This window comes from Centruroides vittatus, unplaced genomic scaffold, assembly GCF_030686945.1.
Source record: "Centruroides vittatus isolate TY-2023 unplaced genomic scaffold, ASM3068694v2 contig_519, whole genome shotgun sequence".
Classification (NCBI taxonomy): Eukaryota; Metazoa; Arthropoda; class Arachnida; order Scorpiones; family Buthidae; genus Centruroides; species Centruroides vittatus.
Window position 1 is genome coordinate 290,395 of NW_027122304.1, and position 265,055 is coordinate 555,449.

The 265,055-nt window shown below is 31.7% G+C and overlaps 8 protein-coding genes and 3 long non-coding RNA genes across 13 annotated transcripts; 4 read left to right on the forward strand and 7 right to left on the reverse strand.

Annotated features, from left to right (window-relative positions):
• Positions 1 to 18,123: 18,123 nt before the first annotated feature.
• On the reverse strand, positions 18,124 to 21,431 carry LOC136978377 (uncharacterized). The gene is made up of 4 exons (XR_010881214.1): positions 21,314 to 21,431; positions 18,465 to 18,533; positions 18,307 to 18,396; positions 18,124 to 18,239 (listed from the first exon to the last, which is right to left on the reverse strand). It is a non-coding gene; the product is annotated as an uncharacterized lncRNA (long non-coding RNA).
• Positions 21,432 to 30,446: 9,015 nt separating this feature from the next.
• Positions 30,447 to 31,203, reverse strand: LOC136978380 (uncharacterized). The gene is made up of 4 exons (XM_067274077.1): positions 30,943 to 31,203; positions 30,805 to 30,873; positions 30,628 to 30,717; positions 30,447 to 30,557 (listed from the first exon to the last, which is right to left on the reverse strand). Exons 1-4 carry the CDS (start codon positions 31,039 to 31,041, stop codon positions 30,447 to 30,449), a joined length of 369 nt encoding a protein of 122 aa, XP_067130178.1. The 5' UTR covers positions 31,042 to 31,203.
• Positions 31,204 to 75,861: 44,658 nt separating this feature from the next.
• On the forward strand, positions 75,862 to 76,955 carry LOC136978367 (uncharacterized). The gene is made up of 5 exons (XM_067274066.1): positions 75,862 to 76,045; positions 76,151 to 76,464; positions 76,539 to 76,607; positions 76,678 to 76,767; positions 76,839 to 76,955. The coding sequence occupies exons 1-5, from the start codon at positions 75,907 to 75,909 to the stop codon at positions 76,953 to 76,955; spliced, it is 729 nt and encodes a 242-aa protein (XP_067130167.1). The 5' UTR covers positions 75,862 to 75,906.
• A 4,175-nt stretch (positions 76,956 to 81,130) lies between these two features.
• On the forward strand, positions 81,131 to 82,392 carry LOC136978378 (thiol S-methyltransferase TMT1A-like). The gene is made up of 2 exons (XM_067274076.1): positions 81,131 to 81,668; positions 81,741 to 82,392. The coding sequence occupies exons 1-2, from the start codon at positions 81,177 to 81,179 to the stop codon at positions 81,972 to 81,974; spliced, it is 726 nt and encodes a 241-aa protein (XP_067130177.1). The 5' UTR covers positions 81,131 to 81,176; the 3' UTR covers positions 81,975 to 82,392.
• A 9,398-nt stretch (positions 82,393 to 91,790) lies between these two features.
• LOC136978379 (uncharacterized) lies at positions 91,791 to 92,178 on the forward strand. Its single transcript, XR_010881215.1, has 3 exons — positions 91,791 to 91,861; positions 91,926 to 92,015; positions 92,083 to 92,178. It is a non-coding gene; the product is annotated as an uncharacterized lncRNA (long non-coding RNA).
• Positions 92,179 to 98,875: 6,697 nt separating this feature from the next.
• On the reverse strand, positions 98,876 to 100,315 carry LOC136978368 (uncharacterized). The gene is made up of 3 exons (XM_067274067.1): positions 100,112 to 100,315; positions 99,699 to 99,882; positions 98,876 to 99,604 (listed from the first exon to the last, which is right to left on the reverse strand). Exons 1-3 carry the CDS (start codon positions 100,313 to 100,315, stop codon positions 98,919 to 98,921), a joined length of 1,074 nt encoding a protein of 357 aa, XP_067130168.1. The 3' UTR covers positions 98,876 to 98,918.
• Positions 100,316 to 101,816: 1,501 nt separating this feature from the next.
• LOC136978388 (uncharacterized) lies at positions 101,817 to 219,379 on the reverse strand. The gene is made up of 2 exons (XR_010881218.1): positions 219,292 to 219,379; positions 101,817 to 101,962 (listed from the first exon to the last, which is right to left on the reverse strand). It is a non-coding gene; the product is annotated as an uncharacterized lncRNA (long non-coding RNA).
• Positions 168,831 to 188,156, reverse strand: LOC136978383 (alkaline phosphatase-like). Of its 3 annotated transcripts, none has more exons than XR_010881216.1 (10): positions 188,007 to 188,156; positions 182,738 to 182,958; positions 180,578 to 180,752; positions 178,388 to 178,566; positions 175,779 to 175,986; positions 173,450 to 173,590; positions 170,286 to 170,477; positions 170,078 to 170,200; positions 169,045 to 169,571; positions 168,831 to 168,980 (listed from the first exon to the last, which is right to left on the reverse strand). XR_010881216.1 is itself a non-coding variant. In XM_067274085.1 (9 exons), exons 1-9 carry the CDS (start codon positions 188,065 to 188,067, stop codon positions 169,258 to 169,260), a joined length of 1,614 nt encoding a protein of 537 aa, XP_067130186.1. In that variant the 5' UTR covers positions 188,068 to 188,156; the 3' UTR covers positions 168,831 to 169,257. The 3 variants fall into 3 exon arrangements, 1 of the variants encoding a protein (XP_067130186.1); XR_010881217.1 differs by having other exon boundaries at positions 168,831 to 168,995; XM_067274085.1 differs by having other exon boundaries at positions 168,831 to 169,571.
• On the reverse strand, positions 196,943 to 210,106 carry LOC136978386 (peptidyl-prolyl cis-trans isomerase FKBP2-like). Its single transcript, XM_067274089.1, has 5 exons — positions 210,026 to 210,106; positions 206,451 to 206,669; positions 202,254 to 202,366; positions 202,095 to 202,177; positions 196,943 to 197,984 (listed from the first exon to the last, which is right to left on the reverse strand). The coding sequence occupies exons 2-5, from the start codon at positions 206,658 to 206,660 to the stop codon at positions 197,923 to 197,925; spliced, it is 468 nt and encodes a 155-aa protein (XP_067130190.1). The 5' UTR covers positions 206,661 to 206,669; positions 210,026 to 210,106; the 3' UTR covers positions 196,943 to 197,922.
• An 18,827-nt stretch (positions 219,380 to 238,206) lies between the features above and the next one.
• On the reverse strand, positions 238,207 to 242,846 carry LOC136978369 (patched domain-containing protein 3-like). The gene is made up of 3 exons (XM_067274068.1): positions 241,844 to 242,846; positions 241,458 to 241,772; positions 238,207 to 239,414 (listed from the first exon to the last, which is right to left on the reverse strand). Exons 1-3 carry the CDS (start codon positions 242,844 to 242,846, stop codon positions 238,207 to 238,209), a joined length of 2,526 nt encoding a protein of 841 aa, XP_067130169.1.
• Positions 242,847 to 255,447: 12,601 nt separating this feature from the next.
• On the forward strand, positions 255,448 to 260,087 carry LOC136978371 (patched domain-containing protein 3-like). The gene is made up of 3 exons (XM_067274070.1): positions 255,448 to 256,450; positions 256,522 to 256,836; positions 258,880 to 260,087. The coding sequence occupies exons 1-3, from the start codon at positions 255,448 to 255,450 to the stop codon at positions 260,085 to 260,087; spliced, it is 2,526 nt and encodes an 841-aa protein (XP_067130171.1).
• Positions 260,088 to 265,055: the final 4,968 nt, after the last annotated feature.

Sequence of the window (265,055 nt, forward strand, 5' to 3'; positions counted from 1 at the left end):
AAAATCAGTGAATCTATTCCAAGTCTCACCAAACTCATGGAGTTCATTTACACCAATTATAGTGCTTTTTGCTGCTTCAGTCGTCAGCCGATCACGTTCAATAGTCCAAAACATTCTATCGCAAGGCAAATACATGCGCCCACGAGCAAAAAGATAAAGCCAAATTTTACAGAAATTCCTGAATAAATTTTGACATAGGACCGCACGATATAGAGTTCTGCATGGAAAGATCAAGCAGAAGTTGTAATATCTGTAACTTCTGCTTGATCAACAGAAATATCCCAGAACATAGGCCGTATGTCAACCGTAAAACAGATGCAGCTTCAGCTCTGAGGAACCCAGAGTTCATCTCTAGCAGTCGAAACACGCTTGGCATTTTTTATTGGTTGTCTATCCGAATATTCGCACGTTTGTCATTATTTAGTTTACACCTTTTAGACTAGGTCAAATTCACGATAGGTGTGAAGACAATTTCTATTCGTTTTAAATCCAAAGCATAATTACAATTCAATTAGAGAGAAAAACACCACTCTGCCAATTTATAGTTATATCTTTACTACTATATTTATTTTAAACTGTTTCTATTGTATTGAAAGTTTACGTGCTAATTTACCAAATCTATTATGATAACGGCAATTATACACAATTCAAAAAATTAAATCGAAGAAAGGCGGGCTTCAGAAATCTTACAAAAATCTTTTATGCCGATAGAAACTTGAAATTATTTTTTTAATGAGCAGAAGTTTATAACAAATGATTTTATATAACTTGTACTTTTGTATGTTATTTAACGGCACATTAATAACAAAAAACACTAAACATGAGATTTGGAGAGCATAATTACTTTTTCTTTTAATGTAGAGTTTATATTCAGTAAAGTTTCTTAGACAGGAAATAAAATATATCGTTATACATAATGAAAAAATTCAATTTTCCCGTTGGTATGCGGTTACGAAGTTAAGCTTTTTCATTTGTGAGTGTTTTTCTTCATCCGTTTATTTTACAGCATCAAATAGAAAATAAATAGCATAATAATTATTAAATAATTAAGAGAAATTTTACACTTTCAGAAAACTTGTGCTCAATTCTCTCCAGGTATTGGCTGCTTCAAACAGGCACATCACTGTTTTTTGAATACCAAGTCATATCTAAATGAAACACCACTGCAGGAAATTTTTATAACATTTAAATGTGTTGAAATATTCTATATAACAAAATATTACTGCCATAGAAAATTATTTTATGATCTTGTTTGAGATAAATAATTCCATCTCAAGCTAAAAGATGTGTTTCAATTATTAAATATTAATATAATTTTTAATTGGCATTTCATTATATTGTTTTGAATGGTTGCGAAACACCCCTCAGCTTCAGCAATTCGCAGTTTACAGAATGTAGTGATTTCTCTATCTATAAATATATCAATATTATTTGTAAAACATTGCAGATTCTCATAAACTTTCTAAATAAAAAAATTTATAATACAAACACCATACTCTGAATGGAAACCTTTTATTAATGATAGAAAGATTCTCTACAGAAATTCTCAACACCAGTTTCCCAAATCGTTTCAAATTCAAGAGCTAAAAATAGAAATGTTAAAAATATCTGTTTAAAAATAGTATTTAACGAAAAGAATAATACAAAAGTATAAGAAGTAACAAAAGACTTACTTTCAGTTTCGACTGTAAAGGCAAAGTGCAAACCAAAGATTGCCTAATATCTTGAAAAGTGTTTTCCATCTGAAAAACATCAAATACAATAATAACAATAATAATTATGACTTTAAATTATGTTTATATTTCTACTTACCAATTCCAAACAGCTGAGAAGAAAACAGCAAAGAAGACAAACGGATGTTAACAAAAGAATTAATTCGAAAGCAATGTATTCGAATTCTTTAGTAATTCTTATAAACAAATACATGTAACAGTAGAAAATGGTTCCTGATACAAGACTGCCGTATATAATGACAAACACAAAATTCGTTTTATCGTTGAATTGTGAAATAAACTTTCACAATTCTTCGTGATTATTCGTGTAATCTTTTAGTTTCAATTCCAAATTCAATTATTTTCTTTTCAGTAACACCAATTTTTTGATTGGTGATAAAATTCTAATATCGACACGACTATAACTACGGTATATAATAAAAGAGCATACGCGATTTTGCCAATTGTATAATCGATCCTTATTGCAAACTTAATGCTCGTATGCAAAATGTTTTTCTTTGTGCCATCATGTATATGAAATGAATAAATTCATTAATGCCAAGCAGGTAATCACGTTAATAACAAAGAGAACAAACTTTGACTTCGTTATGAATTATTACTTTTTGGAAAATATATTAATATTAAAATCATTGTTAAATTAAGATAAGTTTAATTAAAATTCTCGTAACAATTTTAAAAATATATTTATTTTTATTAATTTTACATTAATTTTTCGACAAGATTATATTACATGACTGTATGACATTAAAATGCGTGGTGACATTCAGTAAAGAAAAAGCTTAAAACATTATTAAGGGATCATTCTATGCAAGTGTTTCAGATACAATAATTCTGTCAAGGTACAAAATTTCGATTATTAAATTTCAGTGTAATTTCCACTTGACATTGCATTACCTTGTTTCGAATGGTGTGAATTATCTCTTATCTACAGCAATCAAACGTGTTGTCTTATATCGGCTTGTTGCGTATGAACTACTCAAATATATTGCCCCGTAGTAAAGTGTGACGAAATTGTTATGTGATATAATAGTTGTATGCGTTTATGATACTTGTTTCGCGAGGAACAGTGCCTCCGGGAAGTGATTTAAAGGTAACTGGCCCCTATTCAGGCATCATCGACGTGGAGAAAACCCGGAAAACTCCACGTGGCCAGACCGTCCGTCCGGGTGAGGTGCGAATCCACGACCGAAATGCCAGTGTTCGGGGAAAGGAACCGTTGGCCACTGGTAGACCCAATCCAAGGTATACAGAATGCAATCACTTGGCCATCTGCAAAGATATTAACATTGTTTACTATATTATTGATTGGAAGACCTTTCTAAATCTACAAAACTGAAAATGATCACACACTGAACGAAAACCTCTTATTATCACAATATACAAAAGTCCACATATTAAAATTTTCAATGCTGCTTTCCCAAATCGTTTCATGAATTTGGACATCTGAAAAATAAAAATGTTAAACTGTTTTGTTTAAAATAACATTTCATTAATAGTATAACATATAATTAATTATATTAATTAGCAAAAAAAGTTACTTTAATTTTGGACTCTGCAGACAAATTGTAAGCCCAAAATTGCCGAATATTTTGAAAAATGTTTTCATATGAAAAACAGCAAATGCGATGTTAACAATCCAAATTTTGTAATAAATGAACACGACGCGTACGTAAACAATGTCAGTCCGAATGTGACTCACACACGTATTAAATATAATGAATTAGTTAGCATTCTAAAATGTTAGAATATACAACATAACAATCAACAAAGAGCGCTGATTTCGAAGTTCCATTAGCATTTCCCGTTCAGAGTCGAGAGACGGTTTAACGCCTAAGATCGGCCTTTCTCGTTACTCATTCGAAATTATTTTCACATAAAAACAAGAGATAAGTTCAATCGCGGTTCAAAACCAATCAAAGTAGGAAATTTGAGGATAAAATCCTATAAATATTCCAATTTTTATGGACAAAACGCGGATTTCTGCCATTTTTACGGTCAAAGTGACCCGTGCACTTTTATCTTGTTGTTTTCTGTGCCATCCTCCTCGCCGAAGTTCCTGATTTCGCTTTCCATGCATCGTTCCTGTGTTCGCTTCGCCATCGTCCTTCGTCCGCCAAACTTGTGCAAGACACAGCTCTGGAACCGTCGACTCCTACGACCCATCTCTCCGACACCAGCGAGATTCACCACGAACTTTGATAAAGTGATACCTAAATTGAGAAATTAAACGCCCACTGTATGTAAAATAAACGGGTTTAATTTATAATGGTGCTTGCGTTAATATCTCCAATGATACTACCCACTTACTGTACTAAACCACTCCTACATCCTGACGCGAGTTTAACTAATGCGCCGTTTCCAAGTCCACACATCTTACACAATTGTTCCAAAACACTCGTGTTCGTGTATCTAATTCATTTCTGTAAATAGATAAAGGCAATTACTAAACTAGTCCTTGGTACTAAATTTCCGTTCATACACTCATTAGCTGATTTTCGTATCGAATTATGAAATAAAATTCCACAAATCATTGATGATTCATTAAATTTTTCAATTTGTTTTCCACTTTTTTTAGTGATGATAATTCTTCTGATGAAAGATATTCTAACATATAATAACTGTAAATTCCACAGCAATAGGACAGAACCGATTTCTCCATTTACATAACCGATACACATTACACATTTGCTGCTGAAGAATAACGCTTCGTATTGAAAATGTCATGCCATCATCTGAACAATTTTGTTAACCACGTTCATCGGTCTATGCACTTTTTCTCCCGAGAACAAGAGTACTTTCAGTAGAGTAATGCAGTGTTTCTCAAACTTTTTGGTCCGCGACTCCCTTTTGCACTTAAAAATTTCAAATAACCCCCGAAGAATGAGTATGTGCAGAAAAGCATTTCGGAGGGAAGGGGTTAAATTCAGGATAAGTTAATTTCTTTTGTTTAATTAATCTATTCCATGTTGAAATTTCTCTCCGTTACGTGTCGCTTTGCGTTAAATTTTTGTCAACGTTAAGACTAACGAAATTTTTTTAGAAATTATTTCTTTATTTTTCACAAACAAAACAAATATATTGAAAAATATAAAAACAAAAAACATTATATTTCGGAAGTTAATCTAGCCTCAAAACATTACGATTCAGCACAACACAGTCCTGAGAAAAACAAGCAAAACTTACCACTCACGATGGGAAAAAAGACTCGTTCAAATACTGGCGCGTCCTTAAGTACCCTCTCATGGTCGCATCAGTGTTGCCAGCTAAAAACGCGCATTAACTAAAATAATATCGGAGTATCCCAAGATATAGCCAAATATTGCAGCGCCACAGCACTAGCGAAAATTCGAATTTGCTGACAGAAACGCTTTCGGTTGATCGGTTTTCAGATAAACGACGCTCTACTGTATTTCTAACTCGACTTGCTTACAAACGCAACGCTGCTAGCGAAAACCGTTTCCAAATGACAATGCTGTTCTATCATAGTTTACGCGGAGAGTGGAACTCGGCGGATTCCCCAATAGCGCACAAATTTATGAATATTATATTCAGGCTCGTATTTAAATATTTATATTGTTTTTATTATTTATATATGCAATTTATTTAAGTAAAAATTATTTTATATATTTTTTATTTCTATTATTTCTAAACATGAATCCATAGTAAATTTATAAAATATTTGAAAAAAATTGATCTGGCATCAATTTTTCAGCGACTCCCAAAAATTTTTAACGACCCCCACTTTGAGAATCACTGCCGTAATGAAGTTTGATTCCGAGATCGGCTGGTTTCACAAGCCGATCTCGGAATGCTTGAAGTTGAATGCTTTCACAAGCATGACGAGCAGTTTGACTTGCCGGAATAGTCAAATTTACTTCATTAAGTGTTTTTGGGATGTCCTTTAAAAAGCGGTTCACGCAACAGAATTGCAAACCAGAAGTATGCAACATTTTTATGTTCGTTTTAAAGAGCATTTTGTTGATATCAGTGGTCCTGAAATGTGAAAGCCAAACACTTACACTATGAGAGCCGCAACCTACCTGAACACCATTGCAACATTATATGATGACGAAACTGATTCGCGATATCTATGTCATATCCTGACTATTTCATCTAAAAAACGCAATAGATAGTGAGAGCTTTCTTCAGTTGTCAATTCTCCACAGTGAGTGATTACAACCCCAGAATATCTTGTTTTTCGCTTACATAAGTACAAATCGTACGAGTCATCAGCTGTTATACATCATAAATAACAATGTCCGAAATTATTTTGTTCAGAGATATTATTCTGCAACCCGATGATATAATATTCCATGATTTAATAGAAAACTATGCGTCAGATCTGGCTCGATTGAGTTTGTGTATGGTGTCACTCTCTGCATATTACACGCTGTCGTTCGTGTACAGTCCACAAGTTTGGCGATATGTGCGACTCACAAATTACCGTGACTGTAAACATTCACAAAGTTTAAAACTCAAATCTTTTCCTTTTCTATTTCGATTCTTAAATTCGTGCAAATTAAAGCAGTTACGTAATGATATAAATTCCAAACCTCAATATCTATAGTAACTTTCTTTCATTGTCTCATTTCTGTACAAGCTAATTTCTCAACATGTGGTCTGTGTAAAGTGACAAATCAGTCGAATCGTCACTTCATTAGTAAAACATTATCTAACGCATTTCAAGTACTATTTAAACTAGAAAGTGCAAGCTAGGAAATTATATTTCAGTGTAGTTTCCAATTGATACTTCATTACATTTTTCTGATTGATGCGAAACATCTCTCAGCTTCAGCAATCCGGAGTATACAGAGTGCAACGACTTCGCCATCTGCAAAGATATTAACGTTCTTCATGACATATTGTTTACTAGAAATGCATCCTAGATCTACATAATTATGTAAAACAAAAAGCATACTCTGAAGGGAAACCTCTTATTAACGAAGAAAAGACCACCTATTGAAAGTCTCAATGCCACTTTCCCAAATCGTTTCATGAAATTTAAGATCTAAAATATAAAAATATTAAACATTTCTTTTTTCAAATAGTAGATTTTCATTAATACAGAATTATATCAATTGTGAAAATTTCTTACTTTCAGTTTCGACTGTAGTGGCAAATTGCATGCCGAAAATTGCCGAATATCTTGAAAAGTGTTCTCCATCTGAAAAACAGCAAATACAATGCTTACAATTGAAATATATTTGTAAATTATGTTTTTATTTATACTCACCGAAAATGCCAAACAGCTGAAAAGTAAACAACAAACAAGACAAAGGAATGTTGACAGAATAATAAATCCAAAAATTATATTTTTTAGATTTATATTCATTTCTATAAACAGGTACATGTAATAGCAGAAACTGGTTGCTGATACAAGACTGCCATATATAATGACACTCATGAAACCGATTTTGTTGTTGAATTGTGAAATAAAATACCACAAATCTTCGTGATGATTCATGAAATTTTTCAGTTCTAATTCCATATTCAATCCTCTTCTTTTTAGTAACACTAACTCTTCTGACAGGTGTTGAAATTCTAATATCGACACGACTATGATTACAGCACATAATAGTAGAACATAAGCGATACCTCCAATTGTATAATTGATCCATAATGCAAACTTGATGCTGCAGAATAACGCTTCGTATTCAAAATGTCTAGCTTTCTGCCATAATGGATATATAACGACACTGCTATGCATTGTCTCGCAAGACATGACGATAATAGCGATGAATGATACTAGTAAACAAATGATGTTGACTGCCTTATGTGCCATTATATTTTGAAAGATCTCATTTCTCAGTGAAATCTGAAAAGAAATTTTGTTCCATTTGATAAATGTAATTGTTGAAGCAACAACAAATGTTAAAATTAATCTAACAAACTTAACCATCATCAGTGAGTTTTTCACTGCTGAATACATTCCAATGCAAAAAGCGGATTGCTTTAGAATCGGTATCATTTGCCACATTATCATGAAAAATTGAATCCATGCTACAAACTCGATAATACTAAAATACCAAGTTTTCAATAATTTTTTAATGCTGGAAAGTGGTTTTTTCCTTCTTCGACATTTGCATGGGATTTCGGGTTGCAAAGCGAAAATTAACAAAAAGTTTAGTATTGGTTTTATATAACAGTTTAAGCAAACTTCTCGAGAATTCGAGCTCATTTTCAAAATTAAATATAATATTATAATGCTAGTAACTACTGATGAAAAAAGCACAAAACTGGTTAATGTCTGTATGATATCTCTGTGTAGTCAGTCCATTTTATAGAATTCTTAGTGTCTTAGCAAAGTTCTGAGGCTAAATGAGCTTTGATATTGCATACGTAATAAATTTAAAATGCCAAATGAAAAATGTGATGTAAATAATTGTTATGTAATTAGTATTTGTTTACCGTTTGTTATTTGCAAATATTAATGTGATTTATGGTAATTGTTGTTTAGTGATCTTTATACGTTATATAATGTTAGTGACATAAGAAAGTTTATGAGATTTTAATAATTAAACTGCTATAGATAAAGTCAGCTTTAACGTAGAAATGAAAGTAAAATTACGCATTCTAATTAGCAATTTAATTTCATAACATCTAAAAAACCTCAAATCTAGGTTTTGATTATAATGACGCCATAATTTTTTACAGTATTGTGGGTGCCGGGAGGCGGCCGATTTCTCGTTCCTCCTTTTTGTCGGCTAACAGGTCCGTGAGACCTGCCCACGTCAAGATGGCGGTTCGGAGGAGTTACGCGTTACGCGAGTGGATGCGAGTGGAGGAAGTGAATGGGTTCGACGGTAGAGCGGCGGATGACGACATTCGAATAAAGGACATTACAACGGATAAAACAATAACAAAGATTTATTAAAGCTAACTTGACAATTACAGATACGGCGAGCGTCGGTCGCCTGAGTTCGTATTCGCGGAGGGAGAGTTTACAAAAATTCGGGTCATACCTCGTGATCCGGGTCGATCTTCCCAGTTGACACCCTTTTGTGGATTTCAGGCGGTTCCCCTCGTCTTTTTGGTCGCACGCGCACAGGCTAAGAGATAAACGTAACCGACCCCCCTTTCTCCGTCCGTCGCTCTTTTATTCTCTCGGTCACGAGTTCCAGGTTCGCCAACCCGCGGTTTTTCGACTCTTGTTCCTCCTGATTCATTTTTTCTTTCTTTTGACTCATATCCCTTTTCCTTCTACAGGCGCGGAAAAGGATGTATCATTACCGGCTTAATTCCGGTGGGTTCGAACTTTCACAGTATTATCCGAAAGAATTTACTTTACAAAATTTGAATGAATGAGTCTACTTTTATATTGTTCCTTGCTTTGGTACTATTAACTTTTACCCAATGAATAAATTGGATTGGATTCATGAAATAAGATGATGCAACACACGAGCGGTCTCAAAAGACGAACTTTCACCAGAAACTGCGATTCATTTCTGTTTTACATACAAAAATATCCGAAAAAATTTCTATGCCCTTTTCGTTGACTTAAACCTAGTACGTTTTTTGAATCGTTAATTCAAATTTGTCAACTGCTCCGTAACTACTCTGGGTTATCTGTTGCTCATTGCTATAAGCAATGCTCAACTTTAGTTGTCGGATTTCATGAAAAATTACATTATTTTATCGTACGTTTTGAATGACAAGCCGAATCTAAAATTTGAATATATTTTTCAATACATTATACGAAAACATTGCCAAAAATTGCTATCGGAAGCAGATTACTTCCAATCTTATTACCATTTATTTTGTAAATCAACTTATTAATATGACGTAACGCGGTAAGAAGCAAATGGTTAAAGGAAATTGCAGTTATTTGCTGAATCAATAATAATGCATTAATACATTACTTTATTGAGTAGCAATGAAAGATATGAATAAATTCTAATGGAACGGCTATTAAACATTAAAATATTTCAATTTCAAAGTAAGATTTATGGTAATATACGAGATAAATTATTAATAAACTCTCATACGACCAAGTTGGGTATATTGACTACCATTCTGGTAAATGCTCGTAAACAAAATTTGTCTATGTTTAAATTTATTGATGAATATTTCTGCATATTTAAAGAAAAGTAATTTTACATTTGCCTAATAATCTCGAGGAAAGTTGAAGGAAACACTTAAAAATAACTGAATTTTAATCAAAATTTTTTACAAAAAGTAGTAGACAATTCTGTATTATCCAGACTTATTGCAATACTAAACGTTTGTTTTACTCTTTCACTTCTATTGCATGGTTTGGTGTGGACAAGATAACGCAACACATCTGCGTAGAAGAACTTTCCATGGAAAACTCGCCTCTATTTATTTATTAGATACTGTATGAAATCCCAGAAAATTCCCGGACAGTGTTTAGTAGACATAGCCACTCAACCACTGATGGGCTCAAGATATCATACAATAGCTATTTTATAATTGTTTGTGGGGAGGATAATGATTTAGCCGTAATACTTCGCACTTTTGAGATAACTGCGCCTTTGGAAAACCTATTCCGTTGCTTTACAAAATTAGTAAAACCATTCTAAGTCATTCTAATATCAAATTTGTGGTGTTCCATTTTTATTAGAATTTCTCATTTTTCAGTCGTTTGCTTGTCCCGGAATTTCGAGAAAAAGTGCTTTATTTTCCAGGATTCCGGGAAATCCCAAGATATAATTAATGATTTTTAAGATATAAAATAAATTTCGAAATCAAATGATATAATTATTTTTAAGTTTTTAAGTAATTTAATAATAATAATAATAATAATGCTGTGTAAGATATACAGTAGAGCGTCGATAAGTGGAACCAATTGGGGACTGGGGTCCTTCCAGTTAATGATTTGTTCCAGTTTCCGACTTTGTACGAAAAAATACATTAACCTGTCCGATGTTCAAATTTTTCTCCGTTGCGTGTCGCTTCGTGTTGAATTTTCGTCGATTTTAAGCCTAACGAAAATTTTTATAATAATCATCGAGGCTATCGTATCGTTAAAAATTATTTCTGCATTTTGTACAAACAAAATAAATATATTAAAGAATATAAAAAAAAAACATAAAAATTATACTTTAGAAGTAAATTCAGTATCAAAAACATTCGATTCAGCACGGCACAGTCCGACTGAAAATCGTTCCACTTTCCGGCCATTCCACTTACCGACGTTCCACTTATCGACGCTCTACTGTATTATTAAAAATTACCTTTGAATTACGTAGAAATTTTCACAAATAGAAAAAAAAATTATTGAAGTTTGTTAAAAACTGTTTACAAAAAAAAATGCCTTTGAATCAAGTGAAAATTCAAAGAAAAAATTAACTTAGATCAAACTTTTAACTTAAAAGCTAATTTCTTTTTTTAAATAAAACATAATACAAAATATTATTGAATATTTTTAAATAAGATTTCAAAAAGCAAAGATGGTCAATACTAAGTGTACTCAATCCGATTCTTATTTTAGTAATAGAAAGTCATGCTACCGAAAATGCCCTTTCCGATTCAATTGACGTGGGTGATATCGTCTTTAATGCTTTTAAGAGAAGACGGATGACATGTGTTTTCTCACCTTAACCTGTTTAATACTGTTTAATAACTGCTGTTTTAATAGCGGCATCGAGCTTATAGTCCGATAATTCGGCAGTTCGTATAGCTTTAATAATCGGGTTTATGAAGAAAAACTTCATACTTGCAGACTTCGTACTCGTTTTTGTATCTTTGCACAATCCGGCATAATGCATTTATACAAGCTACTGCTGGGCATGGTTAAAATTTAAGACAGCATCTGCGTAATTATTCCAGATATTACAGGTTCTGACAAGTAACTAATTTTCAGTCCTGCCACAAATAGGCGACATATTGATTATTGACAATCTCTGACACGTCATAACAAGAAAAAATATAAAAAGCAATAAGCGGGCTTAAAATTAATAAATACAAATGTATTATGACAGTTTATGAGATAATTATACTTTCTATTTGGAAAATTTCTTCAATCTTAACACAAAATAAGAAAAAAATAACCTTTTAAGAAATTTGCGGGATTTCCCGAGTTAACAAGAATTTGTCTAATAAATTGTTTATTTAAATTGACTGATGCAAACGACATAAGTGCAGTTAATAAACACATGCCATTAATAAAATTTCTGCAATTTTCAAAGATTTTAGACCTATAAATTTGCACTAAAGTCTGTGTCATTTCTTAACCTCCAGAACGAAGTTATATAGATGTAAGTCGACACAAGATGTGGAAATTTTACGGGAATGAGACACCGAATAACTGTATGAAAACTTCTATTTCGGAACGGAAGTCACGTTATTTCAATTTAAAATTTTCTCCTGAATAAAGTTAGACAGATAACCGGCATTACTCCAATGTTAACAAGGAAAAATAAGTTGTACAGGGAAAATCAGTGCTAAAATTGAGCGCATTGTGACGAAAAATTTGTCCATCATTGTGACGATGTCACAAAAAATAATTCATCGTTTATTATAATATTAATTATATTTATTGTGTAATATATCTAATATTAATTCAGTAATACAAAGAGGTTGCGGTATAAGTTAGTATAATAATAATACTAATATACTTAACGCACTAGAAATAAAAACACAGTTTATAATATAAATAAAAAATAAAAACATTACACTAAATCGTTTCTTTAATTAATCTCAAATTTAAGTATTTAAATTATTTATGTTTGCAATTTTTACGTCCTAAGATTCATTTGTTAAATAGGAATAAAATTTAGTTGTTTTTTCAGTGAGTTTGTGAAGTTTTGATCACAGCTTCTACGAAAATCCGATGCATTCCTCAACTTCAATAAACCCAAAAACTCGGAATGAATAGTCGTCGCCATTTAAAAATAAGAAGAAAAAAAATGTTTTAGCGATTTTTGAAATTACACAGGTGTTCTGTCTAAAGTCACGAGCAAACGAATTTTGTGTAGTTTGAGAAAGAATGCTGCAATTTTAATTAACTACAAATGCTATTAATATCGTTTTCTGCAAATGAATTCTGCGTAACAGTACTAACACATAGAAGATATGAAAACAAATTTGCTAAATAAATAAATAGGTTCAATATACAACATTTAACAGATGAAAATAATCACATTATAAACAATATTTAACTGCCACACCCAGGAAGTAAAGAAAATAGTTTAAAAAGTTTACTATTTTTCACAACCTTTTCACAACAACAGTCTCCCGGAATGAAATATTGTATGCAAAAGACACTATTAACGGCCGAACAATATACGACCGCAACGTGAAAAATTTTTAGTGGTAAATATATTTTGTTTCAAAAACAGCCTCAGTATTGGTTTCATATAATATTGATAGAGTTCCTGCCTATTGTTCTATAATTAAAGGTTCTACTAATACTCCGTGGGCTGTGATTATTGCTCCACATAGTAATATTCCTATACTTCATCTGACATCTTTCTGCATTGAATATATGGTGTGCATCGAGATATTCATTGGTGATATTAGATACATTATAATTAATATTTATTGTCCCAAGCCTCAGAATATTAATATCATTCTTTAAGATCTCCAAAACATAGTGGAATCTTACCCATCTTGCAATTTTATTATTGCTGGAGACATTAATTCTCATTCACCATTTTGGGGTGGAGATATGCTTGACGATAGGGGCAAGGCTTTTGAGGAGTTCCTGGCTCTGAATAACATGCTTCTCATTAATGATCCAGGCTCTCCTCCGACTTTTAATAATGAACGGCATTTTTCTTGGGTCTATGTTACCACATGCTCCAGTTCTTGCTTTACATTTATTACCGATTGGCAAGTATTAGAAAAGCACAACTTTTCTGATCATGCATATATTGTTTTCAAGATCTGTAATAGAGCTTTTTGTCCACCCCTTGCTTGCAGGGCACGGTTTAGTCCCTCACGTGCAAAATGGTCTGAAATTTTTGATCATCTTTCATCTAAGATTATTTTTTCGGATTGTGATGTAAGAGAGGAGGCTAGACTTGCTATAAATCAAGTTATTGGGCATATCAACTTAGCATGTAACACTTTTATCCCCAAGACCATTCCTAAGCGTAGACTAGTTCCCTGGTGGAATGAAGAGTTATCTGCACTACGCAGAACTAATACTCATTTACGCCGTAAATACAAACGCTGTCGCAATCCTTCTCTCAGACAAAGGTGTCGTTCTGAATACTTGCAACATCAACGTATTTACAAAGATCGGATTATAAACATCAAATTGCAATCTTGGAAAGACTACTGCTCTCGTTCCTCAGAGAACCCTTGGGGCTATCTAACAAAAATGTGTACTGGTAAACTAAAAAAGAGTACTATTCTTACGACAATTTGCGCTGGAAATTATAACACTACAAACTTAGAAGATACCGTAGAGACCTTACTTGACAAGTTTTGTGTGGATGACACTGAAGATGAAGATTCTATATGGCATAAACGTTTGCGAGATGCTAGGTCACTTCCATTCTCTTCCTCTAAGATTGATCCCTTTTTTTACACATAATGAGATAGACTCAGCCTTCAGAGAGTTAAAAACAGGCAAAGCACCTGGTACTGATGGTTTGACTGTCGATATAGCAAAAATGTTATGGAAAATTATTCCGACACAGCTGTTTCAACTTTATAATTTTAAAGTTATTTAACCGTGATCATTAATTAAATTACCGTATTAAATTCTATTAAGTATATTTTACTGAATGATGTACAGTACTGTGAAGTCAATTGTCAGTCAATATCATTTATTATGTACAAAATCAGTACATGCCCCGATTCCGCATTGCACTGCTGGGTGAATGATGTACAGTGAAACAACGAGTTTCGAATGCCTCGCTTTTCGAACAAAATTTAGAACGCCATTATTTTTTTCGGTTTCCGTACGCAAAATCGGTTGTCGAACGAGCTACTCGGCGAGGACCGGTTACGGATTAAAGAGACAAAGACGATCAACTTCATATACTTCCTGTGTTAAAGAAAGTTCACGGCCCGACCAATCAACGATGGAACTACCGATTCAGAAGTTAGTGGCGCCCAGATCGCCTCGCGTCATTAGACGTCACGACAGGAATCATCGACGAAGTTGTTATTCAAATCAGATTTCAATTCGCATGCGGGTCTGATACTTATTCCGTTTTTCGGTACGCGCTAGAGTTAAATTTAAATCAAATTAATTAATGAAAATTGCGTTAATTGACATTTGCGTAACATAAATGGCAATCCAAGAATTCGTGATTAAAGTTACTTAAGTCAAATTGAACAACAGAAATTTATTATAGACTATAATACAGTACTATATTATATATAATATTACATTGCATTTGCAGCCATTTCGTGCATAAAATACATATATAAAATTAAGAAAGGAATTTATTTTGAGGTCAGGAACGAATTAATGAATCTTATATTCTTTTCTTAGTGAGAAGATTTGTTTCTGTTGTACAACAAGTTTTAGGAACAAATTATGTTCGAAAACCGAAAAAAAACCAGCAGGTAAGCCCGGCAAAAATAAGTACAAGCATTAAGATAATTAGATTATTTCGTATTTCTAACCCTTCCATTATATCACAGTATTTAATTTATAAAATTACAAACGTTATCTTACGTAAGGGTTTATCACACTAATTGACCAATCTACACATTTTAAAATTCATTAAATTGTATTCAATAAAAAAAGAAAATTTTAAAAATGTTTTAGGTTGGTCACTTGGTATGATAAACTCTTACATAAGATAACGTTTTTAGTTACATAAACCAAATACTGTGAAATAACTAATATTAAAATGAAAATTATATAAAAGGTTTGGTTATTTTCATAATATTTTCATGTTTATCGCCATACTCGGACAGTACGAAATGGCAGAGTTTCACTGGTCCCACCAGTAGATACCGTATCTTAAAAAAATTAAGGTATTGTATTTTTTCTAATGTTAACACTAATAAACTGTTTAATTCACAGCCGAATATCAAATCGTGATCTGCCTAAGACTCAGATTCCGCAAAATACAGACCAAATATTTACACTTGGGACCCTCGAAAACCACTTAAATTATATTTTCTGCAGGCGGGTAACTTTGTATTATGTAATTTTCTTATACGAATGCAAATATAAAGCTGGTAGGATAGAAAGAAGGGGCAGTTGCAGATGGATATTGAAGTTAATTCGATCAACAGAGGTAATTGTACTCCTCTTGGGAGAAAGAATGATCAACGACTACCCATTAATACTGGTATATTATTAATATTTGAAAAGTCATCCGCGTTGAATAGGTTGTGTTGGCCTTGCATGTGATCGAAGTTGCTAACCTTAACATCTCAAAGACTTGATATAAGACTTGTTTAAATAAAAATATCCTATAAAAATCCGAGAATGATTGCTATTATGTGGTCTCGTAAAAAGACTGGTGAAACCAGATTAAAAAATTAAAGGTCAGAAAAAACATCTAAGTAAAGGAAATTTTCGAAACTTGTGGCATAAATAGATTTGACATGAAGACTCAACATGTGATTAAAGTATACAGTACATAGACTACAAATACAGGAAATGTCGAATAAAGAAATGTTACCATGACAAAAAATAGGAAAAATGAACAATAGAACAGAAAATAACTTCTAGCTCTACTCTGTGCTTTAAAATCGTTGCACGTACTGTATATTTATTTGGCTAAATGTTAGAACATCTTAAGCAGTAGTAGTGAAAGAAGTTTGGAGCTTTGGGCTCATGAGTTACTAAGAAATGATGAAATCAGAGGACGAGTGGGGGTGAAAAATCTAGGTTTCCTGGTAGTTAAGCAAATCCTCGTAAATATCGCATTCATGGAAAAATTACTAAAACTGATTTGGTTTATTTGCTTATGGCAACGCGACACGTGAGCGATCTGGCAAGGATGATACATCGCGGAAAGACTTTATGTAAAGCTGTCCCAATTTAAATATACTAACGCTAAGAAAACCCAGAAAACTCCACGTTGGCCATCCGCGAACCCCACGACAGACTACCGGTTTTCGGCGGTTTCATCCACTCGGTATACTTATTAGGCTGCAATTTCAAACAATTGTAGATCAATAAATTTCCACTGTCGTCCATTCGTCTCTGTCCTTCCTTAATCTCGAAAGCGGAGTTTGATAGATGAAAGTCGAGAACAGACATGGAAATCGTAAAAGAAAGTGAACCAAATTAATTTAACTATATATGAACTTCGCGAGTCACGTTACTTCAATTCAAAAGTTTTCCTCTAAACGGTGTTAGATACATAACCGGCACGACTCTATAGCTAACGCGAAAAGTATGATGTACTGTACGTGAGTAAAATATGCTACATTCCAGGCAAGCAAGTGCTATGTGCTACCTTTCTAAGTAATGGGGAAATGGCGCATCTATTTAGCGCTATATTATTGTCGCAGTAATTCGGTAAATGTAATATACATTTTTTAATAATATATCTTTTTTGTAAAAATTATATTTAGTTAAATATTTTAAATGTTTTCTAATAGCTGGCGCTATATGTAAAGCTAGCGATCAAATGTAGACAGAAATTAATCGATATATAGAAATCCAATCGATAATTTGCAATGAGATGTACGGTATTATCTAAGTTAGAAGTATTAGTAAAATAAAAACAATAGAAATCAAATGATATAAAATATTTAAAATCAATTAATTTCTGCATATCGTAAAGTCATTTAATTTTAATTGTTACAGATTTTAAAAGAGTTGGTTGCATTTACGTCATTTAACTTTTACACGTGTCATTTAAAACCAATTGAAACAACTGAAATGAATTAAAATCACTTATCATTAAAGTAGTAAAATTAAATTGGTTCTAGCACAGTTTTATGCGAATGAAAAAATCCAAAAGCAGCAAAAATCAGTTTAAAAATGTAACAAAATTAGCATGTTTTTAAGGAAAATCGATCATTTTTAAGTAAAAAGTGCAATGTTAAAAAATTTCCTCATTCTCATAGTCTGAGTTAGGTTATTTATGTTACCGTTTAAAAAAAGTAGTTTGTAATTGAATCAAAAGATGTTTATTATGCCAAGAGACTCATTTTTAAAAAATCGGAAAATATTACAAAAATTATAACGAAATAAACAAAAATATAAATCAGAAACGATCAAATAATTATTGTGACAACGTCGCAGTGCCCGGCTGAAATTTTAATCGTATTTTTAATTTATTTCATTCAAAAAAATATGCTATCAATTTGAACGTAGTAGAGTCTTGTCCCTGTATATCATACTTTTCCTGATAGCAAATAAGTACGTACACGTATCTACCTCCTTTCGGGAGTGGGATACACGAACTTGTTAAAACATGATCATGCATAATTTGTGTACGTACCTGATATCAACGGAATTTATGCAATTAAATGGCGTGTTTAATATATTACTCTTAATGCTTGTTATGAAACTGTGCTATTTTCAGTTAACATATCGCTACACATTTTTCGTTTATATTTTACACTTCTCAATTTTAGGAGCCCTGAGAATACGGTGTGAAGGGTACTTGCCATCTGAAAGTAGATCTAGTTACTTTTCACTTTAAGAAACTATCAATATAAATTAGTTATGTGAAGTTACCCTAAGAGGAAATCTTTTTGTTACAAAGAAGAATCCTCCGACTGAAAGTCTTAACGAAACTTTACCAAATCGTTTCATGAAGTTCAGTATCTTGAAAAAAGAGAAAAATTATTATTCATATTTAACTCCACGAAATCGTACAAAATTTAGTTACTTACGTTTAACTTAAGTTTGAGATGTAAATTTTCAGTGGTGAATCTTCGAATGTCCTGAAAGGAATTCTGCATCTAGTCAATTAAAAATACGTTAGAATATAACAAATTTCCTACATCACTAAACTTACTGTTTAACTTTTGGAACTTAAATAACATTGTTTAGTTTTTAAGAAGAATATTTCATGCCCCATAATCCACTCTTTCAACGTATGGATTTTTGGCCTTGGCATTAATTGGGCCTGGTTTCGTTTTATGGGATACGGCAACACCAAGTGGGTTATCAGCTATTGGAAAATGCCTCCCGGAAAAAACTTTTACCAGAAAACGTGTCTATTTAGGTATATGAAAGTAAAATCCAAAATATTTACGTGACCAATTCATCTATGAAAAGCAAATCTGCAAGCAACCACCAGCGTTCAGTAGTGCATTTATTCGGTTGATCAATAAGCGAGTCTTTTAAATCATATTGTTTGTGAATTGGGGCTAGGCACAAAATGGAATGGCAGGTGGTATTGGATCAGGCTTGACATATTCTGGATAGATTGCGCATTTAAAATTCCTGCAAAGTTGCTAGTCCTACATGAGATTTCTGGTCTATTAGAAAGTGTGTTAATTCATTACGTAATTTTAAAAGGACTTTTTAGGATAGATAAAAAATTGATACTTTTAATCATACCAAATACATTTAGTTTAAAGTCTGTATTAATTATACACGTATATATATGAGGGCTTATGACACCGGTGAACAGGTTAGATTACAAAATTTTTAACAATACGTTTTACAATCAGGTACGGCTCTCTATGACAATATATAACACAATGAACAGTTAAAATGCATTTCGGACGTCCCTCTTCAAGTTACTGTTCAACAAAATGTAAATTTACACAAAATATGAAAAAATAACAAATTGAAATTAAAAATATACATTAGTCGGCAGACGTAAAATTAACAACGATGTTCAATAATGAGAGTGATGTTTAACAAATGTAAAATTTTCCAAGAACATCACTTTTTATATTTTTTATATTTTGTATAAAGTTACATTTTGTTGCACACTTTAAAAGGGACGTATAGTCTTAAATGCATTTTAAGAGTTTATTGTGTTATATACAGTGATAGAGAGCCGTATCTTATTGTAAAAATTATTGTTAAACATTTTGTAATTTAATCTGTTCACCGGTGTCATAAGCTCTCGTGTATATGCGTGCATAATTAATACAGACTATAAATAAAACACTATCAAAGGCTAAAAGCAATATATTATTCAATTAAATACCAAACCTGACTTTTAAATGTTTTGGTAAATTTTGCATGCAAAATTTTTACTGAAAGCATCCTACTTCTTTATTAATGTAGTTCCATTTTGCTTTTCGTACATTAAGTAATATAAATAAAAATTGTTATGGCGCTGCGCAGCACTTAAATGTTATATCCTTACTATTCACGATTAAATGTGAGTAATAAGCATTTACTAAATCAGGATGACCTTCATGCATAATCCACATGCATATCAAACAAAAATGTTTACCGTAAAAATTTATCTTCTGAAAAACTTTATCCAACTTTATAAAATTATAAATATAAATTAAAATTGATAGACTTACGGCAAAAGTAAATGAACTCAGCAACAAACCATAATATATACATGCAACTGTAAGTAAAACAACAGCTCCTAATATCATATATCGTAATTCGTCATTCATATGTAAGAATAGAATCATGTAATAACAAAAACTTGTTCCTGATGTAAGAGTAAAGTAAAATGCTACAAATGGGTAATTCATTTTGCTGTTTAGCTGTTCAACAACTTCCCACAGAGCGGCATGTCTATTAATCAGGTATTTCAGTTTACGTTTTAAGTTATAATCATTCATCTTTGTCAAATACAATTCTTCTGATATATTCAAGAAGCCTCTTTTTGTAATCCACAGGAATATTCCTCCTAAACAAATTACAGACATAAGAATTCCACAAGAAATAATTGTCAGCAATCCTGCTTCTATACTGCAATACAGAGCTTCGCCATCGTACAATTCTTGTGATCTCAAATTAGGAAACATGTAGAAGACGTTTAGTAACTGAAAGCAAACGATGAACAATGAAAAAGCACAGATTAATTTCGTATGAAAGCTATGAATGAATGAGTGAATTTCTTTAATTTCACTTTTCTGAAAACAGAGAACTTGTTCTGAGTGTATTACTGGATCCAGTTTGTTACTTCTAAAATATAAGACAAGAATATTGCAAGCAAGTATAAGAAGTGTGAGTACTAATTTAAACAGTGTGACACCAGTTTTAAGAAGTTTAAACCATCCTTTGCATATTGCGAAATCTTTCACGTATGGAATCAGCTGCATCCACAAAATTACAAAATGCTCCCATAGTACTATCTGAATAACCCATAAATAAGCAAGTTTTATGAAATTACGCCAAGAGTTTCTATTTTTGTGACTCTCGCATTGACAAGCAGAAAATGGGTCGATTCCAAAAATGAATGCTGTATCCAAGCAAGGCTTCAAGAAGAATTTTAAGCAGTTAATTGACACCGGTCTGTTATTCATAATTCTTCGCTAATAACTGTATAAATTGTTAATTAAACCGACGTTCAATGTAAGATCAAAATAGACGATGCTATAGAGCTATGAATACTGACGTAACAATGCTATCATACATGATACGCAGTACATTATATAACAACATGAATCAATACGGATCGAATTGCACGATGAATACGATATCTTTCGTTCTTTAATTCTAAATTTAGATTATACCTATTAGTGCATTTTAGTATTTACCATTTATTTTTCTCATATTTTGTACGTAAAGAAAGAAATTCATTGATTTTTATTACATTATAAGCAAAATTCTCCCAATTATTGCCACACTACATCTAAGATGGTAGAAAGTAATATAAAATGGCTTCGGTACGTAAGAGATATTAACGATAGCGGCTCTAACTTTCAATTTTTTAAAATTATATATATTTTTAGTTTCTTAATAAAAGTATATTAGCGTGTATTTATAATCTATATACGTAATTATACTGCACTTTCCTTGAAATTTATTTGAAATTTAATATTAATCAAATCATTTTATTAAATTCTATTAATTAAACATATGTTACGTTTTGAAGTGTGGTGAGGTTTTCTGCAGATTTCTTCATTCCTCAAATATGTTACAAGACAAAATTGTTCATGCTATTTCTTAAAAAATTATTTTGGGTTAATTTTTTTAATTCATTTTTTAAATGTAAATACAGTAATTTCTTATATTTTATATTTGTTATTCTTGTATATATTTTCCCTAATTTTGTAATATAAATACTCTTTTTCATACTTATCTAACATCATTACTTAAAGTTAATTGTAACGAGAAATTATTTATTGTTACATAGTCGTAATGGCAGGATGCAATTTTTTTTATATAATTTTTAATTGTTTACTTCAAAATTTATGCTCTCCACCTCAAATTAGTAGTGACTTGTGACTTATCTGTATAGACCGTAATTTTCTTTAAACAATAGAGTTGTGCCAGTGATCTATCTAATACGTTTCAGAGGAAAAATTTCAATTGAAATTTCGTGACTTTCGGTTTGTGTCGGTAGTTTCTATATAGTTAGCGGGGCTCCTTCCCCTGTGGTTTCCATATTTTGTTTCGCCTTTCATCTGCGTAACTCTGTTCGGAAGGTTAAGGAAGGACCGACAGACGTACTACAGTGGAATTTATAGGTCTACAATTTTTTTCAAATTGCAGCTCAATATCTACATTGCAAAATTGAATTATTCTAGATTATTATTAATGCTTATATGTGGTCAGTTTAATTTCCTATTACGGTTAATGTATTTTTATTATTTATTTTAAGGTTTTGTTTATTTTCTTACGGAAACGCGATACATGGGCCATCTGACTAGGGAATAGGTCTCCCTTGAGGAGTTTCTATGGGAAACTGGCGCCTGTTTAAGCGTTGTAAACTTGAGGAGAACCCGGAGAATTTCACTTGGCTAGGTGAAAATCTACTACCATCTATTATTGTTTAGTAGTTTTATCCACTCAGCCACTGGTTTGCCTTATTTTAAGGTTATTATATAGTACGAGAAGCTACCCTGCTCCTTATTGTGGTGTCACGCGTTGGAGTAGTGACAGAATTCACTCTCGCCCATACCATTCATTTACTGTTACGCGTATTTAACATCTCTTTTGTACAATGACGACTGTATGTATTTTCCCACGCACTTGTGCCAAGCGGTACTGGGTATGTACTGTACCTGATTAATAACCCAACGTAAACACGCCTTGATGATGAAATCATCATAAGCGTGTTTAATACGTAATTCAATTTTCTGTGTATTATTTAATAATTCATTACTATTTCTATTAATTTTGAAACCATTTTCGATCTCATAGTTTTTTCTATAATATTTGAATACTCTAATATATATTATTAGTGTATGCGAATTAAATTAATTCATTATACTATTCATTTCATTAAGATTTTTTCAAACTATTCCATTAGCTCTCAATTTATACTAGGATACTGTACATTCTCAACTGAGTATACTTTTTAAAATATAAACAAGTGGTCCATTTTAAAGCAAAGTGTGTCCTGCTTCAGTCAGTGAATAAAATAAGATTGAATTGGTGAAGTATACTAATGAAACATTCGGGCGATCTTCCTATGGTGAACTTTTATGGGAAACTGCAACATATCTCGGTGTTACATGTAAGGAGGACAAAGTAGAAAGTTTTACGTGGTAATGCGTAAACACATAACCAATGATCAGTTATTTTGTCCACTCTGCTTCAGCTGGCATTTAATATACTATATTAAAATTGTTAAATTTGATACTTCAAGTGAAGTTCTCCAGAAATTTTATTTGTGTCTATGAAAATTTACATACAAATATTTTATAATATCGCAGCGGCCGATTTACACAGCGAATGTAGTTATTTACTTAAATAATAGTAATGCATTAATAAATTACTTTCTTAATTAGGAATATAACTTATGAGAAATTGTTAATATGATAATTGAGAAATTTTTGTATATTCACACTAAATTTAACCATTCGTTTTGCAGGTGTATTGCTGATTTAGGATGCTTAATAAGAAAGCACTTGTAGAAAAACTGGAAACAAATATACTAATCACACTTCACCTTATACACTTTTTCAGCACTAGTTTAATCAAAAACAAACATTTTCGATCCCGTTCAGAGGTCTGCTTCCAGTTGAAAACGTATTAAAATACAAACTAAAGAATGATTTCTAATAGTAGAACTATAACCGCTATTTTTAAATAAAAAAATACATAAAGTCTTTATTTTTTATTTTAAAAGGTCTACAAACAAATAATTTACGTATTTTTTAAATGAAAGCATTAAAATAAATAAAATAAATTACAATGAAATAATTACACATATTATTAACAAAATTTTTTAAAGTTGATCCTACGTCGTTCTCTTGCGTTATTGAGCAAAGTTTCATCACTAAGAGATCCTATTATGCAATTGTTTAGAACAAAACAATGCTGTTTCAAGCTTCAAAACGTCTTTTCGAACATTAATTTTCAGTGTAATTTCCAATTGACGTTTCATTACATTGTTTTGAATGGTGCGAAACATCCCTCATCTTTAGCAGTCCGGAGTACACAGAGTGTAATGATTTTGCCATCTGCAAAAATATTAACATTGTTTATAACATATTGACAATTTCAAACTTTTTAAATTCACAAAATATATAGAATTAAAACAGACTCTAAACGGAAACTTCTTATTAATAAAGAAAAGACTCCCTATAGAAACTCTCAATGCCACTTTCCCAAATCTTTTCATGAAATTTAGAAGCTAAAATATAGAAATATTGAACATTTCAGTATAAAAATGGTATTTAATGAATAGTATAATAAACAATTCTATGAAGTTACAAAAGACATACTTTCAATTTCGACTCTAGAGGCATACTGCAAGCCGAAAATTGGCGAATCTCTTGAAAAGTGTTTTCCATCTGAAAAACATCAAATACAATGTTTACAATTAAAACTTTTGACTTTAAATTGTATTAATAATTGTACTCACTGAAAATGCCAAACAGCTGAGAAGAAAACAGCAAAAGAGGCAAACGAATGTTAACAAAACAATTAATCCGAAAATCATGTATTTCCATGTTTTATTCATATCTATAAACAGGTACGTGTAATAGCAGAAACTGGTTCCTGTATTCCATATATAATGACACTCATGAAACCAATTTTGTTGTTGAATTGTGAAATAAAATTCCATAATTCTTCGTGATGATTCATAAAATTTTCCAGTTCTAATTCCAGATTCAATCGTCTTCTTTTTAATGATGACAACTCTTTTGAAAGGTGTTGAAATTCTAATATCGACACGACTGTAAGTGCAGCATAGAATAGTAGAATAAAAGCGATTCCTCCAATTATATAATTCATCCATAATGCAAACTTGATGCTGCAGAATAACGCTTCATATTCAAAATGTCTTCCTTTGTACCATAACGGATATGAAATGAATGTATTCATTAATGTTATGAGGGAGATCACGATAATCACAACGAATGAAATTAGTAAGGAAATAATATTGACTACCTTGTTTACCCATACATTTTGAAAAATATCATTTCTTAATTGAATTTGTAAACGAATTTTGTTGCGTTTGACAAAACTAATTGTTAAAGCCGCAACAAATGCTATAATTAATGTTACAATTTTGACCATGTTCAACGAATTTTTGGCTGCTGAATAAGCACCAACGCAAGGAGCAATTTGCTTTAGAAACGGTACGTGTTGCCACGTTAACATCAGGAATTGAATCCAAGCTGCAATTTCGATGATACCAAAATACCATTTCTTCAATGCTATTAGAATACCGTGAATTGGTTTTCTGCAATGGCAACTGCAAGGAATTTCCAGTTCCAAACTAAACAGCAATGCAAAATTTAGTATGGGTTGAATAAAACAATTTAAGCAAACTTTTCGTGAATTCGATATCATTTTTAGTTTTGAATGTATATAACACTTGAATGTGTTTCTGAGAAAAGTTTGCTAATATTCTACATGTCTGTCTAATATCGGTGTGCAACTTATAGAATATGGCTGATTTATTATTAAGTTCTATTCAAAGACGTTGCATACACGATAATTCAAAATACCACTACTTTGGATTTTTGAAAGAATATATAAATTAAGTCTATTGCGTAAAATAAGTTAATTAAAATCCTCGTAACGTTCATTATTTGTAAACACAATTAAAGCAGATTTATGGTCGTTTCTTAGTTGTAGAGCTAATTATGTGGTATATAATTCAAATATGAGAAGAATTTATGAGATATTAATAATAGACGTGCTATAAGTATTGAATTTTCTGTACACATCAGCTGTTTTCAAAACGACGCATCACATTTTGCGTCATTGTTATTGTGGGGGCTCGGGGGCCGTGAAAAATAAGGTTTTGCAACATTACGGTAGGGCCCTGCAACCAGGTGTGTTTTGTCTGACACACCTCCGAAAAAAATACAAATGGTTAAGGCGCAAGGGCAAGAGTTACTGCGAAGTCCAGGAACGAGCCTCTCTGGCGGATGAATGAAGTACAAATAACAAAGAGAGTTTAGATCAGAAAACAAAATTTTAAACGAAAATTTTAAAATTCGATTTAGGGAGTTGGCCTACTTCTATCTATAAAACGGTGGGGTATCTAGACGGAAGTATCCGAACAGAGCGACTGACATCACATCACAAAAAGAGTTGTTTTCTCTTCTCTCTTCACTTTCTCTCCTTGTGCTCTTTTCCTCTTTGTCTTCTTTCTCCTTTACCCTCACTCAGTCTTACACTAGGCCCGTCTCTCACTGGGTTTCACAGACTCCCCGTTCTTTGCTAAGTCGGTCAGCTGTTGACTGTTAACAGCTGACTGACTGACCGTTTCTTGTCCGGTCAGTCAGTCACTGTTGGTCTAGTCTGCTAATTTCGCCACTTCTTTCCATTTTATTCTTGATTTTTGACCAATTATACTTTTGTTCCGGAGGTGAAGTGATTTGTAAAAAGCACGATTGGTCATCTAGTGGTCCTCCTTCTCTCTTGTCAATGAAGAATGATATGAACGTGGATTGAATATCATCGGTCACCAATTCGAAAAAGTGGGAAACGACGGTCATCTCCTTTGTCTTTTCCTTCGCATGTTTTGAGATTTATGACAATTACAGTATAACCTCGATTATCCGGACTAATTGGGGAAGAAGGTAGCCCGGATAAGGAAAAATCCGGATAATCGTAAAATAATAATACAGTATTGTATTTAAATCGTGATCAAATTTTCAAGAAACAAACGTTCGTTTTGAATTTGGAGTACTACTGACCAGCACTAACACTGCCTATTGTTTAAAGGCCCTCTGGTGGCGCAAGAAGACGGATTTTATAAAATAAAAAGCAATTGAAACTGTCAAATTTTTATTCATAAAAATGCAAACTATTTATCGTTTTATGACGAGTAACATTTTTTCGTCGCGTTCACGGCTTTTCAGTAATGCATAAACCTTCGAGGCGCGAGGCCATAGGCGGTGGCCAACGTCGCCCATGCCTTACACTGCTCTTGGCCATAGAAATAATGTAATTTGAATATAAATTATTTATAAATATGTATGTCAAGTTACATTTTTATTACGACGCAAAATGTATTAAAAAGTTTAGGACCAATGTGTCGGGTGAGACGTTGTTGGGATAAAAAAAAAGTTATGCATTCCATCACGTTTATAAACAGTGTCGCAATCGCCAAGTGCAAATCAGCAAATTTGTAAAATTTTTGTTTATTTTGAACAATCCGGATAATCGAGGTTATACTGTAATTGATATTTTTTTGTTTCAATTTGTTTCTTTAAATTATTTTAAGTCGATATTACTAAAAATTTCGAAAAGGGGATCCCTAAAATTGGAAAAGTAGGCGAAGTTCTTTTACAACGTTGGTTGATAGATATAAAAATCTCGATATCGTGTTTACATACATCTTCAATGTGGGTCCAAAGGGCGTCCTGTCTGGTAGTTAACAATTGCTTCAGACAGAACAAAAAAACAGGGATATAAAAGACATGTAGAGTTTAAAATACAATAAAATTTTTAACTAATTAATGAAAATACACTATTAGTTAAAGGATTAAAGTAAAGTGATTAAAATTAAAGTTTTACAGATATAGTAAATAATAACATGAATATATATATAGATACAATAACAATAAAATTTTTGGGGGAAAGAGAAATGGTGGGCCCCACATTATTTAGCTTTTTACCAAAATCTATAGTTATAATTACGACGGCCATACTTTTTGTAAAATAAAGGACAAATCAGAAATTGTTTCATAATAAAGTAGCAAGTTGCATTTATTTGTTTCAGTAAACTAAAAAGCTTTATAACATCTATTGTAAAATGTAAGCATTTACGTAACATACAATCATATTATTATTTTAATTTAAAAATTTTAAGTTTGATACTATTTACGAGAATGAACTTTTGTAATAAATTAGATTTATGTTTTTAAAATTGTTAAAAACTGTACACAATTTACGTTAAGGTTTTCTTTAGTATGATTACATTTTTAATTGGATTTTTACATTTTTCACTGGTTTACATATTGTACACTAATGAAAATAGCTCATACAGACAGACATAAGCAAAATTAAATCATTTTTAATTTTATTTTAAAATATACGTGAAATACTTAAAAATTCAACCCATCTACATTGACAGGACTTTGCGACATTTTTAGATCTGGTGACATAACTTTCAATTAATGCACGAAACTTCGTCAAATAGGTTGCCATCACTTATATGTAAGTTCATGTAACCAGAAATAAACAAAGCATTTCCTCGATCTTTTCATCCACACAGGGTTTTCTCGTTGTAGGATCCATTCAAATAAGTTCATTTGAACGAAGAGATAATCCAGCTATTTAAACAGTAAATGCAAGTTTAGTACTACTTATAAATTGCGTAAAAGCAATTACCTAAATTAAATATTGGTTCCGTATTAAATTTACTGATGTGCTCGAAATTTATGTTCCTAACGATTATTGTATTCTTAAAGCTTACAACTTGATAATTTTAGGACTTATCATACCAGAAATGGTGCAGCAGAATTAATCACGTAGAATTGTCATTGCAGAATGAATTTCGGGCGGCTGCTGACAATCTTTTAGTTTAGTTTTATTCGATTAAGGCAACGCGACACATGGACGATATGTCAAAGGAGAATGCCTCCCGAGAGGTATTTTATGAATAACTGGCCCTATTTAGGTGTTACTGACGTGAAGAAAACCCGGAAAACTGCAAGTGGCCAGCCCGTTGCCGAGGAGCGAACTGGTAGTGTTCAGTGGTTTTATCCACTCAGTAACTGGTGAGCGACAATCTTTTAAAACACTGATCTTGTGTGAAGTTACAAAGCAACTAAACAATTTTAGTATAATATTAACACAAGAAAAATTAATATAGAATGTCATATGCAAAGTATTGTATGAAGGATTTCCAAAATAAAACCTAAACAAATTTGTATGGAGCTGTCACAAATATAGATTGTGTAATAAAATATAATGGAAAACCATTTAGAAAATACAAAATCAACTTTTTTTTTGTTTAAAACTATGATGATGAACATTTTACTATTTAAATTCGCAAAATAAACGAAAAATTGGCTATTTTAAAAAAATCTAAAGAACAGAGTAATGAAAAAAACTGTCCCCTTAAATGAAGGACGTATATCACTGTAGTGATACTCGTTCTTTGACCACTGTTTAATTTTTACACTGCATCGTACATAGTTTAAAAAGCAAGTCTGAAATATTTCGCATAAACAGTTCTTCCAAAAACATCTGAAAGATTCCAGGTGAGATTAAAAAGCTGAGAATTTTTACAACTCTTCTACAGTGCCAAACTGTCGATGCTGCTTGTGGAAGTATTCAGAAACCTGTCAACAGACATTTTCTTTCTGAAATATTCTTTGTCTCCTGGAGAAAGACCATGCATGAACTGGTGCTCGTGGTCAACAACAATGTCAAGATAAGCTGTACCGTTTTCGGTGAATTTTATTGAAACGAGGTCCTAGAGAGTAAAAGGAAAACATCCCTCACACCATAATGTTTTCTCCACACAAATGAAAAAGTATCTTCGCCTTATCCAGACTCGTTCGTCCACGCATTAGAATGTTCGATTTACCGAGTCATAAAACATTCTTCAAGATGTCAATGGTTCCATTGTGAGTAGTTATAAGCCCACCGAAACCGCAATGTCTTGTTTTCCGCTGTCATAAGTAAAACTCGTGAGGATCATTTTTATGATCATACATAAGAATGTGCAAGAAGAGTGTTTCAGAGGTCCTACTCTCCATACCGGTGATGAAATGCTCTGTGATTTAATGAGAAATTCAGATTCGGGTCAATTTAGAAATTGTTTCTGCATTGCAGATTTCTCCGTATACGCTAGAAACGATCGGTCAAGAATAGTCCAGATGCTTGTCGATATTCGTAACCCACAATTCGGATTCGGCGGTTATACCACATACACTATGTATAACACTCATTTCAATCGTTTTCTCTTTCTGTTCTGATAGTAAATCGGATTAAAGCAGTTAGCCAATGACATAAAACTGATCAGCAGTCACATAATTTCGTGTCAAGAGTGTCATGTCTACACAATTTTTAAGGAGTGGTTCGTTTACCGCTACCTAAGACAGTGGCCACTCACTGTGGATCGTAAATAAAATGTACTGGCAGAAAAGATTAGTAGATATGCCAATTTCTCAAATTGCTATTACATGAAAAATTTATTTAGAACGCTTTTTTAGAGGTATCGATAAAACTATAAAACTCACTTCTGATAATATTGTGTTTAAACCTATGGTAATATCTAGTAAGGAAAAATGTTTCACTAAAGGGAGATTTTAATACAGAATTGTAATGATATCTTTAGCTATAAAATCTCATTCGGATAATTATATTTCAGTATAATTTCTAATTGACATTTCATTGCATATTTTTGAATGGTGGGAAAAGTCCCTCAGCTTCAGCAATCCAGAGTAGACGGAAAGCAAAGACTTAGCCATCTGCAAAAACATTAATATTCTTCATAACATATTAATGATTGATAGAGTGATATGTAAAATGCGAACTTACTCTGATCGGAAATCTCTTATTAACATAAAAATAACCCATCATTGAAATTTTCAATGCCACTTTTCCAAATCGTTTCATAAAATTTAAGATCTGAAATAAACGTATGAGGGACATTAATTTCTTTAAAATCATATTTAATTAATATTATAGCATTTACATGAATGACCAAAAACATACTTTCAATTTCGACTCTACAGGCATACTGCAAGCCGAAAATTGGCGAATCTCTTGAAAAGTAATTTCCATCTGAAAAGTATAAAACGTAATGTTTACAATTTAAATTTTGTTTTACATTTTTCTAATATTTGTACTCACCGAAAATGCCAAACAGCTTACAAGAAAACAACAAACAAGACAGATGAATGTTAACAAAACAATTAATCCGAGAACAAGATATTCCAGTATTTCATTCATTTTAATAAACAGGTACTGTACATGTAAGAGCAGAAACTAGTACCTGATACTAGACTGCCGTATATAATGACAGTCATGAAGTTGACATTGTAGTTGAACTGTGAAATAAACTTCCACAATTCTTCGTGATGATCCATGAAATCTTTCAATTTCAATTCCATATTCAATTCTTTTCTTTTTACTGATGCAAATTCTTTTGATAGATGTTGAAATTCTAATATCGCCACGAGTATAACTGCAGCATAGAATAATACAGCATATGCAATACCTCCAATTGTATAATTTATCCATGATGCAAACTTGATGCTGCAAAACAACGCTTTGTATTCAAAATGTCTTGCTTTGTGCCATAATGGATATAAAACGACGCTGTTATGTATAGTTACGCAAGAGATTACGATAATAACGATGAATGATACAAGTAGAGAAGTAATGTTAACTGCCTTGTGTATCATTACATTTTGGAAAATATCATGCCTCAATAGAATCTGCAAAGAAATCTTGTTGCGTTTGATAAAACTGATTGTTGAAGTATCAACGAATATTATAATTAGTCTAACAAATTTGATCATCATTAATGAATTTTTCACTACTGAATAAGAACCAATGCAAAGGGCGGTTTGGTTTAGAAATGGTACAATTATCCACAGTATCGTAAGAAATTTAGTCCATGCCGAAAACTCTATAATATTAAAATACCATTTTTTCAATATATTTCCAATATTGTAAGTTGATTTTTTAACTTGGCAGTTGCAAGGAATTTCAGGTTCCAAACCGAAGATTAATGCATAATTTAGTATTGGTTTCAGAAAACAGTTCAGACAAACTTCTCGTGAATTCGAAGTCATTTTTCAACGTTAGATTTAATTATGTGGTACTAAATAATCTTGATCAACAGAGGAAAGAAATGAAATGCCTCTGTGCAATTCATCGAACAGTTTTCACAGTGCCTTAACGAAGATCTAATGCTGTGGTAAATTCTGATGTTTGAGTTCGTGATAATTGAACATGTTCAGAGATGGAAGAGAGATGAAAAATTATACTTCAATTTCAGAAATTCTTGTAATGAATTATTCCTCTTACTTAATAAAGTAATAATTCATGGAAGTAAACTATTCTAACATGATATTTGGCTTACTTAATAAAGTAATAATTCCTCGAAATGAATTATTTTAATATGATAATACATATACGAAAATTAAAATGACAAGAAATGGAAATTAAATGAAAATTTATATTTCATTTACATGATTGCTGAAATATAAATTATATGTGTTTATCGTTCCTTATTCTGAAGTAGACTTATCAATTATTCGAATGGTGGAGTATTGATTAAATAACATGCACAATATATTGTGACAGAAGAAATTTATGAGATAATAATAACGAAGCTTAATATAATAAAAAGAGCTTTAACATAAAAATTAAGTAAACTTCACTTTGAGATTTGCATTAACATTTAATGAAATTTCAACTCTGAGATCCAAAACTTAATTAGTAATTTCATAATAGTTTAAGTACATATTTTAATTTACCTACTTTATAAAATATAAACTGTATTTTAAAGAAACGTGTGGTGCTGTGTTTTGTTTTTTATTAACTTCTCTCCTGTGAATTGAATTGGATTGGATTGATGAAATAAAGCAAGGCCACATGTTGGCTATCTGCCAAAAGCGAACATGGTCTCATGGTCAATTGGTACTTATTAGCGAGTTACATATAAAGGAAAAATCCCGAAACCTCGTGGTTTGCCCGTTGGTGAGGCGAGAACCCCTGATTAATTTTCAGCGGCTTTATCCACTCGGTCTCAGTTGACAGTTTATGAAAAGTTCTTTTCCTTTCTCTCTCTTTCTCTTTTTGTTCTGACTTCGCCTCTTGCCTCCTCCGGAGTTGACATTCTTCTCTTGTATTGACTTTTTTTTTTCAGAGTTATCTCTCTTGATTTGATTTGGCTTTACTTTCGTCTCTTCTAGCCTCTTTTTGTCATTCTATTTTGGTTTTTTTTATAATGAATTTATTTCGGAGGAATTTCATATAATGAAAGATAAGCTTGATCGGTTATTTTTAGTCCTATTTTTGTATTGTCCAGTATAAATTATATGTATTCAGATGATGTAGATAAGGTAACAACTGTCACTTAACACTAATTGAAAAGGGGAAAACAGCTGTTATCCCATTCTTTTTTTCATAATGTTATAAGATTAATGACAATCAACTAATAATTTATTATTCTAATTTATTTTCTTTTTATTATTTCAATTTACATTGCAAAAGTTTAGAAAAGGTAATCCTTAAAATTGGAAAAATAAGCGAAAATAATTTTTAAAACAATAAAATAGTTATCATTCAAGAAATTAATTTAAAATGAATTCTTTAAGATAGAAGTTATACAAAATAATGCTAATAATAATTAAATAACAGTTTTCGTTTTTGAAAATTTTGATTTTAATGACGAATATTTCTGCATATATAAGAAGAGGTAATGTTTCATTAGCGCAAAACTCGCGCAGGAAGATAGCAAACCACTTCAAAAAGCCCAATGTTCAGAATGAATTTATATAAAAACTAGTGTACAATTCTGTATCGACTACAGTTGTCCAATGCAGTTTAGTACAACACAATTGAGTTCTGAATAAAAACAATCTTCAATATATGAATATTCACATTTCACAGGAGAAGATTTTTAAAAGTGTTTTCATTTACTGTATATCCACTTAATAACCATAATAATTTGTATTTCTACCTGTAATGAATTATTAAACAAACGTGCATCTTGTGTAGTCCCGTTAATAAAATATTCACGTGTTTTAAAAAATGTGTCTAATGATATCATTGTAATGAACGATTAAATAAGACATTCTGATTCAGAGGTGATATTTCCTTAATGCAAAATGTACGAAATCGCCTTTAAACTAGCCAAATTATTCATAAAAGTTGTTAATAAATGTTAATAATAGGACAGAGGTTTTCTGTACTTTTAGAAAATACTTTATTACAGTACAACTCTTTTTACACTTGGGTACTGCATTTACTTTGGAATGGGAAGATTGCTGACAACTGTAATGTTAAAGGATAGAAAAATTCACTATATTCTTTTAATAGTAAATAGACCGTTTTTCCATATTTAGAAATATATTCAATTTATTAATCACTAAGTGAAGTGAATATTGTAAGGCAACTGTTCGTCAAGCAGGATTTTACGGTGTTTTTTTTTATCAATATTCTTTTCTTTTTTGTGATCCTCATTGTTTGATTGATCATTTCAATATCAATAGAACACACATAAACTCTTTAATTCTTAGAATTTGAAATGTGAAAGACTTTTTTTCCGAAAGAAAATCCGAAATAGTTCGAATTTTCATTTTTAGTGAAGCAAAACTTCGACAAATATGGAATTTTACCAGACACGTGAAACTTTGAAGTTAGAGAATTTGGAAACCAAGTATAAACAAACCTCGTTTACTACAGGAAAACAACCAGCAACAAGTTGCCTAACTTTTCCGGCAACATTTGGTGACGACATCTGTTATCATATTTTATTAAAAAATCTTTTATATTTTTAACTATTATAAAATGGCAAAAAGCTCACTTCTTAGGATATGGATGGGTTTTATAAAAACGTCGTAAACTCTAATAACGAGTATAATCGTCATCAAATCTGACAATTACTCCAGATGTAACACACACCCCTTTATCTCCCCTCTCTCTCGATGTTTAATCATCAAAATTCATAGTATCAATTCCCCTAATAAACAGACCTCTCTGCGAAATTTCAGAAATTTTCGACAGAAAGAACAGGAATTATTAAGCTTCAAAGAGGATGAACAAAATCGTGGTACACATTAACCTAAAATTCATACAAACAGAAAAAACTCCGAATTTTTTTGTTTTTCTCGACGTTTCAAGGTGTCCTAAATCCAAAAGTGTAAATGCGCCATGCTTTCCCTCTGTTATATGTAACAGCGGAAGAATAACAGGAATTATTTAGTTCATTTTCAAATGTCAGAAACGATATAATTAGTTAACATCCGCTCGACACAAATTCAAACCGGAGCATCAAACGAGAGGTGGTAGACCTATATTGATTTCCCAGAACTATTCTTAGTGTTGATCAATATATAACCCTACAAATAAATAGGTATGCCAGCAAGGAACTGATTAATCGAAATTCTCTTGCAAACGATTAGGATGTACGTTTCTATTTTTCTTCTGTCATTAATATTATTAATTATTTCTCTGAAAACTTCGGAACGAGTCAGTAAATTGTGGTTTGTAATTATTTACGAATTTTTACTCAAATTTTTTGTAGAACTATCTTTCAGTAAGATCAGAAAATGTTGTTTACGAAATTTAAAATTAGAAGTATCTAATGACATTCAACGTTCGCGTGAAGGTCGACTGAGGATTTTGGAAATAGGACCGGGTGGTGGAAGAAACTTTGAATATTTTCCCGAGAAAACTTCATTAATTTGTGTGGAACCGAACGAATTTTACCGAACATTTCTTCAGAATAACATAACGAAATATCCGAATATCCATTTACAAGGTTTGTACTGTTCTGAAGTAGAAGACATGAAAGAAATAAAAGACCAAAGTATCGATGTAGTCGTAGGGTCGTATGTACTTTGCTCGGTGCAAGACGTAGAAAAGTCTTTGAGTGAGATCAAAAGGGTCCTAACTAACGTAAGTACTTGAGTTTATAATTTAAAATCTTGATAAATTAATCGAGTCGTGCGTTTATTTTTATTTTAGGGAGGGAAATATTATTATATGGAACACGTTTTAGATCCGAAGCCACGGGTTTACTTCATTCAAAAATTAGTCGAACCTTTCTGGAGTCTAATATTTCACAATTGTCAACTTACTCGACATACCGGAAGTTACGTCAGGAATGCTGGTTTTAGTCAAGTTATAGAAAACAGTATAAGAGTGCCCATCTTTACATACGTAGTTCAGTATAATATATACGGTATTGCTGTTAAATAACCATATTAATATATAATGTTTTCTTAAGTTGTTTTAGATGTATTTAATATATACTTGTATCTTACTTTGTCTGATATTTCATCAAACAAATTTAATAAGGCAATTTTACGAAATATTCTGTTTCCTCATATTAAGTAATAAAACTTACAAAATAAACGAAACGTTGGTTTCATAATTTTAACATCGTTTCTGTAAAAGGAAAATGTGTGTCCCATTTCTTTTTATATTAATTAATACTCGTATTTTAGTCATCTACTACGTTTTTCTTTAAGAAATTTATATATCTATATAGTTCATTCAATGTATAATTTAGAACAACTTCCAGTAATTAGGTGTTTAATACTATTTTAGTTTTCTATACGCTTTTTCGGAGTATTTCCCTCCGCTTCGTACCTATAAAACTCAAATTGACTGAAGAAGCTAAGTAGACCTTTGATAGATTCAAACGTTGTGCAAAACACATTCGTAACATATAACTCCCAAAAGTTCCTGATAATCGTGAAGGTCACCTGAGAACCAGATTGCACTTAACATAATTACTTGTTTTCTTAATTAATTGTGAACACAATACAGTTTTTAATTTTTAAATGATTTTCTTCTTTACTAATAGTTGAGGACTGCAGTTGTGTAGAAGAACCATGATAAAACAAGTAAATTAAATTTAATTACTGTATCTGTATCGATTATACTGATTTATAATTTGACACAACTTTTCGACTATTAAAATATATTGTATAATATAAATAAATGTCATAAATTACGGAAACAGCATTAATTATACTGTGAGGACCGGAAGTCCTCTCTTTTCTCTCCCCTTTTATTATAAGATTGATATAATTTTCTAATTGTGATTTATATTATTTTATAAAATATCATATAATTTTATCTATGTTAAAACATACATTTGGTGAAAGGACGATGTTTTCGTTTAGAACTTCCTTGCAGATGTTAACGGAACTTTCCCACACACCAGTTCATCCCCCTCACCATTGTTAAACTTAATTATTACCAAGTGGTTACCTTAAGAAAACTCCTTTGTTTATAACAGAACGTTAACAGATCAATTTCTAACCTAACTGTTATATTTATTTGGATGTAAGAAGACAACAGATATATTAAAATTGCAAAGATAGAAAGGAGAGGATTTCACCCTCTTTTCATAACAAAGGAAATAGAGTTCTGTTTTTAAGATCTTTATCGTTGACAAAAACGGGTTGACGTCAATTGTCTTACCCCTTGTTTTACCCCTATTATAATGTAATATTGAAAAATTTTGATTGGATAAGGCAATAGAATATTATCGAAATTTACGCCGAAATCGAGGAGTTCGCTGAAAACTTTCGTCGTAAGAGAAAGTCTTTTGGGTTCTCCAATAGATACGAGACCGCCTGAAGATTTCGATTGAGAAGACACAGCGAGAAGAGGTCTCCAATAAATAGTCTAGTCTGCCTAAAGCTTTCGAAGTAGAAGCAAGGGTTGGTCTTCCAATATAGATATAGGAGCTCATGCATAAAGTGGAAGAAAAAGGCTTAATATTATGTGCCGAATAGAAAATCATCTAGATTCATCTTTAATGAGGTATTATGATCCTAGAATATTGTTGTAAGCTCTCTCTCTCTCTCGGTGATAGGAAATAGATTAAGATAGATATAGATCCGATCGAATATATTACAAATGTCCTTTGTAATCATTTTATTTGTTTGATTAAATATATAATTTTGTTATTGTTATAAATTGATACATCTCTGACTCAAATTTTTAGTAGGTCCTTTCCAAACTTGCTCACGTCCCTCCCACTCGTTATTCCGCGAGATAGATTTAAATACGCGTGTTATTCCCAGTATATTAAGAATAAATAACTGGTGTCAGGAAAAGTCGTCATCCAGGGGTTTTTGCGAACACCGGATAAAAATATAATAACTCTAGGAAGCCATCCTGTACTTCCGAGTAACTGTTTTGCAACAGGGTCCGTAAGTGGTGAACAGGTTTTACTTAACGTGTCTATCACCCTGGAGAACCTCACAATACAGTTCTTTCATAACCGTTTTCGTTTTCTTCGTATATATATATTGTAGTGCACTTGTATAACCGTATCCACTTCAAACATAATATAGACAAAAAAAATTCGAAAAATCCATATTTCTGAATATTGCTAAATATTACAGTGTATAATTACAAAACATTTGAAAAATTTTAATTAATGATATTATTATTTTTTTTTTTTACATAAAATGCCTACCAGTAGCTTACTGGATAAAACCATTAAACATTCTAATGGAAGGAAGGGTCGAGCCTGACCAATAAGATGGCAATTGTAGTTTTTCAGGTTTTAATCACGTGTTCAATACGTAAATAGGAACCATCTTCTCATAAAATCCCCTCGAAAGATATTTCTTCTTTCATCAGTTTTAATTCTTTTGTTTGGAAATTCAAATAAACTGTAATTGTCAAAGAAAAAACGAATTTCAAGTATTCAAAACTAGAACAGAAATTATACTTTCAGTTACTTGTATAGTGTTCAACCCGAAAATTATTTCTAATGATTATGTGGAAAAATGTTTCGTTCTTCAAGCTAACTTCTCATTGCTTCGGTCTCCACATTCACTGAGTAGGAATTCTACTAAGTAGAACTACTAATTTCTACTAAGTCTACTCTAAGACTACTCTACTACTAACAAGTATAATTTTAGAATTTTTGCTGCTTCGTCATATCGTTTATCAAAAATCGCGAAATACAGCAAAACCTTGACTTAACGAACAAAAATTCCAGTTGGTATAAGTAAAACTTAATATCCGGTTAATTCTAAAATGCCTTTTATATGTAATTGAGTTGAATTGAATCTATAATCCATCCGCGGGATAAAAAGTGGAATAACCTTTCCGGGTCGATCAAAATAGCTGGTTTCTTGATGTTCGGTGATCGCGGCTGGCTTAGTCATCCTAGAGAGGAGAAGGAGAGTCTTTTACTTCTATCAAAGAGCCTTGGAAATAATCCGTAATATTAATGCTCACAACTGGTTAAAGACCATTGTCTTTTATTGCGGAGCGGCGGCTGGATTGGTTAAAACTGGGCATCCGAACTGGAGTGAAGTTGAAGAACTAACTGAACTGAACTGAGGGATAACTGCCAAATTGGACGACTTTTTCTGGTCATTTTATATGTTTTCGTTTCTTTCCGACTCATAATGTTACCAAAAAAAAAAAAAAAAAGACAATATCGGATGGATAGCTCTTTTGTCATCCAATTCTGTATTTTACTCTCTACTTTCCTGGGTGAATCATTGCTCCAAGAAGAGGGGTCGTTTAAAAAGGAAGTGTTATCATAAAAAGAATCTGGTCACTTCCTTGTTAATTTTTCCAAATTTTGTGCTTTTTATCTAACAAATTTATTGAATTAATATTTTAATTTAACAACCTGTAGCCTGGGATCTCACACAATAATACACATAGATAACATTTATGGAAAATTAAACTTATACATAATTTTAATTACACAAACGAATCTATTGGTACATAAGTAAAAACATATATACTAACACATTTTTCAATTTTTAATACACATATTCGGAAAACATACTTTATAATATAATGGTCTTTTGGCTTTAACGGACACCTCTCGCTTGAATTAGTCCGCTAAATTGAAATTTTATTGTACTTCTAAAAATTCCATTAAAACATGCCCTTTTCCAAAATGGCGCGAGTTCACAAGAAGCCGAATAGATGAAACCAATGGACACTCGCTCGTTGGTTTCATTTATTGAGAATGGATTCGTGTCTGACCAATGAAGTGGCCTCATAGAATGCTTTGGGCTCTCTTCACGCTCTAACACCTAAATGGAGATTAATTTTTCATATAATGCCCTCCAGGCAGACGTTTCCACTGTAGATCGCAGCCGTGTATTGTTTTTATATCTCATCAACCAAAAAGAAATGGTACAAAAAGCAATTATTCAGATATCTTTACTATCTATTGTTATCATTGTATATTATGAATCTCCGCTTATTACTATTCACTGTAGCATAAAGCAAGACACTGAATACGAAGTTTTATCTAGCGGCATAAAATTTTGAATATTTATTAATTACACAATTGGGAATGATACTGTCTGCTATACTATTAAATCGGTTGTTTATATTCGCAGAAGTGACACAATTTAGATATTTGGCAAGACTTTCTATGGAAAACTGGCCCTAGTTAGCTTTGTTTTACTATTTCTTTTCTTGTCAAGCCTATCGTGGGTTCGGCCACGCACCGAATTTGGTGGCGGGCTGATAAACGAAAAACTGACATATCGGAATTGCCAATCCCTTCAAACCTTTATGGGAATTTCTGACAGATGTGGATTCGTTCCGATTTCACGAGACAGGTAGGCTGAGATCAACCGCTAGGCCATTTGGCCGTCCCTATTTAGTGTTAGATAAATAAAGAAAACCGGAATATTCCACGTGTCTGTCCGATGTCCAGCGCGAATCTTTGGCCAATTAGGGTACCACGACACGACCAAATTCAATGGCAAGTGGGTAAAAGTAGTGTTTAGTGGTTTTATCCACTTTCATCTTTTGATTTACGAAACTTTCTTTCGTGCATTGCAGAAATAAATGCTCTAAATATATACGATTAGCAGTTTTTAATGCGACTAGTATATTATACAATTGACATTTATATAAAAATATATTAGTATTTTTCTGAATTCACAAAAAACTTTGAGCATAGCATTGCATAAGTTACGTTGTTACATCACCGGACATGCATTAACTTTCATAAACAAATAAATAAAAATTCCATCTTATAATATAATCGAGATGGATTGATAATAATAATAATAATAATAATAATAACTCTCCCGTGGTCACCACCTGGTCGTGGTGGGAGAGCCCAGTAATTTTACTGATCCATAGGGCAATGCAGGCTGCAGCATAAGCTCCTGGTAGGGACACCCATGCCAGTAAGGTCTATGGGGAGAAATGAAGCTAAGAGTGACCACGCCCACATTCTGTGGAGATATTCATCATGGTAATAACTAGATCAAAGTGTGATACCGGCTCGGACGTCGCCCGGGTTAACAAGGTCCGCGTTCGTGGGTTAGGCAGAGGCTCACGTTCGAAAAATAGGTCACAGTCTCCCTTGGTTACCGGTGGCGAAAGCAGCACCGGCCCAAGCATGGCTACTGCAACGCCCTCAACAGATGTGAGGAACCAACCCAGCCTTGGTGTTTCTGTGGCAATGCATCCACAGACCACAAAGGCTGGAAAACCACGCCAACGGATGAAATGAACAGTAGAAATGAACGAGTTTATCATCCGTACTTATTACACCATCACAAAACTCGAAACAAACATGACAGCATACAGACAACAACTACACCATAGATTCACACAACAGTATCCTCATCTCACTGTCACCGAACAAAGGGTTGTTGATCAAAAAAGAACAATTATACACAACAACCTTATTCCACAAACAACACTTGAACTTATCAAACAACAGGTTGCTGATCAAATACATCAACAGACAGAAACATCTAACATTAATGAAGATCATGTAACCTGTCAGGATAATCCAGCAACAAGCATTGATAATAACACACATACAACAATTACCACTAATGATACTACAGACACTTCCTCATCCATCACTGATAACATAGACTTGGATTTAGTTAATACGCTCTCACTTATATTTCAGGAAACACTCACTAAATATACAGGTACAGATCCCACACAACGACCACGAATACCAAAAATCAACACGTCAAAGAAAGTAGGAAAAACACTAAATTATGTAAACACTCACTTACTACCACACTACATTCATTCAATTTCTACACTCTCAGACATTCATACATTAGTTTATGCTGGGGCAGTCACAGTAGTGACACAACATGGACTGAAAGTACAATCACAGACAAATACACAGAAAACACAATTCTATCACAAACCTGCCTGGCAGAGAAGAATAGAAACACAAATAAATGACATTAGACAGCAATTAGGCAGGCTGACACAATACACTAAAAACAACATAACACCCAAATTAAGGAAACAGCTCAAAAACATTTTCAAGAAAATAAAAACACACACAAAACACGAACATCACAACACACGCATTACAGAATACATTGATACACTAAAACAAAAACTTGCTGCCAAAGCACGTAGACTCAAACGATACAAAACATGTACACTACGAAAACAACAAAATAAATTATTTACAAACAATGAAAAACTCTTTTACAGACAAATTAATAACAAAGCAAACACTGATACACAGCACAGTGGCACACCAACAGAAGAAGAACTCACAACATATTGGTCTTCTCTTTGGTCCAGTGCTGTCACGCACAATGCCGATGCAGGCTGGATCGAGGAGGAGAACAGAAACTTGCACAACATACCAACTATGCCCTGTGCTGAAATAAACATACATGATTTCCAATACACTGTTAACAGAACACACAACTGGAAGACACCTGGTGTAGACAACATTCACAATTTCTGGTACAAAAAGTTCACATCACTGCACCAGGAACTAGCTAAACACCTAACACACATCATCATCAATCCACAAGACATGCCAAATTTTCTTACTCAGGGCATCACCTACATGAAACCTAAAAACAACAATACCACAGACCCCACACAATACAGACCAATTACATGTCTTCCAACACTGTACAAATTATTGACATCCTGTATTGCAAACAAAATATACAAACATGTTGAAGAACACGACATTCTAACAGAACAACAAAAAGGTTGTCGTAGAAACCACAGGGGATGCAAAGAACAGTTACTCATAGATTCAGTCATTCTACGGCAAGCACACAGACAACACAGAAACATACACATGGCATATATAGACTACAGAAAAGCATTCGACAGTGTTCCACACAGTTGGCTGCTACATATCCTACACATGTACAAAATACATCCATCACTCATTGCATTCTTTCAAAACACTATGCAGCACTGGAGAACAACACTACATCTCAGGGCCCATAACACTTCCATACAAACAAACCAAATTTTTATTAGGCGAGGAATTTTTCAAGGAGATTCCTTGAGTCCTCTCTGGTTCTGCCTAGCCTTGAATCCATTATCCAACTTGTTAAACAACAGGCAATATGGTTACAATATCAGACACAAAAAAACAACACAGTTTACACTGTCACATCTCATGTACATGGATGACATAAAACTTTATGCATCCACACAAAAACAACTTCATCAACTCCTACAAATCACACATTCATACACCAAGGACATACAAATGAAATTTGGCCTAGATAAATGCAAAACACTTCACATAGAAAAAGGAATCCTGAAGAAAGAAGATTTTGCACTTGGAAATGGAGACATTATTGAATCCATGGAAGAGGGTGAGCTCTACAAGTATTTAGGATTCCAACAGGCCAAACTAACAGAACATGCACAAATAAAGCAAAGATTGATTAAAGAATACCAAAGTAGGTTAAATGCTATCCTCAGAACACAGTTAAATGCAAAACACACAGTTAAAGCAATAAACACATATGTCATCCCAGTACTCACATATTCTTTTGGAGTTATACATTGGACTCACACAGATCTCGAGCAACTCCAAAGGAAAACAAGAACTACACTTACTAAGCATAAACAACATCATCCTAAATCTGCCACAGAAAGATTAACCCTTCCACGTAAAGATGGCGGACGTGGCCTGATTGACATAGTTAACCTTCACTACAAACAAATACAGTCACTGCGAGAGTTTTTCTACAAAAAACAAGAAACATCACAATTACATAAAGCAGTAACTCTAGCAGACTCAAATAACACACCATTAAACTTACACTCACATCATATGGACACAACGCAACATATAAAAAGCATAGACACCATTAAGCAATCGTGGGCTCGAAAGGCACTCCATGGCAGGCATCCTTACGATCTGGCCCAGGATTTTGTTGACAAAACTGCGTCAAACAGCTGGTTAGCTCGGGGATGCCTCTTTGGGGAGACGGAAGGATTCATGATTGCCATACAGGATCAGGTCATACATACTAAAAACTACAGAAAACACATACTCAAAGATACAACACTCACAAATGACACATGCAGAAAATGTCACATCATGTCAGAAACTATACAACACATCACCTCTGGTTGCAAGCTCTTGGCACAGACAGATTATTTACACAGACATAACCAAGTAGCAAATATAATACACCAAGAGCTTGCAAAGAAACACAAATTAGTAGACATCCACGAACCATACTACAAATACATTCCACAGACAGTATTGGAAAACAACACGCACAAAATGTACTACGACAGAGCCATAATCACAGATAAAACAATTTACCACAACAGACCAGACATCACACTCATTGACAAACACAATAAAATCACATACATTATAGACATATCCATTCCAAACACTCACAATATACAAAACGCATGCACTGAAAAAATTAGCAAGTACACAGAACTCGCCCAGGAAATAAGGCATCTGTGGAGGATGGATAGGGTGCTTATTGTACCTGTTGTTCTCTCCTCTACAGGTGTCATACCACACACACTACACAAAAGCCTGGGCACATTAGAATTGAATAGAAACACATACATCACACTACAGAAGGCCACTATATTGAATACATGTCATATTGTGAGAAAATTCCTGAATACAGACACACACACTGATACACTTCTTTAATTTCTGTTTTGGTTACTATGCCTTGACTTTGGTCCGGCATAGTACACAACCACCGGTGTTAACCGAGTATCTCTCACTTAACCCAACATAATAATAATAATAATAAGCGCAGAGCCTAAACACTTAAGAGTTGACACTTAAAATTTGGTACACAGTTAGGGTACGTCATGAGAATACACATTAAAAGATTTTTTGAAATTCTTCCCCCGCGGGGGTGAAGGAGAGGATTAAAGATTATTCTAAAGTCGGATTTTACTGTTCTATTTTAAATGCGGTTTTTCGCGTTTTTGCGGGAAATCGAACATTTTTAGACCCATCCAAAAATTCTCTAATTCTCTAATAGGGTGAACCTAAATCTTTCACCCGGCGTAAACGGGTTAGCTCGGCTATAATCTAATAATCTTAATCTTCGCTCTCGTTACTTTTTGCCCGAGGCTCATCTGCTAGATTACTAATAACATTTTTAATGACGAATATCTTTAATGTGTTTACCTAGTTTACAAATTGAGTAGATTGAAGAAGCGATCAAATTTACCTGAAGTAAGTAATTGAATAACTTTTATATTGAAAGTAAGCTTGCAAAGTATGTAAATATCTTGTGTTTACTTTAGTAATGAGAAAAAAAAATTCACTGATATAAGTCTAAGAATATAAGAGATATGATAGTCTAAGAAACTTGAAAATAGAGATGGATCATACAAGCTGAAGCGCCTTTTTGGTTTTGAACTTTGTGAACCCATTTGTAAATTATGCAACGGTTAGTTTGCAAACGATCAGAAATTCGTTGATAATGGATGTCTAAAAAACTTTTGAAAGAATGTTGATATTGTTGTACAAAGATTAAAAAATTTACATTAACACATTAGACACAAAATTCATTTGCATAAAATCATACATGATTTTATGCAAATGAATTTTGTGAATACCCGAAACCATTACCAGAGGGCGAGAACCAGTTATATATTGAGCTAAAGAACATGGTAGTTATCGTGAGAAATTGTAACCATTGTTTTTAATGTTAAAAGACGCCGAATCCTCAAATAATAGGCCGGCGTTTTGTTCAGTTTTAACTTTGTGTGAAAAATTTTTCAATAATTTATCATTGTCTTTTTAATGAAGTTTTATTCAAGCCAATAGACTGTTAATTCTTTAATTCTGTGGTAGTGTGAAAGAAAAGACTCGAAAATGTATAATTTTTGTAAATTGTCTTAATTAAAACTCAATTGAACATATCCTGGGTTATCATCATGTATGATTTTATGCAAATAAAATATTTAATAACAGTAAAAATCAATGTGTATTCAATGTACAGTACATTATACACACATCGACTATTTTTACAAAGAAAGTGAAAACGAACAAATAAATAACATAAATAAGAGCTAGAGCAATTTTTGTAAGGGTTTTGTCATTCTTTGATACTTCGTACCACCCAAATCACAATGCATTGTCACCGAATTTGGAAATTGTTTACCATATCAAAAGAAAAAAAAAGGAAAATTACCATAAAATAATTTCTATAAGTCGAATAAATTTAGTTTTAAATGTGGGATTTTCAAATGTGTTTTGATGTTTTCTCCTCTTTGTCGTTTACAAATCAAAACTGGATTCAAACCATAAAAAAGTTCATTCAAGGAACAAAGTCATAAGTAACAATACGTACAAGACTCTTTTCTTGACATTTTTTTCTATAGTAATCGTCAAGAAAATAAACAAAACAAATTTTTAAAATTTTAATCGATCTGTACCACACTTCCTTTTTCAACGAATTTCTGTATTTTTAAACTAAAATTACGTAATTCTCATCCCCATTTTATATTATTCATGAGATAATGAGTTTATGAATTTGAAAAACTGAATAGAAGCTTCAACTTTTGCAATTCATTTTTATTTTCAAATGTCTTAAATATTCATATCTCTTTACTTTTACAGTTCCATTAAAGAATTTCTATTCATTTTCAAAGCACACACTAGGTAAGTACTTTAAAATATTAATATTCAGGTATTGTGTTTACGTATTTTACACAGTACAAATTGAATAGATTGTATAATTTACTGAATCTGTAAGGTAGGTAAACACATTAGGCACATTTTTCACTATAGTTGTTATTAGAAACTAGAAAGCACAATTTCGTCTTTATCAAATATGTTCGCAAAAGTTAATGCACAACCACTGATGTAGTTATGCAAGTGTGTTGCACTATGCCATTTGCATGTTCAGAAAACATTGCTCTATAAATATCAAATGAATGTTATATTTTAATAAATAAGAATGTCATAAAAATGCATAAATTAATGTTTAAAAAGCACTGCAAACATATATATTGTAAGCAGTTGTATTTATTTGTGAAAGCACGAAAGAAAAGTTTCATACACTGGTTTTATCTACCTGCCAATGAATTTGTCGCTTCTTGGTTCAAACATTGGTGGAAGGTTTGCACATGAACAAAGGGCATTCCATCAGATGTGTTCCAGGTATTTGTACATGTTTAACACCTAAACAGGTACGACCGAATGACTGAGCAGTGAAAGTGTCAACCGAACGGTTCCATGGAATTTTGAATTTATTTTGTATGCAATATCACAGTTCACTATAGCATTATATGTTAGTTGAATCACAAAGAGTTCTGATTAATAGATTGCATACTAATATTAGATAGAGATAACTAAATTCCTTCCTCAACATTAACTAACAGCGTGTGCTTATATACAAAATTGGAAATGACCTCCAATTCACAAGACGTTTGCTTTAATTGTTTTCTGAAGCCAATACTTAACTATTTATTAATCTTCGGTTTGGAACTGGAAATTCCTTGCAATTGCCAAAGTCGGAAATCAAGTTATATTCGAAACGTATTGAAAAAATGGTATTTTAATATTATCGAGTTTGTGGCATGGATTGAATTTCTTACGATAGTGTGGATAATTGTACCGTTTCTAAATCAAACGGCTCTTTGCATTAGTTCTTTTTCAGAAGTAAAAAATTCATTAATGACGGTGAAATCTGCTAAATTAATTTTAGTATTTGTTAGTGCTTTAACAATTGGATTGATCAAACGCAACAAAATTTCTTTCCAGATTCAATTGAGAAATGATATTTTTCAAAACTTAATTCTGCATAAGGCAATCAATGTCATTTGTCTATTAGTATCAGTCATTGTCACAATTTTCATCTCTTGCGAAATGGTACATAACATCGTCGTTTTATATCCATTATGGCACCGAACAAGACATTTTGAATACGAAGCGTTATTCTGTAGCATCAAGTTTGCATTATGGATCAATTATACAATTGGAAGTATCGCTTATGTTGTATTATTATTTTGGGTAGTAATATTCGTGGCAATATTAGAATTTCAACATTTGTCAAAAGAACTGGCATCAATAAAAAGAAAACAATTGAATCTGGAATTGGATCTAAAATATTTTATGAGTCATCACGAAAAATTGTGGCATTTTATTTCACAATTCAACAACAAAATTGGTTTCATGAGCGTCATTATATATGGCAGTCTTGTATCAGGAACCAGTTTCTGCTATTACATATACCTGTTTGTAGAAATGAATAAACTACTAAAATACATTATTTTCGGATTAATTGTCCTGTTAACACTCCTCTGTCTTACTTGTTGTTTCCTTTTCAGCTGTTTGGCATTTACGGTGAGTAAAAATACAGTCCCACTTAAAATGAATACAGTAGAGCGTCGTAAATCGGAATCAATTGGGGACTGGGGGTGTTCAGATTAGTCATTTGTTCCCATTACCGACTTTGTACGAAAAAATATATTAACCTGTCCGATGTTCAAATTTTTCTCCCTTGCGTGTCGCTTCGTGTTGAATTTTTCTCCGTTGCGTGTCGCTTCGTGTTGAATTTTCGTCAATTTTAAGCCTAACGAAAATTTTTATAATAATAATCGAGGCTATCGTATCGTTAAAAATTATTTCTGCATTTTGTACAAACAAAATAAATACATTGAAGAATATAAAAAAAAGGAAAATTATACTTTAGAAGTAAATCTAGTATCAAAAACGTTCGATTCAGCACGACACAGTCCGACTGATAATCGTTCCGATTACCGGCCATTCCGATTACCGACGTTCCGATTAACGACTCTCTACTGTATTAATTGTACAGTACATTATACTTGGTCTATATTTTAGATGGAAAACACTTTTCAAGATATTCGGCAGTTTTCGGCATGCAATTTGCCACTAGAGTCGAACTTAAAAGTAAGTGTTTCGCAATTGCGTGTTATATTATTAATATAAATACTATTTTAATAATGAGATGTTTAACATTTTTATATTTTAGATCTTAAATTTCATGAAACGATTTGGGAAAGTGGCATTGAGACTTTCAATAGATGGTCTTTTCTTCGTTAATAAGATGTTTCCGTTCAAAGTACGTTTTTCGTTTTACATATGTTTATAAATGTTTAAAGCTTGCAATATTTCATGAACAATATCATTATTTTTTCAGATGGCGAAGTCATTACACTCTGTTTACTCCGGATTGCTTAAGCTGAGGGATGTTTCGCACCATTCAAATCAATGTAATGCAACGTCAATTGGAAATTCACACTGAGATTTAAAAATCGAAAAGACTTTGTAGCATGAAATATCATTAGTGTATATGAAACAATTGCATAATATACGATACTTTCTAGGAAAACGAAACTGAGCTCCGCGACGTAGGTGTTTCTGTTTTGGTTTCACACATATTAACAAATAAGGTGATATATTTTTAACGTTTAAAACCCGAAACTGGGATTTTAAAGCCATTTAAAATCCCAGGTTCCGGTGTAAGGACAAGCATATGCAACGTCATAACAGACCAAAAAAAAAAAAAAAACACCAGGAAACGTTTAAAATGCCCACGGCTGAAACCAGTGGCCTACCAGCTGCATAAATTTAAATACGAAAATGTGCGACAGTAGGCCGTGCATGTTAAACGCACGTTGTAAAGTTCAATATAAAAATTTGTCGTAGATATCAATAAAAATTCTCAGAAATCGAAAACTCGATTGACATGTGGCACTCACCCGATAACAACTGGAAATTGGTCCATAGACTTTATATGATGGACTTTAGCTTAAATATGGAATTTCAAAATTTCGTCTTTGTCAAGACATCGACTTTACCTAGCTGCACATATACGCAAAAGTTCATGAATAATGAGTGATAATACGGTTGCTTTAATTGTAGAAATGTTCTTTACCACAATTTTTGTGTTTCTCACCAGGAATTCGTAACTAATATAATAAAACAATTTGATTTTTCGCCTAAACCTAGGCCTAATCGTTGTATTTACGTAGTAAAGTAGGCCTAGATCTAGGCTTACTTTTATAATTCAGTAACTGCAATAAGTTACTTACCTCGTACACTACCTTGTAGTTTTTTTTTCTGTTTCACTCTTTCCACCTATTGGGGACTAGATGACCTCTTTTAGCAAGCCTATTATGGGTTCAGCCAAGTCCACAATGGGGAGGCCGGGTGTGAGGGACGGGGCTCGACATATTCGGACGGACCATCCACCAAAAATTCCTGGGGATTTTTCGACCCTACATTGTAGTTACGATCTGTACTGTAGTAACTTATGGCCTAGATGTTCGTTATATTTTATAAATATTTCGTTTTGTTTTACTTAACAATTACAATGTACGCACATTTATATGACACATGTGGGCTCACCGGGAGGTGGACAGAGTCGTACCTCCTTTTTTCGGCTAACAGGTCGGTGAGACCTGCCGACGGTCAAGATGGCGGTTCGGGTTTGTTACGCGTTACGCGAGTGGAAAAAGAGGATAGGTCCGACGATAGAGCGACAGCGATATTCGAATAATTGACATCGATGGAATAAACAACAACAGTTTATTAATAACTAAAAATTTCATCTACAATAAGGAATGATATACGTCGCTTCGCCTAAGTTTAGGGTACCCGGAGAGAGAGTTCACAAGGATTGGGGGCTCATACCTCGACTTTCGAGTGGATGGGTCCTCGTACGAAATTCGGAAGAGTATTCTAGGCTCGGTCTTCGTCTCCGGCGTCGGCTTCCTTCGGGACAAACACTGCGTAACGGGACTCGATAAGATCGGACGGACACTGCGTAACCGGCCCCCTTTCCCTCTCTGTTCCCCCTTTTATCTCCTTGGTTACGTTACTCTTCTTCACCAACCAGCACAATTTGGATTTAGTTCCTCAGTTCTGCCTCCGTGGGAAACACAGAATAAAACATTTTTATTGTTATATTTTTGTTCCCGCGGGTTTGAATTTTCACACACATATTTTGGTCAGCACTGCGTACAGTTATTTTCGCGATAGTTCCTCTGAAAACCCATAGATGGCGCTAACAGAGTATACGTAAAAATTATGCATGCTACATCTTACAATTTAGTAACATTATCTGAATGTACGTCACTTGTTAATTAAAGTTGCTACATTTACTAAAAGATGGCAAATAACTTATGTACGAAGGCATTTTAATAATTTCACAAGAGTACATCGCAAATTTATAAGTAATAATCACATTTTTAAACTTAATATGTAAAATTGGAATAATTACAACCTTGTTTATGTAATTATATGTTACATTTCTATTCTTTCTTCTTTCTTCCTTTATTTGTTTTGTTTATCTGGAGATTCCAGCCACTTAGGCTATTTTCTCCGAAGTGCTGCCGCCTGGCGGTTAAAGAAAGCAGCCCGTTTGCCTTATGTACTGTACTGTACTGTACGCTTCCAAGGCTGCGATATGCTGTTTCGCCGGTATATCGGCCGTCGGCCAGTAGATCGATGTTAACGTCTGAGTGAGATCCGGATTAACGGATTTACATTTCTATTATGACCTGATAAATAGATAGAATATCGGATTTATATTGACTGTGAAGACCTCTGTTCATTGCATTGCACACAATCAAATGCTTATTTATTACATTATTAAAAATTATAAGAGATAACTTTAATTTATTAATAGTATTATGAAATTAATCTAAACTGTTTTAATGTAGCCTCTGCAAAATTTAATATTTATACCATTTATACAAATTTAAGACATTAATAATTGTAACATTTTTAATATGGAAGCGAGAAAAACTGTACCATAAAATACTTTCAGTCTAATAAATTTCTCACTAAAAAATTAAAATATCTCATATTAATCAGTTTGTAAACTGGCATGAAATTAGCACAGTTTAGCATAACTTTTCACTTTATAACTTATAATCTAGAGGATTAAATTTTAGGGAAATTTATATACTGGAAAATTTATAATTGATAACATTTATATAAATTTATATACTATCTCTCCACAATTAGACTGTTGATTACTTAACTTTCCAGATAACTTTCTGCATATGCCACATGGAAACAGTAGAAGCGTCCTACATGAAAATGCTGGACATTTATATGATAATTCTATTTCTTTCATTTTCGTAAAGTTTAGATAAGTTTCTGATATTTGTATACTAAATCGAATTAAAATGAACTCTTTCTCTCTTTTTTTTTAATGATTTATCACTTGGGAATGTGACGTCGTAGTTAAATGCAACCTACCAGGGGCACCCGTACGTTGGGGCACTTCGGACACTTGCTCATTTCTGTTGTTTTTCCTTAATTTTCAAATTGCCCGAGATTTTATTATCAAAAAACAATAGAAAATTCATCACTTCTAGTCTATTCTGCAAATATAAACAAAATAATGAACGATATTTGTCCATAATCCCATGCAATTTCATCGTATGTTAACCGAAACGTGGCCTTGATAACAAAGAATGTTCTTGGTTTTCAAGGTCAAGTTTACCCTAATTGCAAGGAGTGCCATCTTGTGGGTGTGCTGTCGACATTGAATCCTGGTTTGAACTTTTATGCGTAATGTATAATGCTTTTTTTTATATCTTGTGTCTCTCCATTTTTATAGGTTGAGGACGTCACTGATTGCTGATAGTTATATTCCCATAGTTTCTTCAGCTCCCATAGGTGCAGTTCCAGTTTTTGCAATTATTTGTGCTGTTTCATTACATTTAGTTAATCTACTTTAATTTGTTTCTGCACCTTTTAAAAAAGATGAGGTGGTATTTCATTTGTTAAATTTTTTCAAATTTTCAAATTTAAAAGTGTCAGTTAATGTAAAACCATTAAATTTTAGATTTTCAGCACTATCAATATATAACATTAATTAAATTAAGCACCAGCCGCATTGCACAACTACTGTTCAAATACTGCCAGTTTACCGAGGCATCAGTCAGTGAGTCTATCATATACAAAATCAAATGTGTATAATATGTTAAATATTTATACAAACTTTGATAAAGAAGCATTTGTGAGATCTGGAATTTTTCTCGATTTTTCCCTAATTATTTTCCTTTCTATTGCCTAGAGAAATCGAACAAAAAGGAAAACAACATCGCTGGGAAATTTTATGGGTTGTTTATTTGACGTCACTCATAGTCGAAAACGAAACATCTTACTATATCCTTATGGTAAAAACATTACCGATCAGAAGCTCGTAGCTTTAATTACACGCTAACATTTCATTAATTACGATTCGTACTTAATTAAATATAAATAAAACTTGATTATAAATAAGAAAAATTTGGAATATTGAGCAAATCTTCGTAATTTCTACGTGTAAAGTTGAAATTAAAATGCGCTTTTTTACTCTGTGAATGAAATCAATTTTATCTATTTCATGATATTATAACAACAATAGTTACTTAAAAAATTCATTTTCGTAAATTCTACGTACGTGATTTATAAATAAGTAAATTAATTTAATTTATATCGTCAAACGGACTTCTTTTTTAAAACCAAAAACTATATTTGTCTATTTTTTAATTTTTAATACCCATGTACCGAAAACGATATCACTTACTCGTATATATATAAAAATAATTTTGTCAAAAGAACAATTTTTTATGTTATAAACATATTTTTGATAACAATATATACAAATTAAGTGTTACGTACAAACAGAATTAAAAGAAATCAGGTACAAACTTTTTAAAATTTTCTATTGTTATTACAGTTTTTAAAATAGAATTTTCATTTTAATTTAAAATTAAGATCTAAAGTTTAGAATCATTACATTAAAGAGATTCTTCTGGTTTATCCTGTTTATTTACATTTAAAAGTTTTTCTGTTAGGTTTTTTCCTATTTCTTTTTAATAAACGATTCCTCCTTTGATCCGACTGATTAATATTTCTATTTTCTATATTTTTAAATTTACGGTCGGTAGTGAAGTTTTCTGTAGTTTAGGTTTTGCCAATAAATCTAATAATTCGGCTTTTAAATTTCTCTCAAAATCATTTTCTGTGAAATGATCAGAGCGAGCGTGACAAGAATCGATATTGAATTTGTCTTTTATTTTACAATTATGAATCCATTTTCTTCTTATTATTGTTGGATCTTTAGGAAATCTTTGTGTTATGATAGCTGTTACTACAAGTTGCAACAGCACATGTTGTTCCGGGCATCTAAAAATAATAATAATAAAATTTATATATTTTTTTATTTGCCCAAATATATCTAATCAAGATATAATATTTTGAAGTAGAAGAAAGTTGCATTACCGTTTCTTACATAAAAATTATTATACAAATAAATAACACTACAATAAATTTATCCTATGTATAAAACATTTTTATATTTCGCATTTCTATGCATTTTACGTAAATATGCATATTTTAAGTTATATTAATTAATAATAAACAATATTTTTTTTACATCTCAAGTTATTTTAAAAGTGTTATAGGCCAACTTATTATATGTAGTCGTCATTTCATCGTGCAGATACTATTTTTATACACGTAGAAAACTGTTCCTTGTATTTTAAAGTATTTTAATAATAAATATATTTAATCTGTAATCATATTCTGTAATTTCTACAGAAAGAAGTGTAAAGACTATAACAGAATATCAAACGGCTCTAGAAACAGTTTTGTTATTTCCGTACAAGTTTTATCGATATAATTATGATTATGTGTATTATGTTTATTAATAGTAATAACGATAGTGTTTATTAGTAGTAATAACATCGAAGATTAAGAGTCTAAAAGCTCTCAGCTACGTAACAAAAATTGTAAAATTCCTAAATTTTCTTCCGTTGGAAACTGTTGTGAAGCAGTCACTCGATGACGGCTCGACTACGAATGACGTATATCCGGAATCTGGAAGGAAGTGGCTAAACTGACTGTATGAGGTAACCTTATATTCTAGGACCTTGGGTTTCACCGACCTGCTGCCGACGTAAAGAAGTATGACCTTGTCCTACCCCCGGGCGGCTACCCACACATAAAGAAAAATACTGTTTTTACAAATCTGTACTTCATGTTTTTATCTTTATCAATAGAGTAAAGTTCGTTTATACAGTAGAGACTCGTAAATCGGAACCCCGGTAATCGGAATCGCCGGTAATCGGCACGATTTTCAGTCGGACTGTGTCGTGCTGAATCGAACGTTTTTGATACTAAATTTACTTCTAAAGTATAATTTTCATGTTTTTATATTCTTCAATACATTTATTTTGTTTGTACAAAATGCAGAAATAATTTTTAACGATACGATAGCCTCGATTATTATTATAAAAATTTTTGTTAGGCTTAAAATCGACGAAAATTCAACACGAAGCGACACGCAACGGAGAAAAATTCAACACGAACGACACGCAACGGAGAAAAATTCAACACGAAGCGACACGCAACAGAGAAAAATTTGAACATCGGACAGGTTAATATATTTTTTCGTACATAATCCGTAATCGGAACAAATCCCTAATCTGAACAACCCCAGTCCCCAATTGATTCCGATTTTCGGTTCACTACTGTATTTTCGATAATTGAAGTCTATATTGCGTAAATCACCACTGTACATTCTAGTATGTACTTGATAAGATTACCAGGTTATATCGATAGTAATGACCTTCCATATCCATTCTAGATACAAATAGGTTAAATTACATAATGTTTTACTATATCAAACAGATGTTTCAAAATATAAATTATTATTCTAAAATGTAACTAAACTACTGACTGTGTAAAATGCAAACATCATTTCTTGAATAGGAAACAATTAATATAGTTGTTAACAAGCGATTGCTTTCTATGTAGTAATATGTGCAAAGGAAACTGAGCATTAATTCTATGTTATATGATTACTGCTACCACACAGATGGGAGTTGACTAGTTTATTGTGTTATAGCCAATATAAAATTAAGAGAATGTATGATTAATTACAATTTTATAAACATTGAAAATACAGAAAAATATGTTGATGAAATAAAAATTATTTGGTAATTTATTGGTTTATTTGGTTACAGCAACGCGACATCCATAGGGATGCCTCCCGGAAGGTCTTTTCTGGGAATTGTTACAAAGTTCACTTGACAGTTGAATCGCAAGCCTACGACCAACTACCAGTGTTCAGTGGTATTATTCATTCAGCCATTAGTATATTATTTTTTAAATTTTATTCACGAATGACTATAATTAATTATCTAAATATGTAGCTTCGTCATGCCTTTGTTATAATTTTCCATTACGAAACCTAAAAATGCATATCGAAGAAAGAGAGGTTGCGGCCGACGTTTTCAACCCGAAAACGTGTACGCCAGACGACCTTGTCCTACTTCCGGGCAGCTACCCACACATTAAAAAAGAAATACTGGAAAAGAAATACTGGAAGACGTTCAGCACCGCCTTCCAGTAATCTTAGAAGTTTGACAATGGCATTTGGAAGGTCAGTGGAATCATGCTCAATGTTCCAAACGCCATTGTCAAACTCCTAGGCTTACAGGAAAGCGGTGCTGAACGTCTGACGTACACGTTTTCGGCCGCAACCTCTCTAACATGTATGAAACAAACAGAAATATGTAATAAAAAATTTAGAAATATATAAACATATGTAATATTACTACATATTTTAAATTATTTATACTTTATTTTCAATTCTATTTGCATACTTTTAAAAATAATAAATATAAATTACATTTAAAATAAATTCAATAATCGAATTCATAATATTTCAGGCGTAGAATAACATATATACGTTTTACTTATTAAATACATTAAACATTTGATTAATATTATAAAATACTTTGTACAGGCAACAAACCAGAACACCAACAAGAGAAAATGGCGTACTTGGAATTGCTTGTTTCATTTTTCTCCATTCAGCCTAAGCTGTCGAGCAGTTTTGCTGTGTAATTTTCTTATGCCGTTTGATGTTGAAAACCCAAAGTGCATTGGTGTTTTGTTGAAAAAGTCAAAACAAAATTAAATTTATGTTTATTATAAACTGCTGATAAGTAATTTACGATTTACGTAATACATTCTATTATATTAACTCCGGTTTTCTTGATAGGGTCGGTATTGACCCTTTAGAGGCCGATGAAAGCTTGCGGGGATAGCTAAGACTTTGCAAATATTTAAAATTTTACACATTTTTCTTGCTCTTAAATAAACGTCTTTTAATAATTATATAAGAGGTTATATTATATGTAATATAATATTGTATAATATATATAATACATAACATTGAATGAACCGACAGAAAAAATACTTTTTTAAAAGGGGACAATACACAAAAAAGATCAGGGACCCTTGTATTAATTAGTTTAACTTTTCATTTTTATTGGTTTGTAGGCAACTTGAACCAATGTTTCAACTTACTTTGTTGGCTTCTTGTGTTTATAACAAGGTAAAGTATTGGAATCGTATGAACTTTGACCTTCCGAGATTTTTGCCAATTTTTCGATGATTTCAATTCAGAAAAGCCGAAAGAAATTCCTACATTGAGTTGCGTAATTCTCCCGTGTGTTATGCAGTGTTATTTTTTAAAAATAGCATTCTTGTCTTATGCCATCTTTTATGAGATTTTGTTGTGAAAACAATGTTTTTATATTATTAATTTTAGTTTATATTTAAGATTTTGTTTCATTATGTTCATACGATTTTGAAATGGAGAGGAAAAGGTCAACGGAGAAACCCACACACATCCTATTTCTCCCGATTTCTTAACAGATAAAACCGAATAAATGTTTTTTCGATTTAAACAATTATTACTAAGGTCTCCATATAACCCCTGACCTTAGTCACTACCGACAATTAATTTAATATGTTTGATAGTTGTTATCTCGATTTTGAAGTAAGACGAGTAACTATGCCGGATAGAAAGTGTCAGTAATTCATCGACACGTCCGACTCTTGACAGTTCGTATGCACGACACCCGGACCTAAATCGATTTTAAAACACATTACATCGTGAGTTGCATCAGAATTCCCCCTGACAAAACGCGATAAAAAGGGGTGGTACTCGATCCTCCAAGCGATCGTCCAAAGGAAGCCACCAGACAAGAGACTCCATTTTGAAACTATGCATGAGTGTTAACTCATGCATAGTTTCAAAATTAAGGTTGTTGCAATTACAGAAGTATAAAACAAAATTTAAAAAGCTAGGAAAAAAGTGTTACTACATAGCAATGTTTTTCGACCTTTTTAGTCATGTAACACTTATAAAATATGGAAGCATTCAAAACACACTTCGTTGGAAAAACTAAAGGCTTACGTATATTACGAAATAATATACATTTGCTATAATACAATTTTATTGACTATGTGAACGTTTATTTGAAAACAATCTTCTATTTATACTTTTGCAATACTTATACTATTTATACAACACGATTTTAACATTTGTACGAAACTTCTTTAGGCGATACTGTGGTTGAAAATCATTGCTGTATTGTGTGGCTGTTGTTTGTGCAAGAATCTATAATTCTACAAATAAAATTTTATAACTATAATTCAATAAATAAAACTATAAATTGTAGTACAGTTGAACTTATTTTAATTACCTTCAAGATAAATATTTCGCATTTTTTTAAGGGTTTTTTTTTGTTTCTTTTTTAAGTGTTTCAATCTTATCTAACAGTTGAAACGGTTGTGGACTTTATTCTTATATAAACTATTACATTTTTTTATCTGATAAAAAGTTCAAATATTTGTGGTAATTCTCGATAAGGTTTTGCTTAAAATAATTTATTTCCCTTTGACGTAGTGAATAAAAGCTGGACACTTTAAACAAAAAATGCCGTTGGTGTTTGGTATAATTTTTACATTTATTCTGTTCTTGATTCTGTTGAAAACGTCAGAAAGATTCAGTAAAATATGGTTTGCAAATGTGTACGAAATCGTTTTGAAATGTATTGCGGAGTTTTTTCTCGGAAATGTAAGAAAGCAATGCTTACGAAATATAAAATTGGAAATTTCTAAAGATCCAACACGTTCTCGTGAAGGTCGACTGAGAATTTTAGAAATAGGACCGGCAGGTGGCAGAAACTTTGCGTTTTATCCTGAGAAGAGTTCGTTAATTTGTGTGGAACCAAACGAATTTTTTCGGTCGTTTTTTCAATCGACAGAAAAGTCAATTCAAAAGTATTCATTTGGAGAATTTCTACTGTACTGGAGCAGAAGACATGAATGAAATAAAAGACGAAAGTGTGGATATTGTAGTAGATACATTTGTACTTTGCTCAGTGCAAGACGTAGAAAAGTGCTTGAAAGAGATTAAAAGAGTTCTGGTGAAAGTAAGTTTATTCTTTCTTTATTTTATAAATTACAAGTAAAATTCTAAACTATAATTTATATTTATTATCATTTTAGGGAGGGAAATACTATTATTTAGAACACGTTAGGGACCCGAATCATTTGCTTCGCTTCTTTCAAAAATTGATCGAACCTTGCTGGAGTGTTGTATTTCACAAATGCCAACTTACTCGACCTATCGAAAATTTTATCAAGAATGCAGGTTTCAATCAAGTGGTACAAAACAGTACGAGACCGTATTTCTTTATATTTGTACCTCTGTATTTTATCTACGGTACTGCTGTCAAATAACACAACCGATGTATCACATTTTTAGATTATTCCTTACTAAAAAAATTGTCACGTATTACTATATGCTGATACAACAATTAAGATTTTAAAAAATGTTCCAATTTCTGTGGTTATACTTTCATTTTCCTTTGGTTTAACACACAATAGACTGAAACCCATTGCCGCGCAGTGAGTAATGTGAGAACCGCGGGGGTTGAGCTCCGAGCTTGACCCCGCTTACCGGCAACGGGATGGCGAGTTCCGTCACAGTGTCTTTTGGATGGCGATAAATCGAGTAGCGCGGTAACGATAAGGTGTCGGCCGTACTTAAGGATGACAACAGTAGATTATAAAAAGAAAATATTTAATAAACATCAAAACGATTATAGGGAAATACAGAAATAGTAAGATTATACAAAATCTAAATAATTCCTTATCAGTGCGACAGTTAATGGACCAGCTGTCACGAATCTGACCTTTTGTACGAGTCTAAGGAATTTAGTGGCTACCTTAGCATTAGTCTATCTTATAATCTATTCGGGCAAAGAGAGAGAATAATTTCTGTAAGTAAATACCTTGTAATCTGCGGCGATCAAGTACCGAACAGTCTTTCGGCAGGGTAGCTGAGTAAAGGTTCGAATGGAGTCTCTTGACTGGTGGCTTCCTTTGGACGATCGCTTGGAGGATCGGGTACGACCCCTTTTTATACGCGTTTTGTCAGGGGGAATTCTGATGCAACTCACGATGTAATGTGTTTTAAGGTCGATTTAGGTCCGGGTGTTGTGCATACGAACTGTCAAGAGTCGGACGTGTCGATGAATTATTGACACTTTCTATCCGGCATAGTTACTCGTCTTATTTCAAAATCGAGATAACAACTATCAAACATACTAAATTAATTGTCGGTAGTGACTAAGGTCAGGGGTTATATGGAGACCCTAGAATTAATTGTTTAAATCGAAGAAACATTTATTCGGTTTTATCTGTTAAGAAATCGGGAGAAATAGGATGTATGTGGATTTTTCCGTTGACCTTTTCCTCTCCATTTCAAAATCATATAAACATAATTCTTAATTATTTAATTTCTTTTATCCCCCTCTCTCAGAATGTCACAGTAACATCGGGCAAAATACGCATTGGGAAATTGAATTACAGTGTTATATAAAGTAAAAAAATAATAATAATAAATATTTTATAGTGTGTAATGGTAATTTGCTCCTTTCTACTCTTCGCCTTCCTCAGCATGCCAGTGACTTAGAGTCCGAAAGCACAGAACGTTTCTTCCCGCCTCATTAATTCATAAAGTGAAATTTTTCATGTCTTTCCACATATCTGATACCTAAATAACAGCCAATTTTTCGGAGAAAGTTTTGTCGTGTGAGTAGGAAGTTGGCCCATGTGTTTTTTCCCTTTATTTCTTCAATCCAATTTAACTCAAATAAAACACTGAAAGTTCAATTATGCTGTCGAGATATGCTTAATTTCAATAGTTATAAAGATACAACTTCATACTATATTTATCTCATTAATTTTATTTATAGCTTACACTTACAAGGGAACTGTCGAGTATCTTCTAATAAATTTTATGGGAGAATTAAATGTAAATATTCAAAACATTATAGCAGAATTTAAATGTTTATGTGATGATGTTTGGCCTACAGAAAAGATTTGTAGGCCTAATATTTCAGACATTGATACACAGGTAGCCATACTGCTTTTTAATGCGTATAGCGATATTTTAAGTAGTTATGTAAGTAGAGATGAAGAGTTTTGTCAGATGGAAAATAATAATTGGATTATAGATAGGCCTATTTCAGATGATAAAATAACACGTCTGCTTCAAGAGAAAGAAATTGATAACGCAGACACTGACTGCGAATCAGGATATTCAGATAATGAAAAATCCGATAAGAATATAATCTTAACAAACGAAAAGAAAAAATTCTTAACTTGCATAAGAAACACCCAAAATGGAAATTACACACATTACAGCAGAGAGGAGCTAAAGAAATAAAACGTTTTAGTGATTTATATAAATGGGAAAAACAATTTAAATCTCGAAAGCATATAATTGAAACGTTAAAAATCATTAAAGAACATACTAAACGAATGTTTGACGAAGCTCGAGGCAGCTATAAAATTGTTAAAGGAAATCAATTAAAAATATTAGCATTACAAAAATTTCTTCAACTGAATGGTTCAATTAAGTTTACAGCTAGTGATTCTTGGGTTGCAAAATTAAAAAAAAAATACAGACTGGTATCTCGAAAGATTACAAAACTTGTAAATAAAACAGAAATAGTGAACGAAAAGGATATTTTAGTAAAAGTTGCGCAATTTCAAACAACAGTAAAAAATTTATTGCCATCTTATTCACGTAACTTCATATTCAATACGGATCAGTATGGTTTTCCATACGAAATGATTTAACCGAGAACACTTTTATATAAAAGAAAAAAAAAATACTATTGGATTTACACATTCTCCAAGTAATAAAGCTACGCATTCCTACACTGTTCAATACATAATTAACCTTCGTACCCGCGCTCGAACTCAGTTCGAGCACGTTCCATAGCGTTACAAAGAAAACGGGTATTTGGGCCCTGGAAAAAATATAATTTTGTTTTGATTTTTCGGACGTTTCCTGTCTCCAAATTTTTTGAAAAATTTTTACCCGCGCGAAAAAATTTTATTGCGATTTTAATTAACCTTTAATGACGCGCGATTAACGCTTAATTCTTCTTTTATGGGATTTTTTTTATGGAATTTCATTCATTGTTCTAAAGTTCTAGTGCGCGAATTTTACTTTGGTAAAGTTATTTAAAGCTATTTTCTGATCTCAAAAACAACATCCAATAGTTTTTTAATTATTTTAATTAATAGATTTTATTATATATACGTTTAATTAAGTCGGGGGGTCGGGAAATTTTAATTAAAATCGTAATTTTAAAAAAATATTTAGAAATATACCGTCATCTAGTGTTCACCCTACTTTTTACCCTTCTCCTCTTGAGACTTTCATGAGAATGTCCCGCGAAAGACGATACCAGCTGTTCTCAAGGTCATCCAGCTGTAAACACAATGACTCATCGGTGTCAGATTTCGTGGAAAGGCAAGACAAAAGAAATTGTACTTTGAAGGTTTTTCTTCAAAATTTACACATTTCTTTCGTTTTTTTTCGGTTTTATGTTTAATTACATTAAAATTAATAATTAAAAACATAAAACAGGAAAAAAGGGGTTTTAATGCTAACGGACAAGTTGTAGGTAATGTATTTATCGATATTTGCTTACAAGAGGCTCATGGAACCTTTGGATCTATAGTTCAAACATTGCTGTTTAATGTCCCAAACGTAACAGTTGCGGAACAGCTCATCTCGCAAATTATCTACAGCAATTATTACAAACTATGTAAAACATGTATTATCTTCAAATATAACAGAAAACTCTTTATTAATAATTGACTCGTGGAGTGGACAAACAAATATTAATATTTATAATACAGTATTTCAAACATCTACAAATCAAAATTCATGCGAAATATTAATTATTCCACCAAAGTGTACATCTACATGCCAACCTTTAGATGTTGGATTTCATAAACAATTAAAACTTTTAGCTAAAGAAGTTTTAAATGCTATACAATTATTCTGTAATGATTCTTCGATGAAATTGTTTTGGACAACTAGAAATGGCATTATAAAATTACCTTCGATTCTTCATCATCAATTATCTGCGCCAATATGTAATACAGTAGAGCCTCGTTAATCGGAACGTCGGTAATAGGAATGGCCGGAAATCGGAACGATTTTCAGTCGGACTGTGTCGTGCTGAATCGAACATTTTTGATACTAGATTTACTTCTAAAGTATAATTTTCATGTTTTTTATATTCTTCAATATATTTATTTTGTTTGTACAAAATGAAGAAATAATTTTTAACGATACGATAGCCTCGATTATTATTATAAAAATTTTCGTTAGGCTTAAAATCGACGAAAATTCAACACGAAGCGACACGCAACGGAGAAAAGTTTGAACATCGGACAGGTTAATATATTTTTTCGTACATAATCGGTAATCGGAAAACAAATCACTAATCGGAACAACCCCAGTCCCCAATTGATTCCGATTTTCAACGCTCTACTGTAATTTGATTACACATGCATGGTTTGCTTCCGACTCATAAATGAAAAGTGTCAATTCTTAAATGTAAAGCAAGTTTGTTTTTCTTTTTTAAACACTGACAGTTTAAGTTGTGTTGAGAGTAATTGCCAAAATCTTCGATTTGTTAAATGTGCACGATGCCAACAGGTTCTTTGTGAATATAATAACTTTTAAATATATCTATTAAAATGTGTTTATTTATTACGTTTCGATTGTTTTCTTTATATTTATTCTATCAATACTTTTATATTGAATTTCATTGTTAAAGTAATATATTTATCTAATCTTTTATAACATGTATTTGAGTTTATTCCTGATTCTACTCTGTAAATGTAATACAGTGATACCTCGGTTATCGTAGTGTTTAATACTAAAAAAAATAAGAAATTAATATAAAATGAGTGTAAAAAACTAATACAATGGTCTCCGGAACAGAATCGCCATCTAACTGTTTTTGATTGTTCGGAATTAATAATATCTGTTCGCTTCTTCAATTGTTTGCGGTCTCTGTTTCGTTAGCACACTTACGCCTTTCGCTACATTAGCCTCCTTTTTGCTTCGTTTTTCGCCACAACGAAACTTATCGTGGATGGCGACTTTCCGTATAGTACCCGTACATGCGACTGACTTCAGCAATCTTAATGCCGCTCTAGTATTTTTTAATGATTTCCTTCAACTCGATCGTGTTCCTGGCCTTGTTCGAAGGGCTGCTGGCTCTAGAAACTTTCTTTGGTCTCACGATGGAACTAAAAGGAAGGGAAGCAATGAAATTTTTGGCTAGACGCGCAGAGTAATGCTCATACAGCAAGAAACAACGCCACGATGACTTGTGAGCAGAAAAACGCGTGGGTCGCTCTTTGTTTTCGCAAAATTACCAACGAGATCATGTGGCACGCCGACAAAATCCGAGGCAAATTTTTTGCAAAAAAATCGACGAAAACCAAAGTCAACGAAAATCGAGGTGTTACTGTATCTTCCTCCTCGACCCTTTCACTACTTAAAATTTTTATATTTGTGTTAAACTACTATAAAATAGTACGAAATTTGATTGCCATTAATCTTGATGAACACTTTTAGTAAACATTACAAATTTGTCATAGAGTTTGTATACTTTTAACGTAATTATTAACTAAATTTTATTAAAATCTATTAGAAGATACTCCGACAGTTCCCTTGTTAGTATTATATCCTATATCTCTTAAAGTGCAATCGCATTGTGAGGGATGTAGTATATATATCCCGTTCCAGTAATCGAGATACATTTAAGTCCTGTATCCAAAGTATAATCTTTATCAATGTATTTAACGATATTATTAGAGCATTAACTAACATTCAACATGTTAATGCTGTAGTAATATTTTTTATGCAGCTCTGTTCAATCTGCGCTCTGTACAGCGATGATTAGATGCTTGTTGTATTTCCAATTAATATATCATCACACTTTTGAGATCCGTGTGATACATTCCTCAATTTCAGTAATCCGGAGAATACAGAATGTAATGACTTCATCATCTAAAATAGACATTGATATTGTTATTAACTCATTTAAAAATACTTTTTCTGATTATAACAACATTGTAGGTAAGAATAAGAAAAAGAAGTACCTACTCTGATTGGAAATCTCTTATTAATGCAAAAGAATCCTCCAATAGAAAGTCTCAAACCCACTTTCCCGAATCGTTTCATGAAATCTACAATCTAAATTATGATATATTGAATATATTATTGTTTCTTAATACTTTAGTACAGGGTGATCATAACGAGTAGGTTTTTCAGAAAGCTCTATTGAAACAACTGTTGACAAAATTTTAGCCAAATTTGGACACATACCGTATTCGTTACGCTGTTTCGATTTTCGAAGCAAAATTTGGATTACATTTCTTCTACTGGAGAAAATTTCGCACTTGTCGTTGAGTTATGAAGTGAAATTTCACTGACAAAATTTAAAACTTTATACTCAAAGCAATAAAATTCCGAACTTCTTTGAGATTTGCCCAATAGTTTTTTCTATTGAGTGCTTTCCGAACACCTAATCTTTTATTATGATCATCCTGATCGGCTCTTAGTTATCAATGGACATACTTTTAACTTTGATTCCAGCGACGTATTACAAGCAGCAAATTGCCGAACATCTTGAAATGTGTTTTCCATCTGAAAACAGAAAAAAGAACAAACGTTGCAACGTTGAATATCAAAATTTTGAAAATTTTTTTAACAGTTTTCTTACCGTAAATGCAAAACAGCTTACAAGGAAGGCAGAAACGAAACATACGAATGTTAAAATAATAACTAATCCCAAAACAATGTATTCTACTGCTTTATTTAATTTTATAAACAGGTATAAGTAATAGCTGAAGCTAGTTCCCGATACTAGACCACCGTACATAATAACAATTAGGAAATCCATTTTACTGTTGAACTCTGAAACATATTTCCATAATTCTTCGTGATGATTCATGAATTCTTTCAGTTTCCATTCGTTTCTTCGTAATGACACCAATTCTTTCGACAGTTGTTGAAATTCGGCTACGAACACTAATAGAAGTATTCCAACTAATAATAGAACAGAAGCCATTCCTCCGATGGTATAACTTGTCCATAAAGTAAACTTTATGCAGCAGAATAATGCTTCGTATTCAAAGTGTCTTGTTTTATGCCATAGTTGATAGAAAACGAAGATATTTAGTAATGCCATGCAAAAGATTAACATTACGACAATGAATGACACAATTAGAGAAACGTATTTGATTGCTTTGTATGCTCTCTGACTTTGAAAGATATTATGCTTCAATGAAATTTGTAGAGAAATTTTGTTATTTTTGATAAAAGTAAATGTCGAAGCACTAACAAGTGATAAAATTATACCAGCAATGTTCATCACAGTGAATGAAGTTTCGGCCATTGAATAAGTACCAGCGCAAAGTCTGATTAAAATATTTTGGAACATAACAATAAAAAACTGTACCCAGGCAAAAAACTCAACTATACTAAAATACCATTTTTTCGCTAGCTTTTCAACAGTTGAAAGTGATCTTTTGACCTCACAATTACAAGGAATTTGAAGTTCCAATCCAAAGATCAACGCCAAATTCAGAATTGGTTTCAGGAAACAATTTAAACAAATCTCTCTTTTTAAATCTAAAGGCATTTTGTACATCTAGATAACTAACCCTTAATAATTATATCACAAATCCTTAATATATCTTTAATTAACTTAAGCTAATTAACTGATCGATTTTTAATGGAAAACTCAATTTTCACTCTTCCGGTGACCCATGACTCTTATTAATATATTCAACCATTTATAATTAATAATATAACCAAAGTCACTTAATATTTCTACTTTGATCACAAGGAAATAGGTCAGTCCTGTGTCTACCACTTCGATCTTCTGTACCACTTCTCGTATAGAATTCAAGAAATTCCATATTACTCCAATATTTTTATGACAGTGCAAACTTACATTAAAATTCCACAGATATTAATTTAGCTGCAAATTTCATCATATTTATTCGAAATTCTTAAAATAGCTTGTACTGAACATCATGTTTAATATCTCCCAGAAGATATCATCTTCATGTTTACGTAAGTTTCTTAAAACCGAAGTTAATGTTAATGGATTTCGTGTTGCATTTTACCTTCATACATTTAACATGTTTGTTGCCGTCATTTATGTAATGCATTAAATGCTAACGATTGCGTGTATGCTCATTTAATAATTATAGATATTATAATTATATATGGTTATAAATTTAAACTTTATTATAAAATAAAAGTAATAAAATTATAGTTACTAAAGAAGATATTACTGAAAGGTATTGTTCCGATATTCAGAAACTCACAATCGACTAGCTCTGAACACTGCTAGTAACACCTAAATAAGTGCAAGTTCTTGATAAAACACCTTCCTGGAGACATCTTCTAGTGGTCTTTTTCAATTTTAAGGAAAGTAATTTTTTAATATTTATACTTAAAATATGGCATTAATGTGATGGTGATATTCATAAAGCTGTATTTTCTGAATACGCAAAGGACTTTGAGCAATACCACAGTGTAACTTATGTTTCCAGATTAGTAGACATGTACTAAATTTTGTAAACAACTTTGAAGAATACATTATACATCCCATTTACTAATAATAACTTCTGTAGGGAAGAATGTCCCTAATGTGTTTACCTATCTAACAAATTGAGTAGATTGACGGATTTATCAAATTTGTAAGTTAGGTAAACACATTACTTGAAAATGGATAGTCTTAATATTTAAAGTATGCATACGAAATATGTAATTGCTTCGTGTTTACTTCAATAATGAAGAGAAACTAAGTCATGGAAGTATAAGAGTATAAGAGATATATGAAAATCTAAGAGACATTTAGAAAAGAAAATGAATTTCACAAATTGTTGAATCTATCCAGTTTCTAAAATTCATAAACCTATTGTTCCGTGAATTATATAAAGTGTGAATGTAAAACATGTAATTGTTAGTTTAATAAAGAACAGACATTTAAGTATAAGAAGCTTTTGAAAAAATTTTGATGTTCTTTTGGTGTAAAATTTTACAAAGTATTTTATTTATTGTACTTTTTAGTAATTATTACAGAATAACTATGTCAAGAAAACAGATTTGTATGTATTGTTACTTAAGACCTTGTTTCATAAATACGTTTCTCTATGATTTGAATCCGGTTACGATTCGTAAGCCCGATTAAGGTCTCAACACATTTGAAAATAACAAATTCATTCCTAAAAATATTCGATTTACAGAAATTATTTTTCATTGTTCCGATATGGCAAACGATACCGAAATTCATCAGTAACGCATTGCGCTGAGTGGTAAGCATCCATGGTTATTTCGAATCTCACCATTTTGATTGAGATCGTAAATGTGGATTGTTATCATCCATCAATATCAAGAAATGAACTATTTCCAGGCGTCCTTACTATGTATTAAGCACATCGCATTATGCAGGAGCAAGCTTATTTGTGCCGTATGACTTCCTTTTGAAATCTTTGGTATTCATTGTTACACAGAAAAAATTCGATTGTGGGTTCGTAGCTTGCCAACCGGATGACCATGTGAAGTCTTGTAAGATCTTTTATGTTTTTAACACCAAAATAGGGTCAGTTTTCCATAAAAATCCTGCCAGGAGGCATTCTCGGTAGATAGCCCAAGTGGCGTGTTGCTGTAACCAAATAAACCAAACCAAAAGGAATTCGAAAAATTCCATTGAAAACTCTCTGTAATTAACGGAAACGATAAAAATTTGGCATTTAAATTTAAAGAACTCATGAAATATTTGAAGAATTGTGGAGATTTGTTCTACAGTTCAACACCAAATTTAATTATGTGTTAACTTGCTTACTTCTGTAACCTTTGGACTGTGATTTTCATCTATTAGGCACTATTTTTCTAATCGTAAATTAAAAGACACGATTTCTTTTGTTGGCATTGATAATTAATTTTTATTCCGTTTGTATTTTTAGTGGATGCTTGTTGTGTTTATCTGCATTCTCGGTAAATATCAATTCATGCGCCAGTCTATCGATTGGAGCAATTGGAATCAAATCGAGTCGAGCAACATTCCAAGAATTTCAAATGGGAGATCTGTCTCTGATAAATTCACCAGTGGGCGAATATATAAAAGCAGTGAACACGCTCCTGAGAACGGTTAATCACGTGTAATTCTCCGGATTTATAGGTGTCTAACACTTAAACAAAGGTCAGTTTATACGGAGAGTCTTCTCGGGAGACATTTCTTTTTGGCAGATTGCCAAGAGGTTACGTTAATTTACTCCATCAATACAATTTCATCCAGCCTTATCCCAGATATCTCAAACTCTATGTCTTATCACTGTCTTTCCCTACTCTCAAGGTCTATAAACGCAAGGTCTGGACACGATATCGTGATGCATCCCGGCAGTCACCATATTACGTCCTTTGAGGTTTTGTGTACGGTGTTTCTAGAGCGAATTTGATTATTTGTTTTTTTCGATCTCAATTACTTGAATTTCTTGAAATCTATTTTTTTTTAATGATTTCGTATTCAGCACCGAATTGTAAAAATTTGTCACCCAAAAGTGTTCCGTTTGTCCCATTTTCTCGCTGACAGATCATTGAGAGTGATGAGTTAAGAGTTAATATAAGTAATGGTTTATTAATGGTTATATACTTTCTTATTCCACAATACTACAGTATATTAAATACAAAAAGAAACATGTTCTGCTTATATTTTAGAAGTTTATTTTAACAATGTTTTTAGAGCATTAAACATTACTTTTTCAAATTTAAAAAAAAAAAATATTTATCATAGGAACTACATAATATTATCATAAGAAATATTGACTAATCAATTACAGTCAAACCTGTTTTTATGCGGCGAATAGGGACCGCATAAAAAAAGTCTCACATAGAAAATAACTCGTTTTAAAATCGTAGTCTTAGTTTCTAAGGAAATTACCTTCCTCTTCGCTTTGTTTTTGCCCTTATTCATTTTCAGGGATTATGTGTAAACATAAAATAAAAATCCTAAAATTTTATATCTAAATAGAAAAAATAATACAGTACAGTACATTTACCTTCAATTTACGCTTTGAAATGAATCTTATCTTAATGGTCCAGGAATGTGAAAGCACTGAAGGTTTAATTAACGTAATTAAAACACACGTAGAATTTATTGACAACAGATGTCAGCACTTGACTGCATCGTCTTGTCTATCGTCTGTTTTACATATTTTTGTCCAGGTGGTGTTTTGTTGACTTAAAAAATAAATTATTTCATTCTTCGCATATTCTTGTAATAATATTACTATAATAAGTTCATTTATGCTATAATAAGTTTATTTAGCTATAATAAGTCAACGTGAAACATGACAAAGCGCATGAGACTAGTCGCCAACAGCACAAATAAAAAATCGCATAAAAAAAGACCGCATAAAAACAGGTTTGACTGTGCAAAAACATCTTATTTATATTAATTAAATTATTATTATTATTTACTAATTATTGTAAAGATTTCTGAAAGAATTTTAAGTGAGATTGAAAAATACAGTATCAGGTTACTAATAGAGATTTTTAAAAATATTTTATGTTGTTAGATTAAAACTAAAATCCAGTATATAAACTTATATAAACTGCTTTAATATGTAATACTTATTCTAAGATGTTTTTAGTATGAATCATTAAAGTGATTTTAATTAACCCTGTTTAAATTACAACATTCAAATATGATTCTCAGATTAGTACTAGTCTATAAACTGTTTGTAGTGAAGTTTTAGTTTCCTGACAGGTTGTATAACAACGTTATGTAACTTATTAAATAATTCGTACTTTGAGAGGTTAACAGAATAAATATTATAATATGAATGTTGTAATGTTTAAATGTTATAATGTTGGTGAATTGAAAACGCATTTTAAAATTTAAAATCAAATACAGTAATGGAAATTAAAAATTTGAATCATTTAAATTATATTTCATAATAATTGAAAGCAATGTAACATAGCGCAAATTGCACATTGCATTTGTAATTTCATGATCATTTCATTATAAAATAAGTTATAAATAAAGTTGAACTTGATATTAATTATTATGCCTTTGTATTCTCTATCGTAATTAAAATTTATCTTGTATACTAGTACTTTTTTTATCAATTAACAGGACTTATTATACTGGAATTATTATTAATGTATAAATATATAATAAATATTATTCCTGACCTGTAAGACTAAATATCTGCATCCACAATTCCAGTATAATGAGTCCTGTTAATATATAGAAAGTACTAGTATACAAAATAAATTTTAGATATCTCCAAAGTTCTCTAATTTTGTATTTCAAAACTAAATAAATTTATCCTCGAACTGTATTATACGAACCGTTGACGTATTTTTTTAATTGTGTCGCGAAAACTATTATTTACAGCCATTCGTGAAGTTTCGTGAGATTTTTTTAATGCGTTTTTTTATGCGGTCCCTATCCCTCGCATAAAAACAGGTTTGACTGTATAGTTAAAGCCTTTAATTAATTAAATTTCAGAGTGACCTCTAAGTGAAAATATATACTCTAAATTTATAAAAGGAATTTTGTGGCTCAAACTAGAAGGAACGTGCAGTTTCGTACATTAAATCTAGGTTTTTTACAGGTTTTTTCGTTTTTGCGGAAAATCGAAATATTTTTAGACCCACCTAAAATTCTCTAATTAGTCTTGAAACAGGCAAACCCAATTATTGCATTCTGTAAAAACGGGTAAGGTAAATGTGATCTATAACGTAAATTCAATGTGATCACATTGCAGACCAATGTGATCTATAACGTAATAATCTCAATCTTCGCTATCGTTACTTTTGCCCGAGCAATGCCGGGCTTATCTGCTAGTTTACAATATTTTTAATATGGAGCTGGATATATGTGATTTTATTACTATTGCAATTGGGATTTAATAGAGCTTTTAGGGCAGACTGAAAATCGCTATAAATGTTGATAAACAGAGTTTTGTTTGGTAGTGAAGTGGTCCACTGAACATCTTGGTAGACAGCATATTCAGCTTAATAGATGGAGGTGTGTGAGACGTATCTGTACCAGTTTGAAGAAAGATACAGATACTTGATTGGATATGAAGGAGGCTTTTGGACCCATCTGTGTAGATATTGTATGGTTATCTATAAAGGAAGCAGATGGCACCAAATGTACCCTGAGAATAACGTTGTTTACAGGGTGATGATCAGAGATAGTACGGTAATTGTAATGTGATAGCCTATAAACAGCCGTAGATAGGAATAGAGACCATTGTTTAGCCTTGATGTTTGTAGTTCTGATGTAGTAGTTTAGAACCTTTTCTACAATACATAGTGGCAAAGGAAGAAGCTATGCTAGAAGAGGCAGTCGGCCATCTTTATTCCACTGCGCGTTTAGCCTCTCTCGGTTACTGCCAACATCGTTAATGCACTATTTATAAAAATCCATTAATTAGTATACATGCACACATAAATTTTATTATAATTGCTTTATTATTACAAAAATTATGATGATTTCTTAATGAGTAGTTACTTTCCATCCTTCTTTGATATCTATATTTAATATCAACTTCATCTGTGATATTAACTTGAACAGCAATATAAGAAACTAGCAGGTAGGCCTGGCGTTGCTCGGGCAAAAGTAACAATAGCGAAGATTAAGATTATTATGTTATATTCAACCTTACCCGTTTTCACAGAATGCAAGAATTTGGCCCCCCTGTTTCCAGACTAATTAGAGAATTTTTAGATGGGTCTAAAAATATGTTCGATTTCCCGCAAAAACGAAAAAAACTGCATCTGCGTCTTGCACGTCGCTTTCTCTTAAAAATTTCATTGTTACGTAACGCTTCCGTCGTTGACACTTTATTCTTACTTAACACTTTTATTGTCACTTAACACTTCCATTGTTGATGGAAGTGTTAAGCCTTAATCCTGTCCCTCTCCCCCGTGGGGAGGAATTTCGAAAAATCTCTTCTTAGTGTGTATTCTCATGACGCACCCTAACTGTGTACCAAATTTCAACTTTCAACTCCTAACCGTTTGGGCTCTGCGTTGATTATTATTATTATTATTATTATTATCAACTCGTCTCGATTATATATATAGATAAGACTTATTTCCAAGAATTAATAATTTATTAAGCTTCTATATACATTATCGAGACGTGTTTGAACGGTTAGGAGTTGAAAGTTGTAATCTGGTACACAGTTAGGGGACGTCACGAGGACGCACACTAAGAAGGGATTTTTCGAAATTATTTCCCACGGGGGAGAGGGACAGGATTAAGTCTTAACACTTCCATCAACAATGTAAGTGTTAAGTAACAATGGAAGTGTTAAGTAAGAATAGAAGTGTCAACAATGGAAGCGTTAAGAAGGGAAGAGTCAACAAAGGAATTTACAATGGAATTTACTTAATACATGTTTATAATAAATATCAATGGAGAAAATAATTAATTTAAAAACGTAATTTAAAAAATCAATTCCGGTATTGATAATAAATCTATTACTCGACAAATTTTTATTTGTAATCTTAATTCAATTTATTTGGCAAATTTTTGATCTGAAAAATTAATTTTGTGATTTGAAATAATTTTATCCCACAAGTTTTCACTTGTAATCTTAATTTATTCGACAAATTTTTATTTTAAAAATTATCAGTTCAACTTTATAAAATATTATTTCATCAGATTTTAAAAATTGTTTGTAATCTTAGTTCACTCGACAAATTTTTATTATTTTAAACAATAATTTTTTTAATTAAATTAAATAATAATTTTTAATCTTACTCGAAAAATTAATTTTGTGATCAAAGCTTCCCAATATTGTTAAAATAAAATTAATTTAATTGAAATTTGTAATTATAAAATTAATTTTGTGATCAGTATGTGTCAAACCACTACTCCCCTTAATAGGTCCTGATATTGGCACTACCAACGAATGTTCAGTCTGTTCGCAGTCATTTCGATTGCAAGTATTTCGGCTTCAAGACCTATACATTTGAAGAGATAGTATTTAGCACCATTCTCTTCCCCGCACATCGCAAAGAGACCATAATGATCCAAAATAGAAAAAAACCCAGCACAGTTTGAAAATCATCCTCTGTCACAATTTTGAAAAAGTCATGCTATTCACCGACAAAGTTATGATTACATTTTCCAACATCTGGTATAGCATAGTACCACCGAACATTACTGATACCAGATAGTATTAAGTATCAGTTATTGACACTTTCCGGCAACATATCGCCAAGAAAAGTTTGAGCCTGCATCTGCAAGGATGGCCACTCCACCGCAATAAAATGGAGTTTCAAATGGCGAGTGTTTTGATGGAATATTTGGCCAAAAAGTATCTCTTGTGTTCCACATCTTAAAGCCCTGATCTCGCCCTCTGAGACTTTCATTGTTTCCTGCACTCAGAGTAGAGTCAGAGCCCATTATAGGTTTAGCCAAGGAAACCAGGGGTGAGAAACTGGGTTCGACATGTCCCCAAAATATTCCTAGAGATTCTCAACCACGTAGATTCAATCCAAGTCACAATAAGCGATAGATTGCCACCTAATCAGTATGTGAATTACTTTATTTCAAAATATTATTTTATGAAATATTGTATTAATAGAACGGATATGCTTTCCTTTATACATTAGTAAGATTTAAGTGAATACATTTAATTTAGAATAATTGCTTGATTGTCGTTTAATAGAATACGTTGTCATATTTTATCAAACAATAACTAAGCAATATTTGTATCAAGATTATAAATAATAGTAATAAACATTACGAAAATTACTTCTCAGAAAATATTTGTTTATTTTCTATATTTGTCATTTACTGTTTAGAAAGGAAGCAAAACTTTTCTAATTCAATGATCGGTTGCTAAGTAAAATCTATTTATTGATCCATCATATCCAATTCAAAGAGTATAAATGTAATCAATATCCAATTATATTCGAAAGATTAGCTAGCCTTAAGCCTTAAAAATACAAACAACTCGATGTTAAATCAAATTTTCCTACTAAATCAATCACTTCTGATCGAAAATATGATACAAATTTCGGTTTCATTATACAGATGTTCGAGCGAATTGTAATAAATGTCACTAAACGAAAGAATAAAATTAATTTATTTGTTGATTTTCATTTATTAAATTGTTCAAATTGATCGAAATCAGTTAAGTGAAACCAGTGTAATTGCTTATTGAAAATTCTCCATTTTAGTTATTCTACACCTTGTATCTAAAGAAGAAGCATGTATTCTGGTTTGGAAGAAACAATCTGTATGAGTTGCTTCCTGAAACCATGCTGGCTTTTAGCACTCATCTATGGTTTAGATCCTTGCGAAACTTGTAAGTGTGACGAGACAAATGCACCATTTATCAGCAAAATCAAAAAGAGATACATTCAATTTGTAGAAATTAATTTTTGGAGACATACCCTTCTGTTATTATGGCACACAATTCCTGGTTTGGATGAAACAGCTCCTTGCTCTGGAATTTTTAACACAGTGAAGAAAGAAAAAACCATTGTAAAAATTTTCTTTCTCTTAATGTATTTGTTTTCATCATTCAGCCTTTCTTTTGTTAATAGAAACAAAGTTAAACTGTTGTTCAAATTAAGAAACAAGTATTTTCGTGAAAAAATGGTAACGGAAAAGAATGCATTAATCAACAATGCAGCATTGTTTGTTTCATGTTTTGTAATTTTCTTCTTCGTCGCGTATCTGTACTTAACTCTCGTCATTTCTTATCCAGCTCTGGTAAGCAAACAGAAATTCGAAGGTGAAGCTCTATTATGTACCGTGGAAATTAATCTATCCTTGTGTTATCTTGCTGGTGGAATCTTTTATGGCTTATTTCTGGGTGCATTGTGTTTCTTCGTTGCAGTTAAAGAATACGAAGAACTTTTAAATGAAATGTACGCAATCAGAAAAGACGACATAAATTTAGAACTGAAACTGAAAAATTTCATGATGCATCACGAAGAACTTTGGATTTTCGTACAACAGTTTAACACGAAACTCAATTATTTATTTGCGATTATTTACTTTGGTATCCTTTGGTCAACGAGTTTTGTATATTATGCTTTTCTTTTTTTAGAAATATTCGAAACTATTAGGTACTTTTTATTCGTATTATTAATCATCTGCACATTGCTCTGTGTAATATCTGGTTGTCTCTTATGCTCTCTTGCATTTACAGTAAGAAACTTTTATTATTTAATATAATTTTTATATAATTTTGTCTCATTTGTATATACTTGTATAATTTGTAGATGCAAAATGCTTTCCAAGACATTCGGCAATTTGCAGATTGTAGTTTACAACTTGAAGAGAAGCTAAAAGTAGGATTGAAGAGTTGCTGATGATTATTAGTTTCTTAAAAGACTTTATCAAAAGATATTTATTTTACAGATAATTGACTTTATGAAGAGATTTGGAAAAGTTCCATTGAGACTATCCATGGCTGGTTTCTATCACATTGACAAGAAGATCATTCTGAAGGTTAGTTTTAGTTCTTAGTTTATTAAAATGTATTTTTTTGTCACGTATTTTAGTATTATTTTTTATTGCAGATGGCAAGTACACTGCATTCTGTTTTCTCAGGATTATTGAAGTTGAAACGTGTTACTAGAATTAAAACCAACTGTACTGAAGTATTAAAATCAAATTATACTGAAACTGGTCATTAAATTACACATGCACAGTACTTTCACAGAATTGTACATTAATTGCTAAAATCTATATTATATTTAAACAAATTTCTATTCATTTCTCATAGTGTACAAAATGTGATGCATTTGTACTTACAAGTAGAAAAATTAAATCACATTTATATATTATATTTTAATAAAAATCAAATTTGACTGTATTATAGTATTTAAATGTATCATTCTTTTGTTACTTACCGTGGCTGATTGGATATAATTACTAAACACGCGAAGTTTTCTGGGTTTACTTCACATATCAAATACCCTTGATATAGAAAATTTCTCATAAAATGTTCTGAAAGATCATCCATGTGATGATTTGTTGCCTTCTTCCTTCATTCCAATCTCATACAATTATCTTACTTTCCCGGCCGTTATGACACAAGCGTATCACTATTGTGTCAGATTTGATCCTCTGTGATTTTTACAAATCTCGATGTTATGAGACCCCAGAACTCAAAAAAGTGATAAAATCAGGGAAAAGTGCTTCAGATATGTATGTCTATGTTTGTCCGTGTGTGAATGTATGTATGTTCGCGTCTATTTCGTTTAATACAGGGTGTCTCAAAAATATCCATACAGTGACAGAAATCAAGCCCATCAGTGGCCGAATAAATGAAACTATTGAACATTTGTAGTTCTTCATTGGTTTGTGCCCGACCAATGGGCTGGCTACCATTCAGTGTTTTGGGTTTACTTAAACAGAATCCAGTTTCCACATAGGAAGTCCTGCTAGAAGTTACCCCATTGGCAGATCACCCACGTGTTCCGTCGCCTTACTCCGTCAATCCACTGACACAAATCTTAATGCTGACATTTTAATGTTTTGTAAATAAAGTTATATTTTACTTTTGTATGTATGGAAACAATCGGACACCCTGTATTTCAGGATGGGGTAAAGATTACAAAACGAAATTTGACATGATAACTTTTTACAAGGGCATTGGCACTTAAATTTTTCAATAGGGAATTCGAGGGATGGAGAGATCAAAGGGGGTCATTTGGAAGTCCGGTATAAGATTATCATCTGGGTGTTGGAGTCGAAACAAACTTAACTGTCACACTACTAGACATTATACTGATACTTAATTAAATATCGCTTACTGTACAATGAATTTGATTTGCCATGTAAAGAAGATTTAACTTAGGTATGAATAACTTAGCACGTTAGAAGGCCAGATGGGCGAGCACTGGTGGCAGAGGTACAGCTGTAGAGACGAATTAGAAATCATGCCCTGTAATACATCATTAGAATAAAATAGTGTTTTATAACAGCATCTATCAAGTAGAAATTTATCGGACAATGCCTTTATAACGTTGTTTTACTTTCCCTACTGTTATAAAACAGAGATAGTATCGCGATCGGCCAAAAACTGTCTCCAGAACATTTTTATAATTTTTACCTCATGACCTTGAAACATTGAGAAATTCAAAAACGTTAGAGGTTTTTCTGTATGGATGTTAGTATGTGTGGTGGCATGATTTTTCACCCGCTTTAAGGCTTAATAACTCCTGTGCATTTTGTCGAAAATGTCTGAAATGTTGCAGGGTGGTTTGCTTAGGTGTTTAAATGACGAAATTTTTTGGGAAAATCGGACGTTTGGTTCTGGAGATATAACCCCACCCCACCCCCACCCCGTTACCTTTATACTAAAGGTAACGGGGTGGGGGTGGGGTGTCTGCTTTGTCTGTTATCGAGTAGGTGTAATTTTTCGAACATTTTTCTTTTTTTTTTTCAATAAATAAAATTACATCTAAGTCCCACAAAGCTGTTTAAAATCGTAAATACCGGAATACCTAATATATACCTACACTGTGGCCGGCAAATCTTTTTCGTAACACGACCTTTGAACTTTCGCCACATAAGTACTGTTCTCGTTAAAGGATTTCTATACATCGATTAATTTCTGTGTACGTTTAATCGTAGCATTACATGTAGCGCCATCTACTGGGAAAAATTAAAATAATTAAGTAAATATAATTCTTACAAAAAAAGGATATAATTTAAAAATATATATATTATATTTCCCGAATTACGGCGACAATGATATAACGCGAAATATATGCGCCATTACGCCATTACTGCGACAGATAGCACATAGCACTTGACTGCGTGAGTGTAGTAGTGTTTTGCCCCTGTACAGTACATCATACTTTTCCTGTTAACAATAGAATCTTGTCAGACATATATCTAACTCTGTTAAAGAGAAAATTTTCAACTGATGTAACGTTACTTTCATTTTAAATCGGAAGTTCGTATATAGTTAATCTGGGTTTCGTATCTCCCTAAGCTTTTTTATCTGGTCTCGACTTTCCTCTATCTAACTTCGTTCTCGAGATTAAAGGACAGACAGTCAGACGGGAGGACATGGGTCTACAATTTTTTTAAATTGCAGCCCAATAATTTCTATATAAACGCAATATTTATGAGAACATACTTCCTACCTGTTTGTACAATCTGTTAACAAAATTTAAACACTTAATTATCGTATAAAAACAATTCTTTTAGCGTTTTTACAAGATTTCTTTTATTTAAACAAGTCATACGAAGTCTTTTGGACGTTAAGGTTAGCAACTTGTAATAATATTTGAAAAGTGAGTCGTGTTAGAGAGGTTGTGATGGTCCCCATCACAACTTCTCTAACACGGATCAGTTTTCAAATATTATTAGTAGACCAATATTAATTAGTTGACAATCCTTTCCTCCGAGAAGAGGTCAGCGACTACTTTTGGTCGAATTAACTCCGACCCCCTTCTGCACAGTCCCAAATTTCTGTTGGACTAGCGGTATTGTTGCATTCGAATAGGAAAATGACGTAATAAGAGGTTACTGGCCTGCACAAAATATGTTTCAAGCGGTTTTCGAGGGTGCCGAATTTAAATTTCTGGTCCGTTTTTCGCAAAATTTGATTGATTGACAGATTACCGTTTGATATTCGGCTGTGAATGGTGCAGTTTCTTAGAGTTAACAATAGAAAACGTTTTGATGCCTGAAAAATCCAAGATATATTTCCAATTCCTGTCTATCTGCCTATTAAACTTGTGTCATTTCATACCATCCGAGTATCGCAATAAACGTGACAATCGTTGGCTTAAATAACCAAAATCTATGTGTTGTTTTCGTTTTAATATTTGTTATATTACAGTATTGGTTTTATTTTAAAGGTTATCTTACGTAAAAAATTATTACACCCAGTGCTCAATCTAATGTGTTAGATTGGACGCTCGGTGTGATAAACTTACGTAAGATAACCTTTATAAATATAATTCAAATATAATACGAAATAATCTAATAATCTTAATTTTTGCTGTTGTTATTTTTAAATTTAAAATGTGATTAAAATTGGATCCCGGCATTCTGACGATGTCACAATAAATAATTGCTCGTAATCTTTTAGCATCATATTACATTAGGCTAAACTATCTAAACCTGTAATTAACACTTCAGTATTATGTTACCGACAGTTAAGATACTACAGCTGTTACAACTGTCAGTATTATGGCTAGATTGCGTAGGCTGTTAAGCCATTAGGCTACCACACTGGGATAAACAATTATCCACACAGTTCACACAGGAGTGGCTAAATGATGAAGGATGAGGCAATTCCTCATCACCCAGCTGTCTTCATTCTACATTTGGCCAAACCCATAATGGGTATGATTAATTAAAAAGCCCTCTTAGAGCACACGGGCAAAAATTAGAAAAAGAAAACATACCAAATAGGCGCATAAAAAGGTGAGAGATTTCTGAAGTTCCTAATTCAGACTCCAACCCGAGTACTCCAGAGCGGCAGGCTGAAGTTATTAATGAGGCAATAACATACAATAACTAATTCCCAAACGCCAAAGTGTTTAACAAAATCTTATATTTGCGATCAAATTGAAGCACTAATGCTTTCAAAATCAACAGTACTAATCACAGGAAAAATGAAAGTCGATACGCCTCGGCAAATTTGGTTTTTCTCAAGAAGGAGTCGCTTAATGCAATTAGTGCTTTAAATTGCAATTTATAATAAATTATTTTAATTTTTCTGTATAACTATAACGAAATATTTAATATTTAGGAAAAATAATATATTGATTACATTCTTTTTGTAATCAAATACTCGTCATTATCTACGTTCTGACCTAAACATTAAAAGTGACCTCGTCTTGTGTTTCCGTCTCTAAATTCCACTTTACGCCAATTATTAATAGATAAACATGCTATTGACATATAGTGTAGCGTGCTTGACATTATTTGTAAGTTTTATAATAATAATTGAACTCTCTAATAAAATATGGATACTTAGAAGTGCGTTTACGTTCGTAGTGGATCTTTTTCTAGATGATGTCAGAAGAAAAGCCCTTTGCGTATTAAAATTAGAGAAATCCATTTACTTTAATCGTTCGCGTAAAGAAAGACTCAGGATTTTGGAAATAAGACCATTGAATGGAAGTAACTTCGAATATTATCCCGAAGATGTTTCTTTAACTTGTGTGGATCCGTATGACTCATTTGGATCATTTTATGACAGACACAAAAATAAATTTGAAGAAATAGGCCTACTTTTGGAGAATTTTTGTTGCACTCAGGTAGAAGACATGAGCGAAATAAAAGACGAAAGTATTGACATAGTCGTGGCAACGTCAGTTCTTTGCTGGGTGAAAGACGTAGATAAGTCGTTGAGCGAGATCAAAAGGGTCCTAGTGAAAGTAAGTACATTCATTCTTAAATACTGTTAATATGAGATTTTGAATGAAAATTTGGATTTATTCTTGTTGTAGGGAGGAAAATACTATTTTCTAGAACACGTTAAGGATCCAAATGAATCAATTTACTTCTATCAAAAATTACTCAGGCCAATCTGGAGTCTTATGTTTCATAAATGCCAAATCACTCGAGATATCGGAACTTCCATTAAAAATGCTGGTTTTCATGAGGTTGAAGAAGACAGTTACAGATTGCCTGCTATTACATTTGTTCTTCAGTATCATATATACGGAACTGCTACCAAATAATTAATTAAACTTCTCATAATGTTAAATATATTCGAAAATTTCAACTGTTTAACAGATTAATTATTATATATTAAAGTTTATTAAAAATAAATACGGTAAAAACCTGTCTAAAACGGACCCTCACAAAGTTGTGTAAACAGAAGGTAGATGTCGGAACCGAACAATTCATTGTGTAAAATAATATTGAAAGCCGAAAACTTGTCTAATGCTTTGCATTATATAAACCAAGTAAAGTGGAGGTTTTCGACAAAGAATTGAACTCTTATTCATTTTTCCTTTGTTAACATTGCACATATATTGTCTAGAATGTACGTGTAGAAATACAACATCGCCGTTCCTCCCAAACTTTATAGAAGAATTAATCAATTAAAAGATAACCTTTATAAACAAAAACAATCAAAACCAAAAATTCTGGCTGGTGCCGTGTTAAATTGTTTTACCGTATTTTCATTAATTAAACAATACAGAACTATATTCATCTTAAGTATACATGTATATGAATATATGATTTATGACACTTATGTAAACTTGAATTATTTTTTATTCTTGTAAGCATAAATTAATTTTCTCATTTGTAATTTTACACTAAGTGCCAGAGATAAGAAAATTAGATACGTGGAATTTATATATGTTGCATGTTTCTTAATATTAAATCTTTATATCTTTTACTATAATTATGATAAACGTCTCATTTTCAATTAAAACTATGAAAAATATTCAAATTTCTGTGATGTTTTAAACCATAACTCAAACAGCATACTTAGGACAATATGTTTACCCAATAATGGGTATACAGATTGTTCTGAGTATGCCGTTTCAATTTTCCAACAAAAAATTTAACTTCGAATTTAGTAGCAAGAATGAAATTTGGCGCTGATATCCTCTTAAACTTATATTAAGTAACGAATTTCGGGCAAAGCAAAACTTACTTTACAATTTTCTGACAGTCGAACAATCATGATGTTAATTTTTCATGGGACAATACAATGAATCTTTGACGTAACCGTCAATTTCACATAAAGTTACTATTCTTTGTTTCTTAAAATCCAAAAGTTATTAGAAGAGGTTTGTAATATGCACATTAAAGAGACAGCAGCGCGAAATTTCCCCTAAAAAGTTAAATATTTGTAGTCGGGTGGGAACTACAGCCAATCAGTTTAGACTTATCAAATCCACGTTTCATCTACATAGTCAGAAAAAATGGCAAAAAGTAAATATTTTTTGAAAGAATTAATAACCGAAGTAAGAAAATATCCATGGTTGCATGACATACATCGAGCAGGTCACAAAGATTTCATTAATAAAGTAATTTATGGACGGCAATTGCAAGAAATTGAATGTTGATGGTACTTGATCAATTACTGCTAATAAGGGCTTATTGGTCAACATGTTTAACTTTTATATTTCAGAATCATTAGTAAAGCATCAAGGGCAAGTTTAGAAGAAGAAATAAAGAAAATAATCTTCTTAGAAGGTCTGGAGGTCGCAAAAGACAACCGTGCCTCAGTTATGATATGTTGTCGTTGATGATATAATATGACTCTTACCAAGCATTTTAAATGTATATTTTATATATATTTTTAAATTTTTATAGAAGACATGATTAAGGAACCGAAATTTCTAGACATTAACAGACAGTTTTCTGGTCAAGACAAGTTAAATAATTTAGACACTATACTATCAATTCAAATAGATGAAATTTATGAAGTACAAAATGATAGTACAAGCTTACAACCAAGTACAAGAAGCTTAAGTAAGTAAATATTCATTTATCACGTATTTACACTACAATTTATCTTTTTACTATAAAAGTTAATTTTGTAATTTCAGATGGAAATACAAAAAAGAGAACAAGATGTGACTGGAAAGAGGAACCCTAGGACATGTTAAAAGTGTGAGTTATTACTATTTTTTTATGTCATTTTTTTAGAATGTTTTCGTGATATAAAATGTGAAAATAAAGCGAAATATTATACGGTAAAAATAGAAGATACAGAGGCAGAGGACACATAATAATAAAATTTTATATTTTTCAGTTTTTACTTGAATCAATTTTTTTTATTTATGTAATTCTGGAGTAGCTCCTCTTGTCACAACTACAGTTTGCCAAGGGAGTTGATCTTGTTCACTCATAAAGTAGTCTTGCTATAGATCACAAGCTTTCTTTTCAATATTACTACTGATTTTAAGTTAGCGATAGTTTTTTTCTATCATTGATTCCTTTTTTTAATCTTATTGTCCCGTTGACTTGGATTTACTATTCCATCAAATCCTTCAGAATCAACATAACTACCTGTACAATAAGCTCCTTCCTCGGTTGGGCATCTTATATCACATGTCTGCAGATATTTACGTACATTACATATACTGTTGCCTATTCAAACTTTGTGAAATTTTCAAGATTTGCAATTATAGTGTTTTTAAACTCGACTACAAAACATGATTAATGTTACAAATTTTAATGTCAGTGCTAGTTGTTCAGCAGGTGGAATAGTTTTCCTAAAAGTTGTATTTTTGCGAATAATTACTGGGCCAATTTTGCTCAATAATTCATCAAATTTAAAAAAAAACAAATAAATGTTATTGAAGTCATTCGTGGGTACAATCGTTATCTGTTTCATCCGAAAGATAATATACTACAATTACTAGCTATAAAAATAGCTAAGAGTATTGTATTTTATTAGAGCAAACTTGTTAACACTTAAATTATATTTGGATATTAATGTAATATTTTATTTTTTACATCGAATTACATTACATTAACCTGAGAAATTAACTGTTGAATTGGTAAATTAAGTCAATAAATGTATGATTATAAAAGTATTTCCTTATAATAAATGCTATTAATATAGTATTGCCGTCTCTATTAGATGTTATATAATTAATTATATCTCTTTTATAAACATAATCTTCATAACAATACCGAGGATAAGGGAAATAGAATTACTGTATTCACAATCAATTCAGTCGTAAAGTGAGTCCAACTGTTTAAAGTTACTATACTAGTGTACAGAAGTTAAATTTTGTAAACTATATCATACAAAATATTTACTTTTGATAACAGTTTGTACAGAATGGCTTCATTCACAGAGGAAAAGGTGTATGAACTTGTAAACTGTGTATTAATATCGTGTAATAATATTCTGGCTAATAAATTTGAATGAAATAATGACTTAGAACATCTTGTAATTATTTAAAACTAGATGTGCTCGGTGTTGCTCGGGCAAAAAGTAGCGATAGCAAAGATTAAATTTATTAGATTATAGCCGATCTCATCAGTTTTTTCCGGGTGCAAGAATTCGGTTCACCCTCTTCCGAGATCGATTAGAAAATTTTTAGATGATCTAAAAATATGTTAAATTCCTCAAAAACGCAAAACACCGCATCAAAACTAGTACAGTAGAAGGAGCATAGTTCTTCAGGGTAATACTTAACCCTCTCCCTCTTCCCCGCAGGCGGAATTTCCAAAAATTTCTTCTTAGTACACATTCTAATGGCGTATTTTAACTGCATACCAAATTTCAACTTTTAACTCCTAACCGTTAGGGCTCTGCGCTTATTATTATCATCAATCCATCTTGATTATATTATAAAATTATTTTTCAATAAAAGATAATTTTTTGTAATCTTTATTATTATCACCAATAGATCAACATATACTCAAAACAAACGGAAATATTTGCAATTATTTCAAGTTTTTTAACTTACGAAAAATACAAATAGTAAAAAATGAAATAATTCTGTGACATCGTGATTAGTATTAGATGTCAAAAAATTATTTAACTGCCACTTGTTTTATATATATATTAAAAAGCAATACAACTTACAATTATACTTTCTGCAGTTTCATGTATTTACAATAGCATATATAAAAAACAATACAGCAAAGAGTCGCTTAACTTTCCCGGCAACATTTGGTGGCTCCATCTCTTATCATATTTTATTTTAAAAATTATTTATATTTTTAACTATTATAAAACGACAAAATGCTTAATCCTGAAGATAGGAATTGGTTTTATTAAAAAAAAAATTGTATATGTTACCGGCAAAACCCGATTTTACGCCAAACTAGTTTGGCATAAGCGTGTCAGGCCAAACTAGTTTAGAATTATTATTCAAGTATATGAATGGTTAAATATATTAATGGTTAATTTAAGTTCATCATAAAACACAAATAAGTTTATTTTTAATTTTAGTTTGATTTTAAAAAGTTATTTTTATTATTTTGTTTGAATTTTTGAAAATATTTTCGAAAGGTAATTACCTCTAAAAGTGCATGGCTTAACAAAAAAGAAAAAAAAAACTACAAACTGATAAGTACTGATTAGCTTATTTTTATTTTATAGTTTTGTACAAGTGTTGTGTCACTTCTAATCAATACCGTTTTTGGTTAATGTGACCCTAGGTATCGAAGATGGCGGCTCGTCTCCGATTCCAGCGATCAGAAGACAGGGAACAATGGGGACTCACGTTCTAACCTAAACTAACCTATTCTAATAATTTGGTTTCTGATAATTATGGTAATTTATTAGACTAGGTTAGGTTAGGTTAGAACGTGCGTCCCCACTGTTCCCTGTCTTTTGATTGCTGGAATCGAAGACGAGCAGCCACCTTCGATATCTAGGGTAACATTAACCCCGTTTTTTATAATTAAGTAGACTATGTTTGAATAGATATTGTTCATCTAATTGATTGCCTTTTAATTTTATTTTAGCCATTAATATATTTAACCATTAATATACTTGAATAATAATTTTAAACTAGTTTGGCCTGTCACGCTAGGCCTAGGCCCTAGGCAAAACTAGTTTGGCGTAAAATCGGGTTTTGCCAGTAACATATATTAGGAGTAAAATATTCATTAAGTCTGACCCTACTAGAGATACACACGAACCCCTCGACCTTTAATCACCAAAATTTAATCGCATCAATTCTTCTAATAAGCAAATCTTCCTGCAAAATTTCAGAAATTTTCGACAGGAAGCATAGGAGTTTAATAACTCCTATGCTTCCTGTCGAAATTGCTTTAAAGAGGTGAACAAAATTGTGTCCCCTCAAATAAGAACCTCCACACATACAAAAAACTCGATTTTTTTTTCATTTTTAGACATTTCGAAGACCTCTGAGTCTAAGAAAGTAAAATCTTTAAGCGCAGTCATTTCTTGACCGATCGCCATACTTTCCCTCTGTTACGTATAACCAGGAATGTAATATACTAAAAATGTCGAGATGGTTTCCGTCATTTCAATATAAACGTTCAAATACCAAATAAAATTCTCGTCTACATATATCTTTAAAACGAAAAAGTTACCATTTATATTTTTTACCTCAATTAATTATACTTGCAGTTCTCCTTGTATATTCTTTCATAGTTTGTATACTGCCGACTTACATTCTTGTATAATTTCCAACTACGTTTTTATACTTCCCACATGAGATCTTTCATAGATAAATCATAACTCCCACATAGGTACAGTTAAACTTTCCATCTGAATCTTTATCTAGCACCCACATATATTTTTCTACATGTAAATTTATAGTTTCAAACTGTATTCTTCTATATTTAAATTCGTAGTTCCGGCTTATATCCTTTCATATTTAATCACAATAGTTCTATAATTACACTGCATCATAATGCCTAGATACACCTCGTTTCACGAGTCTTATCTGTGCAAGAAAACACGCAGTAGTACGAACTAATTAATATATTTAGTAAAGGAAACAAATTGTTTCTCGAACATATGAAAGACCATCACTTGTCAGTTACTACAAGTTGGCTCTTGAATGTTATGAAACTTGAACAGCCCCAACCGATTACAACAAATTGCCTTTATTATTGTTGTAAAGGTTTCATAAGGATCACTAAGAGAAACATTGTCTAAGATACAATTTTCAAATTGCAAATTTACACATTGCCACTGTTGTCCCGTCCATCCGTCGTTCGTTAATCCCGAGAATAAGAGTTATATCGATGACAATCGAGACCAGATATAGAAAGCTTAGAGGTCAGAAGACACGATTAATTATATAAGACATCACAGTTTGGACTGAAAGTCATCTGGTATCGATTCAAAATTTTCTCGAGAATGGAGTTGGATAATTGAAGATTCGGACCACATACAGATTTTCTTTTTTAAATTAAAATATGATTAAAAATTGAAACATGACGTTGTGATATGAAGAAATAATATGAAGAAATAATATTCTGAGTCAACATTGAAAATAAATAATTGCTTGTTTATTTTTGCCTAAACCCTTAAATTATTAATGAATTTCATGGAACTATTAATTAGTTATCGCTTATTAATATCATTAACAAAAATTTACATGATATAAACTATTGCATACACGATAACATGCAACTTTTGCATTTTTTATCGTGTTATAACATACACTCTTAATGGATATTATTTCCATCTTAATACAAAGCATTAATATTCGAATGGATTATCGGTTACTCTGCAAACACTCATCGATCTTAACAAAATCGAAGAGAAATAGTTTCGTAATATAAATTATATAATAGCTGGCAATATTGCTGCTAGACTTTTCAGGTATTCTTCATTTGTTTTCATCTCTAATAATTCCTAAAATTGCCTTTAGGTGTCCAGATTGGTTCTGGAGATTTTAAGGTAGTGAAAGCCATATCTCTCGAATCAATGGTCTAATTTATCAAGAAAATTCTGGAAACATTTCTCTCTCATACGCAAACCTCTCTGCAAAATCTCAGAAATTTTCGACAAAAAACACAGGAGTTATTAATCTCGAAATTGAATGAACAAAATGGTGCTCTTACCCACTAAAACCTACGAATACAAAGAAACAAGTTTTTTTTTGCATTTCTAAATGTTTTAAGGTCCACAGAATTAAAACATGAAAACATCTTGTAGGTCAGCCTAGTATGTTGTGCAACACGAAATTTGTTACCTTAGGACAACCACAATATGATATATCAATACGCATTTTCATTAAAATTTCCCTCTAGTGACCGAATGGATAAAATAATTTCTAAAGTCCCCTCCCCTCACCAACTGGCTTACCCATAGGTTTCTGTACTGGTCTAACACCTAAATAGCGGCCATTATCTGATAGAAAATCTTCCAGTGAAGAATGCTCCTTGGCACATCTTCCAACAGTTTCATGGATGTATTCAATCAGACCGAACCAAATCATTAAAAATGACTTCTGTCAAACTTTGAATCTAGAAACAATTTACTGGGAATTTTTTGAAAACACCTACAAAATTCCATTCGGTAACATATGTTCAATAAAATTCTATAAGAAATTTTACGAAATAATATTTTGAATTTCAAGTCACGTTGCACGTATGCAGCTTATGGAACAAAACGTTATCTAATTGGTCTTGCTTATGGTTGTAAATTACCAAATACAAAATGGATAATCGATAAACTTCTATTTCTGCAAACAAAACCAGAGTAGAATGAATGATGAATATTTAAATGCACCTGCAAGGATATTCTAAATTTAGAATTAAAGAATGAGGAGTATTGTGTTCATCGTGCAATTCGATCCGTATTGATTAATGTTGTTATATAAGGTACTGCGTATCATGTATAATAGCATTGTTACATCAGCATTCATAGACGTATAGCATCGTCTACTTTGATCTTACAGTAAACGTCGGTTTAATAAAAAAATTATACAATTATTAGTAAATAATTATGAATAACAAACCGGTTCCAATTTACTGCTTAAAATTCTTCTTGAAGCCCAGCTTGGATACAGCATTCATTTTTGGAGTAGACCCATTTTCTACTTGTCAATGCGAAAGTCACAAAAATAGAAACTCTTGGCGTAATTTTATGAAAATTGCTTATCTATGGTTAATTGAAATACTATTATGGGAGCATTTTATAATTTTGTGGATGCAGCTGATTCCATACGTAAAAGATTTCGCAATATGCACAGGATGGTTTAAATTTCTCAAGACTGGTGTCACACTGTTTAAATTTGCAGTTGCACTTCTTGCGATTTCTTGCAATTTTCTTATTAGGTATTTTAGAGGTAGGAAACTGGACCCAGTAATACACTCAGAACAAGTTCTGTGTTTTCAGAAAAGTGAAATTGAAGAAATTCACTCATTCATTCATAGCTTTCAAACGAAATTAATCTGTGCTTTTTCATTGTTTATCGTTAGCGCTCAGTTACTAAACGTCTTCTACATATTTCCTAATTTGAGATCAAAAGAATTGTTTTATGGTGAAGCTCTGTTTTGCAGTATAGAAGTTGGATTGTTGATAATCATTTGTGCTGGAATTATTGTGTCTGTAATTTGTTTAGGAGGAATATTCCTGTGGATTACAAAGAGAGGTTTTTTGAATATATCAGAAGAATTGCATTTGATAAAGAGGAGTGATTATAACTTAAAATATAAACTGAAAGGCCTGATTAGTAAACATGCCGCCCTGTGGGAAGTTGTTGAACAGCTAAACAGTAAAATGAATTACCCATTTGTAGCATTCTACTTTACTCTTACATCAGGAACAAGTTTTTGTTATTACATGTTTCTATTCTTGCATATGAATGACGAATTTCGATATATGATGCTAAAATTGGTCGTTATGGCTACGGTTGCATGTATATTGTATGGTTTTCTGCTGTGCTCATTTACCTTTGCCGTAAGATTCTCAATCTGAATTTAAACCCTTAATTTAATAAAGTTAGATAAAGTTTTACACAAGATTAATTTTTATGGCACACATTTTTATGTTTGTGTTTGCATGTCGAGCACGCGTGCATATCATCCCTAATTAAGATAAACAAGTAACGAGTTTCTCAACTTTTCTGGCAACATGTATAATTCTGGTGGTGCCATCTGTCATGTATTTTATTTAAAAACATTTTATATTTTTAACTGTTATAAAACGAGAAAAAGCTTAATTTTAGAGTATGGATGAGTTTTATAAAAACAACAAAAAAAAAAAAGCTGTAAATGCTAATAACAGGTAAAATCTTTATCAAATCTGACCCTACTGGAAATAATCACGACCCCCATTATCTCCCCACTCCCTCGACCTTTCACAAACTTAACAGCATCAATTCCCCTAATAAGTAAACTTCACTACAAAGTTTCTGAAATTTTTGACAAAAAGCATAGGATGTACAAAATCCTTATCCCCACACAGAAATTACCCCCCAATTTATTTATTTCTCGATGTTTGAAGGCGTGCTAAGTCCAAAAATGTAAAAATCTTGAGGTTGTCATTTTTTGACCAATCGCTATACCTTCACTCTGTTATATATAACAGCCAGAAAAGGGAAAAGTAAAAATAATCATTTAAATGCAAGTAGTGGAGTTAATCCATCCAGGAGCAAGGACCCGAATCCGGAGCTAGCAACTCTCCAGCAATTCTTCATGGGCAGTCTGCCTCGAATATATCAAACCCTGTCTCATTTTATCGTGCTACTTCATTTGGAGCCTCACCAAACCCAGAAGAGTATGATTTAAAAGCCCCTCCTAGTCCTTGACCGAGTGGACATAACTACTAATACCTGATGATTATTCCATGTTCGCATCATACCAAAGGCTGGCCACGTGTGCAGTACACGTGGCCAGCCTAATTAGAGCCCGGGTAACATCCTATCAGTAGATCATTATTCATGTGTTGTTGTCCTATCCAATCAAACCAAACCAAATCAACTTAATGTCTACAACGCCAAAATAGTTAAAAATTGAAAAAGTAGGAGCAATTAATAGACAAACGTAAAAACTGAAAAACTTTATCTATCTTTTTAAATTAAGCAATAAATTTCCTGGTGTAAATAATTTGTCGAACTTTAACGTATTTTTCACTCAATAGATGCAAAACTCCTTTCAAGACATTCGAAGATTTGCCACTTCAAATCTACAGCTCGAACTTAAGTTGAACGTAAGTAAATCTTTGCTAGATTTCATTAAGATAAAACATGAATAATGATTTTTCTTTTGTCAAGATACTGGATTTCATGAAACGATTTGGTAAAGTTTCAATAAGAATTTCAGTCGGAGGATTCTTCTTTGTAACAAAAAGATTTCCTCTTAGGGTAACTTTACATAACTAATTTTTATTGATAGTTTCTTAAAGTGAAAAGTAACTAGATCTACTTTCAGATGGCAAGTACCCTTCACACCGTATTCTCAGGGCTCCTGAAATTAAGAAGTGTAACCTACGAAGGCAAAATATGTAATAAAATGTTGAAAGAAAATAGCACACTTTCATAAGAAAGCGTTAAGAGTAATACATTAAGTATGTTTTTTAATTGCATATATTCCACTGATATCATTGTATGGTACTCAAATTATGCATGCTCATACTGTTTTATTTTGGAAGTTTTCTTAGTTGTTACGGCCTCTTCTACGTGAGTAGAGAAACAACATCAAAAGCGTTGCAAAAATTCCATAAAAAGCAAAAAGAAAAGTTAAAAGAAAAGATCTCATCATACTTGCTAGATTACTAAACCATGTCAAATGATTTGAAAAAATTGGTAGTTTGCACGAAGTGAATGCTATCGTTAATAGATTCCTGTACAAGTGCTTTGACATCCGAAATTGGCGATCTGGCATTATAAATAGCTATTGGGCCCTAGCACTAATCATTAAAGTTGCAAGATGGTTGTCTATTCCTTCATCTTACAAACGGTATAACTTTCGTGGTGTCGTGAATCTGTATCCATACAAATTGCAATCACCACATCAGGTTTTACCGGTTAATCTCTGTGCAGATACTGCACAGAGATTAATATTAGCTACGTGAGCTTTATCAAAAACTGCACAGGAACCAGTGTTTTGGACAGGTGAATCCCACCTTTCATTGCATTGAACACACACGTGCTGTATATTGGCATCTACTAATGACTGTGCGTTTCGGATAATTTGGTAGGAGGTGCGGTCTCACAGCCTGCTAAATTATATAGCAATTCTTCATACTTAATATTAAATACCTTAATCGGGTCTAATTTCCCATAAAAAGCTCTCGGAAGACATTTTCCATTTTGCAGATTGTCTAATACCATCATTCCAATCTAAATTATACACAGTAAATTTTGTGTTATTCAGCTTTAGTAAAATTAATAATTTTTTATAAAATATAAATAAATTCTTTATTACAAAAGCCTTTGATTAGGATATTTCCTTTAAGTTTTCAGCTGCTTAGCATTCATCAGGTTGTAAAGATAAAATTTAGACATTTTGAATGAAAATTATTGATAATTAAGTGACAAAAGATTACAGTTCAGTCTGGCAGGTAATCACTAATAATATCAATCACATCTTGCCACCTCTGCTGCAAACTTTCAATCCTGTCAGCATAGAATGACTTACGGTTTTCTTTGAAGAAAGTTATAAGCTTTAGGTGTTGTCATTGAAATTGACAATATGATTCTACAGTGCGCGAAGTAGACGGCAGTTAGCTGGAACCAGGTCTTGGCTGTAAGTGAATAACGCTAAACCTCCTGGCCAGACTAGCAAGCTTCTCTAAGATCACCGTTGCTCTATATGTTTGCGCATTGCGTGGTGGTATTGGACACATTCAGTTTTTGAAATGTATTAGAACACTCGAGTATGCTAATTCTTTGATGGTCAACCATGGGTTATCGTCTCAGTTGCAGGAGAACGTCTTTATTAATCGTGGAATCGCTACTGGATGGAGTTCATCTTAAAGCGAGAAAGCTCCATCCTTGAACTTTTTAAATCAATTGAAGGTCATCTTGCTGACTGTGTCCTCTCCAAATGCTTTTCAGATGAGATCGTCAGGTTCGCTGCATTGTGGCTTTTTTGTTAGAGAAATAGTCTGCGAATGGATTTTTTCGAAAGTTCCGTATTCTCACATGTTGCTGATGGATCTATTTCCACTAAAATGTGTAATAAAATTCCCCCTCGTTATTCTGCATCGAACATTGTGGAATAGAACATTTTTTCCATTTCAGTAATTTGCATTTTTCCAGTCATTTCTAGACAAAATTAAAATGTCAAAATAAGTTGGTTCCATATATTTAAATACAAGCGTATCCTTTGACAATAAAGTTCTCTGAAAGATGTTGGCATGCTGCTGTGGCAACTCTGCGTGAACGGCGCACTGCGCCAAGAATCATAATTTCACAGTACGAATTATGGCGGAAGTCAATATCAATCGTGAAACTGTCTGCTTCATTATGACTAAGGGTTTTGGAAGGTGTGAGGTGTGTTCTATTCGTGTGTTCCACCACTTGACATCGCAAGAAAATCAGATACAGATGGAGGCTTGTGAAGACCTCATCAACACGGAGGATTAGAGCCCAAACCTCATTAAATGCATTGAAGACGATTAAAGCTGTCATTGAAATGCAATGAATTATTTGAATTAAAATCAACTACATACGTCGTAGAACTTGTAGGGGACCTGACTTTTATCTACCTAACTCCGTTTTCAAGATTAAGGAAAGACAGACAAGCAAATAGCTTGGCCAAAATTAATTTCAAATAACAGAAAAATTCGAGAAACATTAGAGTCAATTTGTTGCGTTATTCTCGCATGCTAGGATATCTGTATTCACAATTAATCTAATTCTTTAACAACATAACAACTTTATTGTTAACTACAAAGATCTCACAAGCTCTACATGGATTACAAGCACACCTGTGCTCCAATGCTACAAAAACGCCCTCTCACCAGAAATGTATCCGCCGCTCTCCCATACCTAAATTATAGCCACGACACAATTGTCATATCTGCATCGTCTGTTCATTTCGATTCGGCGATATAAGAAGAAATCAGGACATTTGCATCTGCAAAAGCATTGACAGCAAACTTAGATTATTTCCGATAAGTAAGGAGTGAAGTTTACACGTAGAATGGAGAACCAGGATGCTCCGAAGAAAAGCTGGCGTAAAATTCTTCACATTTCCCCCACCAAGGAGGCTCAATTAGGGGATAGTTGGATTTTCTGATATTTCTCGAGTCAGTCATCGTGCAGATTCTATCGTAGTTATCTTTTGATGAGATCCATCTTAGTCATCTTTGACGCTCGTCCCATTTCATTCTATTTATTTCTAGCCTTCGGATCTGTCGCCTGTCTTATTTTTCTGGCATTTTGTTTGTTAGAATATTGTTAAAAGTTAGTCCAACATCAAAAAGAAGAGTCTCGAAAACATCACAAGCGAGCCTCCAGTGGACTCCTGCAAGATCATATCTACCAAACTTCTTTTCACAATGTAAATTCTCTCTCACAATGCGTATTATGTAAGCCAAACTGTGTAAATTTTCACCGTAATTTTGAAAAATAAACCCTTTCTTAATTCTGAAAAGTGCTCCTATTTTTTTTTTTTTTTTTTTTTTTTTTTTTTTTTTGTAACTCTTTCCGTCCTGTGGGCACCAAGAGGGCCTCTTATAGCAAGCCCATTATGGGTTCGGCCGGGTGGTGAGGGACAGGGACCGACATATCTGGCCGGACCACCCCCAGAACAATTTGTGGGGATTTTTCGCAAGGTTAGCAGCCTGCTGCCCTGCTGGACGGGTCGAAAAACCCGTCCGGCAGGGCAGCAGGCTGCTAACCTTGACCGCTTGGCCATCCGGCCAAAAGTGATCCTATTTGATCATCTTTGCCAGTTTCTTTTATTAGTCTCATTTACCCTTACTTCATACGGTTTCTCACCTAACCTTTCCATGGTGTCTATAGGCATTTATGAGAGAGAAAACGGCCGAGCTGAAACATAGCCTGTGGAGAAGAGTGGAGGAGATAGAGACAGGAACGGGGTGGGGCTAAGAGCGAGAAAAGGGAGAAGGATGTCATGAATGCCGGAACGGGGACCGTTTATTGAGTAGCTAAAGGATTCATACAGTAAATAACAATATAAACAAATAGATACAGGTATACAGGATTATCCCGATAAGTCCGAATTAAACATGGCGATAATGAAATGATTTGAACAGATGGGACCCATGGAGAAACAGTTTGTAGATGGGTCAGTAAAAGATGGACATAACGTACACAACAGCTGATAGTTTAGCTGAGAATTTTGATGGCGTTTAGATACTTTATTAGTTCAAGATAGATGTCCTTGTGCTTTAGCAGAGTGTCCGGAGTGCATGGCCATGCTATGGCCGTGGCTAAAGCAGCGGTGATAAGAGGTTTCCTTGCTTGGTCGTACAGGAAACAGTTAAAAAGAAGAGAGAGGTGTCTACAGGCAGACATCAATAGATCTCGATTTAAAATACTCAGCCACTCTGAAGAGTCGCGATCACAAAGTTCGCTTCAACGCCGAACACCGTACGTTGCTCGATCGCGAGATAAAATTACTAGAGATTAATATCTCCTAAACCTAGTCCGGCACATAAATACCTGCTATAATTACAGTAGAGCGTCGTTAACTGGAACGTCGGTAAGTGGAATGGCCGGAAAGTGGAACGATTTTCAGTCGGACTGTGTCGTGCTGAATCGAATGTTTTTGATACTAAATTTACTTCTAAAGTATAATTTTCATGTTTTTTATATTCTTTAATATATTTATTTTGTTTGTACAAAATGCAGAAATAATTTTTAACGATACGATAGCCTCGATAATTATTATAAAAATTTTCGTTAGGCTTAAAATCGACGAAAAATTCAACACGAAGCGACACGCAACGGAGAAAAATTCAACAGGAAGCGATACGCAACTGAGAAAAATTTGAACATCGGACAGGTTAATGTATTTTTTCGTACAAAGTCGGAAATTGGAACAAATCACTAACTGGAAGGACCCCAGTCCCCAATTGGTTCCACTTATCGACGCTCTACTGTATATTACTACCCTAAAAATTTCTTGAAACAGCTTAATACCCATCGATTTTGAAGCGCTTGCTTATGGTAAAACTACAATGAAAACCAGTGAATACTATGAGTGCATTAGGCACAAGTACGAATCGCTTTCCTTATTTTGTGTATCTATTTCTGTACAACTTAGTACTTGTGCTGCTTCAGCGAGAAACTTATTAAATTTGGCCCCTACATTGACTTTGTTGTGTACATTTTTTAACCAAACTATGGTTCGGCATTTTGGAAAAACCATATTTTTCTACAGGGATGGGGAAAACAATCGGCGGAAACAATAAATAGACTCCAGACTCCCATAAAAAAAATTCGACTCTGACTCTCAATCCAGCTTATCTGTCAAATGCCTAGTTATAACTAAATATTACTGATAAATCACACACTTTACCACAGGGGTATTTAAATTTCTTTACTAAACGTTTTTCGGCTCTATTTATAAGCTCTTGTCAGGTAAATTGTGTTCGAATTCGAAACATCAAACATTTCTTTACAAATTGAAGAGGGGGGTAGCTTAAATACACTTTCCTAAACTGTAGTAGTAATTACCAGATTTTACTAACGAGGGACTAGTGTTCAGATTTATTGAGGAGCTAGATGAACCAAAAATTATGAAATTTGACAGGTTCTATACACAAGGCACAAATTTTGGTGGTTAAGGGTTAAGGAGGCGGAGAGAGAGGGGGATCTTGTATTGTATCTAGAGTTGTATACGACTTAATGGACATGACCATTTTACTCGTTATTGGCATTTACACTTTTTTTTTAAAACAAAACTTATGTCTAGCTTAAAAGTTAATTCTTTTGACTTTATATAATTAATTAATAATAAAAAAATATTTTAAATAAAATCCCATAACAGATGTCGCTAACCACAAATTTAATTCTTAGGTAATGAGTCTTAGTGTTTTAAATATAATGTATTTTTCTTAGAAATTTTTATCATAATTCAATGAAATTATTCCTTTAAGGCTTTTATTGATCTTTAAATTATACGCGTTTAAACCAGAGCTATTATCTGCAGGAAATTTCCCATATTGCGAAAAATTCGGTTCCTTTGCCGGTACTGAGAAATTGGTGTGTATTTGCAGATATTTTATGAAATAAAGGGAAAAACTTATTTTTAAAAATAAAAATAAAGAAAACACTGTAAAATCGTTTTTAAAAAGACGTCATTTTCTTAGGTATTGTACGTAATGGAATAATTTACATATTTGTGGAGAGCGGAACACCACAGGTGCCATCTGCTGGTGGAGAGCGGAACACCAACAGGTGCATCTATCCGATGCGATGACCGTTACAAAATCGGGGGGGAAACGTTACGAGAAAAGCCACACGACTGTTGAAAAAAGCGGGAGAAGACGAATTCCACATATTTCAGGATTTACATGAATTTCTGCAAATTTCTATGCATGACAAAAATTGGAGAAATTTGCAACCCGCGAAGAAAATATTGTGGAGGTGTAGTAGCAACACGTTTTCATCTGTGATCTGTCAGGCACCTACCTTACCTGTTGGCCTGGCCGGGTCTTCATTAAAAGGCTCTCTTTGTAAACATAGTTTGATAGCCGAAATAAGATGGCAGTTTGCTGCTCTGGGACCTGGAATCAGATCCGAATTGGTCAAAAATTCAGGAATTTTTCAGGAGTGATCGATCCAAATATGACACCCTGTCCCTCAATACCCAGCCATTCCACTGTGGGCCTGGTTGAAATCATAATGGGCTTACTAAAAGAATTCCTCTTAGTGTTTGCACAGAGCTCATATTTGGTTCTGTGGAATATGACATCGCGACACATGGGAGTCTCCTGAAAAGATATTCAACAGGAACCTGGTTCCTATTTGGATGTTACACACATGAAGAATACCCAGTTGTTGAGATGCAAACCAACGAGAAGTAATGTTCAGTTGTTTTAGCCACTCTGCCACTGGTAGGCACTTGGGCGAAGAGAGAAAAAATATTAGTAAAATTGAATAAAAATTAGTTTATTAAATCATATTTAAATAATTTTAATTACACATATATTTTATACAGTTTTAATGTCAATTGATCTTTAATAAATACACAGAATGATTTGAATAAAAGTTAAATGTAATATATGAGACATACATTTTTTTTAAAACAAAGTACCTTACAATTGCATTTAATTACTTAATTATAATTTATGCAATCCACAATAAAACAATTGTTGCAATATCCGATGTATCTTTTATACACTCTTTTATAGTACTTGTGTTTTCACAAATATTCGGGATGTGTTCCACGCCAAAAGAGATGCAGCTACTATAAAACAAAATTGGAATGTTGGAAAATTCTTTACTAAAAAACTCAAGATTGAAAAATTTGTATCGATCGTAGCACCAATTCATGTAGCATTGGTTGAAATATAACATAATACAATTGTTCCATGCAATGTTGTATTGCTTCAATTCTGTAACTTTCATTTGTTGTAATGTATGATCTCTTGGCACCTTAAATGATAATGCGTGTACCATCTTTCCCGAAAACACAATACATCTGTATGTTCGAGGTAAACTCTCATCTGATATACCGCTTACTGCGCATTTTGGTATAACATTCTTGAAGGTGTCGTCCAGTGTTCCATTTACGATCCATAGAACGCATTTCGTTGCTTTTTTAGAAATATGTGTCAATTCTGTAAACCACGTGGGACCCGGTTTCAGCTTCTCATTGATTTCATCTTTTGAAAACACGAAACGACTTATTTTCAGTCCGGGAAGTTGAGGAAAAACACCGATCCACATTGGTGACAGATTTCGTGGAGAATGTGAATGAAGTTTAATGGGCCTTTGAGAATATCGCCGGTCGTTTATATGATTATTTTTACCTGTAAAACGTTACGTTTTTATATTAAACATCAATAATATGCTTATCATTGATCACTGGTGGGCATTTTGCTAATGTTTTAATAAGATACTTACGATATTGAGCGTCCAACCGCAATAAAAGTCGTCTTGTTTTATTTTTATCGCTTCTTTCTCTGTTTTGTTCCCATTCTCCATTATATCCTGTCAAGAAGTTAGTGTTGCCATTTCGTGTCTTGAAGTAGCGAACAACATATTCTGGATAAAGGTTTGTGATTGCAGTTACCTCACTTGGTAAGATCTACATATGAGAAAGAAACAAATATTTCACTTTAAGTTGTTAATATTGAGCCCGAAACGTGTAAACCAACGCGTATCAACTGAATAGTAAATAAAAGGATGAAGGCATACCTGGTGGTTTGATAATTCCAATATTACAATATCGAAAAATACAGCAAAACCTGTGTAAACCGGAATCGTACGTTTTAGGCAGGTTTTGCTGTTCATTCTTATCTTAAAGTATAATTTACCTCAACTGCAAGCGTTATCCTTCGTCTCAGTATGGATTCTCCTATTTCCTTCCAGAATGAGCAAACTTGCATGCAATTCTCTACTTCGTAATTATCGAGAGTTTTCAATATACGAATCATTATATCGTATACGAAGGCAATATTCAAATTTTGCTTCGAACGGCGTTTACACACTAATTCACACTTGCTTTCTGGTTCATCCATTATCAAAACGTCTATTTTCTACAATATTTATTCTGTAATTAACAATATATCTTCGTGAATCAATAGAAGTGAAAGTTTTCAATAAAAATAACGTAGTAAATCATACATTTTGCATGACTGTACAGAAAGATGATAGTATTGTACAAGGTATAGATTAAAATCCAGAGTTCAAACACCAGATTTTAGTAAATTAAATAATGAAACTATTAATATTTTACCATTGGAGTATCTTTCCTAATTTAGAAATCATTCTTATTTCATTATAATTAGTAACAGACCTATGCCCTGTTGCTTGCCGCTGTTGCAAACTTTTCAAATTACAAATTATAACAATATATAATAGCTACAAGCAGATATGATTCGATAAAGTTACTTGTAATCAGTAACATGCTGCAATTATTAAAAGTCTTGTAGATTTGAAAATTTATGGAATTCGGCCCTCATTTCAGCATTAGTCTAATTTACCTGACAAGAGAGAAGTTCGGAGTATGAGATGCTTCAAATTCGATCTTTTTAACGACTCATACAATATATATACGTATTAGTATAAAAGACAAAATGGTTCGTAAGTCAGTTAACTATGTTTCTTATCTGTTGAACAAAAATGATATAATATTTAAGAATTTTTGGTTAATGTAACTCTTCGTGCCAAGATGGCGGCTCGTCTCTGATTCCAGCAAGAAAACAGTGGGACGCACGTTCTAAAGTTCTGGTCACACTATGCGATTTCCAGCCGCGCGAGCAACTGCAACTGCAACTGCAACTGCAACTGCAACAAGAGCGAGTCGCGCGCGTCTTCTCGTGGTCACACATTGTTCGTTGACGTTGCAACTCGGAAACACGTGAACCTATAATAAACCAATAAAATTGCAGTAGCTTGTATTTGTTTACTTTCGTGAGTTTACCGACATATTACGTTCTATTTCAGAGTATTTACGCAATTTTAGTTACTTTTCTTATTAAAATAGCAAGCAGTTTCTTTGCTGGAATGAATAAAAGAAAAAACGCGATAATTTTGTTAGAGCTGGCAAGAATATACGAAGAGAAAAATAAGAAAAAACGTTCATGCTGAGTTAAAAACTTGGCGAAATGAAAATCAACGGGCTAAACAATCGTGCTTTCACCAGCTGAAGAATAAATAAGTTTTTTGGATGCCAAAGTTATAGGGGATATATCCGTATGAATACCAATCTATATATATAAAAACGAATGTATGGCTGTCTGTTTGTCCTTCATGCATTACTATACCATTTATCCGATTGCCATGAAACTTTGGGAAGTTGTTTAATACACTCCCGCAAAAGTTTGTGGCATATGTGAAGACCACCATTTCCCCCTCCCCTTCCAAAAATATCTTTATATATGGATTAAGGCTTTTATGTCCAACAAATAACGCTAACGCTGACGACCTAAGTTTGCTTTTCTGTGAGGCATTCTGCTTTTCTGTGAGAATGGAGTAAAGCAGATCATTTTCTATCTATCTATATAAATAAAATATAACGTTCGTTTGTTCCTACCGATTCCTTTGAAATTTTGACACCACGTTGCATTCGAATATGCACGTGTTTTTATATAATATACATGTCGAAATTCCCCCCACTGGGGGGAGATGGACAGGATTAAGGCTTACCGTGAAGAACTCTGCTTCTATTATACTATTTTACATGCCGGTTTTTTCGTATTTAATTGCGTTTTAATAGGTTACGTCAACAGAATATACACTAAAAAGGGATTTTTCGATATTTCATTGCGGGGGAGAGGGACAGGATTAAGGCTTACTGTTAAGAACTCGGCTTCTATTTATACTATTTTTCATGCAATTTTGATTGCGTTTTAATAGGTATGTCAAGAGAATGTACACTAAGAAGGGATTTTTTGAAATTCCCCCACGGGGGAAGTGTTATACATTTATAATAGATACATTTTGAGCCACAACAACGCGTGGCCGGGTCAGCTAGTACTTATATATAATTTAGGCGAAACGTTTCGTAGTTTGACATATCAATTTAGAGTGGCCCATAATTCGTTATCAGTCATTATCTCAGAAGTTTTGGATGCTATTTATCAATCTTATAAAAGTGAATATTTGAGGGTAATTGTTGTTTAGAGGAAAGCTTGAATGATTTAGTTCATTTATAATCGATATACTTTTTCCTTTATATCAGCATTTATTTTACTCAATTGTATATTATGAAAAGTAATCGAACTTTAAAATAAATCTAACAATAACTTTTATAAATTCAAATTTGATTTATATCAAATATATCATTTAAATGTACTGAAACTGAATTAATACAAATGTTATAATCAAGATATGTTGACAAATGTGCAGTACAACACAAAGTATGACGTGGCACAAAAACGTTTTCTAATTGGATGCGCGTTTGCAACCGTTGCCAGTAGAACAAACTTTTTGTTTCTAGTTGTGGTTGCAGTCGCGCCGGATTTCGAGGTGGAATTACTAGTTAACGGGAACAGCCGTCGAAATTGCAGTTGCCCGCGCGACTGGAAATCGCGTAGCGTGACCAGGGCTTAACCTATCCTAACCGAATTTTTGAAGACGTTAAGAACCGTACACTAATTGACTTTTAAGCACAAATTTATGCAAAATAAGTGAACTGGTGTGTTTGTACAACGTCATTAAGATAGTTAAAATCAGCAGGGGAAAAAAATTAAATTAATTTTACACGCAAATTGCTTTAATAGTCTCCACTGTCGACTGTTTACAAGTGTAGTCCGAATGAATGTAATCGAATTTTTAGTATGGTGTAACTTATGCCAAATTATATTTATTACGTATTATTTAGCCATTTTACTAAGTCGTATTTAACAGTTTATACCAAAAACAGTGTCCGAAAGTGTCCCAGAAAGTGTCCCAGAAAGACTCGTTTAGTACGTTACATTGTTATAAACACCACATAAGCACGAAAAGACAATTCTTTACGTTCGAAAGGTCAACCATTACAATGTAAAAATCACTAAAAATAAATAAGCATATACCTACAGATTAAAAATAAATGCTTTGTGAATGTTTCTTATTAATTCATAAACTTAAACAAAATTTTAAAAATATAAATCAACTATTTTTTTTCGTAATTACCCCAAAAAAAGCCGAATTTATGTAAATTTATACAAATTTCACAAATAATATTTTTAATGATTTTCAATTTATAAAATATTTTTTATACAGGTTGTGACAAATGAAAGAGGAAGATTTGCAGGTCTTACTGACCTTAAATGCATTCGATGTGCTCTTCACGTATGGCACCACAGGCATTACTGCCATTCTGGCCAATCCCTCTCAGGCGCATAGATTAAGGCCCGGGTAGCTACATCCAACTAAACAACAGATCCACCAACGAAATTTTAACGATCCGCTCGGTGCCGGAAAACTCATATTCCCTTAAACTGCATAATTACCTTCCTACAATTTTTTCTTTATAAAATATTTTATATAAATCGTTCCCCAAAAATTATACGTGTTTTGGAAATATTCGAGTCAAATTAATCTAGAATCGATTAATATTATGGAAGAAAACCTTTCAAACTGCTGTACCTCTTAAGCTACACAAGTGCCGAAAATTCTGTTTAGGAAATTTCTATCATTTATGTCTCGATTTTAAATAAAATTAAGAGACAGAATGGTGCATTACCTAAAAATAATTATCATTGATTTTAACCTATAAAAGCAAACAAATAATTTTTCTAAAATCAAGATGAATTTCATTACTCACGTGTTAGACCCAAACGTTTTCCAACCACGGTGTCTTATGTTCCATATACTTGTACCCAATTTTCACTTCTGTGAGAGATTGCTTGTTAATCTTTATATGTAAGCTTTTCTATAACGTCACACTTTGGGCCCTCACCAAGCATTTTTATCCTTATCTGAAAACCATTAAACGTATTCTAAATCTCAGCATGCTACCAACACTTATCACCATGTCCGTAGGCAATTTTTAATATTTGACAGCAAACTGTTCCACACTTCAGTAAACAAGATGGAAGCTACTATGAGACTAGTAAAAATTTTGCGTTGACAATGGTTAATAAACCTCGCGTTATTCTTTGTTATTTTATTTTAAAAATGAGGTAATTAGTAGGCATTTGCAAAACAAATGTAGCGTGAAACGCAGAATTCTTATAGTCACGTAGTTTTTGAAATCTCCATTAACGGAGAATTACTTTATTATATGGCTGTCGTCTCTAAGTAATTGATAATGAAGATTGACAGGTCGTTGTGGGGGGGCTTAAATTAAAGAGGAAATGAACAGCTACAAAATATAAATTTTCTTTACTTTTTTGTATTATATATTTTTTTAATTTTAAATTCTTTCCAAATAAAGATTAAACCCTCAAATTTCTTTCTGTTTATGAAAGTATCCTTTATTACGCTGTAAATAAAAAAAGTTTTAATGTAAAATTTTGCTTACTTGTATTAAAGAATATTTATATTATTATATTATATTCGATCCAATTTAAACATTTGAAAGTGGTTGTACACATTCCCTAATGATTATTGTGCAGTTACCATTGTTTAAATTTAGCTCACGCTTTTAAAGAGATAATCCGATAATGGTTTCCATTGAATCGTCTTATTTTACAAGACGATTCCTGGAATTGTTTATATATTGATTACTAGCTGACCCGGCCACACGTTGTTGGTCAGATAAGAAATGAAAGGAGAAATAGAATAAAACCAGAAAAATTACATACTTTATTTTTTTCATCAAAAGTTGTAATAAAAATTTACAATCCTTTTCATATTTACCATCTTTGAAATAATATTGAAATAATATTTCACTTTGGTAAAGTTTTTTAACCTACTTTCTCATGTCATAAACAACATCCAATAATTATAAAAACGTTACTTTTGCACGAGTAAAATACGTCTGTGCATACATACGGTACACTGCATTTTTATAACAAGGAAATGCTTAGCATTGTTCATATAATAGGAAACTGGTTTAACTTGACACCTGAATGACCTGAGGTCAAATACAAACAAAAGAGTCTCCCGAATTGTCAACGCACGTGTAAAACCAGAGAATTATAATGAGCATGACTGGAAAAAGTTTATTTAAGATACAGTCAATAGATCTGTGACGTCGAAATTATTCACGCCTGTTATTAATTTATCGAAAAATATCGACGAAATCAGAAAGTAGAAATACCGTTTCTCCTCTCCTTGTCGGCATTGAATTGCTTCTGGTCGAAAAATTTAAAGATTTGTCTAGAATTTTTTAGTACGATTCAATGCAAGATACAGTCAAGAGTCCTGCGATGTCAAAATCGTTCCTTCTTAGTATTAATTTTTCGAAATTGCTTTTCAATACGGGCAGTGTATTTTGGAAAGATGGTCAGATAAGAAATGAAAGGAGAAATAGAATAAAACCAGAAAAATTACATACTTTATTTTTTTCATCAAAAGTTGTAATAAAAATTTACAATCCTTTTCATATTTACCATCTTTGAAATAATATTTAAAATTATGTTAATATGTTTAGTTTATTATTTTAATAAACAATAGTTTCTTGATCAATTATTTCTTTTATTATAAGTTTCAAAATTTAATAAAAATTTTTTTCAAATTGCGATATTTCGCGCCAAGAATCGATCTGTTTCTTATTTTTTTAATCATAAATATATCACTAAGGTTGGTGTATGTTTCGAAATTTTATTTAGAACCGTAGTATAATCGTTTCTTAAAATAATTTGTCAAAAATCCATTTATTTATTGTCAGCTAGTCCGAAAAAATCCATCGGAATGGAATAAAACAGGAAATAATTTCTGCCAGTTCGAATGCACTCACATATGTGGAATTTTAGGTCACTGAGAACCACTCCCCGCGTGACGTCATATGACACCACGTTTATTGTTAGTGGTATGCTTTACAGAAAATTTTTGATTAGTTTATTCGATAGACAAACATCAATGATTTTATATAAATTATAATTCCGGCGAGTTTATGAAAATGCTCTATCAATACCCATCCGAGTTATTAAAAGTTTGATAAATCCGAGTTAACCTGTTCGATTTAACGTGTTTGTCTCCATATCTCAAACAGTTACCAGTCCATCACCGAAAAATTTCTTGCAAATCTCTACTCCTGTTTCCATCCATCCAAATGTGTCAATAACTAATGCTCTATATCAGTAACATCCATACAAATCGTAACGTATACATTCATAGACTAATAATAATATATTATTATCGAAAACCAAATAATAAAATGTTTATTAATAAAAATATTTGATTTTCAAAATAAATTCTGTTTTGAGTTCCTATTGTGTATTTAATGTTATATTTATTCTCACATATTTAAAATATAATCAAATATTGAACTTGTATTAACGTGACATTTTGAAAGGAGGAAGTTAGTAACAGTTTTAAAATGCTAACTTTAATAATTTTCAATAAAATGTTTTTTCCCTACTTTATAATAAACTATATATTCAACTATTCAATCGTAAATATATTAAGATTGCAAAACTGATAATGTATATTATTAAGGAACTCTGTTTACAAAAACCAAAACAATATAATTGTATAAATTTTGGTGTTTGTTATATAACGTTATTTATATAAAGAAAAGACTTATTTACGTCACTAATCAACTATTAGAGTTGATATAAATACGTCCCAAGTTAAAAAATCTGGCAATCGTATAAAGCTACTGTATATTATTTTTATCCTTCGTACCCGCGCTCGAACTGAGTTCGAGCAGATTACATAGCGTTACACAGAAAACGGTCTGTTGAGCCCTCGGGGGGAAAAAATGTTTTTTTGAATTTTCGGGTGTTTTCTAAGTCCCCAACTTTTTTGAATAATTTTTACCCGCGCAAAAAAATTTTATTGCGGTTTTAATTAATCTTTAATAACGCGCGATTAACGCTTAATTGTTTTTTATGGAACTTCATTCATTTTTCTAAAGTTCTAGTGCGTGGATTTTACTTCGGTAAAGTTATTTAAAGCTATTTTCTGATGTGAAAAACAACATTCAATAGTTTTTTAATTTTTTTAATTAATAGATTTTATTATATATACGTTTAATTAAGTCAAGGGGGTCGGAAATTTTAATTAAAATCGTAATTTTAAAAAAATATTAAGAAATATACCGCCATCTAGTATTTACGTTACTTTTTACTCTAATCCTCCTGAGACTTTCATGAGAATGTCTCGCGAAAGACGACACCAGCTGTTCTCAAGGTCATCCAGCTGTGTAAACAATGACTCACTGGTGTCAGATTTCGCTCTAAAGTGAGACAAAGGAAATTGTACTTCCAAGCTTTTTCTTCAAAATGAACACATTTCTTTCGTTTTTTTTTTGTTTTTATTATTTTTAATGTAATTAAACATAACTAATTTAAAAAATTTTAAAAAAACAGCATAAAAAGGGTTAAATGTTTTTTACTGTATTATAAAATGAATCTTGTTGTTTATTGCGTATTAATATTTAAATAGGAACAGAATTCTGGTTAAACTAATGATCATATTCGGGTTTTAAATTACGGTTCATTTTTTATTGAATTGAAAATTTGCAGTTATAAAACGACATTTTCCAAATTTTTAAAAGGTCTTTTGATTATCTTTCTTCGTTTAATTGATTTAAAAGTAGCTAAAGTTTGTCCATTAGCAACAGACGAGAGACAATTAGTCTACGTGTTTAATATATTTAAAAAATAATGCACAAGAAGAGATCCGAAATAATAAATACATCTATAAAAACGAATTACATTGACGCATTTGCTCGAAATTTGTAACTTTTGTAATAAAGATTGTAAGTACAACAAAGTTCTAAAAACAAATTTTCTATAAGTTGCATGCATGGTTTATATTCGAACTATTAAAAATATATCGAGAGAAAAAATTTAAAGTACAGTATTAATAATATTAGACTGTACTTTTAAATTTTTAACGTCGCGAACACTGGACTAATATATTGTATTTGACTTAAATATCTTGACTTCAAATTACATTATTTAAAAATTAAAATGTTAAGATAAAACATTTTTATTGCTACAGAAATGACTGACTCGAAATAGCTTATAAAAGAGTTTTACAAAATTTAAAAGTCACTATGAATAAAATTTATTTAATTGGCTTAACTTTAAGTAAACATGAAATAACTTTTTGTGTGAATAAAAAAATAAAGTTATCAATTTTTTAATTTAAAAAATTTAATTATTTTTATTCATTTCTTTTCTTTTCAAATATCGGATGTTTTTCTAATGTCTTATTCATGTATTTTTTAAAACAAAACTGTTATTTATTTCTAATAATGTAAAATCTACTGCTGTCTGTTATCTATAAAAGTAATATGACTTTATGATTCTAACAAGAATATGCTGTCTGTATGTTGATTTGAATTTTTTTCATTTATTCTGAAACCGTGTCGTCGTTTCTTTATTGTTTACTTCACGACTGGGTGCATAGATAAGAGACTGGTAACTAGCTAGTGACTAGTAATGGAACAAAAGAGGTATTGACAATAACAACCATTATCAGCGACCCTCTGGATTTACCTGAACCGGCTCTCAGGGTCGTGCCATAGATTTTCTTAAAATAACTTTCGATTGTGATTTAAAGAATCTGCATAAATTGTAGGAATACAATTTTTATTTTTAAAATATAAACTACTTTAAAATAATGATATCAAGTATCAACCAACCATAACAATCTACTATAGTTTTACCCTTCTGCCTTTAAATTTAGCAAATTCGTTAATTAGGGATGTGTAATCTACAGTAGCAGCCAATGATGTACACTGAATTGAAATTAATGATAGATTTCTAAGTTTTGCTTGGCTTATTGAACTTTTTAAATAGTGGCTTATTAATTTTAATTTGGAAAAACTTTTATCCCCACTAGCTACAGAGACAGGGAGTGTTAATAAAGTTTTCAGAGCTACAACAGTATTCGGATACAAAGTAATTAAGTTATTTTGGCACAAATTATTTAAACATCCAAAGGTTTCATAAAATATGGTAGTATTTAAAATGTCATATAAATACTGAAAATTTTTGCTATGGGTTTCCAGAAGAATCGTTTATTCAGAGAATAAAGGATAATGTGCAGACTATAACTGAAAAATTTATTTTAAATTTACTCTCTTCTGTTACGGGTTCATCGACAGCTTCTTCATAGTCAAATTGATGTTTTTTTCCTTCTGGCTCTAACTTCAGTTTTTCGGCAGAAAATTCTGTACTGCATTCGAGATCCTCTGCAATCTCATTAGCAGCAATTTTCATCCGATTGTATCCAGATTGTCTATAACTTTTCACTTTTTGTATGGTTTCTGATAACATCCTTACACAATCTGACAAATTTATAGTTACAGATTGCAATAGCTTCGAGTCTGAATTTATTTCAAATAAAATATCATGCCAGTGAATTACACCGCATCTAAACTTGCAATTTTTTATTTTTATTAATTTCTTTGCTAACTTTTTTTGCTTTAACTTTAGTTTCTGCATTTCTGTTGACGTTTTCTGTCAATATTCGTTGGAATAATGCATCATAGATTTCGCAAAGTTAAAATCGTAAAGGTTTTAACGTATCTATACTGCTTGACTCCTTTCCAATGCTAAATTTCTATATCCATAATTCGTCGATGTTCAGCGTCAATAGTTTTGTTTCTTTTTCTGTATTAATCGAATGTCCAATTCTTTCCATGCTCTAAAAGCATTTCTATGATTTACAGACTTTTCGTGCATTGTGGGGGCTCTTGGAAGATTTCCCCAGTCAGAATAACCTTTTTTGGGCCAGTCACTAATACCGGACAAATTATCAAATAAAATACAACAATAGCAAAAAACAGAGTCGTTTGTAACAGAATAAATCAACCAACTTCTCTCAACGACTTCACCATTGCTCAACACTCAAATAATGCGAGGGCGAAAAATATTAAATAAAAATTCACAGTCCTTCGCAAAGACCGAAGGGGGTCATTGAAAATGATTAAATATGATGATGCTTATCATGCTATTAAAACAGGGTAAATAAAATAACGATAGAAATGAGTTGCAAAGCTAGTAAGATTTGTAGGTAACAGGACGTAATCCTATAATATAATACAGATGGGTTGAAAATAATAATAATAATAAGCGCAAAACCCAAACGATTATAATTTGACAGTTGAAATGCGGTGCAGAGTTAGGGTAAATCATGAGAATGTAAACTAAGAAAGGATTTTTTGAAACTTCCCCCGCCGGGGAGAGGGAGAGGGAGAGTGGATTATCTTAAAGAACTTTGCTTTACTGTACTATTTTAGATGCGTTTTTTTGCGTTTTGAGAAGAATCGAACATATTTTCGGTCCCATCTAAAAATTCTTTAATCAGTCTCGGAAGCGAGGAGACGTAATTCTTGCATCCAATGAAAACGGGTAAGTTAGGCTATATAACTATAAAAGTTATCTTACATAAGAGTTTATCACACCGAATGATTAATATAACACATTTAAAAAATTCTTTATTCCTCTACTGTACACAATTTACAGAATTTTTAATGTGTTAGATTGGGCACTCTGTGTAGTAAACCTTGCGTAAATTAACATTCGTAAATATAAATCAAATACTATAATATAATATAGTAGAAAGGTTACAAGTATAAAATAATATAATAATCTTAATTTCAGCTATTGTTATTTTTTTCCAGAGCAACACCGAGCTCATCTGATAGTATTTTTATATTTAAACAATTATATACATATAATAAAAATAATTAATAAATATTAAAAATGTATTTCAATTAATATAACACCAAATATTTTACTAAAACTACGTTCCACAAAAGTAATATTTTATATGTAAGCTTGAATTTTTTAGTTGAAACTGCAACGCCATCTTTCGTTTAAAATAGAATTTATAAAAGTATTTTTTGAATATTTCTGTAAGTGTAATGACCGCCATCTATCGCAAAAATTTTGAATTATTTAATTATTTATTATTTATTATTATTAATTATTTCGGAAAGTCTTAAATAAAATATATTTTCTATAAGAAATTTGCTTACATTCTTACAAAATAACAATAAAACAAAATTACCGTAATTATACAGCCAATTCTATGTAAATAATTAAAGTATTTATATTGAAAACTACATTTTTATCGAAAATAAAATAAATCAAAGCGTTTTTAATATACTTTAATACAAACATATAATAACTTATTTGTTTGTTAAGAAATAAATCATTTGAAACATTTATGGAAGAATATAATATCTTTATAATGACGCCAACCCAGTCACGTGAACAGAACTTTCCCTACGTCAGGACTAGTTTGACCAGTAACGTTTAAATCTCTCATTTAAAAAGACAAAGGAAATTCCAAACACACTGTTATAATTTTAAAACTTTTTGTAATAAAATAAAAATTTCAATTTAATAATACTTTAAAACGAAAACATATTAAATAAAATATATAAATAAATTTAATACAAATAAAATTTAAAACAAAAAAAAATTATAATATTGCTTAAAATCTGCAATTTATATATTATTAATATCTGCCAATTAATTATATAAACTAATTATACATGATAATAATTTTAATGTATACGAAAGAATTTACGTAAATGTGAATATATACGTAAAGTGGCAGCACTGTTGATTCGATAGTTCCACAACAAAGAACTCTTAAAATAATAATTTAAAATTAAGGTTACAAAAGTTTATGATAATTGTAATATACTAAAACTTATATATAATAAAGAATTAATAGTATACGATCAAACAATACATTAATTACACTAAAAATTAAATTAAATTAAATTAGATAAAATTGCAATTATTTTACAAGTCATTAACGTAAGCAAAAATATACGAATTTTTTGGTGAAAAAATACAAGATACAAGAGAATAAAAAATATACCAGATAAAATTACATATACTTGTATATTAGCAAGATTTTTTCATATTTCTATTATAAAAATTTGATTTTATATGAATTTTTAAAATAATATACAGGGTGGGCCAGCGAAAACGAAACGGCAGAGTCCAAGCAAATCGCTCAGATAGGTCGATTTTATTCTCGAGGGGACATCTTCTGCAATAAAGTTTTTGCGATTCTGAATACAACAGACAACAAAAAATTTTAAAAACTCATTTATTTTGTATTAACTAAACAAACATTTATTTCGAAAAAAAATGTTTGTTTAGTTAATATTCAGATTCGCAAAAACTTTATTGCATAAGATGTCCCCTCGAGAATAAAATCGACCTGTCCGACCTGTTTGCTTGGACGAACACGAACACTCTGCCGTTTCGTTTTCGCTGGCCCACCCTGTATGTGAATTTAACCCCATGACCTTGCAATTGGCCCGAGCATACGAACTTCTGAATGGTTCGGCTTTCCGTGAGAGTAAACGTGGTATACAGAACTATCATAAAAACATTATACCAGTAAATTCTTATCGGTTTGATTAAGTTATAAATCTTCTCATGATTCACATAATCGGGCGAGAGCGACCATATATCTAGCAGGCAGGCGGCTAACAGCCAAGGACCAGTCCTGGATAGAATTGGAAGCGTTATATGTGTGTAGCTTCCACCAGCTAAACCGGGTGAGGTTGGTGCTCTGTAAAGCGCATACGCGAATGAGCATAATCTGGCTGATGGGAAGCTGACAATACAGCGCTTCCATTCCGCCACTAATATTCGAATATACAATAGCAATCTTATCGTTTTTTTCACATGTAGTATAGAAATGTGTAATAGGATACATAATGCGGTTATAACAAAATATTAATTTTAATTATATGAAAATAATCACACAATTTGTATTTATTTTTAAAATACAAGGGAAGCGGCGTTTCCACCGCTTCCAATGACAGCACGCCACTGCAACACGGTAACTAAAGATAGGTCTCTTCTGGGTTCTTGGCTACAATAGCTTTTTACTAAGCTGTTCCACGTTTTAGGAAAATTAACAAGAATAATCCAAACACAAAATATTAACCCATTGTACACAAGTCTGGATCAGCATTGTTCAATATAAATTCCATGATGAAAATTTCGCACAATACAAGATTTAATTTAAATTTGCCATAATTAATTTTTACATCGAAATAAATGCATATCAAAGTTTAAAGAATATAAACTCGTTTAAAGAATATAAATAATCGTTGATTTTTAAACAAAGTCAATTGATTTAACATCGATAATATTTCTAAATCATCATTTTCAATCACCTTCTTTTTTATTTTTCCGACTATTATACTGTGTATAACAGAGCGAAAGTTGGTGATCGCTCAAAAAATGACCACCCAAGATTTTTACATTTTTGACTCGGAAGACCTTGAATCGTCCAGAAATACATACAGAAAACACCATGAATTTTTTATGAATGAATGTCCGCATGTATGAGAAGGCACGTCTTTGTTCCTCCAATTTGAAGCCTATAACACTTCGTACTGAGATTTTTGTATAAGGAGCATCGATGCTATTAAATTTTGTTGGGAGATAGTTAAAGGTCAACGAGGTGGGGAGATAGGGAGGTGTTGTCTGTCGAATCTCTAGTGGGAACAGACTTAATTAATAAAGCTTCTATTCGTCGAAGGGATGTAACGACGGGGGTAGACCAGAGGGAGAGCTATGCAAGAGGGGTTTTTTTTATTTATTTATTTTTATTTAAGTCTTTCCGCCCTGTGGGCACTAAGAGGGCCTCTTTTTGCAAGCCATTATGGGTTCGGACAGGCCCACAATGGGGCGACCGGGTGGTGAGGGACAGGGCCCGACATATCCGGACGGACCACCCCCCGAAAAATTCCTGGGGATTTTTCGACCCGTCGGGATTCGAACCCGGGTCACCCAGAGCGGTAGGCTGCCACCTTGACCGCTCGGCCATCCGGCCCTATGCAAGAGGGTAGTAGAGTTCCTACAATATATGGGCTTTTCCAAATGGAAACACCATATCTCATTTCAGAATAATTTCACAAGACTAGTTATTTATTGTATTAAAGGTTTGGTAAGGATGCATTTACCATAAATACTGAAGAATTGTATTCTATATATAAAAATTGTATGAGAGGTCTTTTTCAATAAAAACATCTTTTGCTCTCATTTTTTATCGTATACTTTATCAGGATACAGAAGGAAATATGCAGCTTGAAAGATGCATATTTTTCATCTCTGACAGTTTTAGATTTAAACATTACCTATCCTGTTTTTCTTTTTGGATCTTTGTGATGTGTGGACACACTTAACAGAAACTAGGGGGCAGCAAATTGGTGTAAAAGAGTATAAAAATGGAGAAACGGTTGCTAATCTTACTCGTTTTCTTTCTCCTCGTGATAAAAGTTTTAAATGCTGGTTATAAAAAGTCACAGTTCAAACATAAAAGATGTAATTGCGGATTTAAGAGTAGAAATGGATATAGTGGTCTCCATGATGATAGTAATAAAGGAGGCGAAAAAGACTCCACGCGCGTTTGAGTTTGTTTGATGTATTAGCAACACTTGGGCGATCTGCCTAGGGTGATGCCCTCCGGGAGATCTTTTCAAGGGTAACAGGCCCTATTTAGCGTTACAGACGTAGAGAAAACCCGGGAAACGTGGCCAGCCCGTCCTGGGCCCTTAGTCTCGAGTTTTTCGTGTTGTACTCGAATTGACGTCATTCAACTCACTCGTGTTACTATGGGTACGTTCGTTAAGTCAAACGAGTTAGGGCTGTTTCACACTATGACCAACTCGACCGACTGGTCCGATCTGACCGATCTTATAATCGGACCGACTAGTAGTAAAAGCATTCACACTGAGTACGATTATGTCAGTGACTGACTCGTAAGGACCAATCGAAACGTGCGTTACAGATCAGAACACTAGCCAATCATAATAAGTTTTTCAATTTAAACAGAAAACATGGCCGTCATGGAAGGCGATCGTGCATTTCGAATTGTTTTAAAACATATTTCATTCGTATCCAGAAACTATAGTTCTGAATATGTTACAATTTATCGTCAGGCCATATCTTTGGCAACAATATCTATTGGAATGTTTTATAGTCAATCACGTACCTGCAACGTTTAGTTTTTTGGAAATCTCCGTCCAAGAATTATTATTATTATTATTATTTTAATGTTGTCTTTATAATCGGCTCGCCGAATATCATAAAGCCACGGAAATATTCTGACTTCGTTTATTAAAGCTTCCGAGAAAACTGTACTTTCCGCCATTTTCTAACTTCGGATAAATCTAAACTCTGATTGGTTATAGCTTCGAAGCTCTCATTGGCTGTAGCTCACCGACTGCTCCGACCCGACTACAAATATTTAACTTTTTAAATCTGTCCGACTGGAACGACCAGTCGGTCGGCCGACTGCTGTTGCCATGTCAACACGACTTGAAGTCGGACCGGTCGGTCCAGTCGGTGATAGTGTGAAACAGCCCTTATCCGAAGTTAGAAAATGGCGGAAAGTACAGTTTTCTCGGAAGCGTTAATAAACGAAGTCAGAAAATATCGTGGCTTTATGATATTCGGCAAGCCGATTATAAAGGCAACATTAAAAAAAATAATTGGTTAGAGTAAAGCAAAAGGTATCCAGCTAAAAAAAGGTCTTAAACTTAATATTAACGAATAGACGTAGACATATCTAAATGTAATTTGATACGCTGAATCGATTGGTATTAAAAATAATTACTTACTATCAATCGTTTAAAAGTTACGAACGATTTTTTATTTCCGGCTATTTGCTTCGTTTAAGAACAACTTTATTAAGAAATACGCAGGCACTCATCGATATTAACAAAAAGAATTACTTTAATTCACCATAATACATTCCATCTACAAGAGAAAGCGACATTAAAAATGCTAAAATGGTGTCGTTAGCCCGCGAACACGCGTACACACGACAACCTTTCCATGACGGCCATGTTTTCTGTTTAAATTGAAAAACTTACCACAATTGGCTAGTGTTCTGATCTGTAAGACGCGTTCCGATTGGTTATTACGAGTCGGCCACCGACATAATCGTACTCACAAGTCAGTGTGAATGCTTTTATTACTAGTCGGTCCGATTATAGGATCGGTCGGGACGGACCGGTCGGACCAGTCGGTGATAGTGTGAAACAGTCCTTAAACGCGTTAGTAACGAATCGTTCGAAAAGTAGTTGTCTCGCTCAGTGCGCATGCTCCGCGGTAATGACGTATCGAACGAAACTCTAACGAAGCTCACGAAGGAAAGAGTTAGTTTACTTCGTTAAGAAAATGGCGCCCGACGATATCGATGTTTCTAGATCTACTCGAGTGTTTAAATTGTGAATTAAAAGGTGAAATGATTGAAATAACTGCCCGTGCGAAGCAACCTAAGAAAAATATTTTGAATAAGGCTGCACTATCAACATTCATATCTTCGATTTTAGAAACAGCCATTTAGTTATAACGAATCGTTCGAAAAGTCTAACGAAACAAGAATAACGATGACGTCATTCTCGTTTAACTCGTTCGACTTAACGAACGTACCCTATGACTCACATAATCGGTAGTCTCGAGTTAGATCTGTCGAGCGAACTCGAAAAGCGAGAGGAAATACGTCATGCTCATTTGGTTACGTATGTCGTTAAGCATGATGGGATTATTTACAATACATCTGGGTTTGCGACTATAATGATTCGACCAATCAATTTAACTGTAGCAAGTTGTAAACAAATCCACGTAAATAAGTTTGCACGTGTTGCAGTTACTTTTGTTATAAAGCGATAAAGAAAATGGAGAGCTCCAATGCTTTATTTAAAAAAATCAGTGACGAACAGAAAGAGATATTAGTCACATACATTGAGAACAACAGGAAAATGAACTCTGGAAAATTTGACAATGAGTTAAAAAAAAAACAATTAGATATGCGGAAAGAATTAGTTGAAAAATTAAATGCGTGCTTTGGAGCAAAAAAAATCCGTTGTGGAATGGAAAAAGTATTTTAATTTAATCCTTTCTTCAGTTTTCTTTCTTGATCTGTTTCTTAGATTGTTCAACGAACTTAACACTTCTGATTAATAAATAATTTTACTATAGTGTCTATGCTCTTAATAATTTATACGTATAATTTACTACCATTTTAATTCATTCTCTTTTTCTATGAATTATACTTCTTTTTATTTTTGGAAAAATTTGCTGTATAATTTTATCAAATAAAATTTTTTTATTAGTGCTGGCTTGACATGAAGAGAAATGCGAAAGAGAAGGCATCAAGAATAAAAAACAGCAGAGAAAAGACTGGGGGTGGTAGAGAATTGCATGAAAAATTATCTTCTTTACAAGAAAGAATTATTTCTATAATGGGAGATACAGTGGTTTTGGGGCAGCAAAACTCTTTGGAATCTGAAGTTGAAGAATTTTCAACCTTATTGCAGACTCAGGTAAATGATAATCTTTAAATTTAAAATGAATAAAGACTAACAACGTCTTTTAAAAAATGTTATACTTTATCATTTTTCTGTATATAATGGACAGTATTAATAATAAGTTTTGAAATTTCTATCAGTACTACTATCATTTCTTTTCATATTTTAAAAATGTAATTTATTATAATAATAGGAATCTACAGCACTGCCAGAAACTGAAAATATCACTGTGACAGGAATAAATTTTATTTCTGATTCTGAAAAGGGTTAGTATGCATTAAAATAAATAATCTCATATACAAAATAGTTAACACAAAAATTTGTTATGGTTTTCAAATGTTTTCAATTTATCTAACAGATTGTGAACATACAGATATATCAAAAGGAGTGAGTCAGTGTAAGTAAATTTTTAAAATATTTTCAAATTACTTCATTAAAGCACCTGTAGCATTAATTACAAGAACTGAATTTACAGAATCTGTTATAAATGAACTGCATAGTATTAAGTCATATTAATTTAATATACAAAGTTATAAGATTTAGTGTAAAAGAATTAATTTTATAGTAATTTTATAGCTATAGTAAGTTTTCCATGTGAATTTATGCTTTATAGTAAAAGGAAGAAAAAGAAAACACATTTCTGCCGAACAAGAATTAACTGAAGCAAAGAAAAGAACAGATTCATTTATTCATCTAGAACAGGAAAAAATTAAAGAAACAAGAACTAGAGTTGAGGGAGAAAGAACTTTCCATATCTGAAGAAAACAGAGACTCACTTAAAAAAATTGCAACAGCATTAACTACTGTTGCTGATATATTATCCCAAAATAATGTATAATATTTGAGAAAATATATTATTTTTATGTACCGTATATGTTTAGAATAATAATTTATTTATTTTCAAATTAAATTTGTTTTTCAAATACTGATTTTTCTGTTATTTATATTTGAATATTCTTGTAAAAGGCAGGCTGTTGACACATATATATATACACACACACACAATTTATTAGTATATACAATATACACACAATTTTTTAATGATATATATATATATATCATTAAAATTATTATTATGAAAAACACAAGAGTTATTTTTATTAGTTGTTGTTGAATCCTTCTAGTTTCATTAAGAAGTATATCATTTGATGTATTTTCAAACTCTGTTGATGGTATGATCTGCTGTAACTGGTCTTCTGGTTGCAATACATCATCATCCCCCAGAGCAATATTATTTTTAATGCAAATGTTGTGAAGCACAACACATGCAATTACAATATTTGATGCTGTCTCCGGATGATAGTGCAAGACCCTATGTTTCAACAAACATCTTCATCTATTTTTCAAGAGTCCATTACATTGTTCTATTATACTTCGAGCTGCAGTGAGACAATTATTATATTTATACTTCAGCTCGAGTATCGGTTGTACGAAGTGCAGTCAACAACCACGGCTCCAAGGATATCCACTGTCACCTAGAAAATACAATACATAATTTGATAAGCTAATTATGATTTGTAAATACTGCCTATAAACTATATATAAAGTATCTGGAAATTTAAACAGAGACTTACTGTTAACAACTATAATAATATATTTAATTTATCATTACCTAAAAGCCAAGTATGTGCATTTCTGTTGTAGTTATGCCATCTCTGAAAGGCTTTTCTAACATTAGAATTTTTCCATATAAATGCATCACGGACATTACCAGGAAAACGAGCATTTACATTTATTATGTACATGTTTGCATCACATATCTGAAAAAAAGTATATTGAATGAAATTATGTATTAATTCTATATAAATGTTGTTAGTGTATCATAAAATTAAATGCATACCAATATTGGATCCACAAATGCAATAAGAAATCAACCAACATTTTCTTGTAAGATGATATTTTGTGATATTCTGAATCAAAATAAAAAATGTTGGTTGATTCCTTATTGCATATGCTCATATCATAATTCATTTTCAGCAATGAATTATTAATTCAATATAAAAATACAATAAATATCAAAAGTAACTTTTTAATTGCTAGATATATTTTGATAGATAAGTAATGCAATATTTACCAATTGAACATTAAGAGAGTGATATCCTTTTCTATTAACATATATATGTTCTGGATAATTGATATCCTCTACAGGTGGTGATATGATTGCTACATGACAACAATCAATTGCCCCTATTACACCAGGGAAAGAGTATTTTTCATAAAACCTAAAATGAAGAATGTACAATTTATTATTATTATTATTATTAAGAATGCCACAATATTGTTAATTCACTTACTGCTGTTTCAATTGTGCATGATCTTGTATATTGAATGGCATTATAACCCAATCTTTTAATAAATTATCTTTTATAGCTACTGAAACACTTCTAATAGCTCGACTTACTGACTTCTGGCTAATACTTATAGTAAAATCTTGGCCTATTCCTAACTGGTAGGAACCACAGGCAAAAAATCTTACAGCTGCCAAAACCTAATGAACAGTAATAAAATACATGATAAATAAAACAGAATCAAACTTACTTATAAATGCTAGCAATAATTTATTCAAAATGAAAAATACTACTACACAATACTCAATATAAATTTAAAGATTACATTAAGATTTTAATTCTAAAAGATTTAATTCTCTTACTAAAATTAACAATGTTTACAATTTATAGTGACACACAATGTATGCAATTATTACTAGAGGAAGATATTTTAAATATGTATATTGTAATATCATTTAAACTTAATAATTGATTATTTAGCACATTCATATATCTGTATTGCATTATAATAATTTAAACTTACTCTAGGTTGAACACTTAATGCCGATTTTCTAGTCTGTTCTTTCAGTGTCGGTCGAAGTGTATTTATTAAATTTGATGCCACATCCTTGGAAAGCCTAAATAATCTAAAATGTTCTTCATGAAGATCAAAGGCATCTACTCGTGGTTGAAAAATTTGTTGCCTTCTCAAACAACGTTTTTCGGCTCTTTCTAACTCTTCGATAGCGTTAAGAATTGCGTATCTGTCAGCCATTTTCACTTTCGTGTAGCGAACTCACAGGCGCGACTCAACGTGAGTAGCAACTCACATGGTGAGATTGGGAAAGCATGTGAGTTATAACTCGAGACTACCGATTTGTGGTCAGTGTGTGAGATGGTACCACGTGACACCCTCAACACGTTGGGAGTTGTAACACGAAAAACTCGAGACTAGTGTTCAGGGAACCGCTTGGTCACTGATGGGCCTTGCTTTGTGTCTAACACCTAACCAAATTCCCATAGAAATGCCTTCCGGGAGGCATCACTTTTGGCAGATCGCCTGTGTATTGTATTGCTATATCCCAACAAACTGTGCTTAAAATAACGTGGTTTAAACCAACCACGTTATTTTAAGCACAGTTTAGGATTCATATTCACAACCCTATCTGAAAGACACAAAGCATTGTTAGCTGATTTTCGGTCACGTTACGTGCTAATTTCATGTATATTTGACATTATTTTTAAATTATTTTTGGTAATGATTTAAATTCCTTGAAAAAATTTGGCTTAGTTATGTAATGAATAGCGTATTGTATAAAATACAACTGAATAAATATAGGAAACAAATAAAAGAGAATGCTTTTGATTGGTTAATCGTTGCATGAGAGTTAGATAAATAAGTAAAAATGTAACATTTTTATGACAAATTGATGTAAAACAGCTTTAAAATGTAGAGACGGTTGCTAATCTTACTCGTTTTCTTTCTCCTCGTGATAAAAGTTTTAAATGCTGGTCACAAAAAGTCACAATTCAAACATAGAAGATGCAATTGCGGATTTAACAGTGGAAATGGTGATAGTGGTTTTCACGATGATAGTAATAAAGGAGGCGGAAAAGACTACGATAGTAGTGTTGAAGGTGGAGGAGATTATAGTGGTAGTAGAGAAGATTTCTATGGTGGAAGTGGAGGAGCAGGCGAAGATTATGATGGTAGTGGAGGAGGAAATTATGATAGTAATGGAAGTAGAGGAGGTGACTATGGTGAAAGTGGAGAAGGAAGGGAAGATTATGATGGTAGTGGAGGAGGAGAAATAGATTATAGTGGTGGTACCGGAGGAAATGGAGCATACTGTGAACATAGTAATGAACATGGAGAATACTATGGCGGTAGAATTGGGGAAAGTGGAGATATTAAAAGTGGAAGTGATGAAGATTATTCAAACAGTAGTAACAACTGTGAAGACGGCGAGGATGGTGATACTGAAAGCGGAAAAAGACGGAGAGATGACGAGGAAGAAAGTGCTGAAGATGGTGACAATTGAAAAAAAAAGGAGGTTGGAAGAACAGTAAAAGTTGTCACAAAAATAAATAGACTGTTTAAATTTGAATAATAACGTAAGAAAAATCTATTTACAGATAATACAATACTGCATTATCTATAAATCGGTTTATCGCTCTTTGAGATATTAAGAGTCAAAGTTTGCACCTTAATAACATTATGCGTACGGCTTAGGTGATAATTCACAAAAATAAATATCTATTTCAAAAACTCTTGTATATTTCGTTTCTACTTATGGTATCATTCATAATGTAATAAAGGTTTAGTTGGACATCCGAAGAGGAGAAAGAGTTACGGAAAGTTGGAAGAACTAGGACGAGAGGGGGAGAAGTAAAAATTCGAAGAAAAATGCGGACATAATTTATGGACAGCCCGGTAGTGTTCGAGCATATTCTAACTCTGTGAATTGATTTTAGCAGCTGGTGTCTGTGAGGACGAGTAAAAGGCTCGAGACAAATTCGTGCAATGATCCGTCAAAATCATTCTCTTTAGAAATAGAGAGGCGCGGAAATCAGAAATTCGCCGCAAAATCCAGATTTTTAACAGTAAATTGAGTCGGTACGCAACAATAAAATTCTCTTGTTGAATCGGGCGATTATTTATTGCGAGTGCTTCTCGAGTTTTAACTTTTAACTTTTAAATTTTTAAATCTGTCCGACTGGAATGACCAGTCGGTCGGCCGTCTGCTGTTGCCATGACAACACGACTTGGAGTCGGACCGACTGGTCCGACATTTTAAATCTGTCCGACCGTTCCAGTCGGACAGATTTAAAAAGTTAAATATTTGTAGTCGGGTCGGAGCAGTCGGTGAGCTACAGCCAATGAAAGCTTCGAAGCTATAACCAATCAGAGTTTAGATTTATCCGAAGTTAGAAAATGGCGGACGGTACAGTTTTCTCGGCAGCTTTAATAATCGAAGTCAGAATATTTCCGTGGCTTTATGATATTCGGCGATCCGATTATAAAGACAACATTAAAATAATAATAATAATAATATAATTCTTGGACGGAGATTTCCAAGAAACTAAACGTTGAAAGTACGTGATTGACTATAAAACATTCCAATAGATATTGTTGCCAAAGATATGGCCTGACGATAAATTGTAACATATTCAGAACTACAATTTCTGGATACGAATGAAATATGTTTTAAAACAATTCGAAATGCACGATCGCCTTCCATGACGGCCATGTTTTCTGTGTAAATTGAATAACTTACCATGATTGGCTAGTGTTTTGATCTGTAACACGCGATCCGATTGGTCCTTACGAGTCGGCCACCGACATATAATCGTACTCAGTGTGAACGCTTTTATTACTAGTCGGTCCGATTATAGGATCGGTCGGATCGGACCGGTCGGTCGAGTCGGGTATAGTGTGAAACAGCCCTTACTCGGCTACGACATAATCAACTGGACTTCACTTTTTATCCCAATTAACCCGACTTTTTATCTTCACTTCGACACCATTCGAGATTCCTTCTTCCACTTCTGTTGAAGTGCATAGAACAACGACAGTGACGTATACCATGTCAAAGTGACAACGAAACATTAAGCATTGTTCTAGTAATAAAAAAATTTCACTACAAAATAATGAATATTGTTCACTCGAATGCACTAAACGTTGAACATTTCCACCAAAAACACACATTGCAGTCGATATATGTCGAAAGCAGAATTATAATTACTTCAACAATTAAATTTGTACAGCACCGTACATAAAAGTTTTACATCTAATAAAACTCATTAAATACCTACATTGTCAACTCGAATTAATAAACATTTTCACATCACATAAGGTGCACTTTTTCAGGTTGTAATTAGAACTTTCTAATGCCACGAGTCTTATTGTCTGTCACTAACTCCATTGCATAATTTTAATGATTTTATTAAACCAATATTCGTAACAGCATATATTTTTAAAAGATTTAAACTTTGAAAGCTTAAAGCCAAAATTGTTAATAAATATTGTCTGCACCATCCGTTGTGAGATTTTATTATTAAAAATATTTATATTATTACTAGCAGGTAGGCCCGGCGTTGCTCGGGCTAAAGTAACGATAGCGAAGATTAAGATTATTACGTTATAGTCACAAAAGAAAAAAAGTAATTTCATCAACGAACTAAGTATTTCTAAAAAAAAGTCGAATTTGAAAATCGAATGTTCTAATACTGTTCGATTTTCACGACGTGTTCTGGTTATATCGTTCGATTTTCATCGAACGTTCTAAAGAAGAAAGGTCGAAAAAAACCAAACTAATCCGTTTAAATTTGAAAATCGAATGTGTTCTAACATATTACTCTTTTTCTTTTCTCCTTTTTTTCCAGAGCCCGTAAATCTTGCACGTCGCTTTCTCTTGTTCTCCATTGTTACTTCACACTATCATCGTTACTTAACACTTTGGTACTTAAATTTGGTACCCTATCTGTGTACCAAATTTCAACTTCCAACTCCTAACCGTTTTAGCAAAAATTAAGATTATTACGTTACAGTCAACCTTACCCGTTTTCACAAAATGCAAGAATTGGGTCACCCCTGTTTCCAGATTAATTACAAAATTTTTAGATGGGTCTAAGAATAAGTTCGATTTCCCGCAAAAACGAAAAAACTGAAACTGCGTCTTGCAAGTCGCTTTCTCTTAACAATTCCATTGTTAGGAAACCCTTTCATTGTTGACATTTCCATTGTTACTTAACACTTCCATTGTTACTTGACATTTCCACTGTTACTTGACACTTCCATTGTTGATAAAGTCTTAAGACTTAATCCTGTCCCTCTCCCCTGTGGGGAGATATTTCGAAATATCCCTTCTTAGTGTGTGTCCTCGTGACTTACCCTAACTGTGTACCAAATTTCAACTTTCAACTCCTAACCGTTTGTGCTCTTCACATTTCCATTGTTATGTAACGCTTCCATTGTTGACTCTTCCATTCTTAACGCTTTTGTTGTTGACACTTCCATTGTTACTTAACACTTCCATTGTTGATGGGAGTGTTAAGTAGCAATGAGAGCCTTAATTGTGTCCCTCTCCCCCGTGGGAAAAAATTTCAAAGAATCTCTTCTAAGTATGCGTTCTCATGACGTACCCTAACTGTGTACCAAATTTCAACTTTCAACTCTTAACCGTATAAACACGTCTCGATAATGTATATAGAAGCTTTAATCCCGTCTCTTCCCTTCCGTGGAGAGGAATTTCGAAAAATCCCTTCTTAGCGTGCGTTCTCGTGACGTACCCTAACTGTGTACCACATGTCAACTTTCAACTTTTAACCGTATAAACACGTCTCGATAATGTATATAGAAGCTTTAATCCCGTCCCTCCCCCCGTGGAGAGGAATTTCGAAAAATCCCTTCTTAGCGTGCGTTCTCGTGACGTACCCTAACTGTGTACCAAATTTCAACTTTCAACTATTAACCGTATAAACACGTCTCGATAATGTATATATAAGCTTTAATCCCGTCCCTCCCCCCGTGGAGAGGAATTTTAAAAAATCCCTTCTTAGCGTGCGTTAACCCGACGTACCCTAACTGTGTATCAAGTTTCAACTTTCAAAGTATGTCATATGGTAGATCGCAACGATATGTCCGTAGTGCCATACAGAAAGGTATATTTTCTGTACAAATGAACTTGTAAATTTACTTTTCGCGTGAACGGAAAAATTGTAAATCAATTACCTTTCGATTCACAAGTGAATGATAAATGCATTCTGCGTGTAGAAAGTGTTAACATTTTGTGTTAAATAGACAAGAAATGCTCCCATGATTATAAGGGATCCGTATTCGAACACGTTATTCCTGTCCTTCAATTTTATTACCAATCCATCACACTCACTACAATGTCACAGAATGGACTGGACTGTATTATTCCACTACGCTGACACTCCATACAAAGTTTGTAAAATATTCACGAATACAGCTGTTATATTTTTTTATTCAGAAATGTTTACATCAGCTAAAATTTAAACGTTTGATTAATTTTAATACGGTTTTAGAATTAAATTTTCTCTTTTTGTCAATACAGTTTCATTTTTCAAAAATTCATTCTTATTTCCTTTTGCGTTTTTCTTCTTTCTAATTACCATTATCATCATCTTTATCAACTTCGTCGTCATCATCATCATCATCTTCATCATCATCATCATCTTCTTCTACTTCATCATCTTCTTCTTCATCATCATCATCTTCTCCAGCATCATCATCTTCTTCATCATTACTTACTTCTCCATCATATTCTACTTCACCACCAGAACTATTTGCTTCTTCTTTACTTTCGTTACTATCATCCTTATTTCGGCCTCCATTTGTAACTTCAGCAAGTAGAAAGGCAAAAAGCAAGAAAAATAACAACTGTAGCTTCATTTTTGCAGCTCGAATATTGTTTCTCACCAGACTTGGCAATAAAACAACAGTATGAAAGGTATTTATTTGATTCTTCTTGGGATGATTAACCAATAAAATTCATTGTTTTACTTGTTTAAAGCCAATGAGATGCCAACTGCTGTAACTTTAACTCAATCTTTTTCCTTCTTTATTCAGCTGCTATTACTTTTTTCTTGTTTAATTTCTGTTGTATGAAATATAAAAAAATACACCAACTTAAAAAATATTAAAATATAATTAAAGTAATATCGTAACAATGTAGTAATGACGAAATTATACAAAAATCAGTGACGCAATAATGTAAGAATGTCGCAATAATGTGATAAACAACAGCAAAACGAAGTGTTACCTAACAATTTATTAATTAATGTCGTAATTGTATAATAACGATATAATAACGATTGTCGTAATAACGATCGTAACAGCATGGATATGGATGACGCAACATTATAATTATAGTTATTGAGAGTATTTATACAATAATCAGTATGGTTCGTAGTGAAGCAACAATATAAAAATTAATGTAACAGCAGCGTAATGGGTCGAATTTATCGGATAAGGCACTTAACACTCAAGAAATTTGTCTGCTAGAAGTTTTTGTATCCAAACAGACACCTATTTATGTGATAAATTGGTGAAATAAACCCAGAAAATCACGTGACCATTCACATGGTCAGGTACGAACCCATCACCAATTACTGTTGGGCAATAGTGTAATGATGAACAACATAACAATATAATGATTAATGACGTCACAGCATCGCTGTTAGTGACATAACAATATAACAAGTATTAACGTAACAATATTTTAAAATAAATGAAATTCATATTCGAATGAAAAATTGAGTTTATTTCAGTTTTGTAGAAAGAAACATTAAATTTCCTGTATTTATTCAGAACAAATGTGTATCAAAATGCGTAGGAAAATCCGGGATATGTTTGAAAAAATGATTTATTTTTAATTCTCCTTATGTCGTAGTAAAGATTGTAGTAACAGAAGTTCTTGTAGTAACAAAACCACTTTTACAGTACAGTAACTGTAGTTACGACACAGTGATTCCGTTATATAAGACGAATAACTTCTACTAAAACGTGCAGCCTTTTTACAAGAAAAAGTAATTTGTAGACGTTTTATTTATTGCTACTATAAAGTCGTAACAAATTAAAGTATATTTTATTATCATTTAATTTCTTCCATTTTAATTTGAAAAATACCTGCGTTAAACAATTCGTGCTCACTCTCTTTAATCTTCGTGACAATCTTGCGTGTCACTAGTGACATATGCATCACGTGATAGCGTAACCTTGTAATTGAAAGCCTACCCGTATCAAATACACATTTAACAATAAATGTTATGTTATCACAATTTTAATTGTTATAAAATTTATGAAAATAAGTATAGATTGGCGGTGTTTAATATTTTCAACACATAAATAGGAAGGAGCAAGTTTCTTGTATAAAGTTTTCCCTTATCTATCAGACTGGTCAAGTAAAGTTTCCTAAATTTTATTGGCGTACGTAGCACCTAAATAGGGGTCACTTTTGTATAGCATGTCTTTCTCTATCAGACCGGTCACGTGGAGTTTTCTGGGTTTTCTTGACTTATCTAACAGCTCAATAGGGACCAGTATTCTCCCACAAGATCGCATCTTACCTGGCAGATTGTCCATCTGGTAAAAGGGCAGCGTAGTTTCAATGTCTGCTAGTTCGGTGAATGGCTCTGTTAATTATTGGAAATATTTCCAGAATTTCAGTAGATACAAAGTCATTTGTATATGGACCTAATTACATGTTTATGAATTTGTAGTTTGTGTATGCGCGTACATTTATAAGGTAAATGGAGTGATAACGAAATCAAGCCTTTAACAACGGTTATCGTTTTCAGTGTTTTCTTTAAAAATGTGTACAAAACAACGGGCACTTTTATTTTTCCCACCGTTATTCAGAGATTTGACTGTGCTATACTTAACCGATTCAGGTATGTGAAACACGGTAATAAATGAGGGGTTGTAAAGCGAACGGTCGTATAGCGAGGTTTATAATGTATTTATACAGTGTCTCACGTTATACTCGTTGTAATACGTCGAAAACCGAGGCAATTATTTCCATACGAATCAATGTAAATCCAATTAAATCGTTGTAAACACTACAAAATTCATACCAAAATCATTTTATATAGAATAAATACAGTGTTTAAAACTAATAACAATAAAAAAATTAATATAAAATGAATATAAAAGATTAACGCAAAGAATAAATGAACACTTTTTATTATTTAAGCATTATAAAGTGCAATTAATCGACCACTAGGCATTAACTAAATAAAAAATTAAAAAATGAAAGGATGTGGCCGATTAATTGCACTTTATAATGCTTAAAGAACAAAAAGTATAGCGATACGGTATCAGATTGCCAATAAATGAACATTTAACATGGCATTTTCCACGATGGAGCTAAAAGGAAAAGAAAGCAATGGAATTGGTAGTATTCAGAATCTCAGCATCAATCCAGTGAGATGCTGCCGGAAGTAATGCAATTGCTGGTGTTTTCTAGAGCAGTGGTCTCCAAAATGGGGTACGCCAAGTTTCCCTTTAAAATACTGTATGTGTATTCTGTCTGAAGTCTGTCTAACCTTACAGTCATCTCCCCGAAGAAGTAGGCTCACGATCCTTGCAATCATACACGGAAAAATTCAAATTGCGGGTAGCGGGAAATTTAGCAGGAATTGCGTATTTATAGTGGAAGTTTACCAAATTCTTTTATATTATACGGGATACAACTTATAATTAGTTTTGTGTTATGGGTACGCGATCAAAAAGGTTTGGAGATTATTGTTCTAGAGAACACAAACGCTGACTGCCAGGAGAGAAAAACAATAAAAATGGCGAATAACTTGCACCTTACGTTAATTATATTTTTAAACTCATTTAATGAGAACAGTTTAATGAAAAATGAATGTTTCGAAAAGAAAAATAAGGATGAAGAGTTTTTAAAATTTCCGTAGGAATTTTAAATAATTAAATCAATTCTAAAATTACACCTTAATAACTAAAAAAAATTATGTGATGTCTTACGTAAATATATTAGTATATTAAGATATTCTATTAATCTACTAACAGAATATAAATTTATTCAGGGTTTATTCTGTTGGACCTTCGTATTTAGCAACTCCTGGACGATAAGTTTTCGCGAGATTTCGTCCGTTTCTTTAAAAAGAAAATCCCCGTTTTTTGTATATTAAATTTTTTTTTCTCTCTCTCTCTCTTTCTCTCTGTGCAGTCTGTAAAGTTTGCAACTGCCTTATGATCTGCGTAAATAACTTCAATAAAGTTTTCTTTACTGAAGACATGCCTAGAACCTATAATTTAGATCCTATTGAGCGGACGAATTGCCGTTAGCATATGAAAATTACAATTAATAGTAAAACCTTAACCCTAACCCTAACCCTCAACATAATAATAAATTACATTCAAAAATTGTCAACGCAAAATAGAGCTGTTACGAGCCTCACGGTGGCTGCCATTTTGTTTGCTGGAAGCACGCTGGCAGCTACCGGAAGTCATCTGTGATTTTGAATAGCCCATTATTTGACTAGACGTGCGGGGTAATGCTCACACAACGAGAAACAACGCCACACTAAACAGGAAAACGCGTGGTTATGCAAAATTAGCAGCGCGGTCACGTGTGAACGCCGAAGAAATTTGAGACAAGTTTTTCGCGAAAAAAAATCGACGATAACCGAAGTTAACGAAAACCGAGGTATTACTGTAATTGTAAACACTAGTACAGTAGAGAGTCGTAAATCGGAATCAATTGGGGACTGGGGTTGTTCAGATTAGTGATTTTTTCCGATTACCGATTATGTACGAAAAAATATATTAACCTGTTCGATGTTCAAATTTTTCTCCGTTGCGTGTCACTTCGTGTTGAATTTTCGTCGATTTTAAGCCTAACGAAAATTTTTTATAATAATAATCGAGGCTATCGTAGCGTTAAAAATTATTTCTTCATTTTGTACAAACAAAACAAATATATTGAAGAATATAAAAACATACTAGATTCACTTCTAAAGTATAATTTTTATCAAAAACGTTCGATTCGGCACGACACAATTCGACTGAAAATCGTTCCGATTACCGGCGATTCCGATTACCGGGGTTCCGATTACGACTCTCTACTGTATTATGCTAATTATTTATTACTTTTATTTCATATTTAATTCATCAATTTCTACTTGAATGAACAAATTTTCAGTTTCTTTATTTATCACAATCCTCTTCACTTGATTTTCTTCCATTTCTACGTTTATTTTTTTTATCTGAACCCCAACCTTTACGTCCTTTCTGTTTTCTACCCTTTCCCCTTCCTTTGCATCTTAGATTCTTAGATTTATCATTGTCCTCATCGTTGTCACTAGAGTTTCCATCTTCATCCTTATCGTCACTAGAGTTTTCATCGTCATTCTCGTCTCCATCACCAGAGCTTTCGTCACCTCCCTCAGGTGAGAGTGTACTAGTGGTTTCCTCTGTTGTTTCTACTCCAGTGTTGTCTTCATAGCCAGGCGTTTGATACATGTCCACTTCTGTAGTTGATTCGGCATCTCTTACCTCATTAGTGGGTTTAACAGTAGTTTCCTCTATCGTTCCTTCTGTGTAACTGTTTTCTGTTACCATATCAGGTGGCGTAGTGTTATCTTCATTTTCGGTAAGAGGAGAAGGAGCACCAGTTGTTACACCATCATTATAGGGGTTAACTGTAGTTACTTCATTCATATTTTCGTCATAATATGAGGTGGAAGTTTGATAAATTGTATCAGTATTTTCTTCCCTATATACAGGTGCTGCAGTAGTACTGTATTCATTGATTTCCTCGCTATTACGTGCGATGATAAAACTGACATAACTACGCGGTAAGTCACGAACACCAACAAACAAAATGGAAGTTTCGGTTAGAAATAAATACAGTACTTTTTCTTGTCATTTATCTAATAATAGACAGATGTCATCGTCTCTCCAAATACAGTATCTTTTTTAATTCTCTGTCGATAGCCCGACACGTGTTCCTCTGCCATCTTGTATTTCCTCGCGCGCGTGGGATTGTGGGATCTCTTATAACTGGATCTAGTTTCAAGAACTCTCTTGAGTCAATCGCGATTGAACCTCGTTTCGATCGAGATTGAAACGGTCGAGGGAGGTCGCACCAAGGCATAGTCGTCGACCTTGGTCACAATCTAGATTGAAATGCTCGGTGCGAACGGGGTATTACGTAAGATAACCTTTGTAAATAGGCTATAAATCGGATACAGTGCATAACTGTAATAGTGTTTCGGTTGGATTGTGAAATAAGATGTGTCACTTAGTAATTATTCAATATGAAGATCAAATTAATTTCTTTACAGGTAGAAGACCAAGTTTAGAATCTAAGTTAAAATAATTTTATTTATTTTATTTTAAGCATAACTAAAATTATGAAATGAATTCATATAGTCCGATCTTTCAGGATTTGTCCTATTCCAAACGCTTCTCATCCGATAGAAAATTTTCCCACGAAATATTTCGATTTGTACCCTCGGGGTGCCTGGTGACGAAAATTACGCCGTGAGCCTGGTGGGGTCCCAAAGACTCCGAAATAAAACACTACATTATATGGCCATAAAAAATAATTGAATATTATGTTGGTATATATATATATATATAATAGGTTTATTAAAACATGTTTAAAATAAAACACTATTGATTTACGTAAAATATTTATTCACACGACTACATAATAAAAAACTTTAACTTATTCTGTTTTAACAAAAATAAAAACTTTTTTTTTTTGGAAATCATGATGTAATCTACTCATAACCTAAGTATTTTGGCTTCATTTTAATGGCACATGATATAATTATTTTTTAAAGCATAAAAATTAACCTTCTTCAGTTAAAATTTGAAATCAAGAGTTCAGGCATTTTTCAGATAGTAATTTCGCATGTTCCATACAAATAGGCCTGGATCATTCTTTACAGACGCCCAGCAGCTTCCTAGACGTTTATCTACTGATACCGTGAACGCGTTAAAAATCAAACAAACACAAAAAATATTACTTGCAATTTTGCAACGCAGTGAGCCTGGTGAGGTCTGTGACGCCCGGCACACACGCAAATACGTCTTGTTTACACGATATTGCGCGATGCACTAAAAATTTGGTGGGGTTCACCAGCGCATGAAGAGAACTGAAGCTACTAATAACCTTAAGTCGGTAACGCAACTATTAAAATAGTTGTAAACTTTTAAAAATAAGTCGGGCGTCTGAAACCCCACCAGGCACCCCGAAGGTTAAAAAAAACCTAATAAGAACGGCATGCTGTAGGTGTTTGAGGGTGTTGTACTGTACATGCATGAACACCTTTTCTTACTCGAGCATACGTTTAGTAATCTCTGGTGTTCAGTTAGCCGGGTTCTTTCATTTGTCTAACACATAAATGGTAGTTAGATAGAGGTTACATGCTTTAATGGGAATTCATTAGCCTATGGGAAATCGCAGAATCACATACAAAATGCAAGGCAATTTTTTCAACCTTTTTTTTGACAAAAGTTGCGTCTTTCATGTCGTATAATATAGTAAGTAATGAAAACTAAATTTACAATAATAAATTACTGTCGATTGGTTTGGTTTTATTCGTATACGACAAAGCGACACACAGGAGATCTTCCGAGGGAGAATGACACCCGGGAGGTTTTTCATGGGAAACTTGCTCTTATTTAGGAGTTACAAACATGAAGAAAACCCGTAAACAACTCCAGGTGGCCAGCATGTAAAGAGGACAAATTACTATTGTTCGGTGGTTTTATCAACTCGGACACTGACGGGAAAGTCACTATTGTTGTACTGAAAAACCATTAATTAATGTCAAGTTTATTTGGCTAATTACTGCATAAAATTTAATTATAATTTAACAGTAGTCTATTTTCTAAGGCTAAATAAACCAGCAACATTTAAAATTTTGGTGGTGCCATCTGTTATCATATTTTATTAAAAAACATTTTATATTTTTAACTGTTATATAATGGGGAAAGCTTAATTTCGAGAGCAGGGGCAGATTTTCTAAAATATTGTAAATGCTAATAACGAGTAAAAATCGTCATTAGTCCGACCCTACTGGAGATACGACACACGATCGCCCATTATCTCCTTACCATGTCGACCATTAACCACCAAAATTTAATAGCATCAATCCTTCTAATACACAAACCTCCCGGATTAAATTAATTTACCAGCTTCTGTTGCATATTTTCCTTATCCATATTGATAATTATGAATAAATATGTATAAAGGCCCAAAAAATCTAACTAGTGGTGAAGATAAGAATTATATAAAAATTATATTTTATTTCATAAAATAATCTAATAATTACTTACATATCCATACCTTCTGCTCCACTTTACACTACATTCTACAAACTGAAGAATGCATATCTTGAAACTCATTTTGAATCTGAAAAATAACAATACTTCATAAAATTGCTGTACAAAAGAGAAGTTAAAGAGAAATTTCGTATCAAACCATTCTAAAAACGTCACAATTCTTCATATCTACTCTATAACAGATACCTATTGTTCTTCAAATTGATGAGTTCAAAGAAGAGTTATCCAAATTCTTCTTAAATAGTATACAATAGAAACGATGTTATTGTACAAATCCACCAATAAAGAAACTTTATCCGTATTAATAAACCTGTATTAATGTAAATGGTAATGCAATTATTTAAATTGTAAAAATCCCCAGAACCCTTTTTGACGTGTCATTTGAATGGTTGTTTAAAGGATGATCATAATTAAGGGGTGAGTATCCAGAGTTCTATGTACAAATCTGAATAAAAATATGGCAACATGGTTTCGATTTTCGGAAAAATATCATACTTTAAAATTTAGCCGCTAGGCGAAGTTTGGCGCTGTTAGCCGCTAGGCTGACAGCGCCAAACTTCGTCTAGGCCCGGCCAAAAATCAAATTAATAATAACCAAACCTTAGATGTAATCGTTAATCTCACATAACGCAGCCCACCATGTCGTCTCTACTGAGACTTTTCGTGCAGGATTTTAAAAATATTTCTCTATAAATTAACAACTGTATAAATATAACCGGAGCTATTTCCAGTTAATATTTCTAAAAGCTCTTTATATTAAAATGTAAAGAATAGCTATTTCTACTAATCAATTGGTCCTGGAAGAGTAAGTTTCGTAATAATTACCTTATATAAATCGATAGATTAGTGTCAGTTAGCACATTCACATTTCAAGTCAGTGTCAAAAAATGTGGGAAATTTTATTAATTTTCGTCACTTCTAATGTGTTGGAGGTTAGTTCTGAAGGCGAAAATTTTGAAGGTGACATTATAATAGTAAACAATGAGACTATTATAGAATATTTTAACGAGATAAATGATAATAATACTATTGAAACGTCAGTTAATCGACTTGAGAACATTCCTGTTATCAACAACAGTACAATTGACACGTCTACAAATCAGCCTGATCCGAATTGTGTTAGTGATAATGCAACTGAACCTTCAAAAAGTCAGCCTGCTTCAACTTTTTCAATGGGTGATTATGACACAACAACTACTAATGAAACTACTTTTGCTACTGAAACAATCGAGATAGCTACTGCTACTGAAATAACAACACAAGAAGCTACTGCTACTGAAATAACAACACAAGAAGCTACTCAATGTGACAATTGCGAATCTGATTATCGCATTTATTACTATGATGGAAACTACGATGTATACAATAAAGATGAACGTGATGATAGCTATTATGAAAATTACGATGGCTACGAATATGAATATGAGAACTGAATTCAACGGTTAAAATCCGCATTACAAGTTATAAATAATGTTTATATTAATAATGTTAATTATCATTAAAATTGTTATTAATTGTGATAATAAGTATAGCTAAATTGTGTGAAATTGCAAGAAATATAAGAAATTAGAAAGCATTACTTACTTTTTAACTTAAAGTTGGAAAGAGTTTAAACTAGAATATAATAGGTATATTTTATTATACACATGTTACAGAACTTTTTACTGTGAATGGAATTTAAGCAAAAATTTTCCTTTACCTTCCTACTTGATTGTACTTATTTGTACAGAATGTTCGAATAAATACAGGAAATTTTATTCTCCTACGCAAAGTTAAATTAGTTCAAGGTCTTCCTCATATTGTTTTCATTTGTACGATACACAGTAAACTATCAAATTGCTCTATCTGTTAATTAATCATGTTTCTGATATATTCGTGATAACGTAATCAACTTTTTAATAAGTATAAAGACCATTGAAAAATTACACTTGCCTATAGTAACACGCTCCATCTTTCGTTAGGTCTACCTATTATTGTGCCCACCACTAAGTAACACCAACGTTGGTCGCGGGTTCGGTCATGGTCAACGGACTGACCATGTGGAGGTTTCCGGGTTTTCTTCACGTTTGTAACACCTAAATAAGGGCCAGTTTCCTATATAAAGTCTTTCCCTACTCGACAGATCGTCCACGTGCCTTATACAAATAATCCAATCAATCTACCTATTGTTTATTTCATACAGTGACTAGGACTGGATTTAGACTCGATGTGGCCTAAGCTGTAATATATAACAGGTCCTTCTCTGCTACCAAATAATGATACGTGTAAACTTGTGAGGCACTCGTGACACGACGCCCTAGTAAATAGTGTCAATGTTTAGTTATTCTGTACATATGCGCGTGTAAAAAAATAATTTTAAAAAAAATAATGTATTGTTTTGTATTGTGTATTTGCGATCTCATTTCCAAGATTTTTATCGATCCGTTTCTGTGAAAGAAGAGCTGAAAACATGAGTAAACAAATAAATCTATTATCCCCATTTATTGTTTGCTCCTTTTCTTAATTATTTAAGTATCTACAATGTGGCCCAAAGGTCAGTTATATATAGGTATATTTTACATTGGTTTAAAACAAATTGAGGGTTATTAGTCACTTCCAATGTAGTTCAAATCTTAGCTGACTTTTCGCCCATCCTGTATATTAAACAACTTATCATACATACTGCTTTTAAACAACGTAAAATATAGCTTTAGTAGAAAGTTGTGTGGTAAAAAATGTGCGTGATAAACGCCATTAGAACGTACTGAATTCGAGGAAACGTTAATTTCATAATGCACTGTAACAATTACTGTGACGTATCTATCCGGCACCTGTTAATTGACATCACGCGTAACAAAACGTTTATTTTAATTTAATTAATTATTTTCATGAAAATTACTGCAGTAATGTCTTCTCTTGATTGAATTATTACACAATTTACCCTATAAATGTACATGAGTACACAAACTATAAATTCATAAACACGTAATTAAGACCATATACAAATGACTTTGTATCGACTGAAATTCTGGAATATTTCCAAAAATAAATGAAGACATTCACTGAACTAGCGGACATTTTACCACTAGGACTTGCTGCTTTCTGTTTTTGACCCCTTCTCTTGTTTTTTATTTCTCTGGGGTTCCCTCATGGAACACCAATATGGAGCCTCTTTCCTTACTGTTTTATTCTCTTTTCTACTTTATTAGCCAATTTATAAAACCACTATAGTGATACTTGATCGCGGATTCACGTATGACTAACAGGCTGGACAAGTGAAGTTTTCCTACTTCTCTTCACATGTGCAACGCGTGAATAGTGGCTAGTTTCCTATAGAAAATCCTGAATTTAAGGGGTTGGTATTGGGAGAAAAATACAAACATATCTTTGAATTATAAGGAAATGTATGGTTTATTGCATGAACAGCTAAACGAACAGACAACCAAACGCATTCCGCTAAAAAAAAATCAGAATTGAAATGACTTAAACTTCGATTTAAAGTATGCATATTAGTTTTTAAAAAATATCATTTAAAATAATAGCAAAAAACCAATTGGTTGTACACAAATTTGTCGTACAAACGAACATAATTTAAGGTTAACTCTAAGGAATTAATTGATGTACAGCTGAGAAAATAAAGGAAGGAAACTATTTCCTTGTACAATTGTTTTAATCTATTGATGGATGGTATGACATTTTTCTATTGTTTCATTGGTTATTTAATGATAGGGATAGGCCTTAAAAATGATATAAAAATAGGGATTGTGACAGACAAAAAACACGATCGCCGTTCCCATTTTTATAAGTAAAATGGAGAGAGATTTTCTAATATTTTGCATTATATTGCATATTTTTCAAACGAATTCAAATCCTGTACATACTACAGAAGGGCCTACAGGAGAATCTACAGAAGTAACCCATAGCATCACTGTTTACGAGGAAATCAATGAATACAGTACTACTGCAGCACCTGTATATAGGGAAGAAAATACTGATACAATTTATCAAACTTCCACCCCATATTATGACGAAAATATGAATGAAGTAACTACAGTTAACCCCTATAATGATGGTGTAACAACTGGTGCTCCTTCTCCTCTTACCGAAAATGAAGATAACACTACGCCACCTGATATGGTAACAGAAAACAGTTACACAGAAGAAACGATAGAGGAAACTACTGTTACACCCGCTGATGATGTAAGAGATGCCGAAACAACTACAGAAGTGGACATGTATCAAACGCCTGGCTATGAAGACAACACTGGAGTAGAAACAACAGAGGAAACCACTAGTACACTCTCACCTGAGGGAGGTGACGAAAGCTCTGGTGATGGAGACGAAAATGACGATGAAAACTCTAGTGACAGCGATGAGGATAATGATAAATCTAAGAATCGAGGATGCAAAGAAAGAGGAAAGGGTAAAAACAAGAAAGGATGCAAAAAGAGGGGAAAGGGTAAAAACAAGAAAGGAGGTAAAGGTCGTGGTTCAGATTAAAAAAAATAAACGTAAAAATGGAAGAAAATCAAGTGAAAAAAATTGTGATAAATAAAAAAACTGAAAATTTGTTCATTCAAGTAGAAATTGATAAATTAAATATGAAATAAAAGTAATAAATAATTAGCATAATACTAGTGTTTACAGTTACAGTAATACCACAATTTTCGTTAACTTCGGTTATCGTCGATTTTTTTCGCGAAAAACTTGTCTCGGATTTCTTCGGCGTTCCCACGTGACCTCGCTGTTAATTTTGCATAACCACGCGTTTTCCTGTTTAGTGTGCCGTTGTTTCTCGTTGTGTGAGCATTATCCCGCAAGTCTAGTCAAATAATGGGCTATTCAAAATCTCAGATGACTTCCGGTTGCTGCCAGCGTGCTTGCAGCAAACAAAATGGCAGCCACCGTGAGGCTCGTAACAGCTCTATTTTGCGTTGACAATTTTTGAATGTAATTTATTATTTGTTGATGAATATGTTAGGGTTAGGGTTTTACCATTAATTGTAATTTTCATATGCTAACGGCAATTCGTCCGCTCAATAGGATCATAAATTATAAGTTCTAGGCATGTCTTCAGTAAAGAAAACTTTATTGAAGTTATTTACAGATCATAAGGCAGTTGCAAACTTTACAGACTGCACAGAGAGAGAGAGAGAGAGAAGAAAAAATTTAATATACAAAAAACGGGGATTTTCTTTTTAAAGAAACGGACGAAATCTCGCGAAAACTTATCGTCCAGGAGTTGCTAAATACGAAGGTCCAACAGAATAAACCCTGAATAAATTTATATTCTGTTAGTAGATTAATAGAATATCTTAATATACTAATATATTTACGTAAGACATCACATAATTTTTTTTAGTTATTAAGGTGTAATTTTAGAATTGATTTAATTATTTAAAATTCCTACGGAAATTTTAAAAACTCTTCATCCTTATTTTTCTTTTCGAAACATTCATTTTTCTTTAAACTGTTCTCATTAAATGAGTTTAAAAATATAATTAACGTAAGGTGCAAGTCATTCGCCATTTTTATTGTTTTCTCTCCTGGCAGTCAGCGTTTGTGTTCTCTAGAACAATGATCTCCAAACCTTTTTGATCGCGTACCCATAACACAAAACTAATTATAAGTTGTATCCCGTATAATATAAAAAAATTTGGTAAACTTCCACTATAAATACATAATCCCTGCTAAATTTCCCGCTACCCGCAATTTGAATTTTTCCGTGTATGATTGCAAGGATCGTGAGCCTACTTCTTCGGGGGATGACTGTAAGGTTAGACAGACTTCAGACAGAATACACATACAGTATTTTAAAGGGAAACTTGGCGTATCCCATTTTGGAGACCACTGCTCTAAAAACACCAACAGTTGCATTACTTCCGGCAGCATCTCACTGGATTGATGCTGAGATTCTGAATACTACCAATTCCATTGCTTTCTTTTCCTTTTAGCTCCATCGTGGAAAATGCCATGTTAAATGTTCATTTATTGGCAATCTGATACCGTATCGCTATACTTTTTGTTCTTTAAGCACTATAAAGTGCAATTAATCGGTCACATCCTTTCATCCTTTAATTTTTTATTTAGTTGATGCCTAGTGGTCGATTAATTGCACTTTATAATGCTTAAATAATAAAAAGTGTTCATTTATTCTTTGCGTTAATCTTTTATATTCATTTTATATTAATTTTTTTATTGTTATTAGTTTTAAACACTGTATTTATTCTATATAAAATGATTTTGGTATGAATTTTGTAGTGTTTACAACGATTTAATTGGATTTACATTGATTCATATGGAAATAATTGCTTCGGTTTTCGACGTATTACAACGAGTATAACGTGAGACACGTTACACAGAAAACTTGCTCCTATTTATGTGTTAAAAATATTAAACACCGCCAATCTATACTTATTTTCATCAATTTTATAACAATTAAAATTGTGATAACGGAACATTTATTGTTAAATGTGTATTTGATAAGGGTAGGCTTTCAATTACAAAGTTACGCTATCACGTGATGCATCATGTCACTAGTAACACGCAAGGTTGTCACGAATAGTAAAGAGAGTGAGCACGAATGGTTGTAACGCAGGTATTTTTCAAATAAAACTGGAAGAAATTAAATGATAATAAAATATACTTTAATTTGTTACGACTTTATAGTAGCAATAAATAAAACGTCTACAAATTACTTTTTCTTGTAAAAAGGCTGCACGTTTTAGTAGAAGTTATTCGTCTTATATAACGGAATTACTGTATCGTTACTGTAGTTACTGTACTGTAAAAGTGGTTTTGTTACTATAAGAACTCTGTTACTACAATCTTTACTACGACATAAGGAGAATTAAAATAAATCATTTTTTCAAACATATCCCGGATTTTCCTACGCATTTTGATACAGAATTCTCCTGAATAAATACAGGAAATTTAATGTCTCTTTCTACAAAACTGAAATAACAAACTCAATTTTTCATTCAAATATGAATTTCATTTATTTTAAAATATTGTTACGTTAATACTCTGTTATATTGTTATGTCACTGACAGCGATGCTGTGACGTCATTAATTATTATATTGTTCATCGTTGTTCATCATTACTTACTTATTGTCCTTCATCGTACATATGTTCGTGATGGCTATTCGTACCTGACCATGGACATGGCCACGTGCATTTTCTGGATTTATTTCACCAATTTATCACTTAAATAGGTGTCCGTTTTGATACAAAATCCTGTAGGAGACAGATCTCTTGCGTGTTAAGTGCCTTATCTCAGAAATTCGATCCATTACGCTGCTGTTATATTAATTTTTATATTGTTGCTCCACTACGAACCATACTTTTGTACTACTAATTATTGTATAAATTCGCCCAATAACTATAATTATAATGTTCCGTCATCCACATCCATGCTGTTACGATCGTTATACAGTTACGACATTAATTAATAAATTATAAGATCATACTTCGTTTTGCTATTCTTTATCACATTATTGCGTCACTGATTTTTGTATAGTTGTGTCATTACTACATTGTTACAATATTACTTTACTATGTTTTAATTTTTTTTAAGTTGGTGTACTTTTTTAATTTCATACAACAGAAATTAAACAAGGAAAAAGTAATAGCAGCTGAACAAAGAAGGAAAAAGATTGAGGAAAAGTAACAGCAGTTGGCATCTCATTGGTTTTAAACAAGTAGATCGATTAATTTTATTGGTTAATCATCCTAAGAAGAATCGAATAAATACCTTCCATACTCCAGTTTTATTGCCAAGTCTGGTGAGAAACAATCTTCGAGCTGCAAAAATGAAACTACAGTTGTTATTTTTCTTGCTTTTTGCCTTTTTAGTTGCTGAAGTTATCAATGCACAGGGTGTGGGTGACATAAATAACGAAGAAGAAAGCGAGTCTGAAGATGAAAGCGGAGGAGATGATAAAAGCGGAGAAGATGATGAAAGCGGAGAAGATAATGAGAAGCGGAGAAGATGATGAAAGAGGAGAAGATGATGAAGCAGAGAAGATGATGAAGATGATGAAAATGAAGGAGACGGAAGACGAGACGAAGAAGAGAATGAAGAAAAACGCAAAAGGAAATAAGAATGAATTTTTGAAAAATGAAACTGTATTGACAAAAAGAGAAAAATTAATTATAAAACCGTATTAAAATTAATCAAACGTTTAAATTTTAGCTGATGTAAACATTTCTGAATAAAAAAAAAAAAATATAACAGCTGTATTCGTGAATATCTTTACAAACTTTGTATGGAGTGTTAGTGTAGTGTAATAATAAGTCTATGTCGTATTCTGTGACATTGTAGGGAGTCTGAGGGATTGGTAATTAGATTGAAGGACAGGAATAACGTGTTCGAATACGGATCCCTTATAATCATGGGAGCATTTCTTGTCGCGTCTTTTAACACATAGTTATTTAACACATAGTTATAATCAAATAGTTATAATCAAATTTAACACATAGTTATAATCAAAATAATTCAATACAATCGTGATTCATTCCTATCGGGCATTAGATTTATGTTCTTTCCCTGTCAAACAGTTTTGGTAGGACTCTATGTAAGTCTGAATTATTTATAGCCTATTCTCTCGCTCTGATTTGTCGGGCTCACGTTCACGCTGTCAGAAGACAGGTCCTCGCTCAAACACTTGTTACACGCAGAATGCATTTATCATTCACTCGTGAATCGAAAGGTTATTAATCATTTACAACTTTTCCCTTCATGCGAAAGGTAAATTTAGAGATTTATTTGTACAGAGAATATGCCTTTCTGTATGGCGCCTACGGACATATCGTTTGCTATCCACCATATGACTTACTTTTTTACTATATACTGCTGAGTACTGGTTGGTCACGGGTTCGCGCCGCGCCAACAGATTGGCAGGTTTTTCTTGACGTGTCCAACAGTAAATAAGGGCTAATTTCCCGTAGAAAATCCTCTCAGGATGTATTTTTTCTGGTACTGTCCGAGTTTTTCTGGTTTTATCGAGTGTCTAACGCGTAAATAGGGGACAGTTTCCCATAAAAGATCTTTCGGGATGAATTCTTCGCTTAGTACGACGTCCAAGTGTTGCGTTGCCTTATTTCATCACAGAACATCTATGAAAAATTCCTAGAGAGTTGCTTCCTTGGATTTGATTTGGGATCCCTCATAGAGTCAAGCTGAAGCCTTAACCGCCTTGCCAAAACTGTCGCCCTAATTTTTAGGTTATAAAGTTCAACTTTCGATAAGACCATATGTTGTAAATCAACACAGCACTTAATATTATTTCCCTGAAAAACGAAGAAATAAACTAAATTTTTATGTTGGTTTATACGACATTTATTGAATAACGTAGGCTAAATAATATTTTAACAATGAAACATTATTTTGTTCTTCCAATTTTATCTTGAATCACCTGAGTAAATAGCAAACAATCCAAACTTATGAATTCCAGTTAGAGATTAAATCGATACGAAAATATTTTTAGAGTTTTACCTAGAAAATAATTTTTTAGTTTAAATATAAAGAAAAATATAAAATTTTATTTGCCAATTTATAATATATGTTGTATCATGTAAAGATAAACGTTAACTGTAACTTTGGTGGAGGTACCTCGAAGGAAGACAAAGGAATTAGAATTGGGGAAGGATACTTGTTCGGATCAAGTATCTGAGATCTGTACTGCAGAATGATGTTACTAGTAGGAATGGGAATGGGATGGATAAAGTGGACTGTTGTGTGACAAAAATTAGGCTACCACTAAGATTAAAGGGCAAGTTTTACTGTAAAACTGAGCCTACAATGATGTATGAAGCTGAGTGCTAGACCTTGAAAAAAGAGCAAGTGCAGAAATTGAATGCGGACGAAATAAGGATGTTGAGATGATGTGAAGGGTAACTTGTACACTTGTAGCTGACAGGGGCGGAAGACCAGGTGCACTCAGTGGTATTACCTGGCTTGAAAATAAAGAAAAGAAGGCAGAAGGCGAAGGTGAAAATACAGAAAATAGGATAGGGGCGGAAAAAGGAAGGTAAAGGGCGTCTTCATCGGATTTATTAAACCAAAATAAATAAAATAAAATAAAATAAAATACAGAGATTAAATAACAAACAGTACATTAGTAACATTGAAAATGTACCAAACACACGCCCACTACACTTTGTGGAAGCGACTTAGGTAGTATTTACATTATATACATTTGTGATCAATTGTTGAAGAAAAGTTTACACTACACAAATGCACTCACTGTCGTGATGATCGAGAGTCAGATTCCAACACTCCAGTTGAAGCAAGGAAGTCCATGAGACTTTTAAAAAGTTTTTGATCCGTCACGAAGTTGTCCATTTCGCATGGCCAGTTGAGTCCTTGGAGAGTGCAGTCCTTAGAAGTGGTTCTCGTTCATGTGTGAAGTTATCACAGTCAAATATATAATGATGAACGTCTTGTATTGAGGTGTTGTTACAGCCGCATAAGGGAGTGTCTCTGTGACCAAACCGGTGAAGATAGGCCTCAAGGTTGCCATGTCCGGTAAAAATTTGTGTATTTATATATGTGATGGAAAGATGCTTCAGTTTAAGTCTTGTCTCTATGTTGGGGATGAAGGAAAATGTTATCCTTCCAGTGTTACCATTCTCCCATTCCCTCTGCCAAAGGCTGATAGCCGTAGCATGAACAGTGTTCTTGATACTGGTGTAGGGAATGTCGCTGAACTCAGGAGGGGAGGAAGAATTTGCACTTAACTTTGCTTGTTTATCAGCTGCCTCATTGCCAGCTAAGCCTGCATGTCCTTTTACCCAGGTTAACACGATTGAATTACTGTTGTTTTGGATTTCATGAAACACCATATGAGAAAAGTAACATGTTGGATTTTTGAGCTTTTGGATGGCGGTTTGGCTATCACTGCAAATCCTTACTACTTGGTTCTCAATCCCCATATTGCTAAGATGATTAACAGCTTTAAAAATGGCATACAGTTCTGCTTGAGGGACTGTACAGAAGCTTTCTAGCCTGTATCCAGCAGTATAAATCGGAGTTGTTGACTTATTTTTCATTATAACATATGCCGCACCTACCTTATCATTTTGTTTTGAGCCGTCCGTGAAAATCGTGTAAGTAGCTGAGACTTTATCTTCCAGAGATTTAATTGCAATGGATGAATATTTTGCTGGATGAATGTTAAAGATTTCGTGAGGCAATGGGCGTTCTGTGACTAGCCTGTTAAGGAGGGATATGCTCATGTTAGGAAGAAGACCAATGCGAATATAGTCAACAATTTCGTCATCATTCTGATATGTGATTCCATTTTTTCCTAGGTACCAATTCCACATCACTTCTTTGGCCCTAATATGTAGGGGGAGCACACCTGCAATTACCTGTAGAGCCGCAGTAGGAGCCGTTCGATATGCTTTGCAAAGCCGAAGGAGAGTAATGCGTTGAATTTTATTCAGTTTCTTATGAGTCCTAATTGTATCCGTGCAGGTTGCCCAGAAAGGTGCTCCATAAAGGATCGTTGTTTCTATACAGGCTCTGTAAATAATCTTGATATTTCCTGTCATTCAATCCCCATCCTTTGTTAGATAAATGAAGAAGGGCATTGGAGAGTTTAATTGCCCTGTCAGACGTTTGATTTAAGTGTGTGGTCCACGTGAGCCCTTGATCAAATATAATTCCCAAGTATTTGAAATTCTTTGTATTTTTAATTCTATTGTTGTTAATAACTATCCTGAATGCCTTTTTTAACTGGTGTCCTTTTGACATAACCATATTTTGGCATTTTCCGTAATTAATGTTTAGTTTATTTAGTTCACACCAGTTGTTGATTTTTCCCAACAGTAAGTTTGCCTCTATTTGGAGAACTTCACTATTTTTGTGAGAAATCATGACAAGGGTGTCGTCTGCAAAACCCTGTATTTTCCAATTACAATTTTTTCTTGTATTGTTGATGTGGAGAAGACTGTCATAGACAATATTCCACAAACCGGGTCCTGAGCGTGAACCCTGTGGGCATCCTCTTGAGATTGATCTCATAATATATTCTTCATCGGCCGTAGTGCCAGCAGTTCTGTCTTTCAGGTAATCGTTGAGAATTTGGAATAAATTTTTTGGGCATCTAAATTGTTTGAGTTGTTTCATAACTGCTGGCCACCAAAGTGTATTGAACGCATTTCTAAAGTCAATTGAGATCAAAAGACAATGTTCCATTTTCCTCCAAGCTTCTTTAATAAAGTTTACAACCTCATGAATAGCGTGATAAGTTGATTTTCTTTTGATAAAACCGAACTGGGCAGGATGAAGTAGATTTTTTTCGTTTAGAAAATAATTAATACGATTAATGACTAGACCATCGAGGACCTTTCCTGGAACTGATAAAAGACTGATTGGTCGAAGTTGATCTGCTTTTGTAACATTTGTGTTATTTCCTTTCGGTATGAATCTGACCACAGCATGTTTCCACGGGTCTGGGAATCTTTTCGTTTCAAGACATTTGTTGAATATATACACGAACGCAATCGGTACTGTCTTAAATGCGTGCTTGGTCATTTTAGGAGTGATACCATCACGTCCTGGAGCTCTACCGTTTTTCAGTGTCATAATTGCCTTTCGTACTTCTTGAAATGTAAACGGAATATCATCGTCAGAATCAGGAGGAATCCTGCTATTCAATCGGGTCTGTGTCTGGTCCTGGTTGTGTTCGTTTTCATAATCATTTGGGAAATGACTGTCGAAGATATATTTTATTGTGTCGATGTAATTATCTGTAAATTGCCCATCTTCTTTTTGGATACGTGATGGGATGGTTATCTTTTTACGTGGTTTACACACTATATAGTATGGATCGCTCCACACATTCTTTTTTTCCATTTTTGTGCAAAAGTTTCGCCATGCTTGAGTTCTTGTTTTATTGATCTCCGTCTTGTAATTATTAAAGTGAATCCTATATTGGGCTCTCTTTCTTTCCTTTTCAGCAGGATCCTGTTCCCGTTGAAAGTTCTTTAGAAGTCTTCTTATTTTTCTTCGTTGAGAAGCCAATTCTTCGTTCCACCATGGAGCAGTCTTACGTTTATGCTGTTTCGTCGTAGTTGAATAATCAAATGCAGTTATCATTGAGTAGTGAGATGGTTGGCTAAGAGGTTTACGTCATTAATGTTATGTATTTCAGTTTGTGCCCAGATGTCTCGAAAAAAGGTCTTTCAAATAGCGTCCAATCGGTTCTTTTTGTCATTATCAGATTATTAGGATCAGTTTGTATACTTTGTAGCGTCCACTTAATATATCTGTGATCACTTCCACTTATTTCATCAAGAGTATAACATTCGATGTCTAGACGTCTTGCTTGGTGATTCGTTAAGCACAAGTCTATCCAGCTTTCACCATGATCCGTGTAATATGTGGCAAGTTCGCTTAGATTATTAGAGGTAATAGCATGTCTTGTCATAAATTCTACCACTTGACGCCCCCTTGGATCTCACTCTGGGCTATGCCAGATTGGCGATTTTGCATTGAAATCGCCTCCTATTATCCAGGGTCCTGGTATTTGGGAATAGATCCTTTCTAGTTCTTGAAGAAGAGATTGAATATCATCATTTGGAAAACTGTATACTGAAGAGAAAGAGATAATCGTATTATTTATTTTGGTGTTTACCGTAATAATGTTTGAAGTACTGTTCATTGGATCAAAATGGGTCTTGATTTGCTTATTGCGTACAACAATGCCAACTTTAAGATTTGACACAAAGTTTTCTGGTGGGAATGTTTGCCACCTTCCGAAACGAACCAAGGAATTTTTAACAAGATATGGTTCTTGTATCAAAATTATGTCAGCGTCCTTCCCTTCAGCAAACTGCACCACAAGAGAGGAAGCTGCTCTGCATCTCTGAGTATTGATTTGTAATATGGAAAAGGATTTGACAGATATAGAGGAAGCTGTGTTATGGTCCAGGTTCATATCACAATCCATAATTTATGCGTTTCACAGCGAGGTTTTTCATTCGATTTGTAATTGGGCAATTAGAGTTTAATGCATTGTGGTTTGTTGAGAAAAGCTTTTCGTCCGGAAGTTCTTTATTCGCCAGTCTGCAGTTGATGCAACAGGGAGGTTCATCCTTTTTGTGGCATTCGTTAAATCTGTGACTCTTTGAACAGTGACTACAACGTTGAATATTGGGCAGTCCTTTGCCAGATGTTCAAAGCCACAGCATCTATAGCATCGGAAAGGGGTATATAATCATCTATTCTTATGTTAGCCCATGACATAGCAACATGTTTTAACCTTATAAGAATTTCCCTTATTTTAGGTTGGACGCTATCACCACATGCCTGCAGTTCTCCTTAATTTTACCATGTTGAATAGCTGTACTGAATCAACAAGATGATTGAAACTCCTCTTCCCCAATCTCATGTAAGGCTTCATTTTGATCATACATTCTTTTAACTATTTGAGTTTTGTCCACACTGTTAGGAATGTTAAGAGGAATCAATCTTGGCATTCTTCCTGCCAAAACCCTGCGTTTAACTTTATTTCCTATTTCTGGAATAGCTTGAACTGCTGTGAGTAATGTTTCCCCTTCTTTATGACTCCCCACTCTCACGCAGAAGCCATTTTTTTGATATCATATACAGCTTTTACTTTCACATTTAGTTTATGGGGTTCTATTTTATTCATTATAATTGATTTAATTTCTTTAATATTCATTTGCTCTACTTCATTGTATGAATCTGAGTAAATTAGGAGAGCGTGACCGCCTCCTGGGCCCTCTGTATTAACTTTGTTTCCAAGTGAGCAGTTAATTACTCTGGTTGTGTTGCTGGGCTTCGCGGGCCGCTTGACTATGTCTGAGAAAGATGGCCGTTGAGGTTTAGGAGCATTCTCCTCCTTCTTATTCCTTAATTCACGAATAATCCCCAATGCTTGATTGAGAGATGCGAAGAGACGGCTGGCATTATCGCGAATCTCCATCCTATCTACTTTGTTGATGTAATTGCTATTTGTATATTCTGAACATAATTCGAGAATTCGTCCTATCTGCATGCTTCCCTCCCTAAGAATAGTATCTTCAAGAGACTCTAAAATCTCTGTTGGTTCATCGTTGATAGGTTCCATCTTCACGTAATAATCCTGAACGTCCGTTACAGATAAGTCCAAACGTCCCTCAGAGAACGTCCCGATATAAAAGATCGCGAAAGCGTTTTATAAACCGCTAAACAATCCGGAAAACTACCAATTGATAAACACGTATGGAAGATAAATTTGGCAGAACGTCAAAACCGTTACAAAATATTTAGAAGTGAAAAGCAATTGTATAGATTAACAAGAACAAAACCAGCAATAATATCTTAAATCGTTAGACACGATCGTTAATTTAAATAACACTTTTAAACATTTAAATAAACCGTTAGGACCGTTAGAGTCGTTGAATCCGAATGGTCAATGAAGAAAATGAGGAAAAAGTAAATCGCGACAATTTAAAAAATTATTGGCTAATTCGACCCAAAGTTTTTTGAACTTACTACTGAAATGGCTCTGCACTATACACTACACGAAAAACCCGATCAGGCCTACACAGAGCCCGCCGCAAAACAAAACATGCCGAAACGGAAGTTCTCGCAAAACGGCAATAAAATCAAAACTACCGGACCAAAATAGACAAAAACTTTTTGTGATATCCGCTTGCATTGACATCCTCTATGTTTATCGGTTCTTATCCACGTTTTCAAAATCCGGATTACTATAAATATATAGCCGATGAAAGTCAAATTATCGAGTAGTCCTAACACCCGAGAAAATGGACCAATCTTCACAATCTCGACGTCACCGTAGAGATGTTGAAAAGACAAGTCCAAAGATATGTAATACTATTCACTAGAACCAGATAAATCCTCACTAAACTCAAATTGAAAACAGAGCGAAGTTAGTAGCATCCACTCACTCGATCCGCCATCTTGCAACCTTGTGAAGGGTAACAAAGAACGCCTTTGTCAAGGAAAGCTTACGTGTCACTGATTTAAAAATTAGATTGAGAGAAGGGAAACTTTAATGATTTGGGCATATTTAAAGGAGATCGGATACACCGGATGTTTCTAGAAGACCGGAAGATCGGATACGAATTACAGTGCGATATTGAGATATGTTCTCGAAGTTTGCTTCTAGATGTGTTGGGACATTCTAGAACATTTATTTGCTGAAATTATAAGGAACGCTTAACTTTTCTTCATTCTGATTATACTGTCACTCTCCCAGATCATCTGAGCAAAATCTTAGTTGAACTGCACCTGTAGGCTACATCTTTATAGTATCTCCTTCCCCTGGCTTTTTGTTAGCTAATTGAGGTTTGCTCTTCGGATCCTTCCTTATTCCTTTCTGCTTTGGAGATCTTTCCATTTACCCTGCACTCTTTCATGTCTTTCTTCACCTCCTCCATTTAAGTTTATTCCTTTCATCCAGTGCAGTGATTTCCAAACTTTTTCGATTTACCGCCCCCTTTGTTCCATAAAGTTATGCCCAACGCCCGCTAACCCATTTTCTCTTGTGTGAGAAAGCATTGGAAATATTCTTTAGGAAAACTTTTCTATGAATCTCATACTTTGTGCCCTTACCGTACATTGTTCTCAACATCTGGAAACCATTAAACGCGATGTTTCCTCTTATCAGTTTAACAGAGAAAAGAGAACGGCTGTCAGTGACCTCAACTTTTGCCTTTAGTCACCGTTCAGTACCCTGCCTCCAGAGCCCCTAGATTTACTCACCGCCCACAAGGGGCGTTATCGCCCACTTTGAGAAACAAGGTCTGTATAAGAAGGTCAGGACACGCTCCCGTGATTCTATGCGGCAGCGGCCGTGTTGGGGCATATCGATAGAGATCACCATACGTGACCCCTACGTGAGTCGACTATTATTACGTATATACGTACTCAGAACGTTAAACAATGGGTTATTCTGTGGCACCTAATTGTAAAAGTAAGTCTACCGACCTTCGATTGTTTAGATTTCCTGCAGATAAGCAGAGGAAAGCGAAATGGGTGCAGAACTGCAGACGGGATAAGTGGCAGCCAAGTGAACATTCTAAACTATGTGAGAGTAGTGTATATTATGTATTTTTCTATAGGTACTGTCTTTGAGATGTACACTCAAACCTGTTTTTGTGCGGTGGATAGGGACCGCATAAAAGAAAACGCATAAAAAAATCGCACAAAACTTCACGAGTAGCTATAAAAAAGTTTTCGCAACACAATTAAAAAGTATTTTTTATGCGGTGGATAGAGACGGCATAAAAAAAAGTCTCACGTAGAAAATACGTGAGACTTTTCTACGTGATAACCGTACGAAATAACTAGGAATTGCTTTTTAACTCCTTGAGCCTTTTTCTGCAATCCCTAATGGGGGAAAAAATCCTCTAAGAATTTTATTTTTTATATTAATTAATTATTTCCACTTAAATACCAATCTAACATTAAAAAGTTAAAAATAATCGTTAACAAATGATTTTATTTGATAAATATAGCTGCAGAAAGTGTTATTTCATTTAACAAGGCGTGAAATTTCACACCTACAGTCTAAAGCTGGAGGAGAGCTAACTTACCGCATCTGTTCAAATATAACATAATATTTATGATTTTTATGCTATTAAAATGAAAGGGGACCGAAAAAAACGTATGAGAAAAAAATTTTACTGAATAAAAATGAAAAAACCTGCTGATGTCATAGAAAACATCCAATAGAGTTTTAAAAAATTTTACAGGAATCGATTATGTTCCAATTTGATTGAAATTTTCATATACCGCACAAAAAAAGACCGCACAAAAACAGGTTTGAGTGTATACGTGAGCTTACATTAAATTATTTGTTGTTCAGCTTCATTTCGAAGAATCTCAGTTTGAACTGTTAATCTCAACTTTTCTGTCAGTGAGATTACATATTTTTGCCAGAGATAGGAACAGTACTTTGAATGTAAAAAAACTGTATGGAAGCAAAAACTCATTTATGCGTACTTCTGCTGACTTCCGAAAATGGTATTTTATTATATTTGTATCTTGTGTGTTTACAGAGAAAGAAGTTATGTCTCAGATAAGCTCTGTTAAAAATATCATCAAATTGTGTTTAATATTATCCTTTTTGATTAAATTTTATATAATTAGGAAAATATGACGTTTAAGCCTTTGTAAAGCCAAAAATGTTCATTAATTAAACGTTAGTCCAGTATTTATTTTTTAATACATTAATATTGTATTGGTAAATGCTTTAAAATAAAATTTTGGATAACTTATGTTATTGCATTACTTTACCAAGTGCTTATATACGTAATTGCATCAGTTTTAGCACCTATTTAATTAGTTTCATTCACGACAGCGAGTGATGTGGATGATTGTTTCTTTTAAACTATTTGATCGAAAAGTTACATAAAATTGGGGATGCATAATCATCCGAAATTATTATTATAATTTTGACTGGAAATCACTGGATTTATGCAATTTTAGTTTAATTAATGTCGTATAAAACTGACTGCTCGTACAAGTTTGCTTAAAACATGCGACTCAAAATACCCCAAAATGGCGGCTCAAGAAGTAGGTCACGCGTGTCCTGACCTTTTATACAGACCTTGTTGAGAAACGCTGATCTAGTGCCTTCAACCCTCAATTTCATCACTCTTCTACTAACTCTATTACGATTTGAAGATCATAGTACAGTTAGTAGTATTGATTACTTTCACAGAATTTTATTTTTAAATATGGAACTTTTTGCTCTCGGATACGGAAATAGATGAAACAGAAACCCTTTTTTTCGTTCTACTTTATTCAGACGATCGTTTCTTATTTAGCATTACCATGTTTTAACACGCAAGCTTCTTCATTACTTTGAACATGCGTGAATATGTTGTGTTAAGATTGTATGAAAAAACTAAAATAAAGCAAATGAACATGATATTACGTAAAATTAACGTTAATAATGATTTGGAGTGGTTTGATGGGATTTCACAACGCGACATGCTGGCGATTCTTCAAATGAAAAAACCTCCTGAGAAGATTTTCTACTGGAAATTAGCCCTTATTTACTGTTGGACACGTCAAGAAAACCTGCCAATCTGTTGGCGCGGCGCGAACCCGTGACCAACCAGTACTCAGCAGTATATAGTAAAAAAGTAAGTCATATGGTGGATAGCAACGATATGTCCGTAGGCGCCATACAGAAAGGCATATTCTCTGTACAAATAAATCTCTAAATTTACCTTTCGCATGAAGGGAAAAGTTGTAAATGATTAATAACCTTTCGATTCACGAGTGAATGATAAATGCATTCTGCGTGTAACAAGTGTTTGAGCGAGGACCTGTCTTCTGACAGCGTGAACGTGAGCCCGACAAATCAGAGCGAGAGAATAGGCTATAAATAATTCAGACTTACATAGAGTCCTACCAAAACTGTTTGACAGGGAAAGAACATAAATCTAATGCCCGATAGGAATGAATCACGATTGTATTGAATTATTTTGATTATAACTATGTGTTAAATTTGATTATAACTATTTGATTATAACTATGTGTTAAATAACTATGTGTTAAAAGACGCGACAAGAAATGCTCCCATGATTATAAGGGATCCGTATTCGAACACGTTATTCCTGTCCTTCAATTTTATTACCAATCCATCACACTCACTACAATGTCACAGAATGGACTGGACTGTATTATTCCACTACGCTGACACTCCATACAAAGTTTGTAAAATATTCACGAATACAGCTGTTATATTTTTTTATTCAGAAATGTTTACATCAGCTAAAATTTAAACGTTTGATTAATTTTAATACGGTTTTAGAATTAAATTTTCTCTTTTTGTCAATACAGTTTCATTTTTCAAAAATTCATTCTTATTTCCTTTTGCGTTTTTCTTCTTTCTAATTACCATTATCATCATCTTTATCAACTTCGTCGTCATCATCATCATCATCTTCATCATCATCATCATCTTCTTCTACTTCATCATCTTCTTCTTCATCATCATCATCTTCTCCAGCATCATCATCTTCTTCATCATTACTTACTTCTCCATCATATTTACTCATCTCCTCCGCTTTCATCTTCAGACTCGCTTTCTTCTTCGTTATTTATGTCACCCACACCCTGTGCATTTATAACTTCAGCAACTACAAAGGCAAAAAGCAAGAAAAATAACAACTGTAGCTTCATTTTTGCAGCTCGAATATTGTTTCTCACCAGACTTGGCAATAAAACTGACGTATGGAAGGTATTTATTCGATTCTTCTTAGGATGATTAACCAATAAAATTCATTGATTTACTTGTTTAAAACCAATGAGATGCCAACTGCTGTAACTTTTCCTCAATCTTTTTCCTTCTTTATTCAGCTGCTATTACTTTTTCCTTGTTTAATTTCTGTTGTATGAAATATAAAAAAATACACCAACTTAAAAAATATTAAAATATAATAAAGTAATATCGTAACAATGTAGTAATGACGCAATAATGTAAGAATGTCGCAATAATGTGATAAACAACAGCAAAACGAAGTGTTACCTAACAATTTATTAATTAATGTCGTAATTGTATAATAACGATGCGTTAACGATGCAGCATGGATATGATGACGCAACATTATAATTATAGTTATTCAGAGTATACAATAATCAGTATGGTTCGTAGTGGAGCAACAATATAAAAATTAATATGACAGCAGCGTAATGGATCGAATTTCTGAGATAAGGCACTTAACACGCAAGAGATCTGTCTCCTACAGGATTTTGTATCCAAACAGACACCTATTTATGTGATAAATTGGTGAAATAAACCCAGAAAATGCACGTGACCATTCACATGGTCAGGTACGAACCCATCACCAATTACTGTTGGGCAATAGTGTAATGATGAACAACATAACAATATAATGATTAATGACGTCACAGCATCGCTGTTAGTGACATAACAATATAACAAGTATTAACGTAACAATATTTTAAAATAAATGAAATTCATATTCGAATGAAAAATTGAGTTTATTTCAGTTTTGTAGAAAGAAACATTAAATTTCCTGTATTTATTCAGAAGAAATGTGTATCAAAATGCGTAGGAAAATCCGGGATATGTTTGAAAAAATGATTTATTTTTAATTCTCCTTATGTCGTAGTAAAGATTGTAGTAACAGAAGTTCTTGTAGTAACAAAACCACTTTTACAGTACAGTAACTGTAGTTACGACACAGTGATTCCGTTATATAAGACGAATAACTTCTACTAAAACGTGCAGCCTTTTTACAAGAAAAAGTAATTTGTAGACGTTTTATTTATTGCTACTATAAAGTCGTAACAAATTAAAGTATATTTTATTATCATTTAATTTCTTCCATTTTAATTTGAAAAATACCTGCGTTAAACCATTCGTGCTCACTCTCTTTAATCTTCGTGACAATCTTGCGTGTCACTAGTGACAAGTAATGCATTTTGAACCCATCAGTGTCCAACTTTATAAAATCAATAAACAATTGTAGTTGGTCGTGGGTTCGCGCTTCGCCAACGAGCTGGCCGCGTGGCATTTTTCCGATTTTTTTCTCGTGCCGAACGCCTTAATAGAGACCAGTTTTTCCATAAAAGACCACACCTTTTCACTTAGCAGGTGGCCCTTGTGCAGTGTTACTTTAAATCCTCAATCCAAACTGTAACAAAACAACAAAATGGCTACGGTAAATTAAGCTTTGACTAAGCTGAAATAACTCAATGATTAATATAAGGTGTCTTACAAGTTTGTAATCATAGGAGTTTTGTTGATCTTTATTTTTTTACAGGTAAAGCCAATACTTTAACAGAATGATGAGAAATAAATTAAGTTGTTTTGGTGATGAGGATCTAAGGTTTAGCAGGTTGCATCTGTACGTCCGTTATGAATTAATGAGAAACGTGTCAAACTCGAAAGTTCCTCATCACCAAAATAACTTCAATTTGTTTCTCCTTACTCAATGCCATGTAAAAGAATAAACGAAAATTAACATAACTTCTATTGTTTTAGACTTGATTATTAACAATATCACTCTTTATCATAAGGAACTAGCAATAGTCCATTCTTCCATGCAATATTCCATCATTCCATGATATTACCTGCCTTGACACCATTGTTCCATTGTTGAATATTCCATTCTTGGATATTCCTTTGCGAAACCTGTCCCCTTGCTCATCACTGACGGCACCCAAATTTTCGGGAAAAGAATTTAAATGCGAATGAAACAAGTGTAGTTTACGGGGCATTCTACAATTTATTTTATTGTAGTCTTCAAGTAATTCTCCTAGAAGTTTTTCGTACTCTTCTGTTTTTTCTGTTGCTCAAAAACTGTTACAACTCTTTCAAAAGACGTCCATGCACTTAGTTTAACGTCGTTCAATTTCTGAATAAACTGTGCATCCTATAGTAATGTTCTGATTTAAAGACCCAGTAATAGTGCTATAACTTTTAAGTCTCAGCAAGCATTTTTTAAATTGCATTAAGATCACAATTCGAAAACCTTGCGTGCCAGGAATTTTTTAACTTTATTTTTCGCGTTCAGCGCATGGGGATTAACAGAAAACACCTTTATCTCACAGTCGCAAAATGGCTGTAAACTAGTGTTATCCAGTGGCGTGCCGTGACATTTGATGATAGGGAAGCTGTGTTTCTGTAAGAAGCCTACTTCCAGGGGCAATCAGTTAATTGCGCGTCAGTGATGGTCTAGGGCAGTGGTTCTTAACCTTTTTATACTCGCAGCCCACCAAATATTTCATAATTTTTTGTGACCCTCATTTTTTTAAATAATAATTTATATTTGATAATTTATCTATAATAAATTGATTTTTTTATTATTGCTTTATTTTTTTATAAAATAAATGTAAATCATAACTTTATTATTTCATTTTCTATTTAAATAACATTCAAACTTCACAATTAAACATAAAAACTCATTTATTTTTAACAAAAAATAAAATAAACAATTAAAAATTCATAGAAAAAACAAAAAATATTCGAAAATAATTTAACGAGATTTCTTGTGATTTTGTAATTCCTTGAACTTCTATTCTTACGAACCCATATTTGATATAATCACGATCGTATTTTCTAATTTTAATGTTACTTAATTTTATACCTTTAGTTTAGGACTTGTGGTTTTTTTTCCGTTGCGTTTTTCACTGTATCATCGTCGGAACTTTCACTAGTATTTTCTTCAGTATATTTTCTTTTTGAAGGTCCCGGTCCGTGATTACTTACATTAAAAAAATTTTCTAATGTTCCTTTCTGTTTTTTGCTCATTTTTGTGGGTTAATTATAAATAATTAAAACTAAACACACAATATAAGAAAGAAATGCACTATTATTAGATCCAAAGCCGATGCTAAAACTAAACTAAAACACCCACAACTTGTCGTAAAGATTTTGCATAACTTTTGCAAAAATATTTAAATTTTCTAACCCTACTACTAAGCCTACTATTTTTGCATAATTATTTTTAAAATTCCAAGCATTAATAGTTTCTTAGAATTACTTTGGAATAAAAGAAGTAAATACTGCGGTGTAAGTAGCATATTTGCATTTATTTCTTCTGTACTAACAAAGTTGTATGTAGGAAGAAATAAAAAACAAATAAAAAAAACTAAATAGGAAAACTTTATCTTTCTTATTTCACTTTTCAATACGATATTCGGTTATACATCAATTTTCTTTTTATTATATTTCGAAGGAAATTTTGCATAATTTGGCGGCCCCCGGCAAACTTCTTACGGACCCCCAGGGGCCGCGGCCCCCTGTTAAGAATCACTGGTCTAGGGTCCATTCGTATTCATTTGTTCGATAAGCCAGTAAAAACTGTAGACTTCTCTAAAAGTATTTTTAATATCACAATTACATTCTGAATCGCTAGCCACGATATAAGGGCTAAAATTAAAGATAAATTATAAAAACTTACTCGGTGAAATAAAATTGCGATGGATATACATACCTGGTACAATATATTGTTCAATTGTATTAATATACTTTTAAAAAAAATTATAATTAAAATATAGCTTTGTAAAGAAACGTACATAAAAATAACATAAAATATTCTTTACTTTTTAAATTTTAAAACAATCCACTTAGTCAAATAGCTCGATACGAGTAGCTAATGGATGGAATCAGAGACGGTCCAGGTAGGTATGTAGTGTGTGCGTGCCAAATCCCGAAGGTGCCGATACCGGTCAATGTCAAATGCCTCTTTTGTCGCTTCACTAGTATATCTGAAAGGACGCCACAGGGCTGTTGTTAATTTTAAACGTTTCTCACCATAGCTGTAATAATCTAACTATGTTAAACTTAATAGTCATTTGTTTTCTAACTAATTCGTTTTAATACCAGGTGTACACGGAAATCAGTTCCCCACTGTACTGAGCGAGTGATTGGTTCGGTCAAGCTTTTGTTTAAGTAAAATTCTGGCTTTTTCAACAGGGTTTTATTTATGTCCCCATTCCCTGATCTCTTAATTATTTAATTACTTCTTAAGTAGAAATAAGTCAAAACCAGTTACTTTGTACTTGAATATCTGTAGTCTTGGGAAAACATTGGAAAGACAAATTTTTATGACAACGGATACTTAGATCGTAAATTTAAGGAAAATAAATTCTAGAGCTTTTTTGTACCTTGTGCGTTTCATTCATTAAATTTGGTTGTAAATGATGATGCCAAAGTAACAGTTAATTTTTTAACATTGTACAAGAATTGTACACGTTTTATCTGCATCCGCTTACAGATAGGACATACTAAATCGTAATATCACCGGTTTAACATTGAAATCCGTAAGTAATATAAGATGGGAGAGCGGAATAAACGCAGAATAAATATATCAAATATTTTAATGGATTTTTTAAAACTCTCTGTCAACTATACAGAACTATCATAAAAACATGCCAGTAAACTTCTATCGGTTGGGTTAAGTTATAAATCTAGTCTAGGGTGGGCAACCTTTTTTATAACATGGGCCAGAATAAATTTTACGTTTTTTCCGCGGGCCGTAGTAGTTAATTGACGCCTTCTTGTGACTCGTAATTTTTTAAGTCTGCAAATATGAAATAAATAAATAAAAAGTTAATTACTACATTTATTTCTCTTATCGTTTTCGAAAATTACAAAAAATTGGAAAAATAACTATTAATTAGTTATTTTTCCAATTTAATAATCTATTAAAGATCTCGCGAGCCGGATAGAAACTTTTCGCGAGCCGTAGCTGGCCCGCGGGCCGGGGGTTGCCCGCCGTTGATCTAGTCTGCTCATGATTCACATAATCAGGCGAGGGTGGCCGAATATCTAGCAGGCGGCTAACAGCTTACAATTGCTCCGGGATATAAAGTTAGACGCTTTACGCGTGTGTCGCTTCTACCAGCTAAACCGTGACGTTGGTGCTCTGTAAAGCGCATGCGCCAATGCCTATAATCTGGCTGATTGGAAACTGACCCGGTTTCGACATTCCTTCCGCCACTGAATTATTCGAATATACAATAGCAATCTTATCGTTTTTTTTTTCACATGTAGTATAGAAATTTGTAAAAGATACATAATGCAGTTATAATAAAATATTAATTTTAATTAATTCAAAATACGTTAAAATATGAAAATTTATATTTTCATAAAATACAAGGGAAGGTCATTGGAAGGTGGAAGCAACGCTTCCATCGCTTCCAATGACGGCACGCCACTGGTGTTATCGATAAAGAATTCTCTATGGTAAACCGAATTTTAATTACGTGCTACACACGCCAATAAAACATGGAAAATTCCACGCAGTCAGCCCGTTAAAGAGGTGCGAACCTGCAATCAACTACCATTGTTCAGTAGCTGTGTATGAGAATAAACTGATGGAACATAGATTCATCATCTGAAATCATCAGTTCCGCCAGTCCTTATTTTCATATTTTACAGATATAAACATAGATTTATCATAACGTGGATTAAAATTGTGATAAATTTAATCGGAAACTTCATTAATGGATTAAAACTACTCCAAATGGAACGCTACTTTACCATTCATGAAGCAGAAAGTTAGCTATATGATGCTTTAACTCATAATTTAATTGCCGCCCCCACCGCTTCCCCTAGGTACGCCTCTGTTCATTCTCTGACTTTGAAATATTTGAATATCTTCCACATCAACCAAAGGGAAGAAAGCAATTCAAAAAATCGAATTTGCTTTGTAAATATGTTTGATGGGATACGGCAACACAACAAAAAGACAGTCTACAAAAGGAAGGGGCCTCTCAGGAAGATTACCTACGAAAAAGTCCTTATTTAGGTGTTAAACTCGAATTTAGAGGTTGAACAAGAGAGAAGTACTGTACAACTTTACCTATTTCTAAGTGATTTTATAGACACCAGATGGCGTAATGAGGTTATGCATTGTGCTTCGTACGGGAATGTAGTGTAGGCCTAGCAGTGTCTTTTGATTTTGAACGATATTCAATCAAATATAACAATCTATATAGGCTACCGGTATATAAAACAGAATGGCTGTCTGTCTATCTGTTCTTTATGCATTTCTAAATCTTGTGACCAAGTTTTTCATACTTTTTCGCTAGGACCCGGTAGAAAATATCTTTAAACTACTTCTTGGTTTTATTTCCTGTTAACTCCCAACCCCATTGATCTAACTGCACTAAATTTGTTATACTTATTCTATAGAATCTTGCGGAAAATATAAGCTACCACTCCTCTCTCTTGATACGTCTTGATAAACATAACGATTGGAAGGGTAAAATATGTTTTTATGACTTTTGTTTCTATTACTTTTCGCGTATCTGCTGGTGGGTTGAAATACAGGAATAAAATTTCAAGAATAAACGCTCCTTGAAAACAAAAATATCTTTCAAACTTTTTATTAAAGTTGAAAACAGAATGAATTATATTTCTAAAATATTAATATCCCGTATTACGTCTACTTTTTTCTTTCCTCCCATCTTTTTTTACAAATTCAACCAGAGAGACAAAGAAAAGAAAAACAATACCAAAATGGAATGTTTCATTTTTTTCAACAATTAATGAAAGATTTATTTCATATTTTTTATATATATAATTCACTAAAGCTGTTTAAAATATGTGAATATCGTTTAAATTTTTATACTTTCAAAAATATCACGCCATAGAAAACGATGCGTTACTCTTTCTGGATTGTATAGAAAAAGAATGCCTTTGTATTAAATACTTTGTGTAATATTTTTCCTTTTTTGAGAGTACAAGCAACTGCTCTTCATTTAGTAATGAAGAATAGTTTTTTTGTAATCAATGATCGTTCGAACATGTGGCATCATATAAATTTAAGTAAGATTCTGTGTTATAACCTTGCTACTAGGCACGTGACGAAGGGTTAAACTTTATCTTTGTTTTATCTGCACCTATTATTTTGGTAAGAGATGTAAAAGTACATATTAAGTATAATTAAAAGTACTTGTTATACTTACTTAAAAGTACTTAAAAAGTGTTTTTAGACACACTACAGTTTACCGTAATATATGGAGAAAAGTATATCATAATAAATAATATATGATAAAGTATTATATGTAAGAGTGTATCATTAGTACAAATTTTATTTACAGTATACAGATTAATAATTTAAGGCTATACTTTTCAAGTGGAGATTAAATTAATGTGTTAAAACTTACGAGTGATATAAAACAAATTATATTGTAACTTTCTAAAACAAAGTTATAAGCTGTATAAATATAACCTTCTAAGACAGACATGATAATGTATAGACTCTAACAACTAAGCTGAATAATTTTTATTTACTCAGAACTTATACTGTAAAGTTAAGAACGATTTATACTCTTTCTCCAGTCAAGAATATCCCTCAATTCTCTATTCTAAGCTTTTTTATACATTAAATAAGCTCACGTTTTAGTACCCATGCCCTCTATAGTATACTGATGATATTAAGATTTGCATGACATTTTTACTTGTATGGACATGGTGTACTGTACAGTACAAGTCTGATAAAGTTCCGAACGTCTCATTCAGAGCTGCATTTTTTCCTAACAGGACAATCTTATAATATATGAAATAGTACATGAATCATAGAATTGATTCTGTCAGGGGGTGTCCATAAATTACGTAACTTAGATATAGGTTTGTGGGTATGAGAGTAATCATTACGATGCGTTACAAAACATAGAAATGCATACAAAAAAACGTTACGTAATGCTAAGCTTTCAACCCCTGGGTAACAGAGTGATTCATTTTTGTTTTTGAAGTGTTACCTAACAAACCGCACTTTTTATCTCACTGCACGTACATTATAATTTACGTGTAATTAATAAAATAATATAACATTTGTTACCCCGAGCTATGTATTATTCCTTAAGTGAATCGATCGAAAATATGCCTTACGTAATTTTGAAGGCAAATATATGCGACGGTGTTACGAAACGTTACAAAGGGTAGTTAAAAACGTATAAGTAAATGTATAAAAATGGCAGTTAAACATGTATAGAAATAGCTTTACATAATAGCATAATATTACGTAATTAAATTAATAATTATTTATAAATGTTGTTTTGTTAGATTAGTTGAACGTTGTGACAATAGGACAATACTCACTGGATGTTCTGGCGTAAATCTGAATTTGAAACGACTAAAAATACATAAATTTGGTGGTAAAATAAAACGAGAAAGCAAGAAATATTCAGAAAATTGTGTAATAAACGATGCAAAAAACATTCAAAAAATAAAAAATAAAAATATAATTAGATTATTAAATAACTACATTGGTTAATTGATAATAAAGTAAGGGATGTAGAACGTATTAAAGTTTATCCATCAAAATTAATTACGATTTTTCCTTGATACTTAAGCAGAAACTGCATTGTAAATATTTAAGAAAAAGTAATTATTTTATAAAATTTGTAATCAGTTTTTCTACAAAACCTTTGAGTATTTCCTTATGCTTTTTTCGAAACAGGAAAAAAAAGGAATTTAATGATCTGTAAAACGACTCGTAAACATTAATAAAAAATTGAGCTTTTAATTGAATAAAAATTAAGTTTATTTTCCGAATAAACTTTTCTTTTTTTTTTTTTTTTAATGTTTATAAAAAGAATTTAAAATTGAAAAATTGGAATTACTTGATTAAAACGTAGCCTATCACATACGTTTCAATGAAATTTCTTTTATTTTTTTTATTTCTCTAAACTGCTGTTTTTTATTTTGTAAAATTTAACAAAAAATTAAAATATTCTGCTGTAATTTTATATTGTAAAAAGAGGGAATTATACCTAACAAATAAAGTCAAAACTCGATTTAACGCCACTAAAACTGGCGTTACCACAGTGAGTGTGACTGTGCACGAAAGTATTTATGAGCGAGAATCAGTGTGCAAGTAAGTGTGAGCGTATTGAATGAGTATGTGTGAGTGGGTGAGTATTTTAACCTCGATATAGTGTCCTATCGAATACAGTACAGCATTAAGTAAGCTGATCTTTCTCGTAAATGTTAAATAACTCATCATTATATTTATATAACCATTGTACAGTACAGTACACTTTGTTGTGGGTTTGTTTTTTATAACGGGCTGGCCGCATAGCTTTTAGAGCAGTGGTTCTTAACCTTGCTGGAGGTACCGAACCCCCATCAGTTTCATATAAGCATTCACCGAACCCCTTTTAATTGGAAAAGTAAAATATAATTTTTCAAATTCAAAACATAGGTATAATAGGTGTTCTATTGGGAAATATAGGCATATTTCCCAATAGAACACATGTTATGTAGCATTAGTTTTCGAAACCAATACGGTTTCTACGTCACGATGACGTCAGGTGGTTGACCTCCGCCGAACCCCTGAGACTGACTCGCCGAACCCCAGGGGTTCGGTCGAACCCAGGTTAAGAACCACTGTTTTAGAGTTTTCTTTATGTTTTTTTTTATCACCTAAATAAGTGTTAATTTCCCATAGAAAAGTCATCCCGGGTGGCACCCCCTTGACAGATTAATTGCTTTGCCTTATCTAATCAATTCAATCAAATCTCTTATTACTTCCGAAAAACTAAACACTGAGAAACTCAAAACAAGGTTGTTATTACGTTTAATTATTACATGAGGTACTTCAGTTTAACGCAATAATTGATTTAATGCCAATTTTGAAATTGAATAAATATGGCGCTAAATCGAGGTTTTATTTATAGCAACGAGAAATAGATATGACTTTTTAGGTGATAACGACGGAAAATCATGCACATGTTAAAACGTAGTGAAATGTTCTGAAACATGTATTCATTAACTCTATTCAGGATGGCGCTTTATCGGGGTTTAACGATTTTCGAAAATTTAACAACTTCGTAATAACGATGGTCCTACGAAAACACAATCAAACCTGTGAAGAACGGCCATCGACGGGAATATTAAAAATGGTTATTTTGTAAGCATTTCAAAAAGAATTGTTCCTAAAAATATGTCCGTCGTTTAGAGGTGGCTGTTATTGAAGGTCTGATTAAATTTGACAGTTTTTAAATAAATAATATATCAAATTATCACAATATACAAAATAATCGACATTATGTGGTGATTTACACGGAGGTCCAAAAGTCAGTTAAACTCATTAGGCCTATATAATAAAGATCTTAACAAAAATTGACTATCGAGGTTATCTTAATAAAAATTGGAAGAAGATTACTGAAGTAAATAAATAAATATATAATTTTGATTTTTTTACACAGAAAATTCCATGAAAAAATCTAATAGATGAAACTATTAATTTTCTTGCAGTCTCTCAGGGTTGTTGTTTACAGTTATTATGAACAAATTAAGTAATTATGAAGAAATATCCTGTTACTAACAAACTGTTAAGCTCTTGCAAGTTATAGTTCAGTGGATATAAGTGACTACAGACAAACCGTAACGACTACAAGATATCTTACAAGAGGTATTAGCTTAACAGCAACGATGATGATGATGCCCGGAGACAGTAAACCTATTTGCAGATCTTTTGTTCTACCCAACGAAGACAGATAACCGTAATTAAAACAGAAAAGAAACAGCAATAGCACTAAGAATAAATCAACTATAAAAGAAGAATCCTATATTATCAGTTTATCCCCTCCACTTTTAAATGAATTCTCTATCTTAAACGTTACTTTAGACCAGCGGAGAAAAGTATTATTTAAGTGTTTATATTATTTATTAAGAAACAAAACTTAAAATATTTTTGGAAATAATTCAATTTTAATGAAATAAAATGTAGTATTTAATTTTCCGTACTTTAAAGTTAAAGCATTGCTTTTTAAAAGCTTTTAAATCCGCTTTTTTCTTGTAAAAAAGGGCTGGCGGAAATTACAATTTAATAAAGTAAAAATTGTCACCTGTGGACATTTTAGACTGTTTTACATATTTGTGCAGAGTTGTAGCCTACAAAGAAAGGCCATCTCTGCAGTGAAGAATGGTTGTTCCTCCAGGTGATTGGATATGGCGAGCAAGCAAGATACGACTAGTATTTGTAATGCAGTTTTTACTTTATTAAATCGCTTTTTTCTTGTTTAACTTTGGTTAAACTTAGATGAAGACAAGGAGTTCGAGTAAATATTTTAAAATATTAAAGAAAATTTGCATCGTTATATTTTTTTTTTTTTTTTTTAAATCAGGATATAATCCTGCTTCCTACATATTAAAAGGATTTTTAATGGAAACAAGGTAAATAGAAATCCTCTTATTATGTTACAAAAAACGGCGTAACATCGAAAAATCAATGTAGAGTACTTGTAAAGTTTTAAAGTACACTTACTTTTTTCTATTTTATACTCTACGAATCAGTTAATTAGATGTAAAAAAGTACGTTTCTAGAACATTAAAATCGAAAAACATTTTAAAATCTGTCTAAACTCGTCTAAAAATACCACAATCAATTAAAAACGACTATATTCTATTTAAATTTCACGTTTTCACCTATAAGATATAAAAATTTAAAAAATCGAAAATACAACCAATCATCGCTTAGAATTATTAATACGTAATAAATTAACCGACCAATGAAGGGGAAAAAAGTGTTAAAGAATCATAACTTAAGCGACCAATACGACAAGTGAATTTAAAAATTAGCAACTAGCCAATAAAATGAAAAATATATATTACGTAAATAAAATTTATCCAATGAGATTTAATTAACCGTTAAAAGTGAATTCAAATTAACCAATCAAATTTAAAATGTAATTAATTTAAATTTGAAGGCGAACTATTAAACTTCATCGATAAAAATCAAGTAAAATATTTTAATTTTACATTAATACTTAATTAAAAAATATATTTATTTATAATTTTTTTTTAATATTTAAAATAAAGTTATTAATCATGGGATTAATTTCCAGAGAAATTTTAATTAATTAATAGGAAAATTGCCAGATGACGAAATGGAAAACTGCCAAGGGAACAACTTTCATTCGCAATTTTTTTTTTTTTTTTTTTTTTTTTCTTGCAGTACGTTCGTGTAACTCTCGTCTTTCTCTCAACTTATTAATTTTTAATCAAGTTGATTAAAAAATTATTCCTATTAAATTTTTTAAATCTTTTCCATATATTTATATACAAAGAAAGGAAGAAAAAGAGCCGATATATAATTAAACCCTATCGAATTTCTAATTGCTTTTCGTATCAAATGATAAAAATTTAATAATCTTAAGTATGTTTGTTTACATAGAAAGTTTAATTTTTATTTTTAATTGAAAATTTTCCGAATTTTTTTTTTATAAATTTTAATTTTGAAATATATACATTCACTGAGAAATAATCTTCTTAAATTATTTTTAACAATTAAACTTATACGAATGAAAAATAATTAAATGAATGAAATTATATTAAATTTCACAGTATCCATTTACAGTTGAGGGAATAAAATGAAATAGCTTTAAGAAATTTAGAACAACGATAAAGGTGAATCAACAGGATACAAAAATAAACGATTAGCCAATAAAATTTCGCGTAAACAGAATTAAGACAATAGGATTTAATTGACCGTTAAAAGTAAATTCAAATAAACCAATTACCTTATTTCATTTTTAGTAAGAGTAATCAAGCTTTCTGGAGTTTTAATAATTGTTTCTGATCTTATTTTATTATATTTTAAAAATTAAAACAAAAAGAAATAAAATATTTTATAAAATAAAATAGAATAAATTTTTAAAAAAATAATTAAATATTTACAAACAAACCGAAACAGCATTAAAATTTGTAATTTTTTATTAGATAAGTAAATAAAATCTTACACATGAATAAAGCATTTTTAGAAGAGAAAAAACTCGTAATTTCTTTAAGGAAATTATTAATTTTTCTAAAAATGCTTAACTTTGTACAAAATTTTATTGAAATTTTTTAAACATTTCTTTTAAAAAATTAAAAATTTTAGTTTTATTTCATTTGTAATTTTTCCAACTTTAATTTTTGAAAATAATAACTTTTGATTTTTTTTCAAAATAATATTTTATGAAAATTATAGATTTTTAAAGTAAAGTGTACAGAATTTTATACATTTTTAAAGGAATTTCTTTTTATAATTCCTATTTTATCTCTTGAGTAGATGTTGATGTGACTTTCTAGAGATAAATTAAAGAGATCGAAATAAATTTTTATTTTTACTTTTTAATATTTATTATTTAATTTTTTATGAAAAATTTTATTAAGAATTCTTCTGAAATCATGATATAAATTTAATTTAAAGTGAATATTATTTTTAAACTTTTTTTTTAAATTCTAGAACAATTTTTATAGAGCTTGTACGGAATTATTTATCTTAATAATTTAAAAAATTAATGATAAAATTAGGAGCAGTTAAAATGCGAATTTTATAATTTAATAAGCATGTGAAAAATTTTATAAAATGTTATTTAAGCATTTCTTTGTGTAAACATTTTTAAAAATTTATGAAATTATTGCATTTTTTTCTGATCTTAACATTATATTGTAGTCTGTAGTAATCAATAATTATTTTAAAATCTGTTAAGCGCAAAGAATAATGAGGAAAATTGCTCCATTGCAGAGTATTGATTGCAATGAAGAAATTGTAATTGTAAAATTGTTGATCTTGTGATAATCACTTTGAGTTTAATATTATCTATTGTTACTAGAGTTTGTGCTATTGAATATAATGCATCATATTAGTTGTACTAAATGTATTAGATTTTGCACTTGATTTTAATGCTTTTTTGCTACTAGATTTATTGGGCTTTTCGCCTGATTTTAATGTATTCTGTTACTAATTTTACTAGATTACATTTTGCGCCTGATTTTAAGGCTTTCTATTAGCCTACTATTTTTACTAGGTTTATTAGGTTTTGCTCCTGACTTTAATGCTTTGTATTACAAGTTTTACTAAGTTTATTAGGTTTTAAACTTGACTTTAATGCTTTCTATTACTAGAATTTTGCTATAGAATTTAGTGTTTTTTTTATATTTGCTAGGGTTTGCGCTATAAAGTTTAATGCTCTCTATTACTAAAGATTTACTAGGGATTTAATAGGATTTGAGTAAGGAGTTTGATATTTAATTGTTAAACTTCTGTTTGTTTTTAGTGTATTAATTTTTTTTACCTAACTTAGTACTCTAATATTAAAATATAATTAAATCTATAGATAATCCACATGTAATCCTGTTTAAGATTAGGCTATCAAGTTACAGTAGGCTAAGCTATTGATTCATTGTTATATTGCGTTCAGTAAATTTTATTGCCAAGAGACAATTTTACGAGTTGATGTTATTTATTACCCATCGTGTATCATTGGCTGTAAGTATCATAAGTATTCTTTGTCATATTTCTTCACTTTATTTTGTTATTTATTGCTGTAATAATATCAAACAGCATTTAATGTCCTGATAAAAAGTATCAAATATCAGTACTAATAAATAATTTATCTTTAAGTCCTCTTTGCTGTTTACTCTATCCGAAACTGTATGATATGATATTAATTCTAATTTAAAAATAAAGAAAAATTTTTCATTTATTTAATTTTTATATTATCTAATTGGATAATAATTCACTTGAGCAATAAAAACACTAAATAATGTAGTAAAAAGTTTCCTGAAATTTTTCGAGTGAATTATTGGAAAACTAAAAGAAAAAATATAGTACGAACCTTTTTTTCTTGTTTTCTTTATTTTATACTTTATTTCTTTTTTACATTTCCTACTTTCCAGATACACACAAAAAATTTACGGACGTTCTTAACTTCGTGTATTTTTACAATTAAAAAACAAATGGTTGGCCCATCATCGATAGGAAGCTTAAAGGAATGAATCTGAAACAAAGCACTTCATAATTCAATCATCAATATGATGTTGACTTACTTTCAGCTGCATTTTAACTCTCGAATTTTTCGAGTGTTACAACCTTTACTAATTTATTCTTCAGTTAAATAGCTTTTTGATAATACACATTCTATGAAATTTACTTCATGCTCGTGTTCTTTTGTACACTCAAACTGTTGAGAACTGTTTCAAATTTTTAAATTACTTTAATAAATTAATATCCAAGAAACTTTATTCGTTTCCCGAACAATGTCAAGTACCAACGACGATACTTAATATCATTACCATTAACCACAAATTACAAAAGTTTTTTCCAGCTTGGCTTCTTAGTTCTGCTGGTCTGCACGCTTCGATTCGTTTTGTATGCGATTCCATTCTAAATTGGCAATTATCTTTCTCCGGACCTATACACGCAGCGTAGGCCATCGCGTGTGGAATGTACGTCTGTTCGAACACCCCTCGAAATAAATGAGACATGGGTCCGTGAGCGTAAACTGGTACGTCTTCTCCACCGTGAGTGTCCCATCTACGTGGAACTGCCGACTGCTGTATGTAATTTTTATCTCCTGTTAAAATATTCGGATTTAATCAACGATCCTTGTTAAAATTATAAATGAATACAAGAGAATTGTCATAATTACGTCGTAAAATTTTGTCATTTACTTCGTGCGTAAGGAGTCAAGCGTAAAAGAGTGATTCTATGTTTCTCTTAAAGATAATTAGAATACTCGGAGATTAATTCCTTCACTAATCTCATACGTTAATTTCTAAAATAATGATGACTTTTACATTCTTAGCTGTTATATAAGAGGGAAAGTATAACAAAGATATGGTTTCGCCCCTTAATATCTCCCGAACCAATTTGAAGACTTAAAGGTAATAGTAGCAATTATTAGAAAACAAACAATTAATACCGGAAAAGTCCAGCAACGACGTTGCTATCTATTTTAATGTTAATTTATATTTACTATCAATTATTGCTAACCACTAAAATTAGCTAAAATTCTTTTATGCTTGATATCTCAATTGGCGGCATATGTTCATAAGTATTAAAAGTGATTTTTCATCCTACCCGTATTAATTCCAGATATATTTTCTCGGCCGTTTGGGTGATTCCTATTATATCCTGGTCCATTCGAATATAACAAGGTGGTATATGGCATACCGTCAATGTCGGATACTTTATCATCTACACCTGTTATTCAAATTTTTTGGAAATATTTAAATGTTAAATTTACATTTTTACGCTAGTTAACTTATGTAATTAATGGAACACATACCAAAAATTGGATTTCCTCTCTTGGGATAACCACCGAAAGTGAATACGTGCGAATGATCTGAAGTGACCACAATTAACGTGTCCTCTGGTTTTGTCATCTCGACAGCAGTCACAACAGAATATTCAAATGCTAAAGTATCAGTTAATGCCCTGCGAGCATTATTAAAGTGATGTGAATGATCGATCCTTCCACCTATTTATAAAAATATCAAATTTTATATCAATTATAATAATATAGATTATATTAATTACATTATAAAAAATTTATAAAACTGGTGCTTTTATAAATATATTTATCGGCAGAATCGATCTTGTAATGAACGATTAACAAGAGTTTCAACAGTCAATCATCATTAATTATTGATTATCTGATATGAAGAAGGGAGAATTTGGAATAAAAGTAAAACGGATTATCCAAAATTCATTCGAACTGACTTTTAACACAGCTTTTCCACGATCGATTTATTTTGTAGATAGAAAAACTTTAATATAATTCTGTGTTCTGCATGGTTTTTATATCAATAATCTTGTATTAAGTTTACCCTAGGAAAATGAAATTTGTTCAGTTGTCACTGCGTTTAAATTTAAACGAGATGAAATCTTAACCTGTTTATACAACAAAAACTGAAAACCACTCGTTATTTCCTTCTGAACAGTATTCTGTTACTGATAAATACGTGTGTGATACATGTGTACCTGACAGGTATATCGTTACGTGTATAGGCTTACTGTTACATACTGGCTTAACAGAACGTCAAAACTTTGCTTCTTAAAATTTTAAATGAAATTACTTTCTGACTGGGATTGTTTTATATTAATCCTTTATCGACTAACTAAACTTGCATAAGTCTAAATTTCGTAATAATCTATGTGCAGGTGTAAGTCTATCTCTTTCTGTGTTTGTTTGCCTACGTCTATATCTATATGTACACTATACTTTACACTATAATATCTGTAATATAGTCAAACCTCTGAACTATAGCTGCTGAGGAAACATTAAAAAATAGCCGTTGTTCCAAGGTTTTTTAGAATGCTATTTAAAGATAATCATTATCGGGAGTTGGCCATTAATTAGAGGTTCGACTGCATAGAGCAGGAGTGGGCAAGCAAGAGTTCAGTGGGAGCCGAAATGTAGGTTTTGCAAAATGCTTGGGAGCCGCAGTTCTGTACTGTCGTGGCGGATAGTATGGTAAGGCGCGCGATTTTATTATATAATATAAATATAATATAAAATAAATATTTAAATTTGTTTAATAAACATATTTTCACAAAATTATAAAAATAAAATTGTAAAAAATAATAATAAAAAACAGAAATTAACACTTTCAGCAAGAGCCGCATGTAACTCAAAAAGAGACGCATGCGGCTCTCGGAACCGCATTTGCCCATGCCTGGTATAGAGTATAATCTAAGGGTCAAAGTAGTATAAGTTTTTTTTTTCCAGTTGGATAATCTCATAACAAGTGAGCAATTATTTATTATGACATTGCCACAATACCGGGCTGCAAGTTTTTAATCATATTTTTAATTTATTTAATTTAAAATATACGCTCTCCACCTCAAATTGGTAGTGGCTTGCCCCTATATGTACAGTATAGTACATCATACATTTTCTTTAACAATAGAATCGTGCCGGTCAACAATTAACTGCTTTGCTGAATGCTGGGATAAAGGTTTGAGTTGAAATAACATGACTTCCGGTTTGCGTCAGAAGTTCGTGTATAGTTAGTTAATCGGGGCCTCCTGCACCTAAGATTTCAACATCTGGTCTCGACATTAAGGAAAGACAGTCTGACAGCCGGACAGACGGACGGACGACAGTGGGAATTTATAGGTATACAATTTTTTTCAAATTGCAGCCCAAAAATGTTTATAACCTATTTTAAAATCCTTTCATACGAATCGATTTTTTTTCAATTACATTTAATTTGAGCTACAATTAATTCACTAATTTAAATAATTGAGCTTTGCATTATTAAAATAATTATTTGAAATAGCTAATCTCTATTTTTACTAGACTACTTTAAAAAAAAACTAATTCAGAGATAGAACTGTTCAAAGTTTTATAATTTAAAAACGTATTTTGCTATTTATTCTACTTCAGTATACTGTCAACTATCAAATCCTTTAATCTTTTTTAAACAATATTTTATTCGAAAATAATAGCGTTGATTCCACTGTAGCGAAAGTAATAACGTTACAAGGAACTTGCCAATATTGATCTATCTGTAAGCAACGGTCTCATTGTTCAGCCGAGTTTTTAGTATAGGCTACTGCTCTATTCAAGGTAGCTTTTAAAACCCTCAACTGATAAAAGTTCATTCAGTGACCATTTCAACTATTGTATCTAATTTTTAAACTCTCAAGTTTCCTTTCAAGTAAAAAACAACGTCTAAAGTAGCGATGTTAAGAAAAAAAAATTCAATAACTAAATATAGCTGGCAATTGTATGGGTTAGATAAATGATTTTATTGCAGCTTTTAAGTGAAAAAGTTCTTGTAAAGCAGAACTTCTGTTTTGAGTAAGAGTATTACTTTTATAGTAAATATAAAAACAGTATTGCTTTCTAGTAATCGAGATTCTTAGTGTATTAAGTTGTTCATATCGTAGGCAGAATAAGTTCTTAGCAGTAATACCTAATCTGTAGGGCCAGAGTATCCTTCTTTGTCAGATCTGTCTTGTTAGAATATCCATAATTATCTCTAGTATTGTCTATAAGTCCTTTTGAATTAATTATATATATGTTATAATACAATAGTCATCAGTCAAAATGAACAGAACAGTACAATAGACTCACTCACTGTTTTAACAGTGAGACTATTAAAGAACATGTATATTTTTATAATTAATTCAAAAGGACTTATAAACAATACTGGAAATAGTTAAGGACTTTAACAGAAAAAGAAGAATACTGTGGCTCTACAAGTTCGGTGTTACGGACAAATATTAAAGTTTAATTAATACTTCTAAATTAATGATAACGTACTGTACAAGATATAGATTGATTTGATTAAAAATAAACGTATGTTTTATAATATTCTGTATCGTAAAAACGATTTAATACGTAACTACAATAATTTATGGCAGCTAATCTACGTTCGAAATAAATGTTATTCGCAATTTGTCTTTTTGATAAATAAACATTATTTTGTTGTCGATACTTACCTTCAACCATCAGAAAATATCCGTGAGGATTTTTTCTTAAAATTTCGATAGCTTTTCTTGTCATATTTGCCAATGATGGCTCACCATTTGGTCCTGTATCTCTATCCGAATCATAAGAAAGATGACCGTGTTCGAAAAGACCTATACAGATATATAAATATATATAAGTTACGCATTTTACGTGTTATTTTATTTATGTTCGATGTAAATTTATATTATAAATTACAACCATGATAAATATATTTTATGTACATTAATTTAATGCAGTTTTATATGTATTTAATCAAGTTCGGATTAGAAATAATTGAATAATTCTTTAATATTAATTGTTATAAAAGTGAGTAAATGCTATTTTGCAATGTCATGACGCAGCTCCATGAAAATAAATAATAATAATTACAAATCTCGCACTATAGTTTTAGAATACTAAACAGCAAAATTAATGGGTTAAAATTTGTATTTATTTCAAAGGGAAAAACCCAATAATATATATAAATTTTATAAACTAAACTAAACTTATAAAAAGTTAACGACTTTATAATTATATTAATTTCAATAAACTTTGCTAATTTTCTATACAAAATTTCCGAATATTATATACTATTATATTACCACAAGATAATTTTTCTACTTCGTAAAACAAAGAAAACATAATTACATTTTTATTTTTCTTTACTTACTTCTACACTAAAGTGATGTAAACATTTTAAATTAATATTTTATTGTAAATAAACATATTATATGCCCTGAAATTACACACAATTTTAACTTTGAGCTGGTAGCAGAGGGTTTTTTAAAATTATTTATGCAGTTAAAAACGTTTATCTTCAGTTCACTATACACAGAAACGTTCGAAGTTTATAAACATATCCTGGAAAGACAGAGCAAGAAAAATATTTACTAGTTATTCGGAAAGAAATCGTATTAATTACAGAGATTCAGAACATTAATCTGCTGCCATGAGAGTATTATTTAAATAACCTATTACTAAATTAACCTATAATTATAATAGCCTATTATTTGAATATCCTTTATTGGTTAATTTTAATTCTCACAAATTTTCTAGAACTTTAAATTTTTCTAACTTCATTCGTAAACTTTCTTTTGCTGTAACTTTTTCATTTTATCACACTGATTTTCGTATTTATAATTCTGTTCGTAAGTTAAAGGTGATTGCTTAAATTCGTTATTTTCTTTTTTTTCTTCTAGATGTTTCTATTTCTTAAATGTTTAAAATTAGCATGTACTCTACTTTTAAACATCTAAAAAATACATTTATTCTATTTATTAAAAATTTAAATAGTGCCTATTTTATATTCTATGTTTTTGAATCCATTTGTAAGTCCGAAAACAGGGAAGTGACTGAAAGAAAATTAAAAGATTTTATATGCATATGTTTATATACATCTAATCTAAGATTTTGTATGCAAAAATCAATTGTATCAAAAATTCCTGCTCTTCTAAATTAAAATAAAAAGAATTTGACAATATATATATGTAATTAAAAGTAACGACTCAACAGTTTAAAATGCTGTCGAGTGCTCTTGCTCGATTTTTCAAACGCTCTAACGGGAATTTTAGGGGACCGATAATTTTCCAGTTACATTAAAATATATAATTTAAGTAATAATAAAAGCTTAAAAGGGGTATTTTTGTTGAATTTTGATAAAAATCTACATTTAAAATACACTGACAGTAGCTGAAAATTAAAATTGTGTGTGTGCGGCATCTGTTACGAGACGTTATTTAAAAGTAGCTTTTATATGATTAATTATTATAAAAAGGCAAGGCAGGCTTAATTTTGAGAATTAAGATGAATTTTTTAAAAAATTTTATACGCTAATAACGAGTAAAATTTCCATTAAGTTCGACCCTACTCGAGATATGACGAAATCAACCCCCATATCACCTCTAACCATCAAAATTTAATAGCATCAATGCCCTTTATGTATAAGTAATCATACCAAATTTTGTTTCTTAATCTTTACTCCACCCTGAGATATTAAACAAAATAAACACCACACACACACACACACACACACACACACACACAGCAAATTCATAGAATGATATTTCCGTATATTTGGCATTTTTGGTGTTAGGGAATCTGTGTGACGGAATTACAATACTTTTCTCGTATATTTTTATATTATTAACTGTACATAACATCAGGGAAAGTAAAAATGTAAGTGTAAACTGTGTTATGTCTTATGACTTTTACTTATTTACTTTATCATTAATAAAAGTGTCAACTCAATTAAAACGGTTTAATATAAACAAGAGATTATTAAAGACTAGTGAATAAAAATGTCATTTTTTTCCTCTTTACCTAATAAATAATCAACTTTATTAGAGTCGACATTATCGAAGTCTTCTTTTCTCCAAACATACTGATAAGAGAGATCTCTGGCTTTTTTATCTCTTTGCCAATCTTCTATGAGATTTCGTCCATCGTTTCTCCTTCCCATCTCGGTCGGTCTTTTGGGATCTCGTTCCCATTTCGGGACGAAGTGACGTCTTCCTCCTCCTAAAATCACCTGAAAAATCACTTTAACTTTATTACAAATTCTTAAGTGAAAATACTATAAATTAATTTTTAAAATGCTTCAGAAAATCCCTAAATTCATTTTAAATATCTGTGTAAATAGATAATTCTCCTTGTTTGCTCGCAATTAAAGTAATGACATCGAAGACAATAATAAATATTTTACTAATGCCATAGTTTATTCACTAAATTATTTAATTAAACGTTTTCTTGATTTATCATTTAACTAAGCGATAGAAAAACATTATTAAAAGTTAAAGTTGATTAAAAATTCATTTATAAATGTAAAATATTGTGCAAATGAATGGCTAATTAAGCAAATCGCTTTAATTTTATTTGTATGTAGAGTTCAACACGTTCACTCAAAAGAGATGCAACAAAACTTCAATGGTTTCGTCTTCCCTGAGGCACTCCACTTATAAATAGTTCGATCGATCTAATATTTAAATTTATCAAAAAATAGTTAACGTATATAATACGTTCCTCAGCCTGTTCGTCAAATGAATCAATATCATTTATCATTTCGCTGTTAATCGAGTCCACAAATAGATTATTGAATTTTTTCTCTGATTATCTATCGTAACTATAATATGCTTAAATACCTGTTCAAACTGAAAATATTCCCACTAAGTTATTGTTTTTCTTTGAAGCTTTTTTTGCAGCCCAAATTGTTACATCATCTCTGTTACTACTTCTTTACTACTATCTTCAGTGACCAGCAGTGATGCGTTATATATTCATAGAGCCCCAGGCAAACTTGAATTAGGGGAATCCATATACAGTGTTGACTTCAAACATTTTTGTTCGGTGAATTTTGGGGTATTCTCTTTCGTTTCTTCCTCTGCGCTGTATTAGTCCACCCTGCTCTTGTATCACACCGGCAATCCAGAGTCCCAGATAAGACCCAAGTTTAAATTTAGATATTCTACATTAATAAGTTTATAAAAGATTGGTTTAATAACTCTGTTGACGGGGCCCCAGGCAATTGTCCTTTTTGCTTATAGCCACTGACTAGCAGCTACTACTAGCTATGAACAGCTACTTTCAGCTAGTACTTTACAAGCAACTACTACACTATAAAATACTAAAAATAAAGATTATTCTCAGTTTTAAAACAAGTAAAAACTATTTTGACTTAATCCGACTTCGTTCCTCGAAATCGGATTAAGTCAAACGAACGGTTTTTACTTGTTTTAAAACTGAGAATAATCTTTTAGTATTTTATTAAGTATACCGATCCCATTAGTTTAATTATTAAAACCTACTACACTATTTTCGTATTTCTTAACTTAATCTTCAGTATATGTAAAGAGAACCAAACATAAAAAATTCAAACATATTTTTGCAGTATTATAAACATATACTGCGTTATAAGTATAAAAACACTCCAAGAAAGCGTAATTTTTATGTTTTACTGAAGTTGTTTAACTCTTATTTTAAAAGTATTATTTATTTAAGCCATAATACAAGTTTACATGACAAATCTATTAAAGAAATATATGTTTAGGTGACTGAATCATTTTCCTTTTAATAGCCTCCCTATAATTAAGTTTCCTTTAATTTTTTCACGTATCAAAATCATTCTCGTATATTTTTATAAAGATATTACAAGAAGAATAGCTTAGATTTAACGCAGACGAAACAATAGACAATTTATCCAGTAATTTTTTTTTTAAACATATAAATATTACAATCGAAAATTCATCTGAAATGTAATGTTTTCGAAGGAAAAAGACAAAAAACTATGAAATGCATGCTGTAAAAATAATCCTCGACAAATTCTACTCTTTTACAGAAGTAAGAAATAAAGCAGAAGTTTAAAAAGAAGTAGAAAATCTGGCAAGAATTATTTTTAAAAATAATCTGTACGGTTAAGCGTATAAAATTGGAATAAGTATAGAATAACAAAGCAGACTGTATTACGACTACTAGTCCCTTTTCCCCCCTGTACTTTACTGGCATACTTTCTTCTTTTTTAAAAGAAAATACATTAATAATACATGAATCAATGCTAAATTCTAAAATTCAATGTTTTATTTAATATTTTGAAATTTAAAGATAAACTTCTAAATAGTTTTTCTGTATTGAAACCTAACAGATTTGTCTGTTATGGGTGTCTTGCAAGCAACAAAAATGAGAGTAAATATAGATATTACCTAATAATTCATTGCAAAATTTCACCACCCTCAATGTATGTAGCATGTGATTAAATATATTCTTTTCGACTGATTTGTGTATGGTTCTAAATATTTTTAGGTACTGAAGCGAATAAAAAAAATTGTAATCCTGTACGATATTATAAAGTAAACAAGAGTTTTTGTAATGTAAAGCACGATACTTCTGTGACGTGTCTCTCTATGAGTACAGCTGGTGTGGAGTTGTAATATACTCACATTTATATTTCGTCCAGGTTCATCTTCGACTAGTTGCCTGGCGAGATCCTTACAAGCACTTTTAGCATCTTCAGGCATTTTATCGTCGCTCTCCCAATATCTGCTCGCTGCGTGCCCATATGCAGCTGCAGGTGTTGCGTGTGTAATGCGTGTTGTCGTTACCACACCCGTAGCTTTACCTGTAATAGTGAAATACATGTAATTATCATTTTAGCAGTTTAATATTACACTCCTAAACACCACTGTTTGAGTTTAACAGAATGTGAAAAGTAATCGGGATGAAAAGGATTATGAATTTTTGGTATGCACGTTTTCGAATCCAGATAAATTGCAGTGCAGAATTGATATATAGGCACCTAACTATTAGTAAATTCCACACAAACTAATGGTATTTTCGAAAATATTGAGTTTCGATTAAGATTTTTTTTCTTTTCTTGGCTTTTATACGTTCGATATTAAAGAACTAGAACGAAATAATACAATAGAAATGAATTTAATTAAATATTTTTAACGACATCTCAATTCCAGTAGAAAAAATATATCTAATTCTTCTATTTCATGAATAAATTCTTTCTCTATCTGTATCTAAATTATTTGTTTATTTGGAACTTTTTGCCTCAAATTTGAATAAAATTCCATTCGAATTAACTATATTTAATGCGCGAAATTTAAGAACAATGTCATTGTAACGTGTAGAATTTTTCTAACTTAAATATGAATATATTTCTCATATTGCAGATAAATAAACTTATCATGTGTTTAGTTGATGAAATTAAAAACATATCTTTTTGCTCCAGGATAATGTAATCACTAATAATATAGAACCTAATTTACAATTCATGGATATTTAAGTTTTATTTTCCAGGTTATTACTGCATAATTCTAGCTCTTAATCATAAAAAAATCGCATCATTTAGTACATAAATAAAATGTTTTCATCTGTATAGTGTTTTAACAATTTCCTGATTGAACAACATACAAATTCTTTGAACCATTTTCAAACAATATCGTTTTTTACAGGATAATAAAAGTTATAACATTTATTATTATTATTTTTTTTGTAAAACTCTAATTATTTCTTAAAATGGCACTAAAAGAATGCTAATACGCATCGTTACCTTTTAATCAACTTCTAAAACATTCTATCTTTATTAGATATCTGCACTTAATCGACCTTTCTTTCCCTGCTGAACTGTCAGCATAAACTGTCACCGAAGATAATGGGAAATAACGTGTAAGAAGTAAGGAGAACGATGATGTCAAATAGTATGAAGATGAAAGAAATGCAAAATTGTAAAGGGTATATAGTTGATGAGGAAAATTTTTTAAATGGATGTATTTCGTGCACAGTTTTTACTATGTTTCAAAACTTCGTTTCGTCAAGAAAGTCTTTCTAAGTTAAGAGTGAAAACTTTTTATTTCCTAATGCTCCTTTACTTATCGATCAATTCCAAAACATTTTCTTTTATTACTCTGTGACGTTGATTATTAACTCTCCCAGTAGTAAGTGAATCGGTTGGATTTTTACTCTTCTAACGTCTAAAATTTTACCAATATAAAATGATTCAAGTCCCTTACGTTGACAAAAACTTCGCTTTATGTAGTCACAACTCAGAGAATATATATGTGAATAATATTTAATAAATATATGTTTAAGAAACGAAATTTGGCATGATAACTTGCATATATTGTGCATTGATGCTATTAAATTTTGATAGTTAAAGATTAAGGGAGTGGGGAGATAAAGGGTATCGTGTCATATCTTAAATGATACCAGACTTAATGAAAATTTTACTAGTTTAGAAAACTCGTCTCTGCCGTCAAAATCAAGGTTTTGCGTTTTGTAATTATTAATAATATAAAAGTTATTTAGTAATAATAGCAAGTAACAGATAGCTACATACAATTTTTCTTTGAGCTAACGTGTTTTAATGTTTCTTAAACGTAAAAAGTCCAATCGCTTAAAAACAACACTTATGTTTTAAAAGATTATCAAAATGTTTACAAATACATTTCTACTGACAGAATATTAAAGTTTATTAACTCTATTAAATGTAATGTTTAACAGATGTTCTGTCAGCACGCACTCTTCAAATTAATCTACCGTGCATTTGACAAATCTGCTTAAAGTTTCATTTTGTTGTAAATAAATCAAAGTATATTTAAATAATTTATCTGGTAGTTATTTACCTTCTTGTTGAGCCCAGTCTGTTAGAGAAGGGACACGAGAAGTGAAGCTACTAAAGCATTTATCGTAAATGGCGTTGTCATCTAAACCAATTGTTTCAAAACGACTTTTCACCCCGCAGAGTAACGCTGTGGCGCAAGCTCCCGAATCTCCTACCTGGCTATCTGTGTTGTAGGTCTGTAAATTAATAGTTAGTATATATATATATATAATATGTTTTTGATTTAAACTTTACGTTAAAGCTAATATACAGTCGAACCTCGATATAACACCAATTAATTATTAAATAAAGAATTCGGTTAATGTTACCCTTGGTGGCAAGATGGCGGCCAGAGGGATTTTCCCCTACATTCTACACGGCGACGGGGAAAATTTTCCCTACATTCGAGATTGCTACGGGAAAAATTTTTTCCCTGTGGTCACGTGACTAACGCGTTTCAGGTCGCCGTCTTGGTCTTCTATGGAGACTGCGCGTTGCGCGCTGTATCGTAATAACGCGACCTAGTAACTCCTATACTATAATAAGCTAATGTAAACCATATTTTAATAGAAATAAAAACATTTTTTTACTCACGTTGATTGTCTGTCATTTTCCTTTTTTACATTTCTTCCCGAGTTTCGAACCTTGATCTTCGTTTGGTATAGATCTTCGATCCACGCCTTCGATGTCGTCAATGTGGTTGTACCCCTTCCACTCGTCGGTTATTATCAAACTTCCCGAATTGACGTATTTGTAAACTATCTAATTTAGAGTTTGTTCGGATCTGTCGTTTACCTGACAAATAAAACACTTCCTGTCCTGTCTACATATGCCACCCACAACCCATTTCGTCGATTTCAACAACCTGCCTTTTTCGTACTTCCTTTTGCAAATGACAGTTTCGTCGATCTCGACGATCTTATTCGGGCCGCCTATTTTGAAGCTCGTCATCATGTTACTTAGTGATATCATCATTACCAGACGTATGTGATTCGACCAATCCACACTAGCTTTTCGAGATATCCCGGATGCTAAAGCCGAAATCGTAGCACCACATTCTAGACATAGGTAGTGCCATATGAATGACAAGATACATCCCCAGGACAGACGACCACATTTGCTTTTAAAAGTTCCTTCGTACACTGAATATTTAACTGCACACGAACTGCATGTAAGACGACATTCATTTCTTTCGCTTCCGTAATGTATTTTGCATGTCTTATCGCACGTAGAACACGTCGACTCTATCTGCTGTATACCTAATTTGACCGCAAATTTGAATGCATTATCAATTGCCGGGTTCAATCCCAATTCCGAATAATCTGTTTCCATCATTTTATAAAACTTCCCGGTAGTACATTTGGCCCAGAATTCCTTCGAACTCAAATCAACGTCGCCCATGACGTGCACGCAATTTCTTTTTGTTTTTACTCGTAAAAAATATAAATTACCTTTTTAGCAATTCGGAAAGAACAGATATTGTAAAAAAAAAAAAATTCGATGCCAACAACGAACATGCACCACACCACTGTCTTCTACACTCCCACCAAACAAAATTTGCATAATTCGACGATCTCGGCACCAACACATTACGTCACAACATTTCCAAAGAGCTCCCTCTCTCTCACACGTCACAAACGCGAAATCGCGCGTCTCCGTTTCGAGGTTACAGGAAACACGGTCGCCACGTCGAATTAAGGGAAAAAAATTTTCCCCGTCGCCGTGTAGAATGTAGGGAAAAATTCCCCCGGCCGCCATCTTGCCACCAAGGGTAACATTAACCAAGAATTCTTTAGAATCAATGAATTACTATATGTATGATTTTATACTTCAAACGATACCGGATCAGGTGACTTTTAAACTTATTCCTCTTGTTTTAGTTAGGCTACTATAGTTTAGTGCTACATTCTATTTAGTGCTAATTTTAAGGTACACCATCAGAGTCAGACTTAGACTTGTGGCCCTGCACTACAACATACAACAGACCCATCTTCCTTCACAAAATAATAATAATAGGCAATACAAATAGTCTTTGGCGCCTCTCTTAACTGAGGCATTACATGTAATTTGTTTAGCTTACTAGGCCTAAATCCAGCTCTGCACATGATCGGTAACGTTAAATCGAAGTTTGACTGTAGTTATTGTCCTTTTTTTTTGTAAGCTTATATCTAACATATCTTACCTTTGACAATGCTACATGTTCGAACTTGTCGAAAGCTAATTCCGTGTCTTCGCCATTCTGTCCCAGTAGCTGACCTCTTAGTATCCTAGCAGTAGTTATGGTAGTTATTCCCATTCCATCTCCAATAAACAAGATAAGATTTTTGGCAATGTTGTAATTCCTCTCCTCTCTAACATTCTTCATTAAATTACTCTTGGCTTGTTCGTACCAGTAAGATTTATCTGTTAAAAGTTAACACAAAAGAAATTTTTAATTTTTTTAAAACAATCCAACACTAGAGAAATAAAATTTAAAGATAAACTGTTTGAAATACAGCATTGAATCTTTTCTATTTTCGACATTGAGTGACACATCTTAAGTAAATTTAGAAGGAGTGCATTGTTAGTCATTGCTAGCTAACATCGTGTAACACGGCTAGTGTTTTAAAAATAAATATCCTAGAAAGATTATAAATAAGAGAAGGATCTTGATTTGTTTTTAAATGAAAAATACAAAACGGATCTGTGTTGTAAATTAACGAACCGTTGATGTATAATTTATAATCTAAACAATAGCAATCTTCCTACTTAAACTTTAATTTCTTAAAAACAAGTTTAAAAAAACGATCATTTGTAATGAATAAACTAACAGAAAATCTACTACAAAAACATGATTTTCAAAAATACGTGCTTATAAAAATTTGATAAGCATGTCTTTATACAGTTTTATAGTTTTTCAAGTAATTAAAAAAGGGAAATTAAATAATAGAATATTTTACATTAAATGTCTAAGCTTCATAGAGTAAGGCCCTAAACTGTAATCTTATTGTTGAGGTATATTCTATAAAATCATAGTGTACGGTTCTAAATTATAGCTTTATTATTATTATTTTTTTTTTTTTAGCTTAGAACCACATTTTGATTTTATAGCTTTGAGTCTCATAAAATGACATTAGAGTTTAGGGTCTAACACTAAGCTTCAGCTTAGGGCCACATCTATAAGGGACTAGCTTAAAACCTCACAGCATAAGGGCATACATTATGAGGTTACAGCTTAGGACCTTATTTTATGAGACTTCAGTTTAAACCCTCACGCTACGTTTACAGTCTACATCACACGTTATATGACTATTTCATGCTATTTCGATTCTATAGCTTACAATTCAGGGCTCGGGGTACGTCTTGTTAAGACCTCATCCTAGGATTCTAAGTTAGAATCACTTTTATGAGGTTACAAGTTAGGACCTCTCACTATGACATTACAGCTTAGACGTCGTTAAGTTACTCGTATATGTTATAAAGCCGATAATATATAGGAATAAAAGCACAAATAATTAGGGTACAATAAGTCTAAATCCAGTCCTAAAAATAACTATCTTAAATCAATATTTAAGTAAGAACAGCTCGAAGCAAAATCTTCAAATATAAAATATAATTCTCAATCGATTGTAATAAATATCTGTTTCATTAAAGCAGAATTAAAAAGTTATATATCTATACAAAGTTAGCACAAGAGCTTTAGAACGTATTCATCTCGAATCTGAAAGTAATAATTCTCTTTCCAGAATTAGGCTATTTATAAAATAATTACTCATGTATGAAATATGATTCTTTTATAAAATATTTTTATCTTTATTGAACAAAATACGATATAAAAACGAAATAAGGAAAGTTTCTTTTTATCAAAAATCACTACTTTTACATAAAAAGAGAAAGAAAAAGAAAAAAAATTACCTAACAGAACGGTTTAATTTTCTGTCTTCGACGAGGGAAGAAAACGTAAAGTTTTAATTAGAAAAGACAAAACACCCGAGATTTTCTTTTTTAAAACAAGTATTTTAAGCTAATTAAGAAATTAATTGCTTTCAAATCACATATTTAATCTTCATTTCGTCTTTAGCGGATTAATGCTAAGTAATTTGTAGTTCGTCTTAAAAAAAAGAGGTTTTAATATTGATTCCAAATACCTTTATTAGCCTATTTTAAAACGTTACAAAACAAGAGGATTTGCAGGTATGAAAAAACAAAGTATAACAAAACAGAGTGTTGTGTAGGAGCAAAAGCACAGAATAACATAAAACGGTGTTGTGTGGGAGCAAAATAAACCAAACACAAAGTATTTTGTAGCAGTAAAGAATATTTAATATTATAAAGCAGGTTATTTTGTGGAAATGAAAAAAAATACTAAGGGGAGTTTTCTGACAGTGTAAAGATTAAAATATAACAAAGCATAGTGTAAAGTGTAAAAGTGCAACAACAGACATATTTCAGACATAAATACCTTTACGGGATTAAGTTACTTTTTCTATTATGTTTATAAAATATAATACGACAGATATAAAAATATAAATTTATATATAATAAAAACACAAACAAAATATAAATGGAATCACAATACTTCCTTTTCTGTATTGATTTTAATCTCAGAAAGAGAAAGAAAAAAGAAACCTATTTTCGTGGCATTTCATACGAAATACATTCATATTTATATCAAAATATAAATTTATTTCTTATAAAATAAAATTGTTACATCCATTAAAGTAACATCCCAAATGATTTCTCTTCATAATAACTTAGAAAAGTTTTTAAAAGATCAATATGTAAATTCGTTCATTCATCCCTTTGTGAGATACACGTCAACAGAATTTATGCAAAGATTGAATAAAAATTATTCTTAGGAAAGTATGGTATTAGTAATTAGTAGGATTTGTTGGTGAATGAATAAGAGGACACACGAAATATTTACAATACTATCCATTTTAATCAACGAAGCTTTAAATGAAAAAAATGTAACTATAAACCGGATAAAGAGGATGAAGACGAGAAGCGACTAGTGCTATTTCTGTATCACTATGCACGCATTTTGAAAGATCTAACTGTACACCCATTAGCAACTGTGCATGCCTTTTTCCTATTGAGTTACACCGCTTAGTGAAAAAAATCATTGACATCCTGTTGTAATAATGCAACTTAGCACAATATAATTCTTGTAAATGGCTAATTTTCGGAAGTCTTTCTACATGCTTTTACTCGAAGGAAACATAACAGGAGACCGTCTCATACCGTTTAAGCGATGCGAATCAACGAGGATAGCTGGGATTTTCGTTATTGCACTTCAAAGAATGTCTGGATTAGAAAGAGAAAGGGACGTTTATAGAGTTTTATCTAAGATTAAAGGGTCGATGAAATAGCTTTGGTGATATCAATAAGCTGAATCGAATTATCCGCGTATTGATTGAACGAACAGCGAACCGATTCAATCATTGCAACCAACTTAATTAACGTTAACAGTTTGTTAAATTTATACGTGTTAACAGTGTTTTACTTAAAACCGTCTCAAGTAAGGACACTATTTATTTATCTGTAGTTAAAACATCATCTCGCATCTATCCAACCGTTTATTTATAATTTAAACTGTCTCTTTAATGGATACCAGATCATCGATTACACTTCCGAAACTCGAATGTTTACATCGAGCTTCGTGGATGTTCGATAATTATTTACGTCACTAATTTCAATCCCGAAAATCTTCATTCAACATCCACTCGTCTGGAAAGTCTCAGGGGGAATGAGAATCGAAGATTTACTATATGTTTTTTGATGCTATTTTTCCTTTTCCTTCCTCTTCCTTTTAGATAAATTGGGTATATTGGGATCAATAGTCGTTAATCTAATTGAAATATTACAGAATTAATGTAAGTTTGGAAGAAAAATAATTGGTTAATTTTACTTTTGAAATCGATTTGGAATTGTTTGTCATTTGTCAAAATTTTTCCAATTATATCTTTCATTATTTTAATGCTCGTGAACATATTAGTTTTCTTTTTATTTTAAGTCTTATTAAACGGAAAGAATCTTGCAATTTCGTTTCTCGGAATTTCAATTTTATTTGTTCTTTTTTACTTCCTAAAAAATAAAATTCTAGTAAAACTATCCTGCTCCAATTTTTAACGCAAAGCTAGTTAATAAACTAGAAAAATTAGCCGAGTTAATGCCATTCGAGCTGCAAAGTTTCATAATAGAAAAAAGAAAAACGATACTTTAATCAATAAAAAAGTGAGCTGTTTTAAACTTTCTGGCAAGTTATAAACTGCATTGAGTTAGCTGAATATATTCTTTTTTACATCGGTCGTAAACATGCCTGGCACGAATAAATGCAGCATCTGTTGAACTCCTACAGCATAACTGAATGAGTTAACATGTTTCTTTACGATATGAACTGCAACTTAACAATTGTAATTGATTTCCGCTTCTTATAACATTTCTAAATTAACTTTTAAGTGTGTAATTCAATGTTTATTCAAGTATCTTACCAGATTCTATAACATAATTATCAATATAAACCTATCTCACTCAGCAGTGCAGTTGTTAGTTGCTATGTATTGGACTAACAACCAGACTGTCGATTAAGATACGTTTATGATTATAATTATATATAGCAAAGTTATATTGGATTCCGCATAACTTTGTAATATTAACTTAAGTTCCATAAACATTACGCAGTTATAATGAATTAAATACGTTTAAAACTTTATGTAATTACAAATAATATATAGGTATATATATAACTTGTATATGTGAGCTTGTATATATACTTCGCACTTGATAATTTATAACATAATTATCAATCATAATATAACATATTATTTAACCATTATATATAATATAAATTATTTTATAACGTAGGAATTAACTATTATGTAGCTACCATAATAATTGACACACGTGAAACATAACTGTGGCTATAAGTTTTTATAGAAAGTTATAATTTGTTATAATTTCTTACATATATGTATATTTTCTATAATATTAATTAATACATCCATAAAGTATATGCTAATGTTGATTATTAACCATGTTATACGCATAATAAATTATAAGATTAGTGAAATAAGTTTAAATTTTAGTGTGTTGATACAGTAATATCATACTTCCCTCATTGTATAGACATTAAAAGGTTGTTTTTAATATACAAATATGTAAAATTTAATAGATTTTAGCCAAGTTTTGTATTCGTGTAAGTATGCTTAATGAATTACATATAGAACAATACTATGTACAGTTCAGTATTCGCTAGATTTAATAAGTTAAATCTGAAATTATTTACGTATGAACAATTATTTATAAACAATAAATAAGTCTGGTAATATACTTGTAAACTTGTGTTATATTAGAATAAACTTTTGCATAAATTAGATATTTGCAAAATATTTTCAAGATTATACATTAATTTATGGCATTTTTAAATGGTTACTGGTAAATTAAAAAGGAAAATGTAAATTAAAACATACCTTGACACGACACATAATATGCCAACATCCAAAAAGAAGCGACATGCCACAACAACATCATGTAACATCACTGCTGAACGATTGACTCTCGCGCCATCTTGAGGAAAGCGAAACATGTGCTATGACGTCACACGCGAATTCATAGACGTTCACGTTTCCATGAATTCGCACCTAAAATACAATGACATTTTTTTCGTTTAAAAAGTTCATCCTTGAAACTTATCAGTAGAGGAATCGTAGAGTAAATCTAATTGCAGTTATGAAACTCTATACTCTTATAAACCATGAGCCGAAAATTATTTTAATTAATGCGATTATTACCGTATTTCCGTTATCCCAGTCGATTATAACTTGAAACTTATAAAACCAAAGTTCATATATATTAAAGGTAGAGTTTATAGCCTATAAGAAATGATCAAATTAAAAGAGATTATATACATAAATTCCTATTTATCGAGTGAATATTCGTTAAAACTTATAATTTAATAACTGTAATGAGATTTGGCATCGCAATTACATTTAAATGTAACACGTGATAAAATGTATTCTGATAATTAAAATATAATTAAAAGCCCACTTTCCAAGTGTTTACTTGTCACTGACACGTTTTACGCTACGCAAATGATGTCACAATTGCGTCATTAGCAGAAGAGCCAATTAGGAAGCGCTAATTAAATTTAAAAAAAATGAAAGAAGAAAATAAAAGAATTTTTATGAAATTTTCATTTATTCTTAATTTTATTTAACGATTTTTAAATCATTCATTTCTTTCTTTAAATATGCCAATTATTTTAATACAAAATTTTATCGATTTATAATAAGGAAATAAAGTTAATATAAATAAGAAAAAAACCATTATAATGATATTTTACCGTATGTAAATTCTTCGATTTTCAATTGTAAACACCATAAAGTTGTCTAAATGACTATAAACACATAAATTTACCTTTAAAACATATTTTAAAAAAATAAGACTTAAATGGCGGCCAACACGAGAAAAAGTTCGTCTGCTTAAAAACAGCGCCATCTAACGTGTGAATTAATTAACCGAAAAAATATCATTTTTTCTAATTCATTAATTAAATTTTTTTGTTAAATTTTTCAAGAATTAAACTTTAAATTGCTTAGAAAAGAAATTATTATTAAATTATATAATTTACGTATAAATTTATAACTACTTTATAAATATTTACAAATTTAAATAATTTTAAAAAATCTTTTAATACTATTAACGCGCCATCTGTCGGTTAGAACGATAAGAAATTGTCGTCTGCTTGAGGTAAGTCGCTTGAACTTTATTTATATTATTATTATTATTATTATCAAATGTAATTTCGAAATCTGATTAGAGGCGATTGAATTATTCGATTTATGAATTTGTTAATTATATTAAACATTGCAAACGTTCTAGACCCGAAGTCATTTGTGTAACAGTAATAACATAAAGAGTCAACCCGACCGGAAATGCCATTATGACGAATATCCGCTTTCCTAACCCTGTTGAAATTCGAGAGGAAGCTATACTTAGTTCCGGATGCTATGCTACAGAAGCTAGGAACAAGAGAGAGAATTTGTCTCCTGGCATTCCACGACTTTCTCTTGTATCATTTCGAGAGTTTTCAAGCGACAGACCGTGACGTAACGATGTCACGTGTCTAGACGATTAGGCATCGAAACTTTGTCCAACGCTTGCGTATCTGGACACGGATTTGTCGAATATCTTCCATTCTCTTATTCCTGAAGCTTTATTTAATCATTTAGATCAGATATTGATGTATTTTTCGATCGGGAACGCCTCGAAAACTCTTCTATTAATGATGCGCATTTAAGTCACTAATTCTGTTACATTTCGCTTTATATAATACAGAATATTAATACTTTCCTTATCTTCTGTTGGAGTTATATACAGGATTCTAAGGTTAACTTACTGTACTCAGTTAACTGACTTCTGGGTGACTTCGTATACTGTAAAATAATTATACTCTTTATTTATCATGTGTGTCCTTATCCAGGACTGGAATTAGATTTATAACATGCCTTTCCCTCCATACGTAAAACTGTGAGACCCTAAATTATAGACTCATAAGGCGATTTTCTATACATTCTATTGCTTATAAATGCAATTAAAGACCATTAAATCGTTGAATTTTATTCGCATTATGCATATTTAAGTCACTAATTTTGTTATATTGATAGTTTTATTATAACAGATTCATTCACTCCATAGATAATATATACGTTGCTGTCTGTTGAGCGAATTATTAGTTTTATATTGTCTGGTCCCTTTATCTTATATAATATGTATCCTATAATATATAGTTGTTCTACGCTGAATTTTCACTTTTTATTGCTTATAAATAGCGCCTAAAAACGTTGAAATGTCTTATTTAATTTATATAATTTATAATTGGTAACTTAAAGTTACCAATTATAAATTATACAAATATAAATACAAATTATAGTAATATAGGCTGTATTACTACTTATTGAAAGAATTAAAGAGCTTCCTGATTCTATCTACTACTGACATTATATAGTAGAAAGTACTGTACATTCTAAACGGTAAAAGATACAAAATTCAGTAAACCGAAACATAAAAAGTTAATTAACTCAATTAAAATAACTTTAAGACCATTTAGTACATTAGAATATTTATCATATGTATATACTTTACTACATTTTCTATTGTTTAATGTACGTTTGATTAACTTTCATATAATGCATATTTAAGTTACAAAATCTGTTGTTATCTTTTATTTTTTATGATGTTCTCTGCTAAGCAAAATATAAAACACGGGGACCAAAAAGTCTGTTAATTAACTTGTATAAGACTCCATTGACATTAACTAAAAATAATTAATTCAATTGCGTTTTAATCATACTCTAACTGATTTTTAAAAAAGAAAAACGCATTGTTCTGTACTCATGGCATGATTCATGCTCACAAGTTTATGTAGAATACACAACACAAAGCATAGTTTCCATTCTCTCTACAAAATAATAATATACATAGTAATATTATTAAATATAATAATTTTATATAATAATATAATGTATATTAATGTTTACATTATTCTTAATTATTCATTAATTAAAATTCTAATGTCTGTACTCGTTTCAGGTTACATTGTAGAATATACTGTATATCCGAATGTATTCTATGCTGTATTTGTAAGAGGTACGGTACTTATCAAAATATTACGTATTTTATCTTTCTTTTTTGTAGTTTTTACATTATCTTACTCATAAACGTGATTAATGTCCTCTTAAAAACGTTTAAGTTTCTTACATTGTACATATATAAGTTACATTTTAATTCTTATAACGATTTCATAATCAGCGACGGATAAAGGGGCGGGCAAGCCGGGCGACTGCCCGGGGCGCCAAATTTTGAGGGTCGCCGATATAAAAATAAAATATTTTTTTACATTCATTATTTTTTTAGATTTTATAAATTAAAATTGATCATTTTTCATGAGACATCGATTTTTTTAGCAAGCAATAAATTTTTTTTTCTTTAATAATACCAAATAAAGGTCACAACGCTAATTATTTTATTATTGTCAACAGATATAAATAATATTACAATTATTCAAAGAAAACTATTTGTATAGTCAGAATTAATAATAACTCAAAAAAAGATTAATAGACAAAAACAAAAATTTACTAATTAAAATAATGAAACCTAAGAATTTTTATGGCTTTTATCACACAACATTGATGCAGACAAATGCTTTTTAATCTCTAAAAAGTTTATTTTTATTTATTTTGAAAACATAATTTGTAATCAGTATCACGTATCACAACAATCTACTCAAAAATGGACGAGATCAAATTTATAAATTACAAATATCAACAAAATTATGAATAGTCAAAGTGATACTGGCGCCTGTCATACGCCTTAATGGTTAAATAACTTTGTCTTTCTGTAAACTTTGCATTAACAACACTTGCCGTGCTTTAAATAAATAAATTTTTTACACAGTTTTTTATTGTGTAATTATGATTTTTTGCCTTTTTTTACTTTTTTTTTAATTTGCAGTAAATTTGTATATTCTTGTATGAAAGGGCGCCAAATTTTGTTTTGCCCGAGGCGCTCAAAACCCTAGAACCGGCCCTGTTCATATAAAGTAAAGTATAACAAGAGTTTGTATATAAATTAAGCTGTTTTTCTAAGCAAGAATTAAACGATAATACTCATTACTGTCTACGAATTAAATTAAATTAGAACATTTCCCATTGTCTGATTTATTCATTTATCTTTCATTGATTCTATATATATAACATTAACGGAAGATAATTAATTGTATAATATATATCAGAATTTATTCTATACTATGCTATTTATTAAAAAAATAACAAAAAAAAACAAAAAGAATAACTTGTCTTTACTTTGCCATTTCTTATTAATTATCTTGCATTTCTTACGTTACTTTTCTTTGCTAATATCATTTTTATGTTTTCTTAGCTTTCTTTTTTTAATTCATTGCTCTTTCTCTTGCCGACTTTTCTTTTTTATTACCATTTTATTCATTTATTGTCACTTTTCATGCTTTCTTGATTTTTATTGTGTTTACTATTCCCGTTGTTATATTTTTGTCGACATCTTTTCCGCTTTCTGTCATCACTTTCTGCTATTTTTTCTGTTTTTATTAATTTATATTTCTCCCATCTTTTTTAAATGTTTTCCGTTTCTATGTCTTTTTCTTTTGCTTCTTACCGCCACTTTTCTTTCTTTCTTCTTCTTTTTTTAACTTTTACCACTTCCTATCGCTATAATTTTTCCTCTTTTCGTTATTATTTCTGATTTTTTTTCATCAGTTTTATACTCCTTTTTGTTAATTTGAGGTTTTTTGTATTGTTTCCTCAAGTTTTTAACGAGTTTTCTATATTCTACTTTTCTTTCTTTAAAGAACAATTTTACCTTATTTAATAAATTAATGGTTAGAAAAATTATTTATTTAATAAGCATTGCTATTTTTATTATTTTAATTTTATTTTCCTAATGCTAATCTTTATGTAATAATACTTATTTTCAACTTTTCATTACTATTAACCTCATAGAAGCCTATTATAATCCCTTTCTTATAATTTTCTATAATTCTTCTTCATTAGTTCTCCACATATTTTCTTATTTCTATCTTATTTTCTCTTATTATGTAGTTGTTGAAACCCGAGTTTAACAACTAGACAGGAAGAAGAAATGTTAAACTTAGATCAAACTTCATACAGATAAATCCAAATTTGTAATGAAACACAATATGCTTTTCATTATTTCGAAGTTTACGTAAATATTTGAGATTGATAATGAATAATTCGTTATTGGACAGCTTCTAACAAACACATTCATGAATATATTCTGTTCAGGATCTCACAGTTATCGTGAACTGGTTGGTCGCTTATATTTTTAAGGCTTTCTTTTATATTAATAAGCCAAACTAGCGTTAAAAATAAAATCTGAGAAAAAATAAAAGTTTGACTGATAAATGTGAAATTTTATTGTCTCACTGTGAGAGGGCCTGTTACTGGTAATAATTACAGTAATTTCTTTAAATTTCATTACTTCTTTACTTTTATTTACCTTTTAATTATTCTGCTTTCTTTCTTAATTTCTTACACTGCATTTATTCCTATTTTTTTTTATTCGCCAAATTTTCTATGCACTCACTAATTTTGTGTGATTTCCTCCTTTTTTCCACTGGTTAATTTTCTAATTTCGATTTTTTATAAGTCATTGTTAATTTCTTCTTTACACATTATTTAATTTCCTTCTACATTGTTGAATATTCTTTTATGCGAGATTAAATGTGACTCCATTAAATGACTTTTGTCTTTTTTACATCGCACTTAACGTCTATATTGCTTAATTTTTATGTATTATTCAATTGTTACTTTCATACTATTCTCCACAATTATTGTTCCTGTATACGTTTTATTATTAATTTCCTGCTGTTTTTTCCCTTGATCCCAAACAATTTCCCGAGTCTTCTATTAACATTTTCGAAATGTTCATAATTTGAACTGATAAAATATCATTTTACTGATATTTTCGGATAAAAATTAGAACGTAAACTGTTTACGTATGCAGGATCTAACATAAGGACCAGCACACTACTTGACACACCCTCACGTTTCAGTGACCACAACACTGATTATAAATTACTTGTATTTCGCGTATATTAAATCTTTAATCTTTGTCAAATTGTATCTATTTAAAAATATAATTGTTTTCATCTTTGACTTTTTCGATCCCGTGGGTACTGAAGATCTTTTTACTTTTCCTATCATGAGTTTGGCCAGCTCCTCAATGAGTGATAAGGAACGGGGCCCAACATATCTAGAACAGACCATTCATAAAAAGTTCTTAGTATTGCTCGCCCGGATTCGATCCTCGATCCCCAGACCATCTAACTATTTTAGTATACTAAGAACTTCAAAAATCAAGAGTCCCGAGACTCTCTCTACCTCTGAAAAATCCCCGAATGTAAACTACCGTAAAAAGCACGCATCTGTAACTATTCGATAGCGAAATTAATGAAAATAACTTTCAAGTTGCCAATACACTCGTTATAACCAATTGAATCATCTCTATAACAAATAAAACTTTAATCTTTCTGCGTGATTAATTTGACTCGTAAAGATAAACGATGGAAATTAAAGGTGTTTACTTGGAGATAATCGCAACTGTAAGCTAGATTGGAAAGTTTGTTAACAAAATTTGAATGAAACAGTGGATTCATTTTATCTATTAGGCCTATAGGAAAATTGCAGAAATTTAATTGTAAATATTATGTCATAGTGTTTATCTGTATGATAACCGATTTGACACAATTTTACCTAAATTGGCAAAGAAGTTTCAATTTACTTATCCTATACTAAAAATAATCGTTACAGTTAGTTTATACGTAAGCATTAATAACCACGAATGATACTAGACATGCAAAAATTCAAATTAGAACTTATTACACGCCCTCTGTTAAGAAAAAGCTCTTGCAGTGCAAATTCCATTCATTCCTTGGTCCCCTTTAACACAAATCGCCATATTTTTCTTTCTTACAATTCATGCGATTTATAAACCACATTTTCACACGTAAACAGTACAAATTATTTTTCAGCTTAATATTCGGCCAGGTACCCGTTGAGTTGTCTATCCCAAATCCCATCATTCCGGTTTGTTATTCTTCACTCATTCTAATACGCATTACCACAAATAACTATATTTATCCTTTATTAAATACCTGTACGTCCTCATAGGTTTCACTATTTTAATTCTACCCACCTCTATCATTAGTTTCATAAACAAGTTTCCAGTTTGCGACAGACGCGCATGGGCGGCACTGACTCCATCTAGTGTCACTATAAAAAACAAACGAGTATATATTTCTCCAATAATACATTTACTATTTTTCTCAACGCGAGTGTTTTCTTTCGCACTTACTTTCTTCTTTTCTGACTATCATTTTTATATTTTTCCTATCTTTTATTGTTGTCTTTACTGTTTTTATTCCCTAAGCACGTGGAGGTTTTTCTGGCTCCTGTTGTATACTGAGCGATTTCTCGGGCTTCTGACTTCAGCTAGGTCTTCACTACTATAACACTATCGGTGCATTTTTTATCGGTTTATCGGTAGAGTTTTTGCTCATCTTGGCGTGCTCGGTACTTCGCAGCCACCTTGCACAGCCTATTCCTCTCCCTTCCGATTATTCACCATTTTGACTCTCTCTGTCGTGCCTGAACCCAGGATCTGTGCCACTATATGGATGATGGGTTCAATCTCGCTCTTCGTTTTCCCCCCATTTTAGTGCTGTCGTAAGGTATTTGATTAACATTCCTTTTACTTATCCTTTCCTGTATATTAGTTTTACAACTCTCCTCACATTTGTCTACAAATAGATGTCTTCTTTGTCATGTTCCACCTCTTCCTCTCGTTTGTATAGTTTATCTGGGAGCTTCTCCTTCTTTCTGAACATTGCCACCAGGCATTTTAAAGCTCATCTGTCATAAGATGTACTGTCCTGTTTCTGGACAAGCATGGTTCATCTGATGTGCCTCCCTGGGTACCATGCTCAGTCTTTTTTACTTCAAGTAGTGACCCTACACCTTTTAAATAAGAGACCTTCTCTGGGATTTGCAATGGCAAGTTGTGCTCTATGGTTGTCTGTAATCGGCAACAGGTTTACTATCTTGCCTCCCTGGCCTTAATCCATCTTTAGGTTCCCTTTTGGGGTGGAGTTAGCTTGTCTAGTAGCACCTACCAACTCTACCTGTTACTGTGTCCTCTCTTCAGCAGACCAAGCCAATACAAAAGCAATGCAAGTGATTACAAAACATACTGATTAAGTTTTTTTAATTTGGATAGCAATACAACTTTCATACAACGTGTTAGAATACATAGTATATTAAATATGAAGATCTGAACTATTTTAAAATAGAATAGATTGATAGAATAAGACAACACAACACATGGAAAATCTGTCAAGGGGTGCCTTCCTGAAAAACTGACCCATGCGCAGGTTTATGAAGAAAACTAAAAAATTCCATATGGCCAGCCCATTGATCAAATTCAAACCCATAACAATATCAGCGTGGACTGGTTTTATCCAGTCAGCCATTTTAAAATTGTTAATTGATTTTTTGGCCACCTTATATTTGTTTATATACTTGATTTATATTTTCTAAAGGTTTAGAAGTCACCACTTCTATACCAGGTTAACTTATCAATAATATTAAAGATAAACCATACAATGATATGTTGCCTGATATGATGAAGCAGCTTTAATATAGGTAGATAAGCAAACCAATGTTAGTATCAATTTCATATGAAATGGACTGTGGCTAGTTACTTATCCAGCTATATTAAAGCCGCTTTACCAGGCAACATACCCAATTACTAATTTTATTAAACATAAACTGTAGAAATTAAGATTTCAAACAGATTAAAATTACAAAGACTTTTTATTTACTGTAAAATAACATTGTGCACATAAGATAAAAAGAAAAACATTTTTGAAATTCATATTCTTTATACAAGTGAAATATATCCATAATCTGACATTCTATGGATTTCTTATGTAAAGAAACACATTTAAATATAAAATATTGGACTTTAAAATATAGGATGTCTGGACTGAGACTGACACATTTTAAAAGGCTATAAATTAGGTAAGAACCACAATAAAAGTAAGGTTAAGTGGGGAATTTCAAGTTGCCTAGCTGCCTGACAAATGAGCTTCCATGGGCATAGTTGGAAAGCTTCCCCAATTACTTCAACATTTTCATCTGATAATCAGTGCTCCCCATCTCTAACTTTCAAACATAATTCCTGTATACAGGTACCATTCCTTCCATCCTTGATGAGGATAGATGATCCTTTCAAAACAGAAGTTTTGCTGCACTTGGACAATAGAATTCTTAGCTTACTACAATACAGTTTGTGCCATTCTGACAATAGAAACTGCAGCACATAACTAATTGTTTTGCATATCTCAATTGATTCAAGAGAAAATTTACACAATTACATTTTCTCATGCAATGCACTTACCTTTACACACTGAATTTTGACAGCGATTTAAAACATATCAGTCTCAATCCAGACACTCCATATATAATAGATACATTTAAAAAAGGAATAGATATGGTCATCTTAAATTATTATTCCAGTATAATATGTAATAGAATAAAAATTTCTCTTTCTTTGGATTTGTGAAAGAGAAACAATTAACTTTTTATTATTTTTGTATCATTATACAAAAAATATTGTATAAGATATAAAAATAATATTTGCATAATATTGAAGAGCTTTCTGTAAAGAAAAAATTCTGTATTATGTTTCTGAATTTCTATTTTGTTCAATTAGGAAGATTTAGATGGAATGTGTCCAGGAAATATAGAAAATATTATAAATATAATTTTATTGCTAAAGTTCTGACTTTCTTTCTATCTTGACTAGCTCCACTTCAAATGTTAAGACAGCATCACCTGTTATAAAAAAATAATGAATTAAATAATAATATTTGATATTTATTTCTATACATTCATAAATAAATACATCTTTCCACAAAGTATGCATCAATTATTATTAAATAAATAATTGAAAATACAAATTGATCAGATGACTGAGACAGTAATTACACTAGTCTAGTCTACATGATTTTCAGAACAGATATGTCAGTGAGTTTTTTATAACATATTTTTCATGTTGAAATGGAAAGTGTGATCAGAAATGCTCTATCATGTCACGTTATTTAGTTTTTTGACTTTAAGGGCGGTCAGATGTTCAATCCCAGCCCATGTAAAAATGGCAAACTTTGATTTGTTCCTTGTGTGGTGGTGCACATTTTAATGCATTTTTTAATTTAATTTTACAGTCATAAATAAATTTTTTATTTAAAGTAAAGATTTTGTCAAAAACTAATTGAATTTAAAATTTCAATTTCAAAAAACAAAACATTTTTACGTTTACATTTTTACAATTCAGTAGTTTTGAAGAAAAGGTACATCCAGATATGAGTAAGATTGCTGACGAAAGAACAGCTGCCTGATTGGCACCAGTTTATAACTTATTTATTCTGGCACCCATGCTTTAACTAATAAATCATCAATTATGATCAAAGAAGATGCGTCATCGGTCTTTGAAAAGGCATTATCTCAGTGCAGCTCAAGACATTGGTGAGTGAAGTTGTGTGTGATAATCCATGTTCAATTGCAGGTAAAATAAGTTTGGAAACTTTTTTCTTTTTTAAATTTTACTTCGACATTTATTGAAATATGCGGCAGCAAACACATTTGTGTACAAATTCTCCAGACGTGTTTTGTTACGTATGTGGCGAAATCACAACAAAGAGTCAGTGTAGGCCCATTTCAAAATTGATGAAAACTGCTTGTGGACTTTATTTCGGATGTCCACTCGGAGATCAAGACAAACAGTGGGCACTGCATTTAATGTGTATTAGGTGTTATGTCAAGCTCACGCAGTGGTTATGAGGGGAACTGACTGCTACTTCTGTTTAACAAAGGTCAGAGGTTTCTCTGCAAAAAATAAAAGTAATATTGTGTATCCAAATATTCCATCGGCTATGAGACCGGTTCCTCATGGAGAGAATTTACCTATTCCCACAGCCCCATCTTCTTGGGCAGGAGATTTCTAATTCTGAAGAGGTTTGTTCTGATGTGGCAGCACAAGGTTAAGAGACAAAGATTTAATACCAGAAAAATCAAATAGTGAACCACATCTCATTTCACAAGTGGAACTAAACGATTTTGTTCGCAACTTGCATTTATCAAAACATCAAGCAGAAGTGTTAGGTTCACGCTTAAATCACTAAAATTTATTGTATAAGGATACCAAAGTTTCATTTTTAAGACACAGAAATAAGGATTTAATGAAATATTTCACTATGGGAAATCAGTTGTGTTCCTGTTGTGATATAAATGGTTTGATGTCTGAGTTGAATATTCCTTATAAACCTGATGATTGGCAGTTATTTATAGACTCGTCAAAAATGAGCTTAAAAGCAGTGCTACTGCATAATTCAAACCAGAATCCTTCTATACCAGTAGCACGTGCTGTTGGTTTGAAAGAAACATATGAAAATATGTCATTAATTTTAAAAGCAGTCAATTATAGTGCTCACTTATGATGTATCTGTGGTGACCTAAAAGTTTTTGGTCTTCTTCTCGGACTGCAAGGTGACTTTACAAAATACTGCTGCTTTTTATGTCTGTGGGACAGTCGTGCAACAAGTGAACATTATGTGGTTAAAGATTGCCCAAAAAGAGAGACTTTCACTCCTGGGCAAAACAATATTAAGTATGTTCCATTAGTCAATCCTCAGCAAATAATATTGCCCCCATTACATATAAAATTGGGGTTGATAAAAAATTTTGTTAAAGCACTGAATAAAGAAGGACCAGGATTTAAACATGTAAGCCAAGTGTTTCCTAGGTTAAGTGAAGCTAAATTAAAGGAAGGAATATTCGTTGGACCTAAGATTAGAAAATTACTTCTTAATGATGAAAATTTTGATATGAAGTTGAATAGCGTAGAGCTAAAAGCATGAAAATCATTTAAGGATGTAGTCCATTGTTTTCTTGGAAATAACAAAGCACAAAATAGTGATATTTTAGTAAAAAATCTTCTGCTGAACTATAAAAATTTAGGCTGCTGGATGTCCTTAAAAATTCATTTCTTGCATCCTCATCTGGACTTTTTCCCACTAAATTTGAATGCAGTGAGTGATGAACAGAGTAAATGGTTTCAACAGGATATATTGCAAAGTGAGCAGCGTTACCAAGGAAAATGGGATGAATCGAGAATGAGTAGCTACTGCTGGTTTCTACAAAGAGAAGATCCTACCCTACACCGAAGAAAAAAGTGATTATCCGACTCATTATAAAAAATTTCAGGTACTTTTTATGCCTGTTTTAGTTATGTTATACAACAGCTTTTTATGTAATCAGCAAAATAAAATATGAGTATTAGAAATTTATTTAGCATTGCATAAAATTTAATATACCTAAAAACTTGGTCACTGTGGAAATTCACATTTTTCATCAATTTTTTAATGGTATATAATAAAAATGTGGTGGGTGATGAAAAACACACCTGGTGGCAGGACTCTACCTAGAAAAGTACGTAATAAACCTTTTACGGCCCGATCTCCACACTGTTTCTGTTCCAAAAATATTTTTCAATTTGTAGAGTAGTGTTATCAGTCTATTATTCCAAAGCTTTCAGTCAAACTACCAACAAAAATTCCTGATGATTCAATCCAGATCATTTTTTTAAACTTTTTTTGCCCTGTAAATACTGAGGCCTTTTTTCGTAAGCCTGTTACAGGTTTAGCCAGGCCCAGAAATGGGACACCATCAACTCAGTAATGGCAATTGGGCAAAGAACCAGGTGACAAAATATGAAATTTTTTTCTTTATAAAAATCACAATTTTTTTCTGTTGATATACTACCCGGTAAATTTTAATAAGACTTTTTAGAAATGAGTTAAATGAGTTAAAGCAGTTATAAGAATGATTTTGTAATTAACAAACAAATTTATACATGTTACATACTTTATTTATTTATTTTTAGAAGTAAATAGAAAAGTCTCAAAGGACAGTTGACATCTACCTCAAAATTAACAAACATACATAAAAACAACAATTATATAAATTTAAAAATACATTACAGTACACATTAAATAGAATATAAATTAAAACAAAAAACAAAGTTCTTTGAAAGAGTTTGTTTTCAAAGAACCACTAATTGGACTGCATCTTTCACTACTTATCTGCCAAGTTTAGTTTCTGTTAAATCCAGATGAACATATTTAACAAATGAGAAATGACAAAAATTTGTTATTTCTCATTTGTTATAAAGTTTTGTTCTTCCTATAAATAATCAAATAACATCTTCTGATATTAAAATGTATGTAAAAGAGCTATCTTCTAGTGTATCACTTGGTAGCTGTAAAATATTTTTTTTAAACAGTGAAGTGTGAAAAATTTAGAATAATTGGGGCCTGACTCTATCTGGATTTTCAAATATATATGCATTTGAAGAACTGTAAACTAAAAATACATTGACATTCAAGTTTAGCTATTCTAAGTTCAAACCAGTATTTCACAATGAATGTAGAAATACATACAAAGATTCAAAATATAATTTATCGAATCACTATATTTAAACAAAAAGTATACTAATCATAATTTCATGCCAACATGTGCTTGTTCTTCATGTCTACAATGCTTCTGATGATAACCTATAAGCAATATTATACTGTATGATGATAATTGAAGAAAGCCATAGTTACATTATTTATCAACACAGACAGCAGAATACAATGTTCTTTAGCTAAACAATGAAGCAGTTAATACTTTTAGCATTTAAAAGTATTAGGTCATTATCTTTTAATTCCTTGTTAATATAAAATTTTGAAATAATCACACCATTAGAGTCCTAAATTAGATAGTAAGTGAGCATTTGTTCAAATTTGTCTTCTGATTAATTCTAATTGAAGATTATCTTATTCTAAACTTGCATTGTCATCATTTAATCTATACATTCAAATAAATTATAAGAGTAAAAATGATTACCTGGTATAGTGGGTGGAGCTCCAGCCGATCCATAACCAAGATCGGGTGGGATAACCAATTTCCTTTTCTCTCCTTCACACATACTACAACATTAAAACATTTAGTTATACATTTAAAAATACATTTAATGAAAATTAAAATATACAAAGCAATAAATACCCTAGCAATCCTTGGTCCCAACCTCTAATCACTTGACCAGATCCTAAGGTAAATGATAGTGGCTCGCCTCTTTTGTAGCTAGTGTCAAACTCTGTACCATCTTCTAGAGTTCCCTACAATACAAAATAAAACAATATCTTAGAAATATCACCAAAATATTACAATATTTCTTTTTGCAGTTCTATAAATAAACATTTCATTAAACTTCAAAAGTCATGGAGCTATAGATGCTAAGCATCTCCAGTCAGTGCCAAGAGTGACTGGACTCAATTATATCTAAGTTAGTTAATTAGTCTGAACTGACGATCAGATGGAGATCTAGGCAATGTGGCAATGCATTGCCGCATTGTCAGGAAGTGTAACTGGCAATGCGGCAATGCATCTGGACAGTAAGCAGGAGTTGAAAATTTGAATTCCACTCTGGGACAATCTTTTATTCCAGAATATTCTAAAAATTAAATTAAATTTATTTATTTATTTACAATTATTATATTTAATGGGAAATGAGAGCCTGGCTAGCTGCCTCTTGTCAAGTTACTTAGTATTTATTTTGCCATAATAGCCCAATAAAGGAATCTGGCTGTTCATTTGATGTTGGAAGATGAATATGTATATGGCATGTAAAGTAGTTGTGTTCTGAAAAAGTGCTGTGTTATGTGAATCCATGCTATATAAAACAAAGGACAAGTGCAAAACATTGGGTCCAAAAGTTAATGAAAGTATACTATTTTTTTTGTTACTAAGAGAAATATGTTTATTAAAGCAATTGATATTTTATTTTCAATAAACAATTAACTAACAACTACAATTAAAAGTTCTAAATTATGCATTAATACTTAGTTAAACAAGGGTGTTTTCTTTTCACAAAGTATAGCCATCTTCTGAGCTATTTTGTTCATCTTGATGAGAAATATCAAATAATAAATTGTTCAAGTACTGAGATAGCACTGTATTTTGTTCATCATTTTTACAAACATTTACTTACCTATGGTCTAAAGAAGTTTAATATCACTCACCTGAAAATGTTTAATTAAACTTAACTAAATACAAAGATTAGTCTATAAAACGAAACACAGGGACAGTTTTAAAAGCTAAAGTCTGAAAGCAACAACAGTGATACCTGCTTGATATGAAAGCTAGAACAAAGAAAAACATTGCACTATCAGTTTTCATTAAAGTAAACCTGACAAAAAGTGAAAATTTCAATATTCTAAAATCCATGGGAAAATTTGAGACAACACACATCTTACTTGAATAAAAAAAGATATTGAAAAACAGAGTTTGCACTTAAAACTTGTGAAATTTTGTGAGGAGGATTTCTGAAATTCTCAAACTGTGTTAGAGCAAAATTGTGTTGTACGGGGGTTTCCCCAATTATTAAACAGTGTTGTAGAAATGCTGTGTTGTATGAAGGACACCTGTAATTGAAAATTAAAACTGGTAGATAACCTATAGCCAATTTCAAATTAAGTTTAAAATGCAAATTACTTGCATAATATTAACAATACTGATTACAGATAACACATGTAAGCTATAATTATTATTATTCACTATAATTTTTTCGACTTCTTAAGTCAGCTCTAAATTTTGTAAATATATATAAAAGATGCATAGTAAAATCCTTATATGCCCACATAACTGATGAATGCAGATAGCAAATTGTAATAATAAAAGAAACCCTTCTAACCTTTTTTACCCGGTGTGGTTCTATTTTTAGAATCGCTTCGTTCTATTTACAGATTAGCAAACGTTTTCACAGCCCCTCCTGGGCTCTTCTTCAGGCTTCGTCGAATAGGCCGTTAAGGCGATTAGAGCGCAAGTTAGGAGGGGCTGTGAAAACGTTTGCTAATCTGTAAATAGAACGAAGCGATTCTAAAATAAGACCACAGCCTAAATTTTGTAAATATATATAAAAGATGCATAGTAAAATCCTTATATGCCCACATAACTGATGAATGCAGATAGCAAAGTTACAAACATGATAAAAATACTTATATAAAGTGATTTTGTGCTAAGAAACGAGACTGCTCACAGTATTCCTAGCACTAAACTTTGATCTTGAAAACGATGTGCATTACAGAAAGAAGTCAGTTACAAACTTACAGAGCATGACTATTTTAGTACAAAAGGAGATACCCCATGTACGTGAATGGCATGAATAGAAAGCATGGAATGCTAATGTGCATGTGAAGCACAGAAAGTAAAATTTGCAATTCTCTTTGAGTTCATTCATGTGCTTATTTATAACATGTGTGCTTCTCACTTTCCTATGTCTTCCTGTGCATTCACTACTGCGTGTCGTATGTTGTGCATCGCTCACATCACTATATAAGTACTTTACTAAACCCTCTGTATAGTTCTTCATATATGAATATTTTAATTTTACATACATAATAAGTAGTAATAATAAATATTCTGAGGGAAGGAATAAAGATAGGATGGGCAAACAGCAGAAAATATCTAGGATGCTAAATGAGAAAAGCCACTATAAACTCTTCTAACAGGCAGTAAATAACAAAACTATTCCAATAAACTATGAAAAACAAATTCATAATGATTCAATAGTTCCATACATTCCAAAAATAAAACAAATTTTAATCTGAGGCAGGATTCAGGAATCCAAAAACATTTAGCATAATTTCTGTTCTACACTGGTCTTAAAAGTTTTTTTTCAAGACTTTATTGAGTATCATCCAATTTGAGGTTAGTGGTGTTGTGATGAAATAGTTTAATATAAAATTACAATAACTACCTGCTCCTTCTTTAGTATTATGAAACTATAATCTGGTTAAATTATAGCTAAATCAGACCTGTCTTGCAAATATAAATAAATATTTGCAAATAATAATATTTTCGAACATATGTTTGAAGTGCATTATCTTAACGTTCAGATGTAAAATTTGAATTGGCATTCCATTTAGTATTCTACAGGAGGGAGGATGTTAAAGATATCCAAAAATGTTATAGTTAGTAAATCTTTTTGCTATTCTAAGGTTATTATTGTGTGGTTAGATTATAGAAAGCACTTTTAGATGAGATGTGTCTGAAAGCACTTAGATTATAGAAAATTTTATTGTAATTTTATGTGAAACAGTGGAGTGTGGTAACAGAAGCAAAACAGTTGACAAAGTAACACCTTTTCTTGTAGATTATTGACAAAGCCAAAGTTTTTATACTTTCCACAGCAAATTTTTGTTGGAACTACCATAATAATTAATTTACTTAACAGTACAAAACTAAAGATTTGTTAACCAAAATTTAAATATTATGCTAATACAAATATTGAAAACGTTAAAAACATCATTGTTTTAGAGCAATGAGTTCCAAATCCTCTACTTTCAATGCTGAACTGGTATAAAATATGCCATAGTGATCCAAAATTCATTACTCTAAAATCAGTATTGAATCAATAAAATCACCCAAAACTATGAAAGAATCCAATCAAATTACTATTTTATTTATAATTAATGTAAAATATTAAAATATACACAAATGATTGTCTATCAGTTGTCAAAGCAGTACTGACGTCGATGTTTTTAAAAGCTTTAATTGCTATTACTTCCATCAGTAGTTCCTAGTCAATGAATATCTGACCAAAAAGGACAAAATAATTTGGTGTTAATTTAGATGTTGATAATGATATTACTGTTTTATACATGACATCAGGCTCCCTATGTTTGCAAAAATTGACCCAGAATGAATAAAATTGATTACACTATCAAGGATGTAATCAGAAATTTCTGAGTGCTGTTCATCTGCTTCACTGATCATTGCATAAACTTAGTGTAAGTAAGTGGGCTACTATAAAAATGCAATAGCCCAAGATCACTAATGCAAGGAATGACCATATCAGTGTGGTAGCTCCTTTACATGTCATATGCAAACCAGTGATATATATAATGCCCAATGAAAAAGAGAAATAAACAAGTACAAGTATTAAATTTTATTCTCCTTTACTTTGTGGCTGTTCATGCAGCCTAGTATTTGAATCTGACGCGCCTGTTTTCTATTTCATCCAGAGGTCAACTGCTCATGACTTTTAAACTTGTATGGGGTGTCATGGGGCAGGCAGAGAACAAGGAATGGAAGAGCAGTGAGAAATGCCATCCCTTGCTGCATGACTACATCCTGGCACCATACAAATATGCAATTTCACAGATAATTCTACATTTTAAAAACATGCCAGATAAAACTCACCTTGTAATGCATGTGAAGCACGTCGCCCTTCTTTGATTTTTTATCACAAACTTCTGGTCTCTTTTTTACACCAATCTGCAGTTTCTTTGTTTTTGCATTCGTTGACTTTCCTGAAGTGTTTTCATCACTGATGACTACAAAGTCAATCAAGCACATCAAAACCACCAACAGCAGAATGCCATAGAGAAGCATAGTTTTCAGGGAAAACATTTTCAGATCCTAAATATAAAATTGCATGATACTGTTAATTTAATTAATTTATATAAATTATTTATATATTTAGTTCTCTGCATGCTTATGCATTCAAGAGAGAAAATGGTCATCATATTTATGGAGGCATTACCATACAAGCAGCTCTACACCAATTTATTCTCTGCCTACTTTATGCAATGATTGCACAATCAAATATAACTGTCATAGAAAATATTAAGCTAAATGCACATGCAGTTTTTTTTACAGGATTGCATACATAAGACAATTTTTTTCTGAAGCAGTTTTTTCAGCCTGTAATATGTGGAAAATTCCTGCCTTATGTGTTCAAGTCATTGCTACCACAGGTGATCATGAGTTAAGAATTGCAAATACTGATCATAACATAAGCAAAACAGAATGATTAGACTTAAAGACAGTCTAATGATCGACATTTAGGACAAGTCTTTTAGAAAAATGGACAACCAAAATTTTTTCAGCATGAACCGTTATAGTATAAATTACCTCTAATGGATCTCCACAAAACAAGATGATCACAATCTGGATAAATTATAACTGAAAATAGAAATGTTATTTTCCTTGACACTTACTTATAGTTCCAGCACCTAGTGAGCAAGCTAATAAATGCAAAACTGTCAAGCAAGAATCAAAATCTATTATTATAGCTTATTGTCCTTTTATCTTTTATTTTATTCTTATACAATCTTTGACTATTAGTTTGGGACTTATCACACCATGATTTTTAGGAATCTAGACATAGGCTTTTTTCTCTTTATTTTTTCATAAATTTCAACTTCAATGTGTACATTTCGGGTTTTCCTCCTCTTCAGTTGGAGTAATACATCAAAAAAATTGTAGACCTATAAATTCTCACTATTATCTGTCCACCTGTCTTTCCTTAATCTCAAGAACAGAGTTTGATACATGAAAGACAAGACTAGATGTGGAAAGCTTAATCTAATTGCAGCTATATGTTCTTAGATTCTAACCCGGAGCTGTCTTCCCGGGTTAGCGAGGAATGTAAAAAAAATAAAAAAACACTTGAAATGCATAGTGATAATAAATACTAATGTTTAAATACCTTAGTATTGGCTTTGTCTCTAATTAAATGTGGTTATAGATGTAAAAAAACAATGGTTACTTAACTTTTTTAACTTTAAAGTTTTAATATTTTTTTTAAAAACATCTTAAATATTTTAAATGTTTTTCATTTCTATTTTTTTATAAATTTCATCTGATGTTCTATTTAATATTTTTTGCACTTATATCTTAAAGATATTCACTTTTACATATTGTATTTTTATAGTATTGTCATTTCATATTATTTTTATATCTAAAAATAGTAACATTTTATCCTTTTTCTAATTCAAAATTTAGATGTTTAGCTATTTTATTAACTATACAGTGGGTGATCGGTTAACGAACGTAATCCATTCCAAGACTTCATTCGCTATCCAAATTGTTCGTTAACCGATTATCAATTTACCATAAGTTTTTATGAGAATTTGATTAATTCGTTCTGAAGACCCCAAAAAATAAAAAATATATACTTTCTTACTATGTTTATTTATATATAAGAATAAAAATACATATATACACAGTCTTGCATTTTTATTAGTCATGTTTTTATCCATTTGTGGGGGTTAAATATACATATCTTTTATAATAGTAGGGCCTATATTCCCTGAATTTGTGACTTTTTATCTATATTCATCATTCTAATATCTGCAAAGACTGGTGTTACATGTTGTGATGTGATAATTACAAAAGTAATAGCAAAAGATACATAGCTATATAAGAATAAAATATAGAGAATCACAGTGAGTGAATGAGCAGAGAGATCACTCATCTGTATGCAGTCATAAAGACTGTGCATTTGCAGGTACAAGTATGCTGCAATCTATCTATTAAACTCAATCTATCAGCCAAACATTGACTCACTCTTCACTAGAAACACATACAATTAGATTAGAAATGTATTGATTAAATAGTGAGTAATTCATTTATTAATTCATTCGTTTGCTAGATACTTAAAGAACAAATTCTTCAGGAGAGAAGTATCCTCAATTCATAAGCATAGCAGAACTCATTCATATAATCTATATAAATTACATGTCAATAGATGGCCATAAATACATCAATCACTATAAGAATAATTGTGTCAATCATCATAAATATATAGATTTCCAGAGTTTCTCCTAAGGCTGGGTTACATTGATTCTTATTTATTCTTTTACAGGTAAACAGAATGCTGAGTAAGAAGGAACAAATTCAAATGTTTGATGGTGGGGATTTGCAAAGCTTTCCATTATATACCAAAGAGTTGGCAAGCATTCTGCTGGAATTTCTTCCAGGAGATATGACATTTTTTGCTCTCGTCGGTATCAAAATGTTGGACCTATTCTTTAGTCTGTCTAAATATATAATGCAAAACTTGATTGTTTTGTAATAAAATAAACGCCATACATAAATTCTACATAACATTCTCCAGCATGAAAAGTTTGTGTAACAAACATTTTTGGTTGATTTTATAAACCTCCGAAATCCCCAAACATTCCAGTTTGGGAATTTTGAATTGCATAATTTGAAACCTGATACAAGTTTATAAAATAAACAAAAAACATCTGTTACACAAACTCTTCACATTGGAAAATTTATGTACAGTGTTCATTTTATTTAAGTTAGCTATTCCAGTTTTAATTTTGGACTTTAGTTGACTGTCTTTTCAAGTAAATACAGAAGGAGTAAATCTTGATTTGAGAGTCGGAGAATTATAAAACGTTACCAAATTTCTGAAACATTCCGGTAAGTCAGCAATCCACAAATCCACAGTCGGCAAAAAGTCACCAAAGAGTTTAAATGGCCGCATCCGTATTTCCCACTAATCTCACACAGCAGTCCAAATACAGCCTATTAGATATTAGACTCCTTCCTTTTAAAGATAATGCTCAGGAACACACAGTTATTTTAACGGTGGAAAATACACACTGTGTGAAGTCGCCGAATAGTTTAACATGCTGCATCTCGACTACCGTGCACGATTAGTGGGAAATCTGGATGCAGCCATGGAGACTTCACACTGTAGATTCAATCGTTGAAATAACGGGTGTTTGTTCTGCCTTATTAATGCAATCCAGAGCTTTACCTGTACAAGAAATTTTACATAATATAAACCAATAAAACACGAATATACCCATTATATACATACAATCGTGGAAATACGTAAAAGATGTATTTCCCTATGCTGCATCCCGAGATACTATCACATGCTACACGAGAAAATCAAACTTAATTTTTCATTTACGTAGATACTAATCAGTAACTTCTAATGATAAACCATATTTATAAATATAAATAAAGCTTACTTTTATTAGATGTTACAATAATAATCTTCCGAATAATCTTAGAACTTTACATGTGTCGATGTTCGCCCTCTGCTGTCAGAACTTCGAACTTTCGTAATATAATAATTTTATTATTTATCAAAATTGCTTAATTAAGATGTAATAATTATTGGGATATAAAAGTTATTAATTAACTTTTCGGCTTCCAATATGAAATTCTAACTTCTCGTCTTTATAAGTGTTAAGCGTCGGCCTACCGCTCTGGGGGACCCGAAAACAAGTGTCAATTAACAAATTTATCTGAGATATTTGAAAATTTTGCTTTTTTATTCCAATCCAGATATTTTGAAAAATCATTCACGAGCCCTTCGCCTAATACTTGATGTTTGAAATCGAATTCCATTTTGCTTGTATGTAAATAGAAATATGTAATTTTTCCATATTAAATCTCAGTTTAAATTATTTGCGAATTCATAAATAAACTATTGATTTAAGTCAGTTTTTTGACTTATTACATCTCACTTGAAATAATTTTTGAAACCTCGAATACTATTTTCGTCTGTTGGTGAACTTGTTAACATGTATAAAATACAGCACACTTTTTAATAGAGGTTACTATTGATTTTACAAAAATACAACAATATTGATTAACACTTTTTAGTAAAATTTGAAAAAAAAATTATTTATTACAATTAATACGATTACATTTTATAAAAATTCTTATCGCACAATAGTATTGTTATCTTCTTACTTACTACAAAAAATTTACATTGATATATTTGATTCTGTGGTAATTTTAATGATGCTGCTTTATTCCCTGCCTGTTTTAGCAGGGAAATAAAAAGAAATATTTTATTGCAAACACCATGTATTAAGTTGGTTTTAATATTTTGTTTTCTCTTGTATAATGTTAAATATCCATATTGAAATGATGATGTTATTAAAGACTCTGTAAGAACTAAATGCAAAATGTATAATGAACAAATGATATTACATCTAACCAATTATCTAAAATAAAAATTTTTCGTAAAATGAAGAGAGAGATATTTTGTTCTGAAGATATGTTTTCACTACATGATTTTTACTTTTAATTCTGTATTGTTGATGTCTTAACAGTTCTGTATTTATTAAAACTTCCTTATATTTTTGATGGTTGAAAGTTTTTACAACAGATTTACTAATTGGTTCAGCTGTTTTTTATTTTGATTGCCAGAAAAATATACATTTTTGGTTTTATGAACAAAAATCAATTATTGGTTTACCTTTTACTTACCTCGGTAGTAGTGACTATTAATACGCAGGAACAGATAATGTATCTGTAGGTTCGTCATGCGATCGAATATTTACGAAATAAGTTCTTTCGTATTTATTTCATTTTAAAAAAGTCATATTAATTAGAATGAAATAAATAAATATTAAATAATATTTATAAACGTTTCCTGGTAGATAATATGTTTGATCGACTGTTCCACTACGTCAATATTTGTAGTAATTTATTCCTCTTCTAGGATTATATTAAAAAATCTGTGTAATGTCTACTTTCAAACTAAATTGGTCTTGTCAATATTGAAGCACTAATTCTTTTTTACATTTCCGGCTGTTATGTATAAGAGAGGGAAAGTATGGCGATCGGCCAAAAAATGATTCCAAGATTTTTCATTTTTAGACTTAGTGGACCCAGATACAAAAGTGAAAAAAGCCATCTGGAGACAGGAGCGGAGGGGGATCCTCGTAGTACTGGAGAAATCTGTTACAGGTAGCCATGGACCACCTTCAAACAGACCAGAAAACACTTGCTGTACTGATGATTTTTGTACAGAATGCAAATTTTAAACAAGATCATTAATTATATATCAATTAAATAAAACCGTCGATTTCAACAGGTTTCTGCTACTTAAAATTTATGGTTAAAATGTGATTATAGTAACAAATAATATTCATAAACCTTTATTTGAATAAAAAAAACACGATTTAAAGACAAAAAACACCGAAATAGAATACTTAATTAATTGATTGCTTTACTAACTCCATACACAATTTATTCAGCTAAACGTATACTAATAAACAATCACACTACACAATTAAAAGAAGATAATTTTAAAAAATACATTTACATTCCTAAATCATCTGACAGAATTATTGTCAAGCGATATGATTACTGAATTAGTTTAATGAGAGTTGTTTGTCTCATCATAGGAAAAATTTATTTTTCGTTTATATAATAAATTGAAGAATGTATTTTTGGACTTTTTACTTTATATCCACTTTTATGTATCATTTTAATTTTGTAATGATAAATAATATGGAAATGTCATTTTAAACTCATTCACCGAAAACAAAATATTTATTTTAAAAAAATGTATTTTTGGTGAAAAAAAATTGTATTAGATTTGATAGAAGTATACAATTTAACACCTCAATAGGGACCAGTTTTCTGTTGAAATTCCTCTCGGAAGTTTTTTCTTTTCCGCAGATCACCCGCGTGTCGCATTTCTTTAAACAAGTAAACGAAGTTACAATTATGGAAAAAAAAGTAAACTTTATTGCGAAAATTTACTAATTTTTTGAAATGAAAAATTTAACTCATTTATATTAAAGAAAGGCACATACGAGTTATTACTCAACAATAACTCACGCGAAATTTTACTCCTAATTATTTATCCTAGCGAGTTTATATCACAAATTTGTTATATAATGCATATTGAAAATTCTTTGAAGTGTGAGATATTGTTAACTTATTTATTTGTTAAAGTATTGCACTCTGAAAAGTTCTCTAATATCAGAAAATTCGAATAAATGCTTTGAAAGTTTATTTTTCGAGACATTCAATCGTTCGGTTTGGTTTAATGGGAGACGGCAACGCAACATATGAGTAAACATACAAAGAAAAGCCGTCAACTAAAACTATTTTATGGTACTAGTCCGTTGGTTGGTACGAACAGATAGCAAACTACCAGTGTTCAGTAGTGTTATCACCTGGCTACAAGTGAATACGAGGTCTGTTCAAAAAGTTCCCGAACTTTTTTAATAGCGCGCCTCCAGTTGGTTATTTTTTAATCCGCTTGGAGGCGTTGTGTCCGCGGAAACCTCTTGAGCAATCTCCTTCAATCCGTTTGTTGATATCTTGTTTTGGTGATTAGTTACGGCCGTTTATGTGAAGGGGTGTTTGTGGGGTTCGGCGAAAAATCGGATCCGCGGAAATGAGCTCTTTGAAGGAGCAGCGTTGTTCTGTGAAACTCTGCGTGAAACTCAGGAAATCCTTCATGGAAGCTTTTGAGTTGATTACCAAGGCTTATGGTGAAGGTGGTGAAACATTCCTCCACCTAAAAAAAGCTCGACAAGTTCACTGAAATGTTAAAGTGATGTTGACTGTTTTTTTCTTTTTTTTAATGGAAAGATGGTTGTGCATCACGAATACCTACCTACAGGCCAGACTGTCAACACAGAGTACTACCTGAGGGTTATGAAACGCCTAAGAAACAGAATCAGGCAAAAACGGCCCGAACTTTGGAGGAGTGGCGAGTGGTTTTTTCACCATGACGACGCGAACAAATACAAATACAAATACACGGTCGATAAGACTGTGTGAAGGCAACTGTCAGTTGCCTTCACATAGTCTTATGAATCAGGTGTATTTGTATTTGTCTAATACAGTGGTGCCTCGTATAACGTACGCCTCGAATAACGGACGCTGCGAACAACGGACTTTCTGTTTGGCCGTTACGTGACTCGAGCAACGGACTGGCTGCGAACAACGGACTTTCCGGCATAATTGGTGACTGCTCCATGGGTGCGTTCTTTAATAGCGGTCGCTTTGCATCTCCGCTACTACGGGAGTGCGCTGCTGTTTGTAGGCATTTAGGAACGACGGTGAACGAAAGAAAGATGGCAGCGCCCGCACTATCGATAGTATCGTGATGGAGGAATCTATAATTCTAAAATATGAGCTTTTAAAGGCAAAAGAAGAGTCCCAATTATAAAATTTAACCATAAAATGGATTATTTATTGAAAGAGCATTCAAAATAGCCACGAAAAAAATTAGAATGCCGGCTACCATTCGAAAAAAATTCGTAAAGACACTTACATCACCGCGTACGCTAACTCGCGCTTTCGCAATTTCTAAATTCTCATTCATAAAATCACATAATGGACCCGGAAACGAAACTATCTGAGCCATGGAGGACTCCATGTTGCTTTCCACCGTAAACTACTGCTACAAGCGGCCGTTTTTGCCGTTCGACAGCGCGCACTCCCACCGGAATTTAGGAACGCGTTCCGCAGGAATTTTTAAACGGATGTCGTTCGCGCAGAGTTACGCGAAGGAATAAAAGAACGCACCCTATGTTCATTTTTTTTATGATACAGTACGGTTATTTTATGCTGCGGAACGAATTAAATGTTTTAACATGTATTTCTATGGGAAAATGCGTTTCGTATAACGGACGTTTCACTTAACGGACGTGCACCTGGAACGGATTAAGTACGTTATATAAGGCACCACTGTATCTGGAAACCAATTATTTTAATAATATGGTACCGCCTACCAGAATTTGAAAAGTGTAGGAGAAAATAAGACAGTTACTTGTCCCAAATAATTTGTTATACCACATTGTCATTGTATGAAAATTTTATGCTTGATATTTTTAGTTTTGTAATATATATGGGTTACATTAGAAATTGTAAATACAGTGCACTGTATATATTAGATTTCTCTTTGTATTGGCTATCTATTGATGTTATAATTATTATGTTGGTACCATGCGTTTGTAAGCGGATGAGGGGTCCTTGTACCCGAAATGCATCCTTACCTAATTTCAATGTGATTATTAAAGACTGACCTTTTTTAAAAGTTCTATCCTTCTTTCTGTCGGATTTGGTGTGATAAACTTTCCAAATTGTTAAGTCCTATTTATTTAGGTTATTTAACTATATTTAATTTATAGTCGTGGGCTAAAAGCGTTGTTTATTATAAATATTAGAAATTAATTAATTTGACTGTAGGTAGGCAGTTATGTTTCCATCTCGTATTAAATTTAAAAATTATAAATAGTTAATTTTTAATTCAGACATTTCTAAAATTTAATTTGGAATCGGTCATTAAATTTAATGACTCAAGAATTTGGCATATCGTTTGGCATGTTTATTATATAACGGACTCTGAATGTTGATGTTTATAAGTAATATGTGTGAACACAAGTTTGGAAAAATATGTGATCACAAGCGACACTAAGATGCTAGCGGAACGATTGGTAAGCACAGACTGATGGAACATGCCGCATGCGCACAATTCAGGACTTTCCCTCTCCTTATAATTCGTTATGCAAAACATCGCTCGTTAAGCGAGGCAAATGTTTACAATTTGTTTTGATCGTTATGCGAAATACTCGTTGCGCGAGGTGCTCGTTAACCCTGTGACAAAAACGTAGTAGTAAATGACAAATTACAAATTTACGATCACTTATGCATTGGCTGAGAAAACTCATCTCGGTCCCCTCAGTTCAGATAAATACTCAAAGTCCCGAAATTTCATAGGTGGTAATCTATGGTATCCCCGAAAATTTTTTTAATTATTGACGTTTCTAGCTTACTCCTATAGGCCATAAACAGGTTTCTTAAAACCTAATGATGGCCTATAGGAAATTACCATAGGTGATTGTAGATTTGTAATTTATCCTCTGCTGAGTACGTTCGAACTGTAGTAGTAAATGTTAAGAAATAGTAATAACGAGAAACAGCTTAATTAATAAAGAATAATTTAATAAATAATTAATTTATGATTTATATTTAGTAACTGCACTTTGTTTTAATATCATATTAATAAATAGTTAAAGCAATCATATTTATCTCGAGTTACTGCTAAAATAATGTTCAACTTTACACTACAATGAATCCTCATGCAGTTACCTGAAGAGTGAAACGAAGCTGGTGCCTTTTCTTCACAATCCAGCTTGTGTTCAACCCACTAGTACTTGTACACATAATAAAATGACATATCAGTTATAGGTTAAAAATAAAATCGATTGAGTTGACTGCAATCATTTTCTTAGTTATTAGCATAAAAACTTTTTAAATAGTAGAAAATTTGGCTTCATTATTACGCAATCGAGTTTCAGAATTTAGTATAATCAGTTTTGATATGGAATCAGGAACCGTATTCTAGTCACTTCTCTCTTCCTTCAGAATCAAATGACGTCAAAACGAGAGACAAAATTCCTTTCTCAGAGAGGCGATTCTGATCGTTCATAACGATCTCGTCTTTGTTGTTGATGTCACGATTCTATTCGCTTGTGCCAGTAAATATAGGTGGCGTATGAGTCGACCAAAATGGCTGTCACAAAGGGTATAGCGTGCTTGACAACGTACGAGAGTTACTTGTGTGTTGTCTTTTTAATGAGTTTTCTCTCTGTGGTCAAAGCGTTTTATTCGCATTTGTATCCGACATTAATCCTAGTTGATTTCGTAGTTGTTTAAGTCACGATGATTACACTTTGTGACATTTTAGAATATGTGGCTGATCGAAAAAGATGTCTTACAGAAGGAGAGGAAATACTAAAACTGATAACTTCACATCTATCTAGCTCTTTCTCAGCAAACAATTCACTTTAGTTTCACCACAGCTAATTTTGCTGAGCTTAAAATTCTTTTAATCTAACTTTAAAATAAATTGAAAGAAGTGTGTATATTAAATAAATAAATAAACAAATAAAACATAGAAAACAAAGCTAAGTAGAAAGAAATGATTTAAGGGTTTTTAAATGCCATTTTTTTTCTATTATATATTGTCACGCTGTTGGAAGCGCATTAGCATCCATAGCATTTAGGCAACGGTTTTTCATTTTACTTTTATAAATTTTCACCTTTTCCATCTCCAACACAATGGATGGAGAGTGCACCGTTTAAATGATTTTAGCCTCTTCCCATTTTACAATCGCTCCTTCAGTCTGTGCCGTAATTGCTAATAGTGTTGTGTCCTTTGTCAAAATTGTATGTGTGTTCTCGCAGACGTACCGCCAGGTTTCTTCTAGTCACACCCACATAATCTTTTTCGATTCCTAACTGTTGATTTTCAAATGGAATTTTATATACCCCAGCTTTACCTTCCTTTTTTACGCTGTCTTTATCGTTCCGTAGCAAGCTACAGATATTAGGTGCTCTTTTATAGATCATTCTCGATTTTTATAAGAAAAAGAGCATTTGATACAACGTTGACAAACGACACAACAACACAATATTATCAATTATAGCACAGACTGAAGGAACGATTGTAAAATGGGAAGAGGCTAAAGTCATTTAAACGGTGCACTCTCCATCCATTGCGTTGGAGATGGAAAAGGTGGAAATTTATAAAAGTAAAATGAAAAACCGTTGCCTAAATGCTATGGATGCTAATGCGCTTCCAACAACGTGACAATATATAATAGAAAAAAGAATGGCATTTAAAAACCCTTAAATCATTTCTTTCTACTTAGCTTTGTTTTCTATGTTTTATTTGTTTATTTATTTATTTAATATACACACTTCTTTCAATTTATTTTAAAGTTAAATTATTTTTTTGAATTTTAAATATGTAAAATATTCGAAAACGGTACGTTCCATTTTGGAACATTTATAATATTAAACCTGACGATGGCCTATATTAGATAGGGTGAACACTTTCTATTCTAACAAACTACTTTATACCCATAGCAGCCGCCATTATGTAGTTCGTGCTAATACCGCTAGGTGTCAGATCTATCGTTGGCACAAGCGAATTAGGTTGATTATACATGTTTAAATTATCTACGCGCGCGCAACACAGTATAGAATTTTAACCAATAAAACTGTGAAATATTCGAAAAGGCAAAGTACGAAATTGTCGATCACGTAATAAGAAAAGCACGCGTACAAATATAGCACGTAATTTGATGAAGATATCTTTTTTGTTTTGTAATGTTTTTAAATGTCGTAATGTCAAAATGTCTTGGGTAACATTTTCTCTTAACAAATAAAGATTTTATTAACCTAAGTTAGAAAAGCGTAAAAAAATACTTACAGACGAATAAGGTTAACAATTTCAATAGTTCAGAAATTGATGCAGAATCATCAAAAAAAAAAAAAAAAAAAAAAAAAGGTGGGTTGCAGAGTAGCTGCTTTAAAAACTAATAAGCGTTATCCGTCTCAAAATATTCTTTTCTGAGATAGAGAATGTTCCTATATGGTTGCATCAGGCAGTAGCGCCCAGTCGTTCATCTATATCAGTGCTGTCCAACCCACGGCCCGCGGGCAACAATCCGGCCCGATGTGACTTCCCGTGCGGCCCGCCAACTTTGGTTGAATATTCAAAACTTTCGTTAAGTAAAATTTCCAGCAGTAAAAATTCTAAAAAAATCCACATAAATACTGCAAGTTTCTGGTAGACAAACATAATTTGTGTTCACATTCAAAATACAGTAGAGACTCGTAAATCGGCACCCCGGTAATCGGAATCGCCGGTAATCGGCACGAATTTCAGTCGTACTGTGTCGTGCCGAATCGAACGTTTTTGATACTAAATTTACTTCTAAAGTATAATTTTCATGTTTTTATACTCTTGAATATATTTATTTTGTTTGTACAAAATGCAGAAATAATTTCTAACGATACGATAGCCTCGATGATTATTATAAAAATTTTCGTTAGGCTTAAAATCGACGAAAATTCAACAGGAAGCGACACGCAACGGAGAAAAATTCAACAGGAAGCGACACGCAACGGAGAAAAATTTGAACATCGGACAGGTTAATATTTTTTTGTCTTGGCCCGCGAACTAAAATAAATTTACAAAACGGCCCAATCTTGATTTTGGTTGGACACCCCTGATCTATATCTATTCTATACTAATATATAAAGAGGTAACTAAGTTTGTTGTAAAGGTAATCTCGAACTACTCATCTGATTTCAAAAATTCTTTCACCAATATTTAGAATGGACCTTCAGGGTGGACATAGGCTATATATTATTCCGTTAAACATTCATATAAATTAAAAGATAACATCTAGGATTAAGGCTTTTATGTCCAACAGATGGCGCTAACTCCGACGACCTAAGTTTGCTTTTCTGTGAGGATGGACTAAAGCAGATCATTTTCTATCTATCTATATAAATAAAATATAACGTTCGTTTGTTCCTACCGATTCCTTTGAAATTTTGACACAACGTTGCATTCGAATACGCATGTGTTTTTATATAATATACATGTCGAAATTCCCCCTACTGGGGAGATGGACAGGATTAAAACTTACTGTGAAGAACTCGGCTTCTATTATACTATTTTAGATGCAGTTTTTTGCGTTTTTAATTGCGTTTTAATAGGGTACGTCAACAGAATATACACTAAAAAGGGATTTTTCGATATTCCCCAGCGGGGAGAGGACAGGATTAAGGCTTACTGTAAAGAACTCTGCTTTTATTATACTATTTTAGACGCGTTTTTGATTGCGTTTTAATAGGGTACGTCAAGAGAATGTACTGTACACTAAGAAAAGATTTTTTGAAATTCACCCCATGGGGGAAACGTTATACATTTATAATAGATACATTTTGAGCCACAACAACGCGTAGCCGGGTCAGCTAGTATTGGATATAACGAACTCGATGATACAGACGAAAAACCGGTAGAAATACGCTCGTCTCTGGATGACAAGAGAATTTTTGAGACGTAAAGAAAATCATTAGTCCGGCTTGTCCTCCCCTGGAATATTGTCTTGGATTTCACTTCCCCAACTCCGCTCTCGTGAGTTAGGAAAGACGGCGGACAGCCGGACGACAGTAAATCATTTATAAGTTTACAAATTTTTTGATGTTGCAGGTCAATTAACTGATCGATAATGATTTTCTTTTGTAATGCTTCTTGCTTAAATCATGTCAAAAAATATTTTTTATATTTAATATTCTTCCTGTCTTACGTTATTCTCAAACACTAAAAGAAAAATACGTACAAATGTATGTGATATTAAATTATTTAAAGAATAAAAACGACATTAAATTACGTATATTGAAAACAATAAATTGAAAAAAAATGTATAGAACTTTTAGTACTTAAGAATTTATCATTAAATTTACAGAATTATTGTTTTTTAAATAATAATATTCGAAATTAAATTTTAAATGTTTATAGGCAGACGTTAATTCATTTGATTCTATCTATAGTAAATATTTCTATTATTGAAGTGCTTTGAAAATTGAAATCAGAAATAAAAAAAGTACTTAAACAAACGATAAAATTAATTAAAAACATTTCCATATTAAAGCATTTCTTTATCATCAATCTGACACGTGGAACAAATTGGCGTAATGAAAAATGCTTAAATCAAGCAGTCACTGTGTGTCTTGCAACGAACGTACGTACAGGTACAGTCTGTAATAAAAGTATAAACACACCTGTTTTTCAAAATTAATATAAATTTAATTTCTACTTAACAATAGAAGTTTTATAAAATGATTTTTTACGTTAATTTAATTATTTATACAGAGTTTTATAATAAGGATAAAATAACTACATCATTTATACAATGTTTTTTAGATTTTGACTGTAACAAAATAATAAACACAATATTAATAAATAACAATTAAAATCCTCACCTTTCAACGAAATTGATTGAAATATTCTATCTGTCATAGAGTTTACATTTTCGAAAGGTAAAAGTATAATAGTAAAGGTATAGAGGAGGCAGAAGATGAATGATGTTGCTGGGCAGTATGGCTCGAACAGGTGTACAGTAGGCCGCAGTTCAAATCTTATATAAGAAAGATACAGTATAATCAAGAAGACTCAAGCAACTTAAGGAGTAACAAAATTCACATCTGAGAAATGAAGAACATTGAAGAGCTCATAATGGAACCTGACGACAGAAGAACGCCAAGAACTCTTGAATGAAGAACTCCAAGAAACTCGGCGTGATGTTTTCTTCTGAAAAAGAGGATTAATGCCGATTTCTGCTCTTAAACATCTTTTGAAGAAGTGGGAAGATGTCAGAACAACGGTCTTAGAATGGCATCCAAACTAAGTTGAGGTTAATAGGTTTCGGGGTCTCTACAATTACAATGCTATTAATTACCTCTGGAAAATCCTGAAGAGAGAAAAGCAATCGACATTAGACATATTCTTTAACCCCCACAAACGAAAAAAACATGACTAATAAAAATGCAAGACTGTGTATATATGTATTTTTATTATTACGTATAAATAAATGTAGTAAGAAAGTTTATTTTTTTATTTTTTGGAGTCACCAGAACGAATTAATCAAATTCCCATAAAAACATATAGTAAATCGATAATCTGTTAACGAACAATTCGGATAGCGAACAAAGTCTTGGAACGGATCATGTTTGTTAACCGATCACCCACTGTATTTCCACCAATATATGGCCAAAATGTTATTAAGCTGTCATAGAGCATCTTTTTGATAATTTTCAGAGTTCATTTTACCACTAATAAAAACAATGTCGGTCTTACCACCATATCCGAAACCTGCCCATACTATTTCTCATGTTCCTCCGTGCTGTCTACTCTTTTCACCTTTCTATTCTTTTTTAAGTCATGCCAGTAACTTGAAAAGGCATCTGGTCCATCTAAATTCCATTTTTTTTCCCATCAGTAAACAAAATATTATGCCACTTTGAAATTGAGGACATTTTTTTCTTTTGCCCATTGAAGTCTATCTAATTGGTGCTATTTGGTTAATCTCAGTTTGTTTCATTTTTAGGAAGTTTACAGTCTGACTATTATTTAGAGTTCTTCAAACAGCCATGTACAGTACGATACTTTGGTCAGTAGAGCAGCTGCAGCTTCTCTTGATGACATGTTTTTGTTTGTTATTAATTTAAATACTTGGTGTCTATGTTTGTGAGTCACGCTTTTAGGCCTACCAGGTCATTTAATTTTTTCATAATGTCCTTTTTGCTATAAAACATGCCTTACAGCAGATGTAGAAATAATTCACACTAGCTGCTACTTGTATTAATGACTTGCCAGATCCATGTAGTAAATGTATTTCGTGAATTTCTTGTTTTGTTCAACTGCAACCATGAGGCATTGTTTAAAATCCTTTTAAAATTTCTAAACACTGTTTAAATTGCAATTGTATTTGATTTCAAAAATATTATTGCTCTCAATTGTTAATAATAAGAAAAGCAACTTAAATTATGATACATTTTTATAATACACTGGACGACAAAAAAAAATAACGCACCACGAAGGACTTGTTGGATTTGAATAAAAATTAGTATGTTGCATCATCATAGCTAGATATGTAAATGATTAGCTTTTGGGATCAGATTCTTGTGTTGTATCACCACCAGAGGGTAGAAAAGTGCTTCGTCTGTCTGGTATAAAGGTGCACGCTGTGATAACTTGTGCATATGTCCTGCACTTGTGTTGATGGTTGTGACTTCGTTAAGTGATAGACATGCCTCTACGACACATTCGACGGCCTTACACTCAGTTAAGTGAGTTTGAGAGAGGTCACATCGTTGGATTGAGAGGAAGGAGGATTGTCATACCGCCAGATTGGCCGCCATCTGAACCGTTCTGATGGAACTGTTAGGGTGTGTTATGAGCAGTGAGTACGTAGGGGTACGCATGAATGGCAAACAGGCTCCAGACGCTATCGACAGACCACCAGGTGGGAGGATCATCTCATTGTATGTCAAGCACGGACAGCGTCTACAGCTTCGTCGTCTACCATTCACGCAGCAGTAGCACCTGCGTTACGGAACCATGTATCCAGCCGCACCATTTCCAGGCGCTTAGTAGAAGGCAGATTGGTCTCCCAACGCCCAGTATGTGTTCTACCATTTAACAGCCACCCACCAATGCCTCCGGCTGCAGTGGTGTCTTGCATGACAATCATGGACAGCTACCGACCGGCAGCGTATTGTCTTCAGCGATGAATCCCGCTTTTGTTTGGGGGCTCACGATGGCTGTGTGAGGGTATGGCGGCCCGCTGGTCAAGGCGTCAACCTAGCCTATACTGTGGAACGGCACATGGGCCCAACCCCCGGTGTTATGGTGTGGGGAGCCGTAACATATGATAGTAGGACACCTCTAGTTGTCATGCGTACTACCCTCACAGCCCAATGATATGTGAAATACATCCTCTGGCCACATGTGTTGCCTCTCATGGCAGGGCTTCCAACATGCAATTCCAGCAAGATAATGCCCAGCCACACACCGCAGCGGTCTCCCAAGCATGCCTACATAACATTGCCACACTTCCTTGGCCTGCACGGTCTCCAGATTTATCGTTAATCAAACATGTATGGGACTACCTGGGGCGACAGCTGCGGGATCTGACACATCTTGAGTCTCAGTTGCATTACGCGTGGACAGATATACCACAGAACATTATACACAACCTTTATGCCTCCATGCCAAGGAGTATCACAGCTTGTATCCGCGCTAGAGGCGGCCCAACGGGATATTAGTGCCTGCACTGTATTGAACATTACTGCACAATAAAGTATGTTATTGCTTTATGGTTGCAATCATATACCTGTCTAGCTATGACGATGTCGCATACCAATTTTTATTCAAATCCAACAAGGGCTTCATAGTGCGTTATTTTTTTTTGTCGTCCAGTGTAATTAACGAACAATTATTTGTTGTGACATCGTCACAATGCCAACCTGCAAATTTTAATCGTACTTTTAATTTATTTAATTTAAAATATGTACTCTCCACTTCAAATTAATAGTGTCTTGTATGTACCTATACATCATACATTTCCTTTAACGTGAATTATTTTATTCAAGTTTGCAGTCAGTAACTGAAAACGTGGTTATTAATTGGACTGAAATTTGAAAAAAGTTATAGTCCAATAAATTTCCACTGTCGATTGTCTATCAGTGTGTCTCTCTGTTTTTCCTTCATCTCGACAAAGCTGTCAAATAGACGAATGACGAGACACGATTTGGAAACCTTAGGAGTAGGAGTCCCCGTTTAACACGGCACGACTCTATTGTTGGAGGAAAAGTATGATGTATAGGGACAAAGCACTACTAATTCGAGGCACAGATAATATATTTTAAATATAATAAATTAAAAATTGCAGCCTGTCATTGCTGGTTATACAAAGAAGTTACTACTGAATTAGAATTTCTTATAAATAATTATAAAAAACTTATTTTGCAGTTATTCATTTATCCGAATTAAAAGATTTTTCATAATTATTTCTTAAAAAATTCAAAATATGCAGCATTTCATTCTAAATTAAATAAATGATTTCATTATAAAAATTATTTAAAAATGATAAACGTGTTTAAACTAACTGAAACTATAGAAAACTGTAAAAGTACTTAACTGAAAATGTCGCGTGTGAAATATCAGTCAATAAGCTACACCCAGAAAATACTTCGCAAATCTGATTGTAAAGAACATAACACTTTCTAAAGAATTTTTACTAAAATCTGTTGTATTTTTCAATCATGCTATTATATAAAATCATATTCTGTACTTTATAAAATGTCGTAGGACATAAAAGTTGTAATACGGAAGCAATTCCGATTATTATTGTTTACAAACCTTCGATTAAATGGTCTTATTACTCAAATGAAAATTGTTTTATAATAGTTTAAGCAGCAAAGACTTGTCGTCTGCTAGATTTAAAATTCAAAAAATAAATTAGTTGTTTCGAAGGTTGCAAGGAAACTTGACGACCAGTTTGACATAACGTGGATGAATTTACGAAAAAAATTAAAAAAACAAAATAAATTCTTATACTTGACCTAAATAATAAAAAAAATAGAAAACGTTTCCAGATAAGTGGTGTGATTTCTCATTAGATTAAAGCAACGTACACTATTTTATTTATATTAAATGAAGCACAGTCGTTACTATACGATCTTTTATTAGCTTACCTTTTGTGTTATCCGGTTATATATACTTATTTGCATTTTATGCAAAGTAACGTGTGTAAAATTTCGTAGAGAAACGTTTATTTTTTCTAAAATAATAATTTTTATATCATTTTTTGGTTAATGTTACTCTTGGTGCCAAGATGGCGGCTCTTCTCTGTTTCCAGCAAGGAAACAGTGGGACGCACGTTCTAACCTAACCTATTCTAATAAATTACCATAATTATTAGCAACCAAATTATTAGAATAAGTTAGGTTGGAACGTGCATTCCACTGTTTCCTTGCTGGAATCAGAGACCAGCCGCCATCTTGGCACCAAGGGTTACATTAATCCATTTTTTAAATTTATAATACTGGGTGTTTCGTCGTTTTTCAACATGAATTAATTTGATCAATTATTTATTGTGACATCGTCACAATACAATACAAAGCTACAGTTTTTAATTATATTTTAAATTTATTTATTTTAAAATATATGGTTTTTACCTCAAATTATCGATAGTAGTAGTTTATCCCTGTACGTAATACTTTACACAAATTTTTATTACCGATATTTATCTAACGATGGATTTTCAATTACAACTCGTGATATTTTATATTTCGTATTATTCGGAACTTTTCAGTTCGACACTTTTTCCATATAGAACGGATAATAGAAACGTCATATAATTAAATTAATTGCATTATTAAGGAAAATGAATTATAATGTAATAAGTTATTTAAATTTGAGTAATTTCTTACAATAATAAATATTGTAAACTGGAGTTGAAAATTTTTTATTACTCTATATGACCAATGAATTACTGTATACCAGCGTTTCTCAACCTTCTTAGCTCCGAGACCCCCCAAATAGTAAATATAAATAAGATTTATATTTCGCGACCCACACCCAAAGGAATAATAACAGTAAGCCTTACTTTTACTGTTTGAATTTTGACTGTAATTATAAATATTAACTATAATCTGTTTAGTGAAAATGTTGTTGCCGCTGCTAAGTTACCAGTTGAGATTCACGACCAGATCACCGAAATGTCTGCCGACAAAACGCTACAACTGCAATTTACATCTGAAGATTTAAATACGTTTTGGCTCGCTCGTCGACGTGAATATGGAAATTTAGTCACAGAAGCGTTGAAAATATTAATCCCTTTCGCCACGTCTTATCTCCGTGAAAAGGGTTTTTCGTCTATGGTTGTGCTAAAAACTAAATACAGGAATCGTCTTTTATCACTCGAAAACAATTTGCTTTTGTGTGTTTCTAACGTAGATCCACGGACGGCCGAGATGGCCGAGCGGTAAAGGTGGCAGCTCTACCGCTCTGGGGGACCCGGGATCGAATCCGAGCGGGTCGAATAATCCCCAGGAATTTTTCGGGGGGTGGCCGTTCGGATATGTCGGGCCCCGTCCCTCACCACCCGGTCGCCCCATTGTGGGCCTGGCCGAACCCATAATGGGCCTACTAAAAGAGGCCCTCTTAGTGCCCACAGGGCGGAAAGAGTTAAAAAAAAACAAAAAAAAAAAACGTAGATCCACGTATGGAAAACATTTTAAATGAAAAACAAATGCAACTATCGCATTAGTTTCTTTTCTTTACATGTGTACTTATTGTAAGTAAAATGTTTATAAGTTTATAATAAATGATTTTTTCTCATAAAATGATTTCATTATTGTTTTGCGATCCCCCTTTAATATCACCGCGATAGGTTGAGAAACGCTGCTGTATATGAACTTTTTTTTAAATGCATTACGGTGTTTATAACTTTGTCGTTCTTTACTAAAATAATCGAAATGACATTCGAATAAATTATCGTTTTTAATTTAATTAATAATCAGATTCTAACGGATTTGTAACCGGTAGAAGTTGACCTCTCTCGTTCAGTCCTTTATATTCATAAAAAATATATCCATAAATTTATTTTTTCAGCAGAGACAATAACTATATTTTTATGATTTGGCTGTAGAAAAATACATGTTCAAGATATATCCAGAAGTTTTTGTATGATGACATACACATGGGCAATGCAATAGATTATATCTTTACTTCGATAGCAAAAATCACCACTATAAGATGCTATTATTTAAGCTTCAAAAAGGAACTGTGAGAACTGGGAGTTAATTGTAAAAATGATAACAATTAACCGTTTATACGTCAGAATGTCGACTTTTAAACAATTAAACGGTGAGAATATAACAACAATCGAAAGAAACAGTGAACTATGTGCCCGGATTACTCTTATTCTCACTGTCCTAGCCGGCCCTATGATGACACATTTGGAGTTTCATCAAAAAAAAAAAAAAAAAAAAAATCGGGTCACCTGATCAAATTCTCACATCTGATGGGGATAGAATGGCCACGCACTCAATCTTCGGGTGATCAGACACAAAGAGGTATTCTTTTAATTTTAAAAATAGACCAGGACGATATAATACAATAAAGAAAACATATAATTATGTGAAACGGTGAAGAACGCAAAATGACATGCACTTCGAATTGTGGCAACGATAATTCATTATAATGTAGCACCGGAATACAATTCATTAGCTACTATTTATTATTATTTTTTTTTTTCGCATACTCTTAAACCACTCAATGCGTACCACTAACTCTCGCTTCTCTTCTCAACAGACGATCAATTGGCAGAAAACTAGAAATATTTTCTGATAATTTCGAATTGCAGTGTAACCAGTGAAATAAGAAAAAATTTTAAGGCATACTTTACCAAAACAAATAAAAATGTATCTAAAAAGTGGGTGCAGTAGGCCGTTAGCCGCATGAAAACATTAAGTGGACCGCGGGTTGAACATCCCTGGACTAAACGAAAGAAAAATCGTACCTTATTCCATTGAGTGGCATATTTTTCCTAGCAAAATCGAGTCGGGTAGCTTTGTGCTCAGGTTTAAAAGCGGAGGTACTGTACTTCTCATTCGAGACCGAATAATGTTGTTGTTGTCACGAAACCCTTCGAACGGTAGCATGATGTATTGTACAATTCATCTGCGGTCTCGCAAAACAAGCTCTAAAGGATGTCCACTTCTACGTTTTGGCCCATAACATCTGATTATTATTTCATCAATTATTAGCTTTTATATCAATATTTATTTGAAACCAAAAAATTCACAAAAATTGCATGGTATGTCTGACTTTATTATATAACTTTTTCATCATAACCCTGTGCAATTTTTAATTTAATTCCTATTGTAAAATATGTTTATTCTTCTATTAAAATTCGTAAAATAATTATTATTCATTATAGAAACGAAGCGAGGAAGCGAAGTTGTCTGCCACTCAAATTGACAAATGGGTGAAACACGTTTTGCAAAGTAATGACTAGCGAGCTTTCAACAACAATAAGAATAGTAAAACGGCGATCCAAAAAATTTCGCAATAGCTTATCCGAATTCCAATGTCATGTAGCGCGTGCCAGTTTTCTTACGTTATTTATCTATCTGAGTTTTGTACATTAATTAAAGAGAGACAGACAGACAGACATCCTCAGACGGTTCAGTGACATTTTAGAAAGATCTACAATTTTTTTTTTTTTTTTCAAATTGCAGCCCAATAATTCGAAATTCTATAATCGGAACCGCAATTTGTTTATATTAGTGCGATGTCTTTGAATCATGTTTTCTTCTGTTCTTCTGTTATTTAATTTGCATGCTGTAGCTTATACTTTTTTTATTTCTCAGAAAACCAATCAAGCAATGTCAAACCAGTATACAACTTAGTTTGGCGACCTTAACTACAAATAAGTTGCTATTTTACATATTATATTAAATTATTTTTTCGATTGAAATATAAATATAAAATAAATATATTTCATTGATTTTTACAAATTCGAAAAATATTTTTCGCAAATATTTAAATATATTTCATTTCTTATTACGATGCTATCAAATTTCGATAGAAATATGGCGATACAATCTGATCGCCTAAATTTTAGGTTATCAGACCTTTTACCGTTATAAATTCTGTCGGAATGCCTGACAAGATGCTTTGACTGATAAACCTAAATTAATTTATTTGTAGAAAGTTAAATAATTAATAATTATTTAACTCGGGACGTAATTTGGATAATGGCAATGATTCGTTATTAATTACCTTGAAAAATCTAGTTATTACATATACGCTAATAAGCACAGAATTTACACGTGAAATTAATATTTATTAATTAAACTAATTTAAAAAATTTTTCATTTCTGCTACACTAAATACTGAAGTTCTTTTGGAATGATTTCGTAGGCCTTCAAGTATATTTTCGTATGATTTTTTCTGTTGATTATTAAGTTATATAGGTTATATCTATAATTAGCCTATTAAGTGATAGCGTGACACGTAGGCAATGTAAATTTTATGTGGTTATTAATTATTATAAAAATCATACTTCAGAAAAAATTATTTAAAATACAACTGAATACTTTTGTAACTTTAAACCGACAAAATGTTAAGTAATTTCATATGGATAACCAATAACATAATCGGGCTATTTACAGAAAAGTAAATTAAACATTTGTATAAAACATTTAATTTTTACAAATTCATTAAGCAAAACTAAACTAAACATTCTCTTTTACGTATTAAACATCATTGTTCATTCAATATTATTTGTGTCACTCAATTACTTAAAAAATCGTAATCGTTTCCAAGGTTCTGCATTTTTCCTCCAGCTTAACTTCATAAATAATACTCGAAATAAAACGCGTAGTATATTTGAAGGTCTTAGTAGTCACGTATAGCTTTGAAATTATCAGAAATCCGAATGATTTTTATTTATACATCATTTAGATTTATTCAAGAAATTATAATGTTCATTGCGTCAACCTATGAAATAGATTAATTAATAAATATTACTTTTACATTTATCAGAATGATTTTTGACATCCTCATTTGAAGTAAATGTTTTTCTGTTTAAAAAATTGTGTAAAGACGGAACAAGTAATTATCCGAGGGTTCCAGATCTGTCAAATATGGTGGGTGTGGTAGTACATCCCATCCAAACTGTAGCAGTTTCTGACGAGTTACCAAACTCGTGTGAGATCTGGTATTATCATGGTAAAACACTACACCTTTACTGTTAATCAATTCTGGGTTTTTCTGTTTGATGGTATCACTCAATTTGTCCATTTGATGGCAATACACTTTCAAATCAATTGTGGAATTGTCTGGTAGAAGTTCAAAAAAAAAAAAAAAAAAATCTCTTAAAATCCCACCAAAGACAGCATCCCTTTCTTTAAGAACTTGTGGAACCCATATATCGAGCTTTGAAACAAAACCAAGTCATTTCAGGTGATCGTAAACGGTTCAATTTGACAAATGTAATCTCTTAGCGATTTCTCGTGTTGTTATTCGGCAGTTTGCTTCAATCAGTACTTTTATTTTGACTTCATTAGTTTCAACTGTCCTTCCAGAACTGGTGCTGTACATCTTCAATATCGAAATTGACAAAATAAAATTTTGTGAACTAGTTTTGGCACTGTCGTTCTGTCAACACATCTTCTCTATACATGTCACACAATGTTTTTCTTTCTCGAACAGCATTTTTATTTTCCTTTTTGGTAATAAAAAAGCAAAATATGCCAAAAATTCTGCTTTTGATTTTCCATATTTGATGGGACACCAAATAAAAACAATTGCACAGAATCAAAGAAAATTTTTTACAAATAAGTCTTGTCAAAATATATAATGACAATATGGTATAAAAAAAATTGGCAAGTAAAAGTACAACTAATTCCTCCAGTGGTAAAAAAACGAATTACTTTCTGAACAATCCAATAATATTTATTTTATTTACTTTTTAACTTATACACCTTAGGGAATGTTTGAAGACAGATGATTTCAGCCCCCGTTACAGTTACCCAAAACTAATAATTATTTAAAAATAAACAATAACAATTATAAAATTAAAAAACAGTATTTCAAATATACTATAGGCCTTATATATCTAATATTATACGTAAAAATAAAGACGCTATATTTTCATCCTTTTAATATTCGGTTGGAACGCTTTTTTATTAACATAACGCGTTTTCGGGCCGATGCCCCTCTTCAGCCAACTTCTAAATCCTGGTAAGAGCCGCTTGCATATACCGTTAAAAGCTGGTCCGTACCTCATTCGGTAGTTTAGACGGATGTAATAGTCCAAGGGTACGAATCTTTTATCCTTTGTTGGTATTTGTTGTCTTGGTATTGGGCCATGTTCTTCTCTTAGGTGATGATATTCGCCGTTTCAATAATAATATTTTAGTTCTATCTTGAGGAAACCGTGTTTTGTATTTTCGTTTCTTTTCTTTTCTTTCGAAGACACAATGTAGTGACGTAAACTTAAACACTGGGCGAATTTTTCATCCTTTTTATTCGGTTGGAACGCTTTTTTATTACATAACGCGTTTCGGGCCGATGCCCCTCTTCAGCCAACTTCTAAATCCTGGTGTAAGAAGCTTGTCCTAACCGTGGTAAAAGAACTGGATGTACTCATTCGTAGAACAATCCAATAATATTTATTTTATTTACTTTTTAACTTATACACCTTAGGGAATGTTTGAAGACAGATGATTTCAGCCCCCGTTACAGTTACCCAAAACTAATAATTATTTAAAAATAAACAATAACAATTATAAAATTAAAAAACAGTATTTCAAATATACTATAGGCCTTATATATCTAATATTATACGTAAAAATAAAGACGTATATTTTATATGTTTAAACATATAAGTAAAAACTTAAGCAATAATAAATAAAAACATATAAACATAAAAGTTTAACGATGTTACATAAAAATAAATTAATAATATGAAATACATTATATTAATAGCATATTTTTATATTAATTATCAATGTTATAAATTATATTATAATACATTAAAGTTAACCAGATGACGTTACTTCGTATCATTCGGCACTCTGTTTTCATATAAAATTTGCCTTAAGTCTTTTATGAAACCAAATGAATATCAACGTCTTTATTACTCAGAAAAACAACAAGGAAATCATTTTTAAGGCTATAGAATTTATGGTACGGTTTCGAATGTGGGTTGCACGTGATGGAAGCGACTACACAGTGGAGCGCCATGTTTTCCAGGTGGGATCAAGTCTCACTATTGAATAACGTTCGATGGGAACGTAATATATTAATTAACTAAATGAGTGGGTAAGATAAATTTATGTCATTTTTTTCTTTATATTGCTGTAACATACACAAAAGAGAGCTCTGACTGATCGAAATGATATAAAAGGCCGTACTGTTTACAACATAGTTCCCCTGTCATGCTTGAATAAGAACTATCTAGTATTTAAATAAATGTAATAGTAATCGATTTCTTACTTGAAATAAATCTTGATACTGATAAACCTCATTCTCATTTGGGAAAGATGCATCGGGAAAGTCTTATATCTAGTAAAAAATGTAAAGGTAGTCTTTCCGCAATCAATTTTGAACTAAGTCGACTCGGCTTATATACGTGTTCTTTTTGTTTTTAGAACATAACATAAACACCTTCTACCCCAACATTTTTCATCCAATTCCATTGTTCTGAAAATCCAATTCAAACACTTATTTAAAACTATAAAGGAAAAAGGCAATAACAAACATTCCATGAAAATTAAATATCTTAAAATACACCGAGATAGACCAAAACACTTTTTAATAAACATAGCCAACAACGATCAGATTGATAACCTCATACCTCAGAAGCACATAACAAAGACTAAGTAATAGCTGAATTAAAAATCCTCAGACAGTCGCTCATATTACGTAACATAGCCGATCACACATTTAAATAACACTGTCAAATTTGATATAAGCATTCTTTTTAGAAATCTGAATGAAGCAGTTATATTTTCCATTAAACTTTAATATTACACCCAGATATTAATATTGCAAAACTACTTGTACTATATCATTTCTAAATCTTTATTTATCATATTCAGAAAATTTACCTCCATTACGAAAAACAACGACTTTAATTTTCGGAAGATTCTATCATATATCATTTCCGAATAAATATCTATCTAAAATATTAATAAATCTCTGTAAATCTCTAAAGGAATCGTCAATCACAGCAATTTGCTAATATTTTAACACTAGTGCCGTTCACATCGATACGTTCATAATCAGAAATATTTATCCATTCAATGAATTTATTTAAATACAAACTGAACAAAATACGATTCAAAACACAATTCTGTCTAAAACCGGTAGCTGTGAAAAAAGGCCAGGGGCAAAAAAAGCCCTATTTGGTTCTAACATTTGATTCTCTATGTAATTCTGCGAGCAAAGAAACAAATTTAAAACTCAAACCATGTTGAAAATGTATTCTGCACATTAAACTCCTATCTACAGTATCAAATGCCAAAGACATATCTACGAAAAAGCATATGCTTTACGCCTATTTCTCATTAGCGTCTTAATAATAATCTTTTCATTTTGCATACCCTTATCTACAGCAAAATATTTTTCTTGATTCTCAAATAAAATATCGTGTAAACTTAGTCAAGTTGCTAACGTAAAATACAGTATTCTACAAAAAACTTTTAAGACACGAGTTAGCAAGAAAATTCGTCTATAAATCACTAGGGGTCAATTTAGAACCACTTTTATATACTCGACACAAAAAGGCACTTCCTAATCCATCGGCACTACTTCAACCCTCAACATTCTACCAAAACTTTTAAATTATATTGGAAAAATGGAATCCGTCTTTTGAAACTCTAAAGCAATATTATTAATTACACCAGGCGCAGAACTAAATTATACTTTACTTAAGACATAACTCAACTCAGATTCTATAATATCCGCATCTAGAGTTTCATCAGACCATGAGAAACACTGATTAAAAATTGACAAGTCTACAGTATAAAGGAGCAACTACAGTTTACACGATATTTTATTTGAGAATCAAGAAAAATATTTTGCTGTAGATAAGGGTATGCAAAATGAAAAGATTATTATTAAGACGCTAATGAGAAATAGGCGTAAAGCATATGCTTTTTCGTAGATATGTCTTTGGCATTTGATACTGTAGATAGGAGTTTAATGTGCAGAATACATTTTCAACATGGTTTGAGTTTTAAATTTGTTTCTTTGCTCGCAGAATTACATAGAGAATCAAATGTTAGAACCAAATAGGGCTTTTTTTGCCCCTGGCCTTTTTTCACAGCTACCGGTTTTAGACAGAATTGTGTTTTGAATCGTATTTTGTTCAGTTTGTATTTAAATAAATTCATTGAATGGATAAATATTTCTGATTATGAACGTATCGATGTGAACGGCACTAGTGTTAAAATATTAGCAAATTGCTGTGATTGACGATTCCTTTAGAGATTTACAGAGATTTATTAATATTTTAGATAGATATTTATTCGGAAATGATATATGATAGAATCTTCCGAAAATTAAAGTCGTTGTTTTTCGTAATGGAGGTAAATTTTCTGAATATGATAAATAAAGATTTAGAAATGATATAGTACAAGTAGTTTTGCAATATTAATATCTGGGTGTAATATTAAAGTTTAATGGAAAATATAACTGCTTCATTCAGATTTCTAAAAAGAATGCTTATATCAAATTTGACAGTGTTATTTAAATGTGTAGATCGGCTATGTTACGTAATATGAGCGACTGTCTGAGGATTTTTAATTCAGCTATTACTTAGTCTTTGTTATGTGCTTCTGAGGTATGAGGTTATCAATCTGATCGTTGTTGGCTATGTTTATTAAAAAGTGTTTTGGTCTATCTCGGTGTATTTTAAGATATTTAATTTTCATGGAATGTTTGTTATTGCCTTTTTCCTTTATAGTTTTAAATAAGTGTTTGAATTGGATTTTCAGAACAATGGAATTGGATGAAAAATGTTGGGGTAGAAGGTGTTTATGTTATGTTCTAAAAACAAAAAGAACACGTATATAAGCCGAGTCGACTTAGTTCAAAATTGATTGCGGAAAGACTACCTTTACATTTTTTACTAGATATAAGACTTTCCCGATGCATCTTTCCCAAATGAGAATGAGGTTTATCAGTATCAAGATTTATTTCAAGTAAGAAATCGATTACTATTACATTTATTTAAATACTAGATAGTTCTTATTCAAGCATGACAGGGGAACTATGTTGTAAACAGTACGGCCTTTTATATCATTTCGATCAGTCAGAGCTCTCTTTTGTGTATGTTACAGCAATATAAAGAAAAAAATGACATAAATTTATCTTACCCACTCATTTAGTTAATTAATATATTACGTTCCCATCGAACGTTATTCAATAGTGAGACTTGATCCCACCTGGAAAACATGGCGCTCCACTGTGTAGTCGCTTCCATCACGTGCAACCCACATTCGAAACCGTACCATAAATTCTATAGCCTTAAAAATGATTTCCTTGTTGTTTTTCTGAGTAATAAAGACGTTGATATTCATTTGGTTTCATAAAAGACTTAAGGCAAATTTTATATGAAAACAGAGTGCCGAATGATACGAAGTAACGTCATCTGGTTAACTTTAATGTATTATAATATAATTTATAACATTGATAATTAATATAAAAATATGCTATTAATATAATGTATTTCATATTATTAATTTATTTTTATGTAACATCGTTAAACTTTTATGTTTATATGTTTTTATTTATTATTGCTTAAGTTTTTACTTATATGTTTAAACATATAAAATATACGTCTTTATTTTTACGTATAATATTAGATATATAAGGCCTATAGTATATTTGAAATACTGTTTTTTAATTTTATAATTGTTATTGTTTATTTTTAAATAATTATTAGTTTTGGGTAACTGTAACGGGGGCTGAAATCATCTGTCTTCAAACATTCCCTAAGGTGTATAAGTTAAAAAGTAAATAAAATAAATATTATTGGATTGTTCAGAAAGTAATTCGTTTTTTTACCACTGGAGGAATTAGTTGTACTTTTACTTGCCAATTTTTTTTATACCATATTGTCATTATATATTTTGACAAGACTTATTTGTAAAAAATTTTCTTTGATTCTGTGCAATTGTTTTTATTTGGTGTCCCATCAAATATGGAAAATCAAAAGCAGAATTTTTGGCATATTTTGCTTTTTTATTACCAAAAAGGAAAATAAAAATGCTGTTCGAGAAAGAAAAACATTGTGTGACATGTATAGAGAAGATGTGTTGACAGAACGACAGTGCCAAAACTAGTTCACAAAATTTTATTTTGTCAATTTCGATATTGAAGATGTACAGCACCAGTTCTGGAAGGACAGTTGAAACTAATGAAGTCAAAATAAAAGTACTGATTGAAGCAAACTGCCGAATAACAACACGAGAAATCGCTAAGAGATTACATTTGTCAAATTGAACCGTTTACGATCACCTGAAATGACTTGGTTTTGTTTCAAAGCTCGATATATGGGTTCCACAAGTTCTTAAAGAAAGGGATGCTGTCTTTGGTGGGATTTTAAGAGATTTTTTTTTTTTTTTTTGAACTTCTACCAGACAATTCCACAATTGATTTGAAAGTGTATTGCCATCAAATGGACAAATTGAGTGATACCATCAAACAGAAAAACCCAGAATTGATTAACAGTAAAGGTGTAGTGTTTTACCATGATAATACCAGATCTCACACGAGTTTGGTAACTCGTCAGAAACTGCTACAGTTTGGATGGGATGTACTACCACACCCACCATATTTGACAGATCTGGAACCCTCGGATAATTACTTGTTCCGTCTTTACACAATTTTTTAAACAGAAAAACATTTACTTCAAATGAGGATGTCAAAAATCATTCTGATAAATGTAAAAGTAATATTTATTAATTAATCTATTTCATAGGTTGACGCAATGAACATTATAATTTCTTGAATAAATCTAAATGATGTATAAATAATTTTACAATATTCGCACTTCAAAATGGATAAAAGAATTATTACATATTCATTGTTTATTCGTGCATATCGACTTCTTTCGAAAAAATAATTATTTATTGTAGAGTTTTTATAAGCTAAAATTTATTCTGTTGTCTTCGATGAAATTTGTTACAATTTACTAATTTTTACAGAAACATTAAATTTTAAACGATGACATTAGTTAAAATTTATTAATTTGTACACAAACATTAAATTTTAGTTATATTTCTTCGTATTTCTTGGTGATTACGTGACCGAAAGCTATTTTTTATCTTGGCGGGAATTTTCCCACATTGATCTTTGTCATATCTAATTTGCATATTAGTGATAGTACATTACGAATCTTTATTAAACAGATATAGACATTTTAGGTAACTCCTGATAAGTTACAAATCTGCATGTAGGCAAAACATATTCGAAATATTTATACAGCATATTAAAACATACAGACAATACAGACAATAAATTTCATTATAATTTCTTAATCATTAGAACAAGAATCAAATATATAATGAAACATCAAAATAGTGATAGATGTAAAGATTGGTGTATATCGAAAAAACTTCACAGTCAATTACGGATAAAAATTATTAACGTTTAAAATGTTATGATTAAAACTATATTAAGATAACCATTACAGAATTCATTTGATAGAATAACGACAGCGCGTACATAAACAGCATGTGATCCAGAAAACAATTTACATGGGAAATACTCTACTGCGTAAATTTTGAAGACGTATTGTTTTTATTCTGTAACAAATATTCATGGACTATGAACCCAAAGTTGAGTTTTAATTAAACACTTGGCTTTATTTCCATCTTTATTTAGTTGATTCGTACCTAAATAAAAATGGAAATAAAGCCAAGTGTTTAATTAAAACTCAACTTTGTATTCATAGTCCAACAATCAACAAAACACGGTTTCAAAAGAAGAAATAACAAATACTCATGAAAATATGAAAAATAACAATAAAAAAAATAGGAAATAAGAAAAGTTAATATAATACTTCCAAATAGTGATTAAGAAGACATTCCTTGTAATAATGTGAGTTTCGAATTTATTTTGCAAATAAATCCCATCCTATAATAAACAATATTTTATACTTCCACATAGTACATGCTTTAAGGTATTTTCGTATAACTTTTAAATATTAACGTGAAACATATTTTCAACGTTATCGGATATTCGTGAATATTCCAAACGATATTTATCGAAAATATTTTACTACTTGGATAAAAATAAATATGTAAAAAAAGTAATTGATAAATTTTAATCATAATTTGTAACAAAATAAAATTGGAATGAACGTAATTCATAAATCTTTCAAAAATTATCCGAATATTTATTGTATATTCCTGAATATTTCATAAAATTAATTTCGAAATTACGGGAGAACAGCAATACAAATTAAAGTTGATTTTCAATTTAACAATAAATGAATTACATCTTTTCAAAAATAGCATAAATGAACGAAAGAACAACTGGAATGAAAAATAATGCGTGAAAAGCCGTTTCCGCCGCAACAAGAATTACAATTTTTACAAATGTCATAAGAAAATATGCATCACAATATAAAATTAATATTCCTAATCCTGTGGTCATAGATCCTTGCAGTATTGGAAAGCCTAAACGATACAGAGAATCTTTCAGTTTTTCATTTGCTGTTTTACACTGTGACATGAAATAAGCGTAGGAAATATGAGCAGGATAATTCACGCTAAATCCCACACATAGAATGAGACTCATCATTGATATAATATCTAAGTTGACACCCCACAGGTACATGTAACCTAAAGTTTCGACCACTGAACATACTACAGATATTGCAACAACAATTGAGACTGATATACTTGGTACGAATAATAGAAAAATTGCAGTTATGAGCACAGCAGTGATCCAAAACAATTGATAAATCATTTGTCGAATAACGATTCCTTGTGCAATCACACTTGACTTTACGCTATGCACTAGGACAGCAATGTCGGACTCGTCTGCAATTTTTAATAAATCTCTTAATAAATCTGTTTCTGTTTGTGTCGAATTCAAATTTTTTCCCATTACAAAAAATCTACTGTATAAGATATCAGTATTGTTGCTGTTAAAGACGACATCATTAGAAAATGACTGGGCAGCTCTGATATTAAAAAATACATTGCGAAGCCCATCGATAAAGTCTTGCTTATATGTCGTGTTGTAACCTTGTAAAGAAAATTTTGCTACCGGACTTTTCTGAAATTCTTTGTAGAATTTCATCCAGGACACAGTAAATTCTTCTGCAGCGATATTGGGATGTTTTTCGAATTTTCTTAACAGAGTTTCTATGGATTTTTGAACTTTTATGTTTGAGTAATCCAACGTTTCATTAACAACTATGTGATAGGGATATGAGTAACGTGTAAAATAGTTAAAATTAATTCTAATGCCTTTTGTAACTAAAGAATCTTTTGGAAATAAATGTTCGTATTTAAGACCATCTTTTATGTAAAATGTCCCCCAAATTCCAAAAGATAAATTAATAATAAAAATTATAATAATAATTATCTTCACCAATGGATTCGACAGTACTTTTCCGAATAAATTTTTAAACAGAGCCATAGTAAATTCTTCCTGTCTAGCATTATTCTCATTGGGATATTCTTCACTTTGTTCTGAAATAAAAATATTCATAAGTTATATATGAAATAAACAATAATAAAATTGATTGATATTAGATAATTTCAATGTAAAATTGCTATAAAATTTTTAGTAGGTAATTAATGACATATAGGTGAATCAGAGTGATTTTTGGGAAGTCCTAAGATGTTGCAAAAAATTATAAAGTTATTTCCTATTTAACAGCAACGAAAAGTTGTGTTAAACTTATTATTTAATTAACGTGAGAGTAATGTTCGTTAAAAATTTTCACTGTAGCAATATAATAATAAGAAATGTTTCGAGCTACTTGATTTGGTTTATTATCAGTTATATTTCTATTATTAAATATTAATAATAGTAAATATTAACACTAGGAGAAAAGAGTTATCTGTCTCATTCAGATTGTTCAAATAATAAAATCGTGGAAATATATGTGTGGAGGCTTCACACAGTTTTATTAGGAACATCACAATGACATTTTGATGAGTGATAAGAAACTTTTATTACTAATATGCATTTCGGACACGAAGGCCTTTACCAGCCATACATTAGTAAAATAGTCACTACAAACAGATAATCTATTTGTATCTATTTGTTGTTACCAATGTATTCACGTGAGGCTGTAGAGGATCTTTGTCACCGAAATGCATATCACTAAAAAAAGTTGCTTATCAATCATTAAAGTTTCTTTGTGATGTTCTTAATGGACACTTCGTGGATACTTGTCCACGAAGGTTATTTCGTTTATGTTAATTGTGCACGTCCCAGTTATCTAAATGTAAAAAATGACTAACTTTGGCGTGATTTGTCTTCGTATTTTAAGAAAGAAACTACAGTACCGACGTGCTTTGTATCTAGATATAAAAGATGGAAATTATCATGGAAATAAAAAATTGTGAAGATTTAAAGTCTAATGTTAAAAAAAAAACATTTTTTAAAATTACAAATGCATTTTTGGAGAAGTGCACCAGAGCCATACCAGAGCCATACCAAGAACGGACTAGACTTTGACTATAAACGGTTACGTTTATGATGTATATTTTGATTAAGACTTATATTAAAAACTTACAAAGATAACATAAATGGTCAGAGTTTAAAAAATTAAATGATGTTAATATCTCACGCCGTTCTTATATTATTTTTAAATTTGCGCAAATATCTTTTGATGATTATGCCGCCAACAACAAAATCGCCTTGTAAGAGAAGGGAGAGCATTTCAAACGACTCCACGGAGATTATAAAGAGCACTGTGTAATGGCAACAAAACTTAATTCATATAGGGATTGGGAGACAAAAAAGAGATGAAGTTTGTCTTCTTGAATCCTATAAGTAATAATAATGTCATCGCTCGTATTAGTGTGCACTGTTTAAAGTGTTTAAGGAATAAGCTTTTTGAAACGAAAATATTCAAGGTATGCTTACGGAAACATAATTATAATTTAATAGTATTACCTACCTCAAAATGTTGAATGTTTATGGTACTTATTACGAATGGAGAAACTCATTTACAGCCTTTAAAGGACTTATGAAAAAAAGAAAAGAAGCTGAAAACAGGTCTCATTGTTGTGTCTAAACTGACAAAAATGCATGTAAATCAAAATTTATTTTAGATAATGACAGTTCGTCTTGCAACACAGCTAAATATTTCATGATAGTAACATTTTGAGTTTAGTAATTATTACGTTTGTATGAACTTTTTACTATTTATTGTTATTTACTTGTTCAACAATACAGTTGCTACAGGTCTGCGATACCAGGTGCGATACCATTGGTTTGGATATTTTAAGGTGAAATGTACGACATTATTTAAGCTAGAACTAATAACTTACAAGTATTTGAACGTAACTACTGAGTTTCTTAGCAATTGGTCTAATGGTCAAAAAGAGTGTATAGCAAACAAACAAACAAACAAAAAAAAAACAAATAGACTAACAATTTCACTTATATATATATATAGGCCTATATATATTAAACTATTTTTTAAATTAATTAAACTTTACAGAAATACATTAAATCTGTTATATAAAACTTTTTATTTAAAAGTAATTTTAACTTACCACATCTAACAAATTTTGTAGTACGAAGTTTTTCTTCCTCTCTGTATCCACTCAACGCCAAACATCCTCCGAAAAACGTTATCTGGTATATAAAATTGAACATTATGCAAATTGCAGTGTAATAACTGAAGATTCGAATAAAAGGAAATGGAGCCATCATTCCGATGCAATACGAAATAAAATTAGTTAGTGACGTTTGTGCAATGGAAACTCCTACTTCTCCATATGTTGCTCCCAACCGTTTTTCAACTGTGTGCTTGGGATTAGTGATCCTCCAACATCCTATTAACACGAAAGCGTCATCAATCTCGGTCACTGAAATAAACAAAATTTTTAATATATTACACAATTTTTTGGCACATTTGCATCAATACTGACTTACTTACCAACAACTAAAAAAGGAATGGTAGCATTCCAGTAAGTATTTTCCACACCCGATGCTGCCATTAATCCAAAAGACGATACAACTGCCAAACCAGCATTTATCACACTTGATAAACCGAGAATTGGTTTACTTCTCACCCAACTGTTGCTCATGTTAAGAAACATCGAAAGACCGATCATAATTGCGACCAAAACGCCTATTTTTGGTTTCGTTCTATCAAATTCTGTACGAAAACCATTTTCTATTGCTAATGGAGAGCATGGAATGACTTTGACGTATGTAAAATTATATTTTTGAATCGTATCATAAACACTGGTTGACCATTTGTCGAACAATTTCTTTTTCACTTCATTTTTAACGTCTGTTGAATACAACAGCTGAATGGCATTAACTTTTTCTACAAAATTTTGATTATCTTCAGTAACACCTCCTAAATTTATAAAATAGGCTTTATAAGTGAATGATAAAAAATCTATTTCGATTGGATATTTCAGCTTCTTTCTCTTTTGAACTATGGAGTCTATTCCCACTTCCGATATCACCTCAATAATAGGATTTTCAAAGCATTTTTTGTGCATAAGTGCGCACACATCGTCATATTGTATTAACGTTCCATCAGCTTCTAATGTTATATTTTGTATGATGTCATTGACCAGCTTCACTTCTGAAAGAATATTTTTTTCAAACATGTTTCCTTCATCTTTTCTCAATATTTGTATTGTGATATAATTGGGTATATTAGGGACTCTCATCTGGTCAGAAAATTGAGTCGAATTATATGAAAAGTTTTCTTCTATAAATTTTTTAGTTTTAAATAGTTTTCCTGTATCCGGAGCTATTAATACTTGATGATTTTTACTGGGTGTTAATTTCGTGATAAATATCGAAAGAATCATGGACAAAATTATTGGTGAAAAGATGAAGTAATAGGGATGGCGTCCAACTGCTTTTCCTAATTTCATGAAAAAATAGCAAGCGATTCTTCTTATGCAATCAACTTTCATTTTGCACTTTAATATTTTATCGAAAAATAGTCTTAACCAAGTTATCTGGAAAACACCAATAAAAATATAATTAATATTTTAAATTAGATTTCAATTTTTATCAGTTAAAATTTTATCTACCAGTGAAGTATATTGCAGTACGCGTTTTACTATGCGACTGGTTACATTTACCCATAAAGTAAAGCGACAGAAGTCTTATTCTCTTTACGAAAATGTGACAAAGGTGTAAGAAAGTACAAAAAACCGACATTATATAATCGAACTTACGTAATGTAAACGTGAAAAGTTTAAGAAAGTGTATAGAATAATCCATTACTTCTTGCTTTTGGAAAATAATATCGACATTTGATATTATTTTTCAAAAGATGTCTGCATCTCTGATTCGAAGGAAACTTGTCGAGCAGTTAGTTCTATACACAAATAGCTAATTGTCCAAATAGTACGATTTAGTTTTCAACCATTTCTGAAAACGGGCCTTTGATAATTGGGTGGTTGGCTTATAAATCTTCAAAAACTTCAGTTTACCTTATAACCCTTGAGTGGATGGAATTGTTGGCAGTGTAAAACACGATAAAGTATCGAACCTTATAGTGTTAGTTTTTTTTTATGTGTAAGAAAATCATTTTATAATTTTACCATATCATTAGAATTACTATTACTGTTGTTTTTCTTACGTTTTAAAGCTTGATGAAAAGATAAAGTTATAGGGATGGCGTGCAACTGCTTTTCCTAATTTTATGAGAAAATAGCAAAGGTAAGTTGAATATGATAGCTAAGTATAAAGCAAGCATAACCAAACCAAAATCGCAAGAGAGTAAGGTCAAATGAATCAACTGTACTCTTATGGGAATATTGATTAAAGGGTAATCTTGTTTTTCTAAATTATTGTTTATATTTTTATCTTTCACAGATGTTTTTTCATCTCGTATAAAAAATTGAAGTAAAAAATTTGAAAAATCTTCAGTAACGATTACCCATTTTACACGCAATATTTAACTCGTATATCGCGGCATTTTTCCTAGCAACAATAAACTCGATAATCGAAGTATTCATTTATATGAAACAAATATATACTTAATTTTAAAATTACATCAAATAAATGGTAAATTGCATTAAAAGCCAGATGCATTTAATCATCATTCCTAGTGTTCTTATCATCAACATGTATGTTATCGATTTATCCAATCTCAAAGATTGCAGTTGGAAAAATAAACTATATCAATTAATTTTTTAAAGAACTGCCATCTTCATCCTAAAATTATACAATTTGTTCTTTAATGATAAAAATTTAAATTAAAAGATGTTACTGTTTGCAAATGTTAAATTTTTGAAATATTTAATAATATGCATCGTATTAACCAGAAAACTTATAACTAAGGAGATGTTTTTATTTAGAAAAAAAAAAGACTTAAGAATTAGACCATTAAATTTATTTTATTATTATTTTTACTTACCTTTCTGGTAATGATCACTGGAATAAAGTATGATAGTGTTACGTCGGTAATTCTATAGCAATAACTCTCACTTACTATTGGTACAAAAAGTACCATGTGACCAATTACAAACATACATTTAATAAAAAATTATGTTTATTGCTCTTTTTGTAGTATCAGGAGAAAGATTTACGATAGTTTTGTGTTAGGAATAATAATTAAACTAAAATCTAATTATTATATTACCAATTATCAGTTTTTACATCAATTCTTCGGAACCGGAAAATTTACAAAAATTACATAGTACCTCTGACTTTATCACATAATTTTTTCATGATAATACTACAGTTTTTAATAAAATTCCTATTTTAAAATATGTTTATTCTTATATTAAAATTTGTAAATTAATTAGTATTTATTATGAACACGAAGCAAGCAAGCTAAGTTGACAGCGGCTCAAATTGAAACAGGCTTTACAATTACTGACTCGCCCAATTTGAACCAGATTTCGTCATTGATAGTACAACGGCCTGCCAAAAAAACTAGCAAAAGCTTAGCCGTATTCCAATGTCATGTATCGCGTGTTAGTTTGCTTACGTTATTTCTTTATCTGACTTTTTTCTCGAGATTAAGGAGAGAGAAACAAAAAGTCGAACGTAGGACAGCTAACAATAAGAATTTATAGGCGCAGAGCTTTATTTTTCAAATTGTATCTCAAAAATCTGAAATTGTATAATCAGGACCGATATTTGCGATGTCTTTCTTAACAGATTTTATTTTATTTTTTCTTGTTTAATTTGCTTGTTGTAGCTTAATACCTTTCTATTTCACCAAAATTAATTTACGCAATGTCAAATCAGTTTTCAACTTGGAAAACCTTAAGTACAAATAAGTTGATATTTTACTTATTATATTAAATACCTTAATTAATAAATTTTTCAATTTAGTGATGGATACGTGCAAAGTATAAAATAAATATATCTTGTTAATTTTTACAATTTAGGAAAACATTTTTTTTATCACCGCATTGTTTCTTGATTATTATTTCTGTTGTTTCCATTATTTTTTATTAGAAGCACATATTTGGCCGCTGTCTGTAAAATCGAAAAGGCAACATATTCCTACGTGACCGAAGTTTTTCAGATATTTATAATACCATTCATAAATATATTTTCTCTTTTATTCTGATGCTAAAGCGCTCCTCTATGTTTCCTTTAAATGGTCTGTTTTTAACATTTAAATTTGAAAAATTTTAATCTGAGCCTGTCAGGCATCTGATATTTGTATACTAGAAACTTCGAAAAAACCTACATAAAAAAATTAATTTTACAATTAAAATTAAAAAAAAAATCGAAGACACATTTTCTGGAAAAAAATGTGTCACCATTTATTCACTTTTCTTTTCCGTTATACAATTCTTAACGGGCCAACCTTTCTTTCTAGGCTATTTACCCATAAAAATTTTGAAAAATTCTCTTTAAAGCAACGATAAATATCTAACTTACAAGAAAATTTTAAAATTAGAGCAAGCATTTCTCTTTTCCCTTCGTACAAGTTGCGGCCTGTAGAGCTTTCTGTTATGGCGAAAATATACATTTTGACCCCTGATGAAGTATTTTTGTAGAATATTTACGGTTCAGTTAAAAAATTTAATTAAAAATGATCACAAATATTTCAGGTAAAAATTGTATGGCGGTACAGTAAAAGTAAGGAAATTGTAACTCCTTCCTGGACATATTTTATTATTAGTTTTATTGTGACCTTCGATATTCTAAAGCAATTAATTTTGTTAACAGACTTTTTTTCTTATTTTATTTCATACATTTTCAACACATACAAAACTCGATATTAATAATCGTTTTAGCTGCATAAATGAATATAAAACGAACAATTCTTTATTGCGACATCTTTTCGATGCCGAGTTGAAATTTTTAATATTTTTTACTATTATTTTATTTAAAATATATGCTTTCTACTCAAATTATTAGTCTTTCATCTGTACATCATACTTTTAAATTTAGATTTAAAAATTATGCATAAATTTAAACTTTTAATAAAACTATGAGATTGCATCGCCATATTTTTATCAAAATGCCTGGGAAAAAGCTACGACTGATAAACCTGAATCAATTTATTCGTGAAAAGTTTTTATTACGCCGGTTCTACCGAAGTACGTGATTATAAATATTAATTTGTTTAAAATTAATTAATACTTATTTAATTCGGGATGTAATTCGAAAAATGGCAATGATTTGTTATTAATTACAGAGAAAAAATATATAGTTATTACGTAAATGCTTAAGATACACAGAATTCACAGGAAAATGAATATTTATTAATTAAATTAATAATAAGTCAAAGCAAAAAAATTGCATTTGTTCAATAAAATCGAAATAATATATAATTTTAAAAATTTTGCATTTCTACTACACTAAATACTTAAGTTATTGCAAAACGATTTCGAAGGCCTTCAAGTATATTTACATGCAATTTTTTGTGTAGTTTACTAATTTTTTCCAGAAACATCCATAATTATTAAATGATTGCAAGACACGTAGGCAACGTAATCTTTATATAATTAATTATTTATTATTATAAAAATCATACTTCAGAAAAAGTTATTTAAAATAGAACCTAATACTTTTGTAACTTTAAACCGCCAAACTTTTATGGATAACCAGTAATAACATAATCGGGCTATTTATAGAAAAGTAAATTCAACAATATTTGTATAAAACATTTAATTTTTACAAATTTATTAAACAAAACTAAACTAAACATTCTCTTTTTATTCGTGTCACGCAATTACTTAAGAAATTGTAATCGTCTCCGAGGTTCTGCATTTTTTCCTGCAGCTTAACTTCATAAATAATACTCGAAAAAAAAAACGCGTATTATATTTGTAGGTCTTGGAAGTAAAGTATACGCTTTGAAGTTATCAAACATGATTTGTAATAATAATCCTATATCATTAAGATTTTTTCAAGAAATCATAATGTTCATTGCGTCAACCTATAAAATAGATTAATTAAGAAATATTACTTTTATATTTCTATTCTATAGATATAATCGAATATGTAATAAGAACACTGAGTGATCGGATAACCAACATGATCCGTTCCAAGACTTTGTTCGATATTTGAATTGTTCGTTAACCGATTATCGATTTACCTTAGGTTATTATGGGAATTTGATTAATTCGTTCTGGGAACATAAAAAAGAAAAATATAAATATACTTACTTACTACATTTATTTAGATGTAATAATAAAAATACATATATACACAGTTTTGCATTTTTATTAGTCGTATTTTTTCCCGTTTGTAGAGGTTAAGGAATATGCGTGATGTACTTTTCCTTCTTCAGGAGTTTTTAGAAGTAATAAATAGCATTGTAATTGTACAGATCCCAAGCCTATTAACCTCAACTTGGTTGGGATGCCATTCTAAGACCGTTGTTTTGACCTCCTCCCACTTCTTCAGAAAATGTTTAAGAGCAGAAATCGGCATTAATTCTTTTTTTTCAGAAGAAAACATCACGCCGAATTTCTTGGTGTTCTCTATTCAAGAGTTCTTGGCGTCAGATCAATTTCAGGTTCCATTATAAGCTCTTCAATGTAATTTATTTCCCAGATGTTATATCCGTTACTCCTTTAGCTGCTTGAGTCTTCTCGATATTTTTGTCTGTTTCGTAGATAAGATTTAAACTGCGGTCTACTGTACATTTGTTCGAGTCATACTGCCCAGCAACATCAGACATCTTCTGCTTACTCTATACCTTTGCTATTATACTCTCTTTTTTTGAAAATATGAACCGACGCAAAACTTAACGATTGCCCGCCCGACAGTCTAGCGAATACTATAAAAGAATTGTTTCTGTCAGAAAAATAAACGGCTGGAATTACAAGGGAGAGTTTCAAAGTTCGGAGGATTGCTATCCGATCAGTATACGTCGTGTTGAGCGTTGATGTCGACGTCTTCCCGCTCCGAAAAGTTTGGAATTGTTGCCTGAAGACAAGGGAAGACCAATCGGTATTCGTTATTTTACGTCACTTTTTTTCGTGAGGTGTTCTTTATTAGACGATGTGTTCTTTGTCCGAATATGAAAATCTTTTCCTACAGTGTTCGTTATTCGATTTGTTCGTTAACCGATCAACCACTGTATTTATTTCCTCAATCATTATTAACGAATTATAGCCATTTAAATAAATAAATAAATAAATAAAAATAAATAAATAAATATATGTATGTATAACTTCATTACGTCATTTTCGATAGAGGTAGAGAAAGTTCCAATGTCCGATTATCTCAGGGTGTATCAGTACAGCCAGTGATGATATTCAGCGGGTTCGCACAGGTTTGGCCGAACCCGTTGTTAAAATTTTCAGTTTTCCGAACCTTGTAAACCACACATAACATTTCTCAGTGGTTTTGTTTTTTTTTAAAAATATATTAAAATATACGTACTATACTCTGTAATACTACTAGAGCCTTATACCCCGTTCGCACAGCACAGAGCATTTCAATCTAGATTGTGAGCAAGGTCGGGGACTGTGCCTTGATGCGATCTCTCTGGACCGTTTTAATCTCGACCGAAACGAGGTTTAATCGCGATCGATTCAAGAGAGTTCTTGAAACTAGATCCAGTCATAAGAGAGATCCCAGAATCTCAGCGCGGAGATAATACAAGATGGCTGTGGAACACGTGTCGGGCTATGGACAGCGAAATAAAAAGGATATTGTATTTCGAGAGATGATGACATCTGTCTATTATCAGCAGTGCCATTCGGGGTGAAAAATTTCTCTGCCTAAAATAAAATAAAAAAAAAGGTCGACGACACTAATATACTATTGATACCTGGTCTTCGCCCAGGGCCCCTTCCGTTCCAAATACGATACTGATTATTAGATATATCGCAAGAAAAGGTATTGTATTTATTTCTAGCCAAAACTTCCATTTCGTTTGTCGGTGATTATCAGGGAAAAATTTTCTGCTAGCGAACCCTTTGTTAACTATTTCGAATATCACCACTGAGTACAGCGATTACAAACTTTCAAAAGAGATAGGGTACACATAGAAAACAAGAAATCGCATCGAAATGCGTGGTCGGAAACGTTTCCTGGCTCGGTAGTGACGACAAAAAACACAAGAAAGGAAGGACACGAACTGGGTGAGAAAACATGTTTATTATTCTTAGTACAGCAAAAATGCTGGGACGTCTTTGGCTGGTGTACGCTATAGATATCGCTACACCAGCCAAAGATTTCCCACTATAAAATATCGAAAGAGAAGCGTCGTTTTACATATAAATATCATTTTATATTACACCTGCACTCTGTTGAACAGTAGTATTGATCTGTACGTGCAGATTAGTCTGATAAAGCTAATGATCTAACCAAACTAAGACATCTCGCGACTTTGCCGTCAGAGATAACGGACATTGGAACTTTCTCTACCTCTATCGAAAATGACGTAATGAAGTTATACATACATATATTTATTTATTTATTTTTATTTATTTATTTATTTATTTAAATGGCTATAATTCGTTAATAATGATTGAGGAAATAAATACAGTGGTTGATCGGTTAACGAACAAATCGAATAACGAACACTGTAGGAAAAGATTTTCATATTCGGACAAAGAACACATCGTCTAATAAAGAACACCTCACGAAAAAAAGTGACGTAAAATAACGAATACCGATTGGTCTTCCCTTGTCTTCAGGCAACAATTCCAAACTTTTCGGAGCGGGAAGACGTCGACATCAACGCTCAACACGACGTATACTGATCGGATAGCAATCCTCCGAACTTTGAAACTCTCCCTTGTAATTCCAGCCGTTTATTTTTCTGACAGAAACAATTCTTTTATAGTATTCGCTAGACTGTCGGGCGGGCAATCGTTAAGTTTTGCGTCGGTTCATATTTTCAAAAAAAGAGAGTATAATAGCAAAGGTATAGAGTAAGCAGAAGATGTCTGATGTTGCTGGGCAGTATGACTCGAACAAATGTACAGTAGACCGCAGTTTAAATCTTATCTACGAAACAGACAAAAATATCGAGAAGACTCAAGCAGCTAAAGGAGTAACGGATATAACATCTGGGAAATAAATTACATTGAAGAGCTTATAATGGAACCTGAAATTGATCTGACGCCAAGAACTCTTGAATAGAGAACACCAAGAAATTCGGCGTGATGTTTTCTTCTGAAAAAAAAGAATTAATGCCGATTTCTGCTCTTAAACATTTTCTGAAGAAGTGGGAGGAGGTCAAAACAACGGTCTTAGAATGGCATCCCAACCAAGTTGAGGTTAATAGGCTTGGGATCTGTACAATTACAATGCTATTTATTACTTCTAAAAACTCCTGAAGAAGGAAAAGTACATCACGCATATTCCTTAACCTCTACAAACGGGAAAAAATACGACTAATAAAAATGCAAAACTGTGTATATATGTATTTTTATTATTACATCTAAATAAATGTAGTAAGTAAGTATATTTATATTTTTCTTTTTTATGTTCCCAGAACGAATTAATCAAATTCCCATAATAACCTAAGGTAAATCGATAATCGGTTAACGAACAATTCAAATATCGAACAAAGTCTTGGAACGGATCATGTTGGTTATCCGATCACTCAGTGTTCTTATTACATATTCGATTATATCTATAGAATAGAAATATAAAAGTAATATTTCTTAATTAATCTATTTTATAGGTTGACGCAATGAACATTATGATTTCTTGAAAAAATCTTAATGATATAGGATTATTATTACAAATCATGTTTGATAACTTCAAAGCGTATACTTTACTTCCAAGACCTACAAATATAATACGCGTTTTTTTTTTCGAGTATTATTTATGAAGTTAAGCTGCAGGAAAAAATGCAGAACCTCGGAGACGATTACAATTTCTTAAGTAATTGCGTGACACGAATAAAAAGAGAATGTTTAGTTTAGTTTTGTTTAATAAATTTGTAAAAATTAAATGTTTTATACAAATATTGTTGAATTTACTTTTCTATAAATAGCCCGATTATGTTATTACTGGTTATCCATAAAAGTTTGGCGGTTTAAAGTTACAAAAGTATTAGGTTCTATTTTAAATAACTTTTTCTGAAGTATGATTTTTATAATAATAAATAATTAATTATATAAAGATTACGTTGCCTACGTGTCTTGCAATCATTTAATAATTATGGATGTTTCTGGAAAAAATTAGTAAACTACACAAAAAATTGCATGTAAATATACTTGAAGGCCTTCGAAATCGTTTTGCAATAACTTAAGTATTTAGTGTAGTAGAAATGCAAAATTTTTAAAATTATATATTATTTCGATTTTATTGAACAAATGCAATTTTTTTGCTTTGACTTATTATTAATTTAATTAATAAATATTCATTTTCCTGTGAATTCTGTGTATCTTAAGCATTTACGTAATAACTATATATTTTTTCTCTGTAATTAATAACAAATCATTGCCATTTTTCGAATTACATCCCGAATTAAATAAGTATTAATTAATTTTAAACAAATTAATATTTATAATCACGTACTTCGGTAGAACCGGCGTAATAAAAACTTTTCACGAATAAATTGATTCAGGTTTATCAGTCGTAGCTTTTTCCCAGGCATTTTGATAAAAATATGGCGATGCAATCTCATAGTTTTATTAAAAGTTTAAATTTATGCATAATTTTTAAATCTAAATTTAAAAGTATGATGTACAGATGAAAGACTAATAATTTGAGTAGAAAGCATATATTTTAAATAAAATAATAGTAAAAAATATTAAAAATTTCAACTCGGCATCGAAAAGATGTCGCAATAAAGAATTGTTCGTTTTATATTCATTTATGCAGCTAAAACGATTATTAATATCGAGTTTTGTATGTGTTGAAAATGTATGAAATAAAATAAGAAAAAAAGTCTGTTAACAAAATTAATTGCTTTAGAATATCGAAGGTCACAATAAAACTAATAATAAAATATGTCCAGGAAGGAGTTACAATTTCCTTACTTTTACTGTACCGCCATACAATTTTTACCTGAAATATTTGTGATCATTTTTAATTAAATTTTTTAACTGAACCGTAAATATTCTACAAAAATACTTCATCAGGGGTCAAAATGTATATTTTCGCCATAACAGAAAGCTCTACAGGCCGCAACTTGTACGAAGGGAAAAGAGAAATGCTTGCTCTAATTTTAAAATTTTCTTGTAAGTTAGATATTTATCGTTGCTTTAAAGAGAATTTTTCAAAATTTTTATGGGTAAATAGCCTAGAAAGAAAGGTTGGCCCGTTAAGAATTGTATAACGGAAAAGAAAAGTGAATAAATGGTGACACATTTTTTTCCAGAAAATGTGTCTTCGATTTTTTTTTTAATTTTAATTGTAAAATTAATTTTTTTATGTAGGTTTTTTCGAAGTTTCTAGTATACAAATATCAGATGCCTGACAGGCTCAGATTAAAATTTTTCAAATTTAAATGTTAAAAACAGACCATTTAAAGGAAACATAGAGGAGCGCTTTAGCATCAGAATAAAAGAGAAAATATATTTATGAATGGTATTATAAATATCTGAAAAACTTCGGTCACGTAGGAATATGTTGCCTTTTCGATTTTACAGACAGCGGCCAAATATGTGCTTCTAATAAAAAATAATGGAAACAACAGAAATAATAATCAAGAAACAATGCGGTGATAAAAAAAATGTTTTCCTAAATTGTAAAAATTAACAAGATATATTTATTTTATACTTTGCACGTATCCATCACTAAATTGAAAAATTTATTAATTAAGGTATTTAATATAATAAGTAAAATATCAACTTATTTGTACTTAAGGTTTTCCAAGTTGAAAACTGATTTGACATTGCGTAAATTAATTTTGGTGAAATAGAAAGGTATTAAGCTACAACAAGCAAATTAAACAAGAAAAAATAAAATAAAATCTGTTAAGAAAGACATCGCAAATATCGGTCCTGATTATACAATTTCAGATTTTTGAGATACAATTTGAAAAATAAAGCTCTGCGCCTATAAATTCTTATTGTTAGCTGTCCTACGTTCGACTTTTTGTTTCTCTCTCCTTAATCTCGAGAAAAAAGTCAGATAAAGAAATAACGTAAGCAAACTAACACGCGATACATGACATTGGAATACGGCTAAGCTTTTGCTAGTTTTTTTGGCAGGCCGTTGTACTATCAATGACGAAATCTGGTTCAAATTGGGCGAGTCAGTAATTGTAAAGCCTGTTTCAATTTGAGCCGCTGTCAACTTAGCTTGCTTGCTTCGTGTTCATAATAAATACTAATTAATTTACAAATTTTAATATAAGAATAAACATATTTTAAAATAGGAATTTTATTAAAAACTGTAGTATTATCATGAAAAAATTATGTGATAAAGTCAGAGGTACTATGTAATTTTTGTAAATTTTCCGGTTCCGAAGAATTGATGTAAAAACTGATAATTGGTAATATAATAATTAGATTTTAGTTTAATTATTATTCCTAACACAAAACTATCGTAAATCTTTCTCCTGATACTACAAAAAGAGCAATAAACATAATTTTTTATTAAATGTATGTTTGTAATTGGTCACATGGTACTTTTTGTACCAATAGTAAGTGAGAGTTATTGCTATAGAATTACCGACGTAACACTATCATACTTTATTCCAGTGATCATTACCAGAAAGGTAAGTAAAAATAATAATAAAATAAATTTAATGGTCTAATTCTTAAGTCTTTTTTTTTTCTAAATAAAAACATCTCCTTAGTTATAAGTTTTCTGGTTAATACGATGCATATTATTAAATATTTCAAAAATTTAACATTTGCAAACAGTAACATCTTTTAATTTAAATTTTTATCATTAAAGAACAAATTGTATAATTTTAGGATGAAGATGGCAGTTCTTTAAAAAATTAATTGATATAGTTTATTTTTCCAACTGCAATCTTTGAGATTGGATAAATCGATAACATACATGTTGATGATAAGAACACTAGGAATGATGATTAAATGCATCTGGCTTTTAATGCAATTTACCATTTATTTGATGTAATTTTAAAATTAAGTATATATTTGTTTCATATAAATGAATACTTCGATTATCGAGTTTATTGTTGCTAGGAAAAATGCCGCGATATACGAGTTAAATATTGCGTGTAAAATGGGTAATCGTTACTGAAGATTTTTCAAATTTTTTACTTCAATTTTTTATACGAGATGAAAAAACATCTGTGAAAGATAAAAATATAAACAATAATTTAGAAAAACAAGATTACCCTTTAATCAATATTCCCATAAGAGTACAGTTGATTCATTTGACCTTACTCTCTTGCGATTTTGGTTTGGTTATGCTTGCTTTATACTTAGCTATCATATTCAACTTACCTTTGCTATTTTCTCATAAAATTAGGAAAAGCAGTTGCACGCCATCCCTATAACTTTATCTTTTCATCAAGCTTTAAAACGTAAGAAAAACAACAGTAATAGTAATTCTAATGATATGGTAAAATTATAAAATGATTTTCTTACACATAAAAAAAAACTAACACTATAAGGTTCGATACTTTATCGTGTTTTACACTGCCAACAATTCCATCCACTCAAGGGTTATAAGGTAAACTGAAGTTTTTGAAGATTTATAAGCCAACCACCCAATTATCAAAGGCCCGTTTTCAGAAATGGTTGAAAACTAAATCGTACTATTTGGACAATTAGCTATTTGTGTATAGAACTAACTGCTCGACAAGTTTCCTTCGAATCAGAGATGCAGACATCTTTTGAAAAATAATATCAAATGTCGATATTATTTTCCAAAAGCAAGAAGTAATGGATTATTCTATACACTTTCTTAAACTTTTCACGTTTACATTACGTAAGTTCGATTATATAATGTCGGTTTTTTGTACTTTCTTACACCTTTGTCACATTTTCGTAAAGAGAATAAGACTTCTGTCGCTTTACTTTATGGGTAAATGTAACCAGTCGCATAGTAAAACGCGTACTGCAATATACTTCACTGGTAGATAAAATTTTAACTGATAAAAATTGAAATCTAATTTAAAATATTAATTATATTTTTATTGGTGTTTTCCAGATAACTTGGTTAAGACTATTTTTCGATAAAATATTAAAGTGCAAAATGAAAGTTGATTGCATAAGAAGAATCGCTTGCTATTTTTTCATGAAATTAGGAAAAGCAGTTGGACGCCATCCCTATTACTTCATCTTTTCACCAATAATTTTGTCCATGATTCTTTCGATATTTATCACGAAATTAACACCCAGTAAAAATCATCAAGTATTAATAGCTCCGGATACAGGAAAACTATTTAAAACTAAAAAATTTATAGAAGAAAACTTTTCATATAATTCGACTCAATTTTCTGACCAGATGAGAGTCCCTAATATACCCAATTATATCACAATACAAATATTGAGAAAAGATGAAGGAAACATGTTTGAAAAAAATATTCTTTCAGAAGTGAAGCTGGTCAATGACATCATACAAAATATAACATTAGAAGCTGATGGAACGTTAATACAATATGACGATGTGTGCGCACTTATGCACAAAAAATGCTTTGAAAATCCTATTATTGAGGTGATATCGGAAGTGGGAATAGACTCCATAGTTCAAAAGAGAAAGAAGCTGAAATATCCAATCGAAATAGATTTTTTATCATTCACTTATAAAGCCTATTTTATAAATTTAGGAGGTGTTACTGAAGATAATCAAAATTTTGTAGAAAAAGTTAATGCCATTCAGCTGTTGTATTCAACAGACGTTAAAAATGAAGTGAAAAAGAAATTGTTCGACAAATGGTCAACCAGTGTTTATGATACGATTCAAAAATATAATTTTACATACGTCAAAGTCATTCCATGCTCTCCATTAGCAATAGAAAATGGTTTTCGTACAGAATTTGATAGAACGAAACCAAAAATAGGCGTTTTGGTCGCAATTATGATCGGTCTTTCGATGTTTCTTAACATGAGCAACAGTTGGGTGAGAAGTAAACCAATTCTCGGTTTATCAAGTGTGATAAATGCTGGTTTGGCAGTTGTATCGTCTTTTGGATTAATGGCAGCATCGGGTGTGGAAAATACTTACTGGAATGCTACCATTCCTTTTTTAGTTGTTGGTAAGTAAGTCAGTATTGATGCAAATGTGCCAAAAAATTGTGTAATATATTAAAAATTTTGTTTATTTCAGTGACCGAGATTGATGACGCTTTCGTGTTAATAGGATGTTGGAGGATCACTAATCCCAAGCACACAGTTGAAAAACGGTTGGGAGCAACATATGGAGAAGTAGGAGTTTCCATTGCACAAACGTCACTAACTAATTTTATTTCGTATTGCATCGGAATGATGGCTCCATTTCCTTTTATTCGAATCTTCAGTTATTACACTGCAATTTGCATAATGTTCAATTTTATATACCAGATAACGTTTTTCGGAGGATGTTTGGCGTTGAGTGGATACAGAGAGGAAGAAAAACTTCGTACTACAAAATTTGTTAGATGTGGTAAGTTAAAATTACTTTTAAATAAAAAGTTTTATATAACAGATTTAATGTATTTCTGTAAAGTTTAATTAATTTAAAAAATAGTTTAATATATATAGGCCTATATATATATATAAGTGAAATTGTTAGTCTATTTGTTTTTTTTTTGTTTGTTTGTTTGTTTGCTATACACTCTTTTTGACCATTAGACCAATTGCTAAGAAACTCAGTAGTTACGTTCAAATACTTGTAAGTTATTAGTTCTAGCTTAAATAATGTCGTACATTTCACCTTAAAATATCCAAACCAATGGTATCGCACCTGGTATCGCAGACCTGTAGCAACTGTATTGTTGAACAAGTAAATAACAATAAATAGTAAAAAGTTCATACAAACGTAATAATTACTAAACTCAAAATGTTACTATCATGAAATATTTAGCTGTGTTGCAAGACGAACTGTCATTATCTAAAATAAATTTTGATTTACATGCATTTTTGTCAGTTTAGACACAACAATGAGACCTGTTTTCAGCTTCTTTTCTTTTTTTCATAAGTCCTTTAAAGGCTGTAAATGAGTTTCTCCATTCGTAATAAGTACCATAAACATTCAACATTTTGAGGTAGGTAATACTATTAAATTATAATTATGTTTCCGTAAGCATACCTTGAATATTTTCGTTTCAAAAAGCTTATTCCTTAAACACTTTAAACAGTGCACACTAATACGAGCGATGACATTATTATTACTTATAGGATTCAAGAAGACAAACTTCATCTCTTTTTTGTCTCCCAATCCCTATATGAATTAAGTTTTGTTGCCATTACACAGTGCTCTTTATAATCTCCGTGGAGTCGTTTGAAATGCTCTCCCTTCTCTTACAAGGCGATTTTGTTGTTGGCGGCATAATCATCAAAAGATATTTGCGCAAATTTAAAAATAATATAAGAACGGCGTGAGATATTAACATCATTTAATTTTTTAAACTCTGACCATTTATGTTATCTTTGTAAGTTTTTAATATAAGTCTTAATCAAAATATACATCATAAACGTAACCGTTTATAGTCAAAGTCTAGTCCGTTCTTGGTATGGCTCTGGTATGGCTCTGGTGCACTTCTCCAAAAATGCATTTGTAATTTTAAAAAATGTTTTTTTTTTAACATTAGACTTTAAATCTTCACAATTTTTTATTTCCATGATAATTTCCATCTTTTATATCTAGATACAAAGCACGTCGGTACTGTAGTTTCTTTCTTAAAATACGAAGACAAATCACGCCAAAGTTAGTCATTTTTTACATTTAGATAACTGGGACGTGCACAATTAACATAAACGAAATAACCTTCGTGGACAAGTATCCACGAAGTGTCCATTAAGAACATCACAAAGAAACTTTAATGATTGATAAGCAACTTTTTTTAGTGATATGCATTTCGGTGACAAAGATCCTCTACAGCCTCACGTGAATACATTGGTAACAACAAATAGATACAAATAGATTATCTGTTTGTAGTGACTATTTTACTAATGTATGGCTGGTAAAGGCCTTCGTGTCCGAAATGCATATTAGTAATAAAAGTTTCTTATCACTCATCAAAATGTCATTGTGATGTTCCTAATAAAACTGTGTGAAGCCTCCACACATATATTTCCACGATTTTATTATTTGAACAATCTGAATGAGACAGATAACTCTTTTCTCCTAGTGTTAATATTTACTATTATTAATATTTAATAATAGAAATATAACTGATAATAAACCAAATCAAGTAGCTCGAAACATTTCTTATTATTATATTGCTACAGTGAAAATTTTTAACGAACATTACTCTCACGTTAATTAAATAATAAGTTTAACACAACTTTTCGTTGCTGTTAAATAGGAAATAACTTTATAATTTTTTGCAACATCTTAGGACTTCCCAAAAATCACTCTGATTCACCTATATGTCATTAATTACCTACTAGAAATTTTATAGCAATTTTACATTGAAATTATCTAATATCAATCAATTTTATTATTGTTTATTTCATATATAACTTATGAATATTTTTATTTCAGAACAAAGTGAAGAATATCCCAATGAGAATAATGCTAGACAGGAAGAATTTACTATGGCTCTGTTTAAAAATTTATTCGGAAAAGTACTGTCGAATCCATTGGTGAAGATAATTATTATTATAATTTTTATTATTAATTTATCTTTTGGAATTTGGGGGACATTTTACATAAAAGATGGTCTTAAATACGAACATTTATTTCTAAAAGATTCTTTAGTTACAAAAGGCATTAGAATTAATTTTAACTATTTTACACGTTACTCATATCCCTATCACATAGTTGTTAATGAAACGTTGGATTACTCAAACATAAAAGTTCAAAAATCCATAGAAACTCTGTTAAGAAAATTCGAAAAACATCCCAATATCGCTGCAGAAGAATTTACTGTGTCCTGGATGAAATTCTACAAAGAATTTCAGAAAAGTCCGGTAGCAAAATTTTCTTTACAAGGTTACAACACGACATATAAGCAAGACTTTATCGATGGGCTTCGCAATGTATTTTTTAATATCAGAGCTGCCCAGTCATTTTCTAATGATGTCGTCTTTAACAGCAACAATACTGATATCTTATACAGTAGATTTTTTGTAATGGGAAAAAATTTGAATTCGACACAAACAGAAACAGATTTATTAAGAGATTTATTAAAAATTGCAGACGAGTCCGACATTGCTGTCCTAGTGCATAGCGTAAAGTCAAGTGTGATTGCACAAGGAATCGTTATTCGACAAATGATTTATCAATTGTTTTGGATCACTGCTGTGCTCATAACTGCAATTTTTCTATTATTCGTACCAAGTATATCAGTCTCAATTGTTGTTGCAATATCTGTAGTATGTTCAGTGGTCGAAACTTTAGGTTACATGTACCTGTGGGGTGTCAACTTAGATATTATATCAATGATGAGTCTCATTCTATGTGTGGGATTTAGCGTGAATTATCCTGCTCATATTTCCTACGCTTATTTCATGTCACAGTGTAAAACAGCAAATGAAAAACTGAAAGATTCTCTGTATCGTTTAGGCTTTCCAATACTGCAAGGATCTATGACCACAGGATTAGGAATATTAATTTTATATTGTGATGCATATTTTCTTATGACATTTGTAAAAATTGTAATTCTTGTTGCGGCGGAAACGGCTTTTCACGCATTATTTTTCATTCCAGTTGTTCTTTCGTTCATTTATGCTATTTTTGAAAAGATGTAATTCATTTATTGTTAAATTGAAAATCAACTTTAATTTGTATTGCTGTTCTCCCGTAATTTCGAAATTAATTTTATGAAATATTCAGGAATATACAATAAATATTCGGATAATTTTTGAAAGATTTATGAATTACGTTCATTCCAATTTTATTTTGTTACAAATTATGATTAAAATTTATCAATTACTTTTTTTACATATTTATTTTTATCCAAGTAGTAAAATATTTTCGATAAATATCGTTTGGAATATTCACGAATATCCGATAACGTTGAAAATATGTTTCACGTTAATATTTAAAAGTTATACGAAAATACCTTAAAGCATGTACTATGTGGAAGTATAAAATATTGTTTATTATACGATGGGATTTATTTGCAAAATAAATTCGAAACTCACATTATTACAAGGAATGTCTTCTTAATCACTATTTGGAAGTATTATATTAACTTTTCTTATTTCCTATTTTTTTTATTGTTATTTTTCATATTTTCATGAGTATTTGTTATTTCTTCTTTTGAAACCGTGTTTTGTTGATTGTTGGACTATGAATACAAAGTTGAGTTTTAATTAAACACTTGGCTTTATTTCCATTTTTATTTAGGTACGAATCAACTAAATAAAGATGGAAATAAAGCCAAGTGTTTAATTAAAACTCAACTTTGGGTTCATAGTCCATGAATATTTGTTACAGAATAAAAACAATACGTCTTCAAAATTTACGCAGTAGAGTATTTCCCATGTAAATTGTTTTCTGGATCACATGCTGTTTATGTACGCGCTGTCGTTATTCTATCAAATGAATTCTGTAATGGTTATCTTAATATAGTTTTAATCATAACATTTTAAACGTTAATAATTTTTATCCGTAATTGACTGTGAAGTTTTTCGATATACACCAATCTTTACATCTATCACTATTTTGATGTTTCATTATATATTTGATTCTTGTTCTAATGATTAAGAAATTATAATGAAATTTATTGTCTGTATTGTCTGTATGTTTTAATATGCTGTATAAATATTTCGAATATGTTTTGCCTACATGCAGATTTGTAACTTATCAGGAGTTACCTAAAATGTCTATATCTGTTTAATAAAGATTCGTAATGTACTATCACTAATATGCAAATTAGATATGACAAAGATCAATGTGGGAAAATTCCCGCCAAGATAAAAAATAGCTTTCGGTCACGTAATCACCAAGAAATACGAAGAAATATAACTAAAATTTAATGTTTGTGTACAAATTAATAAATTTTAACTAATGTCATCGTTTAAAATTTAATGTTTCTGTAAAAATTAGTAAATTGTAACAAATTTCATCGAAGACAACAGAATAAATTTTAGCTTATAAAAACTCTACAATAAATAATTATTTTTTCGAAAGAAGTCGATATGCACGAATAAACAATGAATATGTAATAATTCTTTTATCCATTTTAAGTGGATATTGTAAAAATTAAGCTATTTAATTTGTTTGGCTTTTATAATTTAGTTTCCGAATATTTTACTGTGAAATTCCATTTATTAAACAGAAACAAAGACAAGCTATTAATTATAAACAGGACAATAGAATAACTTTTACGTAAATTGAGTGTAAGTACAGAAAAAATACAAATTATATCGAAGATGGGACGAATAAGCTGACATCCCTCGAACAGAGCTCATATACTCGTTGTCATTTTTAGCCTGGTTCCCTCTTCGACTGTTTTATGTTGGTAAAAAGTTAGTTTTGAGATGTTCTTTGTGAAGAAACATAAAAGTATCGAAATATAATATTCACACACACAAAAATATTAATGTATGTCGACATTAGAAATTTGAAATTAATTATAGAATGTCCTGGATAGACATATCGTGTGATTGTCTGTTTCTTCTGTCTTCTTTTGTTTTTCTACGTGAAAATACGATATCTTTTATAACTATTGATAATATAAACATTTTGTTTCTTTATATATTACCTTCAATTACAGCTGCAAACTTTAACACATGGAGCATGTGAGAAAGTATAATTGTATAGATTATTACATTTTTATGAATACGCCTGAGACTCATGACAATATATACTAACCTACTTTAAGTGTCAATATTTTATTTAAAATCATTTTAAACGTTATTATTACATCAAATTATGAAATGGAATGTTTTAAGTATAGTAGTAAGAGGGAGAGGAAAGAAGCCATACGTGGGGAAAAAATGAGTTTTTATCTAAATTATAATAAAATTTACTTATATTTACGAGAAATATCGATAATTTTCTTCTGGGGAAATGTATCTTGATAAAATTAATTATCTATATGAATAAAACTTTCAATAATGCATTGGTTACAATGACTGATGTCTCTTTCTTACCTTTTCTGTAGTATGTCTTGTATATTAAACATAGTTTCCTAGATTATAGTATAATAATGTGTAAAAAAACAGAAAATTCTGTTAATTTGTAAAACGCAGATAATTTCACATAAAAAACATACTGCACCCTCTGTATATTAAATGCCAGTTATTTGCGATTAAATTTTTTAAAATAAACCTGATTAATCCATAATTTATTTGACAAAGAAATTGTTTATGGCCTGTATTCCGTGTATTTAATGTTTTTCTCGTGATATTATTTCAAATATCGAAAAAAATATACATTTATAATTTAGACATACATGAATACTTTTATGTGTGAATGATATATTTCGATACTTTTAACTTTCTTCACTAAGAAGATGAACTTTTATCTTAAAATATTAACTTTTTACCAACATAAAACAGTTGAAGTAGGAACAGGCTGAAAATGACAACGAATTATAAGCTCTGTTCTGGGGATGTAAGCTTGTTTGTCTTATCTTTGATATAATTCGTTTTTTTATGTATTTACACTCAATTTATGTATAAATTATTGTATTTTCCTGTTTATATTTAATAGCTTCTTTTTGTTTTTGTTTACTAAATTGAATTTTACAGTAAAATACTCGGAAACTAAATTATAAAAGCCAAACAAATTAAATAGCTTAATTTTTACAATATCCACTTAAAATGGATAAAAGCATTATTACATATTCATTGTTATTCGTGCATATCGACGTCTTTCGAAGAAATAATCATTTATTGTAGAGTTTTTATAAGCTGAAAATTATTCTGTTGTCTGAAATTATGAAGATGTGTCGTGCAATATTAAAAGATAATAAACTCTGCACTGATCCTGAAAGAAAACACTTCTTTTTCCAATTACAAACGAAACCGCTGGTCGAACCATGAAACTTGAGTTACCGGTATGTGGAAATTCATATGTTTATTTCTTTGCTTTTATGAATCAAATTACAACAAAATAAATATAAAAACACGTTGAAAGGAAGAAAACTGATTGAAATAAAAGATATAATCGTAATTTTTTTATATGATTATCATAACTTTACAACTTAAAAATAAAAAAAAATGCTATATAAGCGGGGATAAATAAGTGATCATCGATTAGTTTACTCGATTGTCTTGAGTAAAACAGTTACGTGACGCCGCTTTAATGCCCCTCTTGACCAACTTCCTACTTCCTTGTTATGAATCGAAACGGTCCATTTCAAATCGCAACGGTCAATCTCGTAATGGTCAGAACTTTGATAACAGGTGGCGTGTCTGGAAATTGTAACCGATAAGTTACGGCGGCGCTGATCGATTATACGCAAGTTAACACATCATTACATCAAACTACTGCTTGCCGTCTGGACCCGAGATAACTCGGGCAAGTTACATAGCGTTACAAACATTTGGTACTTCTGCCCGAAATTTTTTTTTGATTTTTCAGACGTTTTTTAAGTCTTAAAATTTTTTAAAAAATTTTTACCCGCGCGAAAAAATTTTATCGCGATTTTAATTAACCTTTAATGACGCGCGATTAACGCTTAATTGTTTTTTATGGGATTTTTTTATGAAACTTCATTCATCTTTCTAAAGTTCTAGTGCGCAGATCTTACTTAAATAAAGTTATTTAAAGCTATTTTCTGATGTCAAAAACAACATCCAATAGTTTTTTAATTTTTTTAATTAATAGATTTTATTATATATACGTTTAATTAAGTCGGGGGTCAAAAATTTCAATTAAAATAGTAATTTTTAAAAAATAATTAGAAATATACTGCCATCTAGTATTCACCCTACTTTTTATCTTTCTCCTCCTGAGACGCTTATGAGAATGTCTTGCGAAAGACGACAGCAGCTGTTCTCAAGGTCATCCAGCTGTGTAAACAATGACTCATTGGTGTGGATTTCGCAGAAATGCCAGACAAAGGAAATTGTACTTTGAAGCTTTTTCTTCAAAATTAACACATTTCTTTTGTTTGTTTCCAGTTTTAAGTATTTTTTATTGCTTTTAATATTCGATACGAATGCCGTACAAATTAATTAGAGTTCTAATTAATTCGTACGGCAAGCGGTTAATACATTATTATTTATTTTTTAGGTATGAAGTCGTATGAGTTACGTACAGTGGATCCCCCTATAACACAGGTTCATATAACACGGATTAGTATAACATAGCGAAAAAATTGCGATCGTATTTGTATAACACGCTATAAGAGACTCGTATAACACAGTAAAACTTAATCGCCAGCTCATGTCGCGACAGAATTGGTCAAATCTGGATCAATAGCAGATATTGTACAAACTGTTAAGTTTAAAAAAGCAGCGGACCTACTAAAAAATATTTATTATTTAACGGCCATAAAAATTAATTTTTATTAATGATATCTTCAAAGTTAAGTTATTTTTCTGCAAAAATTCGCTGATCAGGAATCACGTGCCCGTTGTTCGATGAGCCGCTCCGTGACGAAAACAAGGGTTAATGTTACCCTTGGTGGCAAGATGGCGTCCAGAGGGATTTTTCCCTACATTCTACACGATTTTTTGTTTATAGCATAGTTTATATGGATTATTCTCAAAAAAAATTATACCTGTTTTGGAAATGTTGAGTCAAATTAGTCTAGAATT

Bases quoted from the DNA above. Each gene is read 5' to 3' on its own strand.
- LOC136978380 (XM_067274077.1), bottom strand. From the start codon at position 31,041: ATGAATGAAATACTGGAATATCTTGTTCTCGGATTAATTGTTTTGTTA. The intron at 30,718-30,804 runs GTATGTTTTTGG...CGTTTATTTCAG, and splicing joins CTGTAGAGTCGAAATTGAAA to ATCTTAAATTTTATGAAACG. The intron at 30,558-30,627 runs GTAAGTTCGCAT...ATGTTTTTGCAG, and splicing joins ATAAGAGATTTCCGATCAGA to ATGGCTAAGTCTTTGCTTTC.
- LOC136978367 (XM_067274066.1), top strand. From the start codon at position 75,907: ATGGTAACGGAAAAGAATGCATTAATCAACAATGCAGCATTGTTTGTT. The intron at 76,608-76,677 runs GTAGGATTGAAG...TTTATTTTACAG, and splicing joins AACTTGAAGAGAAGCTAAAA to ATAATTGACTTTATGAAGAG. The intron at 76,768-76,838 runs GTTAGTTTTAGT...TTTTTATTGCAG, and splicing joins ACAAGAAGATCATTCTGAAG to ATGGCAAGTACACTGCATTC.
- LOC136978378 (XM_067274076.1), top strand. From the start codon at position 81,177: ATGCTATTGACATATAGTGTAGCGTGCTTGACATTATTTGTAAGTTTT. The intron at 81,669-81,740 runs GTAAGTACATTC...TTCTTGTTGTAG, and splicing joins TCAAAAGGGTCCTAGTGAAA to GGAGGAAAATACTATTTTCT.
- LOC136978368 (XM_067274067.1), bottom strand. From the start codon at position 100,315: ATGGATGAACCAGAAAGCAAGTGTGAATTAGTGTGTAAACGCCGTTCG. The intron at 99,883-100,111 runs GTAAATTATACT...TCTCATATGTAG, and splicing joins GGATAACGCTTGCAGTTGAG to ATCTTACCAAGTGAGGTAAC. The intron at 99,605-99,698 runs GTAAGTATCTTA...AACGTTTTACAG, and splicing joins GCGGTTGGACGCTCAATATC to GTAAAAATAATCATATAAAC.
- LOC136978383 (XM_067274085.1), bottom strand. From the start codon at position 188,067: ATGATGTTGTTGTGGCATGTCGCTTCTTTTTGGATGTTGGCATATTAT. The intron at 180,753-182,737 runs GTAAGATATGTT...ATTAATTTACAG, and splicing joins AACATGTAGCATTGTCAAAG to ACCTACAACACAGATAGCCA. The intron at 169,572-170,077 runs GTAGGATGAAAA...ATATTTTAACAG, and splicing joins TATATCTGGAATTAATACGG to GAGATAAAAATTACATACAG.
- LOC136978386 (XM_067274089.1), bottom strand. From the start codon at position 206,660: ATGTTTTCCCTGAAAACTATGCTTCTCTATGGCATTCTGCTGTTGGTG. The intron at 202,367-206,450 runs GTGAGTTTTATC...TTTGTATTGTAG, and splicing joins TGCTTCACATGCATTACAAG to GGAACTCTAGAAGATGGTAC. The intron at 197,985-202,094 runs GTAATCATTTTT...TTTTTATAACAG, and splicing joins AGCTCCACCCACTATACCAG to GTGATGCTGTCTTAACATTT.
- LOC136978369 (XM_067274068.1), bottom strand. From the start codon at position 242,846: ATGAAAGTTGATTGCATAAGAAGAATCGCTTGCTATTTTTTCATGAAA. The intron at 241,773-241,843 runs GTAAGTAAGTCA...TGTTTATTTCAG, and splicing joins CATTCCTTTTTTAGTTGTTG to TGACCGAGATTGATGACGCT. The intron at 239,415-241,457 runs GTAAGTTAAAAT...TTTTTATTTCAG, and splicing joins TACAAAATTTGTTAGATGTG to AACAAAGTGAAGAATATCCC.
- LOC136978371 (XM_067274070.1), top strand. From the start codon at position 255,448: ATGAAAGTTGATTGCATAAGAAGAATCGCTTGCTATTTTTTCATGAAA. The intron at 256,451-256,521 runs GTAAGTAAGTCA...TGTTTATTTCAG, and splicing joins CATTCCTTTTTTAGTTGTTG to TGACCGAGATTGATGACGCT. The intron at 256,837-258,879 runs GTAAGTTAAAAT...TTTTTATTTCAG, and splicing joins TACAAAATTTGTTAGATGTG to AACAAAGTGAAGAATATCCC.